This window comes from Jaculus jaculus, chromosome 1 (assembly GCF_020740685.1).
Source record: "Jaculus jaculus isolate mJacJac1 chromosome 1, mJacJac1.mat.Y.cur, whole genome shotgun sequence".
In the NCBI taxonomy this organism is placed as follows: Eukaryota; Metazoa; Chordata; class Mammalia; order Rodentia; family Dipodidae; genus Jaculus; species Jaculus jaculus.
Genome location: NC_059102.1, coordinates 5,601,353 through 5,857,427, shown reverse-complemented (window position 1 = coordinate 5,857,427; position 256,075 = coordinate 5,601,353). Strand labels below are relative to the sequence as shown.

At 50.4% G+C, this 256,075-nt stretch overlaps 2 protein-coding genes across 7 annotated transcripts; one reads left to right on the top strand and one right to left on the bottom strand.

The window, feature by feature from the left end:
* Nucleotides 1–38,795: 38,795 nt before the first annotated feature.
* Nucleotides 38,796–55,017, bottom strand: Clrn3 (clarin 3). Its single transcript, XM_004669637.2, has 3 exons — nt 54,620–55,017; nt 44,292–44,471; nt 38,796–39,382 (listed from the first exon to the last, which is right to left on the bottom strand). Exons 1-3 carry the CDS (start codon nt 54,846–54,848, stop codon nt 39,111–39,113), a joined length of 681 nt encoding a protein of 226 aa, XP_004669694.1. The 5' UTR covers nt 54,849–55,017; the 3' UTR covers nt 38,796–39,110.
* Nucleotides 55,018–63,799: 8,782 nt separating this feature from the next.
* On the top strand, nt 63,800–250,916 carry Ptpre (protein tyrosine phosphatase receptor type E). Of its 6 annotated transcripts, none has more exons than XM_045141642.1 (21): nt 63,800–63,817; nt 143,850–143,872; nt 206,503–206,621; nt 215,140–215,239; nt 215,475–215,548; nt 217,211–217,347; nt 221,234–221,324; nt 226,689–226,765; nt 227,612–227,648; nt 229,584–229,681; nt 232,023–232,142; nt 234,375–234,538; nt 235,130–235,265; nt 235,894–236,043; nt 236,799–236,892; nt 237,963–238,039; nt 238,907–239,041; nt 243,145–243,270; nt 244,086–244,252; nt 246,389–246,524; nt 250,207–250,916. In XM_045141642.1, exons 3-21 carry the CDS (start codon nt 206,510–206,512, stop codon nt 250,279–250,281), a joined length of 2,106 nt encoding a protein of 701 aa, XP_044997577.1. In that variant the 5' UTR covers nt 63,800–63,817; nt 143,850–143,872; nt 206,503–206,509; the 3' UTR covers nt 250,282–250,916. The 6 variants fall into 6 exon arrangements, with proteins under 6 accessions (XP_044997577.1, XP_044997578.1, XP_044997579.1 ...); XM_045141643.1 differs by lacking the exon at nt 63,800–63,817 and adding an exon at nt 64,451–64,504; XM_045141644.1 differs by lacking the exon at nt 63,800–63,817 and adding an exon at nt 143,688–143,705.
* Nucleotides 250,917–256,075: the final 5,159 nt, after the last annotated feature.

Here is a 256,075-nt window from a genome sequence, read left to right as displayed (position 1 = left end):
CAGGATTCCATCCACTGTGCCTCCTACATCCTACATCAGACCACCGGTGACCAGGGTTCCATCCACTGTGCCTCCTACGTCCTACGTCAGACCACCGGTGACCAGGATTCCATCCACTGTGCCTCCTACGTCCTACATCAGACCACCGGTGACCAGGGTTCCATCCACTGTGCCTCCTACGTCCTACGTCAGACCACCGGTGACCAGGGTTCCATCCACTGTGCCTCCTACGTCCTACGTCAGACCACCGGTGACCAGGGTTCCATCCACTGTGCCTCCTACATCCTACGTCAGACCACCAGTGACCAGGATTCCATCCACTGTGCCTCCTACATCCTACGTCAGACCACCGGTGACCAGGATTCCATCCACTGTGCCTCCTACATCCTACTTCAGACCACCGGTGACCAGGATTCCATCCACTGTGCCTCCTACATCCTACATCAGACCACCAGTGACCAGGGTTCCATCCACTGTGCCTCCTACGTCCTACATCAGACCTCCGGTGACCAGGATTCCATCCACTGTGCCTCCTACATCCTACATCAGACCACCGGTGACCAGGATTCCATCCACTGTGCCTCTTACGTCCTACATCAGACCACCGGTGACCAGGGTTCCATCCACTGTGCCTCCTACATCCTACGTCAGACCACCAGTGACCAGGATTCCATCCACTGTGCCTCCTACATCCTACATCAGACCACCGGTGACCAGGATTCCATCCACTGTGCCTCCTACATCCTACATCAGACCACCGGTGACCAGGATTCCATCCACTGTGCCTCCTACGTCCTACATCAGACCACCAGTGACCAGGGTTCCATCCACCGTGCCTCCTACATCCTACCTCAGACCACCGGTGACCAGGGTTCCATCCACTGTGCCTCCTACATCCTACATCAGACCACCGGTGACCAGGGTTCCATCCACCGTGCCTCCTACGTCCTACGTCAGACCACCGGTGACCAGGGTTCCATCCACCGTGCCTCCTACATCCTACCTCAGACCACCGGTGACCAGGGTTCCATCCACTGTGCCTCCTACATCCTACCTCAGACCACCGGTGACCAGGGTTCCATCCACCGTGCCTCCTACATCCTACCTCAGACCACCGGTGACCAGGGTTCCATCCACTGTGCCTCCTACATCCTACATCAGACCACCGGTGACCAGGGTTCCATCCACTGTGCCTCCTACGTCCTACGTCAGACCACCGGTGACCAGGGTTCCATCCACTGTGCCTCCTACGTCCTACATCAGACCACCAGTGACCAGGATTCCATCCACTGTGCCTCCTACGTCCTACATCAGACCACCAGTGACCAGGATTCCATCCACTGTGCCTCCTACATCCTACGTCAGACCACCGGTGACCAGGATTCCATCCACTGTGCCTCCTACATCCTACATCAGACCACCAGTGACCAGGATTCCATCCACTGTGCCTCCTACATCCTACGTCAGACCACCGGTGACCAGGGTTCCATCCACTGTGCCTCCTACATCCTACATCAGACCACCGGTGACCAGGATTCCATCCACTGTGCCTCCTACATCCTACATCAGACCACCGTGACCAGGATTCCATCCACTGGGCCTCCTACGTCCTACGTCAGACCACCGGTGACCAGGGGTTCCATCCACTGTGCCTCCTACATCCTACATCAGACCACCGGTGACCAGGATTCCATCCACTGTTCCTCCTACATACTACTTCAGACCACCGGTGACCAGGGTTCCATCCACTGTGCCTCCTACGTCCTACGTCAGACCACCGGTGACCAGGGTTCCATCCACCGTGCCTCCTACATCCTACCTCAGACGACCGGTGACCAGGGTTCCATCCACCGTGCCTCCTACATCCTACCTCAGACCACCGGTGACCAGGGTTCCATCCACTGTGCCTCCTACATCCTACATCAGACCACCGGTGACCAGGATTCCATCCACTGGGCCTCCTACGTCCTACGTCAGACCACCGGTGACCAGGGTTCCATCCACTGTGCCTCCTACATCCTACATCAGACCACCGGTGACCAGGATTCCATCCACTGTTCCTCCTACATCCTACTTCAGACCACCGGTGACCAGGGGTTCCATCCACTGTGCCTCCTACGTCCTACGTCAGACCACCGGTGACCAGGGTTCCATCCACCGTGCCTCCTACATCCTACCTCAGACCACCGGTGACCAGGGTTCCATCCACCGTGCCTCCTACATCCTACCTCAGACCACCGGTGACCAGGGTTCCATCCACTGGGCCTCCTACATCCTACATCAGACCACCGGTGACCAGGGTTCCATCCACTGTGCCTCCTACGTCCTACGTCAGACCACCGGTGACCAGGGTTCCATCCACTGTGCCTCCTACGTCCTACATCAGACCACCAGTGACCAGGATTCCATCCACTGTGCCTCCTACATCCTACATCAGACCACCAGTGACCAGGATTCCATCCACTGTGCCTCCTACATCCTACGTCAGACCACCGGTGACCAGGATTCCATCCACTGTGCCTCCTACGTCCTACATCAGACCACCAGTGACCAGGATTCCATCCACTGTGCCTCCTACATCCTACATCAGACCACCGGTGACCAGGGTTCCATCCACTGGGCCTCCTACATCCTACGTCAGACCACCGGTGACCAGGATTCCATCCACTGTGCCTCCTACATTCCTACATCAGACCACCGGTGACCAGGATTCCATCCACTGTGCCTCCTACATCCTACTTCAGACCACCGGTGACCAGGATTCCATCCACTGTGCCTCCTACGTCCCTACATCAGACCACCAGTGACCAGGATTTCATCCACTGTGCCTCCTACATCCTACATCAGACCACCAGTGACCAGGGTTCCATCCACTGTGCCTCCTACATCCTACATCAGACCACCAGTGACCAGGATTCCATCCACTGTGCCTCCTACATCCTACATCAGACCACCGGTGACCAGGATTCCATCCACTGTGCCTCCTACATCCTACCTCAGACCACCGGTGACCAGGGTTCCATCCACTGTGCCTCCTACATCCTACGTCAGACCACCAGTGACCAGGATTCCATCCACTGTGCCTCCTACATCCTACATCAGACCACCGGTGACCAGGATTCCATCCACTGTGCCTCCTACATCCTACATCAGACCACCGGTGACCAGGGTTCCATCCACTGTGCCTCCTACGTCCTACATCAGACCACCGGTGACCAGGATTCCATCCACTGTGCCTCCTACATCCTACGTCAGACCACCGGTGACCAGGATTCCATCCACTGTGCCTCCTACGTCCTACGTCAGACCACCGGTGACCAGGGTTCCATCCACTGTGCCTCCTACGTCCTACATCAGACCACCGGTGACCAGGGTTCCATCCACTGTGCCTCCTACGTCCTACATCAGACCACCAGTGACCAGGGTTCCATCCACTGTGCCTCCTACATCCTACATCAGACCACCAGTGACCAGGATTCCATCCACTGTGCCTCCTACATCCTACATCAGACCACCGGTGACCAGGATTCCATCCACTGTGCCTCCTACATCCTACATCAGACCACCGGTGACCAGGGTTCCATCCACTGTGCCTCCTACATCCTACATCAGACCACCAGTGACCAGGGTTCCATCCACTGTGCCTCCTACATCCTACATCAGACCACCAGTGACCAGGATTCCATCCACTGTGCCTCCTACATCCTACATCAGACCACCAGTGACCAGGATTCCATCCACTGTGCCTCCTACATCCTACATCAGACCACCAGTGACCAGGATTCCATCCACCGTGCCTCCTATATCCTACCTCAGACCACCGGTGAGCAGGGTTCCATCCACTGTGCCTCCTACATCCTACATCAGACCACCAGTGACCAGGGTTCCATCCACTGTGCCTCCTACATCCTACATCAGACCACCAGTGACCAGGATTCCATCCACTGTGCCTCCTACATCCTACATCAGACCACCGGTGACCAGGATTCCATCCACTGTGCCTCCTACATCCTACGTCAGACCACCAGTGACCAGGTTTCCATCCACTGTGCCTCCTACATCCTACATCAGACCACCAGTGACCAGGATTCCATCCACTGTGCCTCCTACATCCTACATCAGACCACCAGTGACCAGGGTTCCATCCACTGTGCCTCCTACATCCTACATCAGACCACCGGTGACCAGGATTCCATCCACTGTGCCTCCTACATCCTACGTCAGACCACCGGTGACCAGGATTCCATCCACTGTGCCTCCTACATCCTACGTCAGACCACCGTGACCAGGATTCCATTCACTGTGCCTCCTACATCCTACATCAGACCACCGGTGACCAGGATTCCATCCACTGTGCCTCCTACATCCTACGGTCAGACCACCGGTGACCAGGATTCCATCCACTGTGCCTCCTACATCCTACCTCAGACCACCGGTGACCAGGATTCCATCCACTGTGCCTCCTACGTCCTACGTCAACACCACCAGTGACCAGGATTCCATCCACTGTGCCTCCTACATCCTACCTCAGACCACCGGTGACCAGGATTCCATCCACTGTGCCTCCTACGTCCTACATCAGACCACCAGTGACCAGGGTTCCATCCACTGTGCCTCCTACATCCTACATCAGACCACCAGTGACCAGGATTCCATCCACTGTGCCTCCTACGTCCTACATCAGACCACCAGTGACCAGGGTTCCATCCACTGTGCCTCCTACGTTCTACCTCAGACCACCGGTGACCAGGATTCCATCCACTGTGCCTCCTACGTCCTACATCAGACCACCAGTGACCAGGGTTCCATCCACTGTGCCTCCTACATCCTACATCAGACCACCGGTGACCAGGGTTCCATCCACTGTGCCTCCTACGTCCTACATCAGACCACCGGTGACCAGGGTTCCATCCACTGTGCCTCCTACATCCTACATCAGACCACCGGTGACCAGGGTTCCATCCACCGTGCCTCCTACGTCCTACGTCAGACCACCGGTGACCAGGGTTCCATCCACCGTGCCTCCTACATCCTACCTCAGACCACCGGTGACCAGGGTTCCATCCACTGTGCCTCCTACATCCTACCTCAGACCACCGGTGACCAGGGTTCCATCCACCGTGCCTCCTACATCCTACCTCAGACCACCGGTGACCAGGGTTCCATCCACTGTGCCTCCTACATCCTACATCAGACCACCGGTGACCAGGGTTCCATCCACTGTGCCTCCTACGTCCTACGTCAGACCACCGGTGACCAGGGTTCCATCCACTGTGCCTCCTACGTCCTACATCAGACCACCAAGTGACCAGGATTCCATCCACTGTGCCTCCTACATCCTACATCAGACCACCAGTGACCAGGATTCCATCCACTGTGCCTCCTACATCCTACGTCAGACCACCGGTGACCAGGATTCCATCCACTGTGCCTCCTACGTCCTACGTCAGACCACCGGTGACCAGGGTTCCATCCACTGTGCCTCCTACGTCCTACATCAGACCACCAGTGACCAGGATTCCATCCACTGTGCCTCCTACATCCTACATCAGACCACCAGTGACCAGGATTCCATCCACTGTGCCTCCTACATCCTACGTTCAGACCACCGGTGACCAGGATTCCATCCACTGTGCCTCCTACATCCTACATCAGACCACCAGTGACCAGGATTCCATCCACTGTGCCTCCTACATCCTACGTCAGACCACCGGTGACCAGGATTCCATCCACTGTGCCTCCTACATCCTACATCAGACCACCGGTGACCAGGATTCCATCCACTGTGCCTCCTACATCCTACATCAGACCACCGGTGACCAGGATTCCATCCACTGTGCCTCCTACGTCCTACGTCAGACCACCGGTGACCAGGGTTCCATCCACTGTGCCTCCTACATCCTACATCAGACCACCGGTGACCAGGATTCCATCCACTGTTCCTCCTACATCCTACTTCAGACCACCGGTGACCAGGGTTCCATCCACTGTGCCTCCTACGTCCTACGTCAGACCACCGGTGACCAGGGTTCCATCCACCGTGCCTCCTACATCCTACCTCAGACGACCGGTGACCAGGGTTCCATCCACCGTGCCTCCTACATCCTACCTCAGACCACCGGTGACCAGGGTTCCATCCACTGTGCCTCCTACATCCTACATCAGACCACCGGTGACCAGGATTCCATCCACTGGGCCTCCTACGTCCTACGTCAGACCACCGGTGACCAGGGTTCCATCCACTGTGCCTCCTACATCCTACATCAGACCACCGGTGACCAGGATTCCATCCACTGTTCCTCCTACATCCTACTTCAGACCACCGGTGACCAGGGTTCCATCCACTGTGCCTCCTACGTCCTACGTCAGACCACCGGTGACCAGGGTTCCATCCACCGTGCCTCCTACATCCTACCTCAGACCACCGGTGACCAGGGTTCCATCCACCGTGCCTCCTACGTCCTACCTCAGACCACCGGTGACCAGGGTTCCATCCACTGTGCCTCCTACATCCTACATCAGACCACCGGTGACCAGGGTTCCATCCACTGTGCCTCCTACGTCCTACGTCAGACCACCGGTGACCAGGGTTCCATCCACTGTGCCTCCTACGTCCTACATCAGACCACCAGTGACCAGGATTCCATCCACTGTGCCTCCTACATCCTACATCAGACCACCAGTGACCAGGATTCCATCCACTGTGCCTCCTACATCCTACGTCAGACCACCGGTGACCAGGATTCCATCCACTGTGCCTCCTACGTCCTACATCAGACCACCAGTGACCAGGATTCCATCCACTGTGCCTCCTACATCCTACATCAGACCACCGGTGACCAGGGTTCCATCCACTGTGCCTCCTACATCCTACGTCAGACCACCGGTGACCAGGATTCCATCCACTGTGCCTCCTACATCCTACATCAGACCACCGGTGACCAGGATTCCATCCACTGTGCCTCCTACATCCTACTTCAGACCACCGGTGACCAGGATTCCATCCACTGTGCCTCCTACGTCCTACATCAGACCACCAGTGACCAGGATTTCATCCACTGTGCCTCCTACATCCTACATCAGACCACCAGTGACCAGGGTTCCATCCACTGTGCCTCCTACATCCTACATCAGACCACCAGTGACCAGGATTCCATCCACTGTGCCTCCTACATCCTACATCAGACCACCGGTGACCAGGATTCCATCCACTGTGCCTCCTACATCCTACCTCAGACCACCGGTGACCAGGGTTCCATCCACTGTGCCTCCTACATCCTACTTCAGACCACCAGTGACCAGGATTCCATCCACTGTGCCTCCTACATCCTACATCAGACCACCGGTGACCAGGATTCCATCCACTGTGCCTCCTACATCCTACATCAGACCACCGGTGACCAGGGTTCCATCCACTGTGCCTCCTACGTCCTACATCAGACCACCGGTGACCAGGATTCCATCCACTGTGCCTCCTACATCCTACGTCAGACCACCGGTGACCAGGATTCCATCCACTGTGCCTCCTACGTCCTACGTCAGACCACCGGTGACCAGGGTTCCATCCACTGTGCCTCCTACGTCCTACATCAGACCACCGGTGACCAGGGTTCCATCCACTGTGCCTCCTACGTCCTACATCAGACCACCAGTGACCAGGGTTCCATCCACTGTGCCTCCTACATCCTACATCAGACCACCAGTGACCAGGATTCCATCCACTGTGCCTCCTACGTCCTACATCAGACCACCGGTGACCAGGATTCCATCCACTGTGCCTCCTACATCCTACATCAGACCACCGGTGACCAGGGTTCCATCCACTGTGCCTCCTACATCCTACATCAGACCACCAGTGACCAGGGTTCCATCCACTGTGCCTCCTACATCCTACATCAGACCACCAGTGACCAGGATTCCATCCACTGTGCCTCCTACATCCTACATCAGACCACCAGTGACCAGGGTTCCATCCACTGTGCCTCCTACATCCTACATCAGACCACCAGTGACCAGGATTCCATCCACCGTGCCTCCTATATCCTACCTCAGACCACCGGTGAGCAGGGTTCCATCCACTGTGCCTCCTACATCCTACATCAGACCACCAGTGACCAGGATTCCATCCACTGTGCCTCCTACATCCTACATCAGACCACCAGTGACCAGGATTCCATCCACTGTGCCTCCTACATCCTACATCAGACCACCGGTGACCAGGATTCCATCCACTGTGCCTCCTACATCCTACGTCAGACCACCAGTGACCAGGGTTCCATCCACTGTGCCTCCTACATCCTACATCAGACCACCAGTGACCAGGATTCCATCCACTGTGCCTCCTACATCCTACATCAGACCACCAGTGACCAGGGTTCCATCCACTGTGCCTCCTACATCCTACATCAGACCACCGGTGACCAGGATTCCATCCACTGTGCCTCCTACATCCTACGTCAGACCACCGGTGACCAGGATTCCATCCACTGTGCCTCCTACATCCTACGTCAGACCACCGGTGACCAGGATTCCATTCACTGTGCCTCCTACATCCTACATCAGACCACCGGTGACCAGGATTCCATCCACTGTGCCTCCTACATCCTACGTCAGACCACCGGTGACCAGGATTCCATCCACTGTGCCTCCTACATCCTACCTCAGACCACCGGTGACCAGGATTCCATCCACTGTGCCTCCTACGTCCTACGTCAGACCACCGGTGACCAGGATTCCATCCACTGTGCCTCCTACATCCTACCTCAGACCACCGGTGACCAGGATTCCATCCACTGTGCCTCCTACGTCCTACATCAGACCACCAGTGACCAGGATTCCATCCACTGTGCCTCCTACATCCTACATCAGACCACCAGTGACCAGGATTCCATCCACTGTGCCTCCTACGTCCTACATCAGACCACCAGTGACCAGGGTTCCATCCACTGTGCCTCCTACGTTCTACCTCAGACCACCGGTGACCAGGATTCCATCCACTGTGCCTCCTACATCCTACATCAGACCACCAGTGACCAGGGTTCCATCCACTGTGCCTCCTACATCCTACATCAGACCACCGGTGACCAGGGTTCCATCCACTGTGCCTCCTACGTCCTACATCAGACCACCGGTGACCAGGGTTCCATCCACTGTGCCTCCTACATCCTACATCAGACCACCGGTGACCAGGGTTCCATCCACTGTGCCTCCTACATCCTACATCAGACCAGCGGTGACCAGGGTTCCATCCACTGTGCCTCCTACATCCTACATCAGACCACCAGTGACCAGGGTTCCATCCACTGTGCCTCCTACGTCCTACATCAGACCACCGGTGACCAGGGTTCCATCCACTTTGCCTCCTACATCCTACATCAGACCACCGGTGACCAGGATTCCATCCACTGTGCCTCCTACATCCTACATCAGACCACCGGTGACCAGGATTCCATCCACTGTGCCTCCTACATCCTACATCAGACCACCAGTGACCAGGATTTCATCCACTGTGCCTCCTACATCCTACATCAGACCACCAGTGACCAGGATTCCATCCACTGTGCCTCCTACATCCTACATCAGACCACCGGTGACCAGGGTTCCATCCACTCTGCCTCCTACATCCTACATCAGACCACCGGTGACCAGGATTCCATCCACTGTGCCTCCTACATCCTACATCAGACCACCGGTGACCAGGATTTCATCCACTGTGCCTCCTACATCCTACATCAGACCACCAGTGACCAGGATTCCATCCACTGTGCCTCCTACATCCTACATCAGACCACCAGTGACCAGGGTTCCATCCACTGTGCCTCCTACATCCTACATCAGACCACCGGTGACCAGGATTCCATCCACTGTGCCTCCTACATCCTACGTCAGACCACCGGTGACCAGGATTCCATTCACTGTGCCTCCTACATCCTACGTCAGACCACCGGTGACCAGGATTCCATTCACTGTGCCTCCTACATCCTACATCAGACCACCAGTGACCAGGGTTCCATACACTGTGCCTCCTACATCCTACATCAGACCACCAGTGACCAGGATTCCATCCACTGTGCCTCCTACATCCTACATCAGACCACCAGTGACCAGGATTCCATCCACTGTGCCTCCTACGTCCTACATCAGACCACCAGTGACCAGGGTTCCATCCACTGTGCCTCCTACGTCCTACATCAGACCACCAGTGACCAGGATTCCATCCACTGTGCCTCCTACGTCCTACATCAGACCACCAGTGACCAGGATTCCATCCACTGTGCCTCCTACGTCCTACATCAGACCACCAGTGAACAGGGTTCCATCCACTGTGCCTCCTACATCCTACATCAGACCACCAGTGACCAGGATTCCATCCACTGTGCCTCCTACATCCTACGTCAGACCACCAGTGACCAGGGTTCCATCCACTGTGCCTCCTACATCCTACATCAGACCACCGGTGACCAGGATTCCATCCACTGTGCCTCCTACGTCCTACGTCAGACCACCGGTGACCAGGGTTCCATCCACTGTGCCTCCTACATCCTACATCAGACCACCACTGACCAGGGTTCCATCCACTGTGCCTCCTACGTCCTACATCAGACCACCAGTGACCAGGATTCCATCCACTGTGCCTCCTACATCCTACATCTGACCACCGGTGACCAGGATTCCATCCACTGTGCCTCCTACATCCTATATCAGACCAACAGTGACCAGGATTCCATCCACTGTGCCTCCTACATCCTACATCAGACCACCAGTGACCAGGATTCCATCCACTGTGCCTCCTACGTCCTACATCAGACCACCAGTGACCAGGGTTCCATCCACTGTGCCTCCTACATCCTACATCAGACCACCGGTGACCAGGGTTCCATCCACTGTGCCTCCTACATCCTACATCAGACCACCGGTGACCAGGGTTCCATCCACTGTGCCTCCTACATCCTACCTCAGACCACCGGTGACCAGGATTCCCTCCACTGTGCCTCCTACATCCTACGTCAGACCACCGGTGACCAGGATTCCATCCACTGTGCCTCCTACATCCTATATCAGACCACCAGTGACCAGGATTCCATCCACTGTGCCTCCTACATCCTACATCAGACCACCGGTGACCAGGGTTCCATCCACTGTGCCTCCTACGTCCTACATCAGACCACCAGTGACCAGGATTCCATCCACTGTGCCTCCTACATCCTATGTCAGACCACCGGTGACCAGGATTTCATCCACTGTGCCTCCTACATCCTACTTCAGACCACCGGTGACCAGGATTCCATCCACTGTGCCTCCTACATCCTACTTCAGACCACCGGTGACCAGGATTCCATTCACTGTGCCTCCTACATCCTACTTCAGACCACCGGTGACCAGGATTCCATCCACTGTGCCTCCTACATCCTACATCAGACCACCAGTGACCAGGATTCCATCCACTGTGCCTCCCACATCCTACGTCAGACCACCAGTGACCAGGATTCCATCCACTGTGCCTCCCACGTCCTACATCAGACCACCAGTGACCAGGATTCCATCCACTGTGCCTCCTACGTCCTACATCAGACCACCAGTGACCAGGATTCCATCCACTGTGCCTCCTACATCCTACTTCAGACCACCAGTGACCAGGATTCCATCCACTGGGCCTCCTACATCCTACATCAGACCACCGGTGACCAGGATTCCATCCACTGTGCCTCCTACGTCCTACATCAGACCACCAGTGACCAGGATTCCATCCACTGTGCCTCCTACATCCTATGTCAGACCACCGGTGACCAGGATTTCATCCACTGTGCCTCCTACATCCTACTTCAGACCACCGGTGACCAGGATTCCATCCACTGTGCCTCCTACATCCTACTTCAGACCACCGGTGACCAGGATTCCATCCACTGTGCCTCCTACATCCTACTTCAGACCACCGGTGACCAGGATTCCATCCACTGTGCCTCCTACATCCTACATCAGACCACCAGTGACCAGGATTCCATCCACTGTGCCTCCCACATCCTACGTCAGACCACCAGTGACCAGGATTCCATCCACTGTGCCTCCTACGTCCTACATCAGACCACCAGTGACCAGGATTCCATCCACTGTGCCTCCTACGTCCTACATCAGACCACCAGTGACCAGGATTCCATCCACTGTGCCTCCTACATCCTACATCAGACCACCAGTGACCAGGATTCCATCCACTGTGCCTCCTACATCCTACTTCAGACCACCAGTGACCAGGATTCCATCCACTGGGCCTCCTACATCCTACATCAGACCACCGGTGACCAGGGTTCCATCCACTGTGCCTCCTACGTCCTACATCAGACCACCAGTGACCAGGATTCCATCCACTGTGCCTCCTACATCCTACATCAGACCACCGGTGACCAGGATTCCATCCACTGTGCCTCCTACATCCTACATCGGACCACCGGTGACCAGGATTCCATCCACTGTGCCTCCTACATCCTACGTCAGACCACCGGTGACCAGGATTCCATTCACTGTGCCTCCTACATCCTACGTCAGACCACCGGTGACCAGGATTCCATTCACTGTGCCTCCTACATCCTACGTCAGACCACCAGTGACCAGGGTTCCATACACTGTGCCTCCTACATCCTACATCAGACCACCAGTGACCAGGATTCCATCCACTGTGCCTCCTACATCCTACATCAGACCACCAGTGACCAGGATTCCATCCACTGTGCCTCCTACGTCCTACATCAGACCACCAGTGACCAGGGTTCCATCCACTGTGCCTCCTACATCCTACATCAGACCACCGGTGACCAGGGTTCCATCCACTGTGCCTCCTACATCCTACATCAGACCACCGGTGACCAGGGTTCCATCCACTGTGCCTCCTACATCCTACCTCAGACCACCGGTGACCAGGATTCCATCCACTGTGCCTCCTACATCCTACGTCAGACCACCGGTGACCAGGATTCCATCCACTGTGCCTCCTACATCCTATATCAGACCACCAGTGACCAGGATTCCATCCACTGTGCCTCCTACATCCTACATCAGACCACCGGTGACCAGGATTCCATCCACTGTGCCTCCTACGTCCTACATCAGACCACCAGTGACCAGGATTCCATCCACTGTGCCTCCTACATCCTACGTCAGACCACCGGTGACCAGGGTTCCATCCACTGTGCCTCCTACATCCTACATCAGACCACCGGTGACCAGGGTTCCATCCACCGTGCCTCCTACATCCTACCTCAGACCACCGGTGACCAGGGTTCCATCCACTGTGCCTCCTACATCCTACCTCAGACCACCGGTGACCAGGGTTCCATCCACCGTGCCTCCTACATCCTACCTCAGACCACCGGTGACCAGGGTTCCATCCACTGTGCCTCCTACATCCTACATCAGACCACCGGTGACCAGGGTTCCATCCACTGTGCCTCCTACGTCCTACGTCAGACCACCGGTGACCAGGGTTCCATCCACTGTGCCTCCTACGTCCTACATCAGACCACCAGTGACCAGGATTCCATCCACTGTGCCTCCTACATCCTACATCAGACCACCAGTGACCAGGATTCCATCCACTGTGCCTCCTACATCCTACGTCAGACCACCGGTGACCAGGATTCCATCCACTGTGCCTCCTACGTCCTACGTCAGACCACCGGTGACCAGGGTTCCATCCACTGTGCCTCCTACGTCCTACATCAGACCACCAGTGACCAGGATTCCATCCACTGTGCCTCCTACATCCTACATCAGACCACCAGTGACCAGGATTCCATCCACTGTGCCTCCTACATCCTACGTCAGACCACCGGTGACCAGGATTCCATCCACTGTGCCTCCTACATCCTACATCAGACCACCAGTGACCAGGATTCCATCCACTGTGCCTCCTACATCCTACGTCAGACCACCGGTGACCAGGGTTCCATCCACTGTGCCTCCTACATCCTACATCAGACCACCGGTGACCAGGATTCCATCCACTGTGCCTCCTACATCCTACATCAGACCACCGGTGACCAGGATTCCATCCACTGGGCCTCCTACGTCCTACGTCAGACCACCGGTGACCAGGGTTCCATCCACTGTGCCTCCTACATCCTACATCAGACCACCGGTGACCAGGATTCCATCCACTGTTCCTCCTACATCCTACTTCAGACCACCGGTGACCAGGGTTCCATCCACTGTGCCTCCTACGTCCTACGTCAGACCACCGGTGACCAGGGTTCCATCCACCGTGCCTCCTACATCCTACCTCAGACGACCGGTGACCAGGGTTCCATCCACCGTGCCTCCTACATCCTACCTCAGACCACCGGTGACCAGGGTTCCATCCACTGTGCCTCCTACATCCTACATCAGACCACCGGTGACCAGGATTCCATCCACTGGGCCTCCTACGTCCTACGTCAGACCACCGGTGACCAGGGTTCCATCCACTGTGCCTCCTACATCCTACATCAGACCACCGGTGACCAGGATTCCATCCACTGTGCCTCCTACATCCTACTTCAGACCACCGGTGACCAGGGTTCCATCCACTGTGCCTCCTACGTCCTACGTCAGACCACCGGTGACCAGGGTTCCATCCACCGTGCCTCCTACATCCTACCTCAGACCACCGGTGACCAGGGTTCCATCCACCGTGCCTCCTACATCCTACCTCAGACCACCGGTGACCAGGGTTCCATCCACTGTGCCTCCTACATCCTACATCAGACCACCGGTGACCAGGATTCCATCCACTGTGCCTCCTACGTCCTACGTCAGACCACCGGTGACCAGGGTTCCATCCACTGTGCCTCCTACGTCCTACATCAGACCACCAGTGACCAGGATTCCATCCACTGTGCCTCCTACATCCTACATCAGACCACCAGTGACCAGGATTCCATCCACTGTGCCTCCTACATCCTACATCAGACCACCGGTGACCAGGATTCCATCCACTGTGCCTCCTACGTCCTACATCAGACCACCAGTGACCAGGATTCCATCCACTGTGCCTCCTACATCCTACATCAGACCACCGGTGACCAGGGTTCCATCCACTGTGCCTCCTACATCCTACGTCAGACCACCGGTGACCAGGATTCCATCCACTGTGCCTCCTACATCCTACATCAGACCACCGGTGACCAGGATTCCATCCACTGTGCCTCCTACATCCTACTTCAGACCACCGGTGACCAGGATTCCATCCACTGTGCCTCCTACGTCCTACATCAGACCACCAGTGACCAGGATTCCATCCACTGTGCCTCCTACATCCTACATCAGACCACCAGTGACCAGGGTTCCATCCACTGTGCCTCCTACATCCTACATCAGACCACCAGTGACCAGGATTCCATCCACTGTGCCTCCTACATCCTACATCAGACCACCGGTGACCAGGATTCCATCCACTGTGCCTCCTACATCCTACCTCAGACCACCGGTGACCAGGGTTCCATCCACTGTGCCTCCTACATCCTACTTCAGACCACCAGTGACCAGGATTCCATCCACTGTGCCTCCTACATCCTACATCAGACCACCGGTGACCAGGATTCCATCCACTGTGCCTCCTACATCCTACATCAGACCACCGGTGACCAGGGTTCCATCCACTGTGCCTCCTACGTCCTACATCAGACCACCGGTGACCAGGATTCCATCCACTGTGCCTCCTACATCCTACGTCAGACCACCGGTGACCAGGATTCCATCCACTGTGCCTCCTACGTCCTACGTCAGACCACCGGTGACCAGGGTTCCATCCACTGTGCCTCCTACGTCCTACATCAGACCACCGGTGACCAGGGTTCCATCCACTGTGCCTCCTACGTCCTACATCAGACCACCAGTGACCAGGGTTCCATCCACTGTGCCTCCTACATCCTACATCAGACCACCAGTGACCAGGATTCCATCCACTGTGCCTCCTACATCCTACATCAGACCACCGGTGACCAGGATTCCATCCACTGTGCCTCCTACATCCTACATCAGACCACCGGTGACCAGGGTTCCATCCACTGTGCCTCCTACATCCTACATCAGACCACCAGTGACCAGGGTTCCATCCACTGTGCCTCCTACATCCTACATCAGACCACCAGTGACCAGGATTCCATCCACTGTGCCTCCTACATCCTACATCAGACCACCAGTGACCAGGGTTCCATCCACTGTGCCTCCTACATCCTACATCAGACCACCAGTGACCAGGATTCCATCCACCGTGCCTCCTATATCCTACCTCAGACCACCGGTGAGCAGGGTTCCATCCACTGTGCCTCCTACATCCTACATCAGACCACCAGTGACCAGGGTTCCATCCACTGTGCCTCCTACATCCTACATCAGACCACCAGTGACCAGGATTCCATCCACTGTGCCTCCTACATCCTACATCAGACCACCGGTGACCAGGATTCCATCCACTGTGCCTCCTACATCCTACGTCAGACCACCAGTGACCAGGGTTCCATCCACTGTGCCTCCTACATCCTACATCAGACCACCAGTGACCAGGATTCCATCCACTGTGCCTCCTACATCCTACATCAGACCACCAGTGACCAGGGTTCCATCCACTGTGCCTCCTACATCCTACATCAGACCACCGGTGACCAGGATTCCATCCACTGTGCCTCCTACATCCTACGTCAGACCACCGGTGACCAGGATTCCATCCACTGTGCCTCCTACATCCTACGTCAGACCACCGGTGACCAGGATTCCATTCACTGTGCCTCCTACATCCTACATCAGACCACCGGTGACCAGGATTCCATCCACTGTGCCTCCTACATCCTACGTCAGACCACCGGTGACCAGGATTCCATCCACTGTGCCTCCTACATCCTACCTCAGACCACCGGTGACCAGGATTCCATCCACTGTGCCTCCTACGTCCTACGTCACACCACCAGTGACCAGGATTCCATCCACTGTGCCTCCTACATCCTACCTCAGACCACCGGTGACCAGGATTCCATCCACTGTGCCTCCTACGTCCTACATCAGACCACCAGTGACCAGGATTCCATCCACTGTGCCTCCTACATCCTACATCAGACCACCAGTGACCAGGATTCCATCCACTGTGCCTCCTACGTCCTACATCAGACCACCAGTGACCAGGGTTCCATCCACTGTGCCTCCTACGTCCTACCTCAGACCACCGGTGACCAGGATTCCATCCACTGTGCCTCCTACGTCCTACATCAGACCACCAGTGACCAGGGTTCCATCCACTGTGCCTCCTACATCCTACATCAGACCACCGGTGACCAGGGTTCCATCCACTGTGCCTCCTACGTCCTACATCAGACCACCGGTGACCAGGGTTCCATCCACTGTGCCTCCTACATCCTACATCAGACCACCGGTGACCAGGGTTCCATCCACTGTGCCTCCTACATCCTACATCAGACCACCGGTGACCAGGGTTCCATCCACTGTGCCTCCTACATCCTACATCAGACCACCAGTGACCAGGGTTCCATCCACTGTGCCTCCTACGTCCTACATCAGACCACCGGTGACCAGGGTTCCATCCACTGTGCCTCCTACATCCTACATCAGACCACCGGTGACCAGGATTCCATCCACTGTGCCTCCTACATCCTACATCAGACCACCGGTGACCAGGATTCCATCCACTGTGCCTCCTACATCCTACATCAGACCACCAGTGACCAGGATTTCATCCACTGTGCCTCCTACATCCTACATCAGACCACCAGTGACCAGGATTCCATCCACTGTGCCTCCTACATCCTACATCAGACCACCGGTGACCAGGGTTCCATCCACTGTGCCTCCTACATCCTACATCAGACCACCGGTGACCAGGATTCCATCCACTGTGCCTCCTACATCCTACATCAGACCACCGGTGACCAGGATTCCATCCACTGTGCCTCCTACATCCTACATCAGACCACCAGTGACCAGGATTCCATCCACTGTGCCTCCTACATCCTACATCAGACCACCAGTGACCAGGGTTCCATCCACTGTGCCTCCTACATCCTACATCAGACCACCGGTGACCAGGATTCCATCCACTGTGCCTCCTACATCCTACGTCAGACCACCGGTGACCAGGATTCCATTCACTGTGCCTCCTACATCCTACGTCAGACCACCGGTGACCAGGATTCCATTCACTGTGCCTCCTACATCCTACATCAGACCACCAGTGACCAGGGTTCCATCCACTGTGCCTCCTACATCCTACATCAGACCACCAGTGACCAGGATTCCATCCACTGTGCCTCCTACATCCTACATCAGACCACCAGTGACCAGGATTCCATCCACTGTGCCTCCTACGTCCTACATCAGACCACCAGTGACCAGGGTTCCATCCACTGTGCCTCCTACGTCCTACATCAGACCACCAGTGACCAGGATTCCATCCACTGTGCCTCCTACGTCCTACATCAGACCACCAGTGACCAGGATTCCATCCACTGTGCCTCCTACGTCCTACATCAGACCACCAGTGACCAGGGTTCCATCCACTGTGCCTCCTACATCCTACATCAGACCACCAGTGACCAGGATTCCATCCACTGTGCCTCCTACATCCTACGTCAGACCACCAGTGACCAGGGTTCCATCCACTGTGCCTCCTACATCCTACATCAGACCACCGGTGACCAGGATTCCATCCACTGTGCCTCCTACGTCCTACGTCAGACCACCGGTGACCAGGGTTCCATCCACTGTGCCTCCTACATCCTACATCAGACCACCACTGACCAGGGTTCCATCCACTGTGCCTCCTACGTCCTACATCAGACCACCAGTGACCAGGATTCCATCCACTGTGCCTCCTACATCCTACATCTGACCACCGGTGACCAGGATTCCATCCACTGTGCCTCCTACATCCTATATCAGACCAACAGTGACCAGGATTCCATCCACTGTGCCTCCTACATCCTACATCAGACCACCAGTGACCAGGATTCCATCCACTGTGCCTCCTACGTCCTACATCAGACCACCAGTGACCAGGGTTCCATCCACTGTGCCTCCTACATCCTACATCAGACCACCGGTGACCAGGGTTCCATCCACTGTGCCTCCTACATCCTACATCAGACCACCGGTGACCAGGGTTCCATCCACTGTGCCTCCTACATCCTACCTCAGACCACCGGTGACCAGGATTCCCTCCACTGTGCCTCCTACATCCTACGTCAGACCACCGGTGACCAGGATTCCATCCACTGTGCCTCCTACATCCTATATCAGACCACCAGTGACCAGGATTCCATCCACTGTGCCTCCTACATCCTACATCAGACCACCGGTGACCAGGATTCCATCCACTGTGCCTCCTACGTCCTACATCAGACCACCAGTGACCAGGATTCCATCCACTGTGCCTCCTACATCCTATGTCAGACCACCGGTGACCAGGATTTCATCCACTGTGCCTCCTACATCCTACTTCAGACCACCGGTGACCAGGATTCCATCCACTGTGCCTCCTACATCCTACTTCAGACCACCGGTGACCAGGATTCCATTCACTGTGCCTCCTACATCCTACTTCAGACCACCGGTGACCAGGATTCCATCCACTGTGCCTCCTACATCCTACATCAGACCACCAGTGACCAGGATTCCATCCACTGTGCCTCCCACATCCTACGTCAGACCACCAGTGACCAGGATTCCATCCACTGTGCCTCCCACGTCCTACATCAGACCACCAGTGACCAGGATTCCATCCACTGTGCCTCCTACGTCCTACATCAGACCACCAGTGACCAGGATTCCATCCACTGTGCCTCCTACATCCTACTTCAGACCACCAGTGACCAGGATTCCATCCACTGGGCCTCCTACATCCTACATCAGACCACCGGTGACCAGGATTCCATCCACTGTGCCTCCTACGTCCTACATCAGACCACCAGTGACCAGGATTCCATCCACTGTGCCTCCTACATCCTATGTCAGACCACCGGTGACCAGGATTTCATCCACTGTGCCTCCTACATCCTACTTCAGACCACCGGTGACCAGGATTCCATCCACTGTGCCTCCTACATCCTACTTCAGACCACCGGTGACCAGGATTCCATCCACTGTGCCTCCTACATCCTACTTCAGACCACCGGTGACCAGGATTCCATCCACTGTGCCTCCTACATCCTACATCAGACCACCAGTGACCAGGATTCCATCCACTGTGCCTCCCACATCCTACGTCAGACCACCAGTGACCAGGATTCCATCCACTGTGCCTCCTACGTCCTACATCAGACCACCAGTGACCAGGATTCCATCCACTGTGCCTCCTACGTCCTACATCAGACCACCAGTGACCAGGATTCCATCCACTGTGCCTCCTACATCCTACATCAGACCACCAGTGACCAGGATTCCATCCACTGTGCCTCCTACATCCTACTTCAGACCACCAGTGACCAGGATTCCATCCACTGGGCCTCCTACATCCTACATCAGACCACCGGTGACCAGGGTTCCATCCACTGTGCCTCCTACGTCCTACATCAGACCACCAGTGACCAGGATTCCATCCACTGTGCCTCCTACATCCTACATCAGACCACCGGTGACCAGGATTCCATCCACTGTGCCTCCTACATCCTACATCGGACCACCGGTGACCAGGATTCCATCCACTGTGCCTCCTACATCCTACGTCAGACCACCGGTGACCAGGATTCCATTCACTGTGCCTCCTACATCCTACGTCAGACCACCGGTGACCAGGATTCCATTCACTGTGCCTCCTACATCCTACGTCAGACCACCAGTGACCAGGGTTCCATACACTGTGCCTCCTACATCCTACATCAGACCACCAGTGACCAGGATTCCATCCACTGTGCCTCCTACATCCTACATCAGACCACCAGTGACCAGGATTCCATCCACTGTGCCTCCTACGTCCTACATCAGACCACCAGTGACCAGGATTCCATCCACTGTGCCTCCTACATCCTACATCAGACCACCGGTGACCAGGGTTCCATCCACTGTGCCTCCTACATCCTACATCAGACCACCGGTGACCAGGGTTCCATCCACTGTGCCTCCTACATCCTACCTCAGACCACCGGTGACCAGGATTCCATCCACTGTGCCTCCTACATCCTACGTCAGACCACCGGTGACCAGGATTCCATCCACTGTGCCTCCTACATCCTATATCAGACCACCAGTGACCAGGATTCCATCCACTGTGCCTCCTACATCCTACATCAGACCACCGGTGACCAGGATTCCATCCACTGTGCCTCCTACGTCCTACATCAGACCACCAGTGACCAGGATTCCATCCACTGTGCCTCCTACATCCTACGTCAGACCACCGGTGACCAGGATTTCATCCACTGTGCCTCCTACATCCTACTTCAGACCACCGGTGACCAGGGTTCCATCCACTGTGCCTCCTACATCCTACTTCAGACCACCGGTGACCAGGATTCCATCCACTGTGCCTCCTACATCCTACTTCAGACCACCGGTGACCAGGATTCCATCCACTGTGCCTCCTACATCCTACATCAGACCACCAGTGACCAGGATTCCATCCACTGTGCCTCCTACGTCCTACATCAGACCACCAGTGACCAGGATTCCATCCACTGTGCCTCCTACGTCCTACATCAGACCACCAGTGACCAGGATTCCATCCACTGTGCCTCCTACATCCTACTTCAGACCACCAGTGACCAGGATTCCATCCACTGGGCCTCCTACATCCTACATCAGACCACCGGTGACCAGGGTTCCATCCACTGTGCCTCCTACGTCCTACATCAGACCACCAGTGACCAGGATTCCATCCACTGTGCCTCCTACATCCTACGTCAGACCACCAGTGACCAGGGTTCCATACACTGTGCCTCCTACATCCTACATCAGACCACCAGTGACCAGGATTCCATCCACTGTGCCTCCTACATCCTACATCAGACCACCAGTGACCAGGATTCCATCCACTGTGCCTCCTACGTCCTACATCAGACCACCAGTGACCAGGGTTCCATCCACTGTGCCTCCTACATCCTACATCAGACCACCGGTGACCAGGGTTCCATCCACTGTGCCTCCTACATCCTACATCAGACCACCGGTGACCAGGGTTCCATCCACTGTGCCTCCTACATCCTACCTCAGACCACCGGTGACCAGGATTCCATCCACTGTGCCTCCTACATCCTACGTCAGACCACCGGTGACCAGGATTCCATCCACTGTGCCTCCTACATCCTATATCAGACCACCAGTGACCAGGATTCCATCCACTGTGCCTCCTACATCCTACATCAGACCACCGGTGACCAGGATTCCATCCACTGTGCCTCCTACGTCCTACATCAGACCACCAGTGACCAGGATTCCATCCACTGTGCCTCCTACATCCTACGTCAGACCACCGGTGACCAGGATTTCATCCACTGTGCCTCCTACATCCTACGTCAGACCACCGGTGACCAGGATTTCATCCACTGTGCCTCCTACATCCTACTTCAGACCACCGGTGACCAGGGTTCCATCCACTGTGCCTCCTACATCCTACTTCAGACCACCGGTGACCAGGATTCCATCCACTGTGCCTCCTACATCCTACTTCAGACCACCGGTGACCAGGATTCCATCCACTGTGCCTCCTACATCCTACATCAGACCACCAGTGACCAGGATTCCATCCACTGTGCCTCCTACGTCCTACATCAGACCACCAGTGACCAGGATTCCATCCACTGTGCCTCCTACGTCCTACATCAGACCACCAGTGACCAGGATTCCATCCACTGTGCCTCCTACATCCTACTTCAGACCACCAGTGACCAGGATTCCATCCACTGGGCCTCCTACATCCTACATCAGACCACCGGTGACCAGGGTTCCATCCACTGTGCCTCCTACGTCCTACATCAGACCACCAGTGACCAGGATTCCATCCACTGTGCCTCCTACATCCTACATCAGACCACCGGTGACCAGGATTCCATCCACTGTGCCTCCTACATCCTACATCGGACCACCCGTGACCAGGATTCCATCCACTGTGCCTCCTACATCCTACATCGGACCACCAGTGACCAGGATTCCATACACTGTGCCTCCTACGTCCTACGTCAGACCACCGGTGACCAGGATTCCATCCACTGTGCCTCCTACGTCCTACATCAGACCACCGGTGACCAGGATTCCATCCACTGTGCCTCCTATGTCCTACATCAGACCACCGGTGACCAGGGTTCCATCCACTGTGCCTCCTACGTCCTACATCAGACCACCGGTGACCAGGATTCCATCCACTGTGCCTCCTACGTCCTACATCAGACCACCAGTGACCAGGATTCCATCCACTGTGCCTCCTACGTCCTACATCAGACCACCAGTGACCAGGATTCCATCCACTGTGCCTCCTACATCCTACTTCAGACCACCGGTGACCAGGATTCCATCCACTGTGCCTCCTACATCCTACATCAGACCACCGGTGACCAGGGTTCCATCCACTGTGCCTCCTACGTCCTACGTCAGACCACCGGTGACCAGGATTCCATCCACTGTGCCTCCTACGTCCTACATCAGACCACCGGTGACCAGGGTTCCATCCACTGTGCCTCCTACGTCCTACATCAGACCACCGGTGACCAGGGTTCCATCCACTGTGCCTCCTACGTCCTACATCAGACCTCCAGTGACCAGGGTTCCATCCACTGTGCCTCCTACATCCTACATCAGACCACCAGTGACCAGGGTTCCATCCACTGTGCCTCCTACGTCCTACATCAGACCTCCGGTGACCAGGATTCCATCCACTGTGCCTCCTACATCCTACATCAGACCACCGGTGACCAGGATTCCATCCACTGTGCCTCTTACGTCCTACATCAGACCACCGGTGACCAGGGTTCCATCCACTGTGCCTCCTACATCCTACGTCAGACCACCAGTGACCAGGATTCCATCCACTGTGCCTCCTACATCCTACATCAGACCACCGGTGACCAGGATTCCATCCACTGTGCCTCCTACATCCTACATCAGACCACCGGTGACCAGGATTCCATCCACTGTGCCTCCTACGTCCTACATCAGACCACCAGTGACCAGGGTTCCATCCACCGTGCCTCCTACATCCTACCTCAGACCACCGGTGACCAGGGTTCCATCCACTGTGCCTCCTACATCCTACATCAGACCACCGGTGACCAGGGTTCCATCCACTGTGCCTCCTACGTCCTACGTCAGACCACCGGTGACCAGGGTTCCATCCACCGTGCCTCCTACATCCTACCTCAGACCACCGGTGACCAGGGTTCCATCCACTGTGCCTCCTACATCCTACCTCAGACCACCGGTGACCAGGGTTCCATCCACCGTGCCTCCTACATCCTACCTCAGACCACCGGTGACCAGGGTTCCATCCACTGTGCCTCCTACATCCTACATCAGACCACCGGTGACCAGGGTTCCATCCACTGTGCCTCCTACGTCCTACGTCAGACCACCGGTGACCAGGGTTCCATCCACTGTGCCTCCTACGTCCTACATCAGACCACCAGTGACCAGGATTCCATCCACTGTGCCTCCTACATCCTACGTCAGACCACCGGTGACCAGGATTCCATCCACTGTGCCTCCTACATCCTACCTCAGACCACCGGTGACCAGGATTCCATCCACTGTGCCTCCTACATCCTACCTCAGACCACCGGTGACCAGGATTCCATCCACCGTGCCTCCTACATCCTACCTCAGACCACCGGTGACCAGGATTCCATCCACTGTGCCTCCTACATCCTACGTCAGACCACCGGTGACCAGGGTTCCATCCACTGTGCCTCCTACATCCTACATCAGACCACCGGTGACCAGGATTCCATCCACTGTGCCTCCTACATCCTACATCAGACCACCGGTGACCAGGATTCCATCCACTGGGCCTCCTACGTCCTACGTCAGACCACCGGTGACCAGGGTTCCATCCACTGTGCCTCCTACATCCTACATCAGACCACCGGTGACCAGGATTCCATCCACTGTTCCTCCTACATCCTACTTCAGACCACCGGTGACCAGGGTTCCATCCACTGTGCCTCCTACGTCCTACGTCAGACCACCGGTGACCAGGGTTCCATCCACCGTGCCTCCTACATCCTACCTCAGACCACCGGTGACCAGGGTTCCATCCACTGTGCCTCCTACATCCTACCTCAGACCACCGGTGACCAGGGTTCCATCCACCGTGCCTCCTACATCCTACCTCAGACCACCGGTGACCAGGGTTCCATCCACTGTGCCTCCTACATCCTACATCAGACCACCGGTGACCAGGGTTCCATCCACTGTGCCTCCTACGTCCTACGTCAGACCACCGGTGACCAGGGTTCCATCCACTGTGCCTCCTACATCCTACATCAGACCACCAGTGACCAGGATTCCATCCACTGTGCCTCCTACATCCTACATCAGACCACCAGTGACCAGGATTCCATCCACTGTGCCTCCTACATCCTACGTCAGACCACCGGTGACCAGGATTCCATCCACTGTGCCTCCTACGTCCTACATCAGACCACCAGTGACCAGGATTCCATCCACTGTGCCTCCTACATCCTACATCAGACCACCGGTGACCAGGGTTCCATCCACTGTGCCTCCTACATCCTACGTCAGACCACCGGTGACCAGGATTCCATCCACTGTGCCTCCTACATCCTACATCAGACCACCGGTGACCAGGATTCCATCCACTGTGCCTCCTACATCCTACTTCAGACCACCGGTGACCAGGATTCCATCCACTGTGCCTCCTACGTCCTACATCAGACCACCAGTGACCAGGATTTCATCCACTGTGCCTCCTACATCCTACATCAGACCACCAGTGACCAGGGTTCCATCCACTGTGCCTCCTACATCCTACATCAGACCACCAGTGACCAGGATTCCATCCTCTGTGCCTCCTACATCCTACATCAGACCACCGGTGACCAGGATTCCATCCACTGTGCCTCCTACATCCTACCTCAGACCACCGGTGACCAGGGTTCCATCCACTGTGCCTCCTACATCCTACTTCAGACCACCAGTGACCAGGATTCCATCCACTGTGCCTCCTACATCCTACGTCAGACCACCGGTGACCAGGATTCCATCCACTGTGCCTCCTACATCCTACATCAGACCACCGGTGACCAGGATTCCATCCACTGTGCCTCCTACATCCTACATCAGACCACCGGTGACCAGGGTTCCATCCACTGTGCCTCCTACGTCCTACATCAGACCACCAGTGACCAGGATTCCATCCACTGTGCCTCCTACGTCCTACATCAGACCACCGGTGACCAGGATTCCATCCACTGTGCCTCCTACGTCCTACATCAGACCACCAGTGACCAGGATTCCATCCACTGTGCCTCCTACATCCTACATCAGACCACCGGTGACCAGGATTCCATCCACTGTGCCTCCTACATCCTACTTCAGACCACCGGTGACCAGGGTTCCATCCACTGTGCCTCCTACATCCTACATCAGACCACCAGTGACCAGGATTCCATCCACTGTGCCTCCTACGTCCTACATCAGACCACCAGTGACCAGGATTCCATCCACTGTGCCTCCTACTTCCTACGTCAGACCACCAGTGACCAGGATTCCATCCACTGCGCTCTGCAGGTTGGGGACCACCCTACTTCCTATAGAAGACTTCTCTCTGTCGGTTATGTGGCCAGTACTCAGCAGAGGCTTAGGAATTGCCTTGGAAATCTACCAGGGCATTCTGGATTGAAAGAGACCTTCTAACTTCGTTCATTTAGTCTGTGAAATGTGTCCATCCGGAATTAAGAATGCTGAGCAAACACAACTACTAGGTCATGAGTTTCTGTTTTGAGAACAAGACTTTCATATAAAGGTTTTTCTGTGAGGCTCAGAACAGCTATTCTCAAGTGATGTACCCCAGAAGGGGTGGGCAGCACCCTTCCAGGCACCTTGGCACATCTTCCTCAGCAAGGACCTCACTGGCTGACATGGTTGGCTCCTCCTCAATGGTGTTCTTCTCACTCTGCACCATCCTTGCATCTCTTTACCTGTCTCTCTCCACTCAGCATGGCACCTGGGCCAGAGGGACGCTCAGTCTTTTGAAGGAAAGGAAGGATGTAAGGAATTAAGGAAGGATGCTAAGAGACTTTGCTGAAGTTCACATGAACTAAAATCAGCATTTTGGAAGTGAGAACAGAGTCTTCTACATATTAAAGTCTGAAGAGCAGTGAGATATGAAACCAAGAGCAAAAACAAAGTACAGAGCCCAGTGTGGTGCACATGTCTTTAACCCCAGCACTCGGGAAGCTGAGATAGAAGGATCACTGTGAGTTTGAGACCACCCACTACATAGCAAACTGCAGGTCAGCCTGGGCTAGAGTTAAACCCCACCTTGAAAAACCAAAAGAAAAAGAAAAAAACAAAAACAAAGTAAGGACAGAGAGTGTTTGCCTAGGAAGGAAAACACAGAAACTCCAAAAACATGCAGATTTGAGACCATTTTATTTTTTATTTATTTTTGTTTTTTGAGGTAGGGTCTCATTCTAGTCCAGGCTGAACTGGAATTCACTCTGTATTTTCAGGGTGGCCTCAAACTAACAGTGATCCTCCTACCTCTGCCTCCTGAGTGCTGGTATTAAAGGCATATGCCACCATGCCTGGCTTCATTAAAAAAAAAAAAAAAGTCTTCTGCCAGTTGTGGTGGTGCATGCCTGTAATCCCAGCACTCAGGAGGCACAAGTAGGAGGATTGTCATGAGTTCGAGGCCACTCTGAAACTCTATAGTGAATTCCAGGTCAGCCTGGACTAGAGTGAAACCCTATCTCAAAAAAACAAAACTAAGTAAATAAAATAAAGTCTTCTGCAGGTTGAAGACTTTATAAAATCCATCCTCCTTTCTTGTCTGCTTTTCCTGAGTTTAATAATAGGAGCAAAGACAATTATGAATTTCTTAATCTTACCTTCCTTACCACAAACCCCACTGGAGCCAAACCCTTAGGAGAGTAAGCTACAGGCAGATTTCCTGGAGGCCATAGGGGAGTCAGAGGGGAGCCTCATGCTGCAGCGTCTTAGGTGACCGCGGGACTCTTGGCTACAGCAGCGCCTGAGACCGGGCAGGCGCCGCTGGCTTCTGTACTGCCAAACTGCTGGATGATGCAGAAGAGTACTTGAAGGTTACATCACATAGGTATGCATCTGTGTGCGTATGGTGAGCAACTGTTTCCTCTGAATGAAAGCATTCTTTCCTGGAGAGAGGCTCCTAAGACGCAGGGATAAGTGACACACTGCTCAGGAAGGCTCAGGAAGCTTTGGGAATCTACAGGACTCACAAAGCCCCTCCCCAAGGCTATATAAGCAGGGCTGAAGTTTGGGGTGGGGGTCTCTCTGACCAGCTGAGCTGCCTGCAGGTCACTCAGGAGCTCCAGGGATTTCGTGAGACGTCACCCAGGCTGGGTGGGCACTTCCATGATGTAGGTCCCTGGGAGCCATCCGTGCTCCTAAAAGCAGCCCAGTAAACTCACTAGACCACTAAGCTAGACCTGGCGGAAGCATTTCCTTGGTCTATTGTCAGTGCTGTATGTTAGATGAATGAGCATTTTGTTTACTTCTCCCCAAGAAAAGTCACACAGCAACAGGGATATATAGTACTGTTTGTCGTTATAACAATATGCTCTTTATATAAAATATTATTGAACACCAGAACAAGGGTATGGTTTTGTTGCTGGAGACAGATAGCTCAGCAGTTAAAAGCACTTCCCACACCAGCCCGAGGGCCTGAGAAACCCGCGAGGTCTCTTGAGTTCAAGCCCCAGCGCCTTTCCCCAAGGTGTCTGCCTTTCCGGTTTGGTGTGGTGATGTTGCTAGTGTTATCTTCTCATTTCTAAGATACCTGACCAGAGCAGCTCATGGGAGAGAAGGGTTTATTTCAGGCTTACAGTTTTGAGGGAGAAGTTTCATGATGATGGAGAAAGCATGGCAGAACAGAGACTGGGCATCACATCTTGTCACACCAGCAGCCGGGTAGGACCAGAAAAGGAAGTGAGCCAGGTGTGGTGGCGCACGCCTTTAATCCCAGCACTTGAGAGGCAGAAGTAAGAAGATCACCATGAGTTCAAGGTTACCCTGAGACTACATATTGAATTCCAGGTCAGCCTGGGCTACAGTGAAACCCTACCTTGGAAAAAAATAAAAGGAAGTGAGCTGTGAACACTCAGCAGGGGCTAAACCTCAAGGTCTGCCCCCAGTAACACACCTCCTCCAACAAGACTCCACCTCCAAGCTGCCACCAGCTGGGACCAAGTATTCCAAACTCATGAGCCAATGGGAGACACTTCGTTCAAACCACCCAACTCACTGTGAAGACATGGGCTCCATGCCCTGGAGTGACTGCAAGAACATGCCATTTCAGTCTAACAAGGCTCACGTGGAACAAAAGTACCAAGGAGTCCAAGACCAAGCTGCCTAAAGGGCTGTTTTCTTGGTTTCTTCTTGATTTGTCTTTGGTGGATTTTTCTCACTGTGTCCTTTGTGACCTTTACTTTTTTTTCTTTGAAAATAATATTTATTTATTTATTTGAGAGAGGGAAAAATGCAGAGAGAGAGAGAGAGTGTGTGTGTGTGTGTGTATGAGAGAGAGAGAGAGAACAGGAGTGCCAGGGCTTCTGGCCATTGCAGAAGAACTTCAGATACATGCGCCACCTTGGGCATCTGGCTTAGGCAGCCAATGGATTTGTTTAGGTAAGGGCTGGAGAGAATGCTTCAATAGCACATACAGGAAAGTAAGACCCCTTATTACAGGCTTGGCCTGTTGATCAGAACAAAACAGCATTCTCAAAAGTAAGAGTCGTATAGGAATGTTCTCTAGAATGTTCTATGTGATCTTTCTACTTGGACACTCGACATCCTCACACCTGAAATTTATGTAAATGTTTCTTTTGAAAAACTGAACTCAGTGAATTTAAAAAGGGAAGTAAGGGGCTGGAAAGATTGCTCAGTGGTTAAAGGTGCTTGTTTACATAGTCTGATGGCCTGGTTCTGTCCCGCAGCACCTACATAATGCTAGATACACAAAGTGGCACGTGCATCTGAAGTTCATTTGTAGTGCCAAGAGGCCCTGGTATACCCATACTAATTTTCCCTCTCTTTCTCCCACTCTCTAATCATAAAAAATAAAAATATCATGAATAAATAAAAATATTTTAAATTTTTTTTGCTAGAGAGGAAGAGGTAGAAAGAGAGAGAGAGAGAGAATGGGTATACCAAGGCCTCTAGCCACTGCAAGCAAACTCCAGACACATGTTCCACCTTGTACATCTGGGTTTCATGGGCACTGGGGAAATGAACCTGGGTCCTTATACTTCATAGGCAAGCATGTTAACTGCTAATCCATCTCTCCAGCCTATAAATAAATAAAAATATGTTTTAAGGAAAAATGTTTTAGCATCTCAGATCAGATCTCTCTCTCTCTCTTTTTTTTTCTTTCTTGTTTTGTTTTACAAAGTAGGGTCTCACTCTAACCCAGGCTGACCTGGAATTCACTCTGTAATGTCAGGGTGGCCTTGAACTCACAGTGATCCTCGTACCTCTGCCTCCCGAGTGCTGGGATTGAAGGCATGTGCGGCCGCGCCCGGCTTGCTGGTTTACCCAGTTCCTTCTACTGTCTTCAAATGAGGAAGAAGCAGCTATAAGAACGCGTGTGTCCTTGGCCCTCCCCGTAGGAGTGGTTGCAGGGGGTCATTTCTAGCACAGCTGATGGAAGAGCCAAGGCCACCTCTTGTTACTGAGACATTGTCCCCACCATCTTAAGATCCCCTGGAGAGGCTCAACAGCACCCAGTTGTTTCTGCTCCGCCTTCCACCTCGTCAAGTGGACTCCATGTGCTCTGTCCAGGTGCTCTGTGAGTCCCGCATGGACTGTGAACCTTGCTTGCCCAGCTCCTGCCTCTGCGTCCTACGTGCCATGATTGCTCAGAGAACATCTGCTCACCCGGTGAGCCCCAAGTCTTGGACGCACAGCGTGCTCGCTCCACTATACCAACAGCTGCTGCAGAATAATTCCTAATTATCACTGTGATGGCCTCATCTAAGGAGGTTAGTGTGTTTTAAATCTATAACCTGTTTGGGAGCTCACGGAAGAAGCTATGCAGTCTATTGCAACTGGCTGCATTTCTAATCCAAAGGTGAATGTTTATCTATTTAAACACCAGGACACGAGCACACTCGGTTACTCAAATGACATATACCTGTGATGACTGGCGAAGTCCAAAGTCGAGTACCTGGATGTACCTGTAACTTTTATAACCCTCTTAGACACACAGCTCACGTCAGGCTGGTGGCTTGAGCCACGTGTCTCCCTGAGACTTTGCTGAACAGCTCTGCTGGTCCTGTCCCTTGCCGTGTGATGGCTACACAGCTCATGTGAGTTTCAGGGGCTCAGCTATAAAATGGGGCTGCTTCTAAATAAGGGTTACTTTTGCTGTGAGGACTCACTGGCCCTCACATGTGGGGCTCTTCGGGTGGCTACACTTCCTCAGGCATCTAGAAAACAGTGAAAGCCTCGGCTGTGCTGACCTCACCGTAGAGCCTTGTGTTCATGACCCATGCTGCCTCCTGGGAGGCCCAGGTCTTCTATGCCCCTCTGCCTATGAAAGGGGGCTCTGGGCAGAAACACTGGGCTGCACCAGGAGAACCAGACAGCGGTAATTCCACGCAGGCACAAAGGCTTTATATAAAAGTTAGATGTTTACCCTCTATTGGCAGGAAGGGTCAAAGAGTAGGAGAAAATATTTTGAATGAAATAGTATTTTTAAAATGAATAATGGGGCTGGAAGATGGTTCAGCGGTCAAAGGTGCTTTCTTGTAAAGCATGAAGGTCTGGGTTTGATTCAGTTTGCCCACACTTTCTCTCCCTCTCTCTGTCTCAAATAGATGAATAAAATATTTTGTAAAATGAGTAACTTGCTGGGGGGGGGGGTCCACACCTTTAATCCCAGCACATGGAAAGCAGAGATAGGAGGATAGCTGTGAGTTTAAGGCCAGCCTGAGATTGCATTGTGAATTTCAGGTCAGCCTGGATCAAGACCCTACCTCAACCCTTAACCGCACTGACCAAAAAAAAAAAAAGATTTGGAAAATATGATGCATTTCTTTCTTATGTGTATGTATGTGAGTGCACATGTGTGTGGGGTACACGTGCACATGTGTGCACATAGAGGCCAGAGGACAGCCCTGAGTGCCATCCTTAGAAACACTATCTACTTCCTTGCAGACAGACGCCCTCAGTGGTGGGGAGCTCACCAATTAAGACAGACTAACCGCCCCGCCCAGGGCACTTCCTGTCTCTGCTTCCCGAGTTGGGATTACGGGTGTGCACCACCGCACCCAGAATTACGTGTAGGTTCTAAAGATCCAATGTAGCTGCTCACGTTTGTGAGGTAAGCACTTTATCAAGAGAGCTCTATTCCCAACCCCTATTGTTTTTCATTTTACTAAGCATTTAAACACGTTGCAAATGAAAATTTCATAGTGTGGCACGTACCATAGACCTTCCTCCTCTTCCTCCTGCTTTTCAGCTAGGACTTGTCTGAAATGACAGCTGGCATCTTACTTACAGCTCAGGGCACTCTGGGCGAAAACACATCGCACGAAGGGCCGCGGGAACAGAGTTCAGCCTTAGTCACATGCACTCAACCCACAGTGCCCTCCAGTGCCACCCTGTGCAGGCCTTTCAAACTTCCCTCACGTCTCTCTTAAGCCAGGGCCTGTCACCAGGAACCACCAGACTCCAGCTTTCTATATTTTAAGAAGCACAAAGTCCTTTACAGGGTGTGTGGGAGGCCCATGGAGGAACCTCTCTCCAGCTCGGGTAGCACCAGCAGGCTCACTTGAAGCCAATGCCCACCTTTGCCAGCTGAGTGAGTGGGAATCACACGCAGGGTCGGACGGGGCATGGCTTCCGGTCCTGGGCTGAGGAAGCAGGACACTTCAGGAGCATAGCGCTTCCTCTAGGACAGAGCTTGGGGGACAGGAAGCTCGGTCCTTCTGTCCCTGGCTCCTCCATGGGCCTGGGGCACACAGAGTCTATAGAACTGGGTCAGACACAGATGGAAAGGGCCCGAGAGGTGTTTTAGTTCTGCTCTGCTATGGGACAACCTTGGGTGCTGGGCTTGGGTTTCTTGCTTCTTGCTCAGTTGTCTGGGTCACAGGGTTGACGTGGCCCGTGCAGCCCGGGGAGAGGCTCTGGTCCCAACCACGTCCTTCCACGGTGAGCTGTGGACTCACGGCTCCAGGCAGGGAGGGGACACGGGCCTTTTGCTCTCTGCGCAGGTCTCCCAGGCCCATGCTCGCTCCACCGGGTGCTAAGCCACTGCTGTTCTCCCACCTCCCAGATCATTCAGGTAGCAGGCTCCAGGAGCGCCCTGGCTCAAGGACTTCCCTGCTGGATCCTTCCATTACCCTTCCTGGGACTTAGTCATTTTATAGTCATGAGTAAGCAGCTCAGGGAGAGGCAGGCACAGGGGACTTGGTCATTTCCCACAGCTGGATGCGAGACTCCAGAGTAGTCCACAAATGCTCCCAGCTGGGTGCTGAGTAATGGGAGGTGGGCGCCCAAGTGCTGGGAGGTGGGGACTCCAGGGTATGGCAGGGAGAGAAGACTGGCCCACTACCCCTCAGCTGTCCTAAGGAGTCACTTTCATACCATGTTTGATGGCCTGTGTGCTGGGTAGAAAGAGACCAGAGGGGTTTAGGAGCCAAGGTGTCTCAGTTTTCTGTAAGGTGGAATATCAGGGTCAGGAAGGCCCCTGCTTCTGAGTCAGCAATGACCCACACACTAGGCCAGGCCCCTGTCTAGGCTGTAGAAGACACCCCATCAGGCAATACGGAACCAAGTTCAGGTCCACACTGAGCAACTGGTTCCCGTGTAGCAGAAGAGGGTGCTGTGGGGCACTGGACAACTGGGGGACCCCATCTGGAATTCCATGAGGCCTTGCCTGCCAATCACAGATCTGCAGGCGCCTCGGCCTCTAAGAGACTGTTCTCAGAAGGCCGGCATGGTACGGAGCTGAGGTGTGTGCCGAGAGATCCCCTGTGGCCTTCAAAGCGAGTCAGAGGGTGTATGGCCACAGAGGCTGGCTGTGGGATCACACCTCTGACCCTCCCAGGAGGCCATGTCCAAGAGGATGAGGCTCACAGCCTCACCCAAGCAAAGTGCTCTGAGGGGTGGGGGAGTCTGCCTCCTCTTGACGCTCACAGTGTTTTGCCAATGTCAGCTCACTGGGGAGCCTAATCCTCATGACAAGAGCGTGAAGCACTGATTACTCATTTTTGAGACAGGATGGGTCCCAGGCTGGCCACAGACTTGGTATGCAACCAAGGATCATTTTGAACTTCTCATCCTCCTGCCTCTACCCGCCCAGGGATGGGATTACAGGTATGTGATGCCCATTTTATGTGCATCCCAGGTCTGCATGCTTGCTCCCAACGGAGCTGTATCCTCAACCCCATATTTATTTATTTTACTTTTTTTCTTCTCTCTTTTTTTTTTTTTTTTTTTTTTTTTCCCTGAGGTAGGGTCTTGCTCTAGCCCAGGCTGATCTGGAATTCACTATGCAGTCTAAGGGTAGTCTTGAACTCATGGCGATCCTCCTACCTCTGCCTCCCAAGGGCTGAGATTAAAGGCGTGTGCCATCACGCCCAGGGTTTTTTGTTTTTTTTTTTTTTTAGGTAGGGTTTCCCTCTAGCTCAAGCTGACCTGGAATTCACTGTGTAGTCTCACGGTAGCCTCAAACTCACAGTGATCCAAAATGCCCAGATGCTTTCTTTTCTAAAACAAACTGATTTATTTGCATGTGTGTGGGGGAGCATATGTGTATGGGGGCCCTTGGGCAATGGTGAGTGTGTGGAGGCCAGAGGACCGCAGGGTGTCTGTGCATTCCGGGGGTCTTTTGCCATGGCAAAGGCGCATCAGTCCAGCTGTTGTAGGTGTCTTGCTTTCACAGACCCATGTACCACTTTCCATCCTTCCTTTTTTAAAATTTTATTAGCATTTTCCATAACTATAAAAAAATTTCCCATGTTTATTCCCCCCCACACACACTTTCTCCTTTGAAATTCCATTCTCCATCATATTCCATCCTTCTTTACACGAGTGCTGGAGAATTGAACTCTGGTCAATAGGATATGCAAATAAGTACCTTTAACTACTAAGCCATGACCCAGCCCTTCTCTTCTTTTGTTTGTTTTATTTTCTTTTTTTCCCCCTTTCTTCTTCTCATCCTCCTCCTTCTTCTTCCTCTCCTTCTCCTCCTCTTCTTCCTCTTCCTCCTTCTTCTTCCTCTCCTTCTCCTTCTCATCTTCCTCCTCCTCCTTCCTCTTCCTCTCCTCCTCCACCTCCACCTCCTTCTCCTTCCTCTTCTCCTTCTCCTTCCTCTTCTCCTCCTCCTCCTCCTTCTTTTTTGTTTACATGTCTTCAGTATGTAGCCCATACTGGCTGGTAATTCCTGATCCCAAGTCTCTCGACAAGGTTTCAGGCATACACTACCATCTGGGTGAACACGATACTCTATAGTGCTGACCTGTGCACGTAGATGGACTCTGTAACCCAGCTCCTCACAACGACATCGTGTAGTTTAGCTGCTTGGTTGGTTTTATTGTCTTGTTGAGACAGGGTGTGGTGGTTTGAGTCAGGGGTCCCTCATAAACTCATGTGTTCTGAATGTTAGGTCCCCAGCTGGTGGCAATTTGGGAACTGGAGCCTGCGGGAGATAGGCTTATGGGTGTTATAGGCAGCTTGCCAGTGTTTGGCACATTCTCTTACTGCTGTTGTCCACCTGATGTTGACCAGGAGGTGATGTCCACCCTCTGCTCATCCCATCCATTCTCTCTGTCATAATGGAGCTTCCCCTCATGTCTATAAGCCAAAAGAAACCCTTCCTTCCACAGGCTGCTCTTGGTTGGGTGTTTACTGCCAGCAACGCAAAGCTGACTGCACTACAGGGTCTTACTTCACATGCTGACCACTGAGACCTCTGACTCTGAAGACTGGTTCAGATCCCACCAAAAAGGGTTTCAAGTGGGTCCATTCCAGAAATGCAAGACAATGCACATTTATTAATAGTTTCAGAATAGCAAATTACTCTTTCAACAGCACTGTGCCTTGGAGGGTCACTGAAAGGCCCTGCGCAGCTGAGGTGTGGAGCCTGTGGCCCCTCCGCCTGGCCTGTGCTTGTGGAGAAGAGGATCCGGGGCTGGGGAGGTGCGCACTGTGACATGCTGCCCCACGAACATGAAGACCCGAGGCCAGGTCCCCACGCCCACATAAAAGCTGTGCGTAGCATGCATCTTAATCTGAGCACTAGGGCAGTGGAGAGAAGAGCATCCCTGGGGCTTCCTGGTTAGCTAGAATCCATGAGCTCCAGGGTCAGTGGCAGACTTTGTCTCAAAATAATAATAGTAATAAAAAGAAGAAGAAGAAGAATGTGGAGGGCAATCGAGGAAGTCACCCAGTGTCAATCTTTGGCCTTCACATCCATGTTCACATACATGAACTCACACCTACACACACATGTGCTGTAGGGTTTGATTCAGGTGTCCCCCATAAACTTAGGTGTTCTGAATGCTAGGTTCCCAGCTGATGGAGATTTGGGAGTTAACGCCTCCTGGAGGGAGTGTATTGTTGGGGGCCGGCTTATGGTTATTAAAGCCAGTTTCCCCATGCCAGTGTTTGGCACACGCTCCTGTTGCTGTGGTCCACCTTATGTTGGCCAGGGGGTGATGTCCACCCTCTGCTCATGTCATCGTTTTCCCCTGCCATCATGGAGCTTCCCCTCGAGCCTGTAAGCCAAAATAAATCTCCTTTTCCCAGAAGCTGCTCTTGGTTGGGTGATTTCTACCAGCAATGCGAACTGGACTGCAACATGTGCCCACACACATATAAACACACATACATATGCACAAGCATACTACACATTTTTTAAAAAAAGAGAGTACTAGGGGCTGCAGAGGTTGCTCAGTGGTTAAGGTACTTGCCTTCAATGCCTAAGGACCCAGACTCAATTCCCTAGGACCCAGGTAAAGTCAGATGCACAAGGTGGCACATGTACCTGGAGTTCATTTGTTGTGGCTAGAAGCCTTTGTGCACCCATTTTCTCTCTTTATCTCTCTCCTTCCTTGCAAATAAATAAGATATGTTTTCCACAACTTTTATTAACATTTTCCATGATTATAAAAAATATCCTATGGTAATACCCTCCCTCCCCCCAAATAAAATATTTTTTTAAAAAAAGAGTAGAAGTCTGGTCCTTGCTTAACAAGATTTCTCTACTGAGCATACAAGTAACTTACTTTCCACCTTAACTCCTTAACTAAGGGAGTCATTATTCACTTCATCTCTCAGTTGTAAAATAGAATTCCATTTCCTCCTTTTTTTTTTTTTTTTTTTTTGTTTGAGGTAGTATCTCAATCTAGCCCAAACTGCCCTGGAATTCACTTGATTTTTTTAGTCTCAGGGTAGCTTCAAACTCACGGCGATCCTCTTACTTTTGCTTCCCAAGTGCTGGTATCAAAGATGTGAGCTACTACGCCTGGCTAAATATTTTATTTATTTATTTATTTATTTATTTATGAGAGACAGGAGAGGAAGAGAGAGAATGGGCATGCCAGGACATCCAGCCACTGTAAACAAACTCCAGATGCAAGTGCCACCTTGTGCATCTGGTTTATGTGGGTACGGGAGAATCGAACCTGGGTCATTTGGCTTTGTAGGCAAGCACTTAAGTGCTAATCCATCTCTCCAGCCCTCATATCATTTCTTAGAACACTATCTTCCTAAAGACATCGGTACCGTTTCCATTTTCCTGGTTGCCTAATGTCTGCTCAGGAAACTGAGCACAGTGACTAGATTTCATCTTCACCTTGTTTATGAAGAACCAGCCCAGGCATGGTGGTGCACACCTTTAATCCCCACACTCAGGAATCAGAGGGAGGAGGATCACAGTGAATATGAGGCCACATTGAGAATACATAGTGAATTCCAGGTCAGCCTGGGGTAGAGTAAGACCCTACCTTAAAAAACAAAAACAAACACAAAAAAGAGCTCTCCAAGGCCCAAGTTCCAATGTGCCACTCAGTGAGGCCTGCAAGCCATGGCAGCTACTGAAGGCCCAGAGAACTGAATCGTTTCATCCCACATCTCTCATCTGGTACCTAATACCTGGCCCTGGAATGGTATCTTATAAATCCCTTTGTACCTAGAGGCCTCTGTTCCCAGAGTAGAGAGAGAATGCCTGGTCCCTCCTGAGGACAATGAAATGGGGAGGAGGCTACACACCTTGTGCTAGTATGATGGCTAGTCTGGACTGTCAGTGATGGTTAACCTTGACCATCAGCTTGACAGAATAGCCATGGGAACAATCTCTGGACACGTCTGTGAGAAAGTTTCTAGATTTGGTGAATGGCGGTGATAACATCAACCGTGTAGGTGGCGCCATTCCATAGGCTGGGGTCCTGGGCTGAAGAAAAAGGAGAAGGTAAGCTGAGCACCCGTGTTCACCTCGCTCTGCCTCCTGACTGCGGATGCAGTGTGACCAGCTGCTTCACACACCTACTGCCCTGTCTGCCAGCCTGTGATGGACTGTTCCTTCAAACTTTGAGTCAAGGTAAAGTTTGACTTCCCTAAACTGCTTTCGTCGGATAGTTTGTCCCAGCAAAACAAAAAGTAAGTACAGCTCGTCACCGGAAAGGGGAGGAACACAGACCTTTATTTCTGAGGATGGAGAGGCCATGCAGGAGGAGTCCACAGGCCTTGGATCACACTCCCTGTGAACAGTCCCAGAGCAGCACACATTCCCATTCATTTTTCTTACCCTTAAGGGAGAGCCCTTTCCAAGGGGCTTCATGCAAGCTTCATCTGTGAGGAACCCATTGCCATGGGATACAAAAGCTATCATATACGACAGTCACTTTAGCATGTAGGTTGTCCAAAGGAGCTGAGCAGCTGCTGCTCGGAGCTCTGGCAGATCCAGCACAGAAGTGCCAGGAGAGAGCTCAGAATAAGATGCCATCCCGAGGAGCATATTCCATTGGCTTTCTCTGTTCCTGCTTCTGCTGGTATCGAGCCTTCTGGTAGAAAACGATGATGACTGCCGTGACTATATTTAGAAGAATGACAAGCAGAATGAGCCAAAATGAGTATCCATAACTGTGTGTCGTTCCTTTGTTAGTGACTTGAGGATAAAGCTTCTGTGACAGGTTTTCTGAGAGATGATTGGAGTCCGTGTTCCCCACAAACAGGACCATGGCCAGGAAAACGAAGCATGCTGAAAAGAAGGCAATGTTTCATAAATGACCTCGTGATGCATTTTTATAAGCAAGCAAATGCCAATAGCCATTGAGCACTCTCCCCAGCCCTCATTTGCATTTTCAATATCATTTATTTTCTTTATGGGCTACATAATCTGTGAGTATCTATTGAATATCTACCTGGGGATTAGTTATCTTTCAACCATGGGGGAGAATGTAAAACCTATGTGTGAGACACAAACTAGATTCTATGCATGAAACACTAAAGATTGTACAGAACAGTCTCCAGCCAAGAGCAAGCTCAGATCCTATTGGCAATTATCACTGGGCAACTGGTCTACCACACAGCTTGTGTGTCCTAGGGCCATACGTATAGAAAGCATATTGATAGGATAAGTGAATAGATGAGGAGATAAGAGAGCAGACAGGGCGACTATGGAGAGGAATAAATGGGGACAGGAATTGGAAAAGCTGAGGAACGGGCAGCCTTGACAAAGACAGTGGTGGACAAAGCACCTTAGACTGTGAGAGGTGAGCCTCACTGATAGCCAGAGTGAACCTCACAGGGTCCTAAGCGAGTTGTTGCAGGTCCAAGCTCAGAAGCTTAAATTTTACTCTGCATGACTCAGCGGGTCACAGGGTGTCCAACATTCTGTGGCTTCTTGGGGACACATAGGATGAGGATGACTTGTCTTGGGACATGCATTAGATCTTGGGGTTAACAAACTGTGGCTTGTGGGTCACGAGAGCACATAGATGTCTATTTTGTGTGACATTGTACTAGAATGAGTTATCATGGACCATGGGTTAGGCATGCCGACCAGCAAAGTAGACTCATGGTTTTGTAGGATGGAGGTAGTCTGAGAGACAGGAAATAACTAAAATACATGGGGTCTCTCGTTGAGTTGGTGACAACAGTCTAAAATTGACTGTGGCAATGTTGTATGTATATGAGAATATACTAGAAACTAAGAAGCTGTGTGCTTTAAGTGAGCAAACTTTGCAGCATATGGCTTGTATTTCAGTGATGCTGTAACCACAAGCTTTGAGGGGGGCATGAAGCATGGTGATCACAGAATTCCCAATACAGTGATCCTCCAACACAGTGAGCCATCCGGCCCACTGGGGCCTGACCCTGGTGGGTGACCCTCAGGAGAGCCAACATTGGGAGCCTTCATCTGCTGACACTCACAGTGGAAACTGGCATCAGGTGCGTTCCAGCTACCACCCACAGGCCGTGAATTCCCCAGACGGTCCTCCAAGGGAACATAATTGGAGGGGCTTTGCATGAGGAGACTGTTTTAACAGTGCTTGACGACAGACCTCACCCTCAAAGTCATGGTGGTGCATCTTAACTACCTGCATGAACAAGAGGCCCGTGCCTCTGATGCTCTCCTGGCGCCTTCAAGACCTTAATTAGCCTTCATTTTCCTCTTGTGAAGATTCTTGTAAAAGCTTAATCATGAAGGGACAGGATGAACACCGTGTTGGAGCTTTTGTCTAAAGTGGACTTCCCGAGCTTTGATTTGCACTGGGAGGGGCTGGCGCGCAGACCCATGCTGGCCTGCTTCCTCCAGGACAAGATTTTCGGGGCACTGGGCTCCATGCTGTCTCCTGCCTCCTGCGTTCCTCTTTCCCTTTCTACTTCCCTTTCTCCTTCCCTTCTTCCTTCTCCTCCTCTCCCTTCTCCCTCTCTCTACTACTGGAGATTGAACCGAGAGGCTTACACATGCTCAGCAAGTGCTCTACCACTGAACTACATCGCTTTTTCACACAAGGTCTCATTTTGTCCAGTTGAATCTGTAGCCCAGGCAGGCCTTGAACTTGGAATCCTCTTGCCTCAGCCTCTGGAGCAGCTGGGATGACACGGCGGGTCTGCAGTTTCTCCAGATCTCTGGGACAGAGGTTACGGGGACTAGAGGGAGCCCTGGGAAGGGGAAGAGCTCTGGACGGTTTGGAGGCACTGGCTCCCATTCTGGTCTGCCCTTGCTGGGCCATAGGACTCTCGCTGTTTCTGTGTTCCTCAGTTGAGGCGCAGGGCACCTGGAGCAAACACTCTCTGGCACTCTCAGTAGCTCAACTTGGAGCTCATCTGCAGTGGCTGGAGGCCCTGGCTCGCCCATTCTCTCTCCCTCTTTCTGTCAAATAAATAAATAAATAAAATATTTTAAAAATTATTTTATTTATTTATTCATTTGTATGCACACACATACATGGGAGGGAAGAAGAGAGGAAGGGAGAGAGAGAGACACAGAGATCATGGGCATGCCAGGGCCTCTTGCTACTGAAAACAAACTCCAGATGCATGCGCCACTTTGTGCATCTGGCTTCACATGGGTACCAGGGAATCGAACCCAGGGCCGCCAAGCTTTTCAAGTAAGTGCCTTTAACCACTGACCCATCTTCTCATCCCAACTTCTCTTATTCTACCTCATTATCCCCTGTGGCCAGCCCCAGCCACGCCTGACCAACGTGGGACATAGGTTAGTTGGGGTCAGAGGTCACGAGTCTCAGAAGCGTTTCTGCTTCTCTTCTGCATCAGAAGCAGCCAGCAGCCTCAGCCCAGCCATGTCCACCACTTGTCAGCCCAGGAGAATGTGTGCCCGCCCAGGTCAACAGAGGTTCTCAACACTGCCCACTGGCCTCAGGGCCCGGCGGGGGGGAGGAGGGAGCTAGCCTCACGCAGTCCCTCTCCTGTGCCCGGGCCCCAGCCAGTGAGCTGCACGCAAGGCCTCCTGCAGACTGTTTTCACTAAGTTCTGCAGCCCCTGGGGTGGGTGGAGAAAGAGATCGGGGTCCCCGACAAGGGCAAAGGAGAATGAGAGTAAAGTCTGGCTGGCTGAGCATTGGGCCACAGTGGCTCCCCTCTTCTCCCCCAGCTTCTGTGGCTCGCAGAAGGCTCCCTCCAGACCTAGAGCGGAATGCAAATCCGTCCCTTGTACAACCATCTCAGGTGGTTTCCCTGCCCACCTCACAGCCTCTCCATCTGTGTTAGGACTTGCCCTGAGACAGAAGGAATGTGGCAGGAATTCTTTCCCCACCACCCAGTCCTTTGTTGCTAGACACAGGCAAGGCTGAGATGAAGGCCACCTGGTCCTGTTTTCATGCTTTCCTCACAGCCACATATGGGGTCTCTGACATACGTGAAGTCAGTCTGTTCTCCACTGCGGAGGAAGAGACGCAGACACTCGCAGACACTCCGGGCTGGGGGGGACCAGCTGTGAGCTGGCAGGCAGTGCAGGTCCCCTCAGGGCAGGTGGCCTCCACTCAGCTCTCTTCTTTGGGGCAGTCACTCCTCCTTCTCTCAGCCTCAGAGGCTCAGGAGTGGCTGATCCTGGATGACCCAGCTCCAGGATGGACAGGAGTCCTCAGCCAACTGGGATGGACCAAAGGCTCAGCTCACCCCTCTTGTCTTTGGAGACTTATGGGAGTGGGGTGAGGGCAATTCCCATGAGAACTGGGCCCAGAGCTTTCTTGGAACTCCTGGGAAAGAGTAGGTCTTTCCTTCCAAGCTGATGCTCTGAGAGTCCAGATGGCTGACGGCCACCTGACCTTTGAGATCTTTGAACTGACAGCACAGCATCCTGCAAACACTGTGGAAACCAAGGTAGACGCGATGGAAGGAAACAGATTCCTCATGACACAGCGGAAAGAACCAAATGCAGCCACTTCTGAAGCCGCTGCTCCCCTTGGATTCTGAGTCGCATGAACAAAAATAAAAATCTACTGTTGGCTGGGCGTGGTGGCGCACGCCTTTAATCCCAGCATGTGGGAGGCAGAGGTAGGAGGATCGCCAGGAGTTCGAGGCCACCCTGAGTCTACATAATGAATTCCAGGTCAGCCTGGGCTAGAGTGAGACCCTGCATCGAAAAACAAACAAACAAAACAAAAGCACAGAAAGGAAGGAGCTAGTCACATGTGAATGGGGCTAAACCAGCCTGCCGTGAATCCTCTGAGCTGAGGTGTATGTAAAGTGACCGTATGTCCATTTCACTTGTCACCTGAAGTCCTGGCTTAATAATGAGGAATCCATCCAGGCGTAGTGGCCCACACCTTTAATCCCAGCACTCAGGAGGGAGAGGTAGGAGGATTACTGTGAGTTCAAGGCCACCCTGAGACTACAGAGTGAATTCTAGGTCAGCCTGGGCTAGAGTGAGACCATGCCTTAAAGCAAAAAAAAAAAAAAAAAAGTAACAAAGTTGTGATGGGAGAGAAGGACAGACAGAGATAGCAGGTTTGGGGACACCTAGCTGCCCAGAAAAGGCCAAGGCCAAGGACACTCATGGGATGGCCAAAGCGACACCCTGCTGCCCCTCCTCTGGGTAGATGGGGCTGCAGAGCCCTGGCAGATCCCAGTGAGGGTCTTCAGACTGTGACTCGGCACGGGAAATCTACTGCCCTCGGGACTCCATCCTCCTCCCCAGCACCCACCCGTGAAACAAAGTCACCCAGCAGCACACATAGCACCCCGGTCCACACGGAAGCCACAAGGAGGGCGTTGGCCCCAGAGATTCCCAAGTGACATTCTCAGCGCTTCTGTGACAGCCATCCACGTGGGTCACCTCTGGACCCCACGCTGTCTCCTGCCACACAAAGACAGGGAGAGCAATGTGTGTGTACATGCACACGGGGACCATACTGTCACGTGGGGCCTGGCTGCCCGTGAAGCACACGGAAGGAGCCCAGTGAGGGTTCAGGCCTGTGTTTGTGACATCAGACTTTGGAAGGCAAAGCCTGGTTTATGTCACTGTCCTCTTTGCCTCTGACCAGCACATTTCAAACAGAATTGCCTTTCCAGACATGCTAGTTATGCAAAGTGCCAGGCTGGGCACAGTGTGGTGTCTCGTGATGGGGTGCTCTTTGGTAAAGAGAGGTGGAGAGCGGGGCACGGGGGGCTGCGTGTCTCTGGGAGCGTGAGGTGACTCACCACTGAGGCCGGTCCATGTGTACACGCCCGTGGGGCCCAGGAAGCTCTGGTAGGGGTTGCTGACGCTGTTGTAGAAGGTGGTCCCAGAGCTGAGCAGCGCGGCGGCCAGGCTGAGGACCAGGAGCAGAATGGTCACCGAATGCAGAGATTTTTGGGAAGAATTGTCCAGCGTTCCTAGAACTAAAGCAGCATTTGATGAGTGCAGGCGACAGCGTGCAAATCCCAACCGTAGCCAGGCTTCCTGCGCACCTGCCCCCTTGGGTGCTTGGGCCGACGAAGTGAGGACTCAATACAGAATCTATGCACCCAGACATCATCCCTCAGCGACAAGACTGGGCTCCTCAGACTCTGGGTGACCATGCCAGCACCACAGGTGACTGGACAGCTATCCCAGTTTTAAAGTTCCCTAGCAAAGAGTGACTTTCTTCATTCCTGCAACTTCCCATCGGTGAGCTATGGCCAGTGGGATTTATGGCAATTCTACGGTGGTGGCTTTCCTTTGACTTTGAGAACTAATTGCTTTCACTGCCAAACCCTGAGCATGGGTCAGTGCAAACCCATTCACAAGGATTCGATAAGCCCTGTGAGCCCTAAGAAAGCCAACGGAGGAAGGCCTGATAAAGTGACCAGGAGGCGGGAGCCCTCAGCCAGCGTGGAGACAGGCAGAGGCTTCCTCTGGGGCCAAGCTGCTGCCATCCCAGGCTCCAGGCAGCACCTGCCTGGGGCCAGATGGAACCCAAGACCCAAAGCTGGAGGCTACTAGGAAGGCTGCAAGTGAGCCTTCCGACGTCCCCCCAAGCTTACAGCGTTTTACAAAACAGCTCTTGCATATTTCCTAAATGCGAAAGAACTGAGTCATCTGACCCTCACAGTTCCCGATGCCGATGCTGGCAGCCGTCCTCCTGGGACGTTTGCTCCATCTACTGTCTCGCTAGTCGCAAGTGACCAGGCAGGCCTGGTGCGTTCTCACCGTGTATAAAGCACCTCCCAGCGTTGTCAGGTCCAGTGTTAAACTAGCGCTTGAGATGCTCTGCGGAGCCGCAAGAAAGAGACAATGTGGGGAAAAGATTTTAGAGCCCACAGTAACATTCTAGCAAACCCACGGGGACTCCTGAGCTGCAGGGGCCACCGCAGGGTGAGTAAAAACAAGTTCAAGGCCCTTTCTTCCCCTTCCTGTCTCTCCAGTCCCCAGGGATGGGGAGACCCCTCACATCCTTAGCTCAGCACTCCTTTGAAGAACAGAAACCTGGGAGATCTGGATTCTGTGCCAGGGCTGTGTGTGGTGGGCGCTCCCGCGGGAGGGGAGGGATTGCCAAGTGTCTGCTGGGCCATGTTCTAGCCACAAACACCCTCCCTTTGCAAGGCACCCATCTCCTCCCCCGCACCATCTTAACTACTGAAAAGCTCCCCATTGGGTTGAGCCTCACTCTGCGTGCCCAGGACTTCACCCCAGGCTCCCGATTCTGCCCTGTGAAACCACATAAACTATGCCCATGCCTTTCCTGTGGGCACGTAGGCTTTCTGCGGGTTTGAGGAGATACAGCCCCACCCCCACGTGGCTGGCGGGGTCCTCTCAAGAACGCCTTCCAGGAGCAGTTGCCTCCTCCTCACACACCCACTACAGCTGGGTCTTTGAGTGTGGTGGCCTCAGTGGACACAGGACCTCTGGACTCACGCAAGAACATGTTATCTCCTCAGGTTGGGACATCTTAATTCTGCTGCCTCGCTTTTTGCAAATTTTGGTTTGGTTTTGTTTGTTTGAGGCAGGGCCTCATTCTAAACTCCATTTTTGTTTTGTTGTTTCGTTTTGAGACAGGGTCACATGCAGCCCAGGCTGGCTTTGAACTTGCTAGGTCGCCAAGAATAATATTGAACTTCTGATCCTCCTACCTCCACCTCCCAAAGGCTGGGAGAAAGGGCCTCCTGAGTCGTCTGTGGGGACAAGGGGGTGGCTAAGGCAGGTACCTCCCTAGATGGGAGAGAAGGCCCAGGCGGCCGTGGCACGTACTGCCGAGCGAGGCCTGGCTGGAAAGAGACGGTGGTGTGGAAGCGGAAGGGCTGGAAAGAAAAGCCAAGGAAGGAAGGCAGAGGGGAGCAGGGTGTGACAGGCGCTGAGCAAGGTCAAGCACCCCTGTGACCCTGTAGGAGTGAGCACTCCCAGAGGGAAAAGGCCAGCCTGGCAACAAACCGTGACTTCCACTGTTCCGCAGAACTTGGCCCCCCTGGTGGGCAGGGAAAAGCCCAGGCCCACAGGCAAAAGCTCCTGTCCCTACGGTAACTGAGCTGCCCAGTCACCTGCCAGCGACAGCAGGTACGGGGGTCAATCCTTAGCACGTGCTCTCTGCTCTGCCACTAGGCGGGGACTCTGAAGGACAGGTTAGCCCCTAGGTCTGGGGAGATGGCTCGGGAGTTAAAGATGCTTGCTTGCCAGCCCAGCGTTCAATTCCTCAGCCACCTGTGTAAAGCCAGATAGACATTCAAAACACACTCATGAGGCGAATAGTAAATTAGTAAATTATATATATATATATTTTTTTTCTTTTTTATTGACAACTTCCATGCTTGTAAACAATATCCCATGGTAATTCCCTCCCTTCCCCCACTTTCCCCTTTGAAATTCCACTCTCCATCATATTATATGTTTTTTAAGGAAGGGTCTCACTCTAGCCTAGCCTGCCCTGGGGTTCACTATGTAGTCTCAGGGTGACTTTGAATTCGTGGTGATCCTCCTACCCCTGTCTCCAGAGTCCTGGGATTAAAGGCGCTTGTCGCCACAGCTAGCATTAAATAATTTTTTTTTGTTTTGTTTTCTCGAGGGAGGGTTTTGCTCTAGCCCAGGCTGACCTGGAATTCACTCTGTGGTCTCAGGGTGACCTTGAACTCATGGCGATCCTCCTACCTCTGCCTCCCAAGTGCTGGGATTAAAGGTGTGTGTCACCAAGGCCAGCATTAAATAAACTATTTTTAAAACAACCCACCTATATGGGGAGGAGTGCTGAGGAGCACTGTCTTCTGGACTTGGCATGGGAGTCGTGCTCATAGCTCACAGCCACTCGTTTTCTGTGCAGGACTGAGCCCTCAGCAGTGCCTCATGGACAGTGGGGCAGATCCCCCACAGGAGGCCCCCTCCCCCAGGAGGTATTAGCAGTTAACCGTTGCTGGGGGAGGGCAAGAAAGTCTCTTCATGGTGTCTGGGTGGATGGGTTGTCTGTTGCAGTAAAGAACTCCTCCACCCAGACCAATGCAAGTAACCCTGATGAAAATGATTTGTAATTCTTTATTTGCAAGGAGGGCTGGAGATGGGCACACACCAGAGCCGCCTGCTGGTGCAGACAGGATTCCAGGCACAGTGCCACTTTGTGCATCTGGCTTTTTGTGGGTACTAGGGAATTGAACCCAGGCCATTAGACTTTGCAAGTAAGTGCCTTTAATCACTGAGCCATTTCTCTAGCCCCTGACTAAAAATTTATTGGGATACCTACACACAACACACTGATATCAAAAATGATGGTGTGACTGGGCGTGGTGATATACTCCTTTATCTCAGCATTCCAGAGGCAGAGGTAGAAAGATCATCAGGAGTTCGAGGCCTCCCTGAGACGACATAGTGAATTCTAGGTCAGCCTGGGCTACAGTGAGACCCTACCTCGAAAAATGAAACAATACAAAAAAATAGACGGTGTGACTGGTTGTGGTTAGGAGGGGATTCAGCAGGGTGGAGGAGGGACAAGAAACCATGATGAGGGAAGAATATGATCAAAATACATTATATGTATGAATAACAATTGTCAAAAATATATGTCTAGCTGGGCATGACGGTGCACGCCTTTAACCCCAGCACTCAGGAGGCAGAGGTAGGAGGATCACCATGAGTTCAAGGCCACCTTGAGACTCTATAGTGAATTACAGGTCAGCCTGAGCTAGAGTGAGACCCTACCTCGAAAAACCAGAGCTGAATGGGGCCTGATGGGTTTGATCCAGAGTGAGGCAAATGGCTGGGGCTGCACCTCCACCACCAGCTGGGAGGCAACTGAGGATTGAAAGGGCGCTCTCTCTCCTTGGCAAAGTTCTGGAAGCAATGAACTCACACGGGTATGTAAGGAGAAAGCAGAAGCTCGTGGTGAGGCACAGGTCCTGTGTCCCAGGCACCTGGACTGCTCCTTACTGAAAGCTGTAAATGGTTAACGTTCCACTTGGAGGAAGTTAACTGGGAAGCAAGAATCAAGTTTAACTGTTTCATAAGGCTTTAGTCAAGAGCCAACCAGGGGTTTGGTGACTCACATGCCTCCAAGTGCTCAGTGGGCAGTTCAGTTTAATTTAGCCACTGCAGTATAAAACTATTTTTCAGCATTCTGAATTCTCTGCCACCTAGGTGTGACAGCTATATCTCCCCCTAGCTTCTACTTCCGTACTCAGACAATGAGAGCTGAAATCCAGAGAAAGTTAGCGAGAGTGAAATAACAATAACCCTACAGCATCTGACAGCTGCTCCCTGCCTGCAAAGTTAGCAGACACACACTGTTCTTGTTCTTTGTTTTAGGGGACATGCTTCTGCATCCAGAGACACCTCCCAACTGGAACTAATCACCCTGATTCTGACAGCCCCAGAGAAGCCCAAATGGACAGCCACAGGGATGGGCGTCTAGCCGGCAGACTCTGCCCATGACAGGAAGGTGTCACCCAACCAGCTCCCACGTGCCATCCGTTCTCGGGGTCTGGTTTTCTACAAGTCCGCAAACACTGAGGGAGCGCCAGGGCTCTATGGGTGGGAATGCTATGTCCTCTTCAAAACAGCTGGCCACCAGGGAGCAGGCTGGACACGGTTCCTAATTAGTACGTGTCAGGGCCATGGTGCCAGCGGAGCTCAGAGCAGGCCTCAGGGTCCGCCCTGAAGCAGAGGATGGCACCCTAGCCCCTTGCACAGTTGTCAGAGCTGTCTTGGGAGAAGAGTGGCTGATTCTTCCAGAAAACCTACCATTTATTTGTTAATTTTTTTTTTTTTTTTTTTGGAGGTAAGGTCTCACTCTAAGCCAAGGCTGACCTGGAACTCACTGTGATAGCTCAGGCTGGCCTTGAACTCACATCAGCCCTCCTTCCTTTGCCTCCTGAGTGCTGCTATTAAAGGCGTGTGCCACCACGCCTGGCCAGAAACTTATTCTGTCTTCCATCGTCTCCATCTCCCAATGAGGTCACATTTCTGACAAGGGCAAAGGTCAGGTAGCTCCTCTCCAGAAAGGCATCATCCTTTGCAAGGTTGTGTCCACAGCTGTCTCCAGTATGCAGACTTCAAGCAGCCTGCCTCCAAAGGGCCTTGAAGACAATGCCCAGTGCCTGGCTAAGGCCAGGCTGGGCGGTCAGCTATAACTCAGACTTCGTCTATGATGGAGTCAGCAGATGGCATGGTCCCCCACAGGCTCATGTTTTCCAAGGCTCAGTCCCAGCTGGTGACCCTATTTTGAGGATTTTCGAGGCTTTAGAAGGTGGAAGAACTGGCTGTTGGACACTAGAGGCAGCCTAGACGGTTACACAGGCCCTGTATGGAGGGTCACTTCCTAAGGCAAGGGCAAGGCTCTCCACCAGTTACAGGCAACACGCTGAACTCACTGCAGAGACAGTACTGTGTGAGAGTCTCCACGTGGTCAGAGGTGGGGGGCGGTGGGGAACACAGCTCCACAAACTTCTAAGGGGCAGAATCCTGAGGTACATTGATGGGGTATATCTCCTCACACCCATGCTGGTTCCCACCTCCTTGGAGCCCTCCATGGTCAATGACTGTGTGCAGATACTGCCAGGGTCCAAATCCAAGCCCCTCACCTACATGACAGATGATCAGAGAAGCTTTTTTAAAAAAACAAAATACTTTTTAAAAAATTTTCATTTTTATTTACGAGGTGGAGGAGGGAGAGAGGGCATGTCAGGGCCTTTAACTGCTGCAAACAAACTCATGTGCCACTCTGTGCATTTGGCTTATGTGGGTCCTGAAGAATCGAACCTGGATCCTTTGGCTTTGCAGACAAGGTCCTTAATCACTAAGCCACCTCTCCAGCTCCAGAGAAGCTTTTGACCTGAAATTAGATATCCAGAGCTTTAGTAGCTGGACAGAGAGGACTGGCCACTTCTCTCCTGGATGTGGAGAAGCCAGCGTCTATCTAGATAGTCCCCGTCAGTCCTGTTTCACCTCGGAAAGCTCCCTTGTTGGGCCGACTGGGTAATCTCCCTCCCTTCTTGTTGGCTGGATTATTTTGATGCTTTCCAACCAGGACATGTCACTCATTCTGGTCTTTCATTTCAAAATCTACAGTCCAAACTGGCACAGTGTGTTAGACCCAATGCAGGCATATAGCAAGCAGAGCCGAGTGACAGGCATCACTGCCAGAGGATGTCTAGCGTGCCCCAGCCCTGGCCAAGAAGGTAAGACGCTGGGGACCCTCGGCAGCCAGCAGCACAGGTGGCTGTTGTAGGGCGATTCCCTCCTGTCTCAGAACATTGTCTGAACGTGCTCCAAGCTCAGTGGTGACCGCAGTCTTGGGCAATTAAGATCCCCTAGACCCTGAGTGGTCCTTAAGTGTCAACCAAAACAACTATACAGTGCCTTCCTCGACCAGGCGGTGGCCACCTCCTATAGCAATGGGAGGTTGGGCAATGATATAGGGAGGTTAGAATGTGGCTCCGGCAAAGAGTCAAAGTAGGAGAGATGGCTCATTGGTTAAGGTGCTTGCCTGCAAAGCCAAAGGACCCAGGTTCGATTCCCCAGGACCCATGTAAGACAGATGTACAAGGTGGTGCATGTGTTTAGAGTTCATCTGTGGAGCTAGAGGGCCTAGCACACCCATCCTCTCCTTCTCATAAATAAAATAAAATAAAATAAAATAAAATAAAATAAAATAAAATAAAATAAAATAAAATGGAGTAAAAGAAGAGAGCCAGGCAGAGGGAATACTAACATTCCACCTCCTGTTGCCCTCCACAGTGACCTGAAGTGCCCCACTGATACTGACCTCCCATAGGACTGCCCCTGCTCCCAAGACAACAACAGCAAGCTCACCCACACTCAGGCAGGACTTCAGAACCAGGCCTGACCCACCCTGGCCTCCTCTGGGACCTCGCTGGCTTGAGGGCCTCCATTTCCATTGAAGCCATAGATCTCCAGATAGAACCAACTGATCCCAAGCCAACAGTGGATGAAAACCAAACGTGTGTGAGCTTTGTCTCAAATTCAAGGTGTGTAGATATGTCTGGGGAATCAGGAACAAGAGCCCTTCTTGCCTTTTCAAACACTCTTCCCATGAGAGCTGGCGTGAGCCTTTGACATCTTAGCCCTGCTTTCCGTGGGACAGACGCCCTCGCCCTCCTGGGAGGCTGCAGCCAACGCCCGGGGAGACATGGCTCTTACTGCCGTCCACGAGACACATGTGAAGGTTGGGAACACAGCGTGCTGCCCCGGCTTTAAGGAAATCATTTCCTTAACAGAATCACACACAACTAGAGCCCCATCCTAGAGTGCAACATGGGGGCTAATGCAACGCTCACTCGTGTAACGTAAGAAAGGCAGGAAAGCTACCTACAAGATCAAGGCTGTGACCGCGTCCCTGCAGATGACCCCTGCAGTGCCTGCAGATCTCAGTGTGCAGAGCCAAGTCCACCTGGTCTTGTAGGAGTCACACATGTGCTCTTAATTAAAACCGCAGCTGTTGGGGGACAGCGCAAGAGCAGAGCATGGCGAGGAGGGCTTCGGAACGCTGGCTTCCGGACAGGAAGTGGCCACTTCCGCCACTGCGGCCATCTGCGCAGACCCACACGATCGTGGCCCCGTCAATGTTCCATCACGGGTGGAAGCGTGGCAAACATAAATAAATAAATCTCAAAGTAGAAGAGGGATTAGTTGGAGAGAGAAAAGGTTTCAGTGGAAGGGACCAGGAAAAAGGGAAAAGAGAAGGTAATGGGAAAGGATTATGATAAAAAAATATATCATATACTTGCATGGAAACGGTCAACAAAACGTTTTTGAAAGTCAGAAATTTCATGCAGGTGTAGAAAACGCCTTACACTGAAGCCATGGCTTGTTGTAGGTGAATTTCAGAATTCCAGAGCCAGAGATAACTCAGCCCCCGCCCCCCAGCACACGCAGAAAGCAGCTGGTCATACCTTATGGATTTGGAGAACCATAAGCGGCCCCCCACACCAACAGTGCAGGCCGTTGCCACGGGTTAACTACCAGAATGAGATAATAAGACACTATTGCTGAAGACACCACAGGCTGAGCTCACAGGACACTGAGAAATCAAGATGAACTGAGATGGAAGCCAGCTCCCTGTCGGGCCGCTGCCATGCAGGAGAAATGTCATCCTGCAAGCTACAGAATCCACCCACCAGGCCAGACGTACCCACTGGTGCCATGGTGGCACATGGGTGTGGGGGTAATCAACAGCCCTCTGATCAGATAAGAGGCCCCGCTTAGTTGGAGGGAATCCATGTCTGATACTGGCAATTGAGTCAAAATCTGTGGCTTGAAGCCAGGCGTGGTTGTGCACACCTTGAATCCCAGCACTACGGAGGCCCAGGTAGGAGGATCTCTGTGAGTTCAAGGCCACCCTGAGTGAATTCAAGGTCAGCCTGAGCTAGAGCAAGACCATACCCACCCCTGTTGCCAAAAAAAGAAAAAAAAAAGAAAAACTCTATGGCTTGAAAGGTCCTAGATCCGAGGGAGGCTTCCACTATCCTTGGGTAAACAGAGATGTTATGTCCATCCACCAGCCTTCTAAGTGTGTCTGTTTACATTTTTTGATCACTGCTGTTCTCATTGTTGGTTAGAGAATGTTCTTGCTTACAGATGGCAACAAATACCAGGGAAACACAAGACTCATCAAGATGACAAGAGGGCGGGAGTGGTTAAGCGCTTGCCTGTGGAGCCTAAGGACCCTGGTTTGAGGCTCGATTCCCCAGGACCCACGTTAGCCAGATGCACAAGGGGGCACACGCATCTGGAGTTTGTTTGTGCTCTCTCTCTCTCTCTCTGCCTCTTTCTCTCTCTGTTGCTCTCAAATAAATAAATAAAAATAGACAAAAATTTCAAAAAATGATAAGAAGAAGAGACAGTCCAGGGCTTAGCACTAGAGAAGTCACCTCTACCACACCCCCCAGGCTCAGGAGACATTGCAGAGGTCATTGTGGAAGAACGTGAGCGCTGCTCTCACTGCTGGCGAGAGAACTGTCTCTATGGAGACAGTGGCAGACACCGAGAAGGCTTAACACTCGTCAGAGTAGAAAACAAGAGGATGTCAGTCAACGGTAAAGATTTCTATCATGCCCTCCAAGGCTCAGGAAACATTGCCAAAGAGGGGGTAGAAAGAATGTAAGAGCCACAGGGTATATTGGATACTTTGGGGTGCTGTCCTCCTGATATGAAACGACTGGGCATTCATGACACCACAGTGATTGCCAACACTCCCACAAGACCAGTATTGTTCTGAGCCCATCCACATTTTGATATGGAGGAGACAACAAAACAGAGGAAGGCCTGACTTGAAGAGAAGGGTCCTCAGAGGATGGGGGAGAGGAAGGGGGACCAGCAGAAAAAACAAAGGGATGGGACCACCATCGACTAATGTATCTTTTTTTTTTTTTTTTTTTCAAGTTAGGGTCTCACTCTAGCCCATGCTGACCTGGAATTCACTATGCAGCTCCAGGCTGGCCTTGAACTCACAGTGATCCTCCTACCTCTGCCTCCCAAGTGCTGGGATAAAAGGAGTGAGCCACCACGCCTGTCAGACTACTGTATCTTCACATATTAAAGTTCTTCATGAAAAGAACTTTAAAAATAGTAGATAGCAAACTTCAAAAGTCAAGTAGCAACATCAGCTTGTCACTTTCGATACATTTTCATTTTCTACCTATTGAAAGGAAGACATTATTGTGCAAGAAATGAGAGGAAAAAGAATTCTTATGGGGCATATAAATAATAAACTTGTCTAGAATTTTATTTATGAAGTTCTGGACAGAGGTTATTATTCCAGGTCAAACTCACAGCCAATGAATGCAGTGAAAAATGTTATTCCTACCAACTATTAACCACCGTGCAGCTGCCACATACTTTAACCTAATTATTTACTTGTCCATATAACTAGATAGGTCCCACTCAAACCCAGCCACTGCTAGAATGACTGATGACAACAGATAACCAGAGCCAAGGAAACTGGCATGATGATACAGCAGCTTTTCAAAATGACAAGAAAAGTGTTTTTAAGTGGCCATTTGGCCCAATTATAGAATAGAATACCATGGATCTTGTTCTCCGTCACTCAACCCATTCAACTGCGTTTATCGATTACCTTCGAAGTTCCTGTCCAGTTCTTTAAGTCCTTCCTGCAGCTCTTGAGTGCTTGTCCCACGAAAAAGGCCATAGGTGATGACAATGCTCCCATTTGAAAGAGAGTCTGTGAAGGCAATTGTGCTGGTCACCCACGCCTGTGTCCCAAGAATCGAGCAAATGGTAATGACAGACCCAAGGCTGGTGACAAAGCCGGCCAGGAACATCAGTGTTTTCTGTGTGGTCGGCATTTTCTCAGGAAAACCTGTTCCCCGGAGTACAGCAACGAAGATTTTCTTATAATATTCTCAGACTGTCTCATTTGAAGTCCAGGCTTTGGGGAGGGGTCTCCTGGGCCTGACTCCTCACGGGAAGGGCTGTGCTGCTGAACGTTGGACTGGGAACAGTCATCAAGACCTGCCGAGGCTGACCTTTGCTCTGGAGTGAGAGGTTGCCACGGCTGCAGCCAACCAGCAGGGAGGACGGGCAGGATAGGCCTGGCATTCCCAGGCCTTCCTTGTCACGCAATTAATGTATAACCTATGCCATGCTGTGGAAGTCTGGGTAACCTGCCATGTCAGGACAGGATGAGAGCTCCCGGATGATGAGAGAGTGGAAGGGTAGCACCAAACTAGACTCCTCAAAGACTTGTCTCAGAGCTGAAGAGTTTGTCCCTTGCCATGTTCCCAGAGGAGACCCCAGAGCTTTGCCAAGGTTCCCTGGAGTGAAAAGAGAAGTTCCTGCCCCTCTACCTTATACCTCCTTATCTCCAGACTTTACTGGGGAGATGTGTTCTTCAATTTCCCTCTTCCAACTTGGATATGATTTCCATATTATTCAAATGGAAGTTGAGAAAGTTCATCTGTATCGGTGTATAAGAGGTTCTAAGCACTCTTGCTTAGGTCTTCGTAGCTCACGCCCTCTGTGCTGAGCACCTCATTGTCAACCAGTGGACATCAGAGCCTCAGAGAAATGCACCCACAGATTCCTTGAGATGATAAACAGGCTCACAGCATACTTTACACTTCTCTTTCTATTATATTCTCAGACATGGTGGTGCATTCATTTAATTCCAGCACTCAGGAGGCAGAGGTAGGAGGATCCCCTTAAATTTGAGGCCAGCCTGGACTAGAGCAAGACCCTACCTCGAAAAACCAAAAAAGGAAGAAAGAAAAGAAAATTCTATTATATTCTTTGTAGTTGTTGTTGTTTTGTTTTACAAGGTAGGGTCTCATGGACCAGGCTGACCTGGAATTCACTATGTAGTCTAAGGATGGCCTCGAACTCACAGAGATCCTGCTACCTCTGCCTCCCAAGTGCTGGGATTAAAGGTGTGTACCACCATGCCTGACAATATTCTTTGATTATAAAATAATACTGTATATGCAGATCACATATCTTGGGTAGCTGTCTTACTTGTGGGATGTGCTGATTAATGTTGACAATAGGCCAAAGATGACTCGAGCACTTCCTGAGGAAGAGATCTCTATACATAATCAATCACAAGACACCAAAATAGGTATTTAAAGTCCAAGTGAGACATCCAATCACAGCCAGGGCAGATTAACAGCTTTCAAACTGTCCTGTCACAACACACAGGCAAAAAGTGGGAAGGAGTGTGTGAAGTCTTTTCTCTTCCTGGGCAGCTTCCCAAGCTGTCGTCCCAGTGAAGCATGAACACCAGCCCCTTTCTTTCTGGCCAAAGGACTGAGGTCCAGGTGTGAAAGTGTGAGGCACAACAGCAAGGCAGGATGCAGGCTCCGGAAGTCATCCTGGGCCCCCGTGTCCCTGTGCTGAGCACTGACAGGAAGACACTTGGTGAGGCAAGCCAGAAAGCACGCACAGAAGCTGCGGTCGCTGCCAGGAGTGCTTGGCTCTCCAGTCGTCGGTGTGGAAAGACCTTTGGGAATGCCTCAGGATTCCAGGCCAGACTTCAGAAAGACTGCGCTTTAGGCTTTCTAGTCCCGAAGGAAGGGTTTCTACAGACACCTCCTAACAAAAGCTGCAACTGATCTTGACAAGCAAAATGCTACTTCCATCCAATAAGAAATTACAATCAGGCCAGGCTTGGTAGTGCATGAATTTAACCCCAGCACTTGGAGGCTGAGGTAGGAGGATCCCTCCCTGTCTACCTGGGGCTGCTGAGTGAGTTCCAGGTCTGCCTGGGCTAGAATGAGACCCTGCCTCTAAATAAACAAAGTCAGTAGCAGTATGTTCAAAGAAGGCAAAGATGTTAAAAAGAAGAGAAAACCGGAAGGGCTACTCTAAATCCACTCAGGGTGATAAGGAAAGATGGTTCAGTGCATAAACATGGGGACCCTTTGCAGAGAAATAAAACCTACTTTAAAGCAAGCAAATGAAAGGTCTATGGCATCTACATTCCATGGCATCTGAAATGGAAGTTCACTGACTGGACTTACAGAAGATTAATCACTGAGTGTGTGTGTGTGTGTGTGTGTGTGTGTGTGTGTGTGTGTGGTGGGCAGGCAGAGAGGGTTGTGTGGCAGTGAACAGACGCACACAGCAAAGCAACTGTCTGAACACAACCCCATTAGGGGGGCAGCGTACACATCTGAAAGGTTTTAGGGGCCTGGGAGATCAGGTACATGAATTTTAAAAGTCCCAGAAGAAGAAGGAGGAAAATATTTTTGAAGAAATTTGGATGAAAACAATCTGTAAATTTGAGTTTTAGCTTTAGGACTGGAGGATGGCTTAGTGGTTGGAAGATGGTTTTGTGGTTAAAGCACTTGCCAGCTAAGCCAAAGAACCCAATTTCAAGTTTCCAGCACCCACATAAAGCCAGATACACAAGGTGCCCATGCGTCTGATGCATCTTTGTTCGCTTGCAGTGGCTGGAGGCCCTGGCACGCCCAGTTTTCTCTATCTGCCTTTTTCTCTCTCTGTCTGTCACTCTCAAATAAATATTTTTTAAAAAAAATTAATTTTAAATGAAGAAGACAGGAATAGGCCAGGTGTGGTGGTGCACACCTTTAATCTTAGCACTTGGGAGGCAGAGGTAGTTGTGAGTTTGAGGCCAGCCTGAGGCTATATAGTAAATTCCAATTTAGCCTGGGCTAGAGCAAGACTTTACCTTGAAAAACAACCAAAAGTATAAACAAATACATTTTAAAGAAGAACGTATCTTCAGGCAAGCATGGTGCACACCTTTCACCCCAGCACTCAGAGGCACACAGGAGGATGGTAGGAGCCGAAGGCCACCCTGAGTCCACACACCGAATTCCAAGTCAGCCTGGGCTAGTGGGACATGCAATCTGGCCCAGCCGTCGTGGAAATCAGTGTGGAGGTTCCTAAGACAGCTCCAATCAGATCTTCCATATGACCCAGCTATAGCACTGCTAGGCATATATCCTAAGGACTCATCTCACTACCTTAGAGATACTTGTTCAACCATGTTTATTGCCGCTCAACTCACAATAGCTAGGAAATGGAACCAGCCTAGATGTCCTTCAACTGAGTAGATAATGAAGATATGGCACATTTGTGCAATGGAGTTATGAAATTTTCAGGAAAACAGATGGATCTGGAAAGGATTATACTAAGTGAGGGAACCCAGGCCTGGAAAGCCAAACATTGCATGTTCTCTCTCATATGTGGATCGTAGCTACAGATGATTGGACTTCTGTGTATAGGAAGAAAACTCAGTAGCAAAGGCCAGTAAGTTAGAAAAGAGATATAAAGAGAAGAGAGAGGAAGGGGGTGTACTTAATAGGATGGTATTGTAAATAGAAGAACAGATTAATGGGGGATGAAAAGGCCCAAGTGAAGTCAGGGGAAGGGATTGAGAAAAGGAAAGGTGGAGGGAGGGCTAATAAAAATCTAAAAGGATATAAATAAAGCATATGGAAACCTACTTTTTTGGACAATGGAACACTCAGCCATAGATTGTTATTAAAAAATTTTCAGTGTCAAGGATGGGATACTTTCCAGAGAGTTGTTGGCCAGGGAGGTCCTGATGCCCCCAAAACACTACAGGCTATTGCCGAGGCCCTGGTTTCCCACCAGGAATAGATGGTAACACCCTATTGCTGAAGACCCCACATACTTGGGCTGCATGGCCACTGAGAAATCCTGATGGAACTGAGTTGATAACCTCCTCCATGTAGACCAGTTGACAGAAACTTGGAAGAAGCTATTCTGCATGCAGTTAAATGGGGGGAGAAAGAAATCACAAGTGAAGATACTCAACACTGCAAGCCTTATATTTGGCCAGCCAGGCCAAATGAGCCAATGGATGCAATAGTGGCACATCTGTCATGGTGGAAACCAACTGCCCTCTGATTGGACTGAAGGCCCGCTCGCTCTATGGAAGTAATACATACCTGATGCTGAAAACCTAAAACAAGGGTAGTCATGAGCCCTAGGGGTATAGAGTCTGCTGCTGTCTGGCTAAATGTATATACTATGCTCATCAAACTGCCCAGTAAGCACTTCTCTTAATGTTCACACCCTTATATTAATGCTATTCTCACTTTTGATAGAGAACCTTCTCTTTTCAGATGTCAGTGACCTTGGGATGACTCAGAAGGCATCATGGTGCTGGAAGGAAGTGACCGGAGTGCTCAGTACTATAATATCTCTATCACATCTTCCAAGACTCAGGATGAGGTGGCAGAAAGAATGTAAGAGCCAAAGGAAGGTTAGGACTGTTTACAAAGTGCTTCCTCAGACACAAAATGGCATGGATATCCATGATTTCACAGTGCCTGACACTACCTACACAAGACCATCATAATAGGAGGAAAAGATCATGGCATGAAAATAAGAGAAAGATTAATTGAGAGGGGGAGGGGATATGATGGAGAGTGGAGTTTCAATGGGGAAAGTGGGGGGAGGGAGGGCATTACCATGGGCTATTGTTTATAATCATGGACATTGTTAATAAAAAAATAAAAAAGAAAGAAAATAAATAAGTGAAAAGTTTACAAAATAAATGGATCTCAAAAATATTTTGCTGTGTGAAAGAGACTCCAAATAACTAGTAGATAGGAACCATGTTCATATATATGACATACTACATAATTACTCTCCTAAACGAGCTAGATCAGGCAAAATTGTCTGTGTAACAGACATCAGAACCTTGGTCACCCTTGGCAGGAATGGGTTGTTTCTGAAAAGGGGCAGGAGAGGATTTTCTAGGACATGAAAATGTCAGCATCTCGATGGGGCATACATGTCACCATCACTCCTGTCGTGGCCCATATTCATCACTCGACACTTAGGACTGCACATCACCACTGAAAAGTAATCCAAGGAAAAGGGATTCAAACACTGAGAACACAGAGCAGGGTGTGGCTATCCCTTTCTTTAGGTTAGTGGGGAAGCTTCTGGAAAAGAGGCCATTCTCTTCTTTCTTAATTTTTTAAAATTAATCATTTGAGAGAGAGAAAGAGGGAGGGAGGGATGGGGGGCATGTCAAGCCTCCAGCTACTGCAAATAAACTCCAGATGCATGTGCCACCTAGTGAATGTGGTTTACATGGGTCCTGGGGAATTGAACGTGGGTCCTTTGGCTTTGCAGGCAAATTCCTTAACCTCTATGCCATCTCCCCAGCCCCTATTCTCTTGATTTCAGTAGGCAGTCACTGTTAGTTCTTAGGCATAACTTGGAAAGAGAGCAGAAGGATGCCTAAGGGAATCATATAAAAATTGTGAGCCTACTAGGTACTCATTTAGAACATTCTAGAGATCAGAACAGCCGTCCCAACTGTTGAGCTCTTAGTATGGACAGACCCTAAAGGTAGCCATGAAGGCGTTATGTTCTCACAGGTTTCTCTTGCTCTCTCTGCCCTGTTCCCTGGCAATCACCAAGGCCTGATTTTTCTTCTAAAGTCACGTGATCTTGGGTTAATTTTTCTGCATATTGCTTAAAAGTGAATGTTTGCTGTGGGCATAGCAACTGGGCCTCATTTTGCTTATCCTCCTCTGAAGTGTCCTTGAATTCTGATGGGCATCGTAAGCCTGAGGAGCACTGTCAAGTCACTGTGGAGAAACCATGGGGTCAAGTCCTGGAGTACAGTGGAGACTGGACACATGGTCATCTGATGCTCAGGGTCCCAGGAACGCTGCCTGGATGGACGGCTGTCCTGTGGAAAGGAACTACATGGCCGGGTGGCATGAGAAGAGCCAGGGTGCTGGAGATGGCATTCCAGGACGCAGGTGGGCTCAGGCAGGCTAGAGAGGGGCTTCCTCCCAGGATCTAAAAGACAAGGGTGGTGGGATGTTCACCATGGCATGAGTAAGTCAGGGAGGTCCTGGGTCCTAAGATGAAGGGAAGGGAATTAACTCAGGCCTTGAGCCCATGTGGGGAACAAAGACGTTCAACAGAACATTTTGCCTCTGCGTGACAAGATGTCTGTAACCGTGAGGATGTTAAGGAATGCTGCTTAATCCCTAGAAGAATCTCTGGGGTCCAACAGGGCGGATACTGCTGTGAGAGGAGAGCCATCTGCCTCCTCACCCTGTTCTGAAGACTGTCCACCTCCCAGCGGCAGACGTCTGGCCGAGGCGCTGTGATCTGGTCTCCGCAGCTCCCCGGCTGCCGCCCCAGCCCCGCATGTTAACAGGAAAAACTGCTCCTCAGAGCTCCAGCAGGGTCGCCTTCTCCTCCACCAGCCTGGTTCTGCAGAGCTACCAGCTGGAAAACCCAGGTCTGGGTGATGCCACTGGGCCACCCAGCCATACCTCACCTGAGCTATTTCTTGAGGGCACACTCAGGAGGGAGCTGCCTGCTGGGCCTGTCCTCCACTCTGCCAGCCCACATGCCGGCTGAGCACCTCCTGGAAGTAGGGCACGTCGGACGCTGCAGGAGCAGACAGGCTGGAGACAGGTGTAGTCTGCGCTGCCAGGAGCTTCCAGCCCTGGGGCAAGGGAAGAGGGGACTAATAGCCAAAGACAAAATAAACTCATAAATAATTCCAGTCCATGATGGGAACTGTGGAAGAGAAGAAGGTGTGAGCACACTGGTGTGAAGACTTCCACAGCAGTGCATGAACCTGCTTGCTGCTTGCACATCATCACAAGCACACTGCAGGTTCTTATTTTTTAAAATTAAGTTAGTTATTTTCTTTTTTTTTTTTTCGAGGTAGGGTCTAACTCTAGCCCAGGCTGACCTGGAATTCACTATGGAGTCTCAGGGTGGCCTTGAACTCACAGTGATCCACCTACCTCTGCCTCCTGAGTGCTGGGATTAAAGGTGTGCACCACCACGCCTGGCTCTTTTTTTGTTTTTCTTTACTTTTTGTGGTAGGAACTTGCTCTAGCCTAGGCTGACCGTGAATTCCATATGTAGTCCCAGGCTGCGGGGGACTAGCAATCCTCCTACGGTGAACTCCCAAGTGCTTGGATTAAAGGTATGCACTACCATGCCTGACTGTTTTTTGTTTGTTTGTTTGTTTTTCTAGCTAGGGTCTCACTTTAGCCCAGGCTGATCTGGAACTCACTCCACAGTCTCAGGTTGGCCTTGAACTCACTGGGATCCTCTGACCTCTGCTTTCTGAGTGCGGGGTTTAAAGGTGTGCTCTACCATGCCTGGCTTAACTTGGGTTTTTTAAAAAAAATATTTATATTTATTTATTTGAGAGAGAAGAGGCAGATATACATACGTGTGTGTGTGTGTGTGTGTGTGTGGAGGGAGGGAGGGAGGAAGAGAGAGAGAGAGAACAGGCACACACCATGGTCTCCAGCCACTGTAAATGAACTGCAGGGCCTGGGCCACCTTGTGCATGTGGTTTACATGGGTCCTGGGAAATCAAACATGAGTCTTTTGGCTTTGCAGGCAAGCACCTTAACTGCTAAGCCATCTCTCCAACCCTTTATTTTATTTTATTTTTTAAACTTTTTATTTTTATTATTTTTTTTAATTTTTATTAGCATTTTCCATGATGATAAAAAATATCCCATGGTAATTCCCTACCCCCAGTTTATTTTTTTTAATTAAGAACTTCAACATATGAACATATTGCAAGTTGTTCATATTTCCATAAGATCATACTCTTCTACTCCCTCTCTCCTGCCCCATCCCACTAAGGACCCTCCTCAGCCGGTTTGTTCCTGTTCTCTGTGGAGTGGTGAATGCACCGGTCTCTGTAGGATAGGCTGGGGAAACAATGCCTCACAGTACACCATCCCACCTTATGGCTCTTACATTCTTTCTGCCCTCCTCCACAAGTTTGGTTTATTCTGGACGGAGGAGGTTTTTAAGCAGGGCCTGAAATTAGGGGACCATGTAGGCTTAGGAGAGGTGAAGGCAGTGGGCGGGGAGAAGGGGTTACATTTAAGACACAAAGAGATCGGTCCTGGTGCACACCTTTAATCCCAGCACCTGGGAGGCTGAGGTAGGATTGCTATGAGTTCAAGGCTAGTCTGAGACTACATTGGTCAGCCTGGGATAGAGAAAGACCCTATGGAAAAACCAAAAGGAGGAGGAGACGACGGAGGAGGAAGCGCAGCTAGGTAGCGAAGGGTGTGAGCTGAGCTTGCAGGTGAAGTCTGGAGCTGCTTGGTTTTTTTTTTTTTTTCTAAATTTTTATTTATTTATTTATTTGAGAGTGACAGACACAGAGAGAAAGACAGATAGAGGGAGAGAGAGAGAATGGGCGCGTCAGGGCTTCCAGCCTCTGCAAACGAACTCCAGACGCGTGCGCCCCTATGTGCATCTGGCTAACGTGGGACCTGGGGAACCGAGCCTCGAACCGGGGTCCTTAGGCTTCACAGGCAAGCGCTTAACCGCTAAGCCATCTCTCCAGCCCATGGAGTTGCTTGCTTTTGAGCACACGCACTGGGTGCTTTTACAGGCCTCCAGAGACAAGAAGGCTGGGCAGGAGCTCTCCCATGGTTTCACAGCCCTTGTGCGTGGGCAGGGGACGACACTCTGAGCAGGTCCACTGCGCAGGGTCCCGTGGCCCTGGCCCTTCAGGCTTCCTGTCTGCAGCTCTGTGCAGAGCCGTGCTGACTCTCCTAAGAGCTGACTTGTGGCTACTGACATAGCATTCCCTCCTTCGTTCACCCCTTCACTCACTCACCAGCTCAATGAGCGAGGCTCCCACCACAGCGCTCGACATCCGCATGAGGTCTGCGCCTCGCTCATCCCCAGCGCCCTGCACGCAAGTTCAATGCCGGCAGGAGCGCCGCCCGACGGCCAGGAATGTCCTTGGACGTCCCCAAAGCAGCAGGCCCACACCCTTTCCTAGTCTCCTTTCTGGGTATGTGTTTATTTTTGCCACAAACTGCCTTACGGACCCTGCCAGCATCCTCCATGGGGTACCCTCACCACCTTTTGGGGGTGGAGTCTACTGGAGATATTTCCCAACTTCTCTGAATCAGGGCTGTAAGCAGGTGCCCTGAATCCTGTCCTTAAAGTGCGTCTCCAGCCAGGTTCCCCGGGCCAAGGCTGCACAGAAGGTCCTGTGACTTGACACCCTCCGATGCCTGCGTGCACGGCAGAGAGGCCGGGCCAGGGGCTCCTCTGTAAGGGCGTCAACCGGGTGAAGGGCCCTGCACGGAGCGTGGGTGTCTCCAGGGGGTCCAGGCCTTGCAGCAGGGAGGCCCGGCGTCCGGGGTGCGCTCCCGGGGCCCGGCGCCAGGCGTCGCCCTCGCCCCTCGCAGCGCCAGGACCCCGCCCCCGCCGAGGAGCCCGAGCCGGAGCCGGAGCGGGAGCCGGAGGCCAGCGGAGGCGGCGGCGGGGCGGCGGGACCGGCCGGCCGGACAGATTTCCTGCGGGCTGCGGGCTGCGCGCGGCGGCGAGAGGCGTCCGGAGCGGCCCCGGGAGCCGCGGCCTCGGCGCGCGCCCACGACCCTCGCCCGCTCGCGCCGGCGGCGACTGCGGGCGCCCGGGAGATGCGGAGCCGCGGCGGCGGCGCGAACGGAGCCCCAGCGCCGGCTCCCCCGAGGTGAGGCTCTCGCGGCGGGCGGGGGAAGGACGCCGGGGAGCGCCCCGTCGCCGCCGCGGCCCGCGTGCACGGGTCGCGCGTGGGTGCCGGGGCCCGGCCGGCTCGTTGCCACCTCTGGGGCGCGCAGGGTGCCAGCCAAGCGGGGACCGTGCGAGCCTGGCCGCTGCCTGCGTCCCTCCTCCCGGAGTCCCTGACTGCGCTCCGGGACCCCGCGGCCGGCTCCGGGGCGGGAGGGTGCCCGTGGGGTGCTAGGGTGCGCACGCAGCAGCGTGGGGACTGGAGCCTTTCCAGAAAGTGAGTCGAGTTGCGCCAACTCCGGGCGGGCGTGGCGGGGGGCGCTGCGGGCTTGCTGCGGGCTGGGCTCTCCTGGAGCCTCCCCAGGCGGGCAGCTTGGGGCCCCGGGCCGTGTCGTCGAGACCTGGCAGCTAGCCCCGGGCACGCGGCCAATAATTGCAGTCCGTGGCGTGACCTGAGAACTCCCGGGAACAGGAGCCCGCGGTGCCCCATCCCGGAGCACCTCGCGACCATCTGCGGACGACCCGCAGGGCGGTGAGGCCCCCGCGGCGGCTGGGGACCGGTCCTGACCTAAATCAATTCCTCCCCAGGCACCGAGTGTCTTTGTAGTGGTGTTAGACCCTCTGAGCCTGCAGTCACACTGCTGGCTAGTGCTAAAGACTCCTCGGTCAGATTTCAACCTGGGAGACTGCGACTGTTCTGCGCCGACGGGCTGCGGAAGTGAAGGAAAACCAGCAAAGGATGCTCGTGTGCTCTAGAAATGCCTGCGTGGCTCTCTCTCTCTCATCAGTCGATTCTATCATTGTCCCTAAGTGGCCCCTGACCTCAGGTGCCTGGATATGTTTGCAAAGTAGCAGTTTTCTCGCAAATTAAAAATCTGTGCATATTTAAAATGGAGAGGGGGTGCTTTTCCAAAACCAAGGCACCAAACAAGGGTGTGTGTGAAATCAGGGGTCCCTAGACCCTGACCACTAAGGTCTTTTAGCGTGGTCTTAAAGGAAAGAGCTCCTTGCTTGAATAGGGTTGGCATGGGCTCTCCCAGAGTATGTTCTGGGCTTCTGAGGAGCAAAATGCCAGTGTTGGGGTACCCAGACCTCAAGGTCCGACTTGAGCACCTCAGTCCACACAATCCTTGTTTTACCCCGCTCCTGCGAGAGACCTCTTCCCTTGGCACCGTGGAGGGGTACTCTGGCCGCCCTAAGCACTTGTTGCAATCTGCTTTATACTTCCAGTTAAACTTGTCAGGTAGATTAGCTCCTCCCCCCAGCTGTCAGTGAAGGGCGTGTCTCCAAGACCTTGGATCTTGGGTTCGAATCCTCATTTTGGATTGATCTTGGCTAAAAGGCTGAAAGTTCAGGCGCCAGTGCTCACTCAAAATGGACTGGACTGACCCTCTCTGCTTTGTCTGACGGTCGGTTGTAAGGTGGGCGGAGGATGTATATAGATCTCAAGGCATGCGATGACAGCAGCTAAGCTTACTGTTTTCCTAAAACCTACATCAGACACGTTATAAACTAGTGGGGCTGGGCATGGCAGCACACACCTTTAATCCCAGCAGAGGAAGGTGGGTTGCTGTGAGTTCGAGGCCACCTTGTGACTACTTAGTGAATTCCAGGTCAGCGTGGGCTAGAGAGTGAAACCCTATTTCCTCGAAAAACTAAAACAAACAAACAGACAACAATGAAAGAACTAGTGGGCATGAATGAACGACAACGGCGTGTCCCTGCTGTTCACTCAAAAGGGAGCTCAAGTCCGTGCGCTGGGAGATGCTAGGCAACTTCAAGGAGCACATTTTGCATGATTTAATTAGTAATCTTATAATGTTACTTCTTACTCACATTCCATGAGCAAATCCACTCTCCTTCGCCTTTCACCGTGGATTCCGGTGTTAGTGATCCATGAGGCAGAGATGTAGCTGGCTATAGATGAATTAAACTATATGGCTAACCGTGAATTACACTGGGCTGGTGTGAGGCCATGTAGAGGCAAATCAGTGCCAGTGCTGGGAAGCAGCATGTCCAACATAAAGCAAGACCAGCCAGCTTGAGGGCCGCATCTGCCTTCACCGTAGCGTAAAGCCAAAACCCGTGGACATCCCCTGCAGCCCTTGGCCCTTCAGTGTTCTTCCCTCAAAGAGTAGGCCTGTTCTGGGTCATGTCTGAGCCTCATCTGCCTCCCTTCCCCCAGGGCTGTGGCCAGACTCTGTCTCTTTCACTTTCTGAGAAAGGGTGCTGATGCACCCCTGGACTAGGCGGGGCTGCCTCGTCTCAGCTGAGGGCTGCTGCCAAGTTCCCCTCCACTCCAGATTGAGCCTTAGAGAGAGGGTGAGGGCAGGCTTGGGGGTTAGCATGCTGTTCGCTTTAGGCACTGACCCTAGATGTATCAGAGGTGTATTTCAGGTGAATTTCTCTGTACTTTGTCACTTACCATTTTTTCCTACAAAAGCAGAATGCTGGCTAATGTTCTTAGGGTGGCTGTTTTAGATTTGGTCACATCCCAAGGTGACAAGGGTCTATAAAATGTTCCTTATTCTCAAGAGAAACAGATGGGCAGGGCGTGGGGAGAATGGTTAGATGGGGGCTGGAAGATGCTCGCTCTAGTGATTAGCCACCCAGCCTCATTTTCCTTCTCTCAGTCCTGGCTGCTGTTTCCCAAATGTCACCTGTTGAGGTCTGCCCCGTCCAGGTGTTCTGCACGGGGGCGTTTTGATGTGGTTCACAGGCTCTGGGCTCACTGCAGCCTTCTCTCCGCCAGAATCCTGGCCCCAAACTTCCTTTCAACCTCGTAAATACTTCAAAGGGATTGGTGAAGCTTATGAAATCAAAACTCTTTAACTATTCAGAACACAAAAAATCAACATACTCTTTTATATTGGTTTCCAATCAAAGAGGAGCCAGCTGAAGCATCTTTACAGTTCTTATTCTTATTTTTCTAAGGATGGAAGGGCTTATGTTTGCTCACATTTCAGGGTACAGTCCTTTATGATGGGAAAATCATGGCAGCAGGAACGTGAGATGGCTTGTCACATTGTGTCCACTGTCAGGAAGCAGAGAGGGATAAATTGACCTTTGTTTTGTTTTTTTTTTTAAAGATGGATATCTATTTTAAAAATCTCCTAAATACATCAAGAAAACATTGACCTATCTAGTCTGTCACTATATATGGTTTCAAGTAACAAAGGGGGATGTCCTTCTACTCCAAAGCAAATTGGAACTCTATCAGGTACAGGGAGACAAAACTGTCCTTAGTTGGGGTGAAAATCGAGGGTGCTGTGGGCAGGTATTGGGAGTGACAAGTGAGGTATTTATTATTAGGGAAATTTGTTTGGGCGTCTGGTCTGGGCATCACAGCGCTGAGTCGGAGCCCCTGGAAGGGCCTGTGTGGGGATAACAACTGGGCCAAGAGCTCCTGAAGCTGGTGTGGGATTCTGACATCTGCTCCAGGATGACCAGCTTGTCAGAGTACCAGAAACTCAGAGGTGTGTTATAGTGGAGGAACGGGTGGGAGGCTGAGCGTCTGAGGTTCCACAGACACAATGTCACCCTGCCTGAGGCACAGCCACAAATAGAGCAGATAACTGTTGTGCCCTTGGGGAGGAGGCACAGCCTGGGATGCTGGCAAGGCCATCTGGGCAGAAGGACAGGGTCAGATGGAGGCCCATGGCCCAGAGGCTTGTCCTGAGCAGGTAAGGTATGAGTCCAGTCTTCATAACAGGAGCTGGGCACAGCTGTGTGATTCTGCTGAGGACAGGCAGAGGGGTGTGTGGGAGACTGGCCTATGCTTGCTGAAGGACTAGAGGCTGCAGCCCTGGAACCAAAGGGCCGAGACCATTTTAGCTGCAGTCCTTTTATACTCAAGGCAGATGCTAAATTTCTATCTAGAAATGCAGACATCATTTTTGATGCCTTTAGGTCTATTTGGGTACTTCCAGCTGGACATTAGTCACCAGATTTTGTACTAAGGAGAAAATTAGCTCCATTTTTTTCCCCTTCCAACCAGATTTCTGGATATCTCATTTCAGCCACCTGATCACAGTGTATTGTCATACATGGCTTTTTATTTTGTGTCCCACTCTAAGGAGCTGCAGTTTCCAGACTGTGTCACCACAAGCTAGGCTCTAATCAGTCTGCTGTAAGGCCTGCGTGCTCTCGGCAGGCTTGGCCCTACCCTGAGTTCAAGTGCATTGAGCATGGGGCACCTGGCTGTGGGCTCCATGTACAGAGACCTCCAGCAGATCCCTGTGAAGCCCCACTCGTTTTGGCTGTCCTTTCTTCTCGAGCTCAAAGAGGTCCAAAGTGGATGCCCACCTACATGATCTGATGTTCTTCCCTAAAGCCTGTCTTCCAGTCTGCCCTCACCTCACCCACAGACGTTTGTCTGAAATTCTTGCCCCAGGAAAAAGCTTTGATTCTATTGCTGGACATATGGCAAAGATGGACATCCTTCTATGGGAAGGACCAGGTCTCCTCAGAGAATGGTGACTGTTGAGTCGCAGAATCGGCCCACTCCCATGGAGGGGGTTCAGGGTTCCCGTCAACAGTCAGTGCTTCTCTTGTCACAGTTTTCCCGGGACTAGCCCTGCCTGGGCCCAGTCCTTATCAGCCCACTTCTCCCAGAGCACATTTGGGTCACAGGCTGGTTTTCCTGTGGTGAAGAAGGGTGGGTTTTAGAAGCCTGAAGGTCTCCATGGAGACAAAGCCTTCTACAGAATATGCCCTGAGCCTCCCTGCAGAATCCTGACCACGCAAGAAGGTGTGTCTAGCTCAGAGAGGGTCCTGCGGCTGCCCTGTGTCTAGGGGTCTTCCCGCTCTCTGTAGGGCCAGCCTTTCCCTTCACCCCACTCTACCAGCAGTGGAAAGAAAGGGAGGCAGGAGGGACAGGAGAGAGGAAGGGAGCCAGGCTCGGAGAGGCTGTTTCTACCTCCAGCTCTGGCCAGTCAGGAGGCGGGTCCTCTGCGCAGTCCCTTGCAGCCCGGAATGTGAGCGCTGTGCCCTGGGCCCAGGTGGGAGGGGGACGAGGGCCAGGGCCTGGCCTGGGACAGTTCCAGACAGCACACGACACAGGCTTATGTCGGGCAGAATTCAGTCCCAAACAGCTTGGACCTCTGAAGCCGTTATGTGGGAGGAAAGCAGTGTGACTTGATAAGCCAGAATATGCATCCTTTTTATTACACTTAAGGTTTTACGGTGACTCAGCCTGAGCCAGCACAGTGTGGCTTTAGGATTCTACCTTTAATGAATAGAAAGCATGCAAATGTTCTCCCACAGAGAATACAACATTTGAGCTTCTTAGATAAGCAAAACTGGAACTCCTTTGAGGTACTAATCATTCTGTGAAGTTCACAGATCAAAAAGCAACTTTCGTCTCCAGCCACGCGATCTCCCCTTGTGTATTGCCGCTGGTCACATTATTTCTTGTCACTAACTCTTCTTGTCATCCTTGGTTTTTCTGGTCCTGAAAGTGTCCTTCAAAATGCTTGAGTGCTGGACAGGGCTCTGAAATAGTCACCCTGCCCTTAATTGCCATCCAGTTGACTCTGCGTTCTCGTTCCTGCCCCAGTGGTCCTCAGTCAAGTGCATCGGTAACTCAGTCAAGGTTTTTGCCTGCACTGCAGGCCTCAGCTGAGGTGCCGTCCTCCATGGAGGATCTTATCAGCTAGCCATTTAAATTCCTTTCAGCACAGCCCTGATTTTGGCCCAAATGTAGTATAAGTGTTCAAGAGCCAGAAACTCAATAATTTGTACTATGTTGAGCCAAATTAGGCCTGTTCTTAGCTAGCCAGAAATATTCTTTCAAAGGATCTTTCTTGGTTTTCAGCATGTAAGAAGTGTTTAAGAGTCTGTGAGAAGCCCGGGGAGATGGCTGAGAGGCTAAAAGCCCTTGCTGCCAGGCGCTTAGGAGGCAGAGGTAGGAGGATTTCCATGAGTTGGAGGCCAGCCTGAGACTAGATAGTGAATTCCAGGTCAGCCTGGCCTAGTGTGAGACCCAATTTCAAAGAACCCCCCACTACAAAAAAATGGTGTTTGCTTGCAAAACCTGCCAGTCCCTGTTCAAATCTCTACAACCCAGGTAAAGCCAGATTACACAAAGTGGCTGTAGTAGTTTGAATATATGGTCCCATAGACTTAGGCTTGAATTTTGAGTCTTTAGTGGGTGGAGCCCTGCTGGGGAAGAGGTGTCACTGGGGGCAGATCTTGGAGTCCATCCCTGAAGTGTGTTTGGGGACGGATCCGAGTTCCAGCCCAAAAGCGTAGGGAGAGCAGCGCGAGCTCTGGCGGAGCGCGCGGATGTTGGCGCTGGGCCACCTGCAGCTTCTCTCTGTGCCTCCCTCTGCTTGGATCTGTGGAAGGAAGCAGCTTCCACAGCCATTGACGGCCTTGCTGGGATTTGTAAGCCTGAAATAAACCCCTTCCTCCCAGCGGCTGTGTCTGGTTGGATGTTTGCCGCAGCAGCGTTGAGCTGACTGCAGTAGCGGCACGTGCCTCTGGAGTGTGTTTGCGGTGGGTGGGAGAGGGCCCTGGTGTGCCTGTGCTCACTCACTCTCTGTCTCTGTTTCTGCCCCCCTTTCTCTTTGCTAGCAAATAGATACATAAAATATTTTTAGAAAGAGTCGGCGGGAACTCTGAACCTTTACTGAGCCTGCAGTATACACGCACTGATATTAGCACCACAGCTACAAACGGAAGTCATGATGTCTGTGCCTTCGGGGTGTCTGGGTCCACAGGGATACGGAACCTACTGCCTACAGGGAGTGGCGAACGTGACGCAGAGGAGGGCCAGGTGGCTGGGCCTGTGGAGTGGGGCCTGGAAGGGCTTCGTCAAAGAGCGCAGGCTTGGCCCTGGCCATTGCTTTGCTGCCAAAAGGGCTGGAATAATATGGACAGAGGGGCTTCCATGCCTGCCTAGCAGTGCGAAGCGGCCTGCCCAGCCTGGGGAGCAACGCATCTGAATGAAGCTGGAGCCAGGGGCAGAGGGGCAAGGGTGGGAGGTTTGAGATTCCACACTCACAAGGATGTCAGCAGGGAGTCTAGGTTCTGCCTGAGGGACCAGTGGCCACCTTGGAGATCCCGAGGCTGACTAAAGGTTCCTTCTATAGGAAAGTGCGTGCATGCACACCACTCTTTACAATTTGAGAGGCTTGTCTGACCCCTCCCCTATCACAAAGACTGTGAACTTCAGCTTTGGCCCCTGCCAGGACCCACCCCACAGAGCCCAGTAACACATGGCTGGCTGGCTGTGAGGCTGAGGAAGGGCCTTGTATGACCCAGCAAGGAGGTGGGCTGGAAGCAACAGTGTGAATTCCTAGGCTGTGACATCACATAAGTCACGGGGATCCCTAAGAAGCAAGGTCTGGAGTCTCTGGCAAGGCTGACCAGAGCGTCTGCAGGGGACGCAGGCTCCAGTGCTGTGGTGGCTCCAGGCCTGAGGGGTGTGAGGTGCCCAAGGACAAGCCGAATCAACATGTGCCAACACACAGCAGGTCTTCTGGTTTGTGGGAGAATGGCTCTGTCCACAGGCATGGACGGTGGTCTAACAGGAAATTGCCTCACTAATCTAACTTGCTCATCTGTTTAAAAACTCATAGTAAAGGGCTTGAGAGATGGCTTAGCAGTTAGGGCACTTGCCTGCAAAGCCTGAGGACGCAGGTTCAATTACTCAGGACCCACGTAAGCCAGATGCACATGGTGGTACATGCATCTGAAGTTTGTTTGCAAAGGCTGGAGGCCCTGGAGTGCCCATTCTCTCTCTCACACTCTCTTTCTCTCTGCCTCTGTCCTAAATAAATAAATAAATATTTGTAGTAAAAGCAGCTAAGCATTCTTTTTAAATATTTTACTTTTATTTATTTATTAGCGAGAAAGAGAGATACAGAAATAGGCAGGTAGAGGGGGGTGCGGGGAGAGAATGGGCGTGTCAGGGCCTCCAGCCACTGCAAACTCCAGATGTATGCACCTCCTTATGCATCTGGCTTATGTGGGTCTTGGGGAATTGAACCTGGGTCCTTTGGATTTGCAGACAAGCACCTTAACCACTAAGCAATCTCTCCAGCCCTGTAATAAATGTTCTTGAGTATAGACCACATTCCTAATGAGATAACATGGACTGGGTCATTTCACGATGACTGCCGCATCTGAGATGTGGGCTCTCGAGAGGCCGTTGTCTTCCTGCTTCCCACCTGCTAGAAGCTGCTGTGAATGGTGCTACCGATGGGGAATTTTGACCTCTACTGGGGACAAATCTGGACTTACCCTCTTGTCCTCCCTGGCATCTGCAGATCTCATCAAAGGACCTCAGTCCAGGAGGCACATTTTTAAGCTTCCTCTGACGTAGAGTAAACCTGTGATGCAGCTACTGAAGTTCTGGAATGGATGGGCACAGAGCCTCAGAGCTCGCACGAAGGACGTACTTAAGGGACGTCCTGGCTGTCCTTGCGCTTCGGGGTGGAGACCAGAGACTCAGCCGGAGCAGGAAGGAAGAACTTTTGGACCTGAGGAATATGTTTCCTTTAAAGAGCAAAGAACTGACCAGACCAGGACATACTCTCCACCACTCCTCAGGAGTGATGCTCACTGAGGCCTCCTAGGGCCATAACACATGCATCTCAGTTGTGGTCTGTGGTGACAGCGGTGACTCCGGGAACATGAAGAACTCATCTTTAGGGTGGACAGCTGGCTTAGCAGTTAAGACACTTGCCTGTGAATCCTAAGGACCCAGGTTTGACTCTCCAGGTCCCATGTAAGCCAGATGCACATAGTGGTGTATGCGTCTGTGGTTCGTTTACAGTGGATAGAAGCCCTGACATGCCAATTCTCTCTCTCCTTCTGAGTGTATTAAATAAGTTAAACTAAAAGTTTTTAAAAGGGCCAGGTATGGTGGCACCCTGGTTCAAGGCTTGATTCCCTAGTACCCACGTTAGCCTGGGCTGCCCTGATGAAGAGTCTGAGGCACGGTTGGGTTCCTGAGGTCCCTCCTCTCCTCTGGGCCTGGCATAGGGAAGGCCAGAAGCTGCCTGCTGGGAAAATGTTCCCACCTTGAGCAGGACTGTGAGGAGTGTCTGTCTGCTGCTCAACATTAGCCTAAGTAACACTCAGTCTGTTCCTTAGGGCACAGTTTTCGCCCAGCAGATTGCTTCTGGAGTAGTTTGGGAAGACAGCAGCCTGCCTGTATTCCTTGTGTGCAGCGTGCTTTTGTTTAGCAAATGACTCATGGTTGGTGTTATTCAAATGCACATGCTGGTTGGTTGGATGGGCCTCGCTGGGTAGAAACCAATGATGTGGATTCTGGCTTTGTGCTCAGCCATGGCTTCTTTTCGCTTTTAACTGGCTCAAGGATGACGTGCCTCTCCTGGCGCCTTGGCATCTGGGAGGGCTGCAGTGGGCATGCTTGGCATTCTAGGTTTGGCTTTAAACCTGGCAGGCAGAGAGGATGGCTGGGCTGGTGTGGCTGCTCCCAGCTTATTGCTAAAATGATGCTGAGTAGGAACTGCTCCACCATATAACTCTAGTCACGGGCTTAGTCAATGGCAAGAAGTTGCATTGAGGACTGGAGAGATGGCTTAGCGGTTGAGGCACTTGCCTGAAAAGTCCAAGGACCCAGGCTCAATTCTCCAGGTCCCAAGTAAGCCAGATGCACAAAGTGGCACATGCATCTGGAGTTCGTTTGCAGTGGCTAGAGGCCCTGGTGTGCCCATTCTCTCTCTCTCCTTCTCTCCCCCTTTCTGTCTCTAATAAATAAAGAAAAATAATAGATTTTGAGCCAGGGGTGGTGGTGCATGCCTTTAATCCCAGCTCTAGGGAGGCAAAGGTAGGAGGATCGCCATGAGTTTGAGGCCACCCTGAGATTACATAGTTAATTCCAGGTCAGCCTGGGCTAGAGCGAGACCCTACCTCGAAAAATCAAGTAATAATAATAATAGATCTTAAAAAAAGAAATTGCATTGACAAAGAGTCATGGGCATTTGGTAACTGGGCTAGAAGGCCATTGCTAGTGCCAGAAAATCTCCCTGAGAAGAGTCCCAGGCTTTGTGGGGAAGGGGACCCTGGGCTTAATGGATCTTGCTCAGGAAGGGGCCTCCTGCATCCTATGCTGGGGTTCCATTTTGAGTTCTCTCGTCTTCAACCCCAGAGCCCAGGTTCCCAGAGAGCTGATGGGTGTGTCTGTCCGCCTGGCCACCCCGTCCCCCTGCTTCACCATGACTAGACTCTGGGGAGCAAAGGAACCCAAGCTCCACATCTGAGTAGGCTGTGGCTGGCACAGTGTGCCACGTGGGAGGCGCCCCGTGGCTGGGACCTGAGAGCCACAGCCAGCCCCCCTCTCCCAGCAGCGAAGGCGCGCGACGCCACTGCCCCTTCCGACAACAGGCAGCGCTCCATCACCCGTCCTGAATCGGAATTCACTGCACCGAAGAACCGACCGGAAAAGAAATTACCATCAACTAAAAAGAGAAAACATGCCAGGTGTGGTGGCGCACGCCTTTAATCCCAGCACTCAGGAGGCAGAGGTAGAAGAATCACCCAGGGCTCAAGGACAACCTGAGACTACATAGTTAATTCTAGGTCAACCTGAGCTAGAGCGAGACCCTACCTCAAAAAAAAAAAAAGATACGTATATGTGTATATATATATATATATATATATATATATATAGAGAGAGAGAGAGAGAGAGAGAGAGAGAGAGAACATTATCACTTCCCTTTAGCCATTTTCCTAGTAACTTTTCCTTATGTTTATTTATTTATTTATTTTTTATTTTTTTATTTTTATTTGAGAGCGACAGATACAGAGAGATAGAGGGAGAGAGAGAGAATGGGCGCGCCAGGGCTTCCAGCCTCTGCAAACGAACTCCAGACGCGTGCGCCCCCTTGTGCATCTGGCTAACGTGGGACCTGGGGAACCGAGCCTCGAACCGGGGTCCTTAGGCTTCACAGGCAAGCGCTTAACCGCTAAGCCATCTCTCCAGCCCTTCCTTATGTTTTTAAAGTTATTTATTTGTTTGTTTGGTTGGTTTGGTTTTTTCAAGGTAGGGTCTCACTCTAGCTCAGGCTGACCTGGAATTCACTCTATAGTCTCAGGGTGGCCCCGAAGTCATGGCAATCCTCCTATCTCAGCCTCCCAAGTGCTGGTATCAAAGGTGTATGCAAAAGTTATTTATTTATTTATTTGGATGTGTGTGTGTGTGTGTGTGTGTGTGTGCACCAGAGTCTCTTGCTGATGTAAAGGAATGCCTGTTTGGCTTTATGTACGTTGCTGGGGAATTGAATTTGCAAACAAATGCCTTTAACTGGTGAGCCCTCTCTCCAGCTCCTTCCTCATGTTTTTTTGAGGTAGGGTTTCCCTCTAGCTCAGGCTCTCTTGGAATTCACTACGTAGTCTCAGGGTGGCCTTGAACTCACGGCGACCCTCCTACCTTTGCCTCCCGAGTGCTGGGATTAAAGGCGTGCGCCACCACACCCGGCTGTCTTCCTCGTGTTTTAACAAAACACTAAACATATTTTTCTGCACAAGTCTTTCATGTTACCAACAGCGGAAATCACATCCTACCTTTTGCTTTGGTTATCACATGTGTGAAAAGTTTGTCCGACATCTTCTCCCTGTTCAGAGTTGAAGGTGAGGAATCATGGGTATGTGAGATATGGAAGTATGGCTTGAGGTCCCTCAAGTTCATGGGGAAGCTCATTCACTGAGGAAACGGAGGGCTTGGGAAGAGCAGGGCCTAGATCTCACCACGCAGGCCCTATGCCGTGCCACCTTGCCCTCAGTGCCATCCTGGCTTCCAGCAGCCTCCCATTCCATCTTCCTGTGGAAGGAGAGAGCTTCTCCCAACAGATTCAACCCAGAGTTGAGTCTCTGTGGCTCTGACAGGCAAAGCCAGAGTGGTTGATCTGCCCACACAGCGTCCTCTATGGCTAGAGCTGCCTGCACTCTCATCCACTGACCAGACTTGAGCCCACATGCCACCCTAAGGGTGTGGGGTGAGTCAGCTCTCTCCACACCGTGTAGTTGTATCCATCAGCTGTTCATGACTGTGATGAAATGCCTGACATGGGTTCCTTATAAAGAAAAGAGGCTTACTTAAGCTCATGGTGCCAGAAGGTTGAAATTAAAATGTCATTTCAAAATTCAGATTTGGTAGCCTGGGGAGATGGCTCAGTGGTTAAAGGTGCTTGCTTGCAAAGCCTGTTGGCCTAGGTTCTATTCCATAGTACCCATGCAAAGCTAGATGTACAACATGGCACATGTATGCATGGAGTTTGCATGTTTTCAGCAACAAGTATCCCTGGTATGCCCATTCTCTCCCTCCCTCCCTCTCTCTCATAAATACAATTCACACCTGAGAGCCACCAGGGCTACAGGGTCTGTGGTCTCACAAAGCCCACAGTAGAAAGACACTCAACTGTCCCTTTGCAAGAATCCTGTGACCAGTGGGTATTGTGGTAGCCAATAAAGTAACAGCTGCAACCCTGCTAATTCCTCTGTTCCTGACTGAGTGCGTGGGTCCCGTTCTAAGTGTTTTTCACACATGAGTTTGGTTAATGCTCACAGCACATGAGAGTAGAAACGGGTTTATTCTGAACAGGAGCATGTAAAGTGCAGGAAGGGTAGTGACAGGACTGGGATTTGAACCTGAGTTTTCTGGCCCCAGAGACAGGGGATCAGTAACCTCCAGGACAGGAATGTGGTACCTGTATGTGGGGCCAGGAGATGGGAAGAGCCCACTTAGTGTGCCCTCCTTCTGGACTTACTTGGAAAGCACAGAGGTAGGAAACCAGGCGGACACCTGACCCTACCTCGGAAGGGCTTTAGATCCCATGAGGGACATGGATCCATATTGGGCCGGGCAGACAATGGACAGAGAAGTCTAATGACAGAAGTCTACTAAGGGCTGGTCACGGAGCCAGGGATCAGGAGAGCATCGTAGACTGCTCATCAGAGTCACTGGCGTGGCTCCAGAGCCCTCCTGCTTGGCTTACACTCCCACAGTTGGCTGTGGGTTCTGTGGTGGGGTTGGGGATTGCATGTCTTATAAAATTTCCCAGGAAATTCTAGTGTGTGGCCAGGATCATAACTGTGGAGGCTTTTATGGGTGTCCAAGAATGAATTCAAGGTTTTCTGCTAGAGGAAAAGTGTGGCCTGGCGGTCAGGTGAGGCCGGGCTGTTGATTGGCAGGTGCAGTGAGGCATTGGTGCCATATCTGGTGTCCTGTTGTGGGTGGCCACAGCTCTGACGGCTCTGCCGCAAGTGGGCAAGTTGGGAAGGGCCGGCTCATGAGTGTCTGAGCCCAGAAAGACTTTTACCCGCGACGAGCAGTGAGTGCGCTCTGTGTTTGCCCCTGTCCCGCTAAAGGATGCTGGAGGGAAATGGCTAGACAGAGCGACCTGGGAGGTGCAGTCGGTGACATGACGAGGTTGGGTTTTGGGGTTACTCTGTCACAGCTTGCTGGCAGTAGTGGTTCAGACAGCTGCGGGGACCTAGAAGTCCTTGGCGCAGGACCTGGAATATGGCTCCAGAGTCTGTGTCCCCTGGGTGCCATGAGGGTCTTTCCCCTAAGAAGCCAGTCCTGCGGTGCTCAGGTCTTCTCTGAGACTCCCGTGGGCAGAGGTCGGGGAGACATGGCCAGCTGTCCTGAGGTCCTTGGACATCCATAGGTGCAGAGCCCTTCCACGGCGGTGGGAGCCTGACTGCTCTTTTTCCAGGCGTGGCAAGAGCTCTGCTGGTCCTCAGGTGTCGTCTTCTACTTAGGTGCCCTGGTAGACCCCTGCCCCACGCAGCTCCTGCACCTCGGCCCCCACACGAGGCTCCGCTGTGCCGCGGGAGCTCAGTGCTCCTGCCTCTACCTGTCACATGCAAAGGAGGTAGGCGGCAGCTGGGTCCCCAGCTGTGCTTTTCAGGGCGTTTCTCACAGCCCTCTGCCCTGGCTTCCCTCCCATCCCAGCGCCATCTCTCCTCCGTGCCACCTCTGTCTTTCCCACGCTCGCCTTCACGGAAGCTCAGAGCATTGTGCTGTCCCCTGAAGGCTGCCAGCCGAGGACACTGCAGTGGCTGAGTGGGCGCACTGACCAGCCTCAGCAGTGGCTGCCTGGAGCCTTGGATGGCTGCTGCCCTGGCGGAGGCCTGAGAGAGGCCCTTGAGCCAGCACGGGGCTGGCAGGCCATTCCTTTGACATGAGTAAATAACAAAACAAGTCCAAAAAGGCCTGGGGTTTTCTCCCTGTTCGTGCCCAATCTCAGAGGTGGCCTTACCCTGTGAGCAGGGCAGAGAGGATGGTGCTCCCGGAACTGGGAGCCACCTGGGGGCACAGGTGTGGGGCATGGTTTGCTAGGAGTCTGGGAGCAGCTGGGTGGTGGAACAGAACACCTTGACCACTGGCTTCTGACTCAAAATTCATTTTGAAGTCACTTCAAGGACTCAGAGAGAGTTTCTGCTTTGAGAAGAATCTTATCAAGGTATTCCCATGTTAGGGACTCCATCTGTCTTTCACAGAGGGTCTGAACCACACATATGTTACCTCTCAGTTTCTCTGCCAGGATCTCCGATGAATCTGGAATTTGGGGTTAACATTCAGAAGGGGGCCCTACCCTTTGCACTCATTTTCCATTGCCTGATTTCTAGTGATGAAAGCTGAGACCCCCAGGGGAGGGGATCAAGCTGGGGATATTTATGCTAATGGGGCAGTGAGGGACCTGGCTCCAGGAGGTGAAGTCCGGGCACAAAGCTTGCTCTGGAAAATACCACGACAAGTACAAGGTGCATTTGGATGCAGGCTTAAATGCTGTGTCAAGATGCATGAAAAGAGAATTCTCCACAGCGTGAGGCAGAAGAGCTTCTGGGAAAGTGGGCATGTGAGCAAATTAGAGAAGCTGTGAGGACAAACTTCCAAGTGCTTTCTTGGTTACAGAGTCTGTTTTCTAAATGGTGACAAGTCACAGCGCCAGGGACACGACTATTTCCATCAGGAGGAGAGGGGAAGGAGGGCAAAGCGACCGTGAGGCAGGCGTGAGACTACTAGAGTACTCACCACGAGGGGCACTTTTCCTTACCGTCCTCATGAAACCTTTGATCTAAGCCAAACAACCCGGCAGGATTAACCAGGGGGAGCCGCGTAGGTGACTATTCAAGAAAGCCTGCGGGGGGCAGAACATGGAGGGTGGACACACATGCTCCCAACGTGGCATCTCCATCCTTTTGGAAAATGCTTCGTAATGTATGGCTTTCAAACCTAGACATTACGGAGAAGGGGCAGTGGTAGTTAAGCCTCACAGAGAGTGGCTGATTCTGAGATAAAGCAAGGCAAGGGAGCCCTGGACACTGCGGCCAGCTCTGGCTTAAGTGGAGCCATTGGGTGGTGGCTGGGATTTGAAAATGCGGTGGTCCAAGTGGGGGCCTGTCTACATCAGGAGGGCCGAAGTCGCTAAGGATGGGCCACACAGGATCAGACCTCTCTGTCTGTTCCACACCCATCAAATGCTATTTCGGCTGCAAGGACAAGCCCGTGTTGCAGTATTAATGTGTTAAGGAGTGTCTAATGCACACTGGCTAAGCTTAATGCCCCCTGGAGAACCAGATAAGACCTTTAAAAAGGAGCTAATCCTTTTAGAGGACTAATACTCCTTAACCATTTTTTTTTTAAAGACTGGGTCTCCATACACAGAGTTTTCTCAAAACAAAGTGAGGAATATTTGCGTTCCCTCTTTTGCACTCTTAGGCGAGCATAGGCAGCAGCTTGCGGGGTTCCATGCTGAGAGCGAAAACAACGATGGTTGCCCTTTTCTTTCTCCAGTAAGTCACTGTCTTCTGGAAGAAAGTACAGGCTGTTAAAACAGTTTACAACCCTGGGAGTTATTTTATTCAGTTATGTGCAAGACTGTTTCCATATGAGCCAATTTAAGAACCAAGAATGGTAACCTGTGAGCGAGTGAGCGAGTGAGTGAGTGAGGCACCAGATGTTTTCACTGCGGTACGTGTCAAGCTGCGCTTGGAAGATCTACCTTCAGTCTGAAGTTTTCCTTCTAGCGACAGCTCTCGAACGATAGCTGCCACAGATCTCTTGATCACCTTTCCCAGGATGCTGGAGGACAGGAGAGGAGGGGTATGCTGAGCTGCAGGGCGCAGGCTGGGGGGTCTACAGGCCCTGCTCCTCGGGGACTAGGCAGACTCCGTGGGTCTGGAAGACTCCTGCGGCCACAGCAGATGGGAGGGACCAGCGCGTGAGGAGCTAGCCAGGGACACGAGCCAGGAAGTGGCGTCGTAGTACAAGAGGCTCGGGAAGAGGGAGAGAAGGTAGTGGGGAAGTCTCTGAACCCACACGTAGCCATGGAAGCACAGGAGAGTGGCCTCCACCTGCGCTGCATTTTCACAACCCTCTAGGAAGATCTCAGTTGGCTGTTTGGGTGCCCAGTATCTCTGCACTCGTGTGGCACTGGTTGTAGCTCAGTGAAATACTGGTTTTATCTTCAGGGCTGTGTTATTCAAAACCACCGGAATCATTGGGGCGAGGTACTTCCTACCCACTCTGGACGGCTGTGGATTTGAGCAATTTAGTGGGTGTGAGATGTCAACCCATTCTAGACTTACAGAAACTGAGGCTCTGAAAAGAAGAACAAGTTGTTCAGGGCCATGTAGCCACAGTGGGGCCAGGCTGTGGGATCAAGGCCAAGTTTGTCAACTCCCAAACCAGAGCATCATGGAACACCTGAAGTTGGCTCTGGGATGGACAGAATCTACAGGGTCATCCTGGGGTCCCAAGCCTCTTGATTTGGGCCACTTTCTAAAGATTTATTTATTTATTTAAAACAGACAGAGAGAGAAAGAGAGAGAGTGGGTGTGCCAGGGCCTCCAGCCACTGCAAACAAACTCCAGACACATGTGCCACCATGTGCATCTGGCTTATGTGGGACCTGGAGAGTTGAACCTGGGTCCTTAGGCTTCCCAGGCAAGTGTCTTAACTGCTAAGCCATCTCTCCAGCCCTTGGGCCACTTTCTGTATGTCCAGACCATGTTGCACATATGGCCACCTCTACCAATAAGATGAGTGCCTGATGCAAAAGCAGATTGTAACATTCTCAAGCAGACCTCAGTAGTCAGGACACAATTGACTCTGGGTTTGGGACAAGCATGAACGAGTCACTTTCCTGTCTGAACTGTACTGTTTTGTTTTGTCTTTTTTTTTTTAATTTTCTTTTTGCACAGGTATGTGTTCGGTGTATGTAGTTCATGTGTGTGGGCACGTGTGTGTGCAGATGCATGTGCACTCCTATGTGCATGCAGAGGCCAGAGGCTGACTTCAGGTGTCTGCCTGCGTAGCTCTTCACCTTACTTACCTGAACCAGGCTGTATACAGACAGCATGAGGAACAAGTGTTGGAATTTAGCATGTGCACTTAGAAGTCACACCTACCTTCAAAGAAATCTTTTGGAAAGCACAACATTGATGGATGGGGGTTGCATCCCTATATCACATTAAAATACTATAGCATTCAGTTTTATTTGTTTCTTTTTAACTTTTTTTTTTTTTTTTTTTTTTTGGTTTTTCAAGGTAGGGTTTCACTCTAGCCCGGGCTGACCTGGAATTCACTATGGAGTCTCAGGGTGGCCTCGAACTCATGGCAATCCTCCTACCTCTGCCTCCCGAGTGCTGGGATTAAAGGCATGTGCCACCACGCCCAACTTCTTTTTAACTTTTTAAAATATTTTATTTATTTGTTTTTTTTAAGAGAGAGAGAGGTACTCAGAGAAAGAGAATGGATATACCAGGGCCTCTAGCCACTGCAAATGAACTCCAGATGCATGAGCCACTTTCTGCATCTGGTTTAAATGGGTACTGGGGAATCGAACCTGGGTCCTTAGGTTTTACAGGCAAGCACCTTACCTGCTAAGCCATCTCTCCAGCCCAAGCATTCAGTTTTGTATCGCTCTTCTATCAGCTCCATTTTTTTTTTTTTTTTGGTATGTTTGTTTAGGCAAGTCCAACAGACTGTTTTTATTTATTATTTATTTATTTATTTATTTATTTATTTGAGAGTGACAGACACAGAGAGAAAGACAGATAGAGGGAGAGAGAGAGAATGGGCGCGCCAGGGCCTCCAGCCACTGCAAACGAACTCCAGACGCGTGTGCCCCCTTGTGCATTTGGCTAACGTGGGACCTGGGGAACCGAGCCTTGAACCGGGGTCCTTAGGCTTCACAGGCAAGCGCTTAATCGCTAAGCCATCTCTCCAGCCCAACAGACTGTTTTTTTTTAAATGCAACAGAGATAGATAGATAGATAGATAGATAGATAGATGGAGAGGGAGGGAGGGAGGGAGGGAGGGAGATAGAATGACTTGGACTAACTGGGCCTCCAACCACTGCAATCAAAATCCAGACATGCGTGTTTCCTTGTGCACATGTGCCACATTACATGCTTGTGCCATTTTGCATCTGGCTTACATGGGACCTGGAGATTCAAATATGAGTCCTTAGGCTTCACAGGCAAGTGCCTTAACTGCTAAGTCATCTCTCTCATCCTCAGCTCCAGCTCAATCTTTATAGCTGAACAGAACCTTAAATAGATATGTCAGAGGCAAAGTCTGTGTAAATCAGCCTTCAAGCTGGAAAACAACAATTAGCTGTGCCGACACGTCTGTTAAATACGGGGAATCGCTGTGCACAGGTGTGTGGCGTGTGGTCATCTAAACGCCCGTCACTGTAAGCCAGCCTGCACGACGTGCTGCTTTCAGACGCTTTAAAGTCAGTTGCGTTCTCATTAATGTCAAGTGCAAAGTCAGACCTTGTAGTGGTATACATTTCCAGCTGCAACCTTTAGCCTTTGTATTTTGGGGAAAGGAGTTTAATATGCATTGTAAAAGACAATTAGGAGGTGCTTTGTATGCATGGTTACTGATGTAATTTGGTTCTGTCAACTAATTTTTGAGGTTAATTTCTTCCTTGATGTGTACTATGCAAATAATAAACCTATAAATCCCCTTATACATCTAAATTATTACATAAATCCGCAATATTAATGCAGCATAGCACTGTGTGAACCTATGAGATGCATGCCAAGTAGACAGAAATGCTTTTTTCAGAGATCAGAGAAGAGGGCTATCCCTTTTCTTTTTCTTGTAAACCAATAGCAATTTATCTAGTGTCAAGGTAGGTCAGAGGCTGGAGACACAAAAGTCTAAAAAGCCTGGTCACTGCCCTCGGGAATCTGCTACTCAAATGTGCCAGGCTGACCTGGAATTCACTGTGTAGTCTCAGGGTGGCCTCCAACTCACGGTAATCCTCCTACCTCTGCCTACTGAGTGCGAGGATTAGAGGCGTGTGCCACCACACCTGGCTTCAAATATTGCTGTTTCCAGAAGGTTCCTTGGTAGACCCTGCCCAGTCTCTGTTGCTCAGGAGTATTGAACTGCAGCTTCAGCACATGCCCCCGAGAAGGCACAAGGGTGCTTATGCCCAGAACTGGACCACAAGGCCTCTCCTCAACACAGTGCAAGCGTGCTGACCTCTGGATACCAAGGCTTAACCTGGGGTCACGAGAGCTGCAGGTCAGACTTCAAAAAGTCTGTATCTTCAGTGGGGGAAATGTGAACTTTTATTTTCATATCTTTTGTTTTTGATTTTTGAGGTAAGGTCTCAGTCTAGCCCAGGCTGACCTGGAATTCACTATATAGTCTCAGAGTGGCCTTGAACAAATGGTGATCTTCTTACCTCTGCCTCCCGAGTGCTGGGATTAAAGGCATTCGGCACCACACCCAACTTATTTTCATGACTTTAGGAAAATATATGAAAATGGCCAGGTGTGGTGACACATACCTTTAATCCGTGCACTCAGGAGGCAGAGGTAGGAGGAGTGCTCTGAGTTCAAGGCCAACCTGAGGCTACATAGCAAGTTACCAGTCAGTCTCAGCTAGAGTGAGACCTTACCTCAAAAAACAACTAAAACAAAACAAAAAGATATGAAAATGTCTTTATACCTTATATGCCTTAAAATTCTTTTTTTTTTTTTTTTTTTTTTTTGAGATAGGGTCTCACTCTAGCCCAGGCTGACCTGGAATTTACTATGTAGTCTCAGGTGGCCTTGAACTCATGGCGATGATTCTCCTACCTCTGCCTCCCAAGTGCTGCGATTAAAGGTGTGCGCCACCAAGCCTGGCTTAAAATTCTTTTTTAGAACTTATTTTTGAATGTGTCTACAATGCAAGTTCCTCTTTTTGGCACACACTCCATTGGTTTTGATAAATGTGCGGTTGTACACCCACTACCACACCACAACACATACATCTTAAAGGCACACTTCTCCCCTGTGTCACGCTCAGGGTCAGCCCCTCCAAGCCTCCCCTCCACCCTGGCAACCACTGACGTCATCTCCAACCCTGTCTCTCTGCCTTCTCCTACAGCGCCATGTAAATGGATTCACATGGTATGTGGCCTGCCATGTCTGGCTTCGTTCACTTAGCACACGGTTTCAGAATCCTGTGGGTGTCTCTAGTTTGTTCCATTTTATTACTGTGTGGTGATGTACGGGCAGAATGCACTACCCATTGCACTTGGGGTGCTCTGGAGTGCTTCCAGCTTGGGGCATTTAGTGGTGAAATGGCTACATCTTGCACACACAGATTTTTGTGTAAACCTGGTTTTTCACTTCAGATGGCTATGCAAGAATGGGATTGCTAAAGCACATGGCTTAAAAAAATAAATAATTAATTAATTTGTAAGAAAGTGAGAGAGAGAGAGAGAGAGAGAGAGAGAGAGAGAGAGAGTGTGTGTGTGTGTGTGTGTGTGTGTATGGGGCACCAGGGCCTCTAGCCACTGAAAATGAACTCCAGACACATGTGCCACTCTGCCTCTGGGTTTATGCGGGTACTGGAGAATCAAACCCAGGTTGTTAAACTATGCAGGCAAGTGCCTTAACTGCTGAGCCAGCTCTCCAGCCACAGATCATATGTGATGTTGTTTTTTTTAATTATGTTTTTATTTATTTATTTATTTGACAGAGAAAGAGGGAGAGAGAGAAAATGGGTGTATCAGGGCCTCCAGCCACTGCAAACGAACTCTAGATGCCCCCTTGCGCATCTGGCTAATGTGGGTCCTGGGAAATTGAATCTGGGTCCTTTGGCTTTGCAGGCAAATGCCTTAACCACTGAGCCATCCCTCCAGCCCAATCACATGCGTTTTTTTGCTTTTTCGAGGTAGGGTCTCACTCTGCTCCAGGCTGACCTGGAACTAACTATGGAGTCTCAGGGTGGCCTTGAATTCATGGCAGTCCTCCTACCTCTGCCTCCCGAGTGCTGGGATTAAAGGCGTGCGCCACCACGCCCAGCTTCCGATCACATGCTTTTTAAAGACGTGTGCTTGGCTGTCTGAGAAGCCTCGGAGCTGTCTTCCACAGTGGGTGTACCCGTGCCTTCCCGACAGCTCCTTCCCTTTGTCAGTTTCTGCCTTCACTGCAGCCGTCAGTGTCCTTCCCTGTCGACTGACCATCCGCTGTGTTTCTTGACAGCCGTGTGCCTCCTCCTAGTCCTGCTGAGACCTTTAGCCTGCTCTGCGGTGGGTTCCAGGCCCAGCTTGTTTCACTGTGGGCATTGTTCTGACAATGGGCTACGCCCATGACAAAAAGAATACATGTCCCCCACAAGACTAAGAAACTCTTGAAAGGCACCGCTTCGTGTCTTTTTTTTTTTTTAAATATTATTTATTTATTTGAGACAGAGAAAGGCAGACAGAGAGAGAGGGAGAGAGAATAGGCATGTCAGGGCCTCCAGCCACTGCAAACAAACACCAGATGCATGCGCCCCCTTGTGCATCTGTGTTATGTGGGTCCTGGAGAATTGAACCGGGATCCTTTGGCTTTGCAGGCAAACGCCTTAACTAGTAAGCCATCTCTCCAGCCCCGCTTCGTGTCTTTATTCTCAAGTCCCTTTCTTGCTTGCGTTTTTGCATTTTCCTCTGGTACTTCTGCTTGGCTCGCGCTGCCCCACGGTGCTGCTGAGGTGGAGGAGGCGGCGCAGGCGCGCGTCCTCGCTGCTGAGCCCTCTCCAGCCCCGGGTCACACTGCGGCTGAGTTCTGTGAGCATGAGAGGGGATTCCAGGCTTCACCCCCGAGCCTAGGTGGTCTCTGCCCTCCTCAGCAGTGGGAGGTGTTACTTCTGTGGGTGATGACACACTGTGGCTGTCCTTCATTCTTTACCAAAGGAAGAAATCCTTGGGTTTTTCTGTAAAAATGTGAACGAACGCATTCCAGGAAAGTGATGCCATCACCTTGTGAGTCAGGAGCTGTTTCTTAAGTGCAAGACAAAAGTATGAGCAAGTGACTTATTGTGACCTCCACCCTCCATGCCACTGGGGGCTTGGAGGGTTTTTCTGCCTTGATCTCTCTGCTTATTTGTCATGACTTCCCTGTGGGAACTCATCTGGCAAAATGCTTTTTACTTTTTTCACTTGAAATATTTCTTACAAGCTTGTCAGGGATCCTTTCAAGTGAGTAGACAAATTTTGACTTAGTCATAAGTGAAGTTTTGAACCAAATTGCATCCCCATCTTCAATGGTTAATATTTTTTAGGAATCATAAAGTATAATATGATAGATATGTTAATTTTATTTTGGAGTTTTTGATTAAAGAATGCAAGACATGGAAATTGTGATGCATTGTTTTAATTTTACTTTAACAAAAACTATTTCTGTACTAATGGGGGGAAAGAGGGAGTTCAGTGGGGATATTGGGACAGAGGAGTCAGGTGGGAGAGAATTATGACTAGGGTGCACTGTGTATATGAATGGAAGTCGTCGATAATTTTTTAAAATTTATTTTTGTTTATTTGAGAGACAAAGAGGCAGAGAGAGCAGGGGGGAGGGAGAGAATGGGTGCACCAGGGCCTCCAGCCACTGCAAATGAACTCCAAATGCATGCACCACCTCGTACGTTTATTTGGTTTAATGTGGGTCCAGGGGAATCGAACCTGGGTCCTCTGGCTCTGTGGGCAAGCACCTTAACTGCTAAGCCATCTCCCCAACCCAAATTTATTTATTTTTTAAAAAAGATTTTATTTTGATTTATTTGTTAGAGAGAAGGGGAGAGAGAAAGAGTGAGAATGGGCGTGCCAGGGCCTCTAGCCACTGCAAACAAACTCCAGACACATGCGCCACCATGTGCATCTGATTTACGTGGGACCTGGATAATCAAACCAGGGTCCTTAGGCTTCACAGGCATGTGTTTTAACCACTAAGCCATCTCTCCAGCCCCCAAATTTATTTTTTAAGGGAAAAACTAAAAATAAGAAAACAACAATAAAAAAAGAGAAAAATCCCTACTTCTGATTTTCTTCCTATTAAAAAGAAACAATTAAAAAGAAACAAATGTGGGCTGGAGAGATGGCTTAGCAATTAAGGGTCTCGCCTGCAAAGCCAAAGAACCCAGGTTCAATTTCCCAGGGCCCGTGTAAGCCAGATATGCAAGGTGGAGCATGCATCTGGAGTTCATTTGCAGCGGGGCTGGAGGCCATGGCGCACCCATTCTCTTTCTCTCAGACCCCACACAGGTGAGTAGCAAGAGCAGTGGCAAAGAAGTGCTACTCCTCGTTCAAACCTGGTCCATCCTAGCAGGCGCCTCTGTGTACCTGGGAGCTCGCGCCCTCCTCTCATTCAGCCCGCGTCAGACTCCTACTGCTGTCCTAACACATTAGCACGTGCTTGATGGCTTAACACGGTACCCAGTTCGCATCCCATAGCTTCTGTGGGTCAGAAACACAGCGTGCCACATTCTAGCTGGTTCACTCCCTGGAGTCTCACAGGATAAGCCGACGTTCCTGGGCCTTGCTCTTTTCTGAACGGGATCCAGCTAAGTCCAGTTGGCAGAATTCTCTTTCTTGTGGTTGAAGAAAGGGAGTTCCTGTTTCCCAGCCAGCAGTCACTGGGCAGAGGCTTAAGGCTCCCACTCACTGGCTGGTAACATCTGGATAATCCCTCTTCTCTCCATTTCTGCAACTCCCCTTCTCTCCATTCATCTTCCTCCTCTGCTTTTAAGGACTTGCCTATTTTATAGCACTGGGACATAATCCAGAACAATAGGCCTATTTTATAGCCATCTTATTAGCAAATTTAATTCTATTGCAGTGGCCCTCTATAACACTACCTAAATTAGTGCTTGATGGGAAAAAGAAAATCAAAGGGATATTTCTATTTATTTATATTTTAATTTTTTTATTTTTGTTTATCTATTTCAGAGAGAGAAAGGATAGGGGGACAGAGAGAGAGAATTGGTATGCCCGGGCCACCAGCCACTACAAACGAACTCCAGACACATGTGCCCCCTTATGCACATGGCTTACATGGGTCCTGGGGAATTGAACCTTGCTCCTTTGGCTTTGTAGGCAAATGCCTTAACCACTAAGCAATCTCTCTAGCTTCTGGGAACATTTTTAGAACTCTGCATACCATTCCCTCCCTTCCACACCAAAACAGCAAAAATGACAAAATTCGAGGTTCTCCAGAGTGACTGCAGCAGAGGACTTTGTTTCCATTTCTGAGACAATATGTGCTGTGATCACTCTGCAGTATTTATCCATTTGGTGTTTAATCTGGTGGGTGCATTATGCATCTCTTTAGGAATACTCTTTACATAAATTAGGGTGATTTTCTCCTTGAAAACACTGCAGCATGCTATACACACTCTGTGGAAATAAGCACGGGCCAAATGCAAGTCTGGGAAAATTCTGACGTACCATAAAAATGTGCTCCAATGTATGTTATATTTTAACTTTCCTAAGAATTTCCTTGGATACATAATCACAATTTAATATTAAAATGCAATGTAATTATAGATGAAGAATGCATCTGAGGTTTCCTGGCATTGAGCAAGGGAGTAATGCTAAATGTGCCTCATTTTTTCCTTGGTACTTTGCTCTGGGGCAACCTCTCTGCTGAGGTGGGTGAATCTCCCCTGTGTGGAGAGCAGGAGAGCTTGATGTGGAGGGTCAGATGGTCTGGATTCCATCTCCTCTCTCCAGCCCTCTCCCAACTCTCTAGGCTGGGATTTGGCAAAAACTCTCTCTCTCTCTATATATATATCACATATATGTGTGTGTATATGGTAAAACCCATACATAAATACATACATACATACATACATACATGTACATGTACATGTACATGTACATGTATATGTATATGTACATGTACATGTATATGTATATGTATATTTGGTTTTTCAAGATTGAGTCTCACTGTAGTCCAGGCTGGAATTCACTATGTAGTCTCAGGGTGGCCTTGAACTCAAGGTGATCCTCCTACCTCTGCCTCCCAAGTGCTGGGATTAAAGGTGTGAGCCACCATGCCCAAGAGATTTTTTTTTTTTAGTTTTAGAATTTTTATTTATTTATTTAAGAGAGAAAAAGAGGCAAACAGGGAGAGAATTGGGTGTGCCAGGGCTTCCAGCCACTGCAAAAAATCTCCAGATGCATGAACCACCTTGTACATCTGGCTTATGTGGGTCCTGGGGAGTTGAATCTAGATCCTTTAGCTTTGCAGGCAGGAGCCTTAATAACTAAGCTATCTCTCCAGCCCCCATGTTTTCTTAAACCTCCCCACTGGCATGGTGGATTTAGTGAATGGACATCTAAGAAGACACTTGCAGGGCGCGGGAGGCGGGGGAGGCGGTGCAACAGGAAAGAGTGGTTGCTGAGCCAGAATGAGGCCTTGAGAGACCCTGAGTTGGTCCAAGTTATTTATTTTTTTTATATATTTTATGTTTTTGGTTTTTTGAGGTAGGGTTTCACTGTAGCTCAGGCTGACCTGGAATTTATAATGTAATCTCAGGTGGCCTTGAACTCATGACGATCCTCCTACGTCTGCCTCCCAAGTGATGGGATGAAAGGTGTGCACCACCACGCCTGGCTTTGGCCCACATTTTTATCCCCAGAACCCATGCAAAAAGCCAAGCATAGCTCTTCAAAGCCTGTAACCCCAGCCCTGTGGGACGTGGAGAAAGGAGAATTTCTTGGTTTCACTGGTCAGCCCACATAGTGTATAGCATGCCCTATGCATTCACACACCACACATGCACCAATCGTACATACCACTCAAGCCACAAAAAGGAAAAGAAAGAAAAGAAAATGGAGCCAGGTGTGGTGGAGCAGACCTTTCATCCCAGCACTCAGGAGACGGAGGTAGATGGGTCACCATAAGTTTGAGACCAGACTGGACTACAGAGTGAGCTCTAAGTTAGCCTGGGCTAGAGTGAGATCCTGCCTCAGGATGGAAGGAATGGGGGGAAGGAGAAAAGGAATGCTTTGGAGCCCGTGAAGCTCTAGACACCTGCCAGTTACACACACACACCCCCCTCACCCCTCTAGCAATTAGCTCTGTTTCTCATCATTTGGAAAGTGGCAGAACCTCTGCAGTGGGCGCGGTTTCTGTTGAAGAGGCCTTCTCGGAAATAAGAGCTGAAAAGCTGGAGTTCACTCTTTTCTCCTCAGCAGGAGGGTGCGTGACCGTGTCGCCACCGAGCGCTGTTCTCTGGTGGGAATGTCATGCGTCACTGCCAGGACAGTGAGCACTGCAGGAAAAGGGTGTTCAATTGGGGGTTTGTCTTTGAAGAACTTAAAAAATCTATTAATTTCAACGGGAAAACGCGTGTGTATGAATGGGCATGCTAGAGTCCCTTGCCACTGTAAGCAAATTCCAAGCATGTGTACCCCTCTGTGTGTCTGGATTTATGTGGGCACTGACTGGGGCATCAAACCCAGACTGTCATATTTTGCAAGCAAGCGCCTTTATCCACTGAACAGTCTTCCCAGCCCCTGAAGAATTTTGTTTGTTTGTTTGTGTTTGGTTTCTTCAAGGTAGGGTCTCACTGTAGCCCAGGCTGACCTGGAACTCACTCTGCAGCTCCCAATTCCACAGTGATCCTTGAGTGATTGAAGGTATGTGCCACCATGTCCCGCCCTGTCCTGAGGAATGCTTTGACGTTAGTAAGATGTGTAGGCACGTGGATGCGCCCGTCCCACGCGCACATGCGCATGGAGAGCAGCTGGGTGCCGTCCTCTGTCACTCTGCCTCGGCATTTCCCTAAAACCGTCTTTCTCTGAGTCTGTGGCTCGCTGTTTGCAGTTGGACTGTCTGGCCAGCAAGCCCCAAGGGCCTGTCCTGCTCTCCGCCACCACTGGGGTCACAAGCATGCATGGCCAAGCCCGACTTCCTTTCTTTTTTTATGGTTTTTCGAGGTTGGGTTTCACTGTAGTCCAGGCTGACCTGGAATTCACTATGTAGTCTCAGGGTGGCCTTGAACTCACGGTGATCCTCCTACCTGTGCCTCCCGAGTGCCAGGATGAAAGGCGTGCGCCACCTCGCCCGGCTCCAGCTTTTTCTTACGTGCGTGCTGCGTGTCACACTCAGGGCCCCGTGCTGCACAGTGAGCAGCCTGACCCACCGAGCCAGCCCCTGGTGGCTGTTTTGTAAAGACAGGGTTTCTCATACCCCTAGGCTGGCTCCAAACCCTCTATGTATCAGAGTGGCTTGAACTGTTGATCCTCCTGTCTCCACTTCCCAAGTGCTGGATTGCAGTCCAGTGTTGCCACACCCGACCTCTCCTGTGTCCTTTAATGTGTCAGAACAGTTATTTTCTTTGGCTAGAGAGTCACACTCTCTGCCTTTGGGGACGTGTCTTTGAAATGCACCCTTCAAAAACTAAACAGCTGTCCTCACAGTGAACCTGGCCACCCCTCCAAATCAGAAACTCGAGCTGCTTCATAAGAAGCCTGGGGACGATTGGACTTTCCCAGAATGCCTTGTTCTTCCTAGCGGGCCTGTCCTGTGTCTGGGATCATGGTTCCTGGATGCTGGGCCTGGAATCAGCTCTCTAGCTTGGCCTAACTGGGGGACTGATAAGGTACAGCCCCAACTGCGCAGGCAGCCAGGCCCCCGCCCTCTCTCCCAGGCTCCAGTGCAGGGGGAAGAAAGAGACGTGCGTCCCTGTCACCAGTGTTCGGACCCTGGAGAGGCAGGCCACGCCTTTCTCCCAGTGTGCCTGGATGGCATTGGATGCACAGCTGTGGGCAGGGGGCACACTTCTGAAAGAGAAGAGCCGTCCTCCGAACCATAGAGTGGTGGCCCGTCCGTAAACCACGGCCTCTGGATTGGAGGTTCTGGTGCGCTTTGCTCTGTGAGGTGGCGCCCCGGGAAGCCGCCTGCTCTGAAGCTGTGGAGAGAAGGCCGCTGGCATCCGAGGCCCACAAGCACGAAGCATCCCGTGTTCAAGGCAGCCCATCCCCCCATCGGCTCTCTGTCGCTGTCCCTGCCTCCATGCACCTCGGTGGCATATGCCAGCCCTTTAGCCAGCCGGCGCTCCCATCTGTGTCTGCCCTCTCTCCTGCAGTTTCCATGGAGCGCTTGGCACGGGGACTCCTCTGAGGGCGTGTTCTCCCGCCGCAGCCCCTCTGGGTGCCTGGGCCACAGGCTCCTCCTCTGCTTCCTTAGCTTGTCCCTCCCTGCGGCACACTGCTCAGCCTGCCTTGCTCTCCTGCTCTTGTGGGTCAAAGGTGGCCCTGGATCCCAGAAGGCAGCTGGACCATGAGGAAGGCAGAGAGCTTTGTGACATAAGTCAACCCCGGGGCATCTTGGGAGCTGATGGTGCAGGAGATCATTTCAGACCAGCACGCTGCCCACGTCTGAGTGCACTTCCTGGGGCAGGGGCCTTCCTGGTTCCCCACTCTGCCACGGGCTGGGATGGACACTCCCTGTGTCCCCGTGCAGCTAGCCAGAGCTGGCACTGGGGCCCTGCAGCCCATCCTTTGCTGCCCATCTGCTTGTCTGGGTCCTGTCCCCTTACAGGAGTTTCTCTGCTCTTTTCTGTTCTGTTCACATTCCCCTCCCAGAGGTGCCAGGACCTCTCCCTGGGGCCTTAAATCTCCTCCTGCACCCCACCAGGCTCACTCACAGACTGTCCAGGGCTTTTGCTATGGCAGAAGCTCCTGGAACGGCTGCCATCGCAAGGGAAGTCTATGTGGAATCTTCCTGTTGACCGTCTGGGCTGCCTCCCTGTCTGCGGGGCCCCTGATAGTTGCAGTTTCTGAGTGGGTGGGCACTGCCTTTAGGGCAGAACACGGGGCGTGGTGCAGGTAACTCTCAGCTGTAGCCCAGCCCTACACTTGGCACTGAGCCTGACACACTCTGATTTTTGTGTGCACATGCTTAATGCTGGGAACCAAATTTGTACATACTAGGCAAGGGTTCACCCAACATCCCCAACCCTCATTTTACTTTTAATTTTGAGACATGCTGTCCCTAAGTTACCCAGTCTGGCCTTGAACTCACTCTTGCCCCAGTTGGTCTTGATTGTTTAATCTTCTTGCCTAAGCCTCTCAAGTCCTGGGATGACAAGCCTGCACTCCCAGACACTGCCTCACATCTTGTATTTCTTTTTATAAATATTTTGTTTACTTGCAAGGAAAAATAAAAACTAATAATGAACACACCAGGGCCTCCAGCCACTGCAGACAAACTCCAGATGCATGCGCTACTTTGTGAATCTGGCTTTATGTGGATAGTGGAGGAATTGAACCTAATTCATTAGGCTTTGCAAGCAAGCACCTTAACTGCTGAGCTTTCCTCCCAGCCCCATATTTCTTATTTATATCTGAAAACTGCCTTGTACTTATAAGCCTTCCCAGGGCTTGCTAACCATCTTTTGAATGGTGGCAGTACTATCTTCTTCCTTACATTCAGAACCACGAGCCTGCTTCACCACAGCAGGTGGGCAGGGCCAAGAATGGGTTTGTGCCAAGAATGTTTCTTAAGTGGATGTGGGTTTGAAGATTGCCTTTTAAATAAAAAAGTATTGTTGGAAGCTTGGCATACTCAGAGCTTTTGTTAAATCCTGTGGCACTGGGTTAGCCATGGGCAGTTTGAGTTGGGCTGGTCTCATCTAGGACCCCTCACCTACCACTTTAACCAAGAGCCCAGGGCCTCAATGCCATCACCTACGGGAGCCTCCTGCCTCGGGGTCTTCAGAGGGAGCGAGAGGTGGCATCCTAGCCACTCTTGTTGGGAACCATTCTAGAATCTGCATCTGTCCAATTCCCTTCTATTTTACCCATGCACTAATCCCATGGGGGGAGGGGATGGAGAGAGTGTTGCCTTTTCGGTAGAGGGCTGTGTGATTGAGGGCTGTCCACAGTATTCTTTTTTTTTTTTTTTTAATTTTTAAGGGGAGAGAATGGGCATGCCACGGCCTCTAGCCCATGCAAATGAACTCCAGATGCATGTGCTACTTTGTGCATCTGGCTTTACGTGGACACTGGCCAATCAAACCAGGGTTGTTAGGCTTTGCAAATAAGTGTCTTAACTTCTAAGCGATCTCTCCAGCCCTGCCCAGACTGTTCTAGACAGTTGTGGCCCTGTCAAGAGCTGGGGCCTGGGGAAATGGCTTAATGGGGAAAGTGTTTGCTATGAAGACCTCAGTCCAGACCCCCGGCACCTATGCTGGTGCATACCTGTAATCCCAATGCCAGGGAGACAGAGACAGGAAGATGCCTGGGATTTGCTGGCTATCCTGTCTAGCTAAATCAGTGAGTACTTTGTTCACAGAAAGAGCTTGTCTCAAAAGAAGGTGTAGAGTGATCAAGGAAGACGCTTGACATCAACTTCTGGCCCCCACAGACATCTGCACGTACACATGTACCCGCACACAAGCATGCACACGTGCACCACACGCAGAGGCAGTTCTGAGACCCAGGACCCATGGACATCTTGACACCTTCCTCCCTCGGAACCACTCGTCTTGGCTCACTGAGTGGTGAGAGCGTCCCCCTGGTAGATGTTCTAGGAATGAGCTGAAGAATTTTAATTCCAGTTTAGCTTAGTGACGACCCCATGCTTGCTTCTGCAGGTCTTTAAAGAAGTCACTGAGTGTCTTGGTTTAGAGAAATGGTTTACGCGCCACTATGGGTGTGGGTGCTGGTGGTTCTCCAAGACTGCCCCTCACACTGGGCAGTGCCATTCTCCTGTAGATCTAGTGGGTGTGGGATCCTCCAAATCTGCACCTCCCACTCTGGCCAGTTTCATTCTTCTTCAGCTCTAATTGATTTTCCTCCTGAAAAGGTTTGGGCAGTGAGCAAAATGCAGAAGGGACTAGAGTGGGGTTCTGGTAAATCTTTAAGTGGTGGAGTCAGCATCTTAGATACGTTACTTGACTATCCATATGATGGTGCCTTTAAAATCTGCCCTTCCAAAAGAAAAAGAAGGTCACCCCTTCATAAATCACCTGGCTGTGTCTCCTCCCAGCAGCCCACGCGGCTGGCTCGCACCAGCATTGTTGAGAAGCAGGTGACTCGCAGCTCACACTTGCCCAAATCAAACCCAAGTGGTAACTTTAAGAGCCCGGATTTTTCCTGGCTGAGAAGAGGCTCTGGAAGCTATCTAACATGGGAGGGGGTACTTGCCAGGGGAGGAAGTAGTAGCCTCAGGTAGAATCAGTATTTCTGCAGAGAAACAAAGGAGTTGTCCTAGGTTCTGTGCTTTAAAGTAAGGTACGTGGGCATGCGCACACACACTCTGCAGTTTCAGATATGGGCATATTGACAAAAATATTTTTTAAAGCCCTGAAGCAAGTAATACCTTTTTACATGTCTCTAAAAGGACACAGAAAAGTTTTACCCTGTGTTTCCGAGTAGCATCGGTTGCCTGTTCAGGTGATACTATTTAAAGGCCAGGCTCCTGGGAGGCTTCACATCACGCCATAGCTGGCTATGTGGGAAGCACTTGTGTTGGGGACCTGACTTCACCACTGAGAAAGGAAGTGATGAAAATCAAAGGCTCCCTGCACAGAGTGATGGTTGAGAAGGAGCCTACCCAGCAGCCTCATGATCAGGGCATGTGCTGTCCAGAGGGTCTGGAATTCACTCTGTAGTCTCGGGTGGCCTCAAATTCATAGCAGTCCTCCTACCTCTGCCTCCTGGGTGCCGGGATTAAAGGTGTGCACCATCACGCCTGGTCCAGTAATGTTTTTTCATAAGCAATACTGTGTTCTTACAACTTGGAGGTATGACATTTTGAGATCACTTTTTGCATGTGGTGTGCATGCATGTGTATATGCATGTTTATATGTGAGGTTGATGTTGTGGATTTTTTTTTTTTTTTGAAGTCCTTCTCCACCTTATTCTTTGAGACAGAATCTCTGAACCAAGAGTTTATCAATTCAGCTTGACCAGCTAGCTTGTGAGCCCAGGAAGTTCCTATCTCTACCTCCCCAGCATGGGGATTACAGGTGTGTGCCACCACACTTGGCATGTTATGTTGATTCTGGAGCTCTGAACTGAGGTCCCTGTGCTTGCATAGCAAGTGGCTTATTCACTGAGCTAGCTCCCCAACCCCAGGGGTCACTGCTTAGTATTGTGTTTCTGCTGCTTCAGGGAGTGTGGCCTGATACATTAGGCTTGTGCTATTGTGCCTGTTTGGGGTTGGTAAAATGAAAGCAGGGACCGTCACCCACAGGAGAGCAGATATGACCAGTAGGCCTCAAGTCACTCCTCACCGATCCTGGCTGCACCCTGGGACCCCAGGCTCACCTTGTTTGCGATCAGATCTTCCCTGAAGAATTCCAGGAACCCAGCACACAAATCTGGCTGCTGTGCAGAGGTTTCCTCCTCTCTTGGAACAGTTTATGAATGCCTTTCTGAACAAAGGCTATGAAATAATCCGTATCACTCATTGTATTCAAATGGCCAAAGATTCCAGTCAGACACTGGTCCAGAGGTTCCAGCAAGGGAAACCATTGTGTGTGGTTTATGCTATAGATTTTTTGTTGTTGTTTGGCAAAATATGGCTTTAGAACTTCCTTCTGTTACTAGTAAAAGGGAATCATTAACCATTCAGTTAAAGAATTTGGTGAGGAGCGATGGCTTAGTGGTTAAGGCACTTGCCTACAAAGCCAAAGGACCCCAGTTCAATTCCCTAGGACCCATGTAAGCCAGATGCACAAGGTGGTACATGTGTCTGAAGTTCATTTGCAGTGCATGGAGGCCCTGGTGTGCCCATTCTTTCTCTCCACTTCTTTCACTCTCAAAAACAAAAACAAAAACAAAAACAAAAAAAAAAAAAGGAATTCATCTTGAAGTTCTGTTTTCATCATTCTTGAAAAACTTCTGAAACATACAAGCAGCAGTGAGGGTTAGAGTCTGCTTCAGAAGATGGATGTAACATGTGGCTTCTCAATGAGGGATCTCACATTTGAGGCCTGCTTATGTCAGAAACGAGAAGCCAGAGGCTCTGACACAGGAGTCTTCATTACTGCTGCCAGTTACAGTACAGATCGCTGTGGGGTGCGCTCACCAGACCTCTGTGTTCCAGGGACTCAGGGGAGGTGGAAAACATGTCCTTGGTTATCACTGGGATTCTCATCCTGCTGGGGAAGCAGCTCTGAGACACAGCCAAGGTCACCGAGTCCGTGGCCAGGCTGAGCCACAGCTGCCGGGGAAGGCTTCAAGGCCAGCAAGCAGTACCTGGAGGCTGGTGAGACGGGCAGAGCGAAGCGATGGAAGCTGGAAGTGGGTGGGTGTGGGAGGCAGGCTGCCTGAGGGGTCTGGGGCATGCTCCGTCCTATTCATCCCTTCTGAGTTCATCTTTGTGTGTAATGTGTGCCCGCGTGCATGGGCACAGGCCCCGCTGCGGAGGTCAGTGGACAGCCTCCAGGGTTGTTTCTGTCCTTCCTCCTTGTTTCAGGCTGGTTCTCTTCATATTCACTGCTGGGAGCTCTAGGGTAGTCTGCCCAGGAGATCCCAGAATTTTGTCTCTGCCTCCCATCTGGCCTTAGGCGGACTAGGATTACAGAAGCCCACCGCAGCATCTGGCTTGGCTCTTGGGGATCAGAACTCAGGTACCGCTGTTCTCAGCAAATGCGTGGCCCACCGAGCCACCTCCCGAGCCTTCTGTGGCGTCTTCTTCGGAACCCTGCTCCGACCTTGGCACTTCCTAGATTAAGTTATCGGTAGCTCCTTGCTGGCCTCATACTCAAATCCCATCCGAGTAGGCCACGCAGAAAGGCCCCTGCCGGCTTGTAGCCCATGTCCCCGAGGTACGCGAGGGTCAGGCCCTCTCGACCGACGTCACCCATGCCCTTGCCTTTCTGGCAGCCTGGGTGGCACTCCTGCGTGTGCTCTCGCTCAAGTCTCTGCCCTCACGCTGCCTCACGCCTCGAGCCCTGCGCGGGGACAGGGGGGCTTCTCTCTCATGCTGGGTGGGGTTCCCCCTGCTTCCCTAGTGACCAGCACATTGCTTCCTGTGCTGAGTGCTCTGTTGCCCCACTGTGGGCCAGGTGCGGTGCTGGCATGCGGCTACAGCCGACCCCCAGGTGGACAGAACGAACTGACGCCATGACCCCCAGTTCTGTATCCCTCAGGAACCCGAGTTGTGCCTTCTCTCCTGCGTTCCTGGAACCTTGAAGCTCAGGGGCCCAGCACGTGCTTGGGGAAAGGGACTGAACAAAACAAGAGGTCCAGAGCAGAACACAGAGCTGGGATTAAGGAGGAGGCTGTGCCAGAATGACCTCTCACCCTTGTGCGGACAGGGTGGCACAGGAAGAGGGCTGCTCTGCCCTCCTGCAGGAAGGGGAGGGCCCAAAGCCCCCAAGGTCAAGGTCAGTTCCATATGTCAAAATCTTGAGGGCTTGAGGGATGGCTTAATGGTTAAGGCATTTGCTTGCAAAGCCAAAGTACCATGGTTCAATTCCCCAGGATCCGTGTAAATTAGATGCACAAGGTGGTGCATGCGTCTGGAGTTTGTCTGCAGTGGCTGGAGGCCCTGCCATGCCCACTCTCTCTCTCTCTGTCTGTCTCTTTCTGTCTGTCTCCTCTGTCTCCCTCAAATAAATAAAACTTAAAAACATTAAAATTAAAGTCTTGCCCTTCAGCTATTGCTTACCGACCTCTCCCTTTGCCTGGCCCCTTCCTCCCTGACAGGACTCCTGGACAGCGGCCAGTTGGCATTCTTGGGGACAGCGCCTATTTAAGGAATGTCCATTCTGTTCTGCACCATGACACAGGAGAGCCGGGAGAGGTCACAGACACAAAAGCCAGGAGGTGCCGTCCACAGGCATGTTAAGCGGTGGACAGGCAACAGGGCAACCTGCTGAGGGCCAACCCTCCATGGACACAGAACACCCCTCCCCACTGCCCACAGGGGCACACCTTCTCGATTTCTGCAGAAGCCAGCCATCTAGAATTTTTGTGTGAAATGCTACAATTTAAAATTGAAGTTTCAAGGGCTGGGAGGTTGCTCAGTGGTTAAAGGCATGGCTTACAAAACCCTGCATGCCCTGGTTCAAGTCCCTAGTACCCATGTAAAGCCAGATGCACAATATGGTACATGTATCTGGAGTTCATTTGCAGTGGCAAAAGGTTACTGGTGTACCCATACATTCTCTCTCTTTCTCTCTCTCCTTACAAATTAAAAAAAAAAAAAAACACCCTGAATTTCCAGAAAAGATTTATACCAGTTGAGCAAAACAGCACAGTTTCCTGGCTGGCAGTCAGCACTCCACCCTGGCCGTGTGCGCCGGGTGTGCTTGCTTGGTTGTTTCTTTGCCTCCAGACATTCATTCCTCACCCCTTGTGTAAACAACTCTTGCATCTCACTGAATCCACAAGACAAGTCCCCATCCACGCTCTTGAAGGCTCTGTCATCCAGGCATGTGGACACAGGCTTTGGAGCCCTTACCCGGTACCAGGTGATTGACAGAGTGGAGGACAGGTAAGGGCTGGGCCACCCAGCCCTCCCTCTGGGCCAAGTGTAGTGGCTCAGAGGAGAACACGGGCACACAGTGAGCTCATGGACAGCCCAGACAGTTTCCTGTGGGGAAAAGGTGAAGAAAATGGCAAAACGTAGAAGCTTCTCTCTCCAACACTGAGTGTCTTTTTATAACATTTCACTGGGAAAAAGTAGGTCAGCAGCAGCCGAGATGCAGGCCAAGTCTCGCGCTGCCCAATCGGGATCACTGAGTGCCCTGGCCATGCCCGGAAGGAAGCTGGAGAGCACGTGCCAGGGTGGTGAGCGTGAGGAGAAGTGAAAAGAGAGCCGTGAAGTCCAGGAAGATATTTTAAGCAAAGAGAAACAAGGGACTGGGCTCCATCTGCCAGCAGTCAAAGCCTGTGAACTCACCCGGCTGGAAGAACAGTGAGGACAGGAGGAGGTCGTGTGTGTGTGTGTGTGTGTGTGTGTGTGTGTGTGTGCGTGTACTCTAGCCTGCCTAATGTGGGTTTTGTTTTATTAAGTTTTCCTTTATTTATTTTAGAGAAAGAGAGAGAGAGTCGGCATGATAGGGCCTGTAGCCACTGCAGATGAACTACAGGTGCACGTGCCACCTTGTGCGTTTGGCTTTATGTGAAATTGAACTCAGGACCTTAGGCTTTGCAGGCCAGTGCCTTAATCGCTGAGCCGTCTTTCCAGCCCTGTAATGTGGATTTTGAAGAATAAGTGTTTCATTAAATTGTATAGCATTTTTTTTTGCCAAGTTATCTTTCTTTTTTTTAAATTTTTATTAACATTTTCCATGATTATAAAATATATCCCATGGTAATTCCCTCCCTCCCCACCCCCACACTTTCCCATTTGAAATTCCATTCTCCATCATATTACCTCCCCATTACAATCATTCAGTTACTGTCTTGTTGCTGGTTTCGTTTAGGCTTACAGTGTTGAGGGGAAGTCCATCTTGCCCAGAACGCCCAGTGGGAGCAGAGAGCCAGTGTCACGCCTGTGCCCCGGCAGGGAGGAAGTGGAGTGGCGAACGCTGGCGCTCAGCAGCTTTCTCCCGTGCCACAGTCCAGGACCACCAGCACATGGAGTGGCCCGCCCACAGTTGGCACAGGTCGCATCCTCCCACCCCAACCAGTCTAATCTGGAAACCCCTCTCACTGGCTTGCCAAGAGATTTGTTTCCATGGTGATTTTCAGGGCTGGAGAGATGGTAGACAAGCAGAGATTTACCAGCATAGCATCCTTGGTTTAAAAGCAGAACCAGGGCTGGAGAAATGGCTTAGCAGTTAAGGCATTTGCCTGTGAAACCAAAGGACCCAGGGTCAATTTCCCAGGACCCACGTAAGCCAGGTTCATAAGGGGCACACACATCTGGAGTTTGTTTGCAGTGGCTAGAGGCCCTGGTACACCCATTCTCTCTCTGACTATCTCTCTTCTATCTCTTTCTCTCTCTGCTTGCAAATAAATAAAAATAAAATTAATAAAAATCTTTAAAAATAAATTAAAAAAATAAAAGCAGGATCATTAAATCTTTGCCTTTGGGTACAATCAGCTTGACCTTTTGTTTTCAGGGCTAAAAACCAAATTACGCACAGCGTCCATCTACAGTGAAAAAGAGACGCAGTGAGGTTTGGGCACACGGAAGAGGGCTGCTCAGCCCTTCAAAGGAAGCCTCGCATATGCTTGAACGGGTGGGCCCGGGAGACATTATGCCAAGGTGTCTTCCGCTTCCCCCCTCAACCCCTTTCATCTGAGTAGTTTCTGGTGACTATAGGCATATGAGTGTATAGAATAGGCATCAAACCAAACATTTACTCATAATAAATGCTATAAATTTATTTTAAGACAATTCCTTGGTATACATACAATTTTTCTATTAGAGATATTATTAAAGGTAAGTGAAAAGTTACATACTAATGAGATAGATGTGCTTATTCAGTTTTATATAAAGAATTAAATTTTGGCTAATGGTAATGCAAGCCATAAAGGATCTTTGGTGTTTTACAGGGCTGATTGATATTTTGGCTTTATTTATTTATTAAGGAGAGAGAGAATGAGCATGCCAGGGCCTCTAGCCACTGCAAAGAAAGAAACTTCAGATGAATGCACCACCTTGTGCATATGGCTTATGTGGGTCTTGGGAAAACAAACCTGAGTTCTTTGGCTTTGTAGGCAAGCACCTTAACCACTAAGTCATCCCTCCAGCCCTATTTAGACTTTATTGTGGTGTTTTTTGAGGCAAGGTCTCATTCTAGCCCAAGCTGACCCAGAACTCTATAAACCTCAGACTGGCCCTGTACTGATGGTGACCCCTCTGGTTCAGCCCCCAGAGTGCTGGGATGATAATTAGCCACCATGCCAAGCCCAGAATGTCACCTCACATAAATACACAAGATGGCAGAGCTCTGTCCAAGGCTGTTTCAGAAATTGTTGGGTATTCTGCCCTAATCCGAAGCCAAAATTCATTTAATAATTCTTTATGAAATTCAAGTCAGAAACTCAAGCAGTAAGTTTTGAAATCAAACATTGGAACACAACACAATCCAAAGATATACAAACATGAACATGCTAAGGAATGATGGTAAGAAAATATTACAAGTTTTGCTGAAGCCAGGCAAGGTAGCACACACCTTTAGTCTCAGCACTTGGGAGGTTGAGGTAGGAGAGTTACTGTGAATCTGAGGCCAGCCTGGGCTACAGAGTAGGTTCCAGGTCACCCTGGGCTAGAGTGAGACCCTGCCTAAAAAAGGCGGGGAGGGTTATTTTCTATCATTAAACTATCAGTTTCTGTAAGAACAGAAAACTTCATATGTGCAATAAAACCCTGCAGTTCACAACAAGCGAGTGTGTAATCTGCGCCGTATCTCAGGCGGTGTCCACTGCTGGTGTGTGGTGTGATGGCATGTGCAGTGCAAAGTGTGTACGTGTGTTCCCAACCAAGGCTGCAGTGAAGTCACGTGACGCAACATGGGCCAGTGCTTCCAGAAACATCTCAGACTCACTGTGTGTCTGGTTTTGAATACATGTTCAGTCATTTTTCACAAACCCAAAAAATATTTATTTATTTGTACGTATGCGTGTGTGTGTGTGTGTGTACACCCTCTAGGGTCTTTTGCTACTGTATACGAACTCCAGACTCACGTGCCACTTTTTGCATCTGGCTTTATGTGAGTGTTGGGGAATTGAATCCTGGGCTGGCAGGCTTTGCAGGCAAGTGCCTTTAACCACCGAGCATCTCCCCGACCCCTGTTCAAAAGCATGTAACTGCTGCCAAATTATTTGAGAACCTGATACAGTTAAAAAGCAGCCAATCATTCAAGGGCACACGCAGCATGATTGTACTCATACGAGGCCCCAAAGAAACCTGGTTTAGAGGCAGAATGTGCGAGGAGGGTGCTGGCGTGGAGGGAAGGAAGAGGGTGAGTTTGTTCTAACTGGGGACAGACAGCGCACGTGTGTATGCATGTGTTCACATGTGTGTGGGTGCATGTGTGTATGTGCAGGCATGTGTGTGTTCATTTGTGTGTGGGTGCTTGGGTGTGCATGTGTCTGGAGGCAAGAGGACCATGCTGGGCATATTTCTCCGTCCATTTCCACCTTACTTATTGGGACAGGCAGGGTGTCTTGAATGACACAGAGTGGGAGGAAGACCTCGTTGGGTACTTAGGGAAGGACCTAGAAGAGCTGCAGTTTTGTCTTTTGTGCTTGCCTTGAGAATGCCGTGGTTAAGGTGGATGGTGGGGTGAAAACAGTAACGTCAAAACACTGGATAAAAAGAACAAGAGGCCACGCAGCTGGCTGTGAGAGAGTCAAGCTGACCAGACAGGAGGAAGGACAGAGCTCTGGGAAAAACCACAAGGCAGGCTCCAGCTGGCCTCCGCAAAGCCTGCCCCACCTTGCTTGGTCCTTGATTTGTTTTACTTCTCCCTTGCAAAGCTTGTGCTTGGAGGTTAATCCTTCTCCTGCCCATCACAGAGACAAAGGGGAAGGTGACCAGCTCCCCGACTGGAAAGGAGACATGTGGGCACCCTGTGGAGACTGACAATTGGGCCAGAACTTCACCTCTTCTATCTCATTCCAGTCACTTTAACTATCAGCTTATTTCTCTAGCTAGACAAAGAAGTCACTGGCAACCTGCTCTGCAGACCCCTCTCGGCTGCAGAGAGCTTTTCTCTTCGGTTCTGTTGCTTTTCAGTGGGTGACCTGTCTTTGGGTCTCCTTCAGTGTGAAATCTCCCCACATCAGAGCTCTTCTCACTGCTTTTTCTGTATAGTAGATCTTGCTTCCGCTCCACAGCAAGCTTTCCCCCCCTTAAAGTTGCTTTCTCTTGGTAATAAAGCTCTTTAAAACTACTCCTGTGTGCCTGTGAGATTCACTCCCAAATTTACAAGACAAAGAACCTGGAACCACCAGCTCTGTAGAGCTCTGTGAACTTTGCACCCTGGCATGGGAGTCCACCTAAGGGCCGAGGCGAGGATGGTGGCTGTCAGAGTCCCATTTCCATCCAGCTAGTCCAGCTAGGGGACCCTCCTGCCTCTGCCCTTGAGCACACACCACGGTGCCTGACAGTTACACAGTTCTAGATCTGAACTCAGGCCCTCATGCTTACGTGGCAAGCACTTTACCTGCTGGGCCTGGTGTGCTGCTGAACTCCACATTCAAAAAGAGCTAAACCAGGGCTGGAGAGATGGCTTAGCAGTTAAGCGCTTGCCTGTGAAGCCTAAGGACCCCGGTTTGAGGCTCAGTTCCCCGGGACCCATGTTAGCCAGATGAACAGGGGGCACACGTGTCTGGAGTTCGTTTGCAGTGGCTGGAGGCCCTGGCGTGCCCATTCTCTTTCTCTCTGCCCCTTTCTCTCTCCGTCTGTCACTTTCAAATAAATAAATTAATTAAACAAAATATTTTTTAAAAAAGAGCTAAAATGGCAAATTATATAAATGTTGCCATAATTGCTAGGAAACCACGCGAGAGGAGAAGCCAACAGGTGCCTGTGATCTCAGCTCTGTGGCTGGTTTCTCTGGGCAGAATAATGTCCAGGCCGTCCATGCTAGAGCACGTGACACCATTTCCTTCCCTTCTTCCTCAGATGCAACTTGGGTGCCGTGGCCTGGCCACCTGAGTGGCTTCGCGGGCTAACAGAGAGCAGGGTTGTTTGCACATTGTTTTTACCTTCTCTTCCTGAGGGTCCATCGGGACGTCCTGTCCTGGTGAGGTCAGGACTCTCAGCCCTGGAGGAGGCAGCTCAGGAAATGGTCACTACCCCTCGTCCAGAGCAAAACTTCTGGGTAATGGGGTGGAGGGTTCCATCTATGAAGTTCAGGACTGTATGAAGATGGTTCAAAATGTGTCTGAACTATCCATAAAGAGCCCTTATCCCACCTCCCTCTCCCTTTCTTTGTAGCCCGTGTGTTGAGGCATACTTGACTGTCTGCAGATTGCAGGCAGTGGGGGGTATTTGCGGCTGTTGAATCCTGGGGTTTGGTCCGTGGCTCTGCACACTGTGGGAGACGAGGGGGCGCTGGCTGGTGCCGCTCCTAGTAAGCCTCCGCCAGGGTCTTGGTTAGAAGTTCGTGAAGGCCCGCCCACCACCCGACCGAGCAGCCCCTCACCAAGGCTCCAGGCGAGGGAATTCTTAGTGCCTGGGTTGGTCTAGAGTTTCCCGAGACCTAGGCAGCCCTCATCCTATAGTTGGTGGCACTTGCTGGGGAATGTCAGCCATCTTGCCTTGACTCTGAATTCTAGGCTTTCCAGTACTCACATCGGACAGCCTCAGATCCCAGGAGCCAGACACCTGGAGTAAGCATGCCCAGGGAATGGGCCTCCCCAGGGTAGGTATCTTGGGTGGATGTAAGTGGGAGAGGAAATAAGGGGACGGGTAGAATTAGGGTGACTGCAACCCTGAAGGTGAAAAGCCCAGGAAAGTTGGCACTTGCTAGAAATCAAAGATGATCTGACTTCTTACCTGTTGCCTAGTTCCCTAGACTTGTGTTTCCACAAACAGCTAGGACCCCTCCTGGAAGGGAGGCCTTTCATAGGACTTAAACACTATGGTTGGTCAAGTCCAGGCCCTGGAGCCTGGTGTCAGGGCTGGCCTCTTCCTGAGAGAGCCCCTAGCCCTAGCCAACCAGCCGACCCCTGCTTCACCTGAGTGGGAAGACGGCCCGCCAGGTGAGTCAGTGTGCAGAGAGTGTGTTGAAGACCTGGGCCTGAGTTGGGGTGCAGAGGAGGGCTGAGGACCTGGGCCCGAGCTGGGGTGCAGAGGAGGGCTGAGCGCAGACAGGAGGACTGGCCCCGCAGGCAGGAGGCCGCCCGCAAGCAGGTCCAGATGAGCAGTGTGAGGGGCTCTCAGTAAACTAGTTGAGTAAGGTGGAAGGGCAAGTGGGTACATGGGTGGGTGGGTGGGTACATGGGCGGGTGGGTGCACGGGTGGGTGGGTACATGGGCGGGTGGGTACATGGGCGGGTGGGTACATGGGCGGGTGGGTGCCCGGGTCCATGGCTGGGTGGCTGCATGGCAGCACGGCTGAGCAGGGTGACGGTGACTAGGTCAGTAAGGTGACAAGGGTGGTGGAGGATCAGAGCACGAAGGGCCTGTGTGGGCTCTGAGTGCTGCGTGCAAAGCCATCTAAGGAGGTCAAGCAGAAGACGTCACATCGGGTGCGTGTTTCAAAGCTTCCTCTGGCTCATCTGGACCAGAGGATGCTGGAGGCACGAAGACTCCTGGGCAACCCTTGGAAAGAGGAACTTAGTCAAGGCATTGTTGCAGTGACAGACAGTAATAACGTTTTGGAGCATGCAATTCCCAGGAACAGTTGCTTAGAGGAGTGGGTGAGAGAGACACGTGGGCTGACCCTCCCCGGCACCCCCCCCAGGAGAAGTGATGGCAAAAGAAGAGCAGGTGAGAGCAGAGTTATTACGGCTGTCACAGCCTTCTGCCAGCCTCATCTGTCCTTGGGCCCCGCGCAGGTCCCCCTTCTTCCTCCCTCACTCCCTGAGCCCCCAGAACTTAGTGCAGGGCCAGTGCGTGGCTGCCGTTTGACATCCTTACTCTGAAAGGTGAGAAGGAGTGCGGTCAGATCATCTTCCAGGACCGCCTCCTCAGCTGCCTTGCTTTTGCGATGTGCACACAAGGACTGCGTGAGGGTGATGTGAGGGCCTGGTACCTCAATGTGGGCAAGGATTCAAAGTTTCCTGGTGACCTGGCGGAGGGAGAGGCCTCTAGGGCAACATGCCAGCCAGGCTTTGGGCTCCTTGCCACGGGCACTTGTGTCTCACTCTCTGCTCTGGGCACTCATTCTCAGAGGTCCCGCTCAAAGAACAAATGTCACCACCGACTCCGCTCTGCTTCAAAGGAGCCCAGTGTGGACGGGGTGCGTGCTGTCTTCCAGAGGAGCGGTGCTTGGCAGTAAGCCAGACGTGGTGTTCTGCCCCGTCGTCGTCCCGGGGAAGTAGCCGGTGTAGCCCGAGTGCAGTGACGGAGGCCCACGGCTGTGTGACCCGGGCTGAGGAACTCGGCACCGGTCAGGGCTCCTGGGTGGGGACTGGTAGCCATTTGCTTTCCGCTCCATGGCTTCACTTTCCCCCACATTGAACACCCCACACCCCTCCTTCCTCTCCTGTCTTTGATTACCCCTTCATCACTGCTGACCCCTGGGCTATCCTTGCCACTTAGGGTCTTTCCTGGTTGCCCATACTGGTCAGTGAGAGAAAGAGCACTTGGAAAGCTGGAGTAGGGGATCATGAGTTTGGGGTCAGCCTGGCTATATAGTGACAACCTGTGAGCCCCGGGATACAGAGGTAGGAGGATCTCCTTGAATTTGAAGCCAGCCTAGGACTACAGACTGAGTTCCAGGTCAGCCTGGGCTAGAGAGAGACCCTATCCATCTCAGGGAAAAACAATATAAACAAGCAAACAACAACAACAACAACAAAAAAACACTAGCTTTCCAGGATGTTCTGTCTTTGCCCTAACATGGCACTTCCAAGTGTCCCCTAGCAAGCTCCCCATGGTTGCTGACAGGCATGGGCACCTATAGGCCAAGGTGGCGGTGGTAGAAGCCAACAGATGCCAGGAGATGCTGAAGAAGCCATTAGTGCTGCGTGTCAGGGGAGCATTTGGGGGGGTTGCTGTCTGACAGAGATGGGTAAGGGCCATGGTGGGGGGATGGTTCCTTTAGGGGTCAGAAGGGGGCACCGCTCTTTCTGCCACAAGTCTGGAGAGGGGAGGCAGCTGTGACAGGAAAATGGGGGCCTTCTTACTGTCAGTTCAGAAAGGTTTGCTTCACTAGATGTTTCTGAGGCAGAGACAACTTATGGAGATCACCAGCTGACCTTCAAATGGGGTGTCGGGGCTGCTCTCAGTGGGGGTCTCCTGTGGAGGTCAGAAATTCCACAAACTCGGCTCCAGGCATCAGTCAAGCAGACCGTACCACAGACTATTTCTAGCACTTGTCTAATCCTGCTTCAGAAAGACTTTCACTAGCTTTTTAATTTTCATTGTATTTATTTATTTATTAAAATATTTTTATATTGTAATTATTTATTTGAGAGAGAGGCGGGGGAGGGAGAGAATGGGCACACCAGAGCCTTCATGCACTGCCGACGAACCCCAGACACATGTGCCACCTTGTGCATCTGGCTTACGTGGGTCCTAGGGAAGCAAACTTGGGCCCTCAGGCTTTGCAGGCAAGTACCCTAACCACTAGGCAATCCTTCCAGTCCTATTTATTTATAAGGAGAAGGAGAAAGGAAGAGAGGATGAGGAGAAAAGGGGAATGGTTGCACCAAAGCCTTTTGCCACTGCAAATGAATGCCAGACACATGCGTCACTTTGTGCCTTCATGTGGATACCGGGTAGTCAAACCGGGTCCTTTGGCAGGCAGGCTTTACAAGCAAGTGCCCCTAGCTGCTGAGCCACCTCTACAGCCCCAGACTTCCATTCTTTTGACCTACTGTCCCAGCGGTAAGGAAATATTGTTGGTGTTCTCTGTGGGAAGATTATCCCTAGAGCAAAAGCAGTTTTAATTTTAAAAACAAAGATGGAAGTGAGAAATAAAAATGACTTAATACAATTAAGGTAATTGAGAATGCCAACAAAATACAGACGTGGTCTAGAGAGAGTTTGCGACACTGAATTTGGAAGCCCGTGATGTGGGGCCCTGGTCCAGCTCGGACAAAGCTCTGGGTTCCGTCCCCGGCGCTGCGCTCCCCGAGCTGCTGGTACATGGCCGCTGTCCCAGCAGCCCCGGAGGAGGCAGCAAGCCAAGGCCATCCTCCGAGGGGCAGTGAGTCTGGGAGTTCAGAGCTGGTTCAGAATTCATTAGAATCTTCATGGCAAAACTAGGTGGCACCCCATTCTTCGGTCACTCAGACTTCCTTGTGTGAATTTGTGTACCAGATTCAAATGTAAGTGTGGTTTTAGACTTTGGTTTCTGAAGCTGAGTAAGATGTCTGTTATCCCACCATAAGCTGTGTTTACTCCCATTCTGAACAGATGAGCATTCAGCCCCTCTAGGACCGTGTGGAGGTTAATGGTGCCAAAGGGGGTCTCCATGGAGAAAGTGGACATCGCTACAACAGGCTTCCCTGCTGCCTGCTTTACCATGACTGCCAGCCAGTCTTTTGGGTGAACATTTTATCGATTTATATAACAATACATACATCCCAGAGGCATCTGTCAGTGAATCTCACCTTCCAACAAATTTTCCCAGAGCCCGTGTACCTACTTTTCCCATGACTAGCTATCCTCCTGCTGGGAGGTGCCGTCTTTTCCTAGACCAGACCCCATTATTCCCCGAGGGAGCCATGGGATGCCAGGACATTACTTGGCATGCTCCTTTATGGAAAGAATCTGACTGGAGAAGATAGAAACGAACCCCTAACTTTTAAAAAATATTCATTTCTTTTGCCAGGGTCTTTTGCCACTGCAAACAAATACCTATCTGGCTTTACATGGATGGCTTGGGAATTGAACTTGTGCCAATAAGTTTTGAAAGCAACTGCCTTTAACCACTGAGCAATGTCCCTACCAGCGGCTCACTGGAGACATGGCTTGGGGTTGCGTTGAATCTAGCTCCAGGTGGACAATAGCCCATCACCCTGCCCATGAACATGGGGTATGTCTCCACTTATTTAGTTCCTGGTTTCTTTCATGAGAGTTTTATAGTTTTCATACAGATGTTGTACATGCTTTGTTAAATTTATGTGTAAATATTTAAAAGATGAAAGATTTATATGATCTGAAGAGAAACCAGAGTATCTATGTGGATACCTAAATGGGGGTGCTAATGTTATTAAGAATGTGTTTTGATATCAGTTTTCACTGACTTATTCCTGGTATATTAAAAAGTAAGAGCATTTTCACACCTGTCTTGTTCCCAATGTTAGTGAGAAAGTCTGTTTTCTTCCTGTTGAGTATGATGTTAGATGCAAGTGGTTTGCTGTGCATGTCCTTAATCAGTTTTCAGGAAGCTTCCCTCCATCCCTAGTTTGCTGAGAGGTTTCACTATGAATTGGTTGGGAATTTGTCAAATACTTTCTCTGTGTCTATTCAGATGATTTTGTAATTTTTTTTCTCTTCTGGTCTATTAACATGATGAATTACACTCATAGATGTTAAAATGTTGATAAGCTAGTTTTTTGAACCTGGGGTAAGTCTTACTTAGCTGTGGTGTGTAATGCTTTTTGCATACTGTTAGATTCAACTTACTAATATTTGAGAATTTTGCAATTATGGTCATTAGAGAGATTGATATATAGTTTCTTTTTTTTTTTTTTCTCATTCTAGCCCAGGCTGACCTGGAATTCACTCTAATCTCAGGGTGGCCTCCAACTCATGGTGATCCTCCTACCTCTGCCTCCCAAGTGCTGGGATTAAAGGCATGCGCCACCACACCTGGCTAGTTTCATTTTCTTACCATGCTTGAATTTGGTAGTGTAGTGCTGGCCTCATGAATTGTGACATCTTTCTTCTTCTATCTTGTGAAAGAGATTACGGTGAACTGGTTTACTTTTTACTTAATATTTGCTAGAACTCTACAGGGCTACGTCTGTACTTTGTGCTTGCCATTTTAGAAAGTTGTTGATTCATTTTCTTTACTAGATATGTTTTTATTAAAATAATGAGTGGCTTATCGAGGTAGGGTCTCACTTTCTAGTCCAGGCTGACCTGGAGTTCACTATGTAGTCCCAGGTTGGCCTTGAATTTACAGCAATCCTCCTATCTCTGCCTCCCGAGTGCTGGGATTAAAGGTATGCACCACATGCCCAGCAAATTTTTCTATTTTTTAAAATCAGAATTCCAGGTTAAGAATGGGCTAGGGTTTGAAGAGATCTGAGAAAGACATTATAAGGCTTTCTTCAAAGCTGTCCAGAGCCACACATGTATTTGTTCATTTGCATATCTATTCATTACTCACTTATCCACCTTCTGAACCTGTTTGCCACAAATAAAACCTCGCTCATGACCACAGTATATGCCTTTCTCATGCATTCCCAGGCTTTTCCTTAGATTACTTGACCTGTAAAGACAATGGATTGATTTATGTGTGCGTGTTTGGGTGTGTGTGCCATGGCACACATGCAGAGGTCAGGGGCAGTATCAAGGTGTCTACTTGAGACAGGGTCTCTTGCCACTGCAAACTGGCAGACTGCAAAGTTATATCAGTCTGCCTGGCCCGTAAGCTCTGGATTCTCCTAGCTCCACCTCCCATCCTCATAGACTCACTGGAATCAGAGATGCCCCTTTGCATTTCGCTTTCCCTGGGGTCTGGCAGGCTTTGCAATCAAATGCCTTTAACCACTGAGCCATCTCCCTAGCCCCTGCTTTTGTTTATAACATATAATTACACTTAGACCTTTCATTTCAGACTGAAGCAGGAAAATTGTCACAAGCCAGCTCAGGCTACACCAGGACAGCCTAGGCCAGCTACAGAGTAAGACCCTGTCTCAACACACACACACCCCATAGGTATTTTTATTTATTTTATTTTATTTTATTTTATTTTATTTTATTTTTTGGTTTTTCGAAGTAGGGTCTCACTCTAGCCCAGGCTCACCTGGAATTCACTATGGAATCTCAGGGTGGCCTCAAACTCACACCGATCCTCCTACCTCTGCCTCCTGAGTTCTGGGATTAAAGGCGTGTGCCACCAGCCTGGCTTGGTTATTTTGACTTTTGTACATTTGCAAGTGAAATGGTCACCAAGCAGATTAGAAGCACCAGCCTGCGGCAGGAGAGTCACTTTTCAAGCAGCAGAGTGCTTTGGCCTTCATGCTGTCAGTCATAGCAAAGGCAGAGCAGCCCCGGTGCAGCCTCGGCTCGGCCAATGCCGTCACAGCCGCGCCCTTCCAGGCTGCTGCTAAGGGTGCAGGAGGTGGCGGAGCCGTGCGCCGGTGCTCTGTGGGGTAGACGTTCCCTCCACTGTCAGACCATTCGTCGGGGAATGCATTCGGTTTGGCCCTCCTGTGGCTGGGGCTGTGGATCTGTCAAGGCCGCATCGGACCCGTGGAGAACGTGATCCTCTTGCGAGGCCCCGGCTCACGCGGACGACAAGCGGGGAACCCGACCAATGGCGGAACCAGGTCAGAAAGGAGACCTGCTCCTCCGGCTCAGGCAGCTTGGGGGGACCTGAGGACTGCAGATCACCTCGCTGCCGAGCCACATGGCGGCACCTGAAGCGGACACTGCAAGTTGAGGTGGCCCCGCTGCCCTGCACTCCCACTTAGTTAACGCAGAGAGCCCCAGGTCTCAGCAGCAGGCATGCACTCCCTCCTGTGGAGCTGGCCTCCATCCACCTAGAGAGAGCGTGGCTGCCCCAGAAAGCCACCGAAGCTGGCTCACATCAGAGGTTTCCGTGGCCCTTGCAGGGAGCGTGGTCCAGCCGCGCTGGCCCTGGACCCTTTGTTGCCTTCCCTGCCTTGGGCTTCTGGACCTGACCTGCTCATCAGTGGTAGCTCTCGTGGGGACTGTATGTCTGCATCACCTAGTCCCCAAGACCCTGAGCTCCTGGACACTCACGTGCTGCCCTTCAACAGCTTTGGGAATAGGCCTGAGTCACCTTTGGACCTCCTAGCTCAATAAATGCATAGCCTTGTCATATTAGCTGTCTTCTCGTTCCTAGGATAACGTACCTGATCAGTTTAAGGGTTATTTCTGCTACGGCTTGAGGCTTGAGGCTACAGTGCCCTGGGACGGGGAAGGCGTGGCGGCAGGAGCTGGGGCAGCTGCTCACGTCCAGCGCAGGGCGGACGCAGAGTGATGACTGCTGCTGCTCAGCCAGCGCTCTCCTGTACAGCCCAGGACCCCAGCGCACGGGGCGGGGCTGCCCAGTTATAGAGGGCCTTGCCTTCTCAGTTCACCTAACCAAGGCAATCCCTCACAGGCGTGTCCAGAGGCTAAAATAATCCATATAATCCCTCACGGTGATTCTAGAGCCTGTCAAGTTCACAGCTGCCCTCTCCCCAGTCCTGCTTTCATTTAAGAGTGCTTAGCTCCACTCCTCCTAACTGTGAGGCCTTTTCTTACCCAGAAATAAGCAGACCCAAGGGCCCCTCCTTTTGCTCTTGGGAAACATTCAGACCCAGCTGAGGGGCCAGCATCTCAGGGCAGAGTTGTGGGTCTATGAGGAGTTTGGCCTGGTCCCACGTGTCCAGCATGCATGTGGCCTTCTCTGGGGGCACAGATGTCTATTTCAGCCCTCACAAACCAAAGCCATTTGACATTCAGCAAATGTCCCAGCTGCAATCTGATTATTTCGTATCATTACTGGGAACAGTGTCCCCTTTTCGGATGGGGGCTGGCAGAGGTATGCAGAGAACACTGTGTGGCCTGTTGGGGAGCTATTGGAAGGCACCCCACGCGGAAAACTGAAAATACATCCATACAAGCCGCTCTGGGGTGTGGAGGGGTGGGGGAAGGAAAAGACTGTCAGCTGGCAGTTCCCTTCCCATTGGGCAGTAAGACAGTGGGCGGCTGGGGAGTGAGGGTGGCCGTGAACTGGACAATGACTCCTGCTGCCATGCAGAGTGTAGGCTTCCTGACAGAAGCAGGCACCCCTGAGATAGTCCTCCTATCTCTGACTGCTCAGGTGGTGGCTTCTGAGGTGGACATTGGGGTGAGGGAGGAGAGGGCCTTCCTGCCTGACGTGTGTGTTTGGTGTTCACGCTGCTGGTGCGCAGCCATATCTGAGCACCATGGACTCCAGACCTTGCCCCCGCTGGTGGAGGACCCCGGGGCTGGCTGTGTCTGTGTGTGACGTCTTCCTCCCCAGCTCACCTCCATCCAGTCCTACCTGTCACTGTGTTGGGTCATCACATGCACCATGCCCTTCCCTAGTCTGAATATCCAAATTCCTAAGTGCTCCAAAGTCTGGAATTTTTGAAGTGTAAGTAAGAGACTACTCCAAGTGGAAAATTCAACACCTCTCGTGAAGTGTCACAGGCAAAGTGCAAATACACTGAAAATACTCAATAAAAGCTGCTCTAGGTTGTATCGGGCATACACGAAACACAAATTCCATGTTTACACTTGGGCTCTATCCCCAAGACATCTCATTTGATATATATGTATATATGAAAATATTTCAAAATCTGGGAAAAAAAAGTAAAATTGAAGTACATCTGGCCCCAAGCCTTTGAGATACGGTTGCTCAACCTGGTGTTATTTTTGTTTTTCTTTTCTATCTTTCTGTCTTTTTCTTTTTCTTTTATTTTTATTTTGAGAGAGAGAGAGAGAGAGAGAGAGAGAGAGAGAGAGAGAGAGAGAGAGAATGAGGATGAATTGGTGGCCCAGGGCCTCAGCCATTGTAATCAAATTCCATATGCTTGCACCTCCTAGTGGGTATGTGTGATCTTGTGCTTGCTCACCTTTGTGCATGGGCTTACCTGGGATCTGGAGAGTCGAACTTAAGCTTCCCAGGCAAGCACCTTAACTGCTAAGCCATCTCTCCAGCCATTTTTTGGTTTTTTGAGGTACAGTCTCACACTAGCCCAGGCTAACCTGGAATACAGTATGTCAGCTCAGGGTGGCCTTGAGCTCAGTGATCCTCCTACCTCTGCCTACCAAGTGTCAGATTAAAGGTACCCGCCACCACACCCTGCTCTCCACCTGTTTTTGTTTGTTCCTTCTCGTTTTTATCCTCATCTCCTACAAGACCAGCAGCACTGGGAGGAAGTCAGCAGCCTCACTCCCTGTCCAGCAGAGCCAGGCCCAGGGCGGTGACTGGCAGACTTGGGTGGAAGGGTGCGCGGGCAGCACAACGTCACAGCGGACGTTGCTGGTGGGGAAGACTCTTGAGGTCTTGCCCAGTATTACTGGGTTTTACAATTACTATTGACTTATATATAGATAACAGCAGGAAATGTGGCACATGCTTGGTCCTTCCTGGGCTGCCGTCCATGGGATAAGGGCAGAGCAGACCCCTTAGTGGTTACTGGGAGGTTGACAAAGAAGGTGAAAGATCTGGCTGCCCAGCCACACAGCTCTGTCCCCTTAGAGCCATAGTCCCAAGTTCTTTTCCCTGCCTCTTCAGGCAGCCAACACTGCTGCAATGCCCTTGTGGGGAGTGGGCCAAGCCACCAGCTCCTTCTCCCAACTGCTATGGCACCTTGTGAGGTGGGTAAGGTTGCCCAGGTCCAAAGAGTCAACTCATATGCTTGTAGTGGCTCAGTTACAGGACATTGAGACCGCACAGTCGACCCTAGTGAGGAAGAGACCACCACTCTTGTGGATGGGAAGTACAAATGGAGTGTGCCCTGGGGAAAAAGGATGGGGAGGATGGAGAATGCCATGGTGGGCAGGGCGTCAACAAGGCAGTCGTGGCACAGGGTGAGGAGAATGGAGAATGTCGTGGTGGGCAGGGATGGGGACAGGGTAGGGATGTTTGCAGCTTTGGGGTAGGTGCCTCCATCTTCAGTTCAGATGAAGTTTGGTCCATGTGGATTGAAGCGTGAGAGTCTCATCCAGGGGTTCTCCCCTGGGACTACTTTTGCCACTCCCTCCTAAGGATGTTGGCAGTGACACCATGTTTGATAGTCACCACCTGGGAGGGGCCTTTATGCTGCTGGTCATAGTGGGGGAAGGCCAAGGATGAAGCTAAACATTCTTCCCACAAAAGTTTCATATGGTCCAAAATATGTCTGGTACCAGTGTGAGGAAACCTGAACTTAGTGAATGTCCAGATGTGTAGGAAGGGCCTGGCTAGCATCAGGAACCGGGGTCTGGTGCACAGCCATATAGGTTGGGGTGCCCTCAGATTCTTGAGGAGGTGAAAACCTAACAGGGCCCCAGGCTGGGCAAGGTGTGTGTCCCAGAGGGTCTGTGGAGGAAGCCACTGAGCTGGCCTTGGGGATCTAGAGGTATGGACGTGGGCAGATGCTCTTCTCTCCTGGAGGGTGGGGCTGGCTGAGCTGAGGTGTGGCTGCTCCCCACACCTCCACCTGGAATGCCAGAAATGTCTGGAGCTGTTCCCTCACTCCCCCAACAGCCCTCAGCCAAAGGAATGTCCGCCAGAAAGCCTTTCTTTTTTAATACATAAATATATTATTTTTATTTGCAAGCAGAGCGAGATAGAAAGAAGAGAGACAGAGAATGGGCACAAGAGGGCCTCCAGCCACCGTAAATGAACTCCAGATGCATGTGCCACTTTGAGCTTCTGGCTTTACATGGGTCCTGGGGAATTGAACGTGGGTCATTCAGCTTTGTAGGCAAGCACCTTAACGATTGAGCCATCTCTCCAGCTCCCAAAAGCTTTTCTTGATGGCCATCTGAACCTCCTGGATGTTGGGCTTCTGGAAGGATGGAAGGTCAGAGCACTCTGTCCTACCCAGCAGTGCTATCTCTGGGTGACAGGGACAGTCATCTATCCTTTCTTCCATGAAAGTACCATGAGGGAGTTTGAGCCTAATCACCTCTGTTCTCGTTTCTCAGAATGCTTTGACAAGCTTGACTTCAAGGTCTATCCAAGGTCGTTTCCTGAATGAGAACATCAGCACAGCGCCAGTGGTCTGCCAGTCTGTCAAGGCATCTCTAACTTGAACTTCCTTGATGATATTTTTGTGATTACTCAATGACAGGAAATAGATGCTGGCTCCCTTAATTGTATCATCCGAAATGTCACAAGACCAGCACGAATCTTGAAAAGAGAAAAAGAGCTTCAATTAGTAATCCCCATGGTAACTAACCGAGCTCCAGCTTTTTCTTCCCCCTTTTTTGTGGCTATTTTCAGTTCTTAAATCAATTTGCATCCCTGTGGTAATGGGGGGAAGCCCTGATTGCTTGCGTCCACTGCAGCAGGAGCTGAAGGAGGTGAAGAGGTTTTCAGTTATTAATCTTGCTCCATTCATCCCTTGGCATTGTAGACGGTCACAGCCCATGCCAGGTCAGAACTGTTTGTTTTCCCCTTGTTTCCTTTGCAGGTTATATTCCAACATAAACACATTCGTGATTTCATTTTCAGTTCATCTTACGGTCTTATACGGATGTATAAGTGTAAGAGCATTTCAGGGCCCAGATGTTAGACGAGAGTACGGTTGTCATTCGCACAGCAGCAGTGAGTGTCCGAGGCTCTGTCCTTGAGTCTTCCCAGTGCCTAGTGGACGGTGCCAGACCTTTGCAGCCTCAGGGACCGTCCTGATAGGATGCCGGACATCAAAGACATCGATGCCCAGATCACCCCTGGATACTGTGTCTTGCTCACTTTACCACCAGCCCCTGGGCCCTTCCTCTCCCAGGGCACCATGGATGCTTCTGTGAAGTCACCATTACCAGTCGTGGTCAACAGGTGACCGATCGGAGCATGCTGGTGGTCCTCACACTCACAGACACCCAAGGACAGGGGTCTCCATTGTCATTTCATTCCTGAGGCTACAGAAGCCCAAAGGGGTCAAAGTAGGCCCTTTGTGTGGAGCTCTTCTGTCTGCAGGATCCACCGTCCAGAGTCTCCATACCCCCTCCACAGACGTGTGGGGCCTGCTGCGCGCGCACGGCCCTGTCAGGCACGACTAGCAGTCAGCCAGCGTTTGTCCCTCAGCAGTGGTCACAGAGCTGAGGGAATGTTCTGGTTATAGGTGGTTCCACAGGTGCTGACTGCAGACAGCGCTTGCAAGAAGATGTGGTCGTGGTGTGGACTGAGCCCACGCATCGCCAGACACCACAGGAAGTCCCATGTATGAGGGCGGGCAGCCATCCAAGTACCCAGGCACTGGGTGGTGATGGGCGGGTTACCAAGATGTGGGATTTTATTTTTTTTTTTAGTGCTTAAACATAAAAATTCTTGTATAGAAAAAGTCAGTCAGCTATCCATTAGCCCAAGATCAAGATAGATTCACCCTCATTAAAAAAAAAAACCAAAAAAACTTTTATTTAGTTATTTGGAGAGAAAAGAGAGAGGGAAGGCGAGAAAGAGAATGAATGGGAGTGTCAAGATTCTTGCCACTACAAACAAATTTCAGACATATGTGCCTCTTTGTGCATCTGGCTTTATGTGGGTACTGTGGAATTGAACATGGGCCAACAGGCTTTGCAAACAAGTGCCTTTTGCACCTGGGCATGATGGCACACTCCTTTAATGCCAGCACTCAGGAGGCTGAAGTAGGAGGTTGGTCACAAGTTTGAAGCCAATCTGGTGCTACAGAGTAGAGTGATATCTTGCCTCAAAAAATATGTAAACATATTATCTAAACTTATTGAAATACAACATTCTTTATTTCTTAAAAATAATTTATTTATTGATTGATTTTATTTGAGAGAGAGGGGCAGATAGAAACAGAGAGAGAGAGAGAGAGAATGGGCACGCCAGGACCTTTGGCTACTACAAACAAACTCCAGACACCTGTGCCACCTTGTGCATCTGGCTTACATGGGTACTGGGGAATCACACCTGGAGTTCTTTGGCCTTGTAGGCAAGTAACTTAACTGTTCAGGCCCTACTTTTTTTTTTTTTTTTTTTTGAGGTAGGGTCTCTCTTGGGCTCACGCTGACCTGGAATTCACTATGTAGTCATAGTCTCAGGGTGGCCTTGAACTCACAGTGATCCTCCTACCTCTGCCTCCAGAGTGCTGGGATTAAAAGCAAGTGCCACCATGCCCAGCTCCCTCCTTTTTTTTTTATTGACAACTTCCATGAATATAAACAATATCCCATGGTAATTCCCTCCCTTCCCTACCTTCCCCTTTGAAACTCCACTCTCTGTCATATCCCTTGCCTCTCTCAATCAGTCTCTCTTTTATTTTGATGTCATGATCTTTTCCTCCTATTATGATGGTCTTGTGTAGGTAATGTCAGGCACTGTGAGGTCATGGATAGCCAGGCCACTTTGTGTCTGGGGGAAACACGTTGTAAGGAGTCCTACCCTTCCTTTGGCTCTTATATTCTTTCCGCCACCTATTCTGCAATGGACCCTGAGCCTTGGAAGATGTGGTAGAGATATTTCAGTTCTGAGCACACCTCTGTCACTTCTTCTCAGCACCATGGTGCCTTCTGAGTCATCCCAAGGTCACTATCATCTAAAAAGAGAAGCTTCTCTAACCAAAAGTGAGAGTAGCATTAATATATGGGTTTGAACATTAAGAGAAGTGCTTACTGGGCATCTTGGTGAGCATAGTATATAGATTTAGGCAGACGGCAGCAGACATTGCACCTCTAGGGCTCATGACTACCCCTGTTGTAGGTTTTCAGTATCAGGGATGTATTCCCTCCCGTGGAGCCTCCAGTCAAATTAGTGGATGGTTGGTTTCCTCCATAACAGATGTGCCAAAATTCAATATTCTTACAGAAAAGTGTGGGCAAGTCGCAAGGGCATGGAATTGAAATTTCACAGGGGGCCAGCAGTGCATCCACACCCAAACCAAGGAAGGTGGCATGCTTAGCCCCCACCCAGGCCTCCTGTTGCTGCTTTGTGGTCCCTTTCCCTTCCCCAGTGGTGACCATTGTCACCACTTCTAACACCATAGGTTAGTTTTGCCTGAGAGATGGCTTAGCAGTTAAGGCACTTGCCTGTAAAGCCAAAGGACATGGGTTCGGTTACCTAGGACCCACACAAGCCAGATGCCTAAGGTGGCACATGCATCTGGAGTTCGTTTGCAGCAGCCAGAGAGCCTGGTGTGCCCATTCTCTATCTGCCTCTCTCTGCCTTTTTCTCAAATAAATAAAATATTATTTTTTAAAAAATAAATTAGATAAATGGTATCATATGTGATATAAACACAGCTCTTGTTTACTGAATACCTATCGTGTGCAAGACAGTGTGCAGCCTTTTGATGAATTTACATGGTGTGCCTTGGCTGCATCACGTGTGTGTGTTTTAGTTTTTTCTAGTAAGTTCCCAGAGGGAACCGTTACATGATGACCAGCTCATACACAGCGTGAGTCCAGGAAGGCGTCACACCTGAGTAAATGAGTCATTTGAAACATGGTCTGTCTACGAAGTCAGCAGGATAATTTGGCTTCCAAATTGACAGAAGGCTCTGAGTGTTCAAGCCATCTATACTAGGGGCTCGAGTAGACCAGTTGGGACAGGGAGAAACAGAAGCTGCCTTGGGGTTCAGGGGGGCAGCAGGCACGCACATGCAACACCACGCGTGCATATACTCAAAAGAGGTCATCCTCTGTGACGGTCACCTTAGGGAACCTGATGCCCGGGGACAGTTCAGCCATCAAGGCAGATAGATGCCTCCCGGCCCGGCATCGCCTGAACTGACCTGCTTCTCCTCCGGCCGTCCCACGAGTCCCACATGCGTGTTCTAGAGCCACTGGCAGGCCACAAGTGTCCGCAGCCTCCATCCTGCCACTTTCGTGTTTCAGCAAGGGCTGAGCCCGTCGCCTCAAGTCAGATGTGCACATGGTTCACGACGGGGCTGTGGTTTTACACGCCGCCTCCACCCCTCGCAACCAAGCGACTCCAGTTTCTTTGATGGTGACGTTCTCGTGCACATGGTTGGAATAAAAATAACCGTGGCTGAGAGCAGTCCATTGAGAAACTATGTATTGGAAGCACAGGCCCAGGCTCCCTTTCCCCGAAGATAAGAAAAGATAGAGTGGTGCCTGGGCCGGCCCTGAGCTTCCTGCCTGAAGAGCAAAAGTGAACACAATGGCCGCCATTGTTCTGGCCCCAGGAAAAGAATGTTCCAGTTGTTCAGGAAATGTAAACATTTCCCCGGTACCAAGACAACTTTATTTTGTAAGCTATTGGGATTTGCAGCAGGGGCTCCCACCCTCCCCCCACCCCAAGATGGAGATAGCACCACACACCAGAGCCTGAGCACGCTGGTGCTTTAAAGGGGACTCCTCAAGCCTGGGATCTGACACTCACACTCAGCGGGGAAGGCTCACGCTTTGCTGTGTGAGTTGCTTTTCTCACCTCCGAAACCAAATACCTGACCCTTAAGGAAGGGAGGAAGGAAGGAAGGGTTCATTTCAGCTTACGGTTCCAGGGCTGGGCCATGGTGCAGTTGGCAGAGGGTTTGTCTAACAGGCACAAAGCCTTGGGTTTGGTCGCCAGCGCTGTTTAAAGCCAGCTGTGGCGGGTGGTACACGGTGTGTAATCCCAGCACCCAGGAAGTGGGAGGACAAAGACCAGAAGTGCAGGTCATCCTTGGCTACGCAGCATAGCGAGTCTGAGGCCAGCCTGAGCTACACCAGACCCTGTCAGAAAACAGATTTTTAAAAAGCAGCTGACAGTTCGAGGTGGCAGCCCACGGTGGCAGCGAGGGCCCTGTGGCAGGAGCTTGGTCACATTCAGTCCACAGTGAGGAAGCTGAGTGAGGAAGGCTGCTGCCCAGCCGGTTCTCTCCACTTTTCAAAAAGTATTTTTATTTTTTGAGAGAGAGAAGGAGAGAGAGAGAGAGAGAGAGAAACAATGGGTGCGCCAGGGCCTCCAGCCGCCATATGCATCTGCCACCATGTGCATCTGGCTTGTGTGGGTCCTGGGGAATTGAACCTAGGTCCTTTGGCTTTGCAGGTGAGTGCCTTAATCACTAAGCCATCTCCCCTGCCCATCTCTCTCCTTTTATACAGTCCAGAACCCCCGCATATGGAATGGTGCCACCCACAGTTACAGTGGATCCTTCCTTTTCTTCCTAATGGAGAAATTCCCTCACAGGCATTCCCAGAAATTTGTTTCTATGGTAATTCTAAGTCCTGTCAAGTTGACGACCAGAGATTAATCATCTCAGAGTTAATTTGTGCTCAGCTACTCCACTCCTTTGACCTTTGTAGTGGACATCTTATAATCACCAGCCTGGCAACGGAGGGAGGGTCCGTCTGCCCTGCTTCACTTCTGACATGTCATTGGCTCCCCAGCACTTATGTCTCAAATGTCTGCGATGCTTGCAGCCCTTGATGAGTTGCTTCTGGCTGTGCAAAAATGTGCAGTGAATGACTTGTCAACAGTGATAAAAGGACGTTAGTCCTCTGGGACAAGTGATGAGAGAGAAGAGATGAGCTGACCTTAAAGGACAGGCACCCAGGCCAAGATTAGAATGGAGCTTGAGGAATGCAGGGGACATAAAAATGCTCCAGTGCCTTCCCAGGCCTCTGCGATGCTGAAGGAGACAGTGAGACCCGTGGTGCTTTCATCAGAGTCCATCAGAGGGTCAGATGTAGGTCTTTTCTGCTGTAAGCTCACAATAATGCTGAACTCTGCTGAATCCAGAAGTGGGGGAGCTCTTGCCACAGACGGTTGGTGCTTTGTGAAGGAGCACTGTGGCCTTGCTGCAAAGGCTGGTGGGGCCAGAGGAGGCAGAGCCGGGAGCCTTCCAGGGATACCAGCATTCGGGAAGCTGAGGGTGTCTCCTCTGCCATCCCTATTCAGAAATTTGGGTTCATTTGCATCCTCAGACCGACCACATCTGCAAAGAACTGATGCTGAGTTCTTAGTTTAACGCAGAGAGAGAGAGAGAGAGAGAGAGGGGAGAGAGAGAGAGAGGATATAGAGAGAGAACACGAGAGCACAGTGGCATGGGACTGTGGTATTTTCCTCTTGTAGACTCCAGCTGGGAAAGGCAAAGCCGTTGTGTGCCCCCAGCTGCACTGTAGAGCCAGAAGCTAGCCAAGCCAATGGAAGGGCCTCAAGTGCCAGGCCGACGTTGGCAGGACTAGTCAGAAGCAGCACTCTGCTAGGTGCCCCGGCCCTCTCCAAGCCGCAGCACTGGGTGCATGTCCTCGGAGCCAGCGCACCTCTCGTCCCTCATCAGCTGTCCCTGGGCACTAACCTCCCTTCGCTGCTGTTGACAACTCACCACTGCGCCTTTCCATGCCGCCTGCAGCCACTCATCAAAGGCAGTGAGCACAGCCAACCAGGGATGATGGCATGTCTGTCCATGCCAGGTGGAGTGACGACTGCAACCTAACAACCAAACTACGCATTTTTTACACTTTTTCTTTTTTCTTCTTTTGTTGTTTGTTTGTTTTACACTTCTAATTTTTTTTTTTATTTTACTTATTAGAGAGAGGGAGAAAGAGACAGAGAGGTTGAGAGAGAGAGAGAGAATCGGCATGTCAGAGCCTCTAGCCACTGCAAACAAACTCCAGATGTATGCACCACCTTATGCATCTGATTTACGTGGGTACTGGGGAATCGAACCTGGGTCCTTAGATTTGGCAGGCAAGTGCCTTAACCACAAAGCCATCTCTCCAGCCGTCTTTTACACTCCTACAGATTCAATTGTTCTCTCTTTTTTCTTTTTCTTTTTTTATTCTAGAGAGAGAAAGAGAAAGAGAGAGAGAATTGGCACACCAGGGCCTCAGCCACTGAAATTGAGCTCCAGACACTTGCACCACCTAGTGGGCATGTGCAACCTTGCAATTGCCTCACCTTTCTGCATCTAGCTTACATGGGATCTGGAAAGTCAAACATGTTTCCTTAGGGTTCATAGGCAAGCACCTTAACCACTAAGCCATCTCTCCAACCCTCAATCATTCTCTTCCGTTTTGTATGGTGTGTTTTTGTATGCATGTTCATGTGGGGGGTGCATATGTGTGTCCAGATGTCCATGCGTGCATATGTATGTAGACACCAGAGATTGAGGTTAAGGGTCTTCCTCAGTTGCCCTCCACCTTATGTTCTGAGACAGGGCCTGTTGCTGAACCCAGAGCACTCCCATTTAGCTAGATCAGCACGCCCTAGGGAGTCTTCCTGCCCCTGCTCCCCAGCACCAGGATTACAGGTGCCTACCACCATGCCCAGCAGCTTCTCATTATCTCCACCCCATAACAAGGAACAACAAGATGGTGCCTGCCTGGCATTTGACACATGGTGCAGACTGGCAATGACAGTCGGGCATATGGTGGTCTGGCCATGAAGTTGTCAATGCGTCGGTGCATGTCAGTTTCTTGGTGGAAGGAGTGCTTGGGTGAGGAATAACAGTGTGTTTCCATGTAGCCTTGCATTAAATATGTGTACAGGGCTGGAGGGATGGCTTAGGTGGTTAAAACACTTGCCTACAAAGCCAAAGGACCTAGGTTATATTCCCCAGGACCCATGTTAGCCAGATGCACAAGGGGGTGCATGGATTTGGAGTTTGTTGTCTGCAGTGGCTGGAGGCCCTGGCATGCCCATTCTCTCTCTCGTTCTCTCTCCCCTTTCTCTGTCAAATAAATAAGGGGCTGGAGACATGGCTTAATGGTTAAGGTGCTTGCGTGCAAAGCCAAAGGATCTTGGTTTGATTCCCCAGGACCCATGTAAGCCAGATGCACAAGGTGGCTCATGCATCTGGAGTTTGCTTGCAGGGCTGGAAGCCCTGGCATGCCCATTCTCTCTCAATCTCCTTTCCTCTCTCTTTCTCTCTCTCTCTCTCTCTCTCTCCCTCCTTTCCCTCTTTCCCTCTCTCAAATAAATAAATAAAAATACTTAAAAAATAAGCCAGGCATGGTGGCTCACGCCTTTAATCCCAGAATTTAGGAGGCAGAGTTAGGAGGATCACCGTGAGTTCAAGGCCACCCTGAGACTACATAGTGAATTCCAGGTCAGCCTGCGCTACAGTGAGACCCTACCTTGAAAAACCAAAAATAAAAACCAATATTTTAAAAAATAAAAATAAATGTGTCCTTCCCTTTTCCTTAAGGGTTAATTCCCAAGCTGGAATTTTTTTTCCTATACATGCATGCTGTGATGAAGTTTTAACTGTAAGTAAGGCACAGTAAAAGAATTACAACCATAGCTAATAACAAAATAGAACATATTTAACAATAGACTAATAAAATTCCCAGCATCACCATGAATTTTGGGTCATTATTAATTAAAATAAGGATTACTAGTCTACTATTTCCTGATTACATTCCCTGCAGTATGTGTGTGAGTGATGTGTGCATATGTGTGGTGTGTGCATGTGCGTGTGCAGATGTGTGTGTGTGTGGTGTGCACATGTCTGTGGTGTGTGCAGATGTGTGTGCAGGTGTGTGTGTGATGGGTGCATGTCTGTGGTGTGTGCATGTGTGTGTGCAGGTGTGCATGCCCTGTGCACATAAGCAAGGGAAAGAAGTCAGGTGTTCTCTGTCATTTTTATTCTTTTTTTTTTTTTTGAGATTTCAAGTTACAAGGTTAACGCTAATAAAATACCTGAATCTATGGGACTAATATACATTTACACTATATCACATTCAAACTCCCACATCTACCATCAGCGTTTTTTGGTCAGGTGTTTTTTAAAAATTTTTTAAATTGTGTTTATTTTTATTTATTTATTTGAGAGCAGCAGAGAGAGAGAGAGAGAGAGGAGAGAGAGAATGGGCACATCAGAGCCTCTAGCCACTGCAAATGAACTCCAGATACATGTGCCACCTTGTGCATCTGGCTAACTTGGGTCCTGAGGAATCCAGCCTCGAACCAGGGTCCTTAGGCTTCACATGCAAGTGCTTAACTACTAAGCCATCTCTCCAACCCTTATTCTTTTTATTTTTTTTATTCATTTGTTTATTTATTTTGGTTTTTCAAGGTAGAGTCTCACCCTAACCCAGGCTGACCTGGAATTCACTATGGTGTCTCAGGGTGGCCTCGAACTCATGGCAATCATCCTACCTCTGCCTCCCAAGTGCTGGGATTAAAGGTGTGTACCACCTTGCCTGCTTCATTCTTATTCCTTTTTTTTTTAAAAAATATTTTATTTATTTATTCATTTGAGAGAGACAGGAAGAGGCAGAGAGAAAGAGAGAATGGACATGCCAGGGCCTCCAGCCAGTGCAAAGGAACTCCAGATGCATGCGTCCCCTTGCGTATCTGGCTTATGTGGGTCCTGGGGAATCAAACCAAGGTCCTTAAGTTTTGCAGATGCTAAGCCATTTCTCCAGACCTCATTCTTATTCTTGATTTCCCCAAGACAGAGTCTCTCATGGAACCTGGAGCTTGCTGTTTTCAGTGACTGGCAACCTTCTTGTGTCTGGGGTTAAAGGTGTGGGTAGACATGCCTGGCTTTATGCCTGGGTGCTGGGGATGAGAATCAGGTCGTTGTGCTTGCACAACAAGCACTCTGACGCCCTGAGCAGCTCTGCAGCCGCTGGTGCTGCCTGGAGAGTTAGCTACACACACAGCCTTCTCCCAGTTCAGAGCCCGGACCCCAAGGGCCGGAGTTGTCCCTGAGCTGGGGGCTCACTGTGGGCTTTGGAAGGCAGGTGCAGCTGGCCTATCCTCTTATGCTGTGACCTTGTGCCTGTCACTTGAGGGTTGTGGGGAAGGTTAGATGGCATGCTGCATGTGGGGTATCTAGCACCATCTTAGTCAAAGGTGGCTAGGTAGCAAGAGGCGCAGGGTCTCATCCAGCTATCCTCAGATACGAGCAGTGGCTTTTCTGTCCAGCCTGGGCCTCATGCCTCAGTTTGCAGACTGTGGAGGCTTGAATGTAAAGTGTCCCCATATCCTTGTGCGTTTCGGATGCTTGGTCCCCGGCGGTTGGCAGTTTAGGAGGTGGAGCCTTGCTGGAGCAGGTGTGTTGCTGGGGGGTGGCATTAGAACCCAGCCCCTACCTTGCCAGAGCTCAGCTCGCTGTTGCTGTGTGTGAGCTGCTATGACAAGATATGAGATCGCCTCTGCTAGGCCAGCCGCCCCTGTCATGCTGACACCTTCCTGTCAGCGTCCTTTGGTTGGGGGTTTTGTAACGGCAATTCAAAGGCCACTGCGACACGGACTCAGCCACACAACACTGCCTCATCCTGAAACTACCCAGGACACATAGGTGGCTTCATGCATAGAGATGGCAGAGGAACAGAACGGTCAGACACCTGCCCAGCATTCCCTACAGAGCGCTGGTTGCCCTTTCATCCCTCCCTCAGACTGTAGGTTAAAGGACCACGAGTGTGGGGCAGCCGGACACATCTCTGCATGCGGTCATGAGTCAGCCCCGCTCTCCCCTCGCCCCTCCAGCAGTGCTGCTTCCTATTAAGGCCCAGACTGCATGCGATACAGCCCAGTGACTCTCACACATGCATTTTCAGATGATTCCTTGAGTTACCTTCAGATTTATGGACGCCCCATCCAGCTGTGGAAGCAGACAGCTGACCTTTCTAAGTGGACAAACCGGAATGCAGTCGCACAGTGCATTCCATTGCTGTACATTGTTCCGGCGTGGAGCGCCGCATATTTTTGTGAGAATGCAGTTTTTGTTGTTAGATGAATGTGGCGCTGTTCTTTTTTGTGGAGGAGGGATTCATTACCAGTTCACAGAACTTTCTTAGTGGTGGGGAAAAATAGGTGCTTGTCCTCAGCCATCCAGATTGAGCCTGGAGATGGACTTGCTAATTGCTTGGTGATTTATGAATTCTCTGAAAACACCTTGTAGCATGAAGTCCACCTTACCTGGAGTCATGTAGCTTTTCCTCTTTAGGGTCATACAGTTGACACTCGTGACATCTTCTATCTATCTTCTAGTCCAGCTAACTAGCTATTGTCTATTTCTCTTCCTCGCCCTCAGTCAGCACCGGATCCCCCAGGTATTTCACAAAGGTTCTTTCTAATGAACACATTTAATGGGTTGGGTCAGCCAGCTGGATGCCATTGGAGGATCGTTTAACCAACATATTTGAGGGTGCTTTGGCAAAATGACTACTTGATTGACAGATCTTTCACTTAAGTGGTTCCAAATTTTCAGTCTTTCTCAGAAATGTCTTAGAAGTTCTCTGCTCTGGGCAATGTGCCTGAGGACTCAGCATGCTATGGTCAAGATGTCTTCCTTTTCCTTATGATGTGGATGCATCGTTCTTGGTCCATGACTTCAACACCCATGCTCACCTGAGGGCATGGCATTCCAGGCCACACCTGTCGCATTCTGATGGGTCTGAGTGGGGAAACCACCTTGGTGCATGACAGGCCTTCTGGCTAAGCCCCTGAACCAGTCCCTAGATCAGTACTTCTCCTCTACCTAGGACACCAACACTTGAGGGCTCCATATCCTCGTGGGTTAAGTGGCCCCCAGCTCCATGCTACTGTGCCTGACCACCCCTTTTCATATTCCCAGGACCCCAGAAGACTTCTTATTGGCCAGGGCTCCGGTGCATGGCCAGCTTTCTTTCCCTCTGTAGACTCCCAGGTGACTGTCTACACTTGAGTTCTCTAGAGGAACAGAACTGATAGGATAACTTTACACATGGGGATCTTTCCATCTCTTTACTTTCTGCTATTATAATAATAACAATGGGAGGGACAAAAATAATAATCATGTAAAGGTTGCTTTCTTTGTTGTTGGGGCAAAATATCCAGTCTGAAGCCACTTATTTTAATTCAGCTTAATTAATTTGTTTAATTTTTGCTCATGTATGTATGCTGCCCCTGCAGCACTCACACAATTGCCCGGAGAAGCCCCAGTGGTACACTATGTGAAGAGCCCCACTGTTCTTTCACCAGCTCTTGTTTTGAGCCTGAGTCTCCTTCTACTAATTCCCAAGCTTGTGGAGATTCTCAGGTCTCTGCATCCCTGAGGGTTATAGGCATGCATGGCCGCGTTCATCTGTTTCGCATGGGGCCTGTAGACTTGGACTTGGGCATTCTCAGGTCTCCTCAGACCCTCGTGCTTGTGTAGAAAGTACAAATGATGGCTGAGCCATCTGACAGTTTTGTTGTTGGTTTTTTCTTAAAAAATTATTTTATTTATTTATTTATTTATTTATTTTTACAAAGGCATAGTGGCCTCTTAGGGTTTTTTTCTTCAACTTTTTTTTTTTTTAACAAATATAATAGTTTCCACTTGAACACAAAGAACTCAAAATAGTAAAAACAACAGCAGCAACAACAAAACCACCCAGAAACCAAAACTAAAACAAAACCAACAACAAACCAAACAAAAAGAGAAAGACAAAGACATTTTGGGGGTAAATGATGGGAACTCTGGAGGGAAAGGTGGAGAGCGGTGAGTTCTGGTGCTGAGATAGGGAGGGGGAGGGGAGAAGGGCAGCAGCAAACCAAGAGAGGCAGCTTAAAGTTCTGAGGGCGTCTCATCGCTCTGGGAAAGGCGCCCTAGGAGCAGGAAGCCACCCATGACACCTTCAGGCTGGAAGTGGGAGGAGGTGCAGTTTCAACGCCCACCCCCACACTTCCTCAGTAAGGCTGTTAAAGGTTCCACAACCTTCCTGAACAGAACCATCAACTGGCATCAGGTATTCAAACACAAGAGTCTATGGGGGACATTTTTACATTCAAGCCAGTATAAATAATAATTATGCATGAGCGTTGCAAGGAATTGAACCTGAGCACCTTGCCCATGTTAAGCACATGTTCAACCACTGAGCTACATCTGGCTCAGTAAGATAGCTGGGTTCATTCTCTCTTCACCATTGATCTTGATTGTTCTTTTTTATATTATTTATTTATTAATTCGCAAACAGAGAGAGGTAGAGAGAAGAGAGAATAGGCATGCCAAGGCCTCCAACTGCTGCAAATGCATGGTCCACATTGTGCATCTGGCTTATGAGGGTACTGGGGAATCAAACTGGGTCATTAGGCTTTGCAGGCAAGTACCTTAACTGCTAAGCCATCTACCCAGCCCCTTGATGGTTTTATAAAGAATGTATATATTACAAAGGGAATTACTAGATTGGCTTACAGGATACAGGCTGGACAGTCCAATCACGATTGTTTTATCTGCACACTAGAGAGGCCCACCGCCCACTAGTTTCTCAGTAGGGCTCATATCCAGACCCGCCGGCTTCACCTCACGTCGAAATGACTACCCAGCACCAGCCCTGCACACCTCGCATTCCAAATTCAAGCCTCAGGGATTTGAAACTCAGCGCAGAATTCAGTGCTGAAGTCTGGTCTCCTTTGTCCCCGCAGCAAGGCCAGCAGCACTGTCCCTGCTCCACAGACGGAGAAACTTAGGTTTGTAAAGGGGAGGCGACTTCTTTAACCACCAAAACCAAGGTTGCTTTGTTTTGTTTTGTTTGGGATGGGTCTTTTGCTTTTGTTATTGTTTTTCATGGTAGAGTTTTGCTGTAGCCCAGGCTGACCTGGAATTCACTGTATAGTCCCAGGCTGGCCTTGAACTCACAGCGATCCACTTACCTCTGCCTCCCAAGTGCTGGGATTAAAGGTGTACACCACCACACCCAGCTAAAACCAAGGTTTAAATTACACTTGTACCCTACTTATCCTTGGCAGGTGCTTTTCAAAACCTCCATGGATGTTTGAAACCTTGATTAGTACCTAAATTCTGTATCAACTATTTTTTCCTATAATTATATAGTTATGGTAAAAGATTAGTTTTGCAGGGCATGGTGGCACACACCTTTAATCCCAGTACTCAGGAGGCAGAGGTAGGAGGATCACTATGAGTTCAAGGCCACCCTGAGACTACATAGTGAATTACAGGTCAGCCTGGGCCAGAGTGAGACCCTACCTTGAAAAACAAAACAAAACAACAACAAAAAAAAATTAGTTTATAAATTTAGGCCCAGTAAGATATTTAACATTAACAATATACTATACTGAAAGCTATTTAAATTTATGAAAGTTTGTTTATTTTGGGGATTTTACATTTGATCTTTTCAGACCATGATAGACTTCCAGTCACTGAAACCACAGACAGTGAAACCAGGGATAAAGTGGGATGGCTGGAGTTGTTAGTTCTGGAATGTTCCATGCTCTCTGCTTCTTGGGACTTTCACTCTTGAGAACGATACCCCAACATTGGCCAAGCACAGATTGGGTATTGTGCCTCACATTGCCCAAGTCCCTCACTGTCCACTAGTCACCCCGCATGGCAGTGACCTGTTTGTAAGCTTCTCTTAGAAGTGAAGGCCGTTAGGGCCTGTGGGTGTATGTCTGACTGACGTTAGCAGTGAGCCCAACTAGCTCGTGGTCGACCCTCCCTGATACTGAGTGTTGGCTTAGCATGCTAACCCAGTCATCCCTCGGAGATGCTCTGAGCTGTGGGGCACACTTAGAAATTTTTAGATTCTAAAGAAGTTCTGGAAATAACCATTTCTACTCAGAGAGCTTCAAGCCATGTGGCTTCTCTGTTTGTGTGATGGCTGTCCCTTGCCTCTGTTACCTGCCCAGTGTGAATCTCACCCACCCGTGCCACAGGACAGCTGCCATGGTGCAACAGTGGCTTCCTCTTTATTCACCATCTTACCACGGACACTGTTAGGCAGCCATGTTGGGCAGACAGAGAAGGCAATTAAAGAGAGAGCATGCTGTGAGGGGAGAGACTCAGGGAGCCTGGAAGGGAGGGATGAGGGGAGTCTGACAGGTTTGGGTGATGGGCAAGTCGAAGTGCAATGGCATATTTGGAGGCCAGTGTGGCATGGCTTCCTGCTGTGGGTGTGGGGCTGTAGAAAGCATGTGGCCTCTCCCTTCCCTGGGAGTCCATTCTCTGATAGGGACCCATACTGCACTCCACTTTCTGTTGTTGTTTCGAGGCAGGGTCTCACTCTGGCTCAGGCTGACCTGGAATTCACTATGTAGTCTCAGCGCAGCCTTGAACTCCCTGCAATCCTCCTACGTCTGCCTCCAGAGTGCTGAGATTAAAATTGTGCGCCACCACGCCCTGCTCCACCTTCCTTATCTGAGCCAACCATCTGTTGGTGGGACATTCAGTTTCGCTCAGGATGGGCGCCAGGGCCTCATCATACTGCACAGTAACTTGGTTTCATCCTGCCTCCAGCACCAACCTTGAGGAAAACACTTTCTTAAAATTTTTTTATTGACAACTTCCATAATTACAGACAACAAGCAATAATTCCCTCCCCCTCGTTTCCTTTCTGCAGCTCCACTCTTCACCATGCCCCCTCCCCCTCAATCAGTCTCTCTTTTATCTTGATGTCATCATCTTTTCCTCTATTCTGAGGGTCTTGTGTAGGTAGTGCCAGGCACTGCGAGGGCATGGATGTCCAGGCCATTTGCATCTGGAAGAGTGCATTGTAAGGAGTCCTACCCTTCCTCTGGCTCTTACATTCTTCCTGCCACCTCTTCTGCAATAGACCCCGAGCCTTGGAAGGTGTGACAGAGATGTCTCAGTGCTGAGCACTCCTCTGTCACTTCTCAGAGCCATGGTGCCTTTTGAGTCATCCCAGAGGTCACCACCATCTGAAAAGAGAAGCTTCTCTAACCAAAAGTGAGAGTAGCATTAATATGTGGGTATGGACATTAAGAGAAGTGCTTATTGGGCAGTTTGGTGACCATAATATATGCATTTAGCTAGATACCAGGATGTGTCACACCCTGTGGTCTCAGGACCTCCCCTGTCATAGGTTTTCAGTGCCAGGCATGTATTCTCTCCCATGTAACAGGCCTCCAGTCCAACTAGAGTGGTTAGTTTCCCCCATAACAGACATGACAGTATTGTACCTGTTGGCTCATTTGACCTGGCTGGACAAACTGAAGGCTTGAAGTATCCATTTGTTTATCTCCACTGATGACTTCTCTCTCTCTTTCCCATAGAGCTTAATGTAGTGTAGCTTTTCCCAGCTTTCTGTCAGGTGGCCTATAGAGGAGGTTTTCAGCTCAGCTCCAGCAAGATTTCTCAGTGACCTTGCAGCCTGTTGCAATTAGGTTCACATTGCTGGTAGAAATAACCCAACCAACAGCAGCTCTGGGGGAAAAAAAAGAGGTTTATTTTGGCTTACGGGCTTGAGGGGGAAGCTCCATGATGGCAGGGCAAACAATGGCATGAGCAGAGGGTGGACATCACCCCCTGGTCAACATCAGGTAGACAGCAGGAACAAGAGACAGTGCTAGACACTGGCTATAACACCCATAAGCCTGCCCCCAAGAATACCCTGCCTCTGGGAGGTATTAGTTCCCAAATCTTCATCAGCTGGTAATCTAGCATTCAGAACACCTAAGTTTATGGGGGACACCTGCATCAAACCACCACATTCCGCCCCTGGCCCCCATAAAATGATATCTATACATGATATAAAATACAACACATTCAGTTCAACTTTAAAAGTCCACATAGTTTTTATCAATTACAATGATTTTCAAACATCCCCATAATCCAAGGCCTTTTAACTGAGCCATAATACCAAAAAAAAAAAAAAAATCCTCTCCCAAACCCATAATTGCACAGCAAATAAATATTCAACCAATATAAGATTTAAAACAACCAGGGCAAACATCAAACTCTGTAGCTTCAAGTCCAACAGCTCTAGTCAGTGACAAATCTCCAAGTCCAATAAGTCTAACCAGCAACAAGTCTCTGGAATTCCAATTCTGCCCCTCCAGCTAGACTACTAACAGTCCTGGAAAACCTCACTGGGGCTGGTAGTTCTCCTTAGCAGCCATCTCATTGTCCTGGCATCTCCAATGGGTCTCCTCTGCAAGCCACGGTTCATCCTCACAGCTCCAACAGGTCTCCATGCAGGCATCCAGGAAACCTGCTACACACTGCCCATGGCCATTTCCAAAACACAAGACTGTGTTGCAAACTCAATGACCCTCTCTTACCTGCATTTCTTATACTCCATAATACCAGGTAAGGTGCCAATTTGTTAATCCAGGGTGGGGAGGAATAAAGCACACTTTGAAGACCAGGACACTCCTTGAGCATTCACGGCCCTTCAAAGAATCTGTATTTTTTTTCTGTTGTCCCAGTGCAGGTCAGCTGGCCCAATCTCAATGGTTGTAATCTCTCAATTATAGCTGAACTTTAGCCATTTAACCCAAAGATTTCTTTTTTTATTATTAGATATGAACATATTTTGTGTGTAAACATCACATGTTGGTACCATCCTTTTCCTCCTCCCTGCCCCTTTTCTGAAAAGGCCTTCCTCATTGGAGATGCAGGCCAACCTCATGGAGATTGCGAGTCATGCATAATGGGGGCAGCCATCAGTTATGAGGGAGAGGCAGTGTCTCTGTGCAAAATTTCCCAACTTGTGGCTCTTAACAATCTTTCTACCCCTTCTTCTGCAAAATTCCCTGAGCCATGCTGGAAGCATTTTAAGTCTACTTCAGTGATGGGCTCTTAGGAGCATAAGGACCTCTGGTTTGGTAGGTGTTGAATGCCCTCAGTATCTTTCTCTGTCACCCTGTGTTGATATGAGCTTAACTAAGAGAGGAGCGTTCTTGCTCATTTCCCCAATTCCTCTGTGGTTTCAGCTGGGGCCAGGGTGGAGGGCACTGGGTTATTTATCTCCTCAGGTCCAGTTCCCATCTGAAAAAGAGAAGCAGATTCTCCAATAGAGGGTGAAGTCAGTGCCCATTTAATGGGATAACCATAATTAATTTAGAGAGAATTAAAAGGGTTTAGACACTCTTATAGTCTAAAGTTAGTGGGAGCTTGACAGTGGAAAGCAGAATCATTATCTGGATATGATTCTGACTTGTTTCCCAGTTCTAGATATGGTTTCCTTTCCTCTAAGTGGATCTGTTAGCCAATCCAAGAGCAGTTGGTTACCCACCATGGCTGTGTGTCACTATTGCTCTTATGTGAACATCACGTCAAGTTGTTTGCTTCTGAGTCACTTCGACTTTGAGTTGCTTGGACAGATGTTGGCCACTTTCCCCCATAGCTCATGTAGTGTCTTCCAGCACTAGATGGGCTGATTATCTGGGGCCTGGTTCTCTCTGTATTCCAACCAGGTCTCTCCATGGTCAGTGCCAATAGTGTTTTGTGTCTTCAGAAGTAGGTCTTACCATTAACCTCTGGTGGGTAATCAAGTGCTCTGACAGAAGTCTGTCTTGTTTGTTTTGGGAGATCTAGTAGGTCTCTCTGGTCAACAGCTCATTTCTGTGCCATATCCCTCTGCTCACACCAGTCCATTTCAATGCAATGCAGCCCTTCACAACTCAGGACACAGGTGTAACAGCAAGCCTCTCACACAAACTGCTTATAACCCAGTCCAGGAAAAGCTCCTTCTCACTCTCATAAGCAAAACCTCACAGTCCATAGTTCTTACTGCATTCAAGTCTTGCAGCTCTGACCAGAATAGTCCATCAAGCTGTACTTACAGCACTGCAAGGCATCTCTTAGGCCAAGATTTCAAATCCTTCCACATTTCTTTTGAAAATCAGCACCAAAAGGCCAAAGCCACACAGTCAGGTGTCTAGCAGCAACCCCATTCCTTTGGTACCAACTATACTGTTGTAGTCAGGTTTGCATTGCTAGCAGAAATCACCCAACTAAGAGCAGATTTGGGGGGAAACAAAAGGTTTATTTTGGCTTACAGGCTCAAGGGGGAAGCCCCATGATGGCAGGGAAAATGATGACATGAGCAGAGGGTGGACATAACCTCCTGGCCAACAGCAGGTGGACAACAGGAACAGGAGAGTGTGCCAAACACTGGCAAGGAGACACTGGCTATAATACCCATAAGCCTGCCTCCAACAATGCACTGTCTCCAGGAGACGTTAATTTCCAAATCTTCATCAGCTGGGGACCTGGCATTCAGAGCACCTAACTTTATGGGGGACACCTGAATCAAAGCACCACACAGCCCAAGCATGTGGAGTCTTCAGTAATAGGGTCTTACTATGTATTTTTTAATTCTATTTTTTCCTTCTTCACTATCCATGACAAAATGACAGTGGCTCTAGTATTTCGCAAGTCTTGTGCAGGTAACAACAGCTCCTGCGAGGTCATGAATGCGTCCCAGAAGTCAACATTACAAAACACTCCTCCTCATCCCCTGGCTGTTACATTCTTTCCGTCCCCTCTTCTCCATGTTCCCTCGAGCCTTGGAGGATGTGATAGAGACGCTTCATGTAGCACGAACCCTCAACAGTCACTTCTCAGCACTTTGGTGAGTGTTGAGTCTAGTGGTCACCACCATCTGTAACTAGAAGCTTCTCTGACCAAAAGCTAGAGTAGCACTAATCTATGGGCATGGACATAAATATTTAGAGGGCAGTTTGATGGGCGCAACATATCCATTTAGACAAGTAGCAGTAGTAGCTTTTCTTTTTCTTCTGCAAATTGGGTAAAAATGTTGGGGGTTGTTGGGCAGCTTTGTCACTATCAGAGATGCATGTGTGCCCTGCACTATGGAGATGAGCAAACCTGGGACAGGGAGGAGAGTGAGTGAAGTGCTTGCCACACAAGCCCAAGGACACAAGCAGGCACACACGTGCATGCACGCCCACACACATAAGAACAGGCAAGCGTGCACACCATGCAGGCACGTGTGCACGCACGTGTGTGTGTGTGTGTGTGTGTGTGTGTGTGTGTGTGTGTGTAGGTGAAAAGTCAGGGCTGTCCTTCCTGGAGTCAGGAGCACTACTGTGCCTCTGACAGCAACAGATGCAGCCTGCTGCGTTCCCGAGTTCCCATTAATAGCAATACCATAGACAGATAGCAACATGGAAGCCACCTGGCCGGTACCTGCAAAAAGAGGGCTCCCCTCGTTTGCTAATTCATGCAGCCCCCTATGCTCTGCAGTGACAAGTGAGGGTGTCGTGTGTGTGCGGAGGGGGCAGAAGCTTCCTGGAAATAACTGAGGCAAGTTGACAAACATTTAGGAACCTCACTTGCCTGACTTGGATTGCTAAAATACATGGCTGAGAAGATAGATTTTTTCCCTCACCTCAGTGACATTGTGTTGAGGACCCCCTCCCACTTTGGGGGGCATCTTGTGCTGGTGTGGTCGACAGGGAAACATCTTACCCACTCCTTCCTTCCTTTCAGGGAGACTTCCCTCCTCCGCTTTCAATCACTCTTTCTAGTTCTCTTTTCTGCATCAGAAAATAGAGAAATTAGCAGTTTGGTGATACCTCGAAGGTAAACACGCAAACTGAGACTTGGCAGGGTGACATTAGTGAGACAGCCCCACCTGGATGAGTATGACGCTTGACATGTCAGCTCCTCTCATCCCTCCAAGTCCCCTGGCAGCAGAGGGAGGCTGGGTGAGGGGTGACGGGGCGCGGATCAACAGGGCTGTGGCTGGGGCGTCCGTTCCTGTCGCGTGCAGCTCTTAAGATGGAGTCTGTCTTGTCATATTGATTCTAGCATTGTCCTGCTGTTTGGACAGTCCATGTAAGTTCATGGTCATAATCATGTGCTTGGAAGGTTACCATCAAGGGCAGATGACAGTCCTTGCTCCCCAGAACCCTCACATGTAGACCAGGACAGCTCAGTCCCTTTTGGGAAAACCAGGAGCTGGAAAGAGCAACGCAGCTAAGATGGGAAAACTTGCCCCAGGGTCTGGACATTCGCAGTAAGACTTCCTTAAGCCAAACATTTCTCATATTTCACTTCACAAAGTGGAGTTTTGTATAGCCTTTCTTTCTTTTTTAATGTTTTTATTTATTATTAGAGACAGAGAGAGGGCGAGAGAGAGAGTGAGAATGGGCACACCAGGACCTAAATCCACTGCCAACGATCTCCAAATGCATGCACCACCATGTGCATCTGGCTTATGTGGGACCTGGAGAATCAAACTGGGGTCCTTAGGCTTCACAGGCATGTGCCTTAACCGCTAAGCCATCTATCCAGCCCCTTTTTGTTTATTTGATAGCAAACAGAGGTATAGAGAAGAGAGACAGACAGGGAAAATGGGCACATCAGGGCCTCCAGCCACTGCAAAGGCATTCCAGATGCACATACCCCTTTGTGCATCTGGCTTTATGTGGGTACTTGGGGAATTGAACCCAGTTCATTACCCAGGACATTGAGCTTTGCAGGCAAGGGCCTTCAATGCTGAGCTATCTCTGGCCCCCTCTTTATTTTTGCAAGGACATAGTACTTGTGTGGTGTGGTGTGTGCGTGTGCATGTGCTGATGTGGTGTCACAGGGGAGAAGAATGTCAGGAATCCTCCTCCCTCACCCACCGGCTTGTTTTTCCTGTGACAGAGTCTCTAACTGACTGTAGGGCTTGCCGTTCCCAAGCCCCAGGAGTCTCCAGACGGTGGTTACAGAAGTGCGTGGCCACACCAGCTATTTGCATAGGATCTGCAGATGGACTGTGGTGGCCCCTCAGATCCTCTGACCTGCCCAGGAAGTGCACTGAATTGCTGAGCCATCTCTCTAAGCCCAGGCTTTCTCAGGGCAAAGCCATGATACTGACTCATGTGTTCCTTAAAATCCCTTCTGGTTGTAGGGAGAGCCCCACTAAGATCTAAGGTCCAGAACTACCAAGCCAGGCTGGCCACATCCTTCCCTTGGGCAGGGAGGTCTTTGGGAGCGGCCTGGTGTGCTCTGGCTCCCAAGTTGGAGCTGGGTTTGGCATTGTTGCTTGAACACACAGCCATTCCATTTCCAGGGGACAGAGGGTGAGAACACCCAGCCTGCCTCGGGAAAGGCTGGTGACAACATCGGAAAAGGGGAAATCCACCCTGGGGAAGGCGGGGTGGGCGGGGGACGGGCGAGGTCAAGCCCAGGGAGAACTCCTGAAGGAAGTGGCTGGCTGCTGCGCTTGGTTCTGATGACTCAGGAGACAGGAAACGATCAACAGGTGAAGCAGTTTGCGTCTAAACCTCACAAAGGAAAATACAGCAGCCGTGCTTAGAATGAGCCCCTTGGACCCGCTCCATCTGAGGCAGTGGTATGGTTGTTGCTGAGATGGGCAGAGCTGCCCGCCAAGACAAAAGAGGAATGTGTCTCTGCACACCCATGGCCTCGGGCATGGCCAGCTTCCCCGTGGGTGGCTTTGTGCTGCCACCAGCGTGGGTAGCTACAGGCTCTGCTTTTAGTGTCAATAACATTTTAAAACTTGTGGGCACGCATTTGCATCTGACGATGCTTGGACACTAGAGATGTAGAGAGAGAAGAGAGAGCCGCAAAGAACTGTGGTCTCACTGGAGTGACCAAGTCACAGTCCGGGCCAGTGAGGGACCAGGCACGAGTGGCCGGGTGCGCATCTTGCTGCCCTGTCTCCTGATGCTCCAGGCCTTGGAGCCCTCACCTGTCAGGAGGGACCCTGTGGCCTCTTAGGGTGACAGCGAGGCTTACGCAGGGCAGCCCAGCAGCCCTCCCGCAGCGGACAGACACCGCCAGTGGAGCCTCTCCCCTTCCCCTTTTTGGAGGATGCTGGCTTTCAAGATAAGGGCAGGAAGTTTGTTAAAGGATGTTGAGCAATCTCCTTGCTGACCTGCTTCTCCTGTCTGCCCACAGGAGCCGTCCTCTGCAGCCCCAGCTAAACATTGTGCTGGTACATCTTAGACATTCTGCTCGACATAACAGTCACTGCCTGCCCTGGGGCCTCGGGCTAAAGGAATTGCTTGTTTGTAGAGGTCTATTTTGACAATATTTGGGTATTCAGGTTGTGCTCTAACTCAGCAGTCATCTTCACACATGATCACGGGACCCGCATGCTGACGACGTGGACCGTCTCTGTGTGGTGCCTGCGACTCAGGACGCCTGGGCCCTGTTCTCACAGTTCGGCTTGAACTATTCTTTGGGTTTCATCAGCTCTTACTCACGTGTGTACCCACATGTTGTCTGGGTCTCCTGGCTCCACCCCAGGCCAGCTTTTCCTCTGTGGCTGAACTCTGCTTTGACCCAGACTGTAACGTCCAGCTGTAGTCCTGTCCCAGAAATGGCTGTGAACCATGGGGTTCTATTTTTACATTAATGCCAGTCCTCCCGGCACCAAAAGGCAGTTGTGGGCATTCCCGTCGTGCCTCCTGAGGTAGTGGAGGCAATGTCCGCTCTTGGCGCCTTTACTTCCTTGGCCCAAAGTAAACACTGTAAATCATTTTTCCCCAGTGTCTTCTGTGACCTGCCTTTTGGTACAGCCACTGACTGTACCAGTCCACTCCTTTCTGTTCCCTAAAAGACCCAGACTCAGCGGACGGTCTCTTCACACGAAGCCTTTCTGGTAGACAGTGTGACTTTCCATAGTGTCACCTACTACAGATAGTGCACAGTGTTGGTCTGTGGTTCACAAATGACTGATGAAACTGTGACAAGCAGTTTCTATAAGCGCAGAGTTAGAGCAAACACCAAACACTCTGTACCCTCTCTACAGTTTATTGTTGGGGGTAAATGCTATTGGTTCCCAGGTGTTAAACTTACGCCCTGTGCCTAAGCTCAGGCACCCGTCCTAGTGGCTTTCCTGGGCCTTTGGGTTTTTCTCCATTGACTCTCCTGCCATTTGAGAACCAGTTTTTTCTCCTTGTGACTTTTATTTCTTTCTTTTTTTAAAATTAATTTATTTATTTTTATTTTTATTTTTTTAATTTTTATTAGCATTTTCCATGATTATAAAAAATATCCCATGTTAATTCCCTTCCCCCCCACTTTCTCCTTTGAAATTCTATTCTCCATCATATTACCTCCCCATCACAATCATTGTACTTACATATATACAATATCAACCTATTAAGTACCCTCCTCCCTTCCTTTCTCTTCCCTTTATGTCTCCTTTTTAACTTACTGGCCTCTGCTACTAAGTATTTTCATTCTCACGCAGAAGCCCAGTCATCTGTAGCTAGGATCCACATATGAGAGAGAACATGTGGTGCTTGGCTTTCTGGGCCTGGGTTACCTCACTTAGTATAATCCTTTCCAGGTCCATCCATTTTTCTGCAAATTGCATAACTTCATTTTTCTTTACCGCTGAGTAGAACTCCATTGTATAAATGTGCCACATCTTCATTATCCACTCATCAGTTGAGGGACATCTAGGCTGGTTCCATTTCCCAGCTATTGTAAATTGAGCAGCAATAAACATGGTTGAGCACGTACTTCTAAGGAAATGAGATGATTACTTCGGATTCTTTTTCTTACCTTATTACTTTGTCTAAGACGTCAGTAAAACGTTAAAGACAGATAGGGAGAGCAGGCATCCTAACTTTGCTCCAGTACTGGAGGGAAAGCATTTAGTCCTTTACCAGTAAGAAGTTACACACTTAACCAAGCAGACTTTTAATTTCTAAGTTGCCAGCACGATTTGGCTGTTACTTTGTTTTATTTATTGATTTGTTGTTTAGCATGTCCTTACATGATCAGTTTATATGTTAATGGGTGATCATGTGTACAGAGGTGCCAGTACATATGCATTATGCGTGGCACACGGAGGCCAGAGTGCACCCTTGCATGTCATCCTTAGGAATACTGTCCACTTCTTTTTGAGAAAGGGTCTCTTACTGACCTGGACCTCAGTAGTTAGGCTCGACTGGCTGGACAGCGAACCTGTCTCCACCTCCCCAGCACGAGGATTGCAGGCACACACCACCATGCCTGCCATTGTATGTGGGTGCTGGGGATGGAACTCTTCACGTGTGCAAAACAAGCACGTTGCTGACTGAGCACCCCCCCCCCCAATACTCTGCTTCTTTGGCTTTAAATCCACCTCATGAGTCAACTTCTAAATTTATCGCCATTTATAATAACTTGTTCTAATTAGCCCTGCATATCCCTGATTGTATTTGGTTTAAAATAACTCACATTGCCAGGTCCGAGATAGAGAGGAATCTGTTTAGTGGAAAACATCATGTTCTGAAGTGGTTATTTTAAAACAGTGGCAACTGAAACCTGAGCCCACCCTTTAGCAACAGAAGTGTACAATCCCAACTAAGCATGCTCTCCACACACAGGTAGAGAGAAGCCTGTTAGCCCTAGTTCGAGGCTGCCTTCTCTACCAACCATCCACAGATGAAAACACTGCAGCTGTGGCCACCAACCGAGGGATGATTAAACAGAACATGGCAGTGAGCTATTTCCACCAAAAAAATTAAAAAAATAATAATGAACCAAATACTAGTACATTCTGTAAGATGGCCGGGCTTAGATCAGTATGTCCAGCGAAAGAAACCCATTGCCAAAGACCACCTATTGTAGGAGCCATGTCGATGAAATGTCTGGAACAGGGGAAGCCAGAGAGACCGAAACCGAAAGTGGGTTAGGGCGGTGAGAGGATGGCGTTGGCGCTAATGGGCCGGTGGTATGCGGTTTCCTTGTGGATGATGAAAATGATCACATGGTGTATTTTACTGAGGGCCATGATATTTCTGAATATAATGTTTCTTTTGCTCTCTCAACAGGCAAATTTTATGATATGTAAATTATATCTAAATAAAGCTGTTTACGAAAAGGAACATAGACAGGGGATATGGCTCAGTGGTAGTGCATTTGCCTTGTGTGCATTAGGCCCTGGGTTTAAGCCCCTGCACTGAGAAAGAAAAGTAAAAGAGCATGAGAGCTGGGGAAGCTTCAGTTGACCAAGTGTTTGCCATGCAAAGCCTGACAGCCTGCGTTCAGATCCCAGTGCCCACGTGAAAGCTGGGCAGGGCAGCACCGGCCTGTCGTCCCAGCACTGGGGAGATGGAGACTGCTGGAGGCAGTTTGGGAATGGATGCCTGCGGGGGAGCTGCGTTGTTAGAGAGGGCAGGCTCGGGGTGTCACCGCCAGCTCCCCTGCCAGTGTTTGGCTTACTCTCCTGCTGCTGTTGTCCAACTGGTGTTGGCCAGGAGGTGATGTCCAGTCGCCGTTCATGCCACGTTTTCCCCCACCATCAGAGCTTCCCCTTGAGTCTGTGAGCCAAAATAAACCCTTTCCTCCCACAAGCTGCTTTTGATCAGGTGCTTTATGCCCACAGTGAGAAAAAAACTAAGGTGGAGAGCAGTTGAGGAAGACAACCTGATGTTGACCTATGGCCTCCACGTGCACGTGCACACACACACACACACACGTCTCTCCCACACATAAACATTCATACTTTCATATTTACACATACACGTCCCTTCCACACATAAACATCCACTCTTACACAGACACTTCCCTCCCACACATAAACATTCATACCTTCATATTTATACACACATATGTCCCTCCCACACATAAACATTCACACTTTCACACTTGCACACACACTCTCAACATGCGCATTCAAAGAAGGAGAAAGAGAAGACGAGAGCTCAGTCAGTGCTCAGGCTGGGCAGTGTGGCGCTGGGCAGTGGGCTGAGAGGGTTGCTCCCAGCTGTGCCCTGAAAGACCATCTCCAGGGAAGGAAGACAGGGCTGAAGGAACTTTTGATGCACTTCGTCAGACTGAAGTGGGGTCTGGAAGGTGGACACTGACCACTTTTGGTCTCAGGAAGCTACATCCTGCCATCAACTAGCCACCAGAAATCACAGGAGGGCTTTGGGGAGGACATGGTTGGAAGCCTGTGAGTACAGCAAAAAGAAGGGACCACCACAGGTGTTCAGAAGCCCCTGAGTGATGAAGTGGGGACCAGCGCTGCAGAGGTGCTGGGCTGAGCGAACGGCCTGGCCACCAGACACCTAACGCTTTTTCTTCTCTTCTTTTTCAGACTATAGCCCTCGGTTTCCCTTGGTGAGTACCAAACTTTCTAAAAATTATTTCTTATGTATGATTAATTGGCTTAACAATGAGTGGGATTTAATTGTTAGAGGAGGCTTATCTTGTCAAGAAAGCAGGTACATATGGTCAGTGAGTGACATTCACATCTGTGACTTAATTGTTCAAACAGGTTCACATCCTACTTTCGTTACTTTTTTTTTCCTTTTTGGAATTAACAATTTGGCTGAGCTGCTTAGGATCCCAAAGTGCATTGTTGAAATCAGAATTTCTGTATGCTTTTCTTTCTCTGAATTGTTTCTTTTACAAGGGCCCTGCCTTATCTCCCTGGCACACATTTGACACACATTGGAGCACACAGTGGCACTTAGTCACACCAGGGGTGGTTACCTCGTAAATTGATCTGCCACAGTGGCGGAAGCTGCCAAAGGGAGCTCTCTGGATCGTGTTCTCGGTAAAAGTGTGTCGCCACGCTGCTGTGTGTCCTCTGCCCTTTGGGTACGAGACAGCAGCAAAACCCATGGCTTTGGTGGCCTTAGAAAAAATAAAACTTTAAATACCATAGCTGACTTTTGTTTGTTTGTTTGTTTTGTTTTTGGTTTTTGAGGTAGGGTCTCACTCTGGCCCAGGCTGACCTGGAATTCACGATGGAGTCTCATGGTGGCCTCGAACTCACGGCAGTCCTCCTACCTCTGCCTCCTGAGTGCTGGGATTGAAGGCGTGCGCCACCACGACTGGCGACTTTTTGCTTTTTGACACAGGGTCTGACTGTGTTGCCCCTGCCAGCCTTCAAACTCCTGATCCTTCTGCCTCAGTCTCTTGAGTGCTGGGATTTCCAACCTGCACCACCACCCTCAGCTTCATAGTCTTTTTAGTCTACTTCATCTTGTTGAGTTTCCTAAAGGAAACAGAGCAGGGCATGTAGATTTCTTGAGTGGCTGCAGTGTGGGAATAGACAGCCCAGCAATGCTGCTGTGTGCTGTGCCCTGGTGACCCTCGTGAGGCAGGCTGCTAGCATGTGCTGGTTCCTAAATGCACAACCTCCTTTGAAACACCTTTGCTAGCCCTGTGTGATGGCACATACCTGTAACCCCAGCACTTGGGAGGTGGAGACTGGGGGATCAGGAGTTCAAGGCTAGCCTGTGACTCAAACAAAAACAACAACAAACAAACAAACAGACAAAAGAAACCTTTACAGTATTCCATAATTATTTTAAGGTCAATAGATTGGTTCCTTTGCCTGGTTGCCCTCCTTTAGACAAGGGCATGAACGTTTATGGTGGCCTCAAAGGTGTGTTAGTTTCCTGGCTATTTCTTCCTATTTTGATGAGGTCTTTTACAGATGATCAATAATGTATCAGACTAGGGAGAAGGCAGCCTTCATTTGCTACTTGGTTAATGAATTTTATCATCTGTGTTTTCTGTTGCCTTTTGGAGGTCATCGCTTCTGAATGTGTACTGCACTTGGGTAAATGTTCACATAGGATAAAGAAGAGGACTGTCACTGGAATAATTTTCATAGATAACAATTCAGTTAAGCTAGTGGTCACTCAATTGCTTGTAGTCTTGGACTCCTAAGTCAGAGTGTTGGCTTTATGTTGGTGTGAGCACATGTTAAAGATAATCCTCATCAAAGAGCCGTGGATGGGGCTGGGGAGATGACTCAGTCGATAAAGTAGTTGCTTGTAAACCCTGCAGGCATTGGTTCAAATCCCCAATACCCACATAAAGCCAGGTGCACAAATTGATGAATGCATTTGGAGTTCATTTGCAGTGGCAGGAAGCCCTGGCGTGCCCATTCTCTCTCTCTCAAATCAATAATTTAAAAAATTTAAGAATATATCTGGTTATTTCTTTCCATGTGCCCACTGTGCTGGGATGAAGTGTTCCAGGGTCAGGCCCAGATTCATCTTCTTCCTGAATACAGAACGCAGACTCTGGTTTGTGACACACGTGTGACCATTGTGCCTCTCTGCTCTCTGCTCAGTGTGGCCCAGAGTCCCCAGCCCCTTGGCCAGTGCCAGTGCCCTCAGTGAGTCAGCAGCTCTCCAGCCCAGGGCTTCTGTAGCAGGTGCTCGCCTGACTCCTTAGCCCTCAGCCCTGTCTCTCTGGAAGTCTGTGTTTCCAGCACGGGTCCGTGGTGGCTAAGCGGCTCCCCTCAGCACCTCCTGTCTTCCTGGCCCCAGCTTCGCCTCTGCTTCAGTTTACCATTAGGGTTAAATGTGCCTGACCTCAGTAATCCTTCTCTTTAACACGAGGAGTGGGTATTTGAGAGGATGGGCCATCCACTTGTGATAACTTACGCTGTCCCCACTGGGAGTCTGCCCACTGGACTTCAGAGTAGACTCCCAAGTGGTCATATAGCCTACTGCAATTTCTTTATTTATTCATGTGTTCGTTCATCATTCGTTTTTTTTTTTTTTTCTTGTTGTTGTTGTTTTGTTTTCTTTTGGAGGCAGGCTCCCCTTTCGCCCAGGCTGACTTGGAACTCGCTCTGTAGCTCAGGCGTGCTGCGGTGTCAGTGGTCCCCGACCTCCGCCTCCCCAGGGCTGGGATTTCAGGTGTGCGCCGCCACGCCTCCTCTGACCCTCTGTGTTCCCACTGGCAAACGTCTGAGGCTCCCCCTAGAGCTCTGAGAAGGAAGATGATTCCTGACTTCCAGCACTAGGAACTGGCTGTTAAGTCAAGGAGAGCTCCCAGCTCTGGCTCTCTGTGCCTCCCGGGGATGAAGTCTCTCACTGAACCTGGAGCTTCCCTTTTTTGGTCAGGCCAGTGATTCTCCTGTCTCCACCCCACTCAGGGCTGGAGTTACAGGGATACGGAGCCACACCTGGAGCTTTAATTTTTGCATGGGTGTTAGGGATGGACCCCAGGCTCTCGTGTTTGCACAGCAAGAGTGCTTACCCGCTGGGCCGTTCCTGGGGTGCTCATTCCCACACTCATTTGGGACAGGCCCCTCTCTGATGCCTCCTCTCCAGTAGGCTTTTCCACACAATTGAGTCTTCTCTCCTGCCTGTTGTTCTGTCCTATGCCGGTGTAAATGGTTGCTACAGAAGGAAAATACTCGGTCATTTTACAGTTTAAGTTGCTGGGCCTGTTCTTTGTCCGGAGCTGGTGACATGGCTGCACTGAGCTGAGGTGTGGCTGCAGCAGCTAGGTGACAGAGGTCAGCAGAACGGGAGCTGCGTGCTGGCCTTGGCAATGGTGGGGAGTGGGAAGGGAAGGTGGCTCCAGGCCTCCCAGTGTCTGGGAGCATTCTGGATCCCATGGCATCCACCACAACACTGACAAGTTCCTTCCCCCTCAGGAAACTTGTTGGAGGGGGAGCGCTCTGGGAACGGAGCGTGACTCATGAGCTTCCATTCCCATCCCCGGGGAGGTTCCACCATTTCCTAGAAGTGCCTCCCAGAAGAGGCTAGTAGGTAACCGTGGTCACAGCGCAAGGCAGGCCGTCCTGCCAGTCACCCTTTCCACGTGGAGGAAAGAGGAACTCCCATCTCCCATATAGACCCCGGTCCCACCTCTGCACCAGCGGCAGACTCGCTCAGAGCTGGGATTCTTCTCCGTGTCTGCGTTCATCTGACAGGCAAACATGGGCTCTCCAAAGCCAGGCTGGCTCCCACGTGCCCTCGCTCTTGAACTAGAGGTAAAGAGGGTCCCTGAGGGGAGCCTGTGGGTTGTTTCGGATTGGCGTCATGCTTGTCTTGCATATAATTTCTAAAGTCCCCAGAATTAGATTAGCAGGATTATGGAGGCCTCCCCTAAGTGAGAATTGGCGAGCACCTCAGTTAACTTCATCCAGCTCTGCGATGGAAATCTGGATTTGTCTTGGGAAGCCAGCCGTGGCTAATCCTCCTGCAGTGCCCAGGACCTGGCAAGAGAGGAGCTGTTTCTTTGGGCCTGAAGGGCTGTCACACTGCCTGCATCAAAGGCGGAGTTCCTCTTCCCAGGGAAACCCCAGGGATGGCAGAGGTCCTAGCCTGGCTGGGTGACCAGGCAACGTCCACCTATTATTGGCCGGGAATTTCCGACTTTTATTATGAAAAACACCCTCTTGATCATCCTCCACCACTGGGTTTGTAAAGTGGCAATTTAATCAAAACTCATGGGGAGCTGGAGAGAGGGCTCGGGGTTAAAGGTGCTCCAGGTTGGATTCCCTGGTCCTCACCTAAAGCCAGACATGCAAAGTGGTGCATGTGCCTGCGTTTCATACGCAGTGGCAGGAGGCTTATCCTTTTTCTCCCTTTCTCTCTCTCAAATGAATGAATAACATTTTATTTATTATTTATTTATTTTGGTGTTTTGAGGTTGGGTCTCACTTTAGCCCAGGCTGACCTGGAATTCTTGTGTATTCTCAGGTTGGCATTGAACTCATGGCAATCCTTCTACCTCTGCCTCCCGAGTGCTGGGATGAAAGACAAGTGCCACCACGCTTGGCCTTAAAATTTTTTTAAACATTTTAAACCAGGCGTGATGACTCACACCTTCTATTCCAGGTAGGAGGATCGCTGTGAGTTCAAGGCCACCGTGACATGACATAGTGAATTCCAGGTCAGCCTTGGTAGAAGCAAGACCCTACCTTGAACCCCCCCCCAAAAAAAAACAGTTTCCCAGCGAAAGTATGAGGTACTTGGAGCAGGACGGGGGCCAGGTCATTTGGATGCCTGTCTTGGGTGTCCTGTACGGTTTTCCAGTCATAGCAGCCAACAGTGTGGAAGCAGGTGGTATTGGCAGCAGCAGACATACCCGTGCTTGGGGGTGGCATCACTTATGATGTGAGAAGGAAGACAAGCAATTTTTAAGTCCTTTTAGGGATGTGAGTTACAGGGAGATTTCTCAGACCTGCTGAACTAACTAGTGAATTGGGGGCAAAGTCAGGTGTCAAATGTGGGTACAGGGCCTGAGGAAGGAACGCAATCTCAAAGGTGTCTTTATCGCCTGTGGGTGTCCCATACCAGTCAGGACTTCAAGTGACGGGATATTGGATGGCATCATTTCACAACTTGCCAATGCGAAGCGACAATTTAGAACTCGTTCTTGTGGGGGTACTATAAGGAATTTAAAATGTTGGGAGAGCCGGGCATGGTGGCACATGCCTTTAATGCCAACACTCGGGAAGCAGAGGTAGGAAGATCGCCATGATTTTGAGGCCACCCTGAGACTACATAGTGAATTCCAGGTCAGCCTGGGCTAGAGTAAGACCCTACCTCAAAAAATCACACACACACACACACACACACACACACACACACACACACACGTTAGGAGAAAGGGTCCCTGTGGGACTATGGAACATTGAGGTGACATGTAATGGGTTCTCTGAATGGTGGTTCTATTATGCTTGTGGGACAGAAGTGAGAAGCAAAGGGAAACTCAGGTTGGTGTCATTTTGTGACGAGGGCTCATGGAATCCAAACAACTTTTTAAACATGGGGGTGGTATTGGGCTATTGAATGAATCCCAGCCAACTCCACCAGGACTGATCTGCCATCAGAAAGGGTGCAGACGAGCTAGGTGTGAAGACACACACCTATAATCCCAGAGCTTGGGAGGCTGAGGCAGGAGGAGTGCTGTTAGTTCAAGGCCAGCAGGGCTACATAGTGAATTCCAGACCATTCGTGGCAACAGTGAGACCCTGTATCAACCAGAAAGGGGGAGAGAGAGAGAGATAGAGAGAGAGAGAGAGAGAGAGAGAGAGAGAGAGAGAGAAGGAAGGTCTGGATGAGACTGGGGAAATGATTCCATGGGTAAAGGGTTTGCCACTCAGATGTAAAGCAGTGAGTTCGGATCCAAGCATCAATGCAAAAGCTGGGTGTGGTGGCATGTGCCTGGGATCCCATTACTGGGGAGGAGGAGGCAGGAGACTCCCTAGGGCTGGCTGAGAGCCCTATGTTCCACGAGGGATCCTGTCTCACACTGAGGTAGAAAGCACCCACGGCCAATACCTGACGTCCTCAGCCTCCACATGCACCTGCATGCCCATGTGTGCCACACACGAATGAACACACACATGCAAAACAAAAGGCAGAGCTGGCGTAGGTTTCACGTCTGAGCGGGCACGCCTGTTAAAGCTGCCCTGTTCCCACGTGGCTGCTGAAGCTGGGCTTTTCAGTGCATCAGGTTGATGGAAATGATTCTTGGGAAACAAGGGTTCATCTAGTTCCTGTTGTGCCAGATAAATGTCCCATGCTTCAAGTACAAATTGCTTTTACAATGAGACGCATGCATATGTACATGTGTTTACATGTACAGTTTACAACACACACTGACATGTATGATCTCATTTGAGCCCCATTCATGCTCCAGAACAACCTGGGCATGCCGGGTCACCTCTGCCTTAAAGATGAGAAAGTGGACCAGGCTGGTGGGAGATCAGAGAATCATGGAGGCTTGCTGGCCAGGCAGCCAGAAACCAGCAGCTCTAGGTTTAGCGAGAGACTCTGATTTCAGGCAACGAAGCAGAAGGGCAAGAGGGGAGGACGCGCAGTGTCCTGTGGCTTCCGCGTGCTACACGTGGGATGTGCATCTGCACACACATGCGTATGCAGAGAGAAATCGCCCCAGCCAGCTTCCGTAACGGCCTGCCAGAGTGAGGGTCAGACTTGCCAAAAGGAAAATTTTCTATTCTGAAAACTGTTATTTTATAGTTATGCACGACATAGAGAGCATTGACAAATAAAAGCCCCATGGCGGAGGGTGAATTATTAAGTTTCTGGACAATGTTATGCTCATGGAGTTGACCTTGGGCAGTGTTCCTAGCCCGTTAGCCGTGTTATCTTCTGACCAAGTTCGGTTTCTAATCTTGCCAGGTTACTTCCTTCACAGCCCTGAGCTGGCCCACTGCCTTACTGGATGGTTATCAGGTGTCCCCTGCAGGCTCTGCATTGTACAAACCAAGGGGCAGATGCCAGTTTTGTTTTTAGGAAAATCTGGCCTATAAGGCTAATGTATGAAGGCTTTCTCTGGCCAGCATGCATGTGCTGTGCTCAGGAGCCCAGGGTCGCTTTGGGTAGATGTAGTTTCATTCTACAAAGCCAAAGTACTTTCAGTTGTCATATCTCCACCCTGAGCCACACCTTTCTATATCTTGCATGTGTGTGTGCATGTGCATGTGTGTGCATGTGTGTGTACATGTGTGTGTGTATCTGGAAGTCAGAGGACAATGAAGGATCTATGTTCTTTTCCCATCTGCTTTGAGCCCAGGTCTTTTGGTTGTCACTGAGAGCTTCATTGCCTGGGCATCTTGCACACTGGTCATCTTACCACTGGGTTAAACTCCTGTGAACCCTCTTCCGGTCCACAGTGTTCTTCTCCGTGGGACCATCCATAAGCACCATGGGGTCAGCCTTTGTGGAGGGGCAAGGCCCCCGAGTACACGTTCCCACCCTGTGGCTTTTACATTCTTTCTGCCTCCTCTTCCGCAGCGTTCCCTCAGCCTCGAAGGGCGTGTGATAAGTCTCCTTTGAGTGTTGAGCCCCGGCAGCCTCTGTTTTCTGTTTGATGGGTCCTGAGTCTCCTCGGTGCATCTCCCCGGAGAAGGGTCTTTTGCTGCTGCCAGTGAACACCCGTCAGTCTCAAGGCTTTTCATTCTCCTGGATCCACCTCCCGTTGTCCTAGACACATCTGCCACTCTGCATCAGGCTTTACCTGGATGCCAAGGAGAATCTAACTCAGGTTGGCAGGTTTGTCAAGCAAGCAACTTTAATGCTGAGCCATCTCTCCAGCCCCTGGGTGCGGTGTTGTTTGTTTGTATTGCAGAGTCTCACTGTAGCCCCCATTGACCTGGGACTCACTGTGTAGTCTAGGTTGCCCTTAAACTCCCAGTAATCCTCCTACCTCAGCCTCCTGAGTGCTGGGATCATAGGTGTAAGCTACTACCGTGCCTGGCTTTTGAATGCTGGTTTTTAAAATAAAGCTTGTGGTATCTGGATTTGCGTTGATGACAGAGGTCACAGAAGACAGTGACTGACGTGTATAAACTGTGATTGTGGCCCAAATGCCCGTCCCCTTCCAGAGCCAGATTTTTGGTTTTGTTGTTGTTGGTTTTGGCTTTTTTGTTTGTTTATTTTCATTTATTTGAGAGCAACAGAGAGATAGAGAATGGGCACACCAGGGCCTCCAGCCACTGCAAACGAACTCCAGACACATGCGTCCCCTTGTGCATCTGGCTAACGAGGGTCCTGGCGAATCAAGCCTTGAACCGGGGTCCTTAGGCTTCACAGGCAAGCACTCAACCGCTAAGCCATCTCTCCAGCCCAGAGCAGGTTTTATGTCTCGTCACACACTTGCTGGTACTGTCTGCTTGCACAAGACACCATTATGCCGTCCCTGCCCTTCCCTCTCCCCAACCTCTCACTGTCTGCCAAAGAAGTAAGGTTTTGTTAATGGAAAAATTTTACTTGAAAAACAGTCATTTTTCTTTCCAGCATGTTGCTCACAAACTGGAAGTAAAGACAAACACGGGGTATTCATGGGCTTGACTATAAAGCTCGGCCACACTTGCTCATAGAACAGAGGTTGGGACAGGATGTGGCTCAGTGGAAAAGCAAGTGCATGTGAGGCCTTGGGTTCGAGCCCTAGCACCGCAAAAAACGTTCCCTCTGTCCTGAGAGCCGTTCTGGCACGTGGTCTGGGAGCCATGGGATGATTTATTTTACTTTCAGGTGTGTTTCACTTCAAGAGCCAAATTATCTTAGAGACCATGGACACTCCAGTAGTGTCCTGTCCTGTTCTTCTCTGGGGAGTTTGGCCAAAATTGGACTGTAAAATGTGATCTCTGAGGATAACCTCGGGGCCTTGAACACGCATCATCGTGTCAGGAGGAATCACTGGTTCCCAAACGTAGGTTGGATAATTTCCAACTTGAAGCCAGCACTGACATTCTATTATGCTGTTTCCTGTTGTGGGCGGATTGATTTAATTTTTAATGAGTGATTCACTGCCCATGGCTATGTGTTTTCCTCTTGCTGAGCTGTGAATTAAGGCATGTTTCCTTTAAAACGTTATTTTTTGATATCAACTGAGTAATGTGGTACTCAGCAGAGGAGACAAAGGGATGTGGTAATATCCCTTAAGGGATGGCATTTAACCTGCCTCAAGCTCTCAGGAAGTGGTAATCACGTGGCTATGATGTTCTCCAAAGAGGAGAATGTCTAGAAAACATTCAAAAATTTGTTTTTCATCATGTTTTCCAAAGTTGCATAATTTATAAAATTTTTTAGGGAAGTGTTGTCGTCAGGTTCTTATTGCTGTCAGCAATCACTTGACCAAGAGCAGCTTGTGGGGAAAAAAAGTTTATTTTGGCTTATAGACTCAAGAGGAAGCTCCATGATGGCAGGGAAAAACAATAGCATGAGGAGAGGGTGGACATCATCCCCTGGGTAACATCAGATGGACCATAGCATCAGGAGAGTGTGCCAAACACTGGCAAGGGGAAAACTGGCTATAACACCCATACGCCCGCCCCTAACAATACACTGCCTCCAGGAGGCATTAGTACCCAAATCTCCATCAGCTGGGAACCTAGCATCCAAAACACCTGAGTTTATGGGGGACACCTGAATCAAACCACCACAGGCAGTTAATATAAACCTACATCTTTTGGGAAGCCATGTGCTATTTCCCCATAGCACTGTCCATTCTCCCCATGTCTATAGGGCTTCCTGCTGTCCACTGTGAACTCAAGTGGCCTCTCAGCGGCCTGCTGGAATCAGGTCCACAAACAGCACCAGAGGTTTTCTGAGCCATTAGATCTGTGTGTCTCGTCTTTGGACCCCTCTTTTACCCTGTTGTCACCCCAGTATTCTCCTTCAGCATGCACTAAGGCATAGGATGCCTCAGACTTACAGAGAAACTCTTGTTAACAGTAAAAATACAGTTCTTACCTCAAAGAGAATGAAAGCTTACTCTGGAGCCAAAGATGAGTGACCATGGCCTGAGAACACAGATCTGGGTTATCCTAAATTCCATGTTCTGCTGTGTAAATAATTTCATGGGGTTTTCATTTTTTTTATTTATGTGGGAGAGGGAGAGGTGGAGGAAAAGAGAGGAGCATGGGTACACTAGGGTTTCTTGCTGCTGCAGACAGACTCCAGATACATGCGCCACTTTGTGTGTCTGGCTTTACATTGGCAATGGGGAATTAAACCTGGACCTTCAGACTTTGCAGGGACCTGATGGATATCAGAACACCTTGAGACCCCGGCATCAGATTTTGTAAGGTGGTGCCTAAAAGCATGGGTGTCCTTGCAAACGATCAACACAGCCACCCAAAGGTGTCACTGGGGGGCGGGCCTCGAGGTTTCTCAGCCCAGCCCAGCGGGTGTTGAGAGCAGCTCACTCTCAGACTGTGTCCTTCTGGCGGCCTGCTCTGCATGCTGTTCCCACCATGATGTGAAGCTTTCCTTCCAAACTGTGAGCCAAAATACACCCTTTCCTCCCATAAGCCGCTGCTGATTGGATGTTTTGTCCCAGCAACAAGAAAGTCGGCCCAGCTGACGAAGATGCCTTGTTTCCTGCTTCCTGTTTCCTATTCAACCCATAGTTTCTGTAATGCGTGACCCGTCACTGGAAGTCATGCTGGGCTGGATCACAAATCCAGAGGGTCAGAGGACAGTTCCCTCTCACACCTGACATGTGTGCCGTGCACTGGCCAGTGAGCCCGTTGTCGCTCAGTCCCCAAGCCTTGCTCAGCACCTTGTGGATCTGAGAAACTTGAAACATTCCGTGAACAAGTGAATGACCGCGTGGACCGAGGTGGAGGGAGGGTGTTCTCCACGCAGCCCCGAGCGGCTGCCACCGGGACACAGCCAGGCACACCGAGCGCAGGCGGCTTGTTCTGAGAGCCAGGAGAATGCTCTTTCTTTTCTCCGTTGTCTTCCCTCCAGACCTGTCTGAGCCCATTTGCTTTGCTTTGTTTTGCTTCTCTTTAACATCACACTCCCTCGGGCATGGAGGCTGTCTCAGGCCTTGGACTTGGCAGGAGGAAAGAGCCGTTCAGCTTCCTCCCTCCCATGCCTGGGTCCAGGCTCCAGACAGGGGACAGGGAGTGAGGTTTGCTAATGGGAGCCCAGAAGTGGACAGTCTGTGGGTGTGGGAGGACCACGTGTGCATGGAGGACCTTGAAGCCATGTTTAAAGAGGAGACCCTAGCACCGAGCTCCAGGAAGAGTGGGCCTGCCTTTGGCACTAGTGGGGTGATGATCTTTCCGTCAGCTAAGGGCTAAGCATTGGCAAGGGAGATGTCTGCCCTGCAGACAGGCAGCAGGGCTCCAACATTCAGCAGACCCGCACATGATTCCTCTCAGAGGTGAGAGGAGAGTAGATTCTGAATTGGACAGCAAAGTGAAAGGCACAAATGCTTATTATGGCCACAGACCACCTACCCATTGGTGACAGGAAGGCTCTGGAGATGCCTCCATGGAGACAGTGTTTGCCACACAATCATGAAGACCATAGTTTGAATCCCTAGTGCCCACATAAATGCTGGGTTGGCATAGGTGGCCACTTGTAATACCAGCACTAGAAAGGCAGATATGAGAGTTCCCAGAGCCAAGCTGGCCATCTGGAGTAGCTGGATGGGAGGCACTGGGCTCAAGTAAGGGACTCTGCCTCAGCAAAACAAAGAATAGAAAAATTGAAAGCCGGGCATGGTGGCGCATGCCTTTAATCCCAGCATTGGGGAGGCAGAGGTAGGAGGATTGCTGTGAGTTCAAGGCCACCCTGAGACTACATAGTGAATTCCAGGTCAGCCTGGGATAGAGTGAGACCTACCTCGAAAAACCAAAAAAACAAAAAGGAGGAAGATACTGACATCAGTCTCTGGCCTCCACATTCACAGATACGTGCACCACCACTTAAACATATGCCAAAACAAAAAATCAATAATTATCTTTTTTGGGTTTTTTTCAAGGTGGGGTCTTGCTCTACCCCAGGGTGACCTAGAATTCAAACATGTAATCTCAGGGTGGCCCCAAACTCATAGCAGTCCTCCTACCTCTGCCTCACAAGTGCTGGGATTAGAGATGTACACCACCATACCAGGTCTCAATAATTAATTTTTAAATCATTTTTATCTATTTAAGAGGAAGAAAGAGATACCAAGAGAGAATGGCCATGCCAGGGCCTCTAGACACATGTGCCATCTTGCATATCTGGCTTACATGGGTACTTGGGAATTGAAACTGGGTCATGAGGTTCTGCAGGCAAGTGCCTTAAATGCTAAGCCATTTCCCCAGCCCAGTAATTAATTTTTTTTGGGGGGGGGATTTTCGAGGTAGGGTCTCGCTCTAGCGCAGGTTGACTTGGAATTCACAATGTAGTCTCAGGGTGACCTTGAACTCACAGTGATCCTCCTATCTCTGCTTCCTGAGTGCTAGGATTAAAGACGTGCCTGGCTAATTGATTTTTTGGAATGATGGGAGGCTTCTTGTGATCTGATAGGCCAGGCTGCACCGTTTTCTCCCAATCCTCCATCCTCTTCCTAGAGACAAGGGTGTGCTGGGCTTCTTGCTAAACTTGACCCCGAAGCCACCCTGTACTAGGAGGAGGCTTGTGCCCTTCCTACTGGAGCAGTCTTTCCAAAGGAGCTTCTGGGGTGTGGCCGAGAGCCAAGGGGACTCACAGGGCAGGGCGGCTCCCTGCCACACTAACTACTACCGGGAGCCGCTGGCGGTGATCCTGCCGTCCTGCTGAACAAGGAGCTATGAGGTGGGGGAGGCTTGATTTCAGAATGGAATTTGTTCTGCAGTGACAGACAGTGGAAAATGCCAGAAGCTTCCCTGCTTGAATTCTACACAGACACATGCTTAACCAAGTCTAGAGTGCTAATTCTCCCTCCTCCTCCTCCTTTATTAATTACGGACATGCTTTGTATGGACACAGCATGTGTTGGTACCATCCTTTCTCTTGTCCCTGTCCCCATTCTACTGGGGACCCTCCTCAGTGGGGTTGCTGGTATGCCCCATGGGTTGTGGGTAATGCATTGTGGGAGCAGTAGTCAGTTACTGGGGGTGGGGGGCAATGCCTCCGGACATGATGTCTTAACCTGTGGCTCTTACAGTCTTTCCATCCCCTTTCCCGCAAAATTCCCTGAGCCCTTTTGGGTGAGTTTTAAGTCTAGTTCAGTGATGAGCTCTTAGGAGCCTCTGGATCTCTGCTTTGGCAGGTGTTGAGTATCCTCAGGGTCTGTCTCCTTCACCCTGGTGCTGATTGTCAGGCTCACCATGGAAGCAGCACTCTTGCTCGTCACAAATTCCTCTGTGGTTTCAGCTGGGGCTTGGCTGAAATGCGAGGGGTGGTTTATCTCCTTGGGTCTCATACCTTCTGAAAAAGAAAATGAGATTCTCCAGCAGAGAGGGGAATCATCACAGGTTAAATGTTATTAACTTAGGGAGATCTGATGGATGTGCTCCCTCTTTTAGCAAAAGACTAGTGGGAAGTTGGCACTATAGAACATAATCTCACAGAATTCTGACCTGTTTTGCAATTCCACATGGGGCCTTTATACTGAGCAGCTCTCTCAGACAATCAGAAAGCTGTTGGTTACCCACCAAGGCTGTGTGCCACTATTGCACTGGTGTGTCCCTCATGCTGGGTGCTTGCTTCTGAGTAGCTTCTACCCTTGCTTGCTTAGACCATTGTTGGCCATGTCCCCCAGGAGTCCATGTGGCGCTTTCCAGCACTCGGCCAGCTAGCTCTCTGGGGTCAGCTAGCTCTCTGGGGTCAGCTAGCTCTCTGGGGTCTGGCTCTTTCCGAATTCCAGCCTGGCCTATGGTGCTGCCTCTGAGTTCCCTCACGCAGCCCTTCGTGAGTTTAGTCTAGCACAATTTATCTGCACATTGAGATCTTTTTCCCATTTCCTGCATTTTCTTTAGTGACAAAGTCATCTATTTCCCCAGGACATGGACAGTGCAATGCACGGCTTGATGCAGAAATGTAGTGCCGGGGTGCTAAGCTCACTGTGGGTCTAAGCGCACCTGGTCAGTTTCTCTCATGCCAGCCGAGAGCCATGCTGGGAGGGGCATCTCACTGCCACCCCTTCCTGTGCTGCATCTCAGGTCACACCGCTGGCTTATACTGTCAAGCACTTGAACCTGGGTCCACTGAACTTCCAAGTCCTCACGGTTAACATCTGAACTGGATGTAGCCATACCTCTTCCTCCAGATGTCAATAACATCCGTCCACAGTATCCACTTTCCAGAGGAGAGGGTATAGCCTGTGGACCTGCTAGAACTTGAGCAGGCTGGGGACCACGTTCAAAAACCATGTCGGGTGCTGGAGAGATGGCTTAGCTGTTAAAGCATTTGCCTTCAAAGTCAAAGGATCCCCATTCAATTCTCCAGGACCTACATAAGCCAGATGCACAAGAGGGTGCACACATGTGGAGTTTGTTTGCAGTGGCATGAGACCCTGGTGTGACCATTCTCTCTCTCTCTCTGCCTCTTTTACTCTCTTAAATAAATAAATATTTAAAAAACACACATGTCAGCCCTTACCAGGCTGCCCATAGCAAACAAATCAGGTGTCTTCCAGGGTCCCCATTTAAAGGTTTCAGTCCTCTCAGGGTCTGTGTGTCCCAAACATTTCTGCATTATCTAGCTGATGTACTTGCTTAGCCGAAGGTCTAACCCTGATGCGGGGTATCCAAGGCCCTCTGTGATTTCATTAGTCAATAACATCTACGGCAGGTCACTGAGAATGTCTGTGCAGAAACCTATTCTCTAGTGATGTTGCAATATTTAATTAATTTTTCTAGAAGGGATAGCCAAATGGCTAAAGTAAGCTCAGCCAGCAGTTGTGAATTTCCTGAGTGCCAAAGGAAAATTGTGTGGTCATGAACCTACTCATTCCTACATGCCTCATTTAGCATTCCGTCCGTGTTTATGCTAAGTGCACACACGCACACACTCGGAAGAGCTATCCCGGCCCACCTTGAGCTGAATGGATTTGACCTCTATTTATAGAAGTGCCTGAGCTTGAAGAGGGAGGTTTCTTTGAGTTCCGTAAGCTGTCTCTCGCTCCTTCACCCATGTGAGATGCCAGCCTTGGTGTGAGTCTCGTTTTTCTGGGAAAATTCATGTCATGGACACCATCTTGTTGGGAATCGGCAAGATTGACTTTTCATCTCAGGGTGACACTATGTCTCCGGTGTTATTCCTTGTGTGGACGGCAGCAGTGATGATGTCTAATTATTTGGAAGGGAATAAGGAAGGACATGCAGTGTTGGGAGCTGCTGTTGCTTGGCAACATGTAACCTCATCTGTGCTTCAACACACAGTTTAAAGGGCTAGACGCGTGCATTACGACAACTGTGTGTTAAGTAGAAGGCCTCAAGAGCTGCCCTGTCAGAATCCTTGCTTCCGGGCTGCTGGGACAGCTCTGCGGGCAGAAGCACCTGCCCTGCAAACCTGACAACCAGAGTTCGGATCCCCAGAACTGACATAAAGATGCGTGAAAGTAGCATGCATGTGTGTCCTCCCAACACAGCCATGGCAACAGGAGTCAGGAGTACCTAGAAGCTAATGGGCCAGTCTCAGAGGGTGTCCTTTGACCTCCGCCTGTATGCCATGACATGGGCACACCCTCTGCCATGCACCCACACATGAATCATTGCCTCCACAACATAACGTAGGCACTGGAGAGACATGGGCACAGGGGCTGGGTGCAGGCTGCATCCCAGGACTCGGGTGTGAAAGAAGGCAGGATGCTCCTGTTTGCCATGCATCCTTCTGTTTGGTTAATGTGGTGGTTTGGTTCAGGTGTCCCCTGAAAGCTTAGGTGTTCTGAATACCATGTCCCCAGCTGTTGGCAATGTGGGAACTAATCCCTTCTGGAGGCAGTGTATTTTGGAGGGTGGGCCTATGGGTATTTGTTGCAGTCAGGTTCACATTGCTGGAAGAAATCACCCAACCAAGAGCAGCTTGTTGGTAAAAAGAGGTTTATTTTAGTTTACTGGCTCAAGGGTGAAGCTCCATGATGACAGGGAAAATGATGGTACGAGCAGAGGGTGGACATCACCCCCTGGCCAACATAAGGTGGACCACAGCAACAGGAGAGTGTGCCAAACACTGGCATGGAAAAACTGGCTAAACACCCATAAGCCCACCCCCAACAATACACTTCCTACAGGAGGCATTAATTCCCAAATCTCCATCAGCTGGGAACCTAGCATTCAGAACACCTAACTTTATGGAGGACACCTGAATCAAACCACCACATTCTGCCCCTGGTCCCCATAAACTGATATCCATACATGATGTAAAATACAATGTATTCATCTAACTTTAAAAGCCCACATAGTTTTTATCTATTCCAATGATGTTCAAACATCCCATAGTCCAAGATCATTTAACTGAGCCATAATACCAAAAACTCCCCCCAGAACCCATAATGGCACAGAACAAACACTCACACTACAACAGATAGCATTGGGCATAGCAAAGGAACATTCAACCAATACAAGATTTAAAACAACCAGGGCAAACATCAAACTCTGTAGCTTCAAGTCCAGCAACTCTAGCCAGTGACAAATCTCCAAGTCCCATAATTCTAACCAGCAAAGTCTCTGACATTCAAATTCTGCCCCTCCAGCTAGGCTACTCTCAGTTCTGGAAAACTTCATCAGGGCTGACAGCTTTCCTTAGCAGTCATCTCGTGGGCCTGGCATCTCCACTGGGTCTCCACAGCCACCCCTGGTTCATCCCCATGGCCCCATGGGGTCTCCTTGCAGGCATCTAGCAAACCTGCTTCACACTGCCCATGACCATTTCCAAAACACAAGACTGTGTTGCAAACTCAATGACCCTCTCTTTCCTGCATTTCTTATGCTCCACAATACCAGGGAGGGTGCCAAATTGTTAATCCTGGGGGAATAAAGCAGACTTTGAAGAACAGGACACTCCTTGAGCACTCAGGCCCCTTCAAAAGATTCTACATTCTTCCTGTTGCCCCAGTGCAGGTCAGCTGGCCTGATCTCAAATGTTTTAATCTCTCAATTGCAGCTGAACAGGCAGCAGTTCACCCAAAGATTTTATTTTTTCTGTGCCATATCCCTCTGCTCATACCAGTTTATTGCTATGCAAAGCAACCCTACACAACTTCTCAGGACCCTTTTATCATTATTTTTAAATTTATTTATTATTATTAGTTTTTTCTCAATTTTTATTAACATTTTCCATGATTATAAAAAGTATCCCATGGTAATACCCTCCTTCCCCCCACCCACTTTTCCCCTTTGAAATTCCATTCTCCATCATATCCCCTCCCCATCTCAATCAGTCTCTCTTTTATTTTGATGTCATGATCTTTTCCTCCTCTTATGATGGTCTTGTGTAGGCACTGTGAGGTCATGCATATCAAGGCCATTTTATGTCTGGAGGGAGCACGTAGTAAGGAGTCTTGCCCTTCCTTTGGCTCTTACATTCTTTCCACCACCTCTTCCGTATTAGACCCTGAGCCTTGGAAGATGTGATCGAGATGTTACTCAGTACTCCAGTCACTTCTTTCCAGCACTATGATACCTTCATCCCAAAGTCACTGCCATCTGAAAAGAGAAGATTCTCTACCCAAAGTGAGAGTAGCATTAATATAAGGGTATAAATATTAAGAGAAGTGCTCACTGGGCAGTTTGATAAGCATAGTATATACATTTTTCCAGACATCAGCAGATGTTACACCCCTAGGGCTCATGACTACCCCTGTTTTAAGTTTTCAGTATCAGGGATGTGTTTCTCCCCATGGAGTGGGCCTCCAGTCCAACTGGAGTTCAGGACCTGTTTTTAACAGCAAACCTCTCACACAAATTGTTTGTTTCCCAGTCCAGACAAAGCTCTTTCTCACACTCATAAACCAAACCTCATAGTCCATAGTGCTTACTGCATTCAGGTCTTTCAATTCTGACTAGAATAGTCGATCAAGCTGTATATACAATACTGCAAGGCATCTCTTAGGCCAAGGTTTCAAATCTTTCCACATTTCTCTTGACAAATCAACTCCAAAAGGCCAAAGCCACACAGTCAGGTGTCTAGCAGCAATCCCACTCCTCGGTACCACTTTACTGTTGCAGTCTGGTTCGCATTGCTGGTAGAAATCACCTGACCAAGAGCAGCTTGTGGGAAAAAAGAGGTTTATTTTGGCTTACAAGCTCAAGGGGGAAGGTCCATGATGGCAGGGGAAAACAATGACATGAGCAAAGGGTGGACATCACCCCTTGGCCAACATAAGGTGGACAATAGCAGCAGGAGAGTGTGCCAAACGCTGGCTTGGGGAAACTGGCTATAACACCCATAAGCCCGCCCCCAACAATACACTTCCTATAGGAGGTGTTAAGTCCCAAATCTCCATCAGCTGGGAACCTAGCATTCAGAACACCTAAGTTTATGGGGGACACCTGAATCAAACCACCACATTATTATGGCCAACTTTCATTCTCTTGCTATTGTTGTCCATCTGATGTTGGCCAAGGGGTGATGTCCACCTTTTGCTCATGCCATTATTTTCCCCTGCCATGATGGAGCTTCCCTTCAAGTCTGTAAGCCAAAATAAACCCTTTTCCCCCCACAAGCTGCTCTTGGTCAAGTGTTTCCTGCCAGCAATGCAAACCTGACTGCAACAGTTAAAGTCTATTCCCTGGTTCTTTCTGACAATACCCCCCCAACCTGAGATCCACTTTGGGATGTATATGCCCAGGGCTCCTTGGTTTTCCTAGTGGGACCGTGTCTGTAAACTCCCAGCCGTTCCTCCCACCTCCTCGCTGACCACCGCACTCAGCCCTGCGCTCATGGAGCACTTCTGTCTAGAGAGGAGGACGGAGGCCGAGAGCTGCAGGACCTCAAGCACTCACGCTGGCTCTACCCTCTGGATGGTGTGTCCTGTTGCTGTGAGTTACTGTCAATGTCACAACCCGCATTTCTTCTCAAAGTAGTGGTGTAAGAAGTGTGCACATTAATCACCGTTGTCTCGGTGCCTGAGGCCCCTCAGCGTTCCATCCTAGGTAGAGAGTTTCTCTGTGTTTCTAAAACAGAAAACCTCCTCGGCCTGCGCTTGCCAGTTTTAACCGTGCTGTGGGGAGGGGACATGGGAGAGGAAATGGGCAAGGAAGAGAGGGACACTAAGCAAAAATACAACAAATTAACAAACAAAAAACAGAGACTAGATAGCACAATGTAAATAGCTCAGTCTCAGGTGAACTTGATTGATTTGAGGCAAAGGTAGATTCCATGTTTTCTTTGAAGCTCCACTTTAGTTCAGGCTTTTTCCAAATAGTGGACTCTGACGTCCCATCCCAAGTCTCGCTTCCTTTGAGCACCACTCCTTGCTGGGGAGGGAAGGGACTGTCTTTCACATCCTAACTTGGCAGGGAGAGTAGAGGTGACTCAGAGGGCGGCCCTCAGGGTCACTCTCAAGCTGCATCCTGCATGCAAGCTGGCCCCATGGTCTGGACGTCAAGGGAGTCAGAGTTCTTGATTTCAAGCCCATCTCGGCCCCTGAGTGACCCAAGGTGTTGAGAAATAGGACCAGTAATCTTCGTGTTTCGTTTCTTGATGCACTGCATCGTGTGTACAAGGGTGTGGGGTGTACTCCGAAAAGCGGTTGTAGGTGCCCTCCACTGTCCCTCTTCTGCCTGATTTCCCCAAGACAGAGTCTCTCACTGCACTGGGAGCTCACCATTCTTAAGTTAGATGGGCTGGTCCGGGAGTCCCAGTGATACCCCTGTCTCTGCCACCCTCAGCCCAGGGTTACAGGCATGTGGTCATGCCTTGCCTTTCATATGAGCGCTAGGGATGGACTCAGCACGCTGACCCATGATCTATCTTCCCAGCCCCAGGAATCCTTATGTCTCAGAGTTTACAGATGTAGACCCCAGGAATTATATGAGAACACATTTATGGTCTATGTGTGTGCATGTATGTGTAAATGTACAAATGGGTAGACACTCACTCAAGAGTGAATATGTCCAAAGGTCACTCAATGTGAACTCCCAGCAGAAGAAAGCATGCAGCCCTGAGGAAGAGAGAGGGAGATTGGGGATGGATAAGCCAGGATGCCCAGCCACTGCAAATAAAGTTGAGACACATGTGCCACCTTGTGTGTGTGGCTTACGTGGTGGGTACTGAGGAATTAAACTTGGGCTCTTAGGCTTCCCAGGAAAGCACCTTAACCACTGAGATACCTCTCCAGCCTCAGTAGTTCCACTTTTTGAAAACCCTCCCTCCCTCTCTTTCTTTCTTTCCTTCCTTCCTTCCTTCCTTCCTTCCTTCCTTCCTTCCTTCCTTCCTTCTGTTTTTTTGAGGTAGAGTCTCACTCTATCTCAGGATGACCTGGAATTCACTGTGTACTCTCAGGGTGGCTTCGAACTCGTGGCAATCCTCCTACTTCTTCCTCCCGAGTGCTGGGATTAAAGGTGTGCGTCACCATGCCAGGCCCATTTCTTTAGTTATTGGTAATAGTAAAAACTCTCTATATATTGTTTAATTAAAGAACAAATGAATGCTGCTTCTTTTCCTGAATCCTGCTGCATCAGTCACGTTCATACCAGCATGCATAGACACATTCATCTGTCCAGTCCGTCACCACCTTGGGATGAAGCTAGGAGTCCCACTGATTATGTCCTACGTGGTTAGATGCTGGTTTTCCAAAAACCCTGTCCAATGTGAAATGAGTGGCTTGCTGTAAGTGTGTGGTGTGGCTGCTATGGGAAGCCACTGACACACGGCAGCAATACTGCAACATCACCATGGCAACCAGTGGAAATAATGGCCCCTGTGGGGAAGAGAAGAGATCGCAGATCCTGTTGCAATCAGGTGCACTGGCTGTTTGCAGTTGAGATAGCTTTCCCTGAGTGTTTCAGACATCGCTTATCAATAAAATCAAATGGGAAGGAGATCTCAGGAACTAAATGGATTTATAGACGCCTCATGAGATAATCTAAATTACCAAGGAAAGCAAGGTAGCAACTGGGGAAGTTGACAAGGAGATGTGAGGGTGTCCGTGCACGTGGCTGTCCCCTGCTGTGGGAAGTGGGGCCCTGTCCCTGCCATAGACATTACCCCATTTCTATTGGGCTCCGTTCTTTACTGGAGGCAGAAAGTCGTGCACTTAGGGAAACAGAGCATGTAGGTATTTAGCAATAGTCTCCCTGGCACATGGGAAGTCGTTAGTAAACAGGACTTCAGATTCTCAAGATGGAATCACAGTGAGTGTCTAGATTGTGCATAAGAACTGTAATGGTCTTTGAGGGGGGGGACACATTTCAGCACAAGGCAAACAGCCCTCCTGGTGTGGGTGTCGCTCGCTGGCGCACGGCGGCTCTGCTCCTCCCGTGTTGGAAGTCTGCGCACCTAGGCGCTGGTGCCCGGTCACTGGGAGGCACTTTCTTGTGAAGTGGCCTTGGTCCCAGGGATTCTGGGCAGCAGGAAAGAAGCACAGGTTTTCAGATAACAGCATAGAAAACAAAACTCCAGAGCTCTTTTCCCCTTTCCACTGTTAGTGTGCACTGTGGAAGAGGAAAGCTCTCTCTCAGGTGCATCGAGTCTGAAATAGAATCATCAAAGTCGAGGAAGGGGAAGTGGGGCAATGCTAGCCACTGGATGGAGGCTTCAGCCCTGCAAGGTGATCGAGTCCCTGGATCTCCTCAACCTCTGTGGCTCGAGGCAGCCATGCCAGACTGTTGCACACGCCAGCATTTGTGACAGGGCGGTCATGTGCTTCTTGCAGTGAAAACCGTCTGGCTCTGTATTAGAGGACCTGTGTTCATCAATGTACCAGGGCCTCTTTGCTGAATTCACAGTCTCTTCATGTCAAGTCGTAGCTCGGTGAGCTTTGCTTTGACCTCGTCCTTTGAAGGTGTGTCATCCACAGAGACTTTTACTCCAGAGCTAAATGGTAGCCCAAGGAAGGCATCTATCACTGAGCTGCCCATTGTCCTGGCTTGCTCCCAGGACGGTGACTCCACCTTGTCCCAGGAAGCAGGGTGCTCTCTCAGCTGCTCTTTCTAAGATTGCTGCACCCCAGGTCTGTGATTGCCAGCTGGGGCTACCCAAGGCAGCTACCTGAACTGTGGCCACCTTCTGTCCAATTGATTGAAACTTAAAAAGAGCTCAGCAAGACGCTGTGAACTGTAACGTGGGGAGGTGCTCTCTCCCGCACACGTTCCCCTGCGAGATTTCTGTTCTGGTTTCTGGTGGCATGGTATGAGTGCTGGCGGCCAAAAGCGCCTGAAGAAAAATTGCACGGGGAACACCCACATGAATAATACAATGGCTCTGCATCTGTGGCCTGCTGGGATGCTCGTGTGATCAGTCAGCCTGACTCCCGTGCAGGAGACGTGTGTCTGAATGAGTTGACTATATGGGGGCTACAGCGTAAGTATCTGTGTATTCACAACAAAGATGTGAAAAGACTTTAGAAATTCTTTCCATCACTGCTTTCTGATAACAGGCTGTGAGAAATTTGTGTTGACAAAAGCTTTTAATTTTTTTAAAAATTTATTTATTTATTTATTTGAGAGCGACAGACACAGAGAGAAAGACAGATAGAGGAAGAGAGAGAGAATGGGCGCGCCAGGGCTTCCAGCCTCTGCAAACGAACTCCAGACGTGTGCGCCCCCTTGTGCATCTGGCTAACGTGGGACCTGGGGAATCGAGCCTTGAACCGGGGTCCTTAGGCTTCACAGGCAAGCGCTTAACCGCTCAGCCATCTCTCCAGCCCCAGCTTTTAATTTTTTAACATTTATTTATTTGAGAGGGAAAGGCAGAAAGAGACAGACAGAGGAGGGGGGAGAGGGGAGATTGGGCGTGCTGGGGCCTCTAGCCACTGCAAATGAACTCCATATGCATGGCCCACCCTGTACATTTGGCTTATGTGGGTCCTGGGGAATCAAACCTGGGTCCTTTGGCTTTGCAGGCAATCACCTTAACCACTAAGCAATCTTTCCAGCCCACAACAGCTTTTAACATAACATCTCATGAGCCTTCTCCTGGATAATTTAGGGAGCCACAGCATTCTACTCCAGGCCTGAGTGTGCTGAAGCTGCCCTTTGCGAAGCATGGCATCCGTGAAGATGGGTTATCCGTGCTGTGCAAATGACTCATGGCTGTTTATGTCTTCATATGGCCCGAGACTGCAACTTCACACATAAGGAATTTCCCTGGCACAGAAAATATAAGAACTAAAATGTTCCTTCAGCACAGAGAACAAGCTTGAAATTTGGGACCCGCATCATTGAATTTCCATGACAGTGTGAAAGGCATTTTAGGAGTTTTTGACATAAGCTCACTAACCATTGACTCCATGTGCCTTCCCAAAGCAGAAGTGAGTCTTTCTTCTACTGCACACTTTTCTCCTCTCTCCTTTGGAAAATATATTTATTTACTTATAGGCAAACACAGACAGAGATGGGTGAAGAAAGATAGAGAGACAGAGACAAAGACAGAATGGGTGCACCAGGGTCTCTAGCCCGGGCAAATGAACTCCAGATGCATATTACACTTTGTGCACCTGGTTTTACGTGGGTACTGAGGAATTGATCTCAAGTAGTTAGGTTTTGAGGGCAAGTACGTTACTCACTGAGACATCTCTTCATACCTCTCCCTCTCTCTTTTTACAAAGCATACTGTCTATGACTTAGGATTGCATCTGAATATGAGATTCTCTAGTGAACAATATGAATTTACAAGTGTTCAGGTTTTTTGGAAATTGCTGATAATGCTGACCTATGATCAGATATCCTCACCTGTGATCCTCCGTGCAGGAGGGGAGAGAAGCTCAGGTACCCTCACCTGTGATCCAGCTCTGTGCAGGAGGTGAGGGAAGCTCAGGTACCTCACCTGTGATTCAGCTCCGTGCAGGAGAGGAGGGAAGCTCAGGTACACTCACCTGTGATCCAGCTCTGTGCAGGAGGGGAGGGAAGCTCAGGTACCTCACCTGTGATCCAGCTCTGTGCAGGAGAGGAGGAAAGCTCAGGTACCCTCACCTGTGATCCAGCTCTGTGCAGGAGGGGAGGGAAGCTCAGGTACCCTCACCTGTGAACCATGCCCTGTGCAGGAGGGGTGGGAAGCTCAGTTGACCTCACATGTTATCCAGCTCTTTTTAGAATGCAGAGGGATACTCAATTACTGCCTACCTATTCACTGTTTCTGGCTCTTATCATGAAAGCACATTCCTGCTACCAGTAAAGACCAGGCATCATTCTTGTTCCTTCCTTGGAGTCATTTTATTCACATGTCTGAGATGTGACCTACGACATGAATGAGGCGCTGTGCACTCTGTCTCTCCTGGTTGTGGTTACTTCCTCCATGGCCCTGCCAAATGTTGCCAAGATGTACATGGTGGTTCCCAGAAATGAGGAACCATGTTCTACCTATGTATAAATTCCCAGTGACAGGATGTTTATTGTCCATCTAGGAATAGGCTGACATTGGGGTGAGAAGGTATTTAAACATCTTAGCCTTCCCATTGCATCTTCACAGTAGAATCTTCAGCTTGGTTGAATATTTGTCTTATTACGTGTGTTTGAGTGATGAGATTGGGCTTGTTACCTTCTGATCAACTTATCATGTATACCAGTTGCTCTGAGTGAAGGAGAAATCTCGTGTGTGTGTGTGTGTGTGTGCGTGCGCGCGCGCGCGCACGCGTGCGTATGTGTACCTGTGAGTAAATACATACCCAGAAAGGTGAGACAGTGTTATATGGAGGGAGGAAGATCTTCAAGATCTTTGGGTTGTACATTTGCTTCCACACAGATAGGCTGGGTGGCTGGCTGCTGGAGAAGCGCTCCCAGAACAGTGCACACCAGCTGTGGTAGAGCTTCAGAAGTTCCTCTGCATGGTCAGTCAGCGGTGGGTAAAGACCTTCCTTCTCTTCCAGTGCTCATTTATGCCCTTTTCACTGCACTTTCAGCAAATGCTCTGTGGCGCCAGGAGTGCCTCCGGCCTCTGCACAGGGCCTGGCCCCTCAAGGGGCTGTCCTCCTAGCCGTGGACCGCGTCACGTGTGGGCTCCGCGTCCAGTCGCTGCAGACCTCCCGAGGTTCTGAAGTGTTCCATACGTTAACGGGTAACGATGGGAGTCAGGGAAAGCAGCCGGTGTCAGCGGGCAGGTGTGACAAATCTCCATGTTCCTCTGTCCACAGCTTTTGAAACTATGAGCAGGGCCCTGGGGCTCCGCACGGTGCTAACGTCACCCTGGCATCTCCTCTTTCCTGTCCTCCATGTAACCTCACAGTGTCCCTTTTGCGGAGGGGGCATTGGCAGTGTTCCCTCTCCCCTGCTCTCTCCAGGCTGGAGGGTTGCCCTGCCCCAGCTGCTATACCCAGCAGATCCTGGCAGCTGCCCCAGAAGCTGCAATCCTGTCAGTGACCAGGAAGGACCTCAAGCCCCTGGCAGCTGCACACGCAGCTGAGTCCCGTCGGAAATCCCGCGCGGCTGTCCTGGCTGGGAGGAGCAGGGTGCGGTGTGCAGAGAGCCTGGTGACTCCCGGTACTCGGCGTTGCTGCCACCTCCGGGGCTGTCCGGGGCTGGGGACAGCAAGTCCACTCGGGGAAGTGAGGAAGGACGAGACTCCTGGGAGTTTGTTGTTACAAAGGTAGCCACCTGCCTTTGAGCCCCGTAGGTGAGATGGTGTTCATCAGGATAAAGTAGACAGGGTCACTCTGGCACCCCAGGGCCCCTAACATCTGGGAGCAGGTGCAAGCAGGGCCATGGCTGGAAAACGCAGTGATCCCAGAAACACACTCAAGAAAGCAAGTGTCGGGCTGGAGAGATGGCTTAGCGGTTAAGCACTTGCCTGTGAAGCCTAAGGACCCCGGTTCAAGGCTCGATTCCCCAGGTCCCACGTTAGCCAGATGCACAAGGGGGCGCACGCGTCTGGAGTTCGTTTGCAGAGGCTGGAAGCCCTGGCGCGCTCATTCTCTCTCTCTCCCTCTATCTGTCTTTCTCTCTGTGTCTGTCGCTCTCAAATAAGTAAAAAAAAAAAAAAAAAAAAAAAAAAGAAAGCAAGTGCCACCTGCCCGCACAGGGCACTGCCCGGCACAGGGCATGGGCTAAGGCAGTCATTTGACGGGATGAAGATGGGCAACAGCTCACCTCACACCCCCGGGGCGTCCCGTGAATTCCGCAGGACGGTTTGGCTCTGCGTGCGTGCATGCATGCCCTCACGTCCGTGTGGGAGCGCAAAGGCAGCTTCCAGCCAGATCTCTGGTTGTGAGCCTAACGTGCCATCTCCTTGCCCAGAGGCAGGGTTCCCTTGAGGAGGTCACCCGGCTTCTCTGCGGCAATGCTGTGCCTCCCTTGACTTGATGTTCCTGGTGTATTGCTCCGCAGAACCCGGCCTGTGAGCAGGTTTGCGGTGTGTGCCCGTGGCCAGGTGGACAGACAGCGCTTCTTCCTCTGGGCTCCCTTAGTGATACTGAATACGGGCAATTTGTATTTGTTTGGGTGAAATGGTTTAAAACCTTTAATTTGGGGAAGTGTGTACACTGTGTATATGTGTCTATATGTGTTCATGTGTGTGAGCGTGAGTGTGCATGCCAGGGCACGTGTCGGAGGACAGCCTCGGGGGTGAGCTCTTGCCTTCCACCTCGGGTGCGGCCAGGTCTCTCGCTATTCACTGCACCTTCGCCGGGCCTGTTGGCCGTGAGAGTCCCTGAAATTGTCCTGTGTTCACTTCCGTCCTTGTCATGGGCACACTGGGATTACCAACACCTGGCCACGGTGCCTGGCTCTTGCCCTGGGTTCTAGGGAACTGAACTCACACTCCCTCAGCAAAGGGCTTTACCCTCCCCAGCCCCCAAACTGTTTAATAGTGTGACAAGAATCTGAGCGGTGTAGTCCTCAGCGTGTGCTTGATAGGCCTCATTTAAAAATTACACCCTCATCCGTTTATCCCAATAATGTGAAGAAAAAGAAGAAAGCAGCACATCAGGCTGGCAAGCCGTTTTTAGGGTGAAATTGTGTTGAATGGCTCAACAATGAGAATGCATTGTCCCACACCCGTCGGTGGCAGTTCACATGTGGACAGAGGGCTCTGGCATCCCGCCAGTGTTTTAAAATTAGAGCTAAGGAAACAAGCCCAACTTAATTAGTATAAATGTTGCCATGTAACTTCTTATAATGAGTGCAATTTGCAATACATGCTCACCATGTAATTTAGCACAATGGGGCCCACAGAACAGAGGGCTCATATTTAATCAAGACTCAGAATTAATACAGCCAAGGACAGGGTCTACAATCAGAGCCTTCGCTGCAGTGTGGGAACCCCACAGGGTGCTCAGAGGGACATCCTATCTATATCACTGTTCCCAACAGCCCACAGTGCCTGCCTGGTGCCCATAGCTGAGGTGGTCATCGCTTAGTTGTAGGATGCTGGCAAGAAACTCAGTGTTTCTGTCCCTCAGTTTTCCCATCCGTAACAGGAAGGTAAGAATGACCCAATCCTTTATGTTGCGGGAGTTAGCAGGTTTAGGCATTTAGGAAGTGGTGCACAGCACTCACCAGATATCACTCATTATCACTGGGTAAACATTAACTTCCATGAGATTTTTTTTCATGGTCTGAGGAGTGTCCCTTCATCCCAAAGCAGAATATATGTTTGTACAGGCCAGTTGTTTGTGACTCTGAAGAAACACCTGGTACAAGCGACTTTGCAGTCTCTTTGTAAAGAGATTTTTCCTGGCTCACAGTTCCGGAGGTTAAACGTGTGAACACTGGTGAAGGCTCTGGTGATAGCCCTCCGACTGTCCTGTCATGACGGGATCAGCATGTACTTGTGCAAGCTCTCTGCCTGCCCGGCTGCCTGTCTATTGGCCCGTGTCAGCCATTTCTCTCATTGCTGTGACGATATACATGTGACAAGAAGCAAAGGTTTATTTTCCTCATGATTTCTGGGTTCAGCCCGTTACTGTAGGAAAAGCAGGCCTCTGGGAGCGCTCTCAGCAGTGGCAGCCGGGGCGTGGGGCTGGGTGCCCACAGCTGGGCGGAGCGGGATGCAGATGCGGGTAGGAAGCGGGGCTAGGCTCTCAGCCCAAGGCCCTCCCCACCCGGCAACCCACTTCCTCAAGCTACACCCAGGGTTCGAATGTGAATGACACTGCACATCCAAACAATGACACTTCCCTGCTCCTAAAAATTCACCAGGAGTCCTCATGGGACTTCACTAAGGACCTGATCTAGTCTAATCACTTTACAAACACACCTCTAAACATCATGAAGTTTCTATCCTGTTAACTCCATTTATTTATAACAGGGGTTTAAATGCCTGCATGAGTTCCAGGGAAAAATCAGTCAGTTGGGAGTCTTGGAGTGACTTGTCTCTATTGTTTATTTGTTTTTTGGTTTTTTTTTTTTTTTTTTTGGTTTTTCAAGGTAGGGTCTCATTCTAGCCCAGGCTGACCTGGAATTCCCTATGTAGTCTAAGGGTGACCTCGAACTCACAGTGATCCTCCTACCTCTACCTCCAGAGTGCTGGGATTAAAAGTGTGCACCATCATGCCCAGCCAAGTTGTCTTTTTTTTTTTTTTTAATACTTTTTTATTTACTTGGAAGAAAGAGAGCAGGAAAGAGAGAGAGAATGAGAGTGGCGCAGCAGGGCCTCCTGTCACTGCAAAAGCGCTTCAGATGCAAGCACCACTTTGTGCATCTGGCTTTACATGGGTCCTGGGGAACTGAACCTAAGCACGCACTCAACCACTGAGCCATCTCTTCAGCTCTGACTTGTCTTTATCGAGGTAAAATTAACATTACATAAAATTAGCCATGATGAAGTTTACGAATCACTTGCACTGAGCACACTCGTGTGTGTACCCATCACCTCTACCCAGTTACCGTGTGCCTACCTGTCTCTCTCCAAAAGGGAAGCAGCGCCCAGTAAGGTCCGCGCCGCTTCCTCTCGGTCCTCTGTTGACTTCCACCGTCTGGTGATTTTGTGTAGATGAAGCCATGCGCTACGTGTGACCTTTTGTGTCTGGCTTCTTCCTCTTAGCTGTGTTGTTTTGCAGCTCATTTGGACAACAGTGTTTATCACACCTCGTTCCTTTCAGGCCAGGAGCATCCCATTGATGGGTGGGCCACGTGCTGTTTAGCTTTCCCTCGGCAACCGGACACTCAGGTGGCTTTGGGCAGTTTTAAGGACTGCATCTATGAATGTTTAAGTGCGCATTCTGCTGGAACACCTGTTTTAATTCGTTGGGGTATATGCATATCTAGAAATAGAATTTACATATCATTTAATTTCATACCTAAATTTTGAGGAACCACCAGAATTTTCCAGAATGACTGCACTATTTTGGTTCCCATCAACAATACACAAGAGTTCCAGTTCTTCTACAAACTTGTCAGCATTGTTCCCCCCGCCCCAAATTATGGCCATTCTAGTAGGCATGAGACTGTATGATAGTGTGGTTGGGTTTGCACTGCCCCAAGGAGGAGTGCTTGCTGGCTAATGTCTTCTTTGGAGAAATATCCATTCAAGTACTCTGCCTGTTTTCTTTTTTTTTATTTTTAAAATAATTTTTTTATTGGCAACTTCCATAATTATAAACAATATCCCATGATAATTCCCTCTCTCCTCCCACTTTCCCCTTTGAAACTCTACTCTCCATCATATCCCCTCCCCCTCTCAATCAGTCTCTTTTATTTTGACATCATGATCTTTTCCTCCTATTATGATGGTCTTGTGTAGGTAGTGGCAGGCACTGTGAGGTCATGGATATCCACACCATTTTGTGTCTGGAGGAGCACGTTGTAAGGAGTCCTACCCTTCCTTTGTCTTTTACATTCTTTCTGCCACCTCTTCTGCAATAGACCCTGAGCCTTGGAAGGTATGATTGAGATATTTCAGTGCTGAGCACTCCTCTGTCATTTCTTCTCAGCACCATGGTGCCTTCTGAGTCATCCCAAGGTCACTGTCATCTGAAAAGAGAAGCTTCTCTACCAAAAGTGAAAGTAGCATTAATATATGTGTTTGAACATTCAAAGAAGTGCTTACTGGGCAGTTTGATGACCATAGTATATACATTTAGACAGACAGCAGATGTTACACTCCTAGGGCTCATGACTACCCCTGTTGTAGTTTTTCAGTATCAGGGATGTATTCCCTCCCATGGAGCAGGCCTCCAGTCAAATTAGAGGGCAGTTGGTTTCCCCATAACAGATGTGCCACTATTGCACCCATTGGCTCATTTGGCCTGTTTGGCCAAATACAAGGCTTGCAGAGTCCACTGTTGCGTATCTTCACTGGTGATTTCTCTCTCTCCCATTGAACTGCATGCAGCATGACTTTTTCCAGCTTTTGTCAGCCTGTTTTCTTCCTTAAAATATTTTATTTATTTGAGAGAGAGGGAGAAAGGGAGAGGAAGAGGCAGAGAGAAAGAATGGATGCACCAGAGCCTCCAGCCACTGCAAATGAACTCCAGATACATGTTGTGCGTCTGGCTTACGTGGGTCCTAAGGAATTGAACCTCGATCCTTAGGCTTCGCAGGCAGATACCTTAACTGCTAAGCCATCTCTCCAGCCCCTCTGCCTGTTTTCTAACAGGATTTTTTTTCTGTTGTTATTGAATAATAAGGGTACTGCATGGATTATGTGATTTGTAAATATGCCTCCCAACTCTGTAGGTTGTCTTTTCTGAATTGAGCCCTGTCATGCTAGGGACATTTGTCCTGGGATGACTTGAATATAACCTGAGGACAATGACCACAGGTCATGGACAACAGTGAAAGAATGTCCCTCTCATTCTGTCCCCATACTTCTCAAACTCAGAGGAAGGCTCAGTTTAGTACGGGTTTACCCTTAACACCCACCTCACATCTGCTTAAGAGCAGAGAGGGCCTCCAAAGATCCGTGCTTCCTAAGACAGATCTATGGATGCCTGGGATTGTCTCTCCCTGCAGCTGGCAATGCTGGGCTTCCGATGTGCACCAGTGGTCTTCTCTCAGCATCAGCACGTGTGACTGTCACAGTTAGCTTCATGTTGTTGGAACAAAAAGCCCAACCAAAAGCAACCTATGGGAAGAAAGGGTTTATTTTGGGTGACTGAGTCAAGGGGAGCTCCATGGTGGCAAGGGGCAACGTGACAGGAGCAGAGGTTGTGCCTCCTGGCCAACATTGGGAGGACAATGGCAGCAGGAGAATATACCAAGTACTATCAAGGGGAAGCTGAATGTAACACCATTAAGCCTGCCACCAACAATACACCACCTCCCGGAGGCTCCATTTCCCAAATTGCCACCAGCTGGGGACCTAGCATTCAGAACACATAAGATTATGGGGAACACCTGAATCAAACCAACATATTCCACCTCTGGCCCCATAAACTGGTAACCATACATGGTGTAAAATGCAATGCATTAAGTCCAATTTTTTTTTTCAAGGTAGGGTCTCACTCTGGCCCAGGCTGACCTGGAATTCACTATGTAGTCTCAGGGTAGCCTTGAACTCATAGTGAACCTCCTACCTCTGCCTCCAGAGTGCTGGGATTAAAGGCGTATGCCACCACACCTAGCTGGAGACTTTAAAGTTGGATTTATGACTGGGTGTGGTGGCACACGCCTTTAATCCCAGCACTCTGGAGGCAGAGGTAGGAGGTTCACTATGAGTTCAAGGCTACCCTGAGACTACATAGTGAATTCCAGGTCAGCCTGGGCCAGAGTGAGACCCTACCTCAAAAATACAAAAAAAGTATCCATTGTTTTTATCAATCCCAATGATATTCAAACACCCCTATGGTCCAAGTACTTTTAACTAAACTGTAATACCAGAAAAAAAAAAAAAACTCACAATGGTACAGAATAAATATTCACACTACAAAAGATGTCACTGGGCATAGTAAATAAATTTTGAACCAATACAAGATTTAAAACTGACAGGGCAAACACCAAATGCTATAGCTCCAAGTCCAACAACGCCAGGGTCTCCAAGTCTGATAACTATAACCAGTGACGAGTTTCTGGAGTTCCAGTTCTCCACCAGGTAGGCTACTCACAGTCCTGGAAAGCTTTATCAGGTGTCAGAAGCTGTCCTTGGCAGCCATCCCATAGTTCCGGCATCACTATTGGATCTGCACTGTAACCCTGGTTCATCCTCATAGCTCCACGAGACCTCCGTTCAGATAATCCAACAAGCCTGCTTCATGCTGCCTATGGCCATGTCCAGGAGAAAAAAAATACTGTGTTGCAAATTCAATGACCCTCTCTTTCCTGTATTTATTATACTTCATAATACTAGGTGGACTAACAACTTGGTAATCCAGGAATGAATAAAGCAGACTTTGAAGAACAGGGCACTCCATCAGCATTCAGGCCCCTTACATCAAAAGAATCCACATCTTCCTTGTTGTCCCAATGCAGATCAGCCAGCCCAGTCTCAATGGTTGTAATTTCTCAAACAATGGCAGCTAGACTGGCAGCAGTTTTTTGTTTTTTTTTTTAATTTTTATTAACATTTTCCATGATTATAAAATATATCCCGTGGTAATTCCCTCCCTCCCCACCCCCACACTTTCCCGTTTGAAATTCCATTCTCCATCATATTACCTCCCCATTACAATCATTGTAATTACATATATGCAATATAAACCTATTAAGTAGCCTCCTCCCTTCCTTTCTCCACCCTTTATGTCTCCTTTTCAACTAACTGGCCTCTGCTACTAAGTATTTTCATTCTCACGCAGAAGCCCAGTCATCTGTAGCTAGGATCCACATATGAGAGAGAACATGTGGCGCTTGGATTTCTGGGCCTGGGTTACCTCACTTAGTATAATACTTTCCAGGTCCATCCATTTTTCTGCAAATTTCATAACTTCATTTTTCTTTACCGCTGAGTAGAACTCCATTGTATAAATGTACCACATCTTCATTATCCACTCATCTGTTGAGGGACATCTAGGCTGGTTCCATTTCCCAGCTATTATAAATTGAGCAGCAATAAACATGGTTGAGCATGTACTTCTAAGGAAATGAGATGAGTCCTTTGGATATATGCCTAGGAGCGCTATAGCTGGGTCATATGGTAGATCAATCTCTAGCTGCTTTAGGAACCTCCACACTGTTTTCAACAATGGCTGGACCAGATTGCATTCCCACCAGCAGTGCAGAAGGGTTCCTTTTTTTCCACATCCCCGCCAACATTTATGATGATTTGTTTTCATGATGGTGGCCAATCTGACAGGAGTGAGATGGAATCTCAATGTAGTTTTAATCTGCATTTCCCTGATGACTAGTGACGTAGAACATTTTTTAATATGCTTATATGCCATTTGTATTTCTTCCTTTGAGAACTCTCTATTTAGCTCCATAGCCCATTTTTTGATTGGCTTGTTTGATTCCTTATTATTTAACTTTTTGAGTTCTTTGTATATCCTAGATATTAATCCTCTATCAGATATATAGCTGGCGAAGATTTTTTCCCATTCTGTAGGTTGCCTCTTTGCTTTTTTCACTGTGTCCTTTGCGGTGCAAAATCTTTGTAATTTCATTAGGTCCCAGTGGTTAATCTGTGGTTTTATTGCCTGAGCAATTGGGGTTGTATTCAGAAAGTCTTTGCCAAGACCAATATGTTGAAGGGTTTCCCCTACTTTTTCCTCTAGCAGTTTCAAAGTTTCCGGTCTGATGTTAAGGTCTTTAATCCATTTGGACTTAATTCTTGTGCATGGCGAGAGAGAAGAATCTATTTTCATCCTTCTGCAGATATTTATCCAGTTTTCAAAACACCATTTGCTGAAGAGGCTGTCTCTTCTCCAATGAGTATTTTTGGCATTTTTATCGAATATCAGGTGGCTATAGCTACTTGGGCTTACATCTGGGTCCTCTATTCTGTTCCACTGATCTACATGTCTGTTTTTGTGCCAGTACCATGCTGTTTTTGTTACTATGGCTCTGTAGTATAGGTTAAAATCAGGTATGGTGATACCACCAGCCTCTTTTTTGTTGCTCAGTATTATTTTAGATATTCGAGGTTTTTTGTGATTCCAAATGAAGTTTTGGATTGTTTTTTCTATTTCCATGAAGAAAGCCTTTGGAATTTTGATAGGGATTGCATTAAATGTGTAGATTGCTTTAGGTAAGATTGCCATTTTCACGATATTGATTCTTCCAATCCAGGAACAAGGGATGTTTCTCCACTTTCTAGTGTCTTCTGCAATTTCTCGCTTGAGTGTTTTAAAGTTCTCATTGTATAGATTCTTTACTTCCTTGGTTAGGTTTATTCCAAGGTATTTTATTTTTTTTGATGCAATTGTGAATGGGAGTGATTCTCTGATTTCATCCTCTGTGTGTTTGTTGTTAGCATATATGAAGGCTACTGATTTCTGTGCATTTATTTTGTATCCTGCTACATTGCTGTAGGTTTTGATCAGCTCTAACAGCTTGATAGTAGACTCTTTAGGGTCCTTTATGTATAGAATCATGTCATCTGCAAATAATGATAACTTGATTTCTTCCTTTCCAATTTGTATCCCTTTTATGTGTGTCTCTTGCCTTATTGCTATGGCCAAGACTTCCAAAACTATATTAAATAGAAGTGGGGACAGTGGACACCCTTGTCTTGTTCCTGATTTTAGTGGAAAAGCTTCCAGTTTTTCCCCATTTAGTAATATGTTGGCTGTAGGCTTGTCATAAATAGCCTTTATTATATTGAGATATGTTCCTTCTATTCCCAGTCTCTGTAGGACTTTTATCATGAAGGGATGTTGGATTTTGTCAAATGCTTTCTCTGCATCTAATGAGATGATCATGTGATTTTTGTCCTTCAACCCGTTTATGTAATGTATTACATTTATAGATTTGCGTATGTTGAACCATCCCTGCATCTCTGGGATAAAGCCTACTTGGTCAGGGTGAATGATCTTTTTGATATACTCTTGTATTCTGTTTGCCAATATTTTGTTGAGAATTTTTGCATCTATGTTCATGAGGGAGATTGGTCTGTAATTTTCTTTTTTTGTTCTATCTTTGCCTGGTTTTGGTATCAGGGTGATGCTGGCCTCATAGAAGGAGTTTGGTAGAATTCCTTCTTTTTCTATTTCCTGGAAAAGCTTAAGAAGCAATGGTGTTAGCTCTTCCTTAAAAGTCTGGTAAAATTCAGCAGTGAATCCATCCGGGCCTGGGCTTTTTTTAGTTGGGAGATTATTGATAACTGTTCGGATCTCCATGTTTGTTATAGGTCTATTTAAGTGATTAATCTCATTTTGATTTAATTTAGGTAGGTCATATAGATCAAGGAAATCATCCATTTCTTTCAGATTTTCATACTTTGTGGAGTATATGCTTTTATAGTATGTCCCTATGATTTTTTGAATTTCTCTGGAATCTGTTGTGATGTTACCTTGTTCATCTCTGATTTTATTAATTTGTGTCTCTTCTCTCTTTCTTTTGGTCAGATTTGCTAAGGGTTTATCAATCTTGTTTATCCTTTCAAAGAACCAACTCTTTGTTTCATTAATTCTTTGGATTGTTTTTTTTTTTTTTGTTTCTATTTCATTAATTTCTGCCCCAATCTTTATTATTTCTTCCCGCCAACTGATTTTTGGTTTGCCTTGTTCTTCTTTTTCCAAGGCTTTAAGGTGAAGCATTAGGTCGTTTACTTGCGACCTTTCTAATTTCTTAATATAGGCACTTAAGGCTATAAATTTACCTCTTAGAACTGCCTTCATTGTGTCCCAGAGATTTTGGTATGTTGTGTTCTCATTATCATTTGACTCTATAAATTTTTTGATTTCCTTTTTGATTTCTTCATTGACCCACTCATCATTTAGTAGTGTATTGTTTAGTTTCCATGATTTTGTGTATGCTCTATAGCCTTTCTTGCTACTGATTTGTAGTTTAATTCCATTGTGGTCAGATAGAATGCAAGGAATTATTTCAATTTTCCTGAATTTGTTAAGATTTGCTTTATGTCCTAATATATGGTCTATTTTAGAGAATGTTCCATGTGCTGCTGAAAAGAATGTATATTCTGCAGCCTTTGGATGAAATGTCCTGTATATATCTGTTAAGTCCATTCCTTCTATGACCTCATTTAGTCAAGATGCCTCTCTGTTTATTCTTTCCCTGGATGACCTGTCAATTGATGAGAGTGGGGTGTTAAAGTCACCCACCACCACTGTGTTTGGTGTTATCTGTGACCTTAGTTTTAATAGTGTTTGTTTGACGAATTTGGGAGCCCCCATGTTAGGTGCATATATGTTTAGGATTGTAATGTCCTCCTGTTGGAGTGTGCCCTTAATCAATATAAAGTGACCTTCCTTATCTTTCTTGACTAACGTCGGACTAAAGTCTACCCTGTCTGATATTAGGATAGCAACCCCTGCTTGTTTTCTAGGCCCATTTGCTTGAAACACCGTCTTCCAACCTTTCACCCTAAGATAGTGTCTATCCTTTGTAGAAAGGTGAGTTTCTTGGAGACAACAAATTGTAGGATCCTGCTTTTTAACCCAGTCTGCAAATCTATGTCTTTTCGTTGGGGCATTGAGACCGTTGATATTAAGAGATATTATTGAAAGGTGTGTATTTATGTTTGCCATTTTTGTGTGTGTGTGTGTGTGTTACTGGTTCTACCTGTGCTCTCTTCTGTTAACTGGTATTTGAGTATAGCTGTTTTTCCTAGGTTCCTTATATGTGTGCTTTTCCTTTTGTTCAGCATGGAGGATTCTATCAAGTATTTTCTGTAGAGCTGGTTTTGTCTTCAAATACTCCTTTAACCTGCTTTTGTCATGGAATATCTTTATTTCTCCATCTATTTGAATGGATAACTTTGCAGGATAAAGTAACCTTGGTTGACAGTTGTTATCTTTCAGAACTTGGAATATATCACTCCAAGCCCTTCTGGCTTTAAAAGTTTGTGTTGAGTAATCTGCTGTAATCCTGATGGGCTTGCTTTTGTAGGTAACTTGATTTTTCTCTCTAACTGCTTTCAATATTTTTTCTTTGGTTTGTGTGTTTGGAAGTTTGATTATAATATGGCGAGGAGAGGTTCTTTCTGGGTTTTGTCTGGCTGGGGTTCTAAAGGCTTCCTGTATCTGTATTGGCACCTCTTTCCCAATTTGGGGGAAATTTTCCTCTATGATTTTGTTGAAGATGCCTACTATGCCTCTGGAGTGGAGTTCTTCTCTTTCTACTATCCCCTGAATTCTTATATTGGATCTTTTCATAGTGTCCCGAATATCTTGAAATTCCCACTCATACTTTTCTATAAGTTTGTCTTTCTCTTTGTTGGACTGCATTAGGTCTGCCACCTGGTCTTCTAGCTTAGATATTCTGTCCTCTCCCTCATCCATCCTACTGGTGAGATTTTCTACAGAGTTTTTTATTTCATTAACTGTGTTCTTCATTGCTAGTAATTCTGACTGGTTTTTCTTTATTATTTCTATTTCCCTTTTTATGTCTTGTATTGCCTTCTTTATTTCATTAAATTGGTGTCCTGCCTCTTCTTTGATTCCTTTGATTTCCTCTTTGATTTCTTCTTTGATTGTTTTCATGTGTTCTTTGACCTCTTTGAACATATTTATAATTATTCTTTTGAACTCTTTCTCAGGCATTTCCTCTAACTCTTTCTCACTGGAGGACATTTCTGATGCATTAATACTTTTAGGTGGATTTATATCATCTTGCTTTTTAGTGTTTCTTGTGTTATAATGTATATATTTTTGCATCTTGGATTAAGTTAATGCTTGGATTTTCTAGCTAGCTGTGTATTCTTAGCTGTATCAATTGATTTGATGTAATATATTTTCAGGGTAGGACCTTAAGGTATTAGGTGTGGCTCTTAAGAGTCTCAGAGTATCTACAAAGATGTTCTTAGGGGTTGAGTTTCCCTGCTTTAGGAGTATTCAAGCAGGCTGAGTGGAATAAAATACAGGTAGATTCTAAAATTTAACTAAACACTGTACACATTCAATCAAAAACAGCCCTGCGTATGTATGCAAGAGTAGTTATTATAATGACCAGATCCTCTATCAACAAAGAGGTTTAGATTTCTGGTCTGTTGAGGGATCCAAGTCAGCTTGTGACCAAGTGAGACCCTTCCCTGGTGCAATCCCAGTTACCTTGGGTGATTTTGGTCTCAGTCAAGTTGCTGCCTGGGTCGTCGGGCTGCTGTTCTGATTTCTGGAGCTGGGCACTTGCTTTTCCTACGGGGCAAACCGAGTCGCTGCTGCTGCCTCTGCTGCTGCCGTAGCTGCCACCACCGGAGCCACCACCGCTGCTGAAGCTGCCACTGCCGTGTCCACCGCCGCTGGTCCCCCCAAAGCCGCTGCTGCGGGATCTGCCGCCACTGCCGCTCCTGGGTCCACTTCTGCTGGGGCTGCTGGTACCGGTGCTGGAGCCGCTGAAGTTGCTGCCGAACTCTGCTCCTGCTTGGGTCCCGCTGTCAGCCCAAGTTGGCGTGGCTGGGTCCCGGGCCGCTGCTGTGTTCGCTGGAGCTGGGTTTAGGCGTTGGGGGAGGGGAGGGAGCCGCGGCTGCTCTGGATCTCTCTCTGCTCCACGTGTTCTTCTACCTCGTGGTCTGCTCCTCCGGTGCTCGCTGCCGCTCTCCCCTCACGTTTCCCGAGTTGCGGAGAGCACGGTGTGAGGGGAAAATCCCGCACCTGGCTTTTCCTGCACTCAAGCCGAGAGTCTGGCAGCTTTCTGCTGCGCCGCGGCTGCGGCGGTTGGCTGAGCTGCCGGAGCCGCTTTTCCGCCTGTGCAGGCTCTGGATGCTCTATAACTCTTCTACTTCTCCGCTGCCGCCTCAATTTCCTATACACCTCACCTTTTAGTAAAAGTGTGTATTTTGCTGAGTTTTCTGGGTCTTTTTCCCCCCTAGGCTGCTTTGGCGTGGTACCTACGCTGCCATCTTAACCGGAAGTCTGGACTGGCAGCAGTTTTGGCCCATAGTTTTCATTTCTTTCTATGCCATATCCATCTTCTCACTTCACTGCATTTCTGCATAATGCAACCCTGCACAACTTCTCAATACATGGGCAGGAAGATTGCACTCTCTCTCACACAAACTGCTTCTAGCCCAGTCCTTACATAGTTCTTTCTCACCCTCACAAGCAAAACCTCACAGTCCATAGTTCTTATAGCATTCAGGTCTTTCAACTCTGACCAGAATAGTCCATCAATCTGTACTTACAGCCCTGCAAGGCATCTCTTAGGCCAAGGTTTCAAATTCATCCCTGTCATAGACAGCTTCACACTGCTGGGATGAACTTCCAAACCAGGCACAAGTTATGGGAGGAAGGGTTTTTTTGAGACTTACAGATCCAGAGGACGTTCCATAATGGTGGAAGAAGCTGCCCCCTTTACACAGGTCCATACAGAGAGAAAACCCACCACCAGCACCACAGCAAGCCCACTCCAGGACCCCAGGCAGAGCTCAAGCACTCTGCATATCTTTGGCTGGAAGTTCCAGATCCACCCCCGAACATACCTTAGGGCTGGACCCTAGGATCCACCCACAGTGACACCTCCTCCAACCAGGCAGCTAGAGATCTAAAAAGCTGTAATAAAACTGAATCTATTGGGGGACTTCTATCCAAACTACCATAATCTCCATTCCTCCTGAAGATCACTTCCAAAAGGCCAAAAGGCCACAGTCAGTTTTATAGCAGCAGTGACCTCACTCTTGGTACCAATTTAACTGTTGAAGTCAGCTTCATGTTGCTGGCACAAACAACCTGACCAAAAGCAGCTGGTGGAACAAAAAGGTTTATTTTGGCTTACAGACTCAAGGGGAAGTTCCACAATGGCAGGAAAAACCTATGGCCTAAGCAGAGGGTGGACATCACCTCCTGGCCACCATCAGGTGGACAATAGCAGCAGCAAGGGGAAGCTGGCCGTAGCACTTGTAAGCCCACCCCCAGTAACACCCTGCCTCCAGGGGGCTCTAGTTCCCAAATTGCAACCAGCTAGGGACCTAGAATTCAGAACACATAAGTTTGTGGGGGCACCTGACTCAAACCACCACACAAGGGAATGATGATGGACTGACAGGGAGCTGGAGGCACGCAAGAAGCCCCTTCGTAAGCCCCTCTATGTTAGCTCCGCATCCGCGTCGAGTTCCCAGGGCTGCTGTAATAACTGACAACAGCTCGGGCCCTGAGGGTCGTTTCCGGGGCGGGTCCTGGGTTCCGGGTTCCGTCATGGTGATCCGTGCGTCTGCTTCTGTCCCAGTACTCTCCCTGTCACCGCGACTCTGTAGTGTGGTTTGACTCAGACATTGTGATGCCTCCAGCAGATTTATCTATCTATCTATTTACTTATTTTGCTTAGAATTGTTTTGGCTATTTGTGCTTTTTTTGTGTCTCCATGTGAATCTTAGGACTCATTTTTCTAATTCTGTGAAGAATGTCCTAGGAATTTTGATGAGGATTGCCTTGAATCTATAGATCGCTTTTGGTACCATAGCCATTTTCACAATATTATCTCTGCCCATCAAGGAGCAGTGATTGTCCCACAGGCACAACCTGCATCCCAGGACAGCTTTGAACATCTGTAGATGACAACGTCACGTCACAGCATCCTAAGTTTGGACACCCCTGGCTCGTGGTGTCTTTAAAGTTCTCATTGCAGGGGTCTTTCACAAGTCTCCAGCCAGGTGGAGGCTGCAGCACTGGGAGGCTGCACAGGAGGGTCCTTGTGCCTACTGCTGCCGCCCCCACCTGGCCTCAGCTTTCCTGGCATACATGGCATTGTTCCAGTCTCGGGCTCTGCCACACCTTCATGTCTTCTCCTCTTCTTGCAATGGCACCAGTGAAAGGATCGGGCTGACTCTTTCTGGCCTCATTGTACCTAATCACCCTTACAAAGACTCATTCCAAATAAGGCCGCACTCTGAGGTTTGCAGTGGGTGTAAACTCAAGAGAGCTCTCAGAGTGTGTCCTCTGCACATTGCCTGCTGGTTTGTATCCATGAAGGTCTTAGGCACCAAGATCCTTTGGGGATTCCTGAGACCAGCCCCCATCTCCACTCTGGTCCTCTGGGGAATTCACAGGCGGAGGCAGAAGTGCAGTTTCAGAAGCTAAATGTGAGCACCCACTATTTTAGACTTAATCCACTTGGGCACTTGACTGGCTTTGAAAATCACATCATAATTGAAGCCTGTTTCTTCCAGCCTGAGCCAAGTAAAATCTGAGAGGCGGTGGTCTTTCAAGCCTGCTTGACAGGCCCCCATCGTTTCCAGGGGAAGATGAGACATCAAGCAATATCTAGGCCATGTTATTACAGAGCTATATTCTTATGACAACATGACAGTGTGGACTTGGATGATATCAGGGTGTGGGGTCTGTGTCTCTTTTTGTTTGCTTATTTTCGCCTTCCTTTGCCAGACCTGAGCAGAACAGGAAGGAGGCAATAACTGGGGGTGAGTGGTAGAATGAAGAAAGCATACACAGGGTCCACTGAGGAACCCCGAGGCCCTGAGGCCATGCCAAGTGCCAGGGGACTTTTCTGTTGCAACTCTGCCATCCTGTCCTCTCTCTCCTGCCTGGCCTACGCAGGAAACACTGCCAGAGGCTCAGGTGACAGCTCGATCCACCCTCCCTCTTGCGGGCTCCTCCCTGGTTTGACCTGAGCCTTGCTTCGCACAGTAGATTGAGCGGGAAGCACAGCTCGGCTGGCTCCAGCCCGGTGTCACTTTTCCTGTTATTCTACTTCCCTGAAGGTTTTGACGCTCCCTCCCTGGAGGCCTCTTCTCTTCCTTTCTCAGTGGAGCAAAGAATTTTCTCTCAAAGAACATACTATTCTTAACTCTCTGTTGATAAATATTTGAAGAGATGCAGCTGTGTGTATATAGTGGCGTGGGCTGGGGGGTAAAATTCAGGTTGGGTATTTTTTTTTTTTTTTGGTAAACCTTTTGGCTGTTTCACTCCCTCATTGAGCAAATATTTCTTAAGATTTATTAAGCACCTATTTCCAGATATGCCTGCTTTTCCCAGGTATGTCAGGATAAAGGAAGTTCTGAGTGTAGATGTTTAGAATCCAAAACCCACAAAATGTTAACATCAGCTCCTGCCAAAATAATCGAGGGATAATTTTTTGTTGGGGGGGCTTTCAGAGTAAATATTTTCCAGTGAATTTTTAGAATTTACAAAATGTGTGTCCATTTGTCCTGAGAAGCCACGTCCTGGAAGTCACGTGCGCTCAACCTGACGCAGTCTTACAAAGTTCAGTGCAAGCTCAGGACATGCGGGCTCCCAAGTCTCAGTGCTTGCAGATCACCTGAGATCGTTTTGCCAGGCGACCACCATCGGCAGGTGGTCTAACCTCCCCGATCCACCATGTCCGGTAAAGTGGGCACCGTGGAAACCTCACGCTGGTGCAGAGGCGGAGAGGGCGGGACTGTGGTCCAGCTGGGGCAGGGACACGGTGTCCCCTGCAGGTCTTACACAGGCAAGTCCCCCTGGGTTGAGACCGCTTAGGGTCTCAGGGTCGGAGGCTTAGCTACGGTGTCACTTCTCTGGGAAGCAGAGCTGTCACCACGGGGCTGTGGGTCATCTCTGCTAGGGTCCAGGAAATCCTGCATACAGAAGGGACCTCCCAGCCATGGCCGCTTGTCCTGGGGTTTTTGTCACTGTGAATAAAAATCTGCATTCTCTCTGTAGTTTTTGGTGTGTATGTGTGTTGTGTGCCTGCATGCACATGTGTGTGCACATGTGGAGGCCAGATGATGAACATGGCTGTCGTGTACTGCTCTCTACTTCATTCACTGTAGCCTGCTTTCTCACTTGAGCCCAGAGTTCACGGATTCGGCCAGTCTAGCCATCTTGCCCTGGGATACCCTAGCTCAGCCTTCACAGTGCTGAGTTACAAAGGCCACCACCCACCTGCTCTTCCACAAGGGCCTGGGGATCTGAATTCCGGTCCTCACACTTGCACGGCAAGCACTTTATTCACTGAGCATCTCTCTGGGCCCCTGGGTTCCTTTTAGATGCCCTGGCCGGAGCGCCGATGTACATGAGGAGAAATGAAATGCATGCTGTTGTTTCTCCTTTGATTGCCTTTGAGCTGAGCGATCCAATGTCAGTTGTGTAAATCCAGAGGGCCGGGAAGCTCTGTGCTCAGTGCTTGTGAGCACCTCTGGCCCCGTCACCTGATCACTTATCAGGGCTCAGCGCTGGTACTGCAGAGGGCCTGAGAGCCAGGCACTGCCCAGGCCTCCAACCACCCCAGAGGCACAGGAGGTTACAGATGCTTTGCTGTTTTTACACACTCAGAGACAGACAGAGCTGGCCCAAGTCCTCTCTGCTAACGAATGAATGCCATCATCTTGAACGTGTGACCCAGGTATTTTCCAAGGTCTGTTGAAAAAAGTTCAACAATGTGTAGCTTTACTTCCTCATTGCAGGGACAAGGTAGAGAAGAAGGGTTTATTTCAGCTTGCAGTTCATTATGGCGGGGAAGGCGTGGCGGCAGGCGATTGAGGCGGCTGCCCACATCCAGCCCACAGTGAGGAAGCAGAGAGTGACGAACGCTGCTACGCAGCCAGCTCCCTCCTTTCATGCCGTCCAGGGTCCTCCCACCTCAACTAACCTAATCGAGATAATCCCCCAGGTGACTCTAGATCCTGTCAAGTTGAAGGTCTGTGCAAACCACCACGATTCTTTAACTGTCTTAAGGTCCTTATTGAAATGGGGAGGGGTAGCGTCATACAATATTTTGGGGGTGGGTTTTATACAAAGACAACAAAATTTCTCTCCCATTTCTGGGTGATGACCCCCCAGCCTCACCCACCAAGGCCTGTAGTAAGATGTACTATTAGCCTCCTGAGCCCTAGTCCTTGTGAAAAGCAAAGAGGCATGTCACCACATCACAGCCATGGGCTAGTCATCCAAGGCAAGAAAGGGACACATGGTCACACTGTCAACAGAGCATGCCACAGTGATGCCACTGGCCTTTGTTTAGTCATTCACTCACTCATTCTAAAGGGCTTCTGTTGCAGCCAGGTTTGCATTGCTGGTAGAAGTCACCCAACCAAAGAGCAGCTTGTGGGGAAAAAAGAGGTTTATTTGGCTTACAGGCTCAAGGGAGGAGCTCCATGGTAGCAGGGAAAACAATGATATGAGCAAAGGGTGGGCATCACCTCCTGGCCAACATCAGATGGATAACAGGAAACAGGAGAGTGTGCCAAACACTGACAAGGGGGAGCTAGCTTTAACACCCATAAGCCCGCCCCCAACAATACACTGCCTCCAGGAGGCATTAATTCCCAAATCTCCATCAGTGGGGAACCTAGCATTCAGAACACCTGAGTTTATGGGGGACACCTGAATCAAGCCACCACAGCTTCCGAGTAGCCACAGGTGTGAGGCCTCCTGCAGGTGGGGACCAGGGCTGACTGTCCCGGCCCCTGCAGCCCTTGTCAACTGCCCTGCACACTTGGCCTTGCTCACCAGTGTCCTCAGCTGTCCTCTCACCGGAGACAGGTCCCCATCTAATGTGACTTGCTCAAGCTCTAATACTTAGAAAACAGCAGAGCCAAAGGAAATGGAAGCCAGGTTCCTGTCATGCCTGGCAGAGGAAAGAGGCCATCTTTCACAAGCCTGGTCCCCTTCCGGCAGCTCTCTCTCCCTCCTTCCCCTAGCTTTGTCTTCCCAGTGGTAACCCCCACCATTGATTTATTAAATAGCCAATAACCAACCCATTAAGCACCAGGCAGGAGGAAGGTGGGCATCCTTGGAGCCCCAGGCATCAGCAGTGCCCATAAGTGCCTCCCTTGGTGTGTAAGCACTTTGATTTACAGCCTCCAGAATGATTGATCTGAATGTGTGTGTGTAAGAATCAATGCTGTGGGAAGAAAGCCAGTTTCCTGAGCACAACATGCTGTCTGATGGGTAATTTCCTTTCTAGTGTCAGCCAAGGGACTTCCACTCTGGTGTTAATCTTCTTGACTGAGGGAGGAATAAGGGACCCACGGATTATGGAATAAAGCTACAGGATGGGGAAACATGGTGGGGTGCCTGCTCAGGAGAACTCTGATGCACCTTTAATGCGGATTCCCAATTAACGGCTTTAACAGAGTACAGCAAAAAGAGAGAGGATTTGAGAAGGCGTTTGTTATCGCAGTGGTGGAGTCATTATTTGGGAAGTAAAGCCACATTTATGAAGCGAACCTTGAAAGAGGCTGGTCAGTGAGAAAGTGACCTTGGGGGACAATGGGGTGAGGCCGGCTCTGGTCTGGGGGTCTGGCTGGAAGGAGGCGGCCGTTTCCGAGGCTCCCTGACTGCGCCACCTGCTGGTCGTCTTCGGCATGGCACGTGAACTGAAGTGCGACGCAGGCGCAGAACAGCGTCCCCAGTGCTGCCAGGTTCAGGCGCCTTCTGAGCCCGAAGGGTGCGAAGTCGTAGCTCCGGTCCTCTGATATCCCCTCCTTGGACACCCTGCCGGGTTCCGCTCTGACCTCAGCACTTTGTACTGTCCCCGCCCAGACAGAGCACCACTGGAGCCCCAGCCCAAGCCCAGGAAGTACTCAGCTGTGGATGCCACAGACGTGCCAGGACACACTCACGGCACGCAGTTGTCACAGTCCTGACCCCAGCAGATTGTGAGTAGGGCCCAGCTGGACCCCATGATAACGTGAGCATGGTGTCTCGGGTCACCTGGGAAGAGAGTCCGAAAGGCAGGAGACTTGTGAAGAGAGAGGTGACGGGCCCAGGTGTGAGCCCCACCTGCCTACCTCCCAGTAGGACATCCACTGCCTCTGGACTCTGATGATTTAGTTGCCAGGGCGATTTGCAGACAATAGATGCCCAAGGATGCTCTGACACCATGGTCTCTCAGGAGCTCAGGAGCTCCTTAAGTAATCAACCTCGATCTTGATTGCCCCAAGTCTGCGAGGTCACACAAGCATCCCCAGTGTATACAGTGTTGCATTGTGCCCTTGCTGAACTGAAAACCCCCAGTAGCATGCCTACCCAAGGTAGGGCCACCGCGTCAGGAAGAAGGCCAGCCCTCCGCGTTCTCCAGACAGCCATCTGTTAGGTCTCTGGCGCACTCAAGAGCAGCCAGGCATGCCGCCTTCCTCCAGGACTGGGAGAGCACGTCTTCCTGCTTGTGGGAGAGTCACAACGGCAGAGATGGGAGCATACTCCCTGTGGCTTCTCCAGCACCCACACATCTATGCAGATGTGAAGATACAGGAAACTTCTAGATGGTTTGGCACCAGCCATTCCCCTCACTCATCTTAAATCAACTGAAGTCTAGCTCAGGGCAGTGAAGTCTCCAGTCAGAATCAAAGCCACCTGAAGGTAGCATATTTGCTTAACCTTTTTAATTAAAGCAGACTCCCTCCATACATCCAGTGATGGCCAGTAAACACTTTGTGATGGTTTAGAGTGACTGTCAACTTGACAGGACCTGAAATCACTTATGGAACAAGCCTTTGGGCTTGCCTGTGAGGGGTTAACTTACCTGAGGTGGGAAGACCCACCTTCAGCGTGGACGGCACCATCCTGTGGGCTCTGGCCCTGGATCGTATTAAAAGGCCTCAGCTGGCCAGAGCAGCGTTCATCATGTGATGGTGAATGCGACCTCCCCACCATGGTGAGCTGTAACCTCTGTTTGCAAGCTCAAGGAAACCTTTCCTTTCCTGGGTTGTTTCTTATCAGATCACAGCAAAAGCACTAAACACAGCAGGGCGTGGTGGCGCACTCAGGAGGCAGAGGTAGGAGGATCGCTGTGAGTTCGAGGCCACCCTGAGACTACAGAGTGAATTCCAGGTCAGCCTGGTCTAGAGTGAGACACTACCTCGAAAACCACACACACACACACGCGCGCCCGCATACGCGCACACACACACACACACACACACACACATACACACACCACAAGTAGTAAACACTTGTTGAGCCCATAAACAAAAGGAACAAATAAAGAAACCTCTGATACTAGCTCCTGGTCACACCCCACCGTCCTTGTTTTAAAAATTCACGAGGACCATCATGTTTCTCAGTATGAGAACAAATCGCGTATGAAATTGGCATTTGTGTTCTATTAGACTGTACATTTATTAATTTTCCCAAAGGGTAGCTGTTTTGGTTGACTGCTGGGTGATATAATTTCCCATGATTATACAGTATTGATGGTCGTTTGGTGACAGAACGTCAATAAAGTGCAACGTAACTGTGGAACCCTACTGCGTAGAGTGCGGCACCTTGACTGAATGGACAGCGTCCCGCAGGCTGGGCCCAGGGCGGCATCACTGGGGAGGTGGGGGCGGGCAGGGGTAAGCACGGAGCTGTGCTTTGGAATCCAGTGTGTACTACCAGGTTCCTAATAGAGGATCTGCTGGAATCATCTAGAAGTGGGGGAAATCCACTTTTACTTATTTTGTTATTTATCGTTTTTTATGGTGATAGAGCTTGGACCCTGGGCCTTACATCTACGAGGCAAATGATCTAGCACTGAGCTATACCTGCCCCCAGCCTAAGAAGCCTAGCTAGGAGCCAGTGGCAGGGAGGAGTTGGACAGAAGTCAGCACTGGGCACAGGGCTGTCTAAGAGTGAGGAACCAAGTCCTCTCCAGACAGCGAAACTGCTGGCAGCCCCACCTTGGACTTGAAGTAAAGCTCTGAGAGATGAGTAGTATTTTCTGACACCCAGACAATGGTGTTTTGTTCTGGTACCTTCAGCATGTGAAAAGGTGTATTTTGTTCACTTTAGACACAGTAAGAGCCAACAGATAGTTGAATAACTAAGTATGAATGAGCAGGGTCAGCGAGGGCGCTGGGCGTCTGGAAGGAGACCCGCTGCCCTTCAGCTTTGCCTCCCACTTGTCAGGCCTGAGGATCCTGCCTCCTGCTTACAGGAGCGTCAGGAGGGGAGGTCAAGGCCTTACTTACTCTCCATGGCTTCTCCAGCTCCCAGTAGTTCTGTGTGGAGCGGAGGGTTGCAGGAAATGCATGCAGGAGGAAATGGACAGATGAGGATACAGGAACTGACGGAGGCTGCGCTGCAGCAGCCCTGTCCCCTCGGATCTCGGGATGTTCTGCTAACTGTGTGTGGTCTCTCGGAGGGAGTTGAGATCATGTTGGTGGTCAAAATAATCCTGGCTCCTCCCTCCCAGCTGGCTCAGCATGAAATAAGGGGTAGTGAGATGAAACTGCTCGACCCATTGCGGTCCTGGGATGCCATCTGCGTACTTACCTAGGAACACTGGTACTCAGCTGGGAGGCAGCTGCCCTGGCATCCACAAGTTGGCCAACAAAGCTCTGAATATACCACCCTGGTCCAGTGAGCAGTGTTCCAGGGCTTGGGCAGACTGGACCCCCGTGACCCCTCAGACACCCCGGAACTTCTTCAAGCGCACATGGCTGGGGTGCCAGACAGGGTCTACAACAGCCCCTCTGAGTGACAAACAAGGAGATTGCTTTGGTTAGCTGCAATTTGGGGTCAGATTTTTCTCACCAAATAACCAGAAAAACAGTTATAAATAATTCATGCACATTGTTTGGCCCAATTAGCACTGTTCACATGACAGGGGCAATTCTTTACAGTCTGTTCCTTCTTGAGGGACATTGACACACCTCTGTTGGGCTAGGCCAGGCTTCTCTGCCCTAATTAGATATTTACACAAGAGACCCAAGTGAGGAGGGTGGATTTATTTTTAATAAAAGAAGATTAAAACCTGTATATCTGCAGCATATTAAGCAAGATTCAACCAAATTAAAATCCTCCCACAACTTGGTGGGGCGTGGGTCTGAAATCGAGGTGTCGCACTCAGAATAATGAAGGCGTGTTGCTTAGCGTTAGGAGAGAAGAGTCGGGTTTCCTCTCTGCCTGACCCCAATTCCCAGGACCTGTGGGAGGTCGGGCAAGGGTGACGGTTGCCACGTGCCCTCTGCCTTCTGACAGCCATGCTGTATGTGTGCCCAACACGGGTGGCCGGGTGGCCGGGTGGCCTCTGTGGAGTGACAACATGGCTGTGAGGAGGGAGACGGGTGGGGTGACGTGGCTGGATATGCAGTGGAGTCGGGTCACTCTGGGCCACCCAGGGATGCAGGCCACACTTGGACTCTTCAAGACAAGCCATATTTCCAAACTTGGTATGGGTACTGTGAGCTTTCAAATATTTTAAATTTAACACCTTAAAAACCAGGTCTGGACAGATGGCTCAGCAGTTAAGATGCTTGCTTGCAGAGCCTAACAACCTGGGTTTGATTTCCCCCATACCCATGTAAAGTCAGATGCACTAAGTGGCACAGGCATCTGGAGTTTGTTTGCAGTAGCTGAAGGCCCTGGCACACCCATTCTATCTGCTGTCTCTCTTCTGTCTCTCTGCTGGCAAATAAGCAAATAAAAATGTTTTTGAAAAACCTAAGTATGTAGCTCTTTTTGTTGTTTTCTTGTTTTTGTTTGGTTTTTTGTAGGTAGACGTATGTGTGTATAGTGTACAGACATGTATGTACGCATGCTTGTGGGGGTGCATGTGTAAGTGTGCATGGATGCACATGCACATGCACGTGTCAGGTGTCTGGTTCACTTTGCACTCCATTTTATTTACAGAAAAAGCTCCCTCGCTTGAACCCAGAGCTTGCCAATTCAAGTAGTCTGGCTAGCCAGCTTGTGCCAGAGGCGCTCTGCTTCCATCTCCCTGGTGCGGGAGTTACAAGTGTGCCACCACACTTGGTTGGCATTTACATGGGTGCTGAGGTTCCAAAACTCAGCTCCTCACGCTTGCATAGCAAGCACTTTACACGTGGGGCCATCTCCCCCACCCAGCACGCGCCTCCTGAGTAGCAGCTCCTCGAGCAGGCGTTGGCATCAAGCGCGGGACAACACTTGTGACTCACAGCGAGACGCGCACATGAGTGCTTCTAGCAACTTCATTCACGAGAGACGACGCTCGTGCACATCAGGGAGAAGTGGGGGCCGGTTGCAGTGTTGGCATGCAAGGGCCCACCAGCCAGCGTCGGCGAGGCCTGGGCTGCCCACCACAGCAGCTCCGAGCGGCCCGCCTCCGGTGACCCAAAGACCAGACACCAGAGAGCCCGCGCCGTGTGGCTCCTCGCCAGCAAGCGCACGAGCGGGCTAGAACTCACGCTTGTTTGCTTCCGGGGCTCGAGGGTGGGGGGAGGGCAAAGGTTAACAAGGAACTGGCTCTAGTAACGGCCAGTACCCCTTCGATGAGGGCAGGGTCATAAGGGAGATGTACGTTTGTCAAGGCCCACCAGATCTTAAGCTCAAGATCTATGCATGTTACTCTTTGTAATTCCGCCTTAAAAAGGGGGGGGGGTTCTAAGAAGTGCTGGTCAAAGCCCGTGTCCAGGTCCCATCTGGCTGCCGTTCTCTGATGAGTGACATCTGAACTAGGGCGAATCCTTTCTCTTAGGTTGGCTTTGGGCCCTGGGCTCCGAGGCGGAGAAACACTTGCACCACATTGCAAAAGTCTGGAGACAGGCAGAAGAGACGGTGCTGCTACCCAGGGACGCCTTGGAACTCCCTGGTTTGAACTAGTTGCCACTACTCTATCTTGTCACCAGCAGACGAACGTGACAGTGGAGACTAGCTTTGTCTTCTCTTCCTGACGCAGCTGTGCTGGCGAGAGCCTTGCGCCAGGCTCAGCCTTCAGCAGACCACATCTCCATCCCTCCTTTTCTCTGGAAGGACTTAATACATAGTGTGCTCATCCAAGAAAACACAAGATAAATAATACATGTATGCACATGTGTTGAGCAGCAACTGCATGCCAGGCAGGTAATGTGTCTGAGAGGCCCAGAATGCAGGGGAGCAGACAAGCCGTCCGTGTGGTATGGACCGGGCAGAATAGTGATGAGTCAGCGTCATTCAGCTGCTGGAACTAGAGTGGCCAGACCTCTGGGGCACCAGGTAGAGTTGGGGGGGTGAGGAGGACGCTTCCTGGCAGAGCAAGTGGAGAAGGGTTCCTGAATATAGGACTGAGGAGACGGAAGTGTAGAGGGCAAGAGGCCTGCTGGGGCAGGGGGCACATTGGGGGATAGTTAAATCAAGGGGGGGCGTGTCCAGGAGTCTGGGCTCAACCTTGAGAGCACAGAGAGGTAGCCAGGCTCTGCTTTCTAGCAGTCCTGATTTCTGTTAGAATACAGGTTTGTCCACTTTAAGAGGCCCTAATGTTGGAACAGAGGCATCCTTAAATTATAACTGTCATCTAGGGTCTTCCTGCAGTGGGGACAGGGTGCCACAGCCTCCCCTCCATAGGGACCCTGAAGGACTAGAAACATAGTCTTGCCTCACCTCACAGAGACCTTTTTCATCTCTCACTCTCTCTGATACAGCCTACAGCCAAACACAGCCATCCCCTCCCCTCCTGAAACTCATAAAAGGAATACCTCACTTTATTCCTTAGATTTCTAGATCTCTGTATCTCTCTCTCTCTCCTTCCTTCTCTCCTCCTCTTCCTTAACTCTCTCCCCCCTCCCCAGGGCCCCACTATGTCTCCTGTAGCTCAGTTCTATAACTCTCCTAATAAATTCAGTTCTAAAAGAGCAGTTGCCTCAGTGGCTTTCATGGAACCACCCCATCTCTCCCTTTATATCTGTCACCATTTGGAGTCGTTTTAGGTGCTGAGCATTACCAAGCAGAAGATTCATCCATTCCCTGCCTCACAGGTCAGCTCCCCCACCAGAGGGGGACACAGGTTCCCGCTGGGTACCAACGCTTACATCTCCATCCCCCAGAACCTGTGACTTCCGCGAGGGCCCATTCAGGGGACAGAGGCGCAGTGACACACATGTCCTGCTATAGCGTCACACGGCGGTGTCACTACGAAGCCTTCATGTACATTTTTTTATCTATAAAACTACTAAAATGAGATTATTTACAAAGCATATGATAAAACTGACATGTTTTTCTTACAGAAATGTAAATGAAAACAAGACCCATGACAAAGAAGCATCCCTGACACTTTTGTTCATAAACATGCGTTAACATTTTTTAAAATATAAAACAAGGCTGGGTGTGGTGGCTCACACCTCTAATCCCAGCACTGGGGAGGCCGAGGAGGGAGGATTGCTGTGAGATCGCTATGAGCCTCCCTGTGCATACATAGTGAATTCGAGGTCAGCCTGGGTAGAGCAAGACCCTACCTCAACCCCCCCCCCAGAAATTATATATGTCTTTTATTAACTAGCATTAAGGCATTATCTATAGGGTAAAACTTACCTAGTAATTTCTTAGCCCCATTATTTCAGTGTCAGCTCCATGAACATGGAAAACTGCAGCAATTAGAGGCTACACGGGCTTTTTAAACTCACACCAAGATAATGCTGCTGGCGCTATAAGCAAGCTCAAAGAAAGGGATTTCATCACGTTCAAGTTGTCCTCAAGAGCAGAGGCGGGTGCGGAGGTGCACGCCTGCAACCCAGCCCGCAGAGGCCGCGGCCAGCCTGGGCTCCTGTGCGTCCTCACGGCAGGCCCTGTGAAGCTTCAGGGGCTGAGCAGGCCCGCCAGAGGTGGAGCGGGGGAGCTAGGGCATGGGCCAGCCCGCACTCCACCGCGTGCTCAGAGCCCCACATCCTCTGACAAGATTTCCTTCTCAGGCGCTGGTGCCAGCGTGGGCAGATCCCCTGTGTGCCTTCTCCGGGAACCTGCACTGTGGGAGGATCGGGGGACCACCACACGGGGATGGGGCACAAACCCCGAAGGCTCCTTAAACCCACAGCACAAGCGGAAGCAGCCTGTGCCCTCCATAGCCACAGGGAGCGAAAACTTCCCTAGAGTGAGCGTCGGAATGTGTTATGTTATGACGGCAGCAGCGGCCTTGGGAGGAAGGACATGGAGTGGTGAGCAGCCCGTCACCTGCTATAGGAAGACACAGACCCAAACTGCACCACCCATTGCTTCTGGGCTCTGGTTGGGTGTGAAGCTCTGCGTGGCCCCCACTTCCTAGCAGGGAGCCTTGCAGCAGGCAGGTAGGTTGATAAGGCCTGCGTGGGGACCTCTAGCTGGGAGTCAAACACATTCTTGTCACTGTATTGATCAGTGTCATCTGCCTCTTGAGTCTCCTGTCTCATAGTCCAATAAAATAGGTCTCTCTGGGCTGGAGAGATGGCTGAGGGGTTGAGGCACTTGCCTGCAACGCCTAAGGGCTCAAGTACAACTCTCCAGATCCCATGTAAGCCAGCGCACAAAAGGTGAGGCAAGCACCAGGTTGCACATGCCCACTAGCATGGCGCAAGCACCTGGAGTTTAATTGCAGTAGCTGAGGCTCTGGTGTACCAATTCTCTCTCTTTCTGTAAAATAAAATTTTAAAAAAAGGTCTCATTGACCTACCCAGAATCTATATCCCTGTGGCTTTGATGATACAGGGTTTCTCGCAGCTCCTAAAAGTTGCGCAGGATGGGAGGTAGGGTTGGCTGAGACCCCCGCTCATAGCACTACCCAGGGGAGCGGGTCTGACAGGACCTGGGCGGGGCCGGGTTACCTCAGCTCAGCCTCCAGCTCATCTGCAGTTAGGGGCCTTCACTGATCCCTGAGAAAGCCTTAAGCGACCCTGTGAGGGAGAAGGAAGGAGTTGGGCTGCAGCAAACATTGCATGGAAGAACCCAGAAGGAAGAAGGAACCGAGGGTGGAGGCTCATCTCTGTGACCCCAGTACTGGGGAGGCAGAGGCAGGAGGCTCACACTAAGTCCGAGGCCCGCCCAGTCCTGGTCTACCCAGTGAGCTCCAGGCCCGCCGGGGCACTGCAAGACTGCCTCCTGGAGGAGAGAGGGAGGACAGAGGGAGGGAGGAAGAACCGAGGAGGGCAAATCCAGGTCCTGGCTCCCTTTGTGCCAGTTTGTGCTTCCCCAGTGGGACCCCTCAGGAGACCCTGGAGGTTTGCTGTCCTAGGGAAATAAGAGCCTGCCCTGTGATCGCAGATGGAAAAAGCTAAAAACCAAGACTGTGGGAAATGGGGGCTTCTCAGCCTGGGGGGTTGCAGAGCTTGAACTCTCGCACCCCCCCCAGTCTGACCTTCTTACTACTCGTTCTTTCTCTCTCTTCTGCCCCCCACCTCTGCCCCTGCCTCAGTATTTTCAGTGAGTTTCTAGAGAAATGACTGGTGTAACATGTGCTGTGCCACGGTGACACCGTGTTGAGATCTGTCAGGTCGTAAGCCTAGGGTGGGACACCCTCAGCTTTAGGGTTCTTTCTGTGGGCCCTGGACCCCGCCTGGAAGCCCCAGGCAGGACTGTGCAGAGGTTCAGAAAGGACCTTTGGAATGTGGTCTCCAGTTCCCCATTGGCACTTGCACCCCCGTGACCTTGGACCTCTTGTCTGGCCCTTGGAGCCTCAGTGTCCCTGAGTGTGAGTGGAGATGGCAGTGCCCCAGTGCCCCATGCCAGTCCCAGGAAGTCCTCTGGAGCGCTACATTTGAGGTGCAGCCTCCTCCTTAATGCCAGCTTGGCCTTAGCCTCCACCTCCTACAACCCACTACCCAGGAGGCCACTGTGGCAAAGGTGGTGAGCTTTCTGACCATTGGGGGTAGAACCCTGTGCCCAGGTGACTGGCACATTTGCAGAGATAATCAGCTGAGGTTGCAGAAAGTGATTTCAAGCATTGGTGGAGCACAAATGCCCATGGCTCTGTGGAATCCGTAATGAAGTGCCGGTTTACTGACAGTCCTGAGTGAAGAACACTGGTATCTGATTGGCAGCCCAGACAAAGTCCGATGAGAGCCATCAGGAGAGGACGTGACCCTTCCCCGACCCTCCCATCTGCGGCGTGCGCCCCATGCTGATGGCACCCACAGAGGACAGTGCTCAACTCTGAACCAGTTGTCCCTGAGACACCAGATGACGCTCTCCCACCTGCTCCGTGAGGCATGTCTCAAGGGCAGGAGGTGCAAGGCCAGAATAGGGCAGTGAGGGAGAATGGGGGACCTGCCTCCCCCACCTTCCTTCACCTACAGGGGGCCGCTGGGTGTTCTTGGGCTCGGGTGACATGCAGTTGAACAGCGAGTGGCCCTGTATAAGAAGTATTCTCCTGTATCGCTCCCCACGGCCGCATCCTGTGAGCCAAGACACCTGCCTCCATGGGCTGGCAGCCCCGCAACGTTGCTGGGTGCTGGGTGTTGGGTGTTAGCTTTCCCCATGCAGCCACCCCAAAGGTAATGCAAGACCGTGAGGTGGCCTTCCTCCCAGTTCCAGTGCAGACAGCAGCCAGGGGAGCAGTGGAGAGACGGCAGTCTTCCATGACAACATCAGGATGAGGTGCTCGGGGGGCAGAGGGGCAGCAGGGGTCCCCAGTGGTCTGCAAGGAGCCCAGGATCCAGGAGAGAGTCATTGTGACAGGCTGGGACACCTGAACACAGCCACCAATGAGAAGATATGATTGCGATGAGAAGGGAAACCAGCATGGTTAGAATCTGCAGCGTGCTCCATACCCTCATGGGTTCAAGGCTGGTGCCCAGCTGGCGGGAAGCGAGTGGGTCACAGGGGCACTGACGTCATTGGTCCATTAACCAGCTGGGGGATTCATAATAGGATGGGATTTGGGGAAGGCAGTAGAGATTCCTGGGGTTGTGCCCTACAACGGGGCCTCTTGTTTCAACCCTTCTCCCTCCTTCTTGGCCTCCTTCCGCCATAGCCTTCGCCATGATGCTTCACCGCAGATCTGAAACCCCCTTCCAACAGTTGTCTTGCTCAGGTGTTTTGTCACAGTAACGGCAAGCTGGCTGACAGAAACATTAATCTAGGGGGACAGATGGCTGCTCTGATTTCCTTTATATAAATTGATAGGCTGTCCCTTAAGGCCATGGCAACTTCTTGTTGAGGACAGTGGCCTTGGTCTGTCTGCCGGTTACCATTGGCTTCATATCTGTGGATGCTGAGTTCTCAGGACATTTTCCCCTTCGTTATAAATACTCTACTTTGTAGTAAAAATCTGGGCTGAGTAATGTCCAAAGACCATCAAAGAAGCAGTCTTGTCTCTGCTTGCACAGTAACTTTTGATGAGCAGAGGGTCCAGTAATGTATGATCTTATCTGAAATAACAGTCAGCAAGCACAAGACAGGACAAGCTGGGCGTGGTGGTGCACGCCTTTAATCCCAGCACTCAGAAGCAGAGGTAGGAAGATTGCTGTGATTTTGAGGCCAGCCTGAGACTACATTTCAGGTCAGCCTGGGCTAGAGTGAGATCCTACCTTGAAAAGTCAAAAAAAAGTGGGGGGCAGGACAAATGAATTATTGATTATTTTTGAAGCTCATAAAAAAGTAAGATATTGGATCACTTAGGAACTTTCAGCTATGGGTGAGTTTTTCCCACAGCTGTCTCCACTCAGGCTCAGGCCCATGCCTAGCTAGGAGGGTCCCCCACTCTCTGCATGGGTTCTTTATCCCCTCCAGCTCCCCACATGTCAGGGGCGCCTTGGACTTTATTTTCTCTTTTCTTTGCACACTTTCCCCCAGATCCCTACTTGGTCACATGGACTCCTGAGCTACATGTGACCCACATGGCTTTTGGGCTCCACATGGTGCACTTCTCCCCACTTTATCGACCCTCACTTCCCAGCCTTCTCCTTTCCCCACTCCTTTGTAAAATCTGAGTAAAATGTGGTGGTATAAAAATAAAAAGAAGTAAGATATTGCTCGTGGTGCTCATACTGGGGTGCTGAGCTTTGTCTCCCACCGTTGGTCAAGCATGATCCCTGTGTGGAGGCCCCATAGCAGGTTTTGGGGGCTTTCTTCTTAATCTTTCAGGACAAGAAAGACGGTTTGCTCTTATGGGGAAAACAGAGCTTACCTACGAATCTAGATGCGCGTAGCTCCTCCCTGCCTCACCTCATCCCAGCTCCAGAAAAGCTGTCACCTTCCAGTTCACTAAACAAGTCCGTGATCAGAGGCCTCCTTGGTTGTGGGTTAAATGAATTCAAGCATGGCTTTAGGGTCTGTGAAATGTGCTTCTGAGTGAGTCTGTGACTTCCACGGTCGGGTCCTGTCGTCTGGATAAAAGAAACTTAATCCTTGCAGAAGAAGGTCTCTGCCTCCTGTTCATCTTCCAGAGTGCACAGCGCATAATTGGAATTATGTAAATGAGCATGCACCATGTAGGAAATTGAAATTATCCTTTAACAGACCCGCTGAGAGGGCAGTATGCCTACAGGTCCTTCCCGGTGACCTGGGTCAAGCAGTGCTGTCCTCAGAAGCCCCTCCTCGGTGCCCATTGTTTCCTGACCCTCTGCCCTGCCCCGTAAAGCCAGGCAGAAAGCCAATATGGATCCATCCATCAGAGACTAGAATATACTGGGCTTTACATTTTTCTGGAGTGGTTTTTAAAATGCTTTGATAAAACCAAATTCAGCCATAAACAATAAGCACGCACAAAATTCTTAACTGTGCACACACGAGTGTGTGTGTGTGTGTGTGTGTGTGTGTGTGTATACAAGAAAGTTCTGGCATGAATCCAAATGGTGTTCATTCAAACATGCGGACTTCAGCTCTTGGCAATGCTGTTCCTTTTTGTGGAAGAGGCTGGCTATGGGCAGCTATGGCCAGTCCAGTAAGGGAAGAGCAGTGGGTTTTATTGTCCTGCTGGGCAGATGGATAAACTGAAGACACATGGTCTAGCAGGGGCTGTGTCCAAGCCGTCCCTCTGTGTGTTCTGTGCAACGCCTGCAGTGTGGCAAGGCACCCATTCTCCCAATCTCCCACCCTACCAGCTCCCCCAAATCCAAGTGCCTCCCCAGTTTATACCTGACCTCTAGGGCACCCCCTTTATCAGGGTATTTTGTTTATTCCCAGATATCTCAAGCTGTCTCTGAGTAAGCTTGCCCATGGGGGCCGGAGAGGGGGAGAGGGAAACCTTGGATAACTTACTGCCTTCCATTGGATAGTGTGCCAGTATTCCCAGAGGCAAAACTTCATGGGTTTGCCTGCCATTCAGTTTCCAGAGCTCAGAATTCTTGCATTTGTCCAGGGGACGTACACATAGACCCAGCCCAGCCTAGGGCAGCCCTCAAGCTACAGAAGGCAGGTAGCAGCTCCCCAATCCAACGCATCCCTGCCAGGAAGACAGGTGTGGTGGGCAAGTACCTCGCCACCTCACCACATTGCCACCCAGCTGTTCTCAGGAAGAAGTAACACCTGGCTCTTGGACTGTGAGAGGGAGGACTGGGCGCCCTTGCCAGCTGTGAGGTCTCCTTCCCTTCCTCTCCCTTCTTCCACCTGGTGGGCACATGACCCCTGGCCTACCCATCTTCTTTGTTTAGAAAACGTTTTCATGGGCTGGGGAGATGGCTCAGCCGCTAAGGTGCTGGCCTGCAGAGCCCAGTGGCCAGTGTTGGATGCCCCAGTGTCCATGTAAAGCTGGGCGCGAAGTAGCTCACGCACCTGGAGCGGCTCGCAGCGGCTGGAGGCTCTGGCAGCCCTGCTCACTCTCGCGCTCTGCCTCCCTCAGATAAACCGATACATTGAAATATTCTTAATCTCTTTATTTATCTGAGAGAAAGTATGGGTATGCTAGGGCCTTCCACGACTGCAATGAACTCTTCGTGCATCTGGCTTTGTGTGCGCCCTAGGGAATTGAACTGGACCGTCAGGCTTTGCAGGCAAGAGCCTGTAACCACTGAGCCATTTCTCTATCCCCCTCCCCGCTAACCGAAGGAAACATGAACAATAGGTGCTTCCAGCAACTCAGCTCTTACTTGTGCAGTGCATAGGCAGCCCCAGACTGGCCCCGGGAGGACATCTCCAGGTGTCTTGCAGCCAGGCCTGGCCACCCAACCCCTCCTCACCCTTCCTCTCTGCTTGTACTTTTTTTTTCGTTTTCTCTCCGAATGTGTGGACTTCTTTTCCGACCTCCTTTAATGATGTTTTGTGTTTGTGTTTAGACGTATTCAATTACCTTTGCTGACAAGCAATTAAGTCCTGCTCTTCAGGCAGTGAGCAGGGACTCACCCTTGCCTTCTTTTCCTCCTTAATAAGCAAAGCCATCTTGCGAGGCAGGATCACGGTGGATGCATCCAAAACGTGCTGCATCAGCAGACTTTACTGTGAAGAGGTATTTTTATTGTTGTTAACTTTTCATCCCTTTAAGTAGATTCACACCTAAGGGTTAGAAAAGGCCTGGATTTTTGTTTCTCCTTTACCATGAAAAATAGATCATTGTATTTTCATTCATTTTACCTATGCATTAAAAATAATAATGTTATGGGCTGGAGAGATGGCTTAGCGGTTAAGCGCTTGCCTGTGAAGTCTAAGGACCCTGGTTCAAGGCTCGATTCCCCAGGACCCACGTTAGCCAGATGCACAAGGGGGCGCATGCGTCTGGAGTTTGTGTGCAGTGGCTAGAAGCCCTGGCGTGCCCATTCTCTCTCTCTCTTTCTCTCTCTCTGCCTCTTTCTCTCTCTGTCACTCTCAAGTAAATAAATAAAAATGAACAAAAAAAATTTAAAAAAATAAAAAGAAAGTAGTTTCCCCCCCAAAAAAAATAATAATAATGTTGGTGCCTAATGGTACTCACTGACTGCTATGATTTTCTGCTAAAGGGCTGTATGACTACTATATCTTTATATAATTGTAAGTCATTTACTCATGCAGGCATTATAAATAATAAACTGCACTAGGCATGATGGCACAGGCCTATCATCCTAGCTACTTGGGAAGCTGACACAGAAAGATCACCAACTCAAGGTTCCAATGTGATGGCCTGACTTCACATTTTTAAACCACGTGACTTAAACTGCTTGGTGAAAATAAGTACATAATTTTAATTTGAACTGTACCTGGTATTTTCTGTTTTGTTTGGGCTTTAAACAAATAAGATGCTGTTAATAGACACCTTTTGTTTTCTTTATTAATACAAATAGTCCAACATGTCTCTCTTAAAAAAATAATAATAATGTTGGGCTGGAGAGATGACTTAACAGTTAAGGGTCTTCCCTGTAAAGCCTAAGAACTCATGTTCGAATCTCCAGATCCAACAAAGCCACATTCAGTGACACAAGAGCGCAATGTCTCACATGTACACAAGGGGGCGCATGCATCTGGCATTCGTTCACTGTGGCTGAAGGCCCTGGCATACGCATTCTCCCTCCCCCTCCCCCCCTCTCAAAAACCATCATCATCATCATCGCCTTGCCAGATAGGATGGTGCACACCTTTAATCCCAGGACTTGGGAGGCAGAGATGGGAGGATAGCTGTGAGTTTGTGGGAAGCCTGAGTCTATGTAGTGAATTCCAGGTCAGCCTGGACTAGAGCGAGACCCTACCTTGGAAAACTAAAATGAAGAAATACATAATAAATAAGATCACCATCATCGTGTTGCTGGATGAGTTACATTGTCCTGATTTCATAGAAAACAGGTATAACAGTGTCCCACACTTCAACAGAGACACTCTGGTAAAGGCAGGGATGGGGGGCAGTGCTTCACAGAGGGGCTCATGTCATCAGGGGTCCTTTTGGAATATAGGCATCCTCCTTCCCATCACACTTGACTTCCTGCCCTAGGCTTCTATCTGTGGGCGGAGGGTGCACAGGGCCTGGCGTCCAGCCCTAGCTAACCAGCTCTCCCTGGGGTGTTCTCTACAGGGAAGCCCTGAGCAGCAGGGGTGAACTGAACACCTGTTCCTCCTCTGGGGACTTTGCTCAGATGTTTGTAATTACGCTGTTGGGCGCTAAGGACTTGGCACTGCGGAGACTTGTCAGCGGATGAAAGAGTCCGGGGCTGGGGGGGGTCGGGGAGGAGCTGGCAGAGGGCTTGCCTCGCATCCAGGAAGCCCTGGAAGACTTTCCATCCCTGCACAAAACTCCTGTGACCCCAGGACCTGGAGGCAGGAGACTCAGAAGGACACCAGCCTGGGCAGCTAGAGCCTCTGTCTCAAAAAATGAAAAGAAAAAAAGTGGGGATCTGGCCACCCCACTCTGGACCTTCAGTATCTGCCTAACTAGATACACAGGACTCTGTGTGTTTGTGTGTATGGGAGAGAGAGAGAGAGAGAAAGAGGCACCCTGGTAAAGGAGCAGTGGTCCTGGGAACAGTATCATGAGCCACTCCTATGTCAGAGCTGGGGACCACCCCCAGCTTCCCATCCCAATGTTCATGGAAGTTTATGGCTCAGATTCAAAGTCTTCACACTTTGCTGCATATAAACCCATCATCCTCCAGATACTCGGATTTCCCTATGTCTGGCACTGAGCCCACATGTGAGATTCCAGCAACTGCAATGCTACTGCAAATGAGCCACGCGTAGCTCGGAGCTCGTCCAGCTCTGAACTCTGAAGTCCTTCCTCCCTCTGCCTGCCTCACAAACCAGAGCCTCAGCAGGCCAAACACAACCTTGCCTCAATAATTGGCCTGCTTCCATGAAGGCCCTGTCCCCTGCCTGCATCACTCCCTCTGCCTCCTCTTCTGGGGGTCCTGGTTCTGCATTGCATTTCTGGAGAAGTCTAACTGGTACCCTTCCTTCCTGGGCTGCAGCCCACCCTCTAAAGCATGGAGTGGCCTCTCGAGGAGCTGTCCTCACACTCTCCTCCCAGATCCGTAAGCTGCACCATGGAAAGTACTGGAAACACACTAATAAAAGATGGATTTCTAATCAAGTTGATAGATGGTTGAATTCTGAGTGGAGTAAAAATAAAGTCTGCTTTGCTAGGAATAGACCATTTTGATCATCTGGAGATCATGTGTGTGTTTTAGGCCCCCGTACTTAGCATTTGGCAGGCACGCAGCAAACTGCTTAAATACAAATCCTGGCACTTCCACATGGATTTAATTCCTATTTCACACTTTATTTCTGTATGGATTTGTGTCTGTGCTTACCACGTAGCTGCGGTCCTCTCGAGAATGGATGGTCAGGAATCCTTCGACAGGTTGTCATCGGCCTTGGTATTTCAGTGGAACAATAACGAGACGCCAGATGGTGGGACAGGTTTTGAAGTCTGCAAAGCTTATCACCCTCTGCTGGTCGTATCAGGAGAAGCAGCTCCACTGAGCCCGTGCAGACCTGTGCGTGTGTGATAGAACCAAATGAGCCTGGTCTTCCTCAAGGGTGTCAGCCTCCGCTTAGATCACTCAGCACTTGCTTGGTGAGGAAGGTTATCAAAGTCATGCATAAAATGAGGAGAGATGTTCCACCCAGGAATTCCACAGCTCTGGAGTTATATCAAGCCAATTAATACTTCCCAATCAACTATGCTGCAACTGACTCAAGTGTATTTAAAGCACCAAGGCAGGGAGCCATAGCGGATGTGAGAAAGGAGAGGTGGGGTGTGGAGCTGCCTGTCATGGGAGGGCTCCGGCGGCCCGGGTGGGGTTGAGCCACCGTGGGCTCTGTAGTGGTCCCACCACCCCGGCAGCCTGCAAGGGAGTGAGCTCAGCAGGCCGCGTGAGAAGGGGCTAGGAAGCAGACAGGACGCCCTTGGCAGTGCTTGGTGGGAAAAGCACAGACCGACTGGAGAATGGGTGTGGAAGAAGGTGTCTACCGGGCAGTGGTATGGGCAAGGGCAGGATCTGGGCTAGACCTGCCCCCCCGCCCCCCCCCCCCCCGTGGCTGACCCTCAGCAGGGCTGGAGTGGAACCTCACTTCTCTGCATGAGCCAGCGGAGCGACGGTGCAGGGCCACCGCAGGGCGAGAAGACGAGGCGGCAGCCGTGGAGGCAGCCGAGTTCTTGGCTCTGTAACCCGCAATGAGTTCAGCTCTTGGCTTTTCCCTCCCCGGCAAGCGACAGCTGTTCCCCAGGGCCTGCAAGTGGAGGCACATTCTGAGCCTGCCCTGTCTTTCCTCAGGTGCACCATGGAACCCTTCTGTCCGCTGCTGCTAGCAGGCTTTAGCTTGCCACTCGCCAGGGCTGGCACGGGGAACGAGACCGCCGCAGCGGGGAGCAACTGGACCAGAGCAACTGCTGGTGAGATCCCGCCTCGCCCTCCCCGCCTCGCAGTGCCCCTGGGGAAGAAAGATGGGCTGGTTTTCCGTGCACTTCTGATTAAGGGGGCCTAGGAGGGCGGCTGTGGAGTGGGGGGGCAGCTTAGTGGACCAAGGGGCCGTCCCACATGTTGAAAGGTGTCCGTGTCCTTGGCTTGGTGGGAGATGGAGACCAGAAGGGAAGAAAATTCTGGGGTCCTTACCTGCCCACGACCTACACAGTATTGGGCCCGTCAATATTCCGTCATGGATGACTGAGAAAGCCAAACAAGTAAATAAATAAAGTTCAAACCGGAAGAGGGACAGTTTGGGAAGAACGGGTCCAGTGGAGGGGAGTGGAGGGAACAAAGAAGGTAGCACTCTGCTGACTGAACCCCAGTGGAGGAGCCGTGTGAGTCCTGTGGCTTTCTGGTGAGTTCCGTGAGCTTCCCCCTTCCTGGCTCCACGAGGCCACGTTGTAATGCAGAGGAAACAGTTACACAACAGGGTAGCTAAGTGGTGACCAAGAAACAGTTGTCAGTTTTCTAAAGTATTCAGATCTTTCTTTTTTTTTTTTTTGCCTGTGTATGTGTGTGCACCTGCATGTGGAGGTCAGAGGTCAAAGTTAGGTATCTTCCTCTCCTTATTTTTTTTGAAACAGGGTCTCTCACTGAACCTAGAGCTAGCTGGTTGAGCTAGACTGCCTGGCCAGTCTATCTCTACCTTTCCAGCATGAGGATTCAGGTGTATGCCACCACACCTGACTTTTATGTGGGTGCTGGGATTCGAACTGAAGTCCCCATGTCCCCCGCCCTGGAGTCCTTGTTTTTAGAGATGCTTGGGTCGCCTCCTGGGGGTGTCTAGGAGTGAGCGGGAAGAGCACACATGCAAGGGAAAGTTAGGGTGGGTATGCCACAGGGCACCAGAAGAGGTTTTATTATTCTATTCCTTCATCTTTTTAATATTTTCTATTTATTTATTTGAAAGAGACAGAAAGAATCAGTGAGAGAAAGAGAGAGAATGGGCTCTCCAGGGCATGTAGCCACTGCAAACAAACAACAGATACATGCACCACCTTGTGCATCTGGCTTAAGTGGGTCCTGGGGAATTGAACTTGGGTCCCTAGTTAGGCTTTGCAGGCAAGTGCCTTAACTGCTAAGCCATCTCTCCAGCCCTCCCTCACTTTTTAATAGTTTAAAAATTAAGATGGGAAAAGAGTATGCTGGTACATGTGTGACATGAAGGAGGACCCACAGAGACCTGCTCAGTAACACAAATAAAACACAAGGAGCCCGCTTATAAGACTCCATTGAGGGGCTGAAGGGACGGCTTAGTGGTTAAGGCATTTGCCTGCAAGACCAAAGGACCCAGGTTTGATTCCCCAGGACCCATGTTAGCCAGATGCACAAGGGGGTGCATGTATCTGGAGTCCATTTGCAGTGTCTGGAGGCCCTGGTGCACCCATTCTCTCACTCTCTCTCCCTCTTTCTCTGTCAAATAAATAAAATTTAAAACTTAAGTATATTAAAAAATTTCTAAAACGTGGAATGATTGCATCAAATGACATGGACATCTACAACTTTATTTAAAACAAAGATTCCAAGCTGGGCATGGTGGCGCACGCCTTTAATCCCAGCACTCAGGAGGCAGAGGTAGGAGGATCGCCGTGAGTTCGAGGCCACCCTGAGACTACATAGTGAATTCCAGGTCAGCCTGGGCTAGAGTGAGATCCTACCTTGAAAAACCAAAAAGAAATTTAGAAATTTAAAAAAACAAAAGACTCCATTGATAGGAAATGTTCAGGACCTAAAAGCCATGGGGCGGGAGGTTAGTGTGACACCTGGGCTGGGGCGTGGACAGTGTGACCTAAGGCAGGAGGGAACAAGGAAGTGCTGTAAGAGTGGATTGGGATAGGAACCACACAGCCGCTGAATATATTGAACATTACTGGGCTCTACACAGAACATAGGTGCATTTGTGATTTGTTAATTGTATCTCAAAAAAAAAAATAACTTACTACTATGCAAAGAGAGGAGAGAGTGAATTTTCAAGCCACATTTCCTGGATTCAAATCCGGTCTCTACCACTTCTTGGCTGAGTGACCTTGAGGCACTCTGTGCTTCCCTGTCCCATGTGAGAGTCGAAGGCGGGAGCAGTCCTATCCTTGGCAATACGTGACCACCGCAGAGAAAGGTGCACACGGCCGTCTCCAGAATGCCTGCTGCTGTGGCTAGCCCGGCATGTGCCGAGGATGTCTCTGGTGGCCCAGGACTGAGGCTTCAGTCCTCCACTGTCCTCTTTTTCCTATCGGCTTGCACACTCATGCACACCATGCACTGCTTCGCACAGGAAGTGCCAGCGTCTGACCAACTCCATGAGGAGTTGACTTGGGGTTTCCGGGGGTCCTTAGACTTCCCCAGTACAATCTAGGCCTGACTGTAACTGTAGCATCCCCCCGTTGGCAGCCTCAGGAGTGGGCTGTGGCCAGCAAAGACTCCCTCTGTGCCTGCCTGGTTCCCATTGCACCCTGCCCACCTGCCTTTCCACTCCCCAACTCTGAGGGCACCACACCAAGCACATGACTTTCCTGGCACGGTGCCACAGTACCAATAGGATACAAAAGCAAGAAACAGGGCGGGGGAGATGGCTTGGGTGGGAAAGTGCCTGCCGCAGGAGCACGAGGACCAGCGTTTGGGTCCCCAACACCCTTGTAAGATGCCAGCAAGGCAGTGCATGCCTGTGACCCCAGCGCTGGGGAGGCGGAGACAGGAAGATCCCTGGGCTACACTGGCAAGCTGACCTGGCTGGACTGGCAAGCACTTGGTTTGGTGAGGAACCCTGTCTCAAAGAATGAGGAGGATGGGCACTGGGAGAAGACACCTAACGCTGACCTCTGCCTGCCGTGATCACCTGCGCGCACATACAGGCATGCACACCGACACATGCAAAGAAGAAATGCATACTCCATGTTTACTATAAAGCACTGAAAATTTCATTATATTTATAACAAATATATATATGCATACACATACATATATTGCAACGAGATATAAATAGTTATATTTGTTGACAAGATTAACCTCAGGGTCCCTGGACTGAGTACAGTGGAAGGCTTACCCAGCACAGCATGCCGCCTACCAGGAGGACCAACCATCTGTGTGCGTCAGACCTTTGCCTGACTGGCCTGAAGTTCGTAGGCCAGCTAGCCTGCTGTCCACGGCTCAGGAGCAAACACGAGAGACCCGTTCTCACGATGGCAGGTGAGGACTGACACACAGAACTTGTCCTCTGACACCCCCCCCACACACATACACACAGACGTCAGCATCCTCCGGAACAAGCTGCTAGGGAAAGCCATTGGAAGTCGTGGCCCATCTGGGGTGGGTCAGAGGTTCAAACCCCACCATGCTCGAGGGCTTTTACACAATTTCCTGCCTCTGCACAAAAGTCCTGCAGAGGCAGCAACGGCCCTGACAGCAGGAAAGACGTGAAGCCCAACAGGACCACACGCTCCTGGGCGTCAAGCTGGGACTCGCCCATCGCCTCTGTCACGCCCCTGGGAGCCCACAGCCACAGCGAAAGACAAGCCAGGCTCAGCGGCTGGTGCACGTTGCGGCCACCCTGCTGGACCCTGCAGCCTGGACCTCTACATGCAGGTCACTAGTAGTGTCTTGTAGCCTGTGACACCGCGGAGCTGCCCGGAGACCGTGAGCCTCTGCCAGCACTCACATCCGGCAGGAGCACGCGATGGAACCTTTCAGCGCCCACGGGCTCGCGCAAGTCCTGACGTCCCTCGCCAGCTCCACTCCTCTGTCTGGCAGGAAAGGGCCAGGATGTGTGCACACCCGGGAGCTACAGCGGTGGAGCAGTGGATCCCCAAAGTAGGACAGGACCTGCTGGCACCCTGTCACACTCCCCCAGATGGCACGGGGATCTCGGAAGGGTGGCAACACTGCCCGTGCCTGGGCCTTCCAGTTCACAGGCAAATAAAGTTCGTTGGCTCGTAATGCTGCCACGGACAAGAAGTATTGCTTTCAGGAAGAGAGACGGGCCACGTGACCTTCGCACACAGAACAGAACCAAATGTGAAACTCACTCTTGTCACAGCCTCTTGCAGGGACTCAGCTGGCTAAGCAACGGCCTCACGAGCCCTTTGGGTGGCCCAGAGCAGAAGGCTGCTCAGCCCTTGATCTTGGTGGTGGGACACCCCATGTGATCTTGAAAATGTGATCTAGCCCCCAGAAAAAAACACGATGAGCAGCTTGAGGGTGAAAAGAGTGGAGCAAAAGGAAACATTGCTTCCTCTGCTCACTGACAGAAACTCCATATTCAGTCTGACAAAGAACTAAGGGAAATGTGTGCATGCTAAGAAAATGTTATTATACAGAGTATAGAGAACTCCCAAGACTAATGCATAAAAGTACAGAAGAAAGATAAGTAAAGAATATGACCTGAGAAAATAAAGGTGTCTAATTCCATCTCACGAGTCATGGCGAGGAAGACAGCTGGGAGACGCCGGCACACATGCAAAGCCAGATGAGAAACCAGAGGCGCAGCGTCTACTGTTGATTTGCAGTGTCAAGAGAGCCTGGTATGCCCGTACACACACACGCACAAGTATACACACACATACATGCACACACACACACACGTGCACACGTATATGCAAACACACACACACACACACACACACACACAAACAATGTTTTTTAAGAAATCACAGTAGGGCTGGAGAGATGGCTCAGCAGTTAAGGAACTTACTTGCAAAGTCTGATAGCCTGGGTTCGATTCTTCAGTGCCCACAGAAAGCCAGATTCGAAAAGTGGCACATGCATATGGAATTTGTTTACAATGGCAAGAGGCACTGGCATTTTCTCTCTCTCTCTCTCTCTCTCTCTCTCTCTCTCTTTCCTTACAAGTAAATATTTAAAGAAAGAAAGCCCAGTAAAAGTTTGCACTGGGGAGATGGCTCATGAGAAAGGCATTTGCTTGCAAAGCCTGCTGGCTCATGTTTAATTCTCTTATACCCATATAAAGCCAGACACAGAAAGTGACATATGTATCTAGAGCTTGTTTGCAGCAGCAAGAGGCTCTGGCACACCTACACTAAAGCACCACCACCACCGCCACCACACACACACATTAAATAAATAAAAATAGGATTTTTTCATTTTCTAAAAAATTTTTATTAGCATTTTCCATGATTATAAAAAAAATCCCATGGTAATTCCCTCCCTCCCCCCACACACTTTCCCCTTTGAAATTCCATTCTCCATCATATTTCCTCCCCATCACAATCATTGTACTTACATATATACAATATCAGCTTATTAAGTACCCTCCTCCCTTCCTTTCTCTTCCCTTTATGTCTCCTTTTTAACTTGCTGGCCTCTGCTACTAAGTAAAAAATAGTTCTTTTAGAGGTGGTCAGCTCTTGAAATTAGAGGAAAGCAAAGTAAAATGGCATTATCCTTTTTATTTTAAATATTTATTTTTTTATTGCAGACACACACAGAGAGAGAGGGAATGGGCATGCCAGGTCCCCTAGCCACCACAAACAAACTGCAGACACATTGCCACCATGTGCATCTGGCTTACGTGGGACCTGGAGAATTGAACCTGGGTCCTTAGGCTTTGCAGGCATGCGCCTTAACCATGAAGCCATCTCTCCAGCCCAGCATTATCCTTTTATCTACCTGAGTAATGGTGAAAGGTGACCAATACCCAGGAGAGATTGCTCTCCTGGGTGAACACAGAAGCAGGCACTTTGGGGAGGGCGCCTTGCAGCCTCCCATTACTGTTGGATGACACGTGCAGGGGCCCCAAAGGCCCATGCTCACCTGACATGGACACTCTCAGACCAAAAGGGAAAAGGGAGCTGGGCGCGCGCACGGAGCGGCCTCCGCTGAGCCTCCACACGCATCGTGGTGCTGTGGGCGTGTGTCTTGAAGTCAGTGGTGCTTTGAGGCTATCATGAACGTCAGGCTCTTTAAAATACGCCTGTTTACTTATTTAGTGTGTGTGTTCTTGTGTGGGAGCAAGGGTGCACACCGCCACAGGGCACATGTGGACGTCAAAGGATGATTTTCAGGCTGGCTTTACCCTCCACCTGGTTTGAGGCAGCGCCTCTTGGCATTCACCAGTTGTTTCTTAAGCTTCTGGGAAACTCTGCTGTCTCTGCCTCTCTTCTCACCATGGGCACGCCAGGATCACAGAGAAACCACCAGAGCTATCTTTTCTTTTTTTAATTTTGTTTATTTATTTGAGAGAGAAAGAGAGAACAGGCAGGCCAGGGCCTCCAGCCCCTGCAAATGAATTCCAGACGCATGCGCCACCTTGTGCATCTGGCTAACATGGGTCCTGGGGACTCGAACCAGGGTCATTTGGCTTTGCAGGCAAAAGCCTTAACTCACCAAGCCATCACTCCAGCCTAGCTTCCAGCTTTCCACGTGGGGCCTGGGGATCTGAACTCGGGTACTCAGTGGCTCTGCAGTCACTAGCCCCTCAGCCGCCTGCCTGGCCTCTCGTGTCGAGTGTCCTCATCCATGATTGCCCACAGAGTGGCAGCACTGCCTGTGATCCAGGCGACCCTGCACGGAATGAGAGTGTTTATTGACCAAACCAGGGTATTCATGAGTATAACTTTATAGGAGAAAGTGGCAGGAAACATGCATGCAAGCTCCACGTTGAGGTCAGAGAAAGGGAGGCCTGGCTCCCGTGTGTCTGCTCAGCGCCCTGTGCCACTCGGCAGGCCTGTGACAGGACTTGTCCTGTGATGTTCGACACAGTGCCGAAATGCCCCAGTCGGGAGGAAGGAGACGCGGTGGTCACCAGCATCCTCGGACCTGGTCCCAGTTCCCACCTCCAGGAGCCCCCGTGGCGCTGCTCCAGGACCCAGCTGCTCGCTCTATGTCCCCACCTTCTCCCTTCCCCTTGCCTCTCCTTTTCACCCCAACTCTACCTCTCTCCAGGGATCCGCAGAAGTCATACAGAGCTCCTCGCTGGCACCCCACAGGTGCCTCTGCTACAGAGGGCTGTTCACTGAGAGATCCATGCAGACGTGAGAGTTTTAGAACCTGCCTCCTGTGCAGGCTGATGGCTTTCCATTGTCAGGGCCAGGATGTATGTAAGCAAATGTGTGTGCACACACATGCAGGTGAGGATCACACATGCACACACATGCACACATATGCACATGAGCATAGATAACACTTTAGGGAGAGGGCTGGACCACAAGAGACCCAGCTGCACCTCCTCATCCTCACCCTCTGGCCACCCAGGGTGAAATGGAGGCAGCACATGACTGCAGGATGTCCTCAGGGCACCTTCCTACCCCACATGTGGAGCCCATGGCACTCAGGCCAGTGTGCATAGGGTTTCCAACAGAAGTGGCCAGTGACAAGCGCTAGAAACAGATCAAGGGACAGTATGGCCCCCTGTGCTCTGTCCTGCCCACGTGCCAGCCCCTGGGGTCATTCAGTCCAACCCTTGTGGGGTCTTCATGTGTCACTGCATGCTAGAGCCATAGAGTACCCCTGACAAGGGTCAGGTGCCTCTCTCTGTGACACGTGGACCCCATGGGCCAGTGTTTGGTCACTGCCTATACAGAGCCAGAGCCTGACCCTGCAGAAGTGGTGAGCTCACCATGGTGACGCCCTCCCCCACCCAGAGAAGGGAGAGTATTTCTAGAAGAGAGGAGGGCAACTGCCCATGCTTTCTGACGGCTTTTGGCCAGGAAGGGATAAAGTCAAGTTAGGGTACCCTGAGCAGCCAGGCCCTTCCTAGGGCTGGTTTAGCTCTGCCCTCAGGCATGCAGGTCAGCTCCTGACAGCCTGGGCTGATGTTTGCTCCAGGCCCTGATAGGAGTGTGGTGTTCTCTGGAGTTAGACATGGACGCCTTGGGCCAGGCAGCGGGGTAGGTTTGGGCTGGCGGGAGGGATCAGGGTAGCCACTTCCGGTCACTCAGCCTCGTGCCAATCTAACCTTACGCTTAGTGGGCGCCAGCCACCCTCCCACCGCCACTGGCACCTGGCTGTGGGTTACAGCCTCCAGAACACAGCATGGGGACGAAAAGATGGCGAGTATGACAGGGCAATAGGGAGCCCCCAGGGCCCTGAGCAGCCTTAAGGGGCCAGGCTGGACTTGAGGAGGAAGAACATGGAGCCCCAACTGGGCTCGGGGCCATGTGTGGTGCTTCTAGGACGTTCAAGGGATGGAAACCCATTTGCTGCCTTCCAGGCATATGTGGTCTTGGGAGCTCACCTCTTGGTATGCCCCCCAGGGACCTGGGACAAGCCGCCCACCCACTGCTCTACTCCAGCCTCTTCCTGACCACCCACAGCAACAGCCAATGCCCCTCACCGGGCCATACTGGGCCCCCTGGATCCTGACGTGGTACCAATTGTCAAGCTGTGATCTGGGGTCCAGGGAGAAGGGCTGAGCAGCATACTGTGGGAACCCTTTCTTGCCCCTGCACAGGGTCCTGATGGGGCCTCTCCTCTCTCCCACCCGCCTGCACCCAGGGCCCCCGGACCCTGAAGCCGCCCAGCCTCTGCTCACCTGGCTCCTGCTGCCGCTGCTGCTCCTCCTCCTGCTGCTGCTTCTGGCCGCCTACTTCTTCAGGTAGGAGTGTCCCCGGGTGCTGACGTGCCCTGGCCAGCCCCCATGAGGAAATGAATGTGCTGGGGGCGTGGGCGCACCCTCCAGCCGGCTGGACAGACGCAGGCCAGCTGGCCAGACCCCTGGCGCGGCTCAGCCATGAGCAGCCAAAAGAGCTCCTCGCGGCTCTCCTGGTGGGTATCACTGTGCGTGGGCGCAGGGGCCTCGTGCGCAGAGGCCTAAGTCTTGTGTCTCTAAGGTTCAGGAAGCAGAGGAAAGCCGTGGTCAGCAGCAACAACAAGAAGATGCCCAACGGGATCTTAGAAGAGCAAGGTAGGCGCTGTCCCCAGGCCAGGACTCACCACACAGGCACTGGCCTGCTTTCTTTGGAAGTGAGTTGTAAATTCCTCAGGCTTGTGACATTGGTCTCGCTTCACCCCGAGGTCATTCTGTCATTTGTGAGCAGCTTGCAATTTCTTTATTTCAAAGCTTTGCTTGGGAGACCATTTTCCCTTCAGTGTGGGGTGGATGTCTGAACTGTTTCAGTTTGTGGCTTGTTTGGTGAGACTGCTCATATCCTGTCCCTTTCCTGGGGCCTTGGCATGTGATGTTTCAAAATTCTATGAGAAGGCTCAGGCTTGATCAGTGATCAGCATGTTGCACACTTACCGTCTTAGGATGGAGCTAAAAAGAAAATGGCTCTGTCAAGGAGCTTCACTTTTTTGAGGTGCTAAGTCAGTTAGGAGACGTTTTTGGTAGATTTCAACTCTGGTCCTAACTTACAAACAATGTTTATGAAGTCTCACTGTTTCTCTTTCCCCACAGTGAGATGTAGGAGAAAGGAGGCTAGACTGGAGGATTTCAACACGCCAGTTCTGACATGGACGCACGCGCGCGCGCAAACACACACACACACACACACACACACACACACACACACGCTACAGCTTCCTGCTGTCAGCTTCCTTATAGCTGTTCTGTGGCTTAGGGTGGCGGGCACGTCAGCAGACCTCACATGAAACTTTGACACTGACCCAAGATAATAAAAAGAAGTCCTGGGGTGGGGGTGAAGAGCATCAGGAAGACCTAGCCCAGATTTTTGCAGAACTTGGGGAGCCCAAGGCCCTGGTTAAATGACTTAGACAATGACCCCAATGCCACCTCCACCTCATTCCTGCCAGCCCCCCACATCCCAGCAGCCAGCCCGGAGGAGAGCGGGGCTGTGAGGGCCACAGACGCCAGCAGGCTTGCGCTGGCTGACCGGGCTGACTCCGGAGGAGGGGCTCTTGGAAGAAGGCCTTGGCTGGGCCTCTGCAGGCTCTGTAGGTCCAAAGGGGCCTTTGGCACAGGTGACAGCTGAGTTATTCTACCAACCTTGTCAGCTCCCGCCCCGGGAAGAGCAGCAACGTCCCCAGCTTGCTTGCGCCTCATTCCTTGAGAACAGTTTGTCCAAGCCTCCCCCATCCCCGGAGTTCCCCTTTTCTTTTGCAATGCCCCCCCTGTTCCTCCCCAAGAAATGCTTTCTCAGATTTGGGGCTTATGGGATTAGAGGAGCCAGGGCTTTTGGTCACTAAGAACAGACAGCTGAAAGACACAGATCTAACAGATTTCGTCTATTCTGAGCTTGCGCCCAGAACCTCATAATGGCTCTTCTCTAGTTCTGAATCCAGAGCCCCAGCTGCAGCGTGAAGCTGCCTTAGGCCCTTTGTTAGGCTGGCGGGAAGGGTGGGAGGTGGGGAAACACAGGCATCGTCACTGCTGATGGACAGGGCCGCTGCCGCCACTTGCAGAGAAGAGGGTGTGTCTGCAGGGAGGTGGGTCATTCAGTTGCTCTGGGCTGAGTTAGCCCTGGGCAACGTGATTTGAGAGCACTGGTCCCCTCCCACTGCGCGCTCCATCAGGAATGTTGTCAGTCTGCCTGGCACAAACCGCCTGGCAAATAAGTCACCCGCAGGCGAGGGGCTAAGCGGCCTTCTATTTCTCCTGCCCCCACAGAGCAGCAGAGAGTGATGCTACTGAGCAGGTCCCCATCAGGTCCCAAGAAGTACTTCCCCATCCCCGTGGAACACCTGGAGGAGGAGACCCGCCTGCGCTCAGCGGACGATGGCCAGCGCTTCCGCGAGGAGTTCAACGTGAGTGTGCCGCGTCCCGCGCGATGCCCATGCCAATCCAGGCTGGCTCGGTGGTCCCAAGGACTCGGGGACCTTATGCCAAGTAGGATACTGTCGCTGGAGTGGGGTCTGTCAGGAGAGCCTGGTCCCTGGGGCAGCGCTCCTCAGGGGCTTTCCTCTTTATAAAGTACGAAGGATGGTCTGAGGCTTGGGAGGGCTGCGACCAGCTCAGACACTAAGTGCCCTGCTGTGACACCAGCTGTGACCGATACACTGTCATCTCTACCACAAGGAGCCTAGGGCAGGTGGCAGTTTCATGCTGAAGGCCACAGAGCCCCAAGCCTCCTGTCCAGGCTCCCAAGAGTTCAAGCTTCGAATCGGGGCAGCAGGTGTCCATCCTGCAGGGGTCACCAGCCCAGCCTTCTGATGCCTCTGTTGTATGTTAAGTATGTGTGGGAGTCTTCCATTCTCCTCCCACTTCTGCTGCTTGGGGTAAAGCACCCCACAAATGCAGCAGAGACGCAGCATCCCAGGGACCACCCCATAATGATTGTCATAGCTCTCAAGACAGCTCCTTCTCCCCGTAATGCTGTCAGTTCCTTTTCCCCCACATTGGGGGGGTATGTGTATATAGCATGTGGTGTGGTAGGTGTGCTACACACACGTGTCTGTGTGCAGATTCACGCGCCCAGTGCGCACGTGGAGGGAGAGCAGAACGCCGGCCGGGCGTCCCCCGGCCCTGCTGTGTTAACTTATCCTCTTTCAGGCGACTCCCACTGCCTATGGCTGGGGCTCTGGGATAGCACCTGTCTTGGCAATGGCCCAAGTGTGAGGCCTGAACATGAGCGCTATGCTGTGCAGTGCAGGGCCTGGGTCCAGAGGTGGCATGAGCCCTGTGGCCACTGTCATTTTTTCCTACACCGCAATCTTGGGGGGCACGGGAAGTGGGGTGATTTACACTGCAAGCCCCTTCCATCTTGATCAAGCATCCTTTTTATTGTTTCCACGTGTGTCCCTGTTTTGCTAGTGGTTTTTTTTTTTTTTTAGAAATTAGATCATATTGAAAGATAACTCCAAGCACTGTTGTTTTGCAATTTCTCAATTTGACAAGAAAAGTTAAATCTCTGTTTTCAAAATAAGTTCCCATCATGTTGTCACTGGAAGCCTGTTCCTCCCTTCTCGTCTCACTTCCCCCTCCAGCTCTGCTTCTGCTCGGTGGCGGAGGGCCTGAGAGCGGGCAAGCCTGGGGTGGGGCGGCAGGGGGCTGGGCCCTGGGGCACAATTCAAAAGGGCCCAGAAGCTCAATAGGCAGAACACGTCGTGGCTTAATGCCACACTTGAAAATTCAAAAACTGGGGACTGGAGAGATGGTTCGACAGTTAAGGTGCTTGCTGGCAAAGCCAAAGGTTTGACTCCCCAGTAACCCACATAAAGGCAGGTGCACAGGGTGGTGCATGTGTCTGCAGTTTGTTGGCAGTGGCTAGAGGCCCTGGCATGCCCTTTCTCTCTATATCCCACTCCCTCTCTCTCAAGTAAATAAAATGCCATACCACTAAGAACCCCTGAAATTAATGCAAGCAACAGTGAACAAAATTGCCGCACTGTAAATGAAGACCGGGTCGATGGGGTGGATTTCCCTGTCACGCAGCTCCCCTGTGGCTCATGTCGCCCAGGCCTGTGCCACCAGAGCCACGGGAGGCAGCGAGCACTCCCCACGTGTCGCCACCAGTGCCGAGGCCGTGCCCTGGGGAGGAGGCGGGGAGTCGATCAGAGCCTTGCCTCTCCTTGCCACGCTCGCCCCTCTGGCCACCACACTGTGGCACCTTGTCTTCCAAGGAAGAGGAAGGCTTCTCAGCCTTATTCGGAATAAAATTCACTCCCTTTTTTGGTGCGCATGTAGTAGGTGTATGTACACTGTATGCGTGTGTGTGCAGACGCGTGTGCTCCGTTAGCGGAAGCCAGAGGAGAACGTTGGGTGTCCCGCTGTTGTGGCTCTTCCCTGTTGTTTCCTTGAGAACGAGTCTCTCACCGAACCCAGAGCTGCCATCCTTTTCCATTAGACCAGCGATTCTCCTGTCTCACGCCCCACAGGACTGGGGGCGTTATGGGCACGTGAGGCCACTCCCAGCTGCTTCTGTGGGTACTGGGAAATTGAGCTCGGCTCCTCCGTCCGCCTCAGGTCCTCACTCTTGTGTGCAAATGCCATCTTCCCAGCCCCCAGTTTATTACCTGTAGTGAAACTTTGTTTTAAGTTCTTTATTCACATGTGTATGTGTGGATGTATGTGTGGGAACACCAGGGTCGCTTACTGCTCGCTGGAAGTGAATAGCTGATGCGTGTGACACTTTACGTCTGGCCTTTTGTAGGTTCTGGGGAACTGCACCCAAGCTGTAGGCTTTCTGAGCAAGCGCCTTTAACCCCCAGGCATCTCCCCAGCCCGAAAACTTTTCCTTTTAGAGCAGTCTCAGTATGCAGAAAACCTGCACACAGCACGGAGTACCTGTGCACCAGTCTCCCCAGCCAGTGGCTTCCTCTGTCCCTTGTCCATGTTACAACTGATGAACTATAATAGTTCAGTGTTACCAACTGACCCCTTAGGACCTGCTCATTCCATGGAGTCTTCCAAGTGCACAGCATCATGTGCTTATTACAGTGTCATTCATGCCTGGCTCTCGTGTCCAACGCTAGAGCTGAAAACCCTTTTGAGAATAGCAAAAGAGAAGGCCCTAGAATGTCACTGCAAATTCAGTGTCTAGGTAGGACCTAGGAGCCAGGTCTGATGGACAGTTCTGCCTCAAGGGCATATTGGTATGGGTGGCATTGCTGAGGTGCTCTCCCCAGGCCGGTACCAGCCAAGCCTCTGCCTGTGGCTGTGGGGTGAGGCAGCCCCAAAGCGGAGAAAAGAGAACTGTGTCTAGTGTCCTGATTGATGCAAACACGTGCTGAGGAGTGAGGCCCTTGCCCGGGAGAGGGGGGCTCAGAAGCCGGACCCTGAATGACAGCAGAGCCCAGGGCAGTGTGCCTGTGATTTAGCATCCTCATCCCTAGAATAGGCTAGCCTCCTGCCCCTGGATCACAAGGGAGTTGGCAGATCACAGATTCCCACTGAGCCTGACACGTTCCTGGTGGTCCTTGAATACCAGTGCTTCTCCCGTGGAGCCCAGGGGCCTCTGATCCAGCCCGTGTCATCCCCGATGTGGGAGGACGTGATCCGGGTCCACAGTGCTCATTAATCTGCTCCCCTGAGCGAACAGCAGGACAGCTGGCGGCAGCCATGAAAAGAAGGAACTAGAAGGCCACACGCCTGAGTTTAGGCCCAGCTGTGCGGCCTGACAGTTTTAGAGCCCTAGTCTTGGCAAAACTAAGCTTTCATTTTCCACTGCCACCTCCTCGGCTATTGCCAAGGGGTGCTACATCTCCAGCTTCGATGCCACCAAGTCCCTGGAGGCCCTAGTGAGCCAGTGCTGATTCCACCCGGAGCATCTGCATGTCTGAGGCCTGACACCATCGATCCGGACCCAGATGCTCTGTCTAAGGTTCATCCCAGAAGTCCTGCTACTCATCCTCAGATTTGCTGCCAGGCTACAGCGTCTCTTTCCCAGTCATCCCTCGTCCTCTGTCTTCTGGGTCAGAGTCCTCTCCTGCTCAGGCCGCGCCTGCCCCAGCTAGGACTTACGGGGCTGTGGGGCTGTGGTGAGGTGTAGAGTGAGGCCTTCTCTTACACAGCTTAGGGCTGAGTTGATGAGGCCTCTGTTGGCCTATGATTTAAAGTGTTCCCCACGTCTGTCCAAGGCAGAGACAGGTGAAGGACAGACATGGACTGAATCCCTGAGCTCCACAGCGAGACTGAAGGGAGCTTCGCATTGAGATCCATCACCATTAGCACTGACTCTCCGTTTTCTTCCAGTCGTTGCCATCGGGACACACACAAGGAACATTTGAACTGGCTAATAAAGAAGAAAACAGAGAGAAAAACAGATACCCTAACATCCTTCCCAGTAAGATTTTATTGTGCTTTTATTGGTTTCGGTTTGGTTTGGATTTGTGCTTTGTTTTGTTTTATGACTGGTGACATGTGATCTAAGCTTAGCATTGCTTTGTGGCTCCACTTACACAGTGTCTGTCCTACAGACATGTCATCACTGCTCAGCCATTGGCTCCCCAAGCAGTGTAACGTAACTGCTCAGTGTTTGCAAGGGAGCCTCCAGAGCCTCCCTCTCTGGATATCTGCTTGCTGCACAGAACAAGGGCTTTGCAGTCGACGGGCCTGGCTGCTGGCTGGACTCACCTGTGTAGAGGCCTGTGTTGTTAGGAGGAGGTGACCCAGGGGTGCTCCTCACAGTCTTGGGAACCAGCAAGCAGAGCCCCTCCTGCCGGATTCAGTCCTGGGCCCCAGATTAGACCTGCTGGTGGTCCTGGGCAATGCCTCCTTTATATTTGATGTTCTTGGCCACAAGTAGCAAATCTCAGCGTCCTCTGGAGCCCTTGTCCAAGGACAGGAAAGGCAGAATGACAGTTCAAAGGGATCTGGTACCTATGTGAGAAGGCTTACAACCAACCCAGGTTTTTTGTTTTTTGGTTTGGATATTTTTGGTTTTTAGAGCAAGGTAGGGTCTCACTCTAGCCCAGACTGACCTGGAATTCATTATGTAGTCTCAGGCTGGCCTCAAGCTCACGGTGATCCTCCTACTTTTGCCTCCCGAGTGCTAGGATTAAAGGAAGAAAGGGAGAGAGAGAATAGATGTACCAGGGCCTCGAGTCCCTGCAAATGAGCTCCAGATACAGGTGCCACCTTGTGCATCTGGCTTTACATGGGTCCTGGAGAATCAAACTTCGGTCATTAGGTTCTGCAGGCAAGAGCCTTACCCACTAAGTCTTCTCTCCAGAACCAAACCAATTTGAACCCCAGAAGCAAACAGTGGCCATGGGCTAGTGATTGTGGGTGTCAAGGAGGCATCAGAATCAGGGTACAGGCAGCTATGTGACCTGCCACAGCTGACTAGGCTCAGCCTCAGGGCACCTGTCTTACTGCTGATAAGCCCTACCTGCCCCCAGCCACCTCTGCAGAGGCCGGGCCCAGGGGATGCGACAGCCTTTGCCCAGGCTGAAGCCTTCCCTTCCTCTCACCCACAGCGTTGCCCTTCAGTCTGACAGAGGGCAGCCTCGAACAGCTCCACCACGGTGAGGTTTGAATCAGAGCAGAGGCCTCCTGCTGGTCCAAGGCACCGCTGTTCTCCACAGCTTTCAGCAGTAGAACGGGGCCTATCAGCTCTGGGTGAGCAGGAAGCTCTGGTCTGCCCAGTCAACGATTCCTGAGTTTCCAGCACTTTTTCTCCCACTGTTCATGCGTGGGGTTGCCATGTTGTTTTGAAAGCTCACTGTAAGCCTAGGACCCAATGAAACCTAAAGAAGTTACTCAGCTGGGCATGCGTGGCACGGGGTGGGCCTTGCGTGTAGGGTACCAGGGCAGACATGGGTGATGGTGCACTTGAGTTCTAGTGGCGGGTCAAGTTTTGGGTTGAGGGCACAGAGGATTTGCTGACGGGCAGACTGTGGGACTCAGAGGCGGCGGGGAGCCCCGTCTGCGACTCAGCACCTTCAAGGCAGGAGGGCCACAGCAGGAGGAGGGCTGCAGTCTTCGGAACAATGAAAGTGGAGGCAGTACGTTCCTTTCACCTCCTAACTTAACCGTCTCCTTACTGGATGTGTCATCTGATCCCCGGTTTGGCCCTTGTGTGTCCAGGCCAAGCCTGTTCCTGTCTCCCCGCCTTATGTGTCTCCCTAATCATCAACCCCCTGTCCTTACGGTAACAGTCACAGTGTCAGGCCAGAGCACTTCTGAGCCCAGTGTGCTGGCCCATGCCACTCGGCCCAGCTCTCTCCAGGCTGAGGCAGGAGGATCTTGAGGAAGAAAATAAATTATATGGCAAGAGAGGCCAAGTCTCCAGAAACGAAGGGAGGGGAGGAGGGGAGAAAAGGTGGAGAGGAAAATATGTCTGGTGGGCGCTCAATGGGAACAGAATTAATGGTCAGGTGTGGGGACCTCATACATGGGTGCAGGCGAGGGGAGTCCCCATCCTGGCAGGTGAGATTCTACCCATAAATCTCCCCTCTGTGAGCATGTCTAGGTGGCAGGAAATCAGCCTGTCCCCTTCCAAGGTGGAAATGCGACAGGATTCTAGAAAGGTGTTCTCAAAGTCCTTCATAACCTCCCCCACATGAACTCAGGGTGCTGGCAGTCATTCAGAGCTGGGACCCATGGTACTCTTCACAAGGGCGATGGGCTGTTGAGTTTTGACAACCATGGTCTAGAAACATCCTGCCCAGCAAAGACCAGCGGTGGCGTCCAGCAGAGGGAGGGCTGTGTCTGGTTAAATGGAAGGATTGCTGCTGTCTGGGTCAGGATGGCACACTGCACCACAGGGTGTCAGGCTGGAGCTCTGAGGGTGATGTGAGAGCCCCTTTATTACTCAGGTTAGGGTTGGCAAGGTGAGGAAGGAGGAGGACCCACTGCCCACAGCTCGGGTACCCCCTGCTTCTTCCCGTCTCCCTCAAGCCAGGGCAGACAGTAGGTTCATAAGATGCCCCTGGGTTGGAGCTCAGTTCTGGTTGTGCCCCGGGCGTCCTAAGGACAGCATCCTTCATGGTGTCCAGGAGGCCGTAGCAGTGGCTGTGAGAGGAGTCCGCGGCCAGCAGCAAGATGGCCCCATGGGCTGCAAGGATGCCAATCACACTGGTAATTTTAGGAAATGATTCACAGCAGGCAAAGTGTGACTTTTTAGAATGAAGAAACAGGAAGTGCTTAGAAACTGCAAGATTCTAAATGAATCAGAGGCTATTTTTCTCTCTGCATTTCTTTTAAAAAAAAATATATTTATTTCTTTAAGATGGAGGCAGATAGATAGATAGAGAATGGGCACACCAGGGCCTCTAGCCACCGCAAATGAACTCCAAATGTATGGGCCACCTTGTACATCTGGCTTTACATGGGTACTGGGGAATCGAACCTGGGTCCTTTGGCTTTGCCAGCAAGGGCCTTAAGCACTAAGACATCACTCCAGCCCCACCTCTGCATTTCCGTAGCCATCCTCAAAGTTCAGTCGCTCCAAGTCCTTCCTAGATGTGGCCTGGCACTGTTCCCACCTCGGGGCCCCAGCCTCTAAGCAGGAGCATCTTGCTGGAAGGCTGCTTGGGCGTAGTTTGGGATTTGCCATTCTGCTTACCAGGCCTGTCCCTGTCCCTGGAGCTTCACTGTCCCCTTCTCTGCCAACAGCTGGGCAGATGTGGCCCAGCGGTGGAGCCCAGGCTGGGAGGCTGAGAGCAAGAAGTGGCCCCGCTGGCCAACAGCCACTCAAGGCAAGAGGAGCAGCTGTGACGGCTTTGCCGGGTGACCCGCCCATCTGACCTGCTCCCGGAGAGGGGCCAGGAGGGGAACAACCCAGGGAGTTGTGGGCGGGAGAGAGGGGCAGAAAGCACAGAGCATTGGCCATGCCCCCAGCTTTGTCCCGGCTGGCGAGTCCTCACATCCCCATGTCGCCAAGGAGTCCACCGCGCGCAGCCTCGGCCAGGGACCGCAGGAAGGTTCTGGTGCTGTGTAGAGACACACAAAGTCCAGGCGGGCCCACAGCCGTCACCTCCTCTGGCAGTGAAGGGTTGAGACCGGGTCTTGCGCTGCGGCTCAAGCTCGCCTGAACCTCCCTGAGGCCCCGCTGCACCGCCGGCGGGCACCACCTGCAACCGTCTTCTTACAGATACTGACACCGTGGCGTAGCGAGGTTTTTAGTTGTTTTTTATGGAGGAAGATTGTGAAGGTGGACATGACGGGGGTCATAGTGGAGCCCTGGAAAATGCTTTCCTGGTGTCCGTATACACCCATCACAGCACCAGCAGCCATGTACCGTACGTTCGCCATGCCACACACGCTGTGCCAGGCTCCACACATAGCCCACTCGCAGCCCGCGTGCACCACCACAGAGTACAAACTTAGCGTTCTCCAGCACACACACATGCCGCACGCACACGTACAGCGCGTGGACCACAAACATGCCCACAGGCCACAGTTGCACAGACGCCATGGCTCTACACACACACATTGCTGCATGCACCAAGCACCACCACTGACAGCACATAGTTGAACAATACACTGCACTGTGCACAGTGCCACTAATGTACATTTGTGCATACCTACACCATACACACGCGCACACACGCACACGCGCGCACACACACATCCCTGACTACCCCTCCGCTCTGGAAAATGCCCTGTAGAGTAGGCCAGCGTCTCTTGGACCGCAGCTCCCAATGTGCCTAGTCAGAGTCCGTGTGAGCCAGCTTCCTTCCAGCCAGTTCTGGGATGGATGGTGCAGGCTGGGGACTGGGGCCCAATTCTTCATTCTTCCTGGGTCCTCCTGGCCTCACCTGCGCTTGTCAATGTCAAGGCCCCATGTGGGGTTCAGAGAACGGGTCAACACACTGTGCTGCCCCCTACCCCCGCGTGTGGCCATGTGGCAACCCCATCCCAAACACCAAAGTCCTAATTGTCTTTCCTTGGCTGAGGCACAGCTGGGCCATGCAGGGCTCAGCAAGCAGGAAGACCCCGCCCTGAGCCCGGCGAGGCCTGGCTGTGCCCTTCCTAGCTGTTGTCAAGTAGGGGAAAGTGTCCACAGCTCCTTATCCTGGCCGCAAAGGTCTTCTTGTCTTTAAATTTTTTTTTTCAATTTTATTTATTTATTTATTTGAGAGCAACAGACAGAGAGAAAGACAGATAGAGGGAGAGAGAGAGAATGGGCGCGCCAGGGCTTCCAGCCTCTGCAAACGAACTCCAGACGCATGCGCCCCCTTGTGCATCTGGCTAACGTGGGACCTGGGGAACCGAGCCTCGAACTGGGGTCCTTAGGCTTCACAGGCAAGCGCTTAACTGCTAAGCCATCTCTCTAGCCCTCTTCTTGTCTTTGAATGGAGAAATGGATTGTGTAAACATGTTGCATATTGGTCATATATTCCCATGGGCTATACTTACAGCCTCTCTCCCTAACCCCATTCCCTTGAGGGCCCTTCTCAGTGGGGTTATCCGGGTCCACCGTGGGGTCATGAACACACCCGTAAGTCTCTGTAGGGTAGGGGGCCAATGCCTCACAGTGCACCTTCCCACACAGTGACCCTTACATTCTTGCCTCCGCCTCTTCTGGAATGTGCCCTGAGTCTAGATGGTGTGTTCTAGGACTCCCTCAGGGCTGCGCTCTCACAGCCTTTGGTTTTCTGCTTTGACGAGTTTTGAGTCTCCGGCTATCAGTGTGAGCAGCACTCGTATGTAGTCAGCCACTTCCTCTTTAACATTTCCTGGGCCTGTCTGTCTGTTCCAGACGATCATCACAGGGTGATTCTGAGCCAAGTGGATGGGGCTCCCTGCTCCGACTACATTAACGCTTCCTACATAGACGTAAGTGAGCTCTTTCCTTTCCCTGCCCGCCTGACGCCCCTGGGTGTCCAGAGGCCAAGTTCCAATCTTGTCCAGAGGTGTTTTCTTTTCTCGTACTGAAAACCACATTGTCACCTCCTTTCTGGGCAGTTTGGCTACCCACAGTCCCAAGAGCTTGCAACCACTGATGCTTTTCCCACCAGCAAGGGCAGGGCAGAGCCCGCGGTAACGGTAACAGGGCTTGGAGGTGCTTCACTGCCCCGCTGTTGACACCCCTGACGGGGAGGCCCAGTGGGATGAGTTGCGTCTATGTAAACATGGTAACGCTGCAGACAGTGGATCATGTTTTTAATTTCTCATGTAAAATTTGAAAATACAAAAGGATTTGTACATGCTAGCCCAATTAAAAATGTGTAAATAGGGCTGGAGAGATGGCTTAGCAGTTAAGGCATTTGCCTGCAAAGCCAAAGGACCCACCTTCAACTCCTCAGGACCTATGTAAGCCAGGTGCACAAGGGGGTGCATGCATCTGGAGTTTGTGTGCAGTGGGTGGAGGCCCTGACTCACCCATTCTCTCTCTCTCTCTCCCTCAAATAAATAAATAAAACATATTTTTTAAAAATATGTAAATATTTACATATTTGCTTGTGTGTGTCTAGGAAGATTTCCAGGAAAAAATAAAGAGAACATTAAGAGGAGCATAGGACAATAGCATTTGTTATTTCTGCAATTGCTGGGGGGGGGGGTTGTTTATTACTTTTTTCTGTTTTCCAATATCTCTGGGTGAATACATATTCCTCTTCTAACAACAAAATGGTCTTCTCATTGCAGTCAATGCTAATTATAAATCTGATTTTACTTTTCTAGGGTTACAAAGAGAAGAATAAATTCATAGCTGCTCAAGGTATGTTTTAGATAAGCTCATGTGTGAATGGTGTTCTTGAAATGTGAATCTCTCACTGCCAGCACACACCAAGGTTTTATATTGATTCTTCATGTTCACGCACCCTGTGTGTAACAGATGTGTTAGATGTCCATACCCACAGAGGAGGACATATGTGTGTGGTAACATACACACACATCTCTGACTTACACACAGGCTACTGGCTACCATTCTGCCACCTTGAGGTTTGCATTCATTTGATAACCTTGATTTCTGTCCACTGGACAAGCTCCACATGGCTTCCACATGGGCTGGGGGGAAGGGAGTGGTCAGGGGAAGGGCTTATTACACCAACGTGGTGTCTGAGATGTTTTGGCCACAAAAGTATGTCCTTAACATGGCATGTCTACACCATCACAAAGCACCTCCATCCTTCCAGCCTGCTGGTCCATTCTACCAGAGACTGTTACCCACCATCCCCCAGCACACACACACACACACGCACGCACGCACGCACACACACACACACTCAGAGAGAGAGAAAGAGCCTGTTTTGCAAGGGATCAGTGAAACTAAAAGTAGATTTCCCCTCTTCCTTCGCTTGGACCAATCACCTGCAAGTGAGTTCCCAAATTCCCTGAGAACCCGAGAGAAACACTATCCAGTTGTGGTGCCCACATACTTCAAGAGGTGGGGTCCCCAGTCTGTAAAGCAGAAGGCCACCCCTCACCCAGCCATAGGTTCCATGATTCTCAGAGAGACCAGACCTCCCAGAGGCTGCTTCTCCACTGGTGGCTTGCAGTATCTCTTTCTCTCTCTAGCTTGCTCTCTTACTCTCTCTCTCTTTCACATACACACACACACAGAGAGAAAGAAAGAGAGAGCGCAAGGGTCTCAGCAACATGACCAACTAAAGATGTCAGAAACTCTGAAACATTGAAATATGTATAAAAGCCTATTTTTCTCTCATAAGCAAACATCCAAGGGGGAGACACTATCTCTTTATCTCCCTCTCCCGTACCTAAGCACCTAACTCTTAGCTTGAAGGTCATACTATCCCTGCTGAACCTCTAGGCACCTTGTCTGTATCCAGGCAGAGATTGAACAAAGGACAGAGAAGTTTGTTGCTACAGTGACACTTGATTACTCAGACCTCTCCCAAAAGGTTTCAAATATTTTATTTTCATTTATTTATTTGAGAAAGAGACAGAGAGAGAGAAAGAAATAGTGGGCACGCCAGGGTATCCAGCCACCTTGTGCAACTCCAGATGCATGTGCTACCTTGTACATCTGATTTACGTGGGTCCTGTGAATCGGACCTGGGTCCTTTGGCTTTGCAGGCAAGCACCCTAACTGCTAAGCCATCTCTCCAGCTCTCCCAGAGAATTTCAGCTCACATTGTATTGGATATCAGTCTGTTGTGAGATTGAAATTTTGACAAAGAGGGTTGGGAGGGTATTAGAGGGATGAGACATTGGTTTTCATTCTCTTCCTCTCTTTCTTTCTCTCTCTCTCTCTCTCTCTTACACACACACACACACACACACTTTTCTTTTTTGATAGTCACCCAGCTGGCTCACAGCTCTCACCCTACAGGGGAACAATTTTAGAGGAAGTTTCTGGTGTGCTGAGCATAGACTGAGGTGGGTTTGATTACAAATGGACTTTCTCTCTCTCTCTCTCTCTCTCTCTTATACTCATATTCTAATTTAGCAGACCTGGAAGGGGGTGCAGGGCTGAGAAACTCAAAGCATGTAAGCCATGACACAAGGCACCAGCACCAGCCCTCCTTTTTGTGTCTGCGTGCAGACCCGGGCTGTGGTGGGGATTGGGCGAGGGGCCTGTCTTATGCCCGCGGAAGGCAGGCGCCCTCCGCAGCTGGGTACCAGGGCTGGTCTTGGACTTCCAGCGCTTCCAGACCACACCTCAGACCCTGGCTCCCCTGTTTGCACACAGGCCCGAAGCAGGAGACGGTGAACGACTTCTGGAGGATGGTGTGGGAGCAGAAGTCGGCCACCATCGTCATGTTGACGAAGCTGAGGGAAAGGAAGGAGGTGAGCTCCCACCCTGCCTTGCAGCCGGGGCTCCAGGAAGGCCAACGCTTCCTCTGCCCGGGCCGCTCCCTTCTAACGGTTGTGAGACCAAAGGCGCTCGGTGCAATCAGCACCGCCTCCTGCGACCTGTGCTCACAGTGAGTTCTCGCTGCGGCTTCGAGGCCCGGCCAGTGCACAGGGATTTCCGCCGCAGACCTCCAAGCGGCCGCAGAGCTCCCCGGTCCCACCTGGCCTGGCTGCCGCTGCTCCGACGCCGGCTGCGGGAGGCTCCCGCGCTGCTGGCCGGTGCAGAGCCGCGGAGGAGGGCGGTGCGGCTGCTCCCTCCGCACCGGAGCCTGTGCTCTCCTCGCAGGCTGGAGGGACAGCGCGGCCCTGGGACGCTTCAAGTTCTGACAGCACCTCTCTAGGCGGCGAGCTCATCTCCGTGAAGGAGGAATGGGGGGCCCAAGGGAAGGTTTCTCGGGTGGGACAAGCCAGCAGCGAGGCAGTGCTTCTAGCATGTTCCAGCACGAAGGCCCGCCCTGCTTGGCAGGAGATCACTGTGTGCCCAGGGCTCTCTGCATGGGCGGTGCTGCCCAGGCCCCAACAGCATCCCATGTGCAGAGGGCACAGGCAGGAACTGCAGGATTTGGGTGGAGTGCCAAGCCATAGGGAGCACAGAGCCACGGGCCCCAGGGCAGGCAGCTGAGTGCTGCTGTCCCCACGGCCACTTACTAAAGGGATCCATACCAAATGGCACAGGGGACAAGCCTCTAATGCCACATCCAGTCTTCAGTCAGTCGGGGATGGAGGCTTCATTTCCTTGGGGGGGGATGGGTAAGTGGGGAGGGTCGCATCTTCTCTCTTTGCCCACGCTGTCTTTTAGCACAGATGGGAAGAGTGACAGAAGGGAAACAGGGTTCTCAGTGTGCCCTCCCTGCCCCATGTGGAGGGGTCCCCACTGTGTACAGAGGAAGGCCAACCCTCACGAGGGCCCCTGGGTCCCCAGGATAAGCAGTCTTGACACACCAGGCCTCCTAGGGGCTGTTTCTCCAACAGGAGCCCTATGGACCTGAGCAGAGGACAGTGGGCATAGAGGACACCCTTTGCCCTGCTCTGCCCCATCCCGCTGGTGCCCCCTCCTCAACTTGCCCAAAGCCTTGGCTGTATTTGCCCACCGCCATGACTCAAAGCGGGCTGCTGGCGCTCGGCGTCCTCCATCTGAGAAGCAGTCGTTTCTCAAGAAAGTACCTTTGCCTCCGTGGCTTGCACTTCCTGCAGCGTTTGCAGTGTCCACATCCTGGTCTGTGTGTGCCTTGTGAAATGCACCTTGTGACCTGTGGGAAGCTGAGGTGGGGGGCGAGGGGACAGGCGTGGGACAGCCAAGAGCGCTGAGCCTACTGGGGTCTGGGATCCACAGCTCATCCTTGCAGGGGAGCTTTCAAAGTGGGAAGTGCAGGAGTGATCTGAGGGCGCCTAAGACTCACCCACACCTTTGAACGTCCCCAGGGCCCATTTCTGATGACCTGTCAGGGCAGATCAGCCCAGGCAAGGAATATGGAGTGACAACATTTGTCTATACGTGTTACAACAAGCATGTGTTTCTCAGACAATACCAGGCACTCTTTGCTTTATGAAAAATTAATTCTAGAAGCTCAGCCAGTTGATGATGCCAGTCAAGGGCCATTTCTAATATGAGCTGTGAGGTACCTAGAAGGCTTGCTAAATTCCAGAGACTTCTCCAGGGAGGATTGCACAGGTCTTTGCCTCGCTTGTCCTTACTCTCAATGCTGATGGATGGATTACTCCCTGTTGGTGTCTCTGGGGCTGACTGGGGAGGAAGGAATGTCACATCTTCCGGAAACAGGAGCATCTCACTGGCTCTCATATCAGTGTGACCTCAGGTCACTAGTCCTGGTCGGCGTGCAGGGCAGAAAATGCAGTCATCAGTGGACAGTCAGGAGGAACGGTGCTGAGGCCCCGGGGGAGGTCTGGGATGGGCAGCCGGGGACAGGAGACTTGCTCCAGCTGGACGGTCTGTCGATGTCAGTCAGATTTCGCAGATCTGAAGGAAACAGGCTTGGTTGGCACCGCCAGCCATGGAATGTGTGGGATTAGTGAATGTGTAAAATGAAACATCGCAATGTTGGACCCAAAGTCCATCTGGACAGACCGTGGTGGCTTTGGCCCGCTTACCTCCTCACTTTTCCACTTGTAGAAGTTCACTTGCCCGGCGCTCCTTGCGCTGGGAGCTTGTGTGGCAACCTGGTCACACGGTTTTGTGCGAACGGCAGGAGCAAGGGGACGGGACAGGAGATGACGCACCGTGGCTTGATTTGCTTCTATCATTTGTCCCCTGCAGGAGAAGTGCTATCAGTACTGGCCGGACCAGGGCTGCTGGACCTACGGAAACATCAGGGTGTCTGTGGAGGACTGTGTGGTCCTGGTGGACTACACCATCCGCAAGTTCTGCATTCAGCCAGTGAGCACTCTGGGTCGGGGGTGGCTTTCTGGAAGGGTGGGCTTCAGAGCACGAGGCAAGAGCAGGCACAGTACAGGCTGCAGTGTGCAGAACCGCACCCCACCCAGTGTGAACCACTATAGCTGGAGGGCTGCGGCATATGGCAGGCCAGTCGGGATTAGTGGGTCAAGGGCCTGAATCTATAGAGAGCGCCGAGTGCTTCTGCTCCCAGCGACTGTTCTCAGCTTCCCCAGGAGAAAGGCACATTGGCTGCAAAGGCAGAGGGCCTGACCCCGGTGCCTTTCTCCACTAACCCAATGTCACTTCTGTTGCAGTTGTTTGATTTTTGATGCTGGGGAATCAAATCCAAGGCCTTGCCCACAACAAGTAGGCATTGACCACTGAGTGATATGCAATGTCATTTCACACAGTAACACAAGAGACAGGATGGTTTTCAATGGTGTCAGAATTATGTCTGAAATCTTCCCATTGCTTTTCACGTTCATTTCTTATATTTTTTTAATTATTTATTTGAGAGAGAGAGATGGCTGATAGAAAGATAATAAGCATGCCAGGGCCTCTAGCCTCTGCAAATGAGCTCCAGATGTATGTACCACCTTGTGCATCTCTGACTGACATGGGTCCTGGGGAATTGAACCTGGGTCCTTTGAATTTGCAGGCAAGTGCCTTAACCACGTTCATTTCTTGCTCAAAGGATTTCTAAGGACTGGGAAAATGGCTCCGTGGGTAAGGTGCTGGCTGTGAAAACATGGGTCCTGAGTTAGGACCTCCAGCTCCCACATAAATGACAGGTGGGCCTGGTGGCCTGCATGTAAGACCAGTACTCAGGAGGCAAGGCTTGATTCGGTGATCTCTGGGTGCAAATCAGAAACCCTGCCTCAGTAAATAAAGTGAAAGCACTCAAGGAAGATATCTAAGGTCCACCTCTGGTCTCCACATGCACATGCATGCTCTCACGCATCCATGCTCCCACATGCACATGCATGCAAGCACACCACACACACGTGCAGTACAATTAAATGCTTATGGCAGCCTTCCACGAAAGTGCTTGAAGAAAGGCAGACATGGGACTGGAGAGATGGCTCAGCAGTTAAAGCACTTGCCTGCAAAGCCTGAGGACCCAGGTTCAATTCCCTAGGACCCATGTAAGCCAGATGCAAATAGTGGTACATGCATCTGGAGTTCGTTTGCAGTGGATGGACGCACTGGAGTGCCCATTCTCTCTTTCTCTCTCTCCTCTCTCTTCCCTTACAACTCAATAAATAAATGGTTTAAAAATGTCTTTTAAAAAAGAAAAGCAGGGCTGAAGAGATGGCTTAGCAGTTAAGGCATTTTCCTGCAAAGCCAAAGGAGCCAGGTTCAATTCCCCAGGACCCCCGTAAACCAGTTTCACTAGGGGGCACACACATCTGGGGTTTGTTTGCAGTGGCTGGAGGCCCTGGCGCACCCATTCTCTCTCTCCCTCTCTCTCTCAAGTAAATTTAAAGTAATTTTTTATAGGCAGACAAAATGAAGAGCTAAAAATATTTTAAAGCTGCAGTACAATTAGAGGGTGGTTTTACCTGGTGAAGGAAGAGCATCAGTGAGATCAGATTACAGAACTTGCGCTGGAGTTCCTGGAAGTCACCCCAGAAGGGGGATGGGCTTGGGTGGCTCTGTGGGTAGCAAGTGTCCAGCGTGCATGGGACTCTGGTTTCATTCCAGCACACTCCTGCTGGCCTCTCCTAGAACACAGGCAATGCGCACACGCTTGAGGTGCACACAAATACACTGCTGAGTGCACTGTTTATGCCCGGGAACCCATGACTGGGCAGCAAAGGCTGAGAGAGGCTATAGGGAAGGGACTTCAAACTCAGCCACTCTGAGAACAAACGTGTGTATTGATGATCACATGGGTCCCCGGGACTACAGGAGAACTGGCCCAGGCAAAGCAAGCAGGTGCTGTTTAGAACTGAGGTTCCCAAGCCTTAGGACCAGCTTTCCAGATGTCTGGCTACTGGAGACTTGCTGGCCTGGGCATGACCAGATGCGTGGGCCCTGTGTCCCACAAATGCCATGGTGACAGGGCCAGCAGTGGTGGACGCCAGGCTATCTGCGTGGTAGACACAGCCCAGTTCGGGATCTAGCTGTTGCTGATCGGAAGGCCCAGCAGGACCCAAGCCAGCCGCTGCCGGAGACGCTGGGCGGGCTGGTGAAGTGGCAGCTACCCTCACGCGCCCCTTGTCCTCACAGCAGCTCTCGGATGGCTGCAAAGCCCCACGGCTTGTGTCGCAGCTGCATTTCACCAGCTGGCCCGACTTTGGGGTGCCTTTCACCCCCATTGGGATGCTGAAATTCCTGAAGAAGGTGAAGACACTTAACCCTTCACATGCTGGGCCCATCGTGGTGCATTGCAGGTATGTCCTGAGGTAGGACCCCGAGGGCGGCCACGGTGAGGGGCATGACCACTGGGCAAGTACTGTGGTGGGCAGAGCTGCAGAGAAGAGGCTTGTGCAGTTTCTGAGCAGTCACTCAAGCCCGCCCGGCCCCCGTGCGCCCTCCACTGGCATGAGGAAAGCCCTGGTGCCCTGTGTAACCGGCCTAAGCTGGCAGTGCAGGTTGATGGCGGGACGTGGAGCTGAGTCCATCCGGCTCCTTTCCTCCCCCAGCTCCCCGGAGGGGAGGACGTCCGAGGTTCCTCCCTTGCCAGGACACAGTCACACCAGCGTTAACAAGAAGACAGCATTCATGTCCAGTGGTCAGGAAAGCAGGAGCCACACAGCTGACTACTATGCCCATAGTTTTTTGGTGTTTTGGTTTGGTGGGGTTATTTTCGTTTATTGAGAGAGCAGCGCCCTCTACTGGCCTCACATAGATTTGCTCCTCAGTGTTGGACGACTCTGCGGGAGGCTGTGTCCTCTTGTCCTGGTGGTCAGTCGTCTTCCCAGGCTTGTTATTTACTTCAGGGGAATGTGACTCACGAAGTGGCATCTTTCTCCTTCCTGAAGCGCGGGCGTGGGCCGGACGGGCACCTTCATCGTGATTGACGCCATGCTGGATATGATATCCTCTGAACAGAAGGTGGACGTCTTTGAGTTTGTGTCACGAATCCGCAATCAGCGCCCTCAGATGGTCCAGACGGATGTGAGTGGCGCCTCCTGAGTCCCTGGCCCGAGTGCGGAGCACCAGCTGCCTTTGCCCCACACTTCAGGCGGTGCGTGAGAGAGAGAGAGAGAGAAAGAGAGAGAGAGAGAGGTGCCTGCGTTTGATCCCAGGTCTGGCACAGGCTGGGCGAGTGCTCTGTCACTGAGCTGTACCTCCAGTCCTTTTCTGAGTTTTATTTTGAGACAGAGTCTCACGCAGTTGTCCATACTGCCCTTGGACTTGCTCTGTGGCCTAAGCATGCCTTAAACGTCTAGTTGGCATTATGGGCTTGCACCACCCAGCCCAGCTCCTGGGCTGGATCTTGATAAGCAGCTAACCACAGGCCACAAAACCTGGCACCCCTCCCATTCTCTCTATACCTCCCATGGGCTCTGTGAGCGTGGTGACCCATGTCCTTAGTGTGTGCATTGCCATGAGCCCCAGAGTGACACCTGACATTCCCAGTAAGTCCCAGCTGCTCCCATGACCCTCACATGCTCCTGAGAGGCCCGTCGTACGCGGCCGCTAATGGGGATCTGGCCCTTAAGCCTCCTTCCTTTGGCGAAAGGCGAAATGAGCTTCCCATGGGCCCAGGACAGACGCGAGGATCTTCCCTGTGTCCCCGCAGGTCCAGTACACGTTTATCTACCAAGCATTGCTGGAGTACCACCTCTACGGGGACACTGAGCTCGACGTGGCCTCCCTAGAGAGGCATCTGCAGACCCTGCGGGGCCCAGCCACCCACTTCGACAAGATCGGCCTGGAGGAAGAGTTCAGGGTGAGCATGGCCAAGGGGCTCTCCACAGCCGGGGATGGGCAGCCACTAACTGAAGCCTCTTGAGATTATCACCCATACCAGCTGCTGTGAGAGGGCCGAGTCCTGGCCGCTAGACCAGCGTGGACACTGACTGCTCTGAGGAAGGCAGGGGACCCTGGTGTAAGGCTGTGTCAGTCATTATCTCATGGCTGGGACAAAATAAGACCCAGAAGCAATGTAAGGAAGGAAGGAGTTTATTTTTCAGCTTAGAGTCTAGAGGGGATGTGTCCATTATGGGGGGCGACATGGTGGGCTTGAGCAGGAAGCCCATGTTACATGTTCACATCAGTAGGAAGGAAATAGCAAGAGAGCAAGCAGGGCTGAGCAAAAAATCTAATGGCCCGCCCCCAGTAGCCCATTTTCCCCTGCAAGGCTCCACCTCCCAAAGGCTCTACACCCTTCCCAAACAGCACCACCAAGTGAGGATTCAGTATTCACACACACACGCACACACGCACACGCACACGCACACACGAATGTATGGGGACACTTCACATGCAAGCCATCATGCAGGCCATGGCTTTCTGGGGAAGACGATGGCTCTCAGAGGTCTGAGGGTGGCACACACGTTCACTGGGTTTCCCAGCACTGAGGCCCAGGAGATGCAGACAGACGTTCTCTCTAAGCAGCTGCCTGACAGTAGGACTGTCACGTGCTTGAGCGCTTGCTCAGGGGCCCCGGGTCTAACGGCGTTGCGGTGTCCTTGCCCCCTGCAGAAACTGACGAACGTCCGGATCATGAAGGAGAACATGAGGACCGGCAACCTGCCCGCCAACATGAAGAAGGCCCGCGTCATCCAGATCATCCCGTGTAAGGCGCGCAGCTCCTGCCCGCACTGTGCTGGGAGGCTGGGACCACTGCTTCTGTGGCCATGGGTCCCTTGACCACCACCCCCTTTGTGTACCAGGCTCAAGAGCGGCTGCCTCTGAGCTCGTGGGTGCTATGTCCAGTGCTGTGTAGAAGGGATCCTCCAAGGGCACCCTTAGTAATCCGCCAACCCTGCAAGGGTCTTGAGTGGCAGCCTGGGTGTGGCTCAGACATGGCAGGGGGCACAGCAGAGATGCCAGAGCAGGGAGGGCTCCGTGGAGGCCGCAGACGCGGCTGGTACCTCACCCAGTGCCGGGTGGAGGCAGCTCCTCCCTCTTTCCACAGCAGGCAGCGTGACTGCTGGGCCAAGCCGTGCACATGGAATATAGCTAAGTCAGACCAGAAGCAAACTCAGCCAAGCCTTTCTAGAAAAAGGCTTTGGCCTTGGAGATGACAAGACATAGGCCCAAAGGATGCAGCCTCTGGCTGGCCCCATGGGGTGGAGTGACTAGGCAGATGTCCACTAGAAGTCCATGAGCTCCCATCCGCCCTCTAGTGAAGGAACGAAGATCAACCCCAGCAGAAATAAAAAACTCCTGAAGAGGCACATGGCCTGTCCACTCATGTCCACATGTCCTCTGTCAGCAGACACTCCCCACTGTGGGATGGCTGTCAACAGGCGTGGTGTCCCTGTCGTCACCCCTGCAGCAGGAGGCGCAGTGCCTGAGGACTGGACAAAGCAACCTCAGCCTCAGCCCCTAGGCTCTCTGTGACATGGGCTCCCTGCCACCTGCCTCAGGCTCCTGATGGTCACACTCCTTAGTCCTTACTCACAGTGTTTTTAGTGCTTACGTTTTGGGATATGTTACAACAGTTCCTAAAAATGAAAACCATAGATCGTTTTGAGAGGCTTACAATTAAAAAAAAAAAAAAAAAAAAAACAGTTCCCTGAACCATAACAAATTTGTTCGGAGATGAAAACTCCCCGGATAGTTAGCTTTTCTGGCGCGCCTGGTCGGCAATGGCAAAGCAGGGTCGCGTCCTTGCTGATGAAGGGAAATCCCACTCCACAGATGACTTCAATCGGGTGATCCTGTCCATGAAAAGGGGCCAAGAGTACACGGACTACATCAACGCGTCCTTCATAGATGTAGGTATTGCAGCCCGGGGCATATTTGGTGTGACTCGTGGCTCCTACCTGTATTGCCACACCCCCTGAGGAAATGCTTTGCATAGCCCGAGAGACTGACACTCTTACAGAAATGGTTTGCTAGCAGAACCACTTGCTTAAAAAAGAAATAGTGAGTCGGTGTGGTGGTGCTCACTGTAATCCCAGCACCATGAGACAGGGGCAGGATCAGACCAGCCTGAGTTATACGGTGAAGCCAAAATGAACTACATGAGATCCTGTCTGAAAAAATTAAATTAGGGCCAGAGAGATGGCTCAGCTTGCATAGCCTAATGACCCTGGTTCAATTCCTGATACCCATGCATGCCCATTCTCTCTCTCTCTCTCTCTCTCTCTCTCTCTCTCTCTCTCTCTCTCTCTCACACACACACACACACACACACCCCTCTGCTTGCAAATTAATAAAAATGTTTTTAAGAAATTAAATTAAATCAAGTAATAGTGGGCTTTGGAAATGGGCGACAGACCCGGTGTTAACTGGCCGATTCCCTTCTGCTTTGAGTAGACAGCTTGTTTGTGTTGGGAGGGGGGTGGCACACCAATCGTGCCCGCAGAGCCTCTGTGGGCTCCAGAGTGGTTTCTGCATGTGGAGCCCACCCGGTCAGTGTGATTATGGACATGCAGCTGGAGCGCATCTTCCTGCGTGACATGGTCGGCAGTCAAAGATCTCCAGGAGGGAGCTTTGCAGCCGGCCAAGTGCATGCTGTTACTTCCATCAGCAGCTGAGCAGACTGCTCAGGTGTTAGCTGATGAAGACATTGGGACGCGCTTGGGGAGATGGTTGCATGGGGACAGGAAGCCCAGGCCTGATCTCTCTCTTGTCTGAAGGGTTATAGGCAGAAGGATTACTTCATGGCCACACAGGGGCCGCTGCCGCACACGGTCGAGGACTTCTGGAGGATGGTCTGGGAGTGGAAGTCCCACACGATTGTGATGCTCACCGAGGTACAGGAGAGGGAGCAGGTGAGCCGTGCCTGGCTGCACACCCGGTTTTCGCGGCAGTGGGGATGGGAAGGCAGGAGTGAGGCCACAGGACAGAGCAGGAGGGAGGGAGGAGGTTTTGTTTGTTCCATCCTTTGCTTTTGAGACACACAGAGAGAGATTAGCCATAACTACCTCTGATCATAATTTTCACCCTAACCTTTGTCTTACAAGCCTTGACATTCTGCCATTTCTTAGATGTCAGGGTCACAAACTGTCAAAGCAAAGGGCATTTATTCATTGACTTATGTTCAGACATAATACATACACTGATAGACGTACCTAGATGGTGTTGCCCTAATTAGATTAGACAACTTAAATACTCCCATTTTCCCAGAAAGCTACTTATGTCCTTCCTGTATTGTATTCACCCAGAATTGTCACAAATATTCGTGAATCCATAACCGAGAAAAAAAAAAAAAAACACAACTTTTACCAATAATGCTTATCTCTCTAGATCTTCTCCCAAAACATGACCTGAATTTGTGCATGCATTTCTTTGCTTTCAAAACATATCTGTACTTAGATAGACTCATGTGGCAAGAAGTCATCTTCATAAAGGCCATGATTTGCTACGTTTCATGTGTGTACAGTGTTGCCCTTTGTACCCCATAGAGAAACTGGGTAGTTAACAGGCTGCTCCGTTTCTCCCTTCTCCCAGCCCCTGACCACCACCAGTCTGCTGTCTGACTGGGTGTTTGCTTCTGGATGTTAGTGTAAATGCCTGTGGTCTTTCGGAAATGAGCGCTCACTTCACATCATGTTTGCAAGGTTGACCCATTGTATCAGGCATCAATATTGTTTTTTATTTGACAAGCAGTACTACATTGTATGACTTGATATGCGACTCTTTTTTACGTATTTTTAAATTTTTTTTTAGAGATAGAGCAAGAGAGACAGTGAGAGAGAATTGGCATTTAAGGGCCTCGACCACTGCAATCGAATGCCAGACACTGCACCACCTAGTGGGCATATGCAGCCTTGTGCTTGCCTCACCTTTGTGCATCTGACTTACATTGGATCTGGAGAGTAGAACATGGGTCTTTAGGCTTTGCCAGCAAGCACCTTAACAGCCAAGCCATCTCTCCAGCCCTGGATATACATTTATGGGTTGATGGGCACTTGTGTTTTTCCACCTTGGGGCTATTAGGGTGAGCCTGCTGGGAACATCATGTGCACATTTTTACAGGTATTTTTCATTGCCTTGGTACATACCTACGAGTGGAATTGTTGGTTCATAAAATAACTCCATATCATAAACACTTGGCATTTTATTTTATTTTTTTTTCATTTTATTTTTTTGTTTGTTTATTTTTTGAGGTAGGGTCTCACTATAGCTCAGATGACCTGGAATTCACTATTTAGTCCCAGGATGGCCTCAAATTCACAGTGATCCTCCTACCTCTGCCTCCTGGGTGCTAAGATTAAAAGTACGTGCCACCATGCCTGTTGCATTTTATATTTTTAATAAGCTTTCAGGCTGTTCACCAAAGTGGTGTCCCATTGTACACTCTTACTCTCAGTGTACAAAGGTTCTAATTCCTCCACATTTCTACCAATACTGGTCATTGTTTCTCTCTTTGGTTAAAGCCATTTTAGTAAAGATATACCTTGCTTTGTTAAAAAATGCTTTAAAGATGCCTCAGCAATTCAGTCACTTGCCTGCAAAGCCTGACCACCTGGCTTCAATTCCCCAGTACACATGTAAAGCCAGATGCAGAATGGTGCAGGAATCTGGAGTTCATTTGCAGTGGCTAGAGGCCCTGCCTTACCCTTTCTCTCTCTCTCTCTTTCTCTCTCTCTCCTTATGAATAGATAAATAACATATTTTTGAGATCCTTTAAGTCACTGGGTGTGGTGCATACTTGTAATCTCAGCACTTGGGAAGTAGAGGCAGGAGGAGGTTCATGGTAATTCTTGGCTTCATTATGGGCTTAAGGCCAATCTGTCTTACATGAGACCCTGTCTCAGAAAAAGGAAAGCTGTAAATCATATATATGTATTTATACCTAAAGATACTATTGTTTTAATTTTTTTTTATTTATTTGAGACACACAGAGAGAGGCAGATAGATACAGAGACAGAATGTATGTGTGTTTGTGTGTGTGAATGGGCACACCAGGGCCTCCAGCCACTGCAAACAAACTCCAGACACATGTGCCACCTTGTACATCTGGCTTACATTGGTCCTGGAGAATCGAACCTGGGTTCTTTTGGCTTTGCAGGCAAGTGCCTTAACCGCTAAGTCATCCCTCCAGCCCAAGATGATATTTTTGTTTTGTTTTGTTTTTCAAGGTAGGGTTTCACTCTAGCTCAGGCTGACCTGGGAGTCACTATGTAACCTCAGGGTGGCCTCGAACTCATGGCAATCCTTCTACCTCTGCCTCCCAAGTGCTGGGATTAAAGGCATGCACCACCATGCCTGGCTCCAAGATGCTGTTTTTAATTTTACTTGTGTTATAACTTTATATGAAGATTATTGTTGTATGTGATCTTCTGGGATTTATTTTATACTTGTTTTTTTTAACTTTCCTGTGCTCATTCACCATTTCCTTGTGCTGCTTTGCACATCCTGCGTCCACTTGTTTATCTCGTGCCCTGTCCTGGGCATGGGTCTGGCCCCTCCTGTTGCTTTACAAACAGCATCCTACGTGTTTCATGCTGCACAAGTGTTCATAGATGCCAAGAGATAACACGTCAGATCAGAGTGGGTGAGGATTCCTGGTTCCTCTCAAAGTGGTTTTCACAGTGGACATGAGCATGAGTAGAATAAATCATTCATTGATGTTCTCTGTGTCCTAACCCTTGCTAAGTAGGGATAACATCCGTGGGTGGTGTGTTTCTTCTTGCGTAAAATGTCTGTCCTTGCTTTTCACCTATATCAGTCGCTATGACAAAATACTTGAAAAATCAAGTTAAGGAAGGAAGAGCCCATTTTGGCTCATGGGTTGAGAGGACACAGAGCACCGTTACAGGGAGGCCTGGCAGCGGGAGCGTGCAGCAGCTGGTCACAGCGCACAGCAGTCGGGACGCAGAGTGGGGAGCATTGGTGCTCAGCCTGCTCCCCTTTGATCAGTTAGGGACGCCCGCCTACGCAGACAGTGCCACCCACGTTCGGGAAGGTCTCTCCACCTTAGTTAAGCCTTTCCGGAAATACCTTCACAGACATGGCAAATGGTGTGGCTCCTAGGTGATTTTCATTCCCTCAAAGTGACAGTCAAGGCTCACCGTCATGTGTCTCTGCTGAGGTGATTGCCCTTTTGTTGGTGTAAGCACCCGTTTGTTGTGTGAACTCCTCCTGGGCTGGTGCCTCGCCTGTGAGCGCTGAGCTGCAGCTGACAGCCACCCCTTTGGAGGCTGCTTATTGACGACATCAAGTGAAACTTTACTGTAACCTGAGGTTCCTCTCTTTTGCCCCAGGGATGGCTAATTATTTTTATGTCTTACCGAGTAACACACAAAATGTATACTATCAAATGAAAGGATCTTTTCTTTTGTTTCTAAGATTTCACAGTCTGGCTTTTAGACTTAAGTCTTAGCCCATTTGGATTTATTTTGATTTTTAGGTTATTATATTAGTACAGTTCATGCTGTCCCAACTCACATCCACCCTGTGGAGTATGAGTCTCAAATCCAACATTATTCTCCCATTCCATCCACTGAGTAGTCTTCCATGTATTAGAGTTCAGTGGGGCCTGGAGAGGTTGCTCAGGGCTTAAGGAGCTTGCCTGCAAGGCCTAAGGACTGGAGTTTGATTCCCCAGCGCCCATGTAAAGCCAGATGCACACAGTGGTGCATGCATCTGGAGTTAGTATTCAGTGGCTAGAGGCCCTGGCATACCCATTCATTCTCTTTCTCCTTTTCTCTTTCATAAATAAGTAAAATATTTTAAAGTTCAATACATCGGTGTCTATTTCTAGACTATTCTCTGCCCTTGGCCAACAAGCACTAGTGAGCACTCACAGTCATATGTTATTTTCTTACTCCGACGAAAAGCATCTTGAGATCAGCTCTGCATGATAAAATAAGTGGTAACAAGTTGTGAGACTTAAATTTGTACTTATTTAATTCACATTATCCCCAAGGATAAATGCTACCAGTACTGGCCAACAGAGGGCTCAGTGACTCATGGAGAAATCACGATTGAAATAAAGAGTGACACCCTGTCCGAAGCCATCAGTATTCGGGACTTCCTGGTCACTTTCAGTCAGGTACAGTTGCCATGGTTCCTTAACCTCTTGTGAACCTAAGGAAACACCTAGGGACTGTCACTCAGAGACCTACAATGTCGTTGTGCCAGAATGGGGCCCTGCATCTGTAACCTCTCATGTTCCACCCACTTCTCCCTGCATCCCAGGGAGCTATGAAAGGCCAGTGGCTGTCCCACAGCCAGTGTCCTGTGAGTCTGGCTCCCATGGTCACCTGCTTCCTGCTGGATAGAGAATGGTGTGCAAACTGGCTAACCCACGAGGCCTCGCTGCCCCCTCCCCATTGACTCCCATTGCTGCCTGCGGAGAATGCTGTTAGCAGGGCCGGGAGGCACCAAGAGTGTGAATGAAGGTACAGGGTCTCCTGGCCTTTCTTGCAGGGGCTTTCTCGGAGCCTCCAGCTATCCCTCCGTCACCTGGCCCTGGGCTTTGCTCATACTTGCAACAACCAGTGAAGGGTAGGATGGCCCATTAGCTGAACTTGGTTTGAAGCACAAGGCAGTAGATTCAGGAAAACTGTGCAGACTCGTTCCACCCAGACCAGTAAGAGAGCAGCAGGAAGCCCTGGTTCCTCACAAAAGATGAGTCCTGCCTTCGAGCATAGCCACCAAGCACCCTATAAGGGCTGGATAAAAGGGGCTCAGTCCTGAGGATGTCTTGCAGAAGAAATTGCTAGATCCCTCCAACCGTCCAAGTGGGGACACTGGGTGGGGGAGGGGCACAGGCTTTAAACTCCAACTGGATCCACTTGGGAGGGCAGGGGAATGAATCCCTGGCAAAGTGTGGGGCTAGGCCACTGACTGCTCTCCTACCCACAGCCCCTGGCCCGCCAGGAGGAGCAAGTCCGCATGGTACGTCAGTTCCACTTTCACGGGTGGCCAGAGATTGGCATTCCTGCAGAGGGCAAGGGCATGATCGACCTCATCGCGGCCGTGCAGAAGCAGCAGCAGCAGACGGGCAACCACCCCATCACTGTGCACTGCAGGTGAGCTGCCCTCCCCCATCACTGTGCACTGCAGGTGAGCTGCCCTTCCCCCAGAGGGCCCCCTCCTAGCAGGGCAGTCTCTAGCTGCCCACCCCATCACTGTGTACTGTGGGTGAGTGGCCTTCCGCCCCCCAGAGCGCCCCCTCCTGGCAGGGCAGTGTCTAGCTGCCCACCCCATCACTGTGTACTGTGGGTGAGTGGCCTTCCGCCCCCCAGAGGGCCCCCTCCTAGCAGGGCAGTCTCTAGCTGCCCACCCCATCACTGTGTACTGTGGGTGAGTGGCCTTCCGCCCCCCAGAGCGCCCCCTCCTGGCAGGGCAGTGTCTAGCTGCCCACACCATCACTGTGTACTGTGGGTTAGTGGCCTTCTGCCCCCCAGAGCGCCCCCTCCTGGCAGGGCAGTGTCTAGCTGCCCACACCATCACTGTGCACTGCAGGTGAGTGGCCCTCCCTCCAGAGTACACCCTCCTGGCAAGGCAGCTTCTAGCTGCTTACTCTGCAGCTAGGGAGAGCTGAATTGCTCCTCCCAACAATGATATGCACCTAGATCGTATGTGTCACCTTCCCTTGGATACATGCATAGAGCTGTAGCAGACAGATTCAGGTTTGCTGAGATGAACGTCCAGACCAGACACAGTGATGGAGGAAGGGATTTATTGAAGCTTATAGATCCAGGGGAAGTTCCATAATGGCAGAAGAAGCTGGCCTGCCTTCACAGGCCCAAGCAGACAGAGAGAGAGAAGCACAACCCTAAAAGCTAAAAGCCACAGCACAGTTCAGGAACTCCAGCTAGGCACACTTTGCATATCTTTAGATTGAAGTCGAAAACCCACCACCACGCCTTCAAATCCACCCAGTGACACTGCCTCCAGCCAGGAGGCTGCAGAATGCAAACTACAAACAAACAAACAACTGAATATATTGGGGGCCACCTGTTCTACTCAAACCACCACACGTGCATAGAGCTGCGCAAATGCCACCTCCTCACACTTGCCGAACCTGCCTGCAGGAAGGAGAGGACCCATCTGCTGACGTTCTACAAACTCCCCAGAAAAAAGCCCTCAAATTCCCTCCTGTCCTGCAGGTCCCCTGCCTTTGCTCTTCAGGTGCCCCGGCCACTATGGCATCCTGGGACGCAGTACAGTGTGGCTAAATAAGCGACGGCACGTGGTGGGGCTGGGGGGCGGCCACGCGCGAGTCTCTGTCAGAGCCCTGTTACCACACTCATCCCCCGAAAGTCAGGTTCAAGGGCAGAAACACAGGCCTGGGACCCCTAGAGATGGTGAACAGCCAGAAAGACCGTGGTGAGCCACGGGCGGCAGGAGAGGGAAGTGTGGACAGGTCTGAAGACCCCCCACTCCCCCGCCTCCCTGCCACGTGTTCCTGCTGCAGGGACCTTGGCCACACTTGCAAAGCCCTGCCAACTACTTAGGGTGCTTTTATTCTTGAGTGGTTCTCATTGGCTGATGAAAGCCGTGGGTCTGTTTCATTTACAATACATGTGGCTCCCACTTTAGGATGCTGCCTTTAGCCTCACCACCAGCCAGCCGGCTCTGCTTAAGCTCTCTGGATGATCTTCCTGGTGATTCTCATCCTGACCAGCAGGGGGAGCCTTTCCAGAGGTCACAGAGAATGAACTCTGCTAGCTCAGGCCTTGAGTTTGGCACAAATGGGGCACGGGGTGTTACACTTGAGGGGTCAGCCGTGGGGATGAGTCACAGCAGTGGTCTGGGGCCTGGGGGCAGCCTCGTCCCTCCAGAGAACACTGAAGAAGCTGGTTGACTGTCTCCTTTAGCCTCCAATGGGGCTCTCCTGAGAAGCCTGGCTCTGCTCCGTGCCACCACCACACAGCAAGTCCTGGCACCATTTTCAGCCAAGTTGGCTCCAGTCTGCACTCTCGCAGGAGCACCCTCCGCCATACCATTCTTGACATGCCCTCTTCAGTGTCACTGAGTCTGTGCCAGGGTCCCTCCTCTCTGGACCCGAATGGGAAAGTTTGCATTTCTCTACGTCCCCACGATCAATGGCATCTCGAGGGACCCTCAGTTCCACTCTGCAGGTGTTGGATGTAAGCACTCACGTACAGCCCTTCCCCACACGCACTCTCTCGCCTTCACTGTGCCCGTTCTCTCCGCAGCGCGGGAGCCGGGCGAACGGGTACATTCATCGCCCTCAGCAACATTTTGGAACGAGTGAAAGCTGAGGGGCTTCTGGATGTGTTTCAAGCTGTGAAGAGCTTACGACTTCAGAGACCACACATGGTGCAAACACTGGTAAGAGCCTAACCAGTTGGGATGCTCTGAGCATCCTGAATCGCTTCCTATATTTCATGTGTGTTTCATTAAAGGAGTTCCTAGTGTAAGGGAGAGGTGGGAGGGCTCACTTCCCAAGGCAGCGAGCCAGAGCATCTTCACAAAGATGGGGGCATTCCTCCCCAGGTCTTGGAGGAAGTGTTCTTTGCAAGACTTAAGAGAATGGCCTCCTGTACATATCTTATTTCCACTTGAAAATACTGTCATCGAGCTCAAAACTGCCCTGATGATTAAAGCCCTGGTGGTCGTTGCTTTCAGTGACGAGCGATCACATTTAGTCTGTTTCCCAGGGAAAGCACAAAATCCAGGGTCTCAAGAACTGCAGCTGTATGTTCAGAGAAACTTCGTCTCAAGGAAATATGTGAACAGCTGCTACTGAAAGGACACCTGTTATTTTCCGCTGGCCTCCATGTGCCTATGACCACATCTGCACATACATGTGCACATAGCACACACAGGCCAAAAGATAAAAATAAAAACCAAAAGCCTTGGCCTTGGGCCTTGAGTGACTCGCCTGGCCTGGCCAGTGTCTTCCATGCACCAGTGCCCGGGTCTGCTCTTGTCCAGCTCTGCTCTCGGCCCCTGCTTCTTCCCGTTCACTGGAAAGCAGTCTTGTGTTTCTTCAGGCCCTGGTCTATTCTTTCTATTCCAGTGTCAGCTTGACAGAGCTTTTTGAAATCTGACTTTCCAAGACGGTCTCTATCCCCATGCCCAGAGTAGACTCGGTACTTGTAAACAAGTGGAGAATTAGAAAACAAGTGAAGGACAAGTGAGTCCTTGAGTACTGCCTGTGAGATGCCCGGTGCTGCCCAGCCGACTTGGTCCCCACTCCTGCTGCATCCTGATTCCATTTCCGTTCACAAGGCATGCTCTTGTCACCACTGGTGACTGGGGACGGTTAAGCAGAAGACCCACATGGCCTAGTTAACTATCAGGAGGAGGCTCACAGTCTGTTTCCAAACTGAAGGACTAAACACTCGGTGCTGTCGCCCCCACGGATCAAGGGGCGTGGAGGGGCCAATCAAAAAGCACAAGAAAGGGAGAAAGGCTCCATGGCTCGCGGGCGGGCTCAGCCTTGCGGGTGGCTGTGGGCACTCACAAGCCGGTTGCTGATTGCTGGCCACTCAGAGCACACCCCAGGCAGCCCTCAGTGGGAGCGGCAGTCGGCTTGTCCTCCGGGAATCCTGAGGATTTATCAGACGTCGCCTCAGCACTCTACCAACACACACTTCACTGACCAGTGGCTCCGATGGCACACGTGGGAGACACAACCTGGTGGGTCTGGCATTGGCACTTAAGTTGCCTGTGAAAGCCTAGTTGATAAATGACTGCCTCCGCTTCCCTCCCAGGCCAGAGCCAGCTTTAAAACTCAATTGGCATAGTTTTCAAGTAGGACGAGTTAGGGAAGTCAGGTCAAAAGCCATCTGCACGTGCAAAACTGTGGAAGTGCTTGCCTTTGTGAACAACCTGGCAGTATACTGAAAATTCGTTCTGGAAATCCACTTTCTTTGCTATTCCCTGGGCTGTTGAGCAGGTGGAATCTTAGTAGAGAGAGACATGGCCGCCCCACTGTCTATTCTTGAGACTCCCTGTAACTGTGCAACTTCAGGTCCAAAGTTTCCAGCCCAACTTTTCCTTCTCTGGAAAACCAAGGGCATTCCAGACCATCTGACCTGACGCCATTCAAACCACAAGCCTTTAGATGTGTGACCTGTTTTGAAAAAGCTGAAAGCCGGGCGGGTGGTGGTGCACGCCTTTAATCCCAGCACTCGGGAGGCAGAGGTAGGAGGATCATTGTGAGTTCAAGGCCACCCTAAGAATCCACAGTGAATTCCAGGTCAGCCTGGGCTAGAGTGAGACCCTACCTTGAAAAACAAAAGAAAAGAAAAAGCTGAGTTGAATACGTTGGGAAAAGAGGGAAGGTGTTGTAGTACTCCTGGTTTCCTAGGCTTCCCGACCACTCCTCTGATGGCCCCAGGTTCACTTACCACTGCAGACAAGCACGCACACCTCCTTACGCAAGACGCAGGTGAGCTGCTACCTGTCCTCATGGGAACCTTTAGGGTTCCCTCACCTACTCAGAGTCTTACAACCATATGGTTGGCCACAGACTCACAGAAAAGTCCAGCAATGGCATTGTCCCCACCTCTTCCTTCCTCCCCTTCTCCCTCCTTCCCTCCCTTCCTTCCCAGAGGGCCTCAAGCAGCACCTACTGGCCACACTCCACCAGCACCTGAGTTCAAGTCCTCATGATGCTGCTGAGAGCATCAAACCAAGCAATGTACAAGAGAGCGTTCTGATAACAGAAAGGCCTCACACAAATCTAAATTAGTCTTGCAAGTTCTAATGAGGTTATTTTATTTTATTTTGTTTTTGTTTTGTTTTATTTTGTTTTGAGGCAAGCCCAAAAGACTGGCCCTTTTTCATGAGAGAGCAAGAACCAGAGAAAGACAGAGAGAGGGAGAGAACTGGTACACCAGAGCCTGCAGCCACTATAATCAGAGTCCAGACATACGTGCCACCTTGGGCACATGTGCAACCTTGCCTGTGTCTGTCATCTTATGCATCTGGGTTATGTAGGATCTGAGGAGTTGAACATAGGTCCTTAGGCTTTGCAGGCAAGCACTTTAACCACTATGCTATCTCTCCATCCCACCAATGAAGTTTATATAAAGCCATGTTCTTATTGTGAAACTAGATTTAAAAATAACCTATATTTTTCTTTTGTTTAACACTTGTGAAGTATGCATTATATACTTTATTTGACAATGTTAATACCTTTATTCCCCCCCACACACACCTCAAAATAGTTGTTTATAGCTGAGTGTGATGGTACATGTCTGCAATCCTAACATTTGGGAGGTGTACACAGGAGAATTAGGAATTCAAGGTCACACTTAGCTACATAGGGAGTTCAAGCTAGCTTGGGCTACTTGAGACCCTGTCTAAAAACAACAAAAAAAAAATGCATAAAAGTAGGTGTTTGGGGATGTAACTAAGGAAACTAAAGACTTCATGCGACTCAGAGTATTCTAAAATAAGCTTATTAAAATTAATTGAGGCCGGGTATGGTGGTGCACGCCTTTAATCCCAGCACTAGGGAGGCAGAGGTAGGAGGATTGCCGTGAGTTCGAGGCCACCCTGAAACTCCATAGTGAATTCCAGATCAGCCTGGGCTAGAGTGAGACCCTACCTCAAAAAAAAAAAAAAAATTAATTGACATTTTCTATATAGAAAAGTAGTTTTTCACATGCTTGGGCTAGAGAGATGGCTTAGCAGTTAAGGCATTTTCCTGTGAGGCTAAAGGACCTAGGTTTGATTCCCCAGTACCTATGTAAGGCAGATGCACAAGGGGGCGCATGCATCTGAATTTCATGGGCAGTGGCTAGAGACCCTAGCACGCCCATTCTCTATTTGCCTCTGTCTGTCTCTCTTTATATCTCTAATAAATAAATAAAAATATTTTAAAGATTTTTCAGATGCCTAAAAACTAAATTATGTGGCCAAACTTTGTGTTAAATGCAGTCAGTATTTTAGTAAACTAACAGAATCCCTTATATCTCAGTTCTTTGTGTTTCCTCTGATTAGATTAATCAATTATCTTTGAAAAAGCATTTTAACATATTCTTGTTTTTCTTTGCAGGAACAGTATGAGTTTTGCTACAAAGTGGTACAAGATTTTATTGATATATTTTCTGATTATGCTAATTTCAAATGAAGATTCCTGCCTTAAAATATTTTTTAATTTAATGGTCAGTATATTTTGTAAAAAGAAAAGGATCATGTTAATTTATTTCATAGTGGACATTAATTCCCTTCCTAATTCCTGTGTACATATTTTGTTATGCTTTGAAAGGCCATCTGCTGTAAGGTTCTTAAATCTTAAATGCCCTCTTGGAAAAATTGGAATAATGTATTAAGGTCAGATAATATCCCACAAGATACCTATTTCTGCTAATGTCGGTAAATATCTAATTCATTAGATTCATATCATGTCATGTCACACGTTGTACATCTCTAAGTGTTGTAGTCCTTAGTAGGCGAGGTATGTTTGTGCAAGACACTAAATGCAGCGCGCTTGCGTGGGGAGCAGTCTTGGACCCAGAAGTCAGGCCAGCGCTGTCTCATCACTGTGTCCCCCACGCGGAGCAGTTGCTGGGAAGGCCATGCAAGCAGGGACTTCTATCAAGTCCTGGGTCTCAGCCAGGTAAATTACCTTTACATTTTAAAGATCTGAAAAGGAGCCAGGCATGGTGACACATAGGATTCTAGCCCTTGAGAAGGTGAGACAGGAGAATTGCCTCTAGTTCCAGACCAACATGGCCAAAAGCTAGAGTATGACCCTGCCCAAAAATAAATAAATAAATAAATAAATAAATATCAGTCAGGAGTGGTGGCTCACACCTTTAATCCCAGCACTTGGGAGGAAGAGGTAGGGGATCGCCATGAGTTTAAGACCAGCCTGAGACTACATAGTGAATTCCAGGTCAGCTTGGGCTAGAGTGAGACCCTACCTCAAAAAAACAAAATAAAAGTCAAGTAAAACTTTCCAACCTAGATCCAGGGCTCACGTTCAGCAAATAAAGAGCAACTCTTAAAAGATATTCACTTAAGGCTGGATTTGTACCAAATTGGCTTGATAAGAACAGGTGTCGATACCAGATTGTCCTCTCACTCATGTCCTGAATGCCCCCAAAGTAGCCATCAGAGCTGAGCCCCTAACCATTTGTCATCATCTGCCCTTAACCCTAACACACACACACACACACACACACACACACACACACACCTACACACCTACACACCTGGTCTCCCTCCCATGGCCCAGCTGCCTATGCAAGCCTGGAGTAAGGCCTGCAGGCTCAAGAACTCTCTGCCTTCATTCACACACTGAACTGAAGTGCAGGCAGTCGCTCTCTCTCTCTCTCTTTCTCACACACACACACACGCACATGCACACGCACATGTGTGTGTGCACGAGGAGCACACGTTTTGGTAGAAACAGCAGGATGACCACAGTTATACCGTAACTTTTCTGAGAGGCATTTTGGTATATCAGGTTTTCTTGTAAAAAGCTAAGATTGTTTGTATGAAAAGAAATCTTAAAATCTAGATTTGTATAGTTTTTAAAAGTCTGAATCCTCAATGTTTAATAAAAAAAGAAAGAAAGAACTCTTTACTCTGAAATCTAGCTTATTTTTGGATGGAAATGCTGCTGAGACCTTTGACCCCAGGAATAAAAAGATCCCACTGCCAGAGAGGAGTGGTTTAGGGGCAAAGAAAAAGGTAGGAGGATGAATGAGAAATATTTGCTAAACAAAAATTATCTTTTGATGGCCATTAGGTACCTAGAAAATGAGCACAAGATTTAAAAAAGAAGAGATGGGGTCTGGCTCACACATGTATGTGAACATGTGCAGTCTGAGCACAGTTTGTGCTGTTTAAGAGATATAAAAATACAAAGACCCTACCTGCCATTTCCATGGAGAACTGTTTGCACGCACCTAGTACAGTATGTGTTCCCTAGTCATTTAGAGTGTGCACAAGGGTGACCCCAGGGTAGGTCACTGCCCTCAACAGGTGTACAGGTGACCAAGTGCTTCTCCCATACCACAGCTCTAAGTTCCATCCAGGGCCACACACCGCACCCAGCAGGAAAAACAAAAGCATGCAGTGGCCACTGCTGTCATCCCTGGCTGCAGCCTGGGCCGGCTGCCCGTGCAGAGCGCCCTCCCTCCTCAGTACAGAGCCGGAGGATGAAGGCCAGAGAGCCAATGTCCTTTCTTTGTGACTTGCCAGTTGGTCCCATGTTTCCATGTTACGGCCCCAAAGTCAAAGCCTTTCTTTGACTGATGCAGAAGAGGCCAATAAGCTTCCGCTCACCACCTGGAGGCCACTGGGATGAAGATGACTTGACACTGATCATTTATTTTAGACTTCCAAGTCAAAACCAAGCCTCAAGTCAGGAGTTGTCTTCAGAACCCCCGAAGCCCTCCAACACTCTACCCAGCATCTCTTGTCTCAAAATGTGCCATTAGGATAAAAATCCCTTCAGGTTCCCCCAAAAACAGTCCTGTTGGTGGGCTCTTTCCAGCTGCCCACTGGAGGGGCTCTGCCTATTGTCCCATTCTAGAAGCAAACAGCAGCCACCCTCCAGTGGACACAGGGATCCCTCCCCATTTGGGACAGCACATGACCTTCTGAGGGTGGGTCTCTCTCTCTCCAGCCTCCTGCCAATGCCAGGGACAAGGTCAGTCTCCCTGGGCTGAGAACCAGTGGGTGCCAAGGGAATACTAACCAGGGCCTCAGCACCTCCTCTGGGCACCTGGCACACTTTTCTTCCCTCGGTCAATGACAGCCCAGCCTAATAAGCAAGTGGCCCGCACGCAGCGACACTTCCTCGGCACGTCTCTGTTGCATGCAGTTGTGTTCAAAGCGCCGAATCACAATCTGAGCTGACTGCTCTGGTCGGTGCTTCCCTCGGTCACTGTGTGACTCACTTTATCTCTCCTGTGCTAGACAAATGAAGAAGGCACAGCTATATTTTCCAAGGTCTTTTTATGTGTTTAAAAATTTTTTTTAAATGAGCCAGACACCTGTGTTTAAGCATTTGAAGACATGCCCACATTCTTTTTTAATGTGCGTTTGCTGATGCATTTTCATTCATTTAAGTAAGCTGTGTGTAGTTTATGTGCAATTTTTATATGTGTATATGTTACGGTTCCAACTGTCATGTTTCTCTTACTGCATTCCTGATTTGATCTTGCTCTGCGTATGCCAGTGAATGTTGCTGATCTCTTTGGATATGCAAATTGCAAGATCCAAAACCTGATGCAAGAATAAACCTTTCCTTTCATTACCCGCTTGCACCTCATTCTTCACGTGTGTGTGTGGGGGGGGTGCACACGCACCTGTGTTTGCATGCACGTCGAGGCCAGAGGACTATCTTGGGTGTTATCCTCAGGAACGTCTGTAATGTTTATATATATATTTTATGAGTGAGAGAGAATTAGCACACCAGGGCCTCCAGCCACTGCAATTGAACTCCATACGCATGCATCACCTTGTGCTTCTGGATTACTTGGGATCTGGAGAGTCGAACATGGGTTCTTAGGCTTTGCATGCAGGCAATTTAACTGCTAATCCATCTCTCCTGCGCTATTTTTGTTTTAAAATAATTTTATTGGGCTGGACAGATGGCTTAGTGGTTAAGGCACTTGCCTATAAAGCCAAAGGACTCAGTTTGAAAATTCCCCAGGACCCACATAAGCCAGAAGCACAAGGTGGCTGGCACATGCATCTGGAGTTAACTTGCAATGACTGGATGCCCCAGCATGCCCACTCTTTCTTTCCCTCTCTCTGCCTCTTTCCCTCTCAAATAAATACAAATAATCTTATTTATGTATTTGCACAGAAAAAGAATAAATATGGGCATGGGCATGCCAGGGCCTGGTGCCACTGCAGGCACATGCACTGCTTTGCACATCTGGCTTTACATGAGTACTGGGGAATCGAACCCAGGCTTTCAAGCTTTGCAAGCAGATGCCTTTAAGTGCTGAGCCATCTCTCCAGCCCTCCACCCACCTTATTTTGAGATAGGGTCTCTCATTGGCCTAGAGCTCCTCAATTAGGGTAGATCAGGTGGTCTGAGACCCAAGGATCTTCTGGGGATCCTCCCGTCTCTACCTCCACATGCTGCACTGTCATACCCAACATCCTTCATGGATACGGAAGACTAAACTCACCTTCTCATGTTGGGAAGCTCTCATTCTTCACATTTCTTCACTTCATTTCTTTGATACCCCATGTGAAATATTTCTCACAGCCTCATGTGTTTGTGATTAAGCCTCAACTCAATCCCCAGCTAGTGGCCAGTTGGGAGGTGGACCCTTTCTGGAGGTGTGTCACTGGGGGAGCGTCTTGGGGGTTACAGCCCAAGCCTCCCTTGACTAAGACAGCTCACTTTTGCTGCTACCTTCCAGCTGCTAAGGCAAGCTGTGACGCACAGCCTCTGCCATGCCACGAGACTTACCCTGGAGACTGTGAGCTAAACTTAACCCTTTCCTTCCATGTTGCTTTTGGTCAGGTGTTTTGTCCCAGCAACAGGGTACTTTGTGGGTACACCCCCGGTTCAATCCCAGCACCTAAGTTAGACATGCACCAGGACCTGAGAGCTGGTTGACATTGTAATTCAATTTTAGGGTTTTCAAAACTTAGTAAAGGTGAGTGGGCACTGTAGTCAGAGGGTCAGTCAGTTCTCAGTGGCCTGTGGAAGGAAGGCAAGTAGACACAGGGATGAGTCACCCTTCAGAGAGCTGGTGTTCCTTCAGAGGTCAGGAAGGAGTCTGAGCTTAGAAAACCATTCCCAGGAGTTCCCAAGGAAGCTGCCAGCATGCTTTGATGCCCATAGCCAGGTGCGCCAGTCCTGCCAGTAATGCTCCCCTCAAGCCCATAATGCCATCGAACCTCCCTTGCCAGTCCTCTGTGCTTACTTATGCCTCTAATACACCTCCAGTCTCTCAAGTCCCCTACCACGTCCCCCAGCGCCACCCCACTCACGAGTCCTCTGAGCCCAGTGGAGAATTCAGTCTTCTGCTGTGTTTAATAAACTGAATGGGCCCTGCTGTACTTTTTCTCTTTTCCTGCATCCCTGCCCACTGAAGTCTTTCTCCTTTCCAACTGGTCCCTTTTTCTCTTTGATGGTGTGCCTCTCTCTGTGGGTGGGTGACTGGGGAGAGACACCGGGTTTAATCTCAGTTGCTTGCATGAGCACATGCAGCTCACAGTGGCTTTACCACTGAAATGCCCCCCTCGCCCCAGCAACCCTTAAGGACCGCCGCCTCAGGGAGAGGTCACGCTCTCCTCCCGTCACGTGCCCACTGTCTTCGTGATTAGACTCTCATTCCACAACAAACCTCATCACTGTGACGTACTTTGTCACAGTACCCACACAGCCTGCCCATCACCCCTCCTAGCAAAGGGGCCCCCTGGGCAGGAAGCTTAGTACTGGGAAAGTGTGCTGTTGTCTAGACGACAGAGGACTGGGGAACAAGGGGAAAACATACAAGCTGCATGGTGATGTGCGGGCTCTATGGGTCTGAAAGTCTGGATCAAAATGAGGTGTGCGGGGGTGGGGGGGGCAGCGGTTGCTGGAGAGATGGCTTAGTGGTTAAGCACTTGCCTATGAAGCCTAAGGACCCACACAAGCCAGATGCACAAAGTGGTGCATGCATCTGGAATATATATATATTTAACTGAGGTTTGGGAGACCTCAACTCACACACGTGCCAGAGTGAATGTGGTAAGAGCCTCATGCTGTCAGAGGGTGGCTTCTAGGCAGAGGACAGTCAGAAAAAGCACATGACAAAGGCAGAAGCCCAGATGCAGTCAGTTTGGACAAGAGTGACAGACTACCTACTAGCCAAAAACAATGGCTCCATGGGCATGGCCATCAACCCCTGCAGACTCCTAATGAGGACCAGCACCAGGCATCCCCTGGCAAGCTGACCCCA

Coding starts and splice junctions, on each gene's coding strand:
- Clrn3 (XM_004669637.2), bottom strand. CDS start 54,848: ATGCCGACCACACAGAAAACACTGATGTTCCTGGCCGGCTTTGTCACC. Junction 44,472..54,619: donor ACTGGACAGGAACTTCGAAG/GTAATCGATAAA, acceptor ATGCTGCTTTAG/TTCTAGGAACGCTGGACAAT. Junction 39,383..44,291: donor CACATGGACCGGCCTCAGTG/GTGAGTCACCTC, acceptor CCTTCTTTTCAG/CATGCTTCGTTTTCCTGGCC.
- Ptpre (XM_045141642.1), top strand. CDS start 206,510: ATGGAACCCTTCTGTCCGCTGCTGCTAGCAGGCTTTAGCTTGCCACTC. Junction 206,622..215,139: donor CTGGACCAGAGCAACTGCTG/GTGAGATCCCGC, acceptor GCCTGCACCCAG/GGCCCCCGGACCCTGAAGCC. Junction 238,040..238,906: donor TCAACGCGTCCTTCATAGAT/GTAGGTATTGCA, acceptor TCTTGTCTGAAG/GGTTATAGGCAGAAGGATTA.